Source organism: Choloepus didactylus, chromosome 2, assembly GCF_015220235.1.
Source record: "Choloepus didactylus isolate mChoDid1 chromosome 2, mChoDid1.pri, whole genome shotgun sequence".
Taxonomy (NCBI): Eukaryota; Metazoa; Chordata; class Mammalia; order Pilosa; family Megalonychidae; genus Choloepus; species Choloepus didactylus.
Window position 1 is genome coordinate 27,491,853 of NC_051308.1, and position 288,358 is coordinate 27,780,210.

Consider the following 288,358-nt stretch of genomic DNA (forward strand, 5'->3'; position numbering starts at 1 on the left):
CGTAAGGAGTGAAAGACAAAGAAACCAAGCAGGAAATGGCTGCTAAACAACAACAAGAAGTACATTTGAGTTTTCAGCAGTCTCATAGTGCTGAGGAGACAAAAATTCCAGTTAAAAGTGGAGGGGCTCTATGAGGGGTGACAGTGGGATTGGGAATGCCATAAGGACCAAACTCCACTTTGTCTAGTTTATGGATGGATGTGTAGAAAAGTAGGGGAAGCAAACAAACAGACAAAGGTACCTAGTGTTCTTTTTTACTTCAATTGCTCTTTTTCACTCTAATTATTATTCTTGTTATTTTTGTGTGTGTGCTAATGAAGGTGTCAGGGATTGATTTAGGTGATGAATGTACAACTATGTAATGGTACTGTAAACAATCGAAAGTACGATTTGTTTTGTATGACTGCGTGGTATATGAATATATCTCAATAAAATGATGATTAAAAAAAAAAAAAAAAAAAAAAAAAGTGGAGGGGCTCTTGCAAACAAGACCCAGAAATAGCTTCACCGCAGGAATAAAAGCAAGCCAGTGACAGAGCAGCCATCACAAAGACTGAAAGCCAGTCTCAAATCATCTGAATGTCTGATTATAGGAAGGCTAGCTGGCCTCACTCTGTCTGTCAGAAGCAAATGAATTCCTATTGCAAGACAAAAATAGCAGCTAGAATCTCTATAATTGTTCATATGCAGTGCCTGTTACACATTCAAAAATTACCAGATATACCAGGAGATTGGACCAAATAAATTAAAACTAAGAAAGAAAGCAGATGTTGGGGCTGTTAGACACAGACCTTAAAATAATTTAAATTGAATATTTTAAAGTTATAAATTTTAATTAAATATTTTTAAATTAAATGATAAATAGTTTTAGCAGATAATTGGAAACTATAAAAAACAAGTCCAGTGGAAAATCTATAACAGAAAAACATAACAATTGAAATTAAGTACATAGTAAATGGCTTTAACAGTGCTTTAACATGGTGGGAGAGAAGATTAGGGACTGAGAATTAGGACAAGAGAAAATTATGAAACCTGCAGCACACAGAGCAGATAAAGATGGAAAATACAGAGTATAAGGGAAATATGAAACAATGTGAAAAACCCTAATATACATATAAGTGGGGTTCCAGAATAAGAGCAGAAGTAGAATGGGTAAAGTAATATTCCAAGAGATAGAGGACAAGAATTTTCAAAATTTATGAACAATATCAAACACACATTTAGAAGAAGCATTACAAACCCCAAGCAGTATAAATACAAAGGAATCCAGATGAAAGCACTTTATAGCTATACTGCTAAAACTAAAAACAAAAACAAACAAAAAAACCTTAAATTTGGCAAGGAAAAAAAAGACACATTTTTGCAAAGAGTAATGACAATATTGAGGCTAAATTCTCAGCAATAAATAAATAAACAAAAATATGGAAGCCAGAAGAAAATTGGGCAATATCTTTAAAGTATTAAATGAAAGACACTGCCTTCCTAAAATTTAATATCCAGAGAAAATATCCTGCACAAGTCAAAGTGAAATAAAATCAGTTCAGACAAAAACTAAGAAAATGTGTTGTCAGTAAACTTGTTTTTTTTTTAAAAAAAAACACTACAGGGAGTTCTTCAGGCAGATGGAAAAATCCTACATTGAAACAGAAAATTCAGGAAAGAATGAACATTGTCTAGGAAATGGTAAAAGTGCTAATTTATGGAGATTAAACTAAAACAAGAATGCATGTTTTAATCTTAAGGGTAACCACTTGAAGAAAATGGAATGATAAAAATATTATTAATCCAATAGAAAGCAAAAAAAAGGAGGAAAAGAAAAATAAAACAGATTAGCCAAATAGAAAACAAATAGTAAGATGGTAGGGCAAGAAGACAATTAACTATATCATAATTGCAAAATGTAAATGGACTACCTATAATAAGTAAAAGACTTAGAGTACCTGACTAGGTTTTAAAAACAAAACAAAACAAAACAAAACACTTTATACTGCTTACAAGAAACCCGTCTTTGTATAAGGACACAGAGAAGTTGAAAGTAAAAGGGTGAAGAAAATATATCATGCAAACACTGACCAAAAGGAAACTGGGGTAGCTATATTAAAATCAAACAAAGAAGATTTTAAGACAAGAAGCATTACAAGAGATAACACTACATTTCATAGTGATAAAAAGTTCACATCAGTAGGAAGATATAACAGTCTTATGTTTTAATGCCCCCAATAAAATAACATTGTCTGAAAATACATAAGTGAAACCCTACACAGCTAAAAGGAGAAATAAATAATTCACAATCATAGTGAGAAGTTTTAAAGCACCACTCAATAACTGACAGAGCAAGCAGCCAAAAAAAACCAGTAGGAATATATAAGATTTGAACACATAATTTTAAATTGGCGTAATTCACACACACACACACACATACACACAAAACACTGCATAAAAGAAGCTTCTGGGTGCTGGTGACATTCTTTGTTTTTAATCTGGGTGGTAGTCACAAGGGTATTCTCACAGCGTAAAAATTCATAGAACTGAACAATTTTGATTTGTTCTATTTTATGTTTTCTATTTTTAAAAGTTCTCCTAAAAACACATTTTTTAGGACTATATATTTTATCATATGGATAATCATTCTTTATTTTATCTACCCCATGTTTCTGCTCACATAAGATGTTTGCTATATTTTGCTTTTATGAACAATGCTTAATTTTGTTTACAAATAATATATTTTACTTTTGTAATCCAAATCTTTGACAATTTTCTAAAGGTAAATTCCTAAAACTAGAATCCTCGGTCAAAGGGTATACACATTTTAAAGACATTGATAAATTAACCTATTGACAAATTTCCTTCAAGAAAGATTATCTCACTATTCAAGACAGATTTAAATGTCTTTCCTGCTTGATCTTTATTATATTTGACACTGTGAACCACCTCTTCTTTTGTAAAATTCTATTTTACACTGGCTTTCTGGCCCTATCTACACCATTCTTCCCTTTCTCTTCCTTATTCCCAAACACACCCAAATCTGAGCCATAGCCCTTTTTTTCTCTCTCTCTTTTAAAGGACTTAGTCTCTTGTGTTTTCACTTGCACCTCTGTTTATGATTTCTATTCTCCCTTTCTAGTTTCAACCTCATATTTTGTTCTGCATTTCCAACAGCTGACCCTTGTCTATTTTGATGTCTATCATCATCTCAAATGTAATTAAGTGTTGTGAACGACAGTCAATGAACTAATTAAATATTTGAAAAAGTAGAAAGAATGAGTGATAATATTCTGACTCTCAAAGATCACATGAATTGTTGGACATGTTCTCCAGCTAAAGTTCCAATCAACACCTGACATGTCTCTCTTCCTCTTTTCTCCTTCTCCTCCTTTCTACCTTTTCACTGCTTTCCTAAAATCTCTTCCCCTTCTTTGCTCATGCCATCACCATTTTTCTTTTTTGTGCATTTCATCATCTCTCCACATTGAATTGTACAAAATATGACTGATTTTTATGCTTTAATTTCCTTTGGAATGAATTTTTTTTAATTCAATTTTATTGAGATATATTCACATACCATGCAGTCATACAAAGTGTACAGTCAATTGTTCACAGTACCACCATATAGTTATGCATCCATCACCAAAATTAATTTTTGAACATTTTCATCACCACACACACACAAATAATAAGGATAAAAATTAAAGTGAAAAAGAACAATTAAAGTAAAAAAGAACACTGGGTGCTTTTTTTTTTTTGCCCCCGTTTTTCTACTCATCCATCCATACACTGGACAAAGGGGAGTGCAATCCACATGGCTTCCCCAATCACACTGTCACTCCTTATAAGCTACATTGTTATACAATTGTCTTCAAGATTCAAGGGTTCTGGGTTGTAATTTGATAAATACAAACTACAGGTATTTACTGCTAGCTATTCCAAGTCATTAGAACCTAAAAATGGTTATCTATATTGTGCGTAAGAGTGCCCACCAGAGTGATCTTTCGGCTCCTTTTGGAATCTCTCAGCCACTGAAACTTATTTCATTTCATTTCACTTCACATCCCCGTTTTGGTCAAGATGATGTTCTCCATCCCACAATGCCAGCTCTAGATTCCTCCCCAGGAGTCATATTCCATGTTGCTGGGGGATTTACACCCCGGGGTGTCAGATCCCACATAGGGAGGAGGGCAGTGATTTCATCTGCCAAGTTGGCTTAGCTAGAGAGAGAGGGCCACATCTGAGCAACAAAGAGGTATTCAGGAGGAGACTCTTAGGCACAATGATAAGCAGGCCTAGCCTCTGCTTTGCAGTAACAGTCTTACCAAGGGCAAGTCCTATGACTGAGGGCTCAGCCCATCAAACCACCAGTCCCCTATGTCTGTGAGCACATCAGCAACCATCAAGGTGGGGAAGCCCAACACACCTGCATTCTCCCCCAGCAATGTTCACATTAGTGGTAACATATATTTCTCTTTTTGTGCCTGGCTTATTTTGCTCGGCATTATGTCTTCAAGGTTCATCCAAGTTGTCGTATGTTTCACGACATTGTTCCTTCTTACTGCTGCATAGTATTCCATCGTGTGTATATACCACATTTTATTTATCCACTCATCTTTTGAAGGACATTTGGGTTGTTTCCATCTCTTGGCAATTGTGAACAATGCTGCTGTGAACATTGGCCTGCAGATATCTGTTTGTGTCACTGCTTTCAGATCTTCCAGGTATATACCAAGAAGTGTAATTGCTGGATCGAAGGGTAACTCTATATCTAGTTTTCTAAGGAACTGCCAGACTGTCTTCCAGAGTGGCTGAACCATTATACAGTCCTACCAACAATGAATAAGAGTTCCAATTTCTCCACATCTTCTCCAGCATTTGTAGTTTCCTGTTTGTTTAATGGCAGCCATTCTAATGGGTGTGACATGGTATCTCCTTGTAGTCTTAATTTGCAGCTCTCTAATAGCTAGTGAAGCTGAACATTTTCTCATGTGTTTCTTGGCCATTTGTATTTCCCCTTCAGAGAACTGTTTCTTCATATCTTTTGCTCATTTTGTAATTGGGCTGTCTGTACTACTGTCATTGAGTTGTAGTATTTCTTTATATATGCAAGATATCAGTCTTTTGTCAAATACCTGGTTTCCAAAAATTTTTTCCCATTGAGTTGGCTGCCTCTTCACCTTTTTGACAAATTCCTTTGAGGTACAGAAACTTTTAAGCTTGAGGAGTTCCCATTTATCTATTTTTTCCTTTGTTGCTTGTGCTTTGTATATAAGGTCTAGAAAGTGACCTCCTAATACAAGGTCTTGAAGATGTCTGCCTACATCATCTTCTAGGAGTTTTATGGTGCTGGCTTTTATATTGAGGTCTTTGATCCACTTTGAGTTAATTTTTGTGTAGGGTATGAGGTAGGGGTCCTCTTTCATTCTTTTGGATATGGATATCTGACTCTCCCAGTCCCATTTGTTGAAAAGACTGTTATGTCCCAGTTTGGTGGCTTTGGCTTTGGGGGCCTTATCAAAGATCAGTCGGCCGTAGATCTGGGAGTCTAACTCTAAATTCTCAATTTGATTCTGTTGATCATTGTATCTGTCTTTGTGCCAGTACCATGCTGTTTTGGCAACCGTGGCTATATAATAAGCTTCAAAGTCAGGCAGTGTAAGTTCTCCCACTTCGTTTTTCTTTTTTAGAGTGTTTTTAGCAACCTTTAGAATGAAGTTTTATGATCCTATTTTCCAATTAAGAATCACTAAAATTAAGGAGGCAACTGTCTTGTTTTCTAAGAGTAAAAGATTAATTTTCTGTTTTGAATGTGGACTCCTTAATAAGAAAAATCATTGATTAATTTATATTCCTTGGAAGCACACTAATATTATTGGCCTGTTTACTATGCTATGTGCTCACCTTATCTTGATTTTATTATTCTTTACAGTGTTCCTTTGTAGGTAGGTTTACATGATATCAGTCGAAAAACTGAGGCACAGTCAGGGCATCTTGGCCAGGCTGCATATCTGGTAAGCGGCAGAGCTGGGATTCAAACCCAGGTCTCTCTGACCCCTGACTCCATGCTCTTAATCACTGTTGGGAGCTTGGCAAATGCTTGCTAACTTGAAAAGCAATCATCTCACTGACTGTTACTCTCTGAGGGAAAGGAACAGACCGTTTACCACACGGAAACAGTAAGACCTTGAGTATGTCTCCTCAGGCCTTCCTCTGCTATAATCAATCTCCTTTCATTATCAAGAGATAGATTCATAACGTTAATAAGCCTATTGGACAATTGGAAAACGGTGGAGGTCATCAAAATAGAGGCCCTGCTGCCTGCCCCCAAGGGATCTGCTAAGAAGAGAATATTGAGTATAGGTTATGGGTTAGAAAACCTTGAAACAGACAAACATCAAATACAGTATGACATATAGGAATATGATCCATTTCAGTTCTCATTATCTACCCCTAAAACCACTGGGGAAAGAAAAGGAAAAAAACAAGAAACATGGCCAAATCTTTCTTCTTTATGAATTGAATGAATAAAAGTACTTACGAGGAAGGGAATGACTGAAATCATCTCTGGAACATGTAAGCCAGGGCTATGTGATTCATTATTTGTGCTTCGACTTCCCTGGGTTCCAAATTTTTGTGTGGCTGAAATTTTAAGACTCTGGTAGCCTAGTGTTTGGGACTACTACAAAACTCTCCTAGGAATCCTTTATCTCCTTTATATGTTTGTTTTGTTCTAAAGTCAGATCATAAATTTTGTTTGCCTACATTCTACACTGGATAGAAAACTCACATTAATTTACTTACACTTGTTCCTATGTAATATAGAATTCTGTACCTTTTCTTTAACACACACACACACACACACACACACTTCACATCACATCTCCATTTATACGGTAGTACTCAAGAAATGTTTGTTGTCAAATCAAAGAGTAATGGGGTGGTCTGTTTAATTTGTGGCTGGGAAACCAAAGAATATCAAGTACTGTTGGTATTGGTGATCAGGTCAGAAGAAAGGGTGGCAATGTGTCAGTGCTTTTGTGGAGAATGGGATCTGGACTTCTCCAGCACAGCATTTGACATTTGCAAAGCTCTTATGAATTCTTCAAAACCTGGTTCAGTCATTATTCTGTGTGAAGCTTTTCATGATCTGCAAGAGGAGTGAATCCTACTCTTTCCTTACGGTATATACTTTTAATATCCAGATGAAAACTTAAACAACAGGCCCAGAATTCCTGAAAGCCTGGGTGTCAGCTGATGCCAAAATCACAGAGAATGTAGTAGAACAATGTGGTGGCTTTGAGCTATGTACCCCAGAAGGACATGTTCTCAAATTTAATCCACTACTATGGGTGTGAGCCCTTGTAAATAAGATCTTTTGATGAGATTACTTCAGTTAGGTTGTGGTCTAGCTAAATCAAGATGGGTCTTAATCCTATTACAGAAGGCCTTATAGGGAAGGTCACACAGAGAGAGAAAAGCCACAGGGAGCAACCAGAAGCTGGAAGTCAACAGATCAGAGAAGCCAGGAGAGGCTGCCATGTGCATTTCCATGTGACAGAAAAGCCAAGGACCCAGGATCGCTGGCAGCCAGCACTAGAATGCTACAGTCTTCTGGAAGAAAGCATTGCCTTGATGATATCTTGATTTTGGACTTCTCTTAAGCCTCAAAACCATGAGTCAATAAATTCCCATTGTTTAAGCCAACCCATTGCATGGTATTTGCTTTGGCAACTAGGAAATTAAAACAGACTCCTTGTTGTTTAACTGAGAGGATAATTTGTTTGAGGCTTTGTAAAGGGAGGACTTTAGGAGTTGTTAAGGTTAATTTCATGTGTTAACTTGGCTAGGTTATGGTGTCCAGTTGTTTGCTCAAGCAAGCACTGGCCCAATTATTACAGTGAAGGTATTTCTTAGATAGATCTGCATCTATAGTCAGTTGATTGCATCTACAACTGGTTGTATCTACAATCAACAGAGGAGACTGCCCTCAGCAATGAGGGAAGTCTCCTCATCCAAACAGCTGGAGAACTTAAAAGCCAGAGATAAAGATTTTAGAAGTCAGAAAGAAGAATTCATGTCTCTACTTCAGCCAGCCATCTTCCCCTGGGGAGTTCAACTCTATTTCTTCAGAGTTTCCAACTTGTTGCCTGCTCTATGGAATTAGGACTTGCCAATCCTCTCTGTCATATGAGCCAATTCTATAATAAATCTCATAATATTTACATATATATGCACATATATATATGTATGTGTGTGCGTATACATATGTATATCCTATTGGTTCTTTTTCTCTGGAGAACTGTGACCAACAAAGGGGTCTACAGTCTGAAAGTGGAGAAGGAAGAGTGGTTAAGCTAATATTCCCCAGATCTACAATGACTGGAAAGCACAGCTACCACACAGACTCATAAACTAGATTATTGCAGGATTGTAATTATTTGTTTATATTTCCTACTAACATGTAACAGCTCTATAGGCAGAGACTTTGCCTTGTTCACACTTTTACCTTGTCACCTAATAGAAAGCTGGAGCAGAGAAGATGCATAGTGAATTCAATACTTCTGCTGTTGATCAAAACACTTTCTCGTAGAAAAGGCAAAAGGAGACAGGGCTGAAATATTTAAACCTAATTCTCTTAAGAGTGCTTCTGCATAATCAAAGGCTGTAATTGTTTTCCTCTGAGGCCCCAGCTCCTGCAGGGAAGCTTTCTTTCATGCTTGCTTTTTAAATTTCAAGCTAAAATGAACAGTTTCCAGATTCAAGGGTATGTTATGAAGAAGCAAGTAGGGAAAGCTGAGGATGTGTAAGTCTTAATACACACTAGGAGGGCGTGCATTTGCGTGCGTCACTCAGCAGGAGTAGAAGACCTCACAGCCTGGGCATTCATCTTGGCATTCAGCAGGGGAACCAGTACTGGTCCCTGCCTCCCAACAGACAAGGCAAAAAGCTGTTTATTCCCTAAGCAGATTTATGGAGCAAAAATGGAGCCTAGTAGGGGAGTGGAAGTGGGGTGGCCCAAAATGTGAGGGGGGAAGGTTGTTGGCACCCAGGGGAGAACTTAGGTAAATATTTAAAGTTGGTGAAACCATAAGCATCGCTTTGTGCCCACTGTGTTCCTTTCTCCACACACTCCCCCACCTCACACCACCAAAATCCATCCTGTTGTCAGTCACTTTCCTCTCAGAACTTAAGCTTAAGCCTTTCCTCTCTAGGGGTCACTTGCATTTGAAATCTTCTAGTTGTGAATTACAACTTTGACTTCTTCATAAAGAGATTTACGGTATCAGGGAGAAGTTAAGAGAGATACTTATGATGCTACCTTCCCCCAGCCAGGGTAGGCAATGGTTCATTCTACTATCTCTGATACAAGATGGTCTTCACATGGAAACGTCATCCTTTCTCATTTCTATTCCAATATGCCCTTCAAGGCATATAAAAATGCTTTCTCAGATTACAGTTAATTAAAACAATACATGCAAAGTCAAATATTCTTTGAACGATCTGTTTACACTTCAGTTATGAGTTACTTGCCAAATTCTGTAAGGAAAATGTTTCGTTCATTCACTGATTCAGTAAATGTTTACTGAGGACATTAACTACATGCCAGGTACTGACTAGATACTGACTACAAACTAATACTTTACTTACCATCACTCAGAGATGTTAGCAGTACGTTACTTTTGAGCAGACTAAAAGTTTAATGAGGATCAACTACTCAAGTGTGATCTGGTTCAATCTTAAACTGTTATGTTTCCTTATTCAGTCATTTGAACATTTAATAAGTTCCCACCATGTGCCAGACACACAAAAATTGGTTAATAGCCCAGACTATCTTACTTTAGAATCCACTATAGGATCTCTAGGTTTAAGTCTGACTTCACAACTTACTAGCTGTTATTTAAACATTCTATTTCCTCACCTTTCAATCAGGCATAATAATAGTATTTATTTCACAAGGCTGTGTTACGTATTTAATGCGATAATCCAAGTAGAATGCTTAGCACATGATAAATTCTCAATAAACATTAGCTATTTAGCTGAATATAGTGACTGATGTCTGTAGTTATTTGGCAAAACAATCTGGGAGTTTAATTTATATATCAGGTCTAGAGAGATATTTCAAGAAGAACAATTTGCCAGTCGAAGCCCATGTACCTAGAGAAACAGAAGGTGCACTCCAGAAGATGTGGTGAACTTCACTCCACCAGGTGTAATTAATCCTCAGGAAAACTAAGCAAGCAGTAGCAGTAGCATTGCACCCAGGAGAATGATCATCACCTCCTCCACCACCGCTATCACCATCACCTCCATCACCACCATCACCTCCATCACCACCACTTCTACTATCACCAATCAACACCTTCACCACCATCACCACCACTTTCACTATCACTACCGCTATCATCAGCATCACCGCTACTATTACCACTTTGAATTCCACTGTCACCAACTTCCACCATCAGCACCACCACCACCAGCAGCACCAATTTCACTTCCACTGTCTCCAACTAATATGCTCACCACCTCTACCACCACCGCCTGCACCATCCCTAGCATTGCAATTATCGCAACGAAGCATCCCAATGTTTCTCAAAGAATGACCCATCACCACCTGATTCAGAATCCTCTGGGCCTCTTATTAAAATCATGGCCTATTGTGTCTTACCACAGACTTACTGAAACAGAATCCATGGGCATGCTTTAGAAATTTGCATTTTAAACAAACTCCCAGGTCATTTGCAGGGAGTTAATACAGGAGAATCACTGTATTTGAGGATGACTCCATTGATCCCAGGTACCTCATCCATAAACTGAGATTCCATAAATTTCTACTGAAGCCTCTACTTGACTAGGGCCTGTGGTGTGTTAAAAATTAGGGCAAAATTAAATGTCTGAATAAAAGCTAAATTGTGTCCAGATCAAGGGTTCAGGCAGTCCAGGAAGCTGTAGCTGGACTCTAGCCCTCAGATCCCTTACTTGTGTAAGGAAATGTCTAAGTCACATGGTTGCTCATGGCAGAACCATGACTAGAAGCCACATCTTACGACTTGGTCTGGTATGGTTGGTTTTCCATGAAGCAGGTCAAGGGAAAGGGGAGGCAGAAGAAAACAGCAGCAAAAGCAAATGGATTTGAGGCCAACTGTGACTCAGCCCATGGACAAGATTGAGAGGGTAACACTATGGAGGTAATGATGTGTAACCAGGCACCAGCCCTGGGTGGGAAAATATGAGAGAGGAGAAATTTGTCTTTGGACACTTTGATTTCCTTCTCCATTTTCTGCTTTCCCTTTTACCCTTCTCCCCAGTCTCTCATCCTGTCTTAGTTTGCCTGAGCTGCCAACACAAATACCACACAACAGAAATTTATTGGCTCATGGTTTTGAAGGCTAGAAGGCTTGCTCCCTCTCGGGTCAGTAGCATTCTGGGGCTGGCTTGCCACAGTCCTCAAGGTTCCTTGGCTTTAATCTCTTTCCTCCTTGAAACAGCAATGTCCTCTCCTTTCTCCTTCTGTGACTTCCAGTAATCCAGTAATCCAGACTAAGACCCACTCTCATTCATTGGGCCACACCTTAACTAAAAATAACATCAAGAGGTCCTGTGTACAAGGGGTTCACACCCACAGGGACACAGATAAAGATTAAGGTGTCTTTTCTCTGCCACCTCTCAAACCTCGTATGCACCACTCTTCCCTGGGCTCTGCACTGCAGCCACACTGGACTCCTTCTCGTATTCCTGGAACTCATCAGGAACACCTCCCCTCTCAGGGCCTTTCCACTACAGCTGCCTGTCTCTCATTTCCTTTCACTTTTTGTTCAAATGCCACCTTATTAAAGAGCTCTTCCCGAATAGCTCTGTGTAAAAATAGTAATGCCCCATCCGCATTACATATGCATATAAATATGTTAATCTGTTCCTCTCTCCTCATTTCAGCAGAATGTAAATTTTTGAGAGCAGGGAGTTAATGTTTGTTTTACTCAAACAGTGCCTGATATATACCTAGTAGGCACTCAATAGATAATATTTAAATAAATGAATCTCCCAAGAATAAACTAATGAATTTCCATTCTGTTGGAATGCTAAGTTCTATCAACATAGGAAATGGTTAATACCTTACCCCTTTCAAGGTAATAAATTTGCATTTGACAAGGACTTTCAGGAGAAAATGCTTTGGTCCAAAGAAATTATTCTAATGGTAGATATTGCAATATTCGTATCAGCCATGTGAAGTTGATATTTTGAAGCATACTCTCAGCCACCTTAAAATTACCCAACAATCACTATTCATCACTGTAAACCCAGCACCTTGCCCAGGGTCTGGCACACGGTAGTTGTTGAGTAAAGTGCATGTTTTGCCTACACAGAAGGCCTACCTTATGAGTAATAATCCAATCATCATTTCCATGAGCCTTTCTAATTGATTACTGCTACCCATTTTGCTTATAAAACTGTAATCTCCCAGTTGGCCTGAGAGCTGAGCACAAATTCAGGTATTTCTTTTATTTTTGCTGAGGACTTGGTGATCTGTTATTGTGGTTTCTCTCTGTGTAACTTGCAGACAACAAAAAGATAGTCTCACAAAGAACAGAGACTTTCTTTAGAGAGCAAACAATTGCCTAAGTTCACAGGCAATTAAGACGTTTGGGATCAAATTGTATGCTTTGTACCAGGCTTACATAGTAAACCATCTTTCCCTAGGGGGAAAGAAAACAGTTGTGCCAAGCAATTGTACCGTAACTCATCTTGCAGCTCAAGGATTCCGTTTTTAATCAGTGCTAAATTTATCAGATCTTGCCTGAATGTGCAATAGAACAGCTGCCAAGCAAACTGTGAAGGAACAGAATGTGTCAACGTTCAGCTGAAACCAGCGAGGAAATCCTTCCTAATCAAAACCAGCCGTCACCGACTGTCAAAACTAGCACACCCTGAGCGACTGCCTTTGACAAATGCAGTACCCTGCACCCAAAGCTTCTGCAAAACACCCCGAACACATGTCCATGCAATTTTTCACTTACAGCAAAGAATTTCCTTTCTCTGGATGAAAATATCAACATGGAGACTCCATTTTGTGTATGCATCTAAAGTCATTTCAATAGTTAACTGATTATTGCCTATAAGTTTTAGCCATTAGAAAGTCTTGTTTTCAAGCTCTTGTTCATTTTATCACTTACTTCATTTAATTAATATAACAACTTTTGATTTAACAGTATTTTTATTCTACCCAAGACTGGCTTTTTTTCCCCCAGATTTAGCTAAAATGCCTTTGTACTTAACTTCTCAGTGAGGACTTCTCTGGTGATCTTATTTAAAATTTTCAGCTCCTTAATATTCCCTATTCTCCTTTCCCATTTATTGTCCTTCAAGTGCACTTATTACAATCTAATACACTATTTTTACCTACTTATTTTATTTAGTATCTATATCCTACCCATCCTCTCTCCCCCAACTAAAGTGTGAATTTCACAAGGGCAGGGATAATTTGTTTTGTTTACTCAGAGCATGCCTGTCTGTGCTGGTTTGACTCTATTATGTCCCCACAAAAGTCATGTTCTTTAATGTGATCTTGTGGGGTCAGACTTACTAGTCTTTTGTTTAAGGTGGAACCTTTGATTGAATATTTCCATGGAGATGTGACTCACCCAACTGTAGGTAAGACCTTTGATTGGGTTGTTTCTATGAAGGTGTGGACTCTGCCCATTCAGGGTGGGTCTTGATTTGTTCACTGGAGTACTTAAGAGAGCTGAAGAGCTCACACAGATGCTGATGCTTCGAGACGCCTGGAGATGCAGACACAAAGACGTTTGGAGATGCTAAGCTAAGAGATGAAGCCTAGAGTTTTCCCAGGAAAAGCTGAGAGGACCCCCAGATGCTTAGAAAGAAATACCCTGGGAGAACAAGCAAAGATGCACAGGAACTGACAGAGAGAAGCCAGATGAGATGGAAGCCCAAGCAAGGATGCACAGAGGCTGAGAGAGAGAAGCTGAGAGACACATTTTGGAGAAAACCATTTTGAAACACAACCCAGGAGGAAAGGACCAGCAGATGCCAGCCACGTGCTTTCCCAGCAAAACATCCCAGAGATGTTCCAGACGTCATCTGCCTTCCTTCAGCAAAGGTATACTCTTGTTGATGTCTTAGTTTTGGACACTTTATGGCCTTGGAACTTCAAATTTGTACCCAAATAAATCCCCTTCATAAAAGCCAATTCATTTCTGGTATTTTGCATTAACAGCAGCTTCAGCAAACTTATAGACAATACTCAATAAATATTGTGAAATGAATGAATGAATAAATGAACAGTGGTTAAGAATGTTGGCTCCAGAACCAGATCATTTAAATCCAAGTTCTTCCACTTGAGGAGGAGGTTTAAACTTTTTAACTCTCAGTTTTCTCCTCTGCAGAATGGGAATGATGTTGACAATGATGGTTATGATGGTGATGATGGTGATGATGATGATGATGATGATGACGTTGATGATGAATCTCATAGTATTATGAGTAGCAAAGATTTGCATTCCAAAAGTTAGCAATGTTCTCTACACAGAGAATGCCCCTAGTAGGGGTTGTTGCTATTCATTATTTTTGTGCTCTACTGTCCCAAAGGGAATTTGCCTGAAAGCCCTGGAAGCTCCCAAGCCCTACTCACAAACTCCTTTAACCAAAGAAGAAACTCTGATTTCTAAATTTTTTATTTAGTTTTAATTTGTTTACAATTCCAGGTAAGATTCCATTTGGAAAAAAAAAAAATGTGTTCTCTGCTTTGAAAAAGTTTATGGTCTCTTGTCATCAATAATTAGAAGAGAAAGAGTCCTTTCAGTAAACATTCCACTTCCACTCTTCTAGGATTGGAAGAGTATGGCTTTGCATCTGTCTAATGCGTGCTGTTGTCCATTTCAGTCTTGGGAACAGACAGGCATTTGAAAAGTAGACTATATAGAAAAGGAAGGAGTGAGAAAGGAGTCAGGTGATGTTTACTGCCAAGTAAAATTCTGAGAATTTAACAGGTACTCACTCAGGGAACAGTAGTTCTCATCTCTTTTCTTGTGGCTGCATAGTGAGCTGGCAAATCCACATCCCAGTTTCATTGTGAGGATTACCTGTCATTTTGGATCATTCATAGCATAGCTCTCATGCATAGTACAACCTAAAACAGCTTTGTGATTTCTTGAAAAGATGTCAGGAACTTAAGCCTGATCCTCAATTTTTCACTTCCTTTTTCTGTATTAACTGCCCAAACCAACAGGGTTCCCACAGAAGCTGGTGCTCATCTGCCATCCCCATAGCCAAAGGCAGATCAGGCATCATCCCTGGAACACTGCACACCTGCTAGCATCCTAAATAAGTGCTTCACCAAGAAGACAAAGTTATGAGTGTAAATATGTTTGCTGTAAAAATCCCTTTCTTAGCCATGCTCCCATGTTGAACTCTCTTCCTGCTTTGCTTCCTCACTGCCATATTTTGAGGTTCCAGTGAAAAACCTCTCTTGGCAAACAGAGAGAACAAGGAGGGAGGAATCAGCATGGGGCCAGAACACTGAGCCTGGAAGCAGGATGTAGAGAGACTGACCCGAGAATAAAGCAACACTCAGTTTTGGGAAACAAGTTATGTAGCTGATTGACAAACAATGTGACTTGTCAAGTAATTAAGGACCCCTTCCCATCACTGGGCCTAACAGGATTGACTCAGCCAAAGGGGGGCACTGAGAGAGTCTGCAAATGAGAGTAATGAGGAAAAGAACGGGGGAAGAAGGGAGGAAGGAGGGCCATGAGATTTCCTGCACAAAGTACAATCAGAAGCAACACCGCAGAATGTGAATCCCGAAACTTGAATCATGGACTTTACCTTTACTAGACTTGAATGTCGGAGCCCCAAACCTGGCCTAACTCTAAGGTTGACTTCATCGCCAGAGCTCTCTTTGAACACCGCTCGGCCCATCCATACCCACTGATCCCTATCATGAGTGCCACCAATAAGATCTCCACACTAGGTCTTATAATAGTGCTTCCTTGAGCTGAGCTCCTGGTAAAGCTCCTGGTTGGGACCCCTGATGCCAGCTTTCCTGCCTTCCTCTAGCCTCATCCTGCCTTTTTCCCTTCCTCCCTGCCTCCCTCCTGTCCTTCAACATGCATTTATTGAGACCAGGAGACCAGAATCTGTGCTAGGCACTAGAGATACAACCATGAATAAGGTTCCATCCACATGTTCCAGAAATTTTTGTCTAGTGCAATGTTTTTAAAAACCTTTTATAGCTCAAGTCACAGTAAGAAACATATTTTACATTATGAATCAATGCCACACACATGCAAATATACTGACATGTATTTATGTATGTGTAAAAGCAAAATGATTACAATTTCACGAAACAGTATTTATAAAAGAGCCATAAAATGAATTCTAATATTTGCTATTCTATTCTGTTCATTTTTAATGCCTGTGACAATCCACTTGATTTTATGACCTGCAGCCTGTAAAACCCTGGATAAGTGGAAGAAGCAGACAATAAAATGGACAACTGTAATGCAATTTGGGTGGTGTCACTATAAGGTCATATCAAGGGAACAACTGGAGCATAAAGAAGAAGCACCTGGCCCTGCCTGAGGGTGGATGACAGTAATATGCTTACAGCATCTAACTATGGGGGTTGTGCTTTGAACCATATGCTTACTGCCTCTCAAAGGCTCCAGAAAGGTGACAGCAGGTGTGACTTCTGCATTGTGGGATGACAACAGTTGGACCTTCAAAGAGGAGAGGGGTGGGGAGGATCAAGGAGAAGAGCTCCAGGCTGAAGTGGCAACATGTGGAATGCTAAGAAACCAGAAAGCTGGTCATGTTTGAGAATGCAGACAGTTGGATAGAAGTAGGACACAGAGTGCAGGGGAGGGATACTTCGATTTCTTCCTTTTCAATTTGGATGCCTATTTCTTTCTCTTGCTCAAATGCTCTGGCTAGAACATTCAGTGCAATGTTGAACAATAGTGGTTACAGTGGGAATCCTTGTTTTGTTTCTGATGTTAAGAGGAAAGCTTTGTCTTTCACCTTTAAGTATATTTTTGTGGGTTTTTCATAAGTGCCCTTTATCATGTTGATAAAGTTCCTTTCTATTCCTAGTTGTCTGAGTGTTTTTATCATGAAAGAGGTTGTTTTATCAAATGTCTTTTGTGCATCATTGAGATGACCATGTGTGTTTTTTTCCTTTCATTCTCTTAATGTGGAATATTATACTGGTTGATTTTCTTAGGCTGAACCATCCTGCATTCCTGGATTCTACTTGGTCACTGTTTTAGTTTTCTAGCTGTTGAAAGCAATATCATGAAATGGTTTGGCTTAAGCAAAGGGAATCTACTGCCTTACAGTTAGAGTACAGGAAAGTATCCAAATCAAGGCATTATCAAGGCAGTGCTTTCTTCCTGGAGACTGGCTGCCTGCAATCGTTGGCTCCTCTGCCACATGGCAAGGCACATATTGGCATCTGCTGGTCTCTGCCATCTCTTCTAAGTTTCACTGATTTTACCTTCTTGCTTCCATGGCTTTTTCTCTTTCTCCTTCTCTCCCTCTCTCCCTCTCTTCCACTCCCCTTCTCTCCCTCTCCCTCTCATTCTGACTATAAATGACTCCAGTAATAAGATTAAGACCCATCCTGAATGAGTTGGGCCACACCTTAACTGAAGTAGTCTCATCAATAGGTTCTACTTACAATAGGTTTACATCCACAGGAATGGATTAGATTTAAGAACATGTTTTTGTGTGGTACATATAGCTTCAAACAACCACAGTCATGGAGTATAATTCTTTTAATAAACTGTTGGATCTGGTTTGGCAATAAAGGATATTGGTCTGTAATTCTCTTTTCTTTTGCTATTTTTATCTGGTTTTGATATCAAGGTAATGCTGGCTTCATAGAATTAGGTAGGAAGTAGTCCCTCTTCTACTTTTGGGAAGACTTTTTCTTTGTTGGGAGGTTTTTGATTACTGATTCAATCTCTTGTTATAGGTCTGTTGAAATTTTCTATTTCTTCTTGCATCTGATTAGATAATTTTTATGTTTCTAGGAATTTGTTCATTTAGTGTAGGTTATCTAATTTGCTGACATATAATCATTCATAGTACCCTCTTATAATCCTTTTTATTTCTTTAAGGTAGTAGTAATGTCCCCACTTTCAATTCTGATTTTAGTTATTTATGTCCTTTCTTTTTCTCTGTCAGTCTGGTTAAAGTTTATATTTTATTTTATTGTCTTTTCAAAAAACCAACTTTTGGTTTCTTTCATTCTACTGTTTTTCTTTTCTCTATTTCATTTATCTGCTCTAACCTTTACTATGTTCTTTCTTCTAATAACTTTAGGTTTAGTTTGCTCTTCTTGTTCTAGTTTCTTTAGGTATAAAGTTAGGTTATTGATTTGTGATCTTTCTTCTTTTTTAATTTAGGCATATAGAATTACAAATTTCCCTCTGAATACTGCCTTCAATGCATCCCATAATTTTCAATATGCTGTGTTTTTCTTTCATTCATTTCAAGACATTTCTTAATTTCCCTTGTGATTTTGTTGCTGACTAACTGGTTGTTTAATAGTGTGTTGTTTGATTTCTACATCTTTGTAAATTTTCCAGTTTTCCTTCTATAATTGATTTCTAGCTTTATTCTATTGCAGTCCAGTAAGATACTCTTCATGATTTCAATATTTTTTTTAACCTATTGAGATTTGATTTGTGGCCTAACATTTCTAACATTTTCTATCCTGGAAAATGTGGCATATGTACTTGAGAAGTATATGTATTCTGCTTTTGTTGGGTAGAGTGTTCTACATAGAATCATTAGGCCTAATTGGTTAATAGTATTGTTCAAGTCCTCTATTTCCTTATTTATCTTCTGCTTAGATGTTCTATCAATTATTGAAAATGGTATATTGAAGTCTCCAACCATTACTGTAGAACTATCTATTTCTCCCTTCAGATCTGTCAATTTGTGTTTCATATATTTTGGGGGCTTGTTGTGAGGTTCATGTATGTTTATAAACAGCATGTTTCTTCCTAGATTGAACTCTTGGTAAATATATAATATCCTTCTTTGTCTCTTGTAATCTTTTTTGACTTGCAGTCTATTTTTTGTCTGACAAGTAGGATTGACTCTAAGAAATCTACAGTAAGACACATTAAAGCAAAATTGTCAAAATCTAAAGACAGGACTTTTGAAAGCTGCAAGAGAGAAGCAACTTGTCACATACAAGGGACCCCCAGTAAGATTAACAGTGGATTTCTCAGCAGAAACCATGGAGGCCAGAAGACAGTGGGGTAGCATATTTAAAGTCCTTAAATATAAAAGCTGTCAATCAAGAATTCTATATCTGTCAAAATTATCTTTCAAAATGAAGGAGAAATAAAAACATTTAAGTTAAAACAGACAAAATTTGAAAGAGTTCATTACCTAAAGACCTTCCCTACAAGAAATGCTAAAGAGAGTCCTTCAGGCTGAAAATAAAAGAACATTAGACAGTAACTGGAAGTCATAAAAAGAAATAAAGAACATTAGGAAAGGTAACTAAATTGATAAACATAAAATCCTATATTGTTGTACTTTTGTATTGTAATTGCTTTCACCCCATATGACTTATAGACAATGTGTAAAGCAACATTACAAGTCTATAGTAACATCGTGCTATGTATAAAGATGTACTCTGAGACAGTAATAATAAAAGGGAATCTGTGGAGATACATGGGAGCAGAGAGTTTGTTTTCTACTGAAACTAGGTGGGTACTTGTCAAGCCAGGTTATTATTAGTTTAAGATAGTCATTGTAACAACAAAGGTAAACACTAAAAAAAAAAAAATTGTAATAGAGAAAAGGAAAGAAAAATGCAGTCAAAATGGTCGACTACAAAAAAACAAATAACTACCAAAAAAAAAAAAAAAAAAGGCCATAGTGGAATAATTGAGGAACAAAAACATACAGAAAACAAATAATTAAATGACAGAAGTAAATTCTTTTTTCTCAGTTATTACCTTAAATTTCAATGGATCAAACTCCTCTATTAAAAGGCAGAGATCAGTGAATTGGATGAAAAAGCAGGATCCATCTATATGCTGTCTATAAGAGACTCATTTTAGGTAGAAAGACATAAAGAAGTTGAAAGTAAAAGGGTGGCACAAGATATTCCATGCAAACATTAATCAAAAGAGAGCTGGAGGGGCTATATTATTTCAATAGAGTGTTATTACTAGGGGGTAGAAAACAGAATCAAAAGACTTAGTTGGAACAATGATTTGGCAAGTTTCTGTTTCCTATTCTCCAATATTCTATTCTAACTTTTAGGATCCTGGAATAGAATGAGTTTCAGACTAGACACCCTCTTGAAGTCCACTTGAGAAACGTGAGGGCAGAGGGAAAGTGACTGTGCCAAGGTCACCCAGCTAAGTAATGGTAAGGAGAGAATTACATAGCAGGACATTTTTGTATTTAAATGTACTTTATAAAATTTGTGATATTCAACATGGTAGTCACTAAGCCTTGTGACAATTTTGATTTAAATTTAAAGTTAGTAAATTAAATTTAAAGTTAGAAAGTTTTAGTAATTCAGTTCTTCAGCTATATTGGCCATATTTCAAGAGTTCGATTTTCACGTGTATCAGGTGGTTATTGTAGTAGACATTTCCATCATCATAGAAAGTTCTATTGGACATTGCTTCCTTGGACAGTCTCTTTCAATCATCCATCAATAAATCCTTTATCATATTTCACTACTTATATATTCTGAGACAAATCTATAAGTAGAGATCCATCTTGGAGAACAGCCTGGCCTCTGCTTCACTCCAGATTGTTACCAGTGATTTCTGGCAATCTTATGTTTGAACCCGGGAGTGGGCTCTCCCAAGTCTCATTCACTCTCTCTCATTCTCTCATCCTCTATTGTTTCCTCTCTCTATCTTTCTCCCTGTCTCTGTCTCTCTGTCTCTGTCTATCTCTCCCACACACACACACACACACACACACACACACACACACACACACACACACAAATTAACAAATAACATACACATGCAGAATCTTTTCTTTTAGATTGAAAGCTGTTTTCTTAAAAAAAAAGTTACAACCCAGGCCATAATTAGTGTGAGTAGGATTTGGGCTGCTCTTCCCTTTACCAACAATTTGTAAAGATAAAATCAGGTTAAAGTGAAAATTCAAGGCCGCCTCAATCAACTGAAACTTCAGAGAATCAGTATTAAGAACAATACTCATTAGAAAGACATGTTATGGGGGTGGGGGGCGGAATATCATCAGAGAGTAGCAAGAAGCCAAAGTGAGCAGAATGCTGTTTCCAATTACACTTTACATGACTGTATTTGCCAGCGTTTCCCTAATGCTTACTCAATGACTGCTTCACTTAGGTGAGCAGGGAAGGCTCGTGAGCTTTTAAAGGGCCTCTTCAAAACAGACTTCACCCTTCAAACTCATGGGACCCTACACGTGCAGGTCCCTCACTTTGCATCCTCATCCACACCTGGAGATACTTAAAGTTTGTTATTGGATTCCAGCTATCGTCCACATTTTATAGATGAGGAAATTATGGAAAAGAAATGATTTGTTAAAAATTGCATGTTAGTTCCAGAGTAATCTGGGCAGAGAATAAAAAGGTATTTACAAAGCCCCCTTTAGGGACTTGGAAAAATTGTGGAAATATTAAACTTCCCCACCTGGGAAATTCCTAATATTCTTGCAAGCATTGAGGACTACCAATTTAGAAGGCCAAGCCCTCAGTCTTGGGGCTTGCACTTAATAAGCTTATTACTGCAAAGGAGAGGCTAAACCTACTTATAATTGTGCCTAAGAGTCATCTCCAGAGAACCTCTTTCATTGTTCAGATGTGTCTCTCTCTCTCTCTAAGTCAACACTGCAGGTAAATTCGCTGCTGCCCTCCCCACTGCATGGAACATGACTCCCAGGGGTGTAAATCTCCCTGGTAACGTGGGATATGACTCCCGGGGATGAGCCTGCACCCGGCATCATGGGATTGAGAAAGCCTTCCTGGACAAAAAGGGGGAAGAGAAATGAAACAAAGTTTCAGTGGCTGAGAGATTTCAAATGGAGTAGAGCAATCATTCTGGAGGTTATTCTTATGCATTATATAGATATCTCTTTTTAGTTTTTAGTGTATTAGAATAGCTAGAAGGAAATACTTGAAACTGTTGAACTGCAACCCAGTATCCTTGATTCTTGAAGATGACTGTACAACTACATAGCTTATACAGTGTGACTGTGTGATTGTGAAAACCTTGTGGCTCACACTCCCTTTATCCAATGCATGGACAGATGAGTAGAAAAATGGGGGACAAATTGTAAATGAATAATGGCGGGTGAGAGGAGTATGAGATGTTTAGGGTGTTCTTTCATACTTTTATTTTTATTTTTATTCATATTTTCATTTTTATTTCTTGGAGTAATGAAAATGTTCAAAAAATTAATTGTGGTAATGAATGCACAACTATATGATGATACTGTGAACAACTGATTGTACACTTCGGATTATTGTATGGTATGTGACTATAACTCAATAAAATTGCATTAAAAATTACAATGAGTCAAGTGCCACTTGAAAAATACACATGTAATCAAAATTAACACATATTTCTGCCATGCAATGAAAAAAATTGTACCTATGAAAGGCCTCTTAACCATGTTTTAGAGAAGCATTGGTTAATTTACCATGTAAATGGGGATTAAGGTCATTCCTACCTTGGTAACCATGTAGCAGAATTGAGAGAAAGAATTTCATATTCAGACAGATCTGGTACAAATCCAAGCTTGTCCATTTCTAAGCTGGGGAATCTTGGGCAAAATAAATTTTAGTAAAATGTGCACATGTGTATGTGTGTGTGTATAAAATAACCTATGGGGCAAATTTATAATAAAGCATGTCCAGAAAGTAAGTAATATAGTTTAGTTGTTTTCCCCACTTTCCAAAACCTTCATCCATCCATTAGCATCTCCAATGAGTGATCAAATATGAAAACATGTCTATTCTGTATTAAAAGCTACACAAGTTGGCGACCATCTTCTCTGCCTACAGAGATGGCACTTATCCTGCAGAATAGCTTCTTAGACACATTGAAAAAGATGTTTTGACCCCTAAAATAATGAGTAAAGGCCACAGAGAGATGTTCGGAACAAGTTCAAAATTTTGCCAAATGTTGCAAGGACTTTGGAATTCATATAGTGGCAAAATGGAGGAAAGAAAATTCTGCACTGAAAGAATGTCTGTTTGCTATAATGATCTAGCCTTTTACAAAGGGGGCAAAATGGAATACCTGAAGGAAACAGAAGAAATCAGAAAAAAAAAACAAAAACCCAGAACTGCAACCAAGAAAAGTCTACAGAAGCTTCCCACAAATATGTACACAAATATATCAACGACACTCAGGAACGCCAATATTATTCACAGAAACCACGATCTCCTGAAATAATGGAATCAAGATAAGGAAGTATCTTTGCTTTTTCTTAAATTATGGAAATGTCAATTTTATCTGAAATAAAGAACTTTAAAAAAAAAAAAAAAGCTACACAAATGCATTCCTAATATACCAGGAGCAGTGCTACTCCAAGTGATAAATTAAAAAGTCCACTGATCTTTATATTGTTCCTTCTACATGAATATTACATGCATTCATCAGATTTATGTTGCAGATATCACTGATTTATTCCACAGCCCTGCTCTTATTTTAATAATTAGAAGCATCAGTGGTGTTAGGCTGAAAGAGAATGAAATGTTTACAATCTTAAAGTAGTAACTACAGTTTAAACTACATATGCAAGAGGATCTTCTGTGTATCTTTCAAGTAAGTAACGAGATGAAATTGAATTCTGCTTCTGGACATTTTATGGCCTCCAGCTGCAGAACTTTGATTATGCTCTTGTGTTCCTCCAGAGAGAGAGGAGAGAGAGATGCTGGTGAAAATGCAATGGTAAGGGGACTTTGCCTCCATAGAGAATTTGATGTGCATGAAATCCTTTAGAGGCATACTCATAACTTCTTTTCTCCTGGAAAACGGTATCTTGGCAATGTAACAAGGTTACATAAATTGCAAGCCCATGGGTCTGGGTACTTTATGATCCTCTGCAGAAGAGGAGAACCCATCTTTGCCAGCCTTAATAGTCAGGCCAGTTTGCTGCTGCTCCTAAAATAAAAAGTAAAATAAAATGAAATCTTCCAGTTCTAAGGGGCAAGATGGGGGAACAAACATCTTGGTTTTTTTTTTCCCAATATTTAAAGTGACAGTCACCACATCACCCATTATCACTGTGGCTTGCATTATTTTCCAGTTTCTTATTAAGATCTCCTTATTCTGCTCATGTTTCTATTTATTGTGTGGGCTTTGATTTCCAAAGCATATAGGGTTTTCTTTCATTTCTGAGATACGATAATGGTTTTAGCTTTTTTCCTTTGCAGTTACTGTTTGAAGTAAATGAATAAAATCTATGCATTATTTATTTTGGAGTAGGATAGCAAGCCAAAGAACACGCTGATGCCTGTGGCTTCAGTCTTCTCCTGTCAAGGGATGGAAATGAGGGAGGGAACCAAAAGCTCCCTCCAGTCCTCTCTGCCCCTAGCATCAGTAGTAACCTCAGCAAGGCTTTCATCCAAGTTTTCCAGGGACTACAACTTTCTGGACTTTCTATGAATATGGAAAATTAAAGCAACAAAAGGAAAAAGCATTTAGTTACTTCTAGGTAGTTTTTTTTTTTTCTTTTTTTTCTTTTTCAGAATTTTGAGCTCACTGCTAACATCTGCATGAAAATAGATTAAATATTTCCCAGTCATTAAAATATTCAGGAAGACTAGCATGCTGTAAAGGAACAGCATTGTAATTCAACAATCCCTAGGCTCTTATCTGCCCACTTGTTTATAAGCACTGCAGAGACACAAATATAAAGCAACTTCCATTTTACTATGGCCTGAGGTTTCCCTTGATTCCCCACAAGTTGAGTCCCCGCACTGAAGGTAGAAAATCAATCACTTCGGTTTTGGTGGTGTTGACTTTCCGTGTCTAAAGATAAAGTGCACATCACGCTGCAGAAATAATGCAGACAGAGGGTCAGAGAAGAGACAGGGCTTCTGATGGCAGTAAGAGCCACACCAAGTGGATGGATGCCTTGTTCACCAAGGACCTTGTGATCCGCTCAAACAAGTTTCTTTGGAACTTCAACATATGAAAATGGATGATGGTGGAGCTGCTCCAGTGGAGAGGGTGGTGGAGGAGCTGGGAAGCAAGCAGACCCCTGCTGGTTCTACCTGCAACTTGGGCAAAAATGCATCTTTCAGGTGCTCCATGAGCCATCAGTCAACGCAGTAATCAGTAACTTTAGTGGCTGAGATTTTCAACCATTCTTTCTTTTAATTTTTCTTTTAAGCATCAGAACTCTCTTTCTAATCAATTATATGTAGCTTAATTTGCAGAGCTTGCTGACACTGCTGGGGTAGTTCATCCTATCTCTGGTTTGCTTTTCTAGACCCAGTCTTCTACCCGGTGTTCAGTTTTCTTCCCCAACTACTTTTCCCTGAAGAATCCCAGGATGAGTAAGAGGCATCATGGCGTATGAGTTAACCGACATAATGAGGACATTTCTGAACTGTATTTCCCATTGACAACACCGAGGAAGACATGGTAGGTCTAGAAACCTGCTGCTCCCACAGCCCAAAGGAGAAAAGCATGGCCTATTCCAAGCAGGCCATGGGCACTGGAAAGCATTTTGTGATAGCAGTGTAGTAGTAAAAGAGGAGTTGGAATTCATACAGTTATGTTGCTCCTTGACTGGAGTTGCCAGTTTTAGCATTTAAAAAAAAGACATGTATGGGGACACATTTACACTAAAAAATAATTTTTTGTTTATCTGAAATTCAAATTTAACTGGGAATCCTATAGTTTATCTGGCAACCCTATCCCAACTCCTCCTTTTCTCTGCTACACTATTATCTAATTCATAAATGGAGGTTCTACAAAATATCATTTTGACAAGAGTTTTGATGCTTTAAAAAAACAAGAAGGAAATAGTTGAAAATCACCACTACATTGTAGCAAATAAATTTTGTCTCTGTACATAAAGGATGAGAACAGGGTGTTAACATGTAGTAACTTCATGGTGAGAAATTGTTTAGTTTATTTTTATATCATTTGACATACTCCACAGAAGCTACATGTAGCAGATTGAATTACTGGCTCCAATTCTTCACCCTTTCCTGTAGCCACAACTTTTGCTTGTGATTTTGCAGTTCCTCCCACTAGAGGCAGAACATATTTCCCTGCTCCTTGACTGGGCTCTGCCATATGTCTGCTTTGGCCAACGGGATTTTAGCAGCTAATCTTGCATGATATGCTTGCCCTTTTGTAGTCTGCAGTTATCATGAGAACAGCATACCTTGGGGGTTTGCCCACTTGTCCCAGAAAAATGAGATACTTGGAGCAGATCTAAACTGAACCCATGTCCTAGAGCCAAGCTCAAGTTGAACCCAACCAAGATGAATCACATATTCATGAGCTATAAATAACTGGTTTTTGTTGTATGCCCTGAATATTTGGGGGTGGTTTGTTATGCAGAATTACTGTGGCAAAAACTGACTGATACACTCCACTGCAGTACTCTCAGGGTATTTCTCAGGGTATTATCAAGGACAGTTCCTTCAAGAGCTCCAATTCACACTACTATACATGACACAGACTTTTCCATTTAGGTAATCAATTTTTGAGCAAAAAGTTTAAAGGCAATGAATTCCCAGAATTTCCCAAGATTTACAGAGAAGCCACTCACTAAATGAAAATTATATCCAAATTGCCAATATCATAATCTGCTCAATTTAAAAACCAAATGTTCCTTCCAAGATTTTTAAAAAAACATTTCAAAGATGGGAATGAAGACCAGTCACAATGAAGAAATTATAAAACTAAACAGCTGTGTGGACATCTAATTTATTAGAGTAAATATCTAGCTGGGCAGAAGTTGGTGATTATTATTCCTCCTTCAATGTATTTTACATTCTAGATGCATGTTTTATTATACTTGGTATATGTAGGATAAATGCAGTATGTAGGGAAATTTAAAGAATGATTTTTTATTTTAGTCAGCAGTTTTTTCTAGAAATGCTTGCCACCCAATCTTCTCCATCTGTCCCCCTCCTGGAAAAATATATCAAAACTCCACTTCAATCTCTATGCTGTTTGCCTCCTACCACAAAACCTTTCAATGTGATAAAGCCAAATAATTGTACTAATATTCCTAAACACTATTAGGAGGATTGGAAATCTTTAAAAATCACACCATAAACTGCTTTATGCAATTTGCCTACATTCTGAAATCAAAATGAATTCTTAAATGAAGCCCTTGTACTAGAGATTGAGTAAGGAATTACAATCAAGTAGCCACTGTAACAAGGCAACTCAATTTTTTAAACATGAACTGTAAAAATTACTCACTGAGAGAGAACATCAAGTTTCATTAACCAAATACACAATGTGGTTCCAAAAATACAATGTGGTTTTCAAGAGCTATTGCACAGGAGCTAAAAATCTTGCTTAAACATGATAACACTCAGTCTTAGTACAGTGTCAAGTAAGGGATGGCAGATTATTGAATAAAAATCAAAAATATTCTCTCAGGCACAAGGCAGAGAGCCTTAAATGGATCTGATATCAGCTTAGCCTAAAATGACTTATTGCAAGTTAGATGTTTATCTTCATAATTCATATGAATTTTGCATTCTATCTCATAATATATACATGTTGTGTAACATAAAAATAATTTACCAATTGCCATCAGGTAAAACAAATAAGTTTTTTCAAGGTTCATTGGTTAATAAAGAAAGATACTGTTCCTGGGAGAAGACCCCTTTCCGAGAAGGGTCTTTCCAAAAGAAAACACAACTGACCCATAAGAGTTTTTTCGAGAAAATGGAATACACTCTACAGGGTTGCTGATAAGCAACACCTGGTGATAAAACTAGTTTGGGTCCAGTAGAGATGGCTTATCAGAATTGTAAAGCATACTATACTAATTAATGCATATCTTCTCCCTACTTTGTGAGACCCCCCCACCAAGTAAAATGGAAACTTAATGTGAGCCAATCAGAACATTTGCTCACTTACTTCTGTGTTCACTCCATATAAGCTTCCTCTTTTCATTCCCTTGGTGGACCTGCCTTCTACTTTCTGAATGAGATGCTGCCCAGCTCATGAGTTGCCCGATAAAGCTGTGAGAATCTAAATTGCATAACGTTTTTCTTTTATCATTAGTGTATTCATAAAGTTGAACTACCATCACCACTATTGAATTCCAGAATATTTTCATCACCCCTAAAAGAAATAAGCAGTCACTCACCATCCCCTTCTCCCAGCCCTTGGCAATCACTAATCTACTTTCTGTTTCTATGGATTTGCCTATTCTTACCATTTCATATAAATGCAGTTATGTAATACACGCCCTTTTGTGTCTGGCTTCTTTCACTCAGAATAATGTTTTCAAGAGTCATCCATGTCATAGCATTATCAACACTTCATTCATTTTTATGGCTGAATAATATTCCATTTTATGGTTATACTCTACCCGGTTTATCAATTCACCAATTCATGGACATTTGGGTCATTTCTTTTTGGGGCTCTTATGAATAATGCTACTATAAACATTTGTGTATAAGTTTTTGTGTGTTCATATGTTTTCAGTTCTCTATGGCATATACTTAGGAGTAGAAATACTGTAACACATGGAATTAAGGAATTGCCAAACTGTTTCCCACCGTGTATGCACCATTTTAAATTCCCACCAGCAATGCCTGAGGTTACAATTTATCCACATCCTTGCAAAAACTTGTTTTTGTCTGTCTTTTTTATTATAGCCATTCTAATGGATGTGGTTTTGACTTGAATTTCCATAATGACTAATGTTGTCAAGCATCTTTTTATGTGCTAACTGGACATCTGTATATCTTCTATGAAGAAATGTCTATTCAAATCCATTGCCCATTTTAAAAACTGGATTATCTTGTCTTTTTGTTGTTGAGTTCTTTATATATTCTATATACTAGATCCTTATCAGATACATGATTTGCAGATATTTTTCTTATTCTGTGAGCTATTTTTTCACTTTCTTGAAGGTGTCCTTTGAAGCATAAAAGTTTTTAAATTTGATGAAGTCCAATTTATCTGTTTTTTGTTGTTGTTTGTGCTTTTAGCCTCATATCTAGGAAACCACTGCCACACATTTTCTTCTAAGAGTTATGTAGCTTTAGCACTTAAATTTAGATATTTGATCCCTTTTGAATTAATTTTTATATATGGTATAAGGTAGAGGTCCAACTTACATATGGAGATCCAGTTGTCCCAGCACCATTTCTTAAAAATACTATCCTTTCCCCATTTAATTTGCTTGGTAGCCTTGATGAAACCTAATTCACCATAAATATTTGGATTTATATCTGGACTCAATTATATTCTATTGATGTGCATGTCAATCTTACACCAGTACCACACAATCTACATTACTATAGCTTTGTAAGAAGTTTTGAAATAATGAAGTCTGAATCTTCCAATGTTGCTCTTTTTCAAAATTGTTTGGCTTTTCTGGGCACTTTGCATTTCTGCATGACTTTTAGGATAAGCTTGACAAGTTCTGCAAAAACAAATAAAAGGCAGCTGGGATTTTGATACAGATTGTGTTGAATCTGCATAACAGTTTGGGGACTATCACCATCTTAACAATATTAAGTCTTCCAGTCCTTTAACATGGGATGTCTTACCATTTGTTTAAATCTTCTTTAATTTCTTTCAGTGATGTTTTGTAGTTTTCCATGTACAAATTTTTCACTTGTTTTGTTAAGCTTAATCCTAAATTTAAAACTTTTTGATGTGATTTCACATGGAATTATTTTTTAAATTTCATATTCAGAGTGTTCATTTCTAAAACATAGAAATATAGTTGATTTTTGTATATTGATCCTGAAACCTTGCTGAACATGTTTATTAGCTCTAGTAGTTTTTTCTTATAGATTCCTTAGTATTTTCTATATGCAAAATCATGTTAACTGCAAAAAGACTTTTTGTGATGGATTGAATTATGTACCATCATTTAAACATATTCTTGGTCACAGTCCTGTGAGTGTGAATCCATTGTGAATAGGATCTCTTGAAGATGTTATTTTAGTTAAGGTGTTTCCCGAATGAATGAGGTTGGGCCTTAATCTGGACTACTGGAGTCCTTTAAAAGCAGAAGAAATCCAGACAAAGAAAGAGAAAGCCACAGGGAGGAGCTGGAAGCTGGAAGTAAATGGAACCCGGAAGAAGAGGACATGGTCATTGTGATGATTTGAAGCTGTTATGCACCCTGGAAAAGTTCATGTTCTTTTAATCTATTTCTGTGGGTGTAGACTTGTTGTGGGTGGAACCTTTTGATTAGGTTATTTCATTTGAGGAGTGCCCGAAGGAAGGGTCTTAATACTCTTAGTGGAGTCCTTTATAAGAGGATGAAGGACACAGAGAAAAGAGAGAGAAAAAGACACAAAAGTTGAGAAAGGAAGCCACAGACAAGAAGGCAGAAGCTGAAAGCAAAGAAACCCAGGAGAGAAGGACCAGCAGACCTCACCACATGCTTAACCATGTGACAGAGAAGTCTGGATTGCCATCAGCCTTTCTTCAGGAAGAAGGAACCATCCCGTTGATGCCATAATTTGGACATTTTTCACAGCCTAAGAACTGTATGCTTGCAAGTTAATAAACCCCCACTGTAAAAGGTAACCAATTTGTGGTATATTGCATCTGTCAGCTTTACCAAACCAAAGCAGTCATGGGAGGGGAAACCAAGGAACCCGAGGACTGATGGCCAGCCAGAATGCTACCAACCATGGGAGGAAGCAGGCCTTCTGGCTTCTGAAACTGTGAGCTGAAAAATTCCTATTGTTTAAGCCAACCAATTGTGTAGTATTTGTCACAGCAGCCTGGAAAATTACGCCAGTATTACTTCTTCCTTTCCAATCTGGAGGCCTTTTCTTTCATTTTCTTAGCAAATTGTGCTGGTTAGGACATCAAATACAATGTTCAGAAGTGGTAATAATAAACATCCTTGTCTAGTTTCTGGTCTTAAGGAAGAAAAAGCTTTCAGTTTTTCACCATTAAGAATGATGTTAGCTTTGGGTTTTTCAAATGCTCTTTATTGGGTTGAGAAAGTTCCATTCTATTCCTAGTTTGAGTGTTTTTACCCTGAAAAGGTTTGAACTTTGTCAGATGTTTTTTCTTTGTCTATGGAGATGATCATGTGGTCTTTGTCCTTTTTCCTAGTAATACAGTATATTACTTTTCCAGTTTGCTAAATGCTGCCATTATGCAAAATACCAGAAATGGATCAGCTTTTATAAAGTGGGTTCATTTGGTTACAAATTTACAGCCCTAAGGCCATAAAAGTGTCCAAACTAAGGCATCAACAAGCGGATACCTTCACTGAAGAATAGCCAATGGCGCTCAGAGCACCCCTGTCAGCTGGGAAGGCACATGGCTGGCATCTGCTGGTCCTTTGCTCCTGTGATGTGTTGCAAAATGACTTTCTCCAAAATGTCTCTGGGCTTTTGTCTTGGCTCCTCTCTCTCAGCTCCTATGCATCCTTGCTTCTTTTTCCCAGGGCATTTCTCTCTAAGCATCTGGGGGGTCCTTTCTTAGCTTCTCGAGGGCAAACTCTGGGCTTCATCTCTTAGCTTAGCCATCTTCAAACGTCCTTCTGTCTGCATTTCCAAGCATCTCCAAGCATCAGCATCTGTGTCAGCTCATAGCTTCTCTTGGGGCATTTTGTCCTCCCTGCTTTCTGTGTGAGCTCTCTTTAAAGGATTCTAGTGATCTAATTAACACACACCCTGAATGGGCAGGGCCACACCTCCATGGAAATAATATAATCAGAGTTGTCACCCAGAGTTGGGTGAGTCACATCTCCATGGAAACAGTCAATTAAAATGTTCCACCCAACAAGATTGGGTTAAAAGATCATGGCTCTTCTAGGGTCCATAACAGTTTCAAACCAGCACAATTACACTGATTGATTTTCAAATGTTGAAACAACTTTGGGTCGCTGGGATAAATTCCACTTAGACTTACTGTATAATCCTTTTTATGTTTTGTTGGATTCAGTTTGCTAATATTTTGCTTAGGATTTTTGCATCTATATTCTTAAGACATATTAGTGTTTAGTTTTCTTTTCTTGTGATGTCTTTGTGTGATTTTGGTTTTGGTATTAGAGTAATATTGATCTTTTTGAATGAGTTGGGTGTGTTCCATCCTCTTCTATTTTTTTTTTTTTTTTGGAAGAATAGGATCAATTTTTAAAAGGAAAGAAAATAATAAAAAGACATAGAAAAGTTAGACCATCTTGAAATGAAAAGTAAGACTGCAGCAAAAAGTCCAAGTATATCAATAATCAAGATAAATTTAAATTGACTAAACTCTCTTGTCAAAAGACATAGCTTTAGAGCTATTAAAAAAATTCACATTCAGTCTGTTTGCAACAGATCAACCAAAACATAAGACAGAGAAGGGTTGAAAGAAAAAGGACATAAAGGATATAGAAGGGAAATACATCCTCAATGAAAATTGGTGTTGCAATATTAATATTAGAAATACAGACTTTCAGAAAAAAGCACTTTTTGAGATAGAGTCATGAAATAGTGAAAAAAGATTTAATTCATTTTTTAAAATAGCAATTCCAAGCATGTAAAAAAAAATACAAAATAGCAAATACAATAGCCATAGGGAAAAAATGGCAAGTCCAAAAGCAGGAATACTGAACTTGTGCTTCTCCAGGAAATTGGAGTAGATGTACTATTTCCTATTCCTTCCACTATGTACAGTTAAAAGTCCTGGACATTATATATATATATATATCTATATAAAACAAGGTTCTGAGACAGACTGGCTAGGAATCTCAGGATCCAAGGAATGATAAGACGGTGAGTTCCCTGGACTTTCCTTTAGTCTCAAATAGCCAAAGATTTGAAGTTTAAAAAGGTGAAAACCTGGAAATGCCAATAGAAATAGACAAAAATAGTCCCAACAAAAGCCTACTCTCTCTAGCTGAAGAACCAGAAAAAGCAACATATAAAGACAGAAATATTTTAGATAATAACTGCTCTCTTCTAGCTAAAACCACAGAAAAATCTGTGGTCCCATTCCCACCCATAGCAGCAAAGACCTCATAAGGGTGCAACTATACTTTCAATCCCCCTGTTAGAGACGAACAAATGTGAAGCTCGGCCTTTCAGTCTCACCAGATGCAAGACCTACCATCTCATCCTTGGTGTCAGTAGAGACCATGTAGGGATCCTGGACTCCCACATCCACCTGTGTCAGACAAGGCCTAGTGGGGAGACGGAAGTCCCACCCGCACCCAGTAGTAACAAGGAGCACCCTCCCTCAGGTGTCGATGAAGACTGAAAGGGAAATTCAAACTTTTACCCTCATCTGCAGTCACAAGGTGGTGCTTCTCCTTTCCCTGCCAGAGCAATGTTAGAGGAAGCCTGCTAAAATAGATGCTTAAATAATATCCAGAGACTCATAATACCCAAAATTTCCAGGTTTCAACTGAAAATTGTTTGGCTAGAAACAAATGAAAAATAGAAAGTCTCAGAAAAGAAATTTGGGTGTAAAGAAAAACCAAGTGGAAATTTTAGAAGTGAAAAAAAAAAAAAACGAAAAAAAAACCTCATTGGATGAGCTCAGCAGCAGAATGGAGGAGGCAGAAAAAACAATCAGTGAATCTGAAGATAGAACAACAGAAATAAATTACCCAATCTGAACAAAAGATTGAAAATTGACTGAAAAAAAATGAGCAGAACCTCAGAAACCTGTGGATCTATAACTGAAGACCTAACATTTGTCTCAGCAATGTCCAGGAAAGGGAACAGAGCTGAAAAAAAATACTCAGAGAAATAATAATTGAATACTTCCAGATTTGGGAAAAGACATAAACCTATCTAAATTCAAGTAAGATTTTTTACTGATATAGAAGAGATTATTCTAAAATTTATATAATAGGATGGAAAAGGAACTAGAATAGCTAAAAATTTTTGAAAAAGAAGTATGATGGTTTGAAGCTGTATGTATCCCAGAAAAACATGTTCTTAAATTCAATCTGTTCCTACGGATGTGAACCCATTATAAGTAAGACCTTTTGATGAGGCTACTTCAGTTAACCTGTGGCCCACCTCAATCAGGATGGGTCTTAATCCTACTACTGGAGTCCTTTATAAGAGAATGAAGTACAGACAGAGAGAGTAAGCCACAGGAAGCAAGAAGCTGAAGTGGAACCTAGAGAAGGCAGAGACCAGGAGATGCTACGATGTGCCTTACCATGTGAAAGAGGAAGCAAGGATCACCAAGAGCCAGCCGCAGAGTGCCACAGCCTTTGGGGAGAAAGTAATCACCTTGATGACGCCTTGATTTGGACATTTTCCAGGCCCCAACCTGGAGTAAACAAATCCCCATTGTTTAAGCAGAACCATTTTGTGTATTTGATTAAGCTGCCTAGGAAACTAAAAGAAGAGAAGAGGAAGAATTTCAAGACTTCTTATATAGTTCCATTAATTAAGACAGTGGTGTTGGTACAGGAATAGACATATATATCAATGAAACTGAATACAGAATCCCAAAATAGACCCACACAAATATATGTTACTAATCTTTGACAAAGATGCAAAAACAATTCAGTAGAGGAAAGACAGCCTTTTCAACAAACTACTGGAGCAATTGGACACTCATAGGCAAAAAAACCCAAATTTACTGAGCCTTGACCCAAGTCTCATACTTTTACGAAAAGTAACTCAAAATGGATCATGGACTTAAATTTAAAATGCACAGCTATAAAATTTCTAGAAAAACACACAGGAGAAATTCTTCAGGATCTGGGGCTGGGCAAAAGGTTCTTAGACTTAACACCAAAATCATGATCCATAAAAGCAACTGATAAACTGGTCTTTGTCAAAACTGAAAATTTTGACTCAGTTTTTGAATTTTGGGCTCTGGAAAACATCCTATTAAGATGATGGAAAGACAAGCTGCAGACTGGGAGAAAATATTAGGAAACCACATGCCCAAAAAAGGAAGAGTATTTAGATTACAAAAAACTCTCAAAACTCAACAGTAAAAACAAAAACAATCCAGTCAGAAAATGGGTAAAAGTCACTGAAGAGAACAACAGATGACAAATAAGTACATAAAAATATATTCAACATTAAGAACCATCAGCCCATTAGCAAAATGTATATTTAAACCACCATGAGATACCGCTACATACATTTGAGAATGGATAAAATAAAAAATAATGACAACACAAAATGGCATCAAGGATGTGAAGAAATTGGATCACTCATTCATTGCTGATAGGAATGTAAAATGTTACAGCCACTCTGGAAGACAAATGGGCAGTTTCTTAAAACACAAAATGTGCAACATTTTGATCCAGCAATTGCATTTCTGGACATGTACCCTGAAGAAATGAAAGCAGGTTTTTGCAAAAACCTGTACACAAATGTTCATAGTAGATTTACATATAATAGTCAAAAAACTGGAAACAACCCAGATGTCCTTCAGTGGGTGTTGGTTAAACAAAATGTGGTACATCCACACTGGGGAATACTACTCAGCAAAGAAAAGGAAGGAACTGCTGATATATGCAACAACTTGGATGAACCTCCAGGGAATTAGGGTAAGAGAAAAATCCAATTTCAAAAGGTTCCATAATGTATGATTCTATTTATATAACACTCTTGAAGTGGCAAAATCATAGAACTAGAGAACAGATGAGTGACTACCAGGTGGGAGGGAAATAAGAGAAAGGGAAGTAGGGGTGGCTATAAAAGGGCAGCAAGAAGAATCCCTTTGGTGATGGAAATTTCTATAGTTTGACCATATCAATTTCAGTATCCTGGTTGTGATATTGTGCTATAGTTTTTCAAGATGTTACCATTGGGGAAAATTGGTAAAAAGATACACCAGATCTCTCTGTATTATTTCTTATAATTGCATGTGAGTCTATAATTATCTTTAAAAAAAGTTTATTTTTTTTCAAAAAAGAGGGAATACTTCCCAACTCATTTCCTGAGGCCAATATAACTTTGACACCAAAACCAGACATGGACAGCCCCAAAACAGAAAATCACAGGAGTATTTAACACATGAGTATGCATTAACAATCTAAATCCATCCAGTAGTGTATAAAAATATACTGCATGATGAATAAAGTGGATTTATCCATTTAATGTGAGGATTATTATGTTATAGAAAATCTATAAATGTTATCTGCCATATGTCTTAGTTTGCCAGAGCTGCTACCGCAAATATCACAAACTGGTTTTGCCTTAAACAATGGGAATTCATGGGTTCATGGTTTTGAGCCTAGAAGAAGTCCAAAATGAAGATAGCAGCAAGACTTGCTTTCTCCCTAAAGACTGTAGCATTCTGGTGTGGGCAGCTCACAATCCTTGGGGTTCCTTGGCTTGTATTTCTGCCTCCCATCACATGGAGATATCTTTTCCTTTTCTCGCTTTTGTGACTTGCAGGTTCTCTTTATAAACCCTCCAATAATCAAGAGTAAGGACCACCCTCCTTCAGTTGGCCACACCTTAACAATAATATCTTCAAAGTTCCTATTTACAATGAGTTCACACCCACAGGGACACAGATTAATGTTAAGAACATGGGTTTGTTGCGGTACTTACATGATTCAACCTACTACATCATCTTAACTGTTAAAGTTAAAAAAAAAAAACCCTAACAGATTAACAGATGCTGGAAACATATATGATAAAGTTCATCACCAATTAAAGTTTCAAGAATCTTAGTAGGATAGAAATAAAAGGAAAATTATTTAACCCAAGCATTCTCAGTGGAGGCAATATTGCCTCCACAGGGGTAAAAATTAGTTCTTGGAGGTGACAATAATCTTACTTTTTTATGTATGGAACAAAGATGCATATATACATATATATATGTGTGTATATGTATATATATTTATTTATATATATATATTAAGTGTATATATATATTACATGAAGAGACATACAGTATATTGGGAGTATTAAAATTTTATTGGGGACAGTTAGAAAAAAAAAATGTCTACAAACTCTCCTAAGTGGGGCAATAATGGAAAAAAGGTTGACATTTACTGCTTTAAACTGATAAAGTATACCCATAAAAACATATGATAGGCATCTTACTCAACTGGGGAACTTCAGAAATCTTCCTTTTAAAATTAGAAACAAATCAGGCCCAAGGGTAAATGATGATACTGACTGAGTTTTAAAACTACAACTTATGTGTGAGACCAAGGGAGGAGACATTTATCTGTTGCAGGATCTATATTTTCTGTAGCACACTAGATAATTTAACTTGTGCTATCAGTTTGTTTTAATACCATAGGTGCAGGGAGCAGTGAATGGGAAGAGGGATTTGGTGAGTTTGTACAGGCTGGGGTGAAATCCCGACAAATCCCAGACTGATATGGGCAGAGAATATAAGTGTATTTGCGCCCCGCCCCCCTTCAAGGAGCTGGGGAGAAATGCAGAAGTGTTAAGACTTCCTCACCTGGGCTATTGCTGATTTTCCCGCAAACATTGAGGAATGCCAATTTGGTGGGCCGAGCCTTTGATCTGGGGGCTTTCCCTTGTGAGGCTAGTTGCTGCAAGGGAGAGGCTAAGCCCACTTTTAATTGTGCCTAGGAGTCCCCCCCAGAGAGCCTCTTTGTTGCTTAGATGTGGCCTCATCTCTCACTAAGGCCACTTGGCAGGTGAACTCACTACCGTCCCCCCTACATGGGACTTAATGCCCAGCAGTGTGAATCTCCCTGGCAATGTAGGAAATGACTCCTGGAGATGAGCCTAGACCCAGCACTGTGGGATTGAGAGGATCTTCTTGGCCGAAAGGGAGAAGAGAGATGAAGCAAAGTAGGGTTCCAGTGGCTGAGAGATTACAAATGGAGTCGAGAGGTCACTGTGGAGGGTATTCCTATGTGCTATGTGGATAGAGAGAAATACTTGAAGCTGTCAAACTGCAACCCAGTGACCTTGATTCTTGAAGACGACTGTATAACAATGTAGACTGCATAGTGTGACTGTGTGACTGTGAAAACCTTGTGGCTCACACTCCCTTTATCCAGTATATGGGCAAATGAGTGGAAAAATGGGGACAAAAATTAGATGAAGAATAGGGTGGAGTGGAGGGGATGGAAAGATTAAGGTGTTCTTTTTTGCTTTTATTTTTATTTTTGAGTAAGGAAAGGGTTCAAAAATCAATTCTAATGATGAACATACAACTGTATGATGGTGCTGTGAATAATTGATTGCACACTGTTGTGCTGGTTTGAATGTATTATGGCTCCCAAAATGCCATTATCTTTGATGCAATCTTGTGGAGGCAGACATATTAGTGTGGACTAGGTTGGTACCTATTGTTTCAGTGTTTTCAAGGAGATGTGACTCAATCAACTGTGGGCAAGACCTTTCATTGAATTATTTCTGTGGAGGAGTTGTCCCACCCATTTAGGGTGGGTCTTTATTGGATCACTGGAGTACTTTTAAAAGAGCCACACAGGCCCAGACACAGAGCAGCTGCAGTTAAGAGAGGACAAAATGCCCCAAGAGCAACACTGTGGAGAAAGCCATCTTGAAATGCAACCTGGGAGCAAGTAGACACCAGCCACGTGCCTTCCAAACTAACAGAGGTTTTCCAGACACCAATGGCCATCCTTCAGTAAAGGCACCTGGTTGTTGGGCACTTTATGGCCTTAAGACTGTAACTCTGTAACCAAATAAACCCTCTTTATAAAAGCTAATCCATTTTTGGTATTTTGCATAATGGCAGCATTAGCAAACGACAACAACTGTGGAAGACTGTAGGCGGTGTGAAGATATCTCAATTAAACTAGTAAAAAAATAAATGAACAATGGGGGGAGGAGGGGAATGGGATGTTTTGGATATTCTTTTTTATTTTAATTTTCATTTTATTTTTTGGAGTAATGAAAAGTTTCCAAGTTTGATTGTGTGATGAAAGCACAATTATATGACGATACTGTGAACAACTGATTGTACACTTTGAATGATTGTATGTTATGTGATTATATCTCAATAAAATTGCATAAAAAGAATAGGAACAAGAACAAGATACCCACTTTCACACAGCACTGTTGAACTGGAAGTCTTAACTAGCAAAATAAGACCAAAAATTTAAAATCAAAAGCACGAGGATTGGAAGGGAGTTAATAAAGCTTTAATATTTGCAAACATTGTTTGTCTACACAGAAAACCAAAAAGAATCTACAGGCATGTTAGCAGAAATAATAGGATGCTTTAGCAAGGTGACTGGACATATAATGTATGTATGTAGAATCAATGTAAAAATGCGAAGTTCAGCTTCATTTTCATGAACTAGCAACAATCAACAAGGAAAATATGTTTTAAAAGAATATAATTCACAATAGCAACAAATTACAAAGTACCTAAAATAAAATAATATGTGCAAAATCTATATACCTAAAATTATAAAACTTTGATGAAGGCAAAATATTATATAGATATCTTTTATCCTTAAATTAATCTATAGATTCAATGTAACCACAATAAAAATTCTACAATATGAAATCCCAAATGCATATGGATGAACAAAGGCCTAAAATAACCAAGATTCTTTTGCAGAGAGTAAAGAAGGCTAGATATGGACTTGTCCTTTCAGGTGTCAGAACTTCTGGGGTAATAAGAATGTTCTATAATTTTAAATGGGCTCTGGTTACATGAGTGAAGATGTATGTTAAAAATCATAGCACTGTACACTTAAGATTACTGCATCTTATGCACTGTATGAACACTACCCTTCAATTAAGATTATTTTTTAAAAATCCGTGGTAATTAAGATATTCTGTTATTGCTACAGAGACAGTCAAATTGAACGAGACAGATTAAAGAGCCCAGAAACAGCCCATGAATATATAATGAAAACACACACACACACACACACACGTGTATATATGAAACAAAGTTGACATGGAAGACATTTCAATAAATGAAGCTGAAAAGAATGGTTATCCATATAGCAGGATAAAGAGAAAATGGATTCCTATTTTATACCAATCACAAAATCAGCTTTTGCACACAAATACCAGGTGACTTATTTAACAATGTTTATAGCATTCTTGCAACTCCAAGATGCACATCAGGAGGCCAATAGGTAAATAAATTGAGGTATATTCATGCAACCAAACACTATATTGTAATGAAATTACAGTCTAGCTACCTGAAAGAAAATAGAAGATTCTTAGTAATATTTTGAGTGTAAAAAAGCAAGCACCCAGATGCCTACTACATTTAGCCTAAAGGCCTTTTCATAAATTTTACAAATAATTAAAACCAAACAATACAAACATTATGTTTCAGGTATGCATATATATGTTTTCACTTTTTTGAAAGCAGGTAAGTGATAAGCACAAAATTCATCATGTTGAGGAGCCTGAGTTACGGGATAGAGAAAAGCCCATTGGAAGATGTAGGTTATTACTGGTGTTCTAGTTCTTGGATTGGGTAGTAAATTCATGGCTATACATTATCACATTATTTAAAATATTTTAAATAAACAATAGAAAAGATTTATGAGATTAAAGAAGACAGTATAACATGAAGCAGGCTGATGATTCACTAGTATTGTGTTCCTGATTTCCATTTAAGAAAAAAAGGAACATTATGCCAAACACTTTCCCATAGTTAAGCTGCTTACATCTGTTCAGTACATTCAGCTTTCAAAGAGATTTCTGGTTTTCTGATTAATTTGTTTTTAAAAGATGAGAATTTTAAGCGACTGATTTTTAGAAAAGTAATTTATTTTATGCTTCTCCATCCCCACTGAACATACTGAAAAAGTGGCAAACTTTCTGAGGTGAGGTGTAAAAGATACAATGGCTGCTGGCTGTGTTAGCAGTTGTGGTATGAGCTACCTGTCTCCTCAGCTTTGCCTTTCACAGATTCAGCTCCATCTGTGCACATGGCCATGCATTTTTGTAATTGATACAGTGCCTACTAAATACCTCACACATCTTGTTGAAAATGTCTTCACCAGTTATTTTGCCAAAAGTCCTTTTTAAGCCAACATCTTCACTGACAACATCATTATAAATATGATAACCCAAGACCAATAAAACAAGCATATTATTCATACCCATGCCTTCAGCCATCTGTAATGGAAAAAACCAGGTCAGCCCCAGTCTCTCAGCCAGATGTTTAAATATGTCTTCTGAGCACATTAAAATGCATCATTTATAAATGTCATTTAATAATTGCCTCCTTCTGTTTATCAGCTATTTTAGATCCGAAACAGATTCAAGGTTTCACCAAAAGATCTCCTTTTGGGTAAGTGGAAACTAGAGAAAAATCCTGCAACTGAACGTAGAGGAGCCTTTGGAACACTTCCTTTTTAAAATCATTTGCTTCCTAATGGTACTTTTCATTGTGTGGTTTCAACCAATACTATTCTCTTTTCAACTGCAAGTGTTTTATTTAAAATAATATTACTAATTTTTTAATCATGGATTTTATGCAGCTAGTATTATAGGCTTTCTTCCACAGCTTGGTCTTCTTTGGAACTCCACAAAAATGGGGAAAATCCCCCACATTTAAAGTAAGTATCTGAGTACATACTCTGCTTTTGGGTTGACTGCCTTCATGCCTACTGATTCTCCAGAAGTATTGGAGGGGGTGATTTCACCTGCACTGTCAGGCTAACCACGGGGGCACCTCTGGTGACTGCCAGGAGCTCTGACTATCTGTCACCATCTTGAGCATTTCCTCTGGGTTCAAGCTAAGGCTCAAGCTTCCTGGTTTGGGTCACAATTTTGTGTCCCCATCTGAAAATATACTTTTGAAAGTTATTTCCCTTTTAAAAGACAAAGAGTGACACAAATTTATGAAAAAAGCAAAATTTGGAGTTGGTAAAATCAGTATGTTAGGAATTGGACTAACATACAGTTGCAAGCTTGTCAACCAAACAAACAGTTTATTGTAATCAAGGAAGGAAAGTTTGACTGACTTATGGTAGCCAGTGGCTTTTGGTGTAAATACGTTTAAAAGCATCACTTATTTGTTTAGTAAAAACACTTATTAAAACAAACGAACAAGCAAAAGTCAAAGCCTACTGTTCTAGTCTCCAGTATCTCTGGGAATGCTGATATTGCAGCCCCTCCCCTGTGAAAGCACAGCAGCCTGAACTACCAAAGATCGTCTCCATGGTTCCAGCAGGGTTTTGTTACCAGCAGGGTTTAGAGCACCAGATGACCTGAGAATTCACAACAACCAAATTTCCCACTCACTTGCTCTTTATGATTGTTCAACATATATTCAGCAATTTGTTGAATTTCCTTCCATATGCATGTTTTAAAATATTTTAAGGTCATAAGAATTCAAATCTTCATTTCTCCAAATCTTCAGGTAAAATAATTCTCCAAGAATATGTATCATGTCCATTTGGTGCTTCTATTTACCCTTGGCTTAACCACTATGAGATGTGCAAGATTAAAGAATCAGGTGTATAGAATGTCACAATTCTTTCTAAAAATAATTTTGAAAAAATGAATAAAATTGAAATTTCCAAAGAAGCAATATTTTCAAAAGCTCATAAATCCTAGTTTAGATCTTAAGATAACTCTACCTCATCTTATACCATACATGCTATTCTGATAAATTTCAAATTTAATTTTGATAAATAAGATCATTTTTTAAATGTCCTGGAGAGGTAGCTATTTAAAACAATGAAATTCTCTGGCAAATACAACTGATCCCATCACATGCTCACCATACTAGTTATCTCTAACAAAATTACTACAAATTTAGCAGCTTAACCCCACAGTCATTTATTATCACAATTTTTGTGGATCAGGAGTCTGGACATAGTTTAGCTGGTGTTTTAGTTTCCTAGGCTGCTCAAAGCAGATACTATGAAATGGGTTGGCTTAAACAATGGAAACTTATTAGCTTACAGTTTGAGACCATGAAAATGTCCAAAGCAAGGCATTATCAAGGTGATGCTTTCTCCCTGAAGACCAATTGCTGGCAATCCTCGGCTACTCTGCCACATGGCAAGGCACATGGCGGCGTCTGCTGGTCTCTCCCTTCCCTTCTGGGTTTTGTTGCTTTCAGCTTTTTGCTTCCTTGGCTTTTTTTCTCTCTGTGTGTATTCATTCAGTTTATAAAGGACTCCAGTAATAGGATTAAGACCCATCCTGAATCAGGTGGGGCACCCCTTAACTGAAGTAGTCTCATCAAAAGATCCTACTTACAATGTATTTATACCCACAAGGATGGATTAGATTTAAGAACATGTTTTTCTGGGCTACAAACATATCAATATCACCATATCTGGGTCTCCTGCTTCAGGGTCCCACGAAGCTGCAGTCAAGGTGTCATCAGGGCTGTGGTTTCATCAGAGAGTTGGACAGTGATCAGATCATCTAATTCTGTATTCCCAAAATAATAGGTCTGAAACTAAACTTCGGCTCTCCCCCAATAAACTGCTCTTCCTGTATCTTCGCCATCACAGTTAATGGCAATTCTATTCAATAAATTATTTAGACCAAAAATGTTGGAGTCATTCTTAACTCCTCCATTTGTGTTACACATCATATCCATATGACTCTACCTTCAAAATTTACCTAGCATCTGACCACTTCTCACAGACTCCACTGCCACTACCTGGTCCAAGCCACCATCATCTCCCATGAGAATTGTGCCAGTTGGGATATAGTATGTCTGCCAGAGAAAGCCATGTTCTTTAATGTAATCTTGTAGGGGCAGATGTATTAGTCTTGATTAGGTTGGAACCTTTTGACTGAGTGTTTCCATGGAGATGTGACTCACCCAACTGTAGGTGATAACTGTGATTGAATTATTTCCATGGAGGTGTGGCCCTGTCCATTAAGTGTGGGTCTTGATTAGTTTACTGGAGTCCTTTAAAAGGCGCCACACAGGCCCAGATGCTTGCTGATGCTGAGACTTTGAGATGCTAGCCCAGAGTTTGTTCCAGAGAAACTACAACAAAAACGCCCCAAGAGCAGCTGAGAGAGACTTTTGGGAGACACGTTTTGGGAGCTGACAGAGATGCTCAGAGACACTTGGAGTTGCAGACAGAAGGACATTTGGAGGTACTAAGTTAAGGATGCACAGATAAGCTGAGAGAGTAGCTGAAGCAACCCAGGAACAGCAGACACCAGCCATGTGCCTTCCCAGCTGACAGAGGAGTTCTGGACGCCATTGGCCTTTCTTCAGTGAAAGTATCCTCTTGTTGATGCCTTAGTTTGGACACTTTTATGGCCATAGAACTATAAATTTGTGGCCAAATAAACCCTCTTTATAAAAGCCAATCCATTTCTGGTGTTTGCATAATGGCAGCATTAGCAAACTGGAACAAGAATTATCACAACAGTCTTCTAAATATCTCCCTGCATCTGAACATGTCCCCTTCATTCTATTTTGAATATAAAGACCTCAAAGGGATCCTGTTAAAATGTTGGTCATTTCTGCTCAAAACCTTCCAATATCTTTCCATCTCACTCAGATTAAATGCCAAAGCTCTCAAATGGCCTACTATGCCCCGCATTTTCCATCTCTCATTCCTCCTCTGCCCTACTACCACTCTGACTTTATCTCCCAAAACTCTGCCTGTTGCTCACGCCAATGGAGCATGCCAACCTCCCTGCTATTTCTTGACATCCCCACATCAGGACCCTTTCATTGGACAATCCTATGCCTGGAGCATTTTCCCCCTCAGCTAGCCTCACAGTTGGTCTCTCTATTCTTTTGGGTCCTTCTCAGATGCTACCTTCCACCACCTTCTCAGGCAGGTCTTTCTCCATTACCTTATTTAAAATTTCACAGTGACTACTCCTGGAAAAACCTTCCCTCTTGTGTTTTTTATTTCCCTACTGTGTTGGTTAGGTTCATGAGTCAACTTGGCCAGGTGATGGTGCCCACGTGTCTGGTCAAGCAAGGACATTTGTGACTGGTTAATAAACCAGGAGCCTGGTTTATTAAGTCATCAGTCAACTGATTGCATCTGTGGCTGATTACATCAATGAAGGGTGTGCCTTCCACAATGAGAGAATTCAATCAGCTGGATTTAATCCAATCAGTTGAAGACTTTTAAGGGAGAAGAGACAGAACTTTCACTTCTACAGTCAGCCAGCCTCTCCTGGGGAGTTCATCGAAGACCTTCATTGGAGTTGCCAGCTCGCTGCCTGCCCTATTGAGCTTGGACTCAGGCATCCTGCCCTACGGAATTTGGACATGTGCATCCCCACAGCTGTGTGAGACACTTTTACAAAATCTCATATTTACAGATATCTCCTGTTGGTTCTATTTCCCTAGAGAACCCTAACTAATACACCTCCAGAGCACTTTTCATGTCCAGCATCCCATGTATTTTACTTACCTATTTTTTTATTATCTGCCTTATCCACTGGAATGTAAGCCTCATAAAGGAAGGATTATAATTGTATTCAATAATCTTCCCCCAATGACAAAAACAGTACCTGGCTCTTATTATATACTCAGTGCATTTTGTTGAATGGTGAATAAATGTAAAAGCCCCACAGAACATGGTAAAGTGGTTGAACTGTTAACTAGTTAAAATAAGAAGTCAACAAAGGGTCTTAACTAAGTAAGGAAATGATAGTATTAAATTTATGCTTTATCAAGATTACTGTGAAGAATTGTTCAAAGGAATCAAGACTAGAAGTAAGTAGAGGAAACAAGCATTTATTTCAGTGGTCCAGGTGAGAGACAATGGTGGCCTGATCTATGATTTTAGCAATATGGATGTTGAGAAGCTGGATTCAGAATGTATGTTGAGGTAATGCTGAACAAACTTGCTGATAGGTAATACATGGGGTATGAAAGAAAAGTGGATTAAGGATGATTCTTAGGTTTTTGACCAACAAAGGAGACTGAAGAAGAGAAATCTGTGAGATAAAAGGAAAATCAGAAACATATAGAGCCTTAAGAAAAAAGTATTTAAAGAAGATGGGGATGATCAACTCTATCAGCCATGTCAATGAGAGACTGAATAAGGAAAGGGCAGAGAATTGACATTGGGGTCTGTTAAGATGGAATTTACTTGGGATTTTGATAAATAATATTTCAATGGCATGGTGGTTGTGGTTGACAGCTCTATCTGAATAGAATCAAACACGAATATGACAAAGGTAAGATAACAGTTTGATCACCTCCACAAAAAGTTTTGCCATAAGATGAGCAGAAAAATGTGAAAACAAATGAGTTCAAAGAAGCTTTTTGTTTTTTTTTTTCAAATGGGATATATGGAGACATGTTATATGCTGATAGAAATTATCAAGACGAGAGAAAAATCTGACAGTGAAGTAGGGAGATTGTGGGGGAAATGCAAAAATAACATTCTTGAGAATGGAATGATAAATGGAATCCGAACTACAAGTGGAGGAGTTGGCTTTAGATAGAAGCAGGATTCATTTTCCAATGTAGCAAAGGTGAAAGTAAAACATAAGGATACAGATACAGGTGAGTCACTAAAATATTTGGTGGCAAGATAAGGGATTTCTCATATGAACCCTTCTATTTTGAGAATTACAGGACAGGCTTAGATATTTAAGGAGAAAAGAAAAGTGAGAAAAAAAGTAGGAAGAGGGAAGGGATAGAAGTTTTTCAGGCAACACTGACTACCTATATGAGATTCATGATCATAAATTAGAATTTGACCAGTCAGTCTGGTTTTATGATTTTCTTCAGAAATATCCAGCTGCTCAGATGCAGGCACAGGGTAGGGAGATGGTTAGACAAAATCAGAATTAGAATTTTCCCAAGAAAGTGAGACGGAAGGAGAAAGAAACAAGGAAATGGAGAAGGGATGTCAGGAATTGATATTGCTGAGTCTTGGTATCTTGTAAGAAGTGAAGGAAGGACAGGAGGAGAGAGAAGAATCAGGAAAAAAAACAGTGGGATCAATGGACTGAAGGTTTCTGCAGCTTGAGAAATATCTGTGGAAGGGATTCTAGATGATGAGAGCAGAGTGGTTAAGTAATGGCAACCAGGAGGATGCTTGATATTATGACATCTCACCTGAAGAGTCTCTTTAAAATATAGATTCTTTGACTAAACCTTGGAGACTCTTATCTTGTAGACCTGAGATATGGCCTGATGATCTGTATTGTCATAACTGACTGTGGTGATTGTGACACAGTGTGTCCAAAGAAAGACATCTGGGAACCGCTGAAAGGTAATAAATATGCAAGTGCCCATAAAAATGTAATATCACTAAGGGCTCAGGGGTGAAAAAAACATTCACAGAAGACGTGGGACTTCAGATGGTGACTGACATACTTGCCAACTGACTCATGTATGCTGCGGTAAACCCAAGTTGGCAATTTCTCTGGAAATAAGTTCTTGGCTATTGGATTACACAAATTTCTTCGGGGTTGAAGAGTGAGAACATTTAGAACAATACATAGGAGGCTAAGAAAATTGGTCAAATTTCCATGGATGACAGAAAATCTTAAATAATTCATCCAGACACCAAGACAGAGAGGACAATGACCACTGTAAACACCACTTAAAGGGTATTGCACAGGGGTCAAAATATCTCAGGTGGGCCCTGGAATTTCTTCCAGCCTGAGATTCTGTTGAAAGGTAAGGACAAATGCTTCTCTCTATGAAGCAATTTCCTCCCTTTGTGTTCAGGTGTCACGAAACTTTTACCAGGCCTGTGGTTGTTCTACCTTACATGGAGCTTATTGTGGTAGGCGAGTGCTGATACAGGACACTGAGAGAAGAGAAGACAAGCAGCTTTTCACTCTCTGCCAGTTGAAGCTGGGAAATATCTTTTTCTGACTGTAAGTATACACTTAAAAAGAACTGCCAAGTTTATCAGAAGGGCCAGGCCAATTGAGAAAATTGTTTGGTGCAGAGTGTTGAATTAATAGTGTCTAAAAGAAGAAAGCAGCATGCCAGCAGAGTTTGAAAGAAATAAACAGGTGTTTTCACTACAGGAACACATTAATCCTGGAGTTATCAATATTGGCCATTTCCAGGTATTTTAAGTGGATGCACAAAATTCTAGAGGGATAGAAGATATAAGAGGCACAAAAGAAAATGAACATAATTATAAATAGGTCTACTCCAAAATTTCTGTAATTGTGGCTAGTGCACAAATTTTTCCAGTGATAATAAGGGCATCTCGTTATGAGGGACGGCAGTAGAAACATAGTAAAAATGCAAATTTTATGAGTTTGGTTCAGACTCTGTCACTAACTAGCTTATAACCTTGGGCAAATTATCTAACCACTGTATGTCTCAATTTTCTCATCTAAAAATAAGTTGATATAATAATATTTAGCCCATAGGATTCTTTTGAGAATTAAATGAGCTAATCCATGACACGCTCTCAGCACAGGGCCTGGCTGTGCCAGTTTGGATGTATTATGTTCCCCAAAACACCATGCTCTTTAATGCAGTCTTATGGGTGCAGACATATTAGTGTTGATTAGACTGGAATTCTTTGATTGAATGTTTCCATGGAGATGTGACTCAATCGACTGTGAGTGAAACATTTGATTGTATAAATTCCATGTAGGAGTTGCCCAGCCCATTCAGGGTGGGTCTTAACTGGATCACTGGAGTACTTTAAAAAGAGGAACACAGCCCAGGTGTCAGAGCAACTGAGAGACACATTTTGAAGACGGCTGCTGGAAGCTGACACTGACATTTTGAAGAGGAGCTGCAGCTAAGGGAGGACAAAACATCCCAAGAGTAACACTTTGGAAAACGCCATTTTGAAATACAACCTGGGAGCAAGCAGACACCAGCCATGTGCCTTCCCAGCTAACAGAGGTTTTCCAGATGCCAATGGCCTTTCTCCAGTGAAGGTACCCTTTGTTGATGCCTTACCTTGAACATTTTATGGCTTTAAGACTATAACTTTGTAACCAAATAACCCCCCTTTATAAAAGCCAATCCATGTCTGGTATTTTGCATAACGGCAGCATTAGCAAACCGGAACACTGGCTTATAGCAAAGGCTCGATAAATGTTAAGTATTATGAGATTATTTTTCAATTTAATAACAATCTCAGAAATTCATCCCAAGCATGTCATAGCAAATTTTAACATCAACATGGCACATTAAAATGAGAAGGCAAGGAAGTGTACACATATGGTTTATTCAACTCTTTAAGAGAAATTTTGTTTTACCTGGAAGTCAGCAAGACTAAGACAAGGAGTTTAAATAGCATGCAATACAACAAAGAGAAAGATTTTTAAAATGATGAAATGAGAACAAAATATACTCCAGACTTTTTGACTCATCAAGTGTTTAGATCATTAACTATAGTTCAACACTTAAAATTCCCACAAAACAGATGCCCATCTTACAGTCTAATTCAATTTAGCAAGCATTTTCTCATTCTGCCTAAGTTATTCTCTTGAAAATTGCAGAGAGCATTACAATAATGAGGGAGAATATGGGTATGAATAAAAGAATATAACAGAATATAGTGCTCAAGAGCATATATAGTGGGTTCTGAGGTCATATTTAAATTGGGCAACTTGACCTAAGTTTCCATTTTCCCATTTACAAAATGGCAATAATAATAGTACTTATCTCCATACAATGGATGTTATGACTAAATAAGATGATAAATATAATGCATTTGCTACATTGGTGGTTAATATTATAAATAATGATAAATGAACATTACCCACCCAGAAGTTGGCGCTAGTATAATTGGAGGACTGAGGATAAAGAGAACCAGCACACAAACGGCTAGAACAATAATTCATTCAATAAGCATTAATTTGCCGGAAGCTGTTGATATCATGGTAACTAAAACAAGCTCTACAGTAGCTTAAAGTCTAGTGAAAAGTATGGTGTGCTGATTTGAATGTATTATGTCTCCCAGAAAAAGCCATATTCTTCAATGCAATCTTGTGGGGCAGACATATTAGTCGGGATTAAGTTGGAACGCTTGCATTAGGTTGTTTGCATGGAAATGTGCCCCATCCAACTGTAGGTGATAACTCTGATGAAATATTTCCATGGAGACGTGGCCCCACCCATTCAGGGTGGGCCTTGATCAGTGGAGCCATATAAATGAGCTGACAAACAGAAGGAACTCACTGCAGCTGGGACTGACATTTTGAAGAGGAGCTACAGCCAAGAGGGACACTTTGAAGAAAGCACAGGAGCTGCAGACGAGAGACAGTTTGAAAACAGCCGTTGAAAGCAGACTCTTGCTCCAGAGAAGCTGAGAGAGGACAAATATCCCAAGTGCAACTAAGAGTGACATTTTTGAGGAACTGCAGCCTAGACAGGAACGTCCTGGGAGAAAGCCATTTTGAAACCAGAACTTTGGAGCAGATGCCAGCCACGTGCCTTCCCAGCTAAGAGGTTTACCGGACACCACTGGCCATCCTCCAGTGAAGGTACTCAACTGCTGATGTGTTACCTTGGACACTTTATGGCCTTAAGACTGTAACTGTGTAACCAAATAAACCCCCTTTTATAAAAGCCAATCCATCTCTGGTGTTTTGCATTCCAGCAGCATTAGCAACCTAGAACATATGGATAAGTAAACAGGACAATATTGATACCGATCAAAGAGACACTGGGGTAAGAAAGACAGAAAGAGTTTATTGCTAGGTGTGAAGCAGATCAGATGGTTTATCAGCCTAAAAATCTATCTCCCCAAACTGCAGTGATTCTGATAGTTTTATAGTATGAAAAGATGGGCAGGTTTTAGAATAATTCTAGGCATGATGAAAGGGACATAGTATATAACCTTCCAAGATTAAAAAGATAACGTAAGAATATTATGAACAACCAGATGAAACCTAATGAAATAGACAAATTTCAAGAAAAATATAACTCATCAATCCCTTTACCCTAGTGTGATATAAAACCATTCCATTTTCTCTGTGTTGTGGGATAACAGCTCCACAACACAAACATAGATGAATTTCACAAACATAATGTTGAGGGAAAAAAGTAAGTTGCTGAAGAGGACAAGCAGTGTGATGTCATCCATAAAAAGTTCAAAATAGGCAAAAGTAAACAATGCTGTTTGGTATAATATAGATGTAAAACATATAAAGAAATGAAAGAGAAGAATAAACATAAAATGCAGGAGAAAGATGACAAGAGACAGAGAAAGAGATAATGTTTTGGCAGAAGAAGGAAGGAGCCCTCCATGGTGCTGATAACATTCTATTTCTCAAGTTGGATTATGGGGATAGAATGGTTTATTTAATTATCATCCTTTATAACTGGAATATTTACCATATTCCATGTTGTTTAGTTTTTAGGAGTAACAAACAGAGTAAAGTGTACAAGTTTTAATTACACAGCTTGGTGAATTTTTATATATGTATGTGTACATGTCATACTCTTTTTAATAAAATATTTCATATTACAAATTTTTAAAAAAGGTGCTTCTGAAGCACACCTGGACTTTGGATATTTTTTTACTAAGTTCTCTAGTAGTAAATCCATTGCCATTTTATTCTTGTTCTAGGGAAATTACTGGCCTAACAAGAGCTCCAAACTTTCCTATTAAAATTCCAGTGTCACTAAGGGTTCGGAGCTCAAAAGTGACTTCCTCACAAACAGGAACCCCTTTTAATCCTAAAATAAAAGTTGTCTAAAAAGTATGTCTTTTTGTAAATGCTCTTTCTCCAAGATTGATGTGGAATGTGTTGTAGGAAGGCTACACAGTCCACGTAAGGCAGAGCACTCAAGCAGCAGAACTCTATGGTTTTTGCAAGGTCTGTGGAATTTCAATTTCCTCCTACATGATTCACACACCTGCTGTGTATGGGCAGGCAGGCTTTCTAAATCTCATGCTCATTCTTAGTCAAACACATAACCATTTTTAAAAATGTTAGCCTTTCAAAGTATACTGGATGTAGCATAAACTTAATTTTTTAGCATAATGTTCTGTGTGTTTCCTGAGAAAACTAAACTTTACCCCCATCTTCCATCCATATTAAACTTGGATTGCATAGTTGCCACAATTGTGCAAAGTTGGCCAGAAAAATAGGCCATAATTCAGGCTATTGACAGCCAAAAAGGCTTGAGGGAAAAAGAGGGATAACCAGTGAAGAGGTCTTTGGCTGCTACTGGAGGCCATCACATTTAGAGAATAAGTAGAAAGAGGGAATGAGTTATTTATATTTACAGTGAAATTGTTGTCCTCATATGTCAATTGCTTCTGATATACATAAGCCAATCCAATCTTGGAAATTTCTATAATGGAGAAAAAGACATTTTTGTTCAAATGCAGAAGAATGAAACATGTCTATATCTTGCTACACTTGGAATGAAGTTAGACATCCTGGGAGCTCTTCATTCATTTAATTTGGAAAATTTTTCTACATAGTCTTGTCCTATGAAATTAACCAGTTTCATATGTTTAAGTTGTAACTTGTAAATACCTTGAGTTAAAGATCATATTTCTTTTTATCCTCCACAACATGTAGAAAAATATTTTACATAATGTGAGTTTAATACATGTATTATTGAGCCATTTGAAGATAGCACTGGCAAAAGATGTCTGCTGAGGGCAAAGAGCGTTAAGTGTTAGGTGGAAGGAAAAGAAGTTGACTCAGACAATGTACCAGGCAATTTTATATTCCCTACAATTAATTCACACAAACACCATATGAGATGGATATTATCCCATTTGCTATCAGTTGTTATGGCTGTTGTTTTTGTTTTAACTGATGAGTGAACAAAAATTCAAGAAGGTTAACTTAATTGTTTGAAATCACATAGCCACTCAGCAGAATTCAAACCATGAATTTCTGTCTCCAAATCTCATGACTTTGCTATAAAAATCTTTAAAATACTCTCTATTTGTTGTCTGTTTATATCAGAGTCTGCATCAGACACAATCAAATTCCAATCTTTTCTGGTTTCATCCAGATAGGTTAAGAGTAGGAAATGGTGCATTTATTGCTGGGTTATGGTATCTCTATATGACAACGTCTTCCATATTCAACTGTGAATAAGGACTTCATACAACTCCAACCAGCCAGGGCTTAGAGACTCAATTAAGAGATCTACTGTCTTTGAGGGATATCCAAGGAGGAGACTGCCAAGGTTTCAGAGGGGTTTCAGTTCCAGGATGAAGGATTTTACCAAGATAATGAGAATAGCTAGTAAGACAGAAGTCTCATTTTATCTATCTTTTTACCAGGGTTGAAAATGATTGTTGATCATTAAAACATGATCAAAGCATGGAAAAGACATTAGCCCAGGATCACAAAATCTTGTTCATGAGAGTTGAACTGCTTAATAATGCATCTGGCTTATATGAAGTCTTTAAAGATGTCAGAAAGTGCTTGGAAGTAGTGAGTGGTCTAAAGAATTTACTAAAAAATTAAGCTACATATGATTAGGTTCAAAGTGCAACAAAGCCTCAGGAAGATCAAACAGGGTCTGCTTACTTCAAATGATGAGATTTCCTTGAAAGACCTACCACTCTTTTTCTATACTGATGTAGAAAAATCATAGCATTAGAGGCTCATCTGTTTGAAAAAGGTTCTATCTTTTCCCATTAGGTCTGTATTAAAATATAATTATCTTATGAGAGATCATATACTAAGTTCCTTATACTGAGGATGTGTTTGTCAGGCCTTTACTCTGATTGGAGGGATGTTCCTCAGTTCTAAATTGTTAAAGTGGGAAATATGATGGGGAGGGTCGTACCTTTAGGTTGAACAGGTGATTTCCCATTGCTTTCCAATTATATTTAGGGCAGAACCATGTAACAGGTCTTTGATTGTTGTTTTTTTGTTGTTGTTGCCAATGAAGCTAATGGCTTATAGAGCACTCCCCAGTGAAATGTAGGATAGCCATGGAGTATTTAAGGAGGACCAGGCCCTGGGGTAGGGCTGGGGAGAAATGTTTCTGGTCAAGTAGACCTTTCTGCAGCCTCCGTATCATCCTGGGCAGCCAGCTCTGGTGGACTTCAGAGATATCCCTGCTGCCAAGCGGTAGGCTTGCATCCAGGTATGGTTACTAGGGGTAAGTGATGGTTACAGCAGACACTCAGGCTCCCACCTCCGGTACCCTCGTGGCTGTCTTCCTTCTATTGCATCGCTTGGAAAATCTAAAAATCACAAAGTTCACCACAAATTAAGTTAACCTTGAACACACTTTCTGAAAATCACATTTCTTCAATCACAAAATCAAATAATTTTAGAGTGGAAAAGGACCTCTGAGATTACCTGGTCCAACTTTCTCATTTCACAAATAAGATAACCAGTAAAGTATTTTAGACCTGTACCCATTTTGTGACCTTTCAATAGAGACTAAAAAAAACATTTTTTGTCCTTTTGTCCTGTTTTACATCTCTTACAGAAAAAAAAAAAAAAAAACAGACAAAAGTAAAAGTGCTGCTTATTCTTACAAAAAAAGCTTTTAGAAAAGTTATTGGGCCTCTAACATTTTATTTTGTATAGGGAAAAATCTTAACAAAAAGCACTATTGATGCTAAGTGCTTGTTACTCTCAGGCATTTTACAGCATAGTCACATGTAGACCAAATGCATCTCAATGTTTTTGTGGGTCATATGATTTGGTCTCTTGAATCAAGCTGATTCAAGGTAGGGGAAGCATGACTTGCATTTTGTTTCAGAAACCATGGCCTTAATTGACAGTGAAAGGATCTAATATATTACCTTGTTCTGATTTTCTAATCGTTGCTCCCAGTAAAGAAAGCACTTCTGGGTGTGTGTGTTTGTGTGTTTGTGTATGTCCGTGTGTGTAGATAGTTAATCCATAGCACAGACATGGAGATTTCTGGGTTAACATGATAGTAAACAAGCAATGCACAATAGGTTTGCTCTCAACCTCTTATTTAAATATAGAAAAAGAAAAAGTTAAGAGGAGAAAGTGGATATGAAACTGTATGCTGAGTGTGATTCCAATTATAATCATAAAACAACTTCATACATACATGAAAGACCATCAGCACTGCAGTCTCATAATAGTCATGATACGACAGTGGTTAAGATTTGTTTCTTATGTACAAAAGTCACATCTGGATTTCAATTCATTTCCAAATTCATTTCTTCCATTTGTGGCTATACCATTATGGCCTCCATAATTTCAGAGGCAGAGGAAGAAAGCATTGTGAAGAACACAATTCACTCAACTGCCTTGGCCGAAAAGTGACCCATGTTACTTCCAAGCATTGCTCATTAGCCATAACTAGTCACACAGGAGAGACTTAATTGCAAAGAAGACCAAGAAATGAAGGGGAGATCATGGCTATATGAGGCCTTACTATCTCTTCCACTAACCTTTTAACCACAAAGCTTGGAGCACCAGAGACTGTGACTTGCCACCACTGACTATCCATGTGTCTCCATTCATGAGCCCCACTAACCAATAAAACAAGTAGTTATCCTGTGAATTATCTTAATATTGTGTAACCTATGAAATAAATTATAAAGTAAATCATTATGAAATGCCTATTTTTTTAAAATGTGGGATAAAGGGATAGGAAAGAATAATAAAATTAGTTTAAAATCTAGAATTATATGTGGCACAGCACAGGATAAAACATGGGTAAATGTTATATCCCTATTTCTGCAGCTGTTCACAAGGTTGTAGTTGGTTTATATTATTTTCTTTCTTCACTCCTATTCCAAGTTCCCATTGTCCTCAGCCAGCACCGAAGTTGCCCAGGGTCTCTATACCTGGTAGGGAAACCCAACACTTCATTCACAGAATGCGTGGGCCCTTTAATGGCCTTGCTTGAATTGGAGACTTCAATTAACTTTTCCATAGGACCTTGAAATCCCAAGAATTGCCCCAGAGAATCATCTTTTCTCCTGACATTTTCCTCCTTGCTGCCACTGTATAGTGGCAACCCTATTTTCTCATGATAATCAGGATGAATCAGTGCAACTAATATGGTAACCCCATTTGTTCCATATTAATGGTGTGATATAAGGAGCCCTAAATGGCTAGACAGCAGACTTCAACATTAAACTGAATGGAATAATTGTGACAACCGATAGTGACAGTATTTATCCCTTAAAACAAAGATTTCTAAACCAGTGGAATTCTGAGCCATTCTAATAATTCTCTAAGGCCGGTTGCTTATTGGAGACAGGGATACATGGTAAGATTCGTGAAACCTGTGTGCATCACCCAAGGCCTTAACGTTTTCTCCATAAAATTAATTCCATGGAACAGGGACTTCTGAATTCAGCCTGGGATGTAGAAAACTAGAGACAATATCTCTCCCATCTTTACAACAGAAACAAAGCAAAAGGCCTGGCAAAATGCATGTTTATGTCTTTTCTTAAATCCATCAAGAAGCTGAGGTAGCAAGGCAACAACTAGCTTGAAATATAAAAAGATACAGGCACCTCCAGAAAGAGATGAGCATCTCTTGCTTCTTGGAGTAGACACATCTGGACACTGGTAAGACAAATGCAGCAGTAATTGTTAACAAAACCAAAAGTAACAACAAAAACCACACCACAGATCCAAGAAGCTCAGAGAATACAAAGAAGATAAAACAACCTACAGACATCATACTCAAAGTGCTATAAAATCAAAGAGAAAGAGAAAATCTTAAAGGAAACCAGAGAAAAAAGACACGATAGAGAGAAACAACGATAAGAATTACAAAAGACTTCATCTGAAACCATGAAAACCACAAAAAAAAATGGTTTTAAAATGGCGTGACATCTTTAAAATGTTAAAAGGAAGAAACCTGCCAACTCATAATTCTACATGCAGGGAAGTATCTTACAAAACTGAAGGAGAGACCTCCACCTGGGGGGGTCTGTCTTCTCTAGGAGGAAAGGGGTGGGGCCCTTTCCATTCAGAACCAGACCCCAGAGCCTGGGGGAACACGGCCATACCTCCTCACACCAGTCAAGAATTATAGGCTAACAGGCATCACCTGCTGGGCAGAAAAGCACAGTGACCTGAGGCATCAAAGGGTGGAGCAATTTTCTAAGACACACCTGCAGGGAAACCAGATACTGAATATTTCTTCCCTCTGGGACCTGAGCCTGTTCTGGTCTGGGAAAACCTGATTGGGATAACCAAGGAAACCATGCCTAGACAACAGAAAATTGCAACCTACACTAAGAAAAACAAAGTTATGGCCCAGTCAAAGGAACAAATGTACACTTCAACTGAGATACAGGAATTCAAACAACTAATGTTAAATCAAATCAAAAAGTTTAGAGAAGATATTGCAAAAGAGATAGAGGCTGTAAAGGAAGCACTGGACATGTATACGGCAGAAATCAAAAGTTCAAAAAAACAACTAGTAGATTCTATGGAAATGAAAGGCACAACACAAGAGATGAAAGACACAATGGAAACATACAACAGCAGATCTCAAGAGGCAGAAGAAAACACTCAGGAACTGGAGAACAAAACACCTGAAAGCCTACACGCAAAGGAGCAGATGGAGAAAAGAATGAAAAAATATGAGCAATGTCTCCGGGAACTCAAGGATGAAACAAAGTACAATAATGTATGTATCACTGGTGTCCCAGAAGGAGAAGACAAGGGAAAGGGGGCAGAAGCAATAATAGAGGAAATAATTAATGAAAATTTCCCATCTCTTATGAAAGACATAAAATTACAGATCCAAGAAGGGCAGCGTACTCCAAACAGAAGAGATATGAATAGGCCTACGCCAAGACACTTAATAATCAGATTATCAAATGTCAAAGACAAAGAGAGAATCCTGAAAGCAGCGAGAGAAAAGTGATCCATTACATACAAAGGAAGCTTAATAAGACTATGTGCGGATCTCTCAGCAGAAACCATGGAGGCAAGAAGGAAGTGGTGTGATATATTTAAGATACTGAAAGAGAAAAACCGCCAACCAAGAATCCTATATCCAGCAAAGCTGTCCTTCAAATATGAGGGAGAGCTCAAAATATTTTCTGACAAACAGACAATGAGAGACTTTGTGAACAAGACACCTGTCCTACAGGAAATACTAAAGGGAACACTACAGGGTGATAGAAGACAGGAGTGCATGGTTTGGAACACAATTTTGGGAGATGGTAGCATAACAATGTAAGTACACTGAACAAAGGTAACTATGAATATGGTTGAGAGAGGAAGGTGGGGAGCATGTGAGACACCACAAGAAAGGAGGAAAGATAAAGACTGGGACTGTGTAACTTGGTGAAATCTAGAGTATTCAACAATTGTGATAAAATGTACAAATATGTTCTTTTACGAGGGAGAACAAGCAAATGACAACCTTGCAAGGTGTTAAAAATGGGGAGGCATTGGGGGAGGGATGCAATCAGCATAAACTAGAGACTATAACTAATAGAATCATTGTATTATGCTTCCTTTAATGTAACAAAGGTGATATACCAAGGTAAATGAAGATAAGAGTGGGGGATAGGGGAGGCATATTAGACACTTGACATTGGTGGTATTGTCTGATTCTTTATTCTACTTTGATTTAAGGTTATTTTTCCGTTTGCTGCTTCCTAGCTGTCATTTTTTTTTTCCTCTTTCTTTTCCCTCTCTACCTTCTTTGACTCTCCCTCCTGCCTTGTGGAAGAAATGTAGATGCCCTTATATAGATAGTGGTGAAGGTGGTGAACACATAAATGTATGACCATGCAGAGAACCATCGATTATTTACCTGGGATGGAATGTATGGTGAGTGAACAAAACCATATTAAAAAAAAAAAATGGGTTGATGACAAAACCTCGAGGGCAATATACTGAGTGAAATAAGCCAGACACATAAGGACAATTATTGCAGGGTCTCCCTGATAGGAACTAATTATAATATGTAAACTCACAGGCATGAAATATAAGGTACCAAGATATAGGACGAGGCTTAAGAATGGGGAGTGGTTGCTTAGTATGAGCAGAATGTTCAATTAGGATGAACTTAAATGTTTGGAAATGAACAGGGGTGTTGGTAGCAAGATGTGAGAATAACTAACAGCGCCGAATGGTGTGTGAATGAGGTGGAAAGGGGAAGCTCAGAGTCATATATGTCACCAGAAGGAAAGTTGGAAGTCAAAAGATGGGAATGTGTAAAACTGAATCCTATGGTGGGCAATGTCCATGATCAACTGTACAAATACTAGAAATCACTTCCATGAACCAGAACAAATGTATGACAATACAATTAGAAGTTAATAATAGAGGGGCATATAGGGAAGAACTATACACCTATTACAAACTATATACTACAGTTAGTAGTATTTCAACATTTTTTCATAAACAGTAACAAATGTACTATATCATACTACGAGTCAACAATTGAGGGGGGTTGATTAGGGATAGGGGAGGATTAGAGCTTCCTTTTCTTTTTTTTTCTTTTTTCATCTTTCACTTTATTTCTTGTCTGGAGTAATGAAAAGTTTCTAAAAATTGAATAAAAATTAAGTGTGATGGATGCACAGCTGTATGAGGGTACCTAGGGGCAAGTGATTGTACACTTTGGATCTTTGGATAATTGTATGGTATCTGAACAATCTCAATAAAAATGAAATAAAAAAACTGAAGGAGAAATGAAGATTTTCTCAGATGAATAAAAGCTGAGAGAATTCATCACCCTCAGAACTGCACTACATAAAAAGTCAAAAAAAAAAAAGTTCTTAAGGCTGAAGGAATATGATTCCCGGCAGAAGTTTGGATCAACATAAAGAAACAAAGAGTATCAGAAATATAATAAATTAAGGGAAAAATAAAATTCATTTTCCTGTTTTAATTACAGTAAAAGATAACTGATTAGACTAAAGCAAAACTACTAGCAATTGTACTTTTATACCACATTTAAAAGCAAAATGCATGACAACAATAACACAAAGGATTGGAAAGCAAAACTGGGCATATGCTGTTGTAAGACCTTAAACTACACATGAAGCAAGACAACACTTTTGAAAGTAAATTTTGATTAATTAAAGGTGTAGACTGCAAACACAGAAAAAAATTTTAAGTAAATAAATAATACTTGCTCTTATTTTAAATGTAATCATCATGTAATCATAATAAATGCTCAATTAACCCCAAGAAAAGGCAGACAAATAGGAAAAATAAAAAGAACAGAAGGGACAAATATAAAAAAATCTAGTAAGACAGCAAATTTTAATCCAATCATATAATAATCACATTGAATGTAAATAGTCTGAACATACCAATTAAAAGACTGAGATTGCTATATTGGATCAAAGAAAAGCATGACTCAACTCTACAATGTCCACAAAAAGTTCACTTTAAATATACAGACAGAGATAGGTTAAAAGCAAAATTATGGAGAAATATAAACCATGTAAGTGCTAATCAAATAAAGTTGAAGTAGCTATATTAATATTAGAGAAAACAGACTTCAGAAAAAGGGATGCTACCACGGATAAAGAGGGGCATTACATAATAATAAAGGGTCAATTCTCTAGGAAAATGTATCAATCGCAAATGTATATACACCTCTACAGAGCATCAAAATACATAAAGCAAAAACTGATAGGACTAAAAGTAGGGATAGACAAATCCACAATTATAGTTAGAGACTTTACACACCTATCTCAGTAGCTGACAGAACAAGTTGATACAAAATCAGTAAAGACAGAGATGAACAGCATTATCAACCAGCTTGGCCTAATTTACATTTATAGAATAAACCATCCAACAACAGCAGAATATAATTTCTTTTCAAGTGTTCATGGAACGTTCACTGAGACAGGCCATAATGGGGCCATAAACTTTAACAAAATTAAAAGAATAAAATCATACAAAATATGGTCTCAGACCAAAACAAATTAAACTAGAAATTAATGGCAGAAAGATATCTGTAAAATCCCCAAATATTTGGAGTGAAAGGATCTGCTACAGACCCCACAGACTTTAAAGGAAAATAAAGGAATACTACAAACAAATCTATGTCCATAAACTCAATAACATAGATGAAATGGACCAATCCTGTAACAGAAAAAACCATCAAAACTCACTCAAAGATAAATAACCTGAAGAGTCCTATATCTATTTTTTTTAAGATAAATTTGTGGTATAAACTCTACCTACAAGAAATTCCAGGCCAAGCTAGTTTCACTGGTGAATTTTCCCAGAACTTAAAGAGAAATTATGCCAATTCTATGTCATTTCTTCCAACCATAAGAAAAAGGAAAACTTTCCAACTCATTTTATGAGGTCAGCATTACCATGAAACCAAAACTAGACAAAGATATTTTGTCTTTGAAAACTACAGAGCAATATCCCTAATAAACATAGATGTAAAAATGCTAAACAAAATTTGAAGAAACTGAATTCAACACATATAAAAAGACAATACATCGTGACCAAGTAGTGTTTACCTCAGAATATAGGGTTGACTTTACATTTAAAAATCAACCACTACAATTCACTATATTAACAAATTAAAAAGGAAAAACCATATAACCATTTAAAAATTAACAAACATTTGACAAAATTCAACATCTACTCATGATGATTAAAAAAAAAAAAAAAACTCTCAGCAATCCAGGTATAGAAGGGATTTTTTTAACTTGACAAAAGGCATCTACATAAAACTATAGCCAATAACTTACTAGTGAAAGACTGAATGCTCCCCACCCCCAATATCAGGAACAAGTCAAAAATATCCTTTCTTACCATTTCTATTCAACATCATAGTGGAAGTATAATAACACAAGAAAAAGAAATAAAAGGCATACAAATGGAAAGGAAGAAACAAAAGCATCTTTTGTCTATGTGGAAAATCTCAAAGAATCTACCAAATGGTCCTAGAATACATGCTAAACTAAACAAGCAGGTTTAGCGATGTCACAGGATACAAGGTCAATGTACAAAGGTTGATCGCATTCCTGTGTAACAGCAATGAACAAAAGGAATTTAAAATTTTAAAAAGTACCATTTTCAATAGTGCACACAGAAAAAAAGTACTTATAGATCTAACAAAATGTGGAGAGGATCTCTATGCCGAATACTACAAAACAATGTTGAAAGAAAACAATGAAGAACTAAATAAATGTTGAGATATACCATGTAAACAGACTGGAAGGTTCACATTCTCTCCACATTGGTCTACAGATATAATACAATTCCAGTCAAAATCCCAGAGGGATTTATTGTAGATATCAACAAGCTGTTTCTAAAATATATATGGAAAAGCAAAGGGTAGAATAGCCAAAATAAGTTTGTAATAGAAGAACAAAGTTAGAGGACTCATACTATCTGATACTGATTCTTACTAAAAGCTATAATAATCAAGACAGTGTGGTTTCTGCTAAGTATAAACACAAAAATCAATGGAATAAAATTGTAAGAGGACTTAGAAATTATCACACTCTTCCAGAATTGACAATTGTTTTATTTTCATCTTTTAATTAGAGAATATTAAGAGTTGGCTATACATGGAAACAATTGAGGCTAAGGGTATCTATTTTCCTTGGGTGGCTGGGGACAGAGGCAGCTTCACAATTTCAGCATAAGCAGCATTATCCCGGATGGAGGGCTGGAGTTACATTACAAAACCAATATTCAAAATTATTCTTGTACATTCAGCATAGAGCCCATGGCCCCAATCCTTCAGTGATTTTATGAGCTATACAGACCTTATTATGTAAAAGAAGGGATCCACACTTAGTGCAGTAAGAGTGTTGAAGTGGGTTTATGGTATTTGAATGTCTTATCTATCCTTTGATTATGTTCCTCAAAAGGAATCAGAAGATATTACATTCTCCACGGTCTGGAAGGGCAGAGGTGTAGAAAAAGGCAAATTCCATGAAAAGCATTTTTGTGACTATTCTCTGGAGGTTGAATGTGAAGGCTGGAGATATTGCCTTTGAAATGGGCTCCCTGATTTTAATGGAGAAGATGGAATACTGAGGTGGCCAAAATCACATAGCAGCCCTTAATTCCAGTAGCAAGAAGGTCATGGTCTCCGAAACAGGCAATAGGGCCAGAGTGATAATCAGAATGTTTTAATTTTTTATGATCTTGGTAATAAATAAATGATCATGGGATTACTGAGACCAAAATAGATGAGAATTCCACTTGTACCTAACTTCAGGGGTTGGCAAATTTATGGCCACTGCTACTAGCTGGGCATCCTTCAGCAAGGTTCTTACTCTGTGTCTTGGTTTCCTCATCTGTAAAATGATACTTTTACTGACAACTAACTCAAAATGTTGCGTTCTCTTTAAATGCATTTTATAAATCAAACTCTAATATAGCCTGACATATTACTTCCTTGAAGAAAGAGAGGGGCATCTTAAGTGTTTTATGAAATCAAATTATAAAAAGTAGGAATTTCTATTTGGTAAAGATAAAAGCATCTCACTGTTCCAAAAGAATAGAAATGAAATGGAGCTTCTAAAAAAGACTGAAATAATTTACATCTTAGGACAGCAGTTCTCCAAGTGTGGTCCATGGAAAACTGACAATCCCAAAACCCTTCCAAAGGTCCATGAGGTCAAAACTATTTTCAAATTAATACTAAAACATTATTTTCCTTTTTCACTGGTTGACATTTGCACTGGTGATACAAAATCAGACCTGGATAAAACTGCTGGCATCTTAGCAGTAATCAAACAGTGGCACTAGTGGTTGCCATGTTCTTCATTCTGAAGGACACTAACTGAAAAGAAAAGTCAGTTTCACATAATAATATACATGAAGCAGCAGTAAAAATGGTTAGTTTTATAAATTGATAAGTACATCGTTTTTAATATTCTGTGTGATGAAATGAGAAGTACAAATAAAGGGCTTCTTTTGCATACTGAAATTTAATACTTGTCTTAATAAAAAGCACTAGTGTGATTACTCAAGTTGTGAGCTGATCTGGACACTTTTCTCCTTGAAACCACATATCTGAAAGACTGACAGATAAACTGCAGTTACTCAGACTTGGATATTTGGCAGACATTTTCTTGAAAACAAACAAAGTGAGCCAGTGACTTCAAGGAAGGCAACTGACAGTATTGACATACATCAATGATAAAATTCAAATTCTAAAGTGAAAAATGAATTTTGGAAAACTTGTCCTCCACTATAAGCTTGTCAACTTCCAAATAACTAAAGACTTTTCTGATGATATTGGTGGTAATATTTTAAAAATGAGATTTTGAAAAATATTGTATACAATATGTTACCTATACTTAGAAGATCTGCATAACTCAGTGAACTAATATTTTTCCAAATGATCTAACACATGATGTTACAAGACAATGCACGCATAAAAGATCCATCCAAATTGCAAAATAGAACAATGGATTTTTATTGATATGGTTTCAGATTCCACATTGTAACTAATCTTTAAGAAACTGCCACTTATGGAGTTTTAGTTTAGTATCAAAGAAGAATATCCACAATTATCTAGGTTATTTTTTATTAAAAGGTTATTTTTTATTAAAATGGTTATTTTTTATTAAAATACTTCTCCCTCTTCCTACTACATACCTTCATATACTTCAACCAAAACAACAGGTCACAGCAGATTAAATCCAGAGGCAGACATGAGAATTCCACTGTCTTACATTAAGCCAGACATTAAGAAAGTTTGCAAAATGTAAAACACCACTGTTTTCACTGATTTTTTTTTGGCAAATATAGTTATTTCTCATCAAGATTTTATTTTTGTTGACATGGAATGGGTTTATTGTTGCTATCTTAAAATTAACAAATATTTTGAAATTTTTTGGTTTTAATTTCAAATATGGCAAATATCTAATGAGACAATAAACAAAAGCTCTTTGGGTCTTCATTCAATTTTAAGAGGGTAAAGGAGTTCTGAGACCAAAATGTTTATGAATCACTGTCTTACAAGTTTGAGATATAGAAGGAAAATTTATTAAAAATAGACAATCAGGGACACTTTTTGGAGATCAGTATCCAAGTATGGGATTTTCTTCTCTCTTTTTATTTTGTTACCAAAGAAATCAGGCAGAAAAACAGAGATTTGAGACAGATGTTGCTAGCTGGCTGTGCATCATAAATCCTGCTTTTATCCTGGTGAAAATGTGCCTAGCACCAGGGACTAAATCATATTGATCTGAACCATTCACGGTGATCCCATTGTCCTTTGACAGAAGCTTGCTTCCCCGGCTTCCACTATAGCCAAGAGAGGTCATGAAACACAAGCCTTGTCAAAGAGACATTACTGGAAGTCTGCTGGGGAGCTTCTGAGAAATATTGTGTTTCTTGATAAGAAAGACAGCCAGCAAGGATAATTTGCTATTCTAAGCAATCCCCTGCTTCCTGCTTTCAATGCGGTGTGAGGATCTGATGCCTGAGGCTATGTTCACAATCTTGCAACCATCAGGGGACAAGTATGAGGCATAAGACCCAGCCTGCTGAGGATGGCAGAGTAGAAAGTTTGAAAGAGCGTCAGTCCTTGAGGATCACTGAGCTGCTGACCCAAACCTGAAACCACCGACTTCTTGCCTTCTTGTTATGTTATTGAATGAAATATTTTTATTAGTTAAAACACTATTATTCTCCAACTTTGTCAATGATAATGGCCCTCTATATGAAAGAGCTAAGAGTAAGTACTAAGAAGGTAATACCCTCATCTCTGAAAAGTCAACATCAGATACATAAATATTTTTTTGTTAGGAATCAAAAACTAGCAAAGAGGCACTTGGAAGTACGATACCAAGTGTCTTAAAAAGCTTGAAGAGTCACTTCCAGGGTCTGTACTTTAGGCTTTTACTATTCAACAAAGTTCAAGGTAAGTTATTTTCTCACAAGTCTGGCAATAAAACCATCAGCAAATGAAGAACATTAGTATTTTGGTAGGCCTCCCACTTAGCTTCAATTCTTTTTTCCTCATCTTCTCTTGTTCAAGACAATAATTTTGTGCAAGTAGACCATGGAGACATGCTGATAATGCAAATTACCAACTGGTACCTTTATTGTATTTCCTGACAAAAGCTTTTCCTGGGCCTTGGCCTCTTCAGTAAGAGAGAATTGAGGGGAACCCTGGCCCTGAGAATCATTCAAATTTAAAAACTGACACCAAGCATCACAGCTTCACCTGGGAAGAGTGCCCTTTTGTTCCAAAATGCCTGCATATATGACAGGCGCCCCAGCAGCTGCACTGGACAATGAGGTACCTTTGAGATTGAAAATGATACACTGAGGATGATGAAAAAGAACTCTATGCACCTGGATCTCTGATGACTGCGGAGCCTCCATACCAGCATGAACTGCCTGCCTCAGGATTTCTTTTGTGTGCGAGAGAAATGCATTTTGAGCTTATCTAAGCTTCTGTTATTATTTTTTACGCAGTCAAATATAATCCTAACTATGAGAAAAAGTGGTGGTTGGGACCATTGTTATATTTTGATTCTCCCAAGTGAGAGAAAATGTATGTTTTATGAGGTGTATTTTAAAGCAATAATTTGAGATTTTAAGTTGCAAATATTTCAACATGTCAGATCACTAAGTCTGTGTGAAGTATGCCATTTTGGAACTCATTGGAGTAAGATTTATGAGATAATTTGGGGTCATATTTGTCTGTTTCAAGCTTTTAATTAGCTGCATTTTTGGAAAAGATTCTTTAGAACAGTAAGAGAATTTCAAAGCAGTTACTTCATTTATAAAAGCTATGAATAGAGAATCTTAAAGCAAGAAAGTCCCTTAGAAATAACCTACTCTATGTTTATTTTATAGTCAAGTAAACTGAGGAATAGTTATTATAAGGAGACTTCCACAACTTTCTTTCTGCTTTGCTTTACCTGCCTTTCACCTGACATATATATATATAGATACAAGGAAAACCCACTAATTTAATTTTCCAGAGCCCAAATCATTGATGCGTCTCCTTAACTAGTGGATGGTATCATGAGATGTTAAATGTCACTGAAAACTCTTCTGGTATCTGTGAATTCTCCTATGTATCTCAGGGTGCAGATTACACCCAGCCTGGCCTGGTGGGGTGGCATATGGGCCACCTATTCCTGTCTGTTCTTTAAACTCTCCTTTCTGATGAGGTTGTGTATTAATGAACTAAAACAAGTAGAACATGTAGTCAGGGGATCAATAAAGAAATATAAGACATAGTTGATACTCTAAACAACTAGACCTAAAAGACATATACAACACTTCACACACACACACACACACACACACACACACACACACAATAACAGAATACACATTCTTCTCAAGTGCACATGCATAATTCCCCAGGATAGGCTGTATGTTGAGTCACACAGCAAGTCTCAGTAAATTTAAACATTGAAGCCATACAATATATATTTTCCAACTTCAATAGTTAGAGCTAGAAATTAAAATCAGAGGGACAGATGAAAATTATACAAATAAGTGGAAATTTAACTATATATTCTTAAACAACCAATGGATTAAAGAGGAAATCAGAAGAAAATTAGGATATACCTTGAGGTGAATGAAACTGAAAATACAACATTCCAAAATTTACGGGATGCAGTGAAGGCAATGCTGAGAGGGAAATTTATAGCCCAAAATGCTAACATTAAAAAAAGAAGAAAGATTTCAAATAAGAGATCTAGCATCAAAACTAGAAGAACTAGAAAAAGAAGGGCAAGCTAAACACAAATTGAATAGAGGGAAGGAAATAACAAAGACTAGAATGGAGATAAATGAAATAGAAAAAAAAAATAGAATCAACAAACCAAAAGTTGTTTCTTTGAAAAAATCAATAAAATTGTCAACCTTTAGCTAGACCAACAAGGAAAAAAAGAGAGGATACAAATAATGAAAATCAGAAACAAAAAGAGAGGCATTACCACTGACTCCACTGAAATAATAAGGACTATAAGAGAATATTGTGAACAACTGTATGCCAATAAATTAGATAACCTAGATGAAATGGACAAATTCTTAGAAACAAAAAAAAGCTACCCACATTGACTCAAAAAGAAATAGAAGATCCCAACAAACCAATTACTAGTAAAGAGATTGAATCAGTCAGGCACCAGCATTCCTGTTTGAGGCTGGCCTTGCTGAGGGGCCTGCTCGAGGCCAGTCGTAGGAGCTCCAGGCCCTAGGAGGCTCCCCTCAGGGAAGCGAGGTGCCACCCCACACCAGACGCGGAGCGCACGACCCAGCCACGGGCCACAGCTTCCACAAGCACACTCATCGGCATTTGAGAACTTGGCAGCAGTCTTGAAGACAGCACCCACGTTCTCAGTGTGGATTTCTGGTGCCAGATGGAGCAGAACAGACTTCCCAAAGAAACGTGGTTCGTTGTTTTGACCTGCATTGTGGCATTTTGAAGGAGGCGTGTAAAGAGGTCGCCTTTATTTCACCTGATGCGAACTCTCCCAAAAAAGAGATGACTGGCTGAGAGGCATTTTTCAAAAATATTTAAAAGCAAATGTATTAGCCCCTGCCACCTGGGGCAAGGAATAACAGTTGAGGCAAACAGTAGGCACCAAAAAGTCTGGGAAGAAAGGTTAGGGACTTAAAAGCTTTGAAGAATAAGGGCTTTTAAAAGCTCCCGACTTAACTACTGTGAATCTAAAAGGCTGTATGCATGCCCAGAGTGGAGCACATGCTTAGAAAAGACCTGAGAAGGCCCTAAGTTCTCACCCTTGACTGACCTTCAGCTCTGTGCAAACAGCAAGTGAAGGCTAAGACAGGATTGTGAACTGCCCAGCTAAGTCCTGAAGGAGTGCCCAAATACACACAGAGCTCACTGGCAAAGACTGGTAGATTTTTATTGTTGTGTGTTGCTGTTTTTTATTTCCAGGTGTTGTAAGGAAATTGTCAAATCACTAGCTGACCATTAAGCTAACCAAACAGAGACTTTAGTGGCCACACAAAACAAAGAATACAGACTTTACGATATTAGTCCAGAAAAGTCACTAAACAAATAGTAGCCATCACAATAGACAGCAACACCAAACTGAATAGTGGGAAGACTCTGATTCCAGAGATTATACATTTGTAATATTCAGAAGGTCCAATTTTCAATGAAGAATTATACAAGTCAGGCAGACGGTCAAGTATGGGCTATACACTGGGAAAAAAGAAAACAGAAATTCTCCCTGTAAAGCCTGAGGCATCAGAGCATGGTATCCATAGTAGTGAGTACTCTGTTATTGTAAATATGTTCAAAGAGCTACGGGAAACATTGAAAAATGGGATGGAGGAAATCAGAGAAATGCTAAGAGAGTGCTCCAAAAAGTTGAAGTCACAAACAGTAGAACTGGGGAACATAAACAAAAAACTAACAGAAATCATTAATTCACCAAAGGAGAGAAACAACCTTGAACCAACAAAAAAACAAATGAACAAACCTGAATTTAGATCCAGTGAGAATACCCAATCTGAGAATGAAAAAAGAATGCAGAAAAATGAACAGAGCCTAAGAACCTTGTGGGATACCATCAAGCATACCAACATACATATAATAGGAGTCCCAGAAGGAGAAGAGAGTGGGAAAGGGCCTGAAAGAATATCTGAAGAAATAGTGGTTGAAGATTTCCCAACTTTGGTGAAAGACATGAATCTACACATCCAAGAAGCTCGAAGAACCCCAAATAAGATAAACTCAAAGAGATCCACTCTGAGACACATTATAATCAAACTGTTGAAAGTTGAAGATAAAGAGAGAATTCTGAAAGCAGCAAGAGAGAAGCATCTTGTTATGTACAAGGGATACTTCATAAGATTAACCTCTGATTTCTCACCAGAAACTATAAAGGCCAGAAGGCAGTGGGGTGGTGTATTCAAAATTTTGAAAGAAAACAATTGTCAACCAAGGATACTATATCTGCCAAGACTGTCATTCAAAAAGGAAGGAGAATTTAGCATATTCCCAGAGCAACAAAAATTGAGAGAGTTTGTTGCTGGTAAACCTGCCCTCCAAAAAATGCTAAAAGGAGTCCTTCAGCCTGAAGTGAAAGGACACTAGAGAGTAACTTGAGTCCTAAGAAATAAAATACACTGGTAAAGTTAGCTACATACGTAAATATAAAAGTATATTTCTGGTCAGTACTTTTTTCCTGTATTATTTAAATGATAGCTACATAAAATAATAAAACAATGGCAGCAGACATACAACATATAAAGATGTAATTTGTAACAATAACGGGGTAGGGAATGGATCTGTATAGGAGCAGTTTTTTTATAAGCTGGAAAGGCAGCAGTGGAGGAACTGAGCAACAAATTTATGACCTAGGAAACACATAGCAAATGGCAACCTAACTCCTTCCTGTTTAGTAATTACATCAGATATAGATCAGTTAAAAGGCTGAGATTGGCAGAACAGAGTAAGGAAACCATGAGTCAACTACTGCTGTGTATAAGGGACTCACTTTAGAACCAAAAGACACAAATGTGATCAAAGTGAAAGAATGACAAAAGATATTCCATACGAACACTCACTGAAAGAGAACTGGAGTGGCCATACGAATACCACACATGGTAGACCTTAAGATAAAAATAGCTCTTAGAGATAAAGAAGGACATTATGTATTGATAAAGGGTCAGTCATCAAGAAGATACAACAATTTTAAATATACCTATCAGCAGACTTTCAATATATATGAAGCAAAAATGATAGGTGAAGGGGAAAATAACAGTTGTATTTGGAGACTTCAATTCCCCAACTTTCTGTTGGATAGAGCTGGACAAAAGATAAACCAAGAATTAGAAGATTTGAATAACATATAAAGCAGCTAGATCTAACAGAATACTCCATCCAACCACAGCAGTATACACATTCTTCTCAAGTGGACATGGGGCATTCTATTTAGACCATGTTAGGCCACAAAATGCATCAATAAGTTTTAAAAGATTGAAATCGAACAAAGTATTGTCCATGACCACAGTGAAATGAAATGAGAAATTAATAGCAGGAAAATTGACAAATACGTGGAAGTTAAAAAAAAATGTGCTCTTAAGCAGTGCATCAAAGAAGTTAGTAAATGCTTGCAGGTTAATGGAAGTGAAAACAAAACATACCAAAACTAATGGAATGAATGAAGCAAAGGCCATTAATGATCAGGGAAATTTGTAGCTATGTCTGCATTAAAGAATGATCTCAAATCAATAACCTGACTTTCCACTTTGATGAACCAGAAAAAGAAGAGCAAACCCAAAGCCAGCAGAAGGGAGGAAATAAAGTTTAGAATGGAGATAAGTAAAATACAAAAAGCAGAATCATTGAAACCAAAAATTGGTTCTTTGAAAAGATCAACAAAATTGGCAAACTTTTGGCTAGACTGACCAAGAACAAAAGAACACCCAAATTTCTAAAATCAGCAATAAAGTAGGAACATTACTACTGACATTGACAGGAAAAAAAGAGATATAAGAAAATACTGTGAACAATTGTATGCCAGCACATTAGATAACTTAGATGAAATGGATAAAATTCTGGAAACAAAGTGCTAACACTGACTCAAGAAGAATTAGAAAATTTGAATAGGTCTATAACAGATAATCAAATCCTTCTAACAACAAAAATATCCAGAACCAGATGGCTTTGCTGGTCAATCTATCATTAAAAAAACATCAGTCTTCCTCAAACTGCTAAAAACTAAAGGGTATGCTTCCTAACTTGTTCTGTAAGGCCCATATTACCCTAATACCAACAATAGCACCAAAAAGGACAATACGGACCAGTGTACCTAATAAGCATACATTCAAAAATCCTTAACAAATTGCCAGGAAATGCAATCCAACAGCATATTAAATGATTATTATATACCATGACTAAATAAGTCCAATCTGAAATACATGCCCAGGAGAATTGAAAATGAAGTTGTACATATTTATAGTAGCAGCTATCACAGTAGCCAGAAAGTGCAAACAACCAGGATATCCATTATCTAATGAATGGATAAACAAGATATGGCATGTTCTTACTAAAGGGATATTATTCTGCCATAAATAGGAATGATTTACTAATGCATGCTGCCATGTGGTATCTTGGAAACTCATGTTATGTGAAAGGAACTAGCTACAGAAGTCCACACATTGTTGGATTCATTTATGTGACCTGTCCAGAACAGGCAAATCCATATCACTTAAAGCAGATTAGTAGCTGTCGGGCTGGGGAAAGGGGTAAGCGGCCTGACTGCTTGATGGGTAAGGGGTTCCTTTTGGGGGTTATGAAAATGTTCTGTAATTAGATAGCGATGGATGTACAACGTTGAGAATATGCTGGAAGTCACTGAATTATACACTTTAAAATAGTTAAAAGGGTGAATTTTGCCTCAATAAAAAGAAATTATTCTCAAAAAAAAAAAAAAAAAGAAATCAAAGAAAACTAAATAAATGGAAGGACATTCCCTGTTCAAGGATTGGAAAACTAAATTTTGTTAAGATGTCAAACCTACTCAAAACAATTTATAGATTCAATGCAATCCCAATCAAACCTTCCAACAAACTTTCCTTTGCAGAAATGGAAAAGTCAGTCACCAAATCTATATGGAAGGTTGATGTCATCAACATGATGACATAAACAGCTGCTGAAAACTTCTCTACAGATATTCAGCAGAAAAGAGGAATAACCCTGACTTGTTCAGAACCGTAGAGGAGGGTATGGACAAGAGAAGGACCCTACAGATGCCAAATTGAAGAAGAAGAGAGACATAAGATCTGTTTTCTCCTCTTCCTCTTTTTTTTGCAGAAGAAATAGAAATGTCCACATACAGTATGTGGTGGTGAATGCGCAATTATGTGATTATACTGGGAAAACCACTGGACTGTTTGCTTAGGATTGAATGTTTAAAAGATAAACAGAGGGGAGGGATACAACTGCTGAAGGAAATGTGGAGAGGGGGATGTACCTAATCACTGCTGATGGGGAAGTAAAGAATGGTGCAGCCTATCTGGAGGGCAATGTGTTGGTCCCACAAGAAGCTAAGTATGGGGTTGCCATATGGTCCTGCAACCCTGTTTTGGGGTATATACTTGGAAGAACCGAGAATGAATGGATATTTGTTAACCGGTGTTTACAGCAGCAGTATTCACAATTCGCAATGGATGGAGGTGGCCTAAAGGTACATTGTCTGATGAACAGAATGGTGAACTGTGGTGTATGCATACAATGGAATACTGAGCAGCTGCGAGAAGAAATGAAGTTGTGAGGTATGCAACTAAGTAAATGGGCCTTGAGGAAGTATGTTGCATGAAATAAGCCAGAAATGAAAAGACAAGACATTATAACACCTCACTAATACGGACTAACTATAACATGCAAACTCTGAGAATTGAATCTGAGAGAGTAGGTTACCAGGGGAAGGCTTACGGTAAAGGTTCTCAAATTGTAAGCTCTTATAGCAGTTACCTCTATTACTCAGTTGTAATGATTATTTCTAGATTCTGAAATGCTGAGCTCCTGTGTATAACCTGGCCAGTCCCTGGAACTTCAGTATCTGTGTGACATCTGAGACTCAGAGGTAGAGTTTGGTAGCTATGAATGTCAACATTATCCCATACAGCAAATGTTAAAGAAGCTGAAAAAGAGACCAGACTTCAATTAGAGATATGAACAAAATGGACTTGATTAGGACTAAGTCAGACTAAAGGGTAGTGGATTTGTTTTAAAACTTCAACTTCTATGTGAGACCAAAGGTAGAGATGTTTATTTGGTGGAAAACCTACATTTTCTGTAGCATGCTATATAATTTAACTTGTATGGTCAGTTATCCAAACATCATAATTACATGGAACCTTGAATATGGATGAGATCTGGTTTGTTTGTATTGGTTAGTGTGAAGTCCAAAACATCCCAGAGTAATTTGGGCAAAGGACAAAAAAAAATTTGAAAAGCTCCTCTGAGGGAATGGGGGAAAATGTGGAAATATTAAATTTACCTACCTGGGGAATTTCTTATATTCTCAAAAATATGAAGGACTACCAGTTTAGTAGGCCGAGCCCTCAATCTTAGGGTTTGCCTTTATAAAGTCTGTTACTGCAAAGGAGAGGCTAAGCCCATTTATAATTGTGCCTAAGAGTCACCCACAAAGAACCTCTTCTGTTGCTCAGATGTAGCCTCTCTTTCCAAGCAACTTGGCAGCCACCTCCCCCACTATGTGGGACATAACTCCCAGGGGTGCAAAGTGGGACATGACTCCCAGGGATGAGTCTGGACCCAGCATCATGGAATTAAGAAAGCCTTCTGGACCAAAAGAGGGAAGAGAAATGAAACAAAGTAAAGTTTCAGGGGCTGAGAGATTTCAAATGAAGTCAAGAGGTCATTCTGGATTTAATTTTTATGGTTTATATAGATATTCCTTTTTAGTTTTTAGTGTATTAGAATAGCTAGAAGGAAATACCTGAAACTGTTAACTGCAACCCAGTTGCCTTGTTTCTTGAAGATGAGTGTTTATATAGCTTATACGGTGTGACTGCCTGATTGCAGAAAACCTTGTGGCTCACACTCCCATTATCCAGTGTATGAACAGATGAGTAGAAAAATGGGGACAAAAAAAATGAATAATAGGCGGTGATGGGGATATGGGCTGTTTGGGGTGTTCTTTTTTGGGAGGGTGTTCTTATTTCTACTGTTATTTTCATTATTGTTTTGGAGTAATGAAAATGTTCAAAGATTGACTATGGTGATGAATGTACAACTATATGATGATACTGTGAACAACTGATTGTACACTTTGGATGACTTTGTGTGGTACTTGACTATATCTCAATAAAATTGCAAGGAAAAAAACATATGGAAGAGTAAGGAGCCCTGAATAGCTAAAGCCATGCTGAAAAGGAAGAATGAAGTTGGAGGACGCACATTTCCCAATCTGAAAACTTACTTCAAAGCCACAGTAATCTAAGCAGCATGGTGCTGGGCACAAGAAACAACACACAGACAAATGGAATTGTATTGAGAGCTCAGAACTCAACCCTCACATTTATAGCCAACTGATTTTTGTCAAGAAGTGATGACCCCTCAATTGGCAAAGAATAGTCTCCTCAACAAATGGTGCTGAGCAAACTCAATCTCCATGTGTAAAAAAAAGAAGTAGGATCCCTACCTCACATCTGATACAAAAATCAACTCAGAATGGATCAAGGAGCTAAATACAAGAGCCAGAACTATAAAGCTTCTAGAAGAAAACATAGGGAAGCATCTTCAAGACCTTGTGTTAGGCAACGGTTTCTTAGACTTTACACCCAGGGCAGGAGGAACAAAAAAAAAAAAAAAAAAAGGTAAATGGGACATTATCAAAATTAAAATCTTTTGCACCTCAAAGGACTTTATCATGAAAACAAAACAACAACTTACACAGTGGGAGAAAATATTTAGAAACCATATATTCAATAAAGCTTTACATCCAGAATATTTAAATAAATCCTTCAACTTAACAATAAAAAGACAAATTACCCTACTTTTAAATGGGAAAAAGACTTGAACAGACATCTCTCTAAAGAATATATACAAATGGCCAGAAAGTACATCATTAGCCATCAGGGAAATGCAAATCAAGACCACAATGAGATAACATTGCACACCCAATATAATGGCTGCTATTTAAAAAAAAAGAAAAGTAACAAGTGTTGGAGAGGATGTGGAGAAACAGGAACACTCATTTATTGCTGGTGGCAATGTAAAATGGTGGAGCCACTGTAAAAGACAGTTTGGTGGTTCTTTAGAAAGCTAAGAACTACCATATCACCTGGCAATCCCATACTAGGTATATACCCAAAAGAATTGAAAGCAGGGACTCAAACAGATATTTTCACACCGATGTTCATAGTAACATTATTCACAATTGCCAAATGATGGAAGCAACCCAAGTATTCACCAACCAATTAATGGATAAAGAAAATGTTATATGCATACAATGGAATATTATTCATCTATAAAAAAGAATGAATCCTAACACATGCAACAACATGGATGAACCCTGAAGACATCATGGTGAGTGAAATAAATCAGAAATGAAAGGATAAATATTGTATGATCTCACTGATTTGAAACAATTAGAATATGCAAACTCATAGAGTCAGTATCTAGAATATAGGTTATAGGGGACAGGGTAGGGATAGGAAATGGGAAGTTAAGGCTTAAAATATACACAATTCCTATCTGGAATGATGAAATGTTTTGGCAATGGATGGTGGTGATGGTAGCACAATGTTGTGAACACAATTAATAGCACTGAAATATATATCTGAATATGATTAATATGGGAAATGTTAGATTGTATATACAGTAACAGAATAATTTTCTTTAATCCATGCTACTAAACTATACAAACAGTGAACCCTAGGTTAAGCTATAGATTTTAATTAATAGTATTAATAATATTAATAGTATAATTAATAAAAATGTGCTATCATTAATTATAACCAATGTCCCACACCAATGCAAGGTTTCGTTGGTGGGTCAGTGTATGGGAATCCTGTATTTTACGTATGATTGTTCTGTAAACCCACAACTTCTCTAACAAGAAAAAAAAAGTTGCATATTTCCTTCTCCCTTATTCTATCTCTTCCCCCAAATAATGCAGAGATGAATGAGAAAAATCAACCAGTCTCAATGACTCCCATCAATATTCACCTCTTCTTCCTTATCCCACAATCCCTCTTTTCATTCACATTATTTTCCTCCAGCATTGCTCTCCCCAGTTCATGCTCTGGGCCTACCATTAGCATTTCCGCTAAAGTCCTCTAAGCTAACAACATTGCAGGCCCTGATAGATGGTCACGAAGCTTCAAAACCAACTACCCTTGGTCCTCTATCCACCACCTTCCTCAAACCTCCTTTTGAATCAAGAGGCTAAGTCCTGACTGCCATGTGCCACCACGTATCACAGTCACTGAGAGCACTGAGTTAAGCAGTTACAGGGTGGGCAGGGAACAGATGGTCACCCAGGCCCTCCTTGCCCTCATCCTTCCTCAACAGGAGATACTTCACAACAATCTATTTCAGAGGTCAGCAAACTTTTATGTTTAACGGGCCAGACGGTAAATATTTTAGGCTTTGCATGCCATCCAGTCTCTGTCTTAACTAACCAACTCTAGCACTGTAGCATGAAAGCAGTAGCAGAGAATATGTAAACGAAGGAGCATAGCTGTGTGCCAATAAAATTTTATTTATGGACACTGACATTGGAATTTCATATAATTTACATGTGTAACAAAATACTATTTTTTCCCCTTTAAAACCCTTTTAAAATATAAAATCATTTTTAGCTTAGAAGCTGTGCACAGGCAGTGAACTGGATTTGGTCCACAGGCCATGATTTGTTGACCCCTGATACACATCATATTCATTCACAGTCCCTTTGAATGCATTTTTTCTTTCTGCTTATAAAATATACCTTCAGAAAGTCACCCTTATTATTGCTGCCTTTTTACTCACGCTATATTAACAAATAATTTAAGAGCCTTATAAACCAGCTTAAATCAGCCCTGGAACAAAAGGGAGTATAAATAAAATAATATGAATAGATTTATTTTTGTGTAAAAGAATTACTAAATTCCAAATTCCAAGGTGTAAATTTTGTGCACAAATATTATTCTTGGGATTTCAATCAACAGAATTGAGGTACATGCCGGTCATAAGCACAGCACTGGCTTGCTCCCCACACATGCTACTCCATATGGTGACTCTTTAAGCCCCTTTAAAACCTTTTAAAGGGACTTAAAATCTTTATGAGCCCCAATATTTCCCTTCCCACCTTTTTCCCAGTAATAAAGCAATTCTAAAACAATGCTCAGAGCTCTTATGGGAAATGTCCTGAGGAAACATATGATAGGTCACTGGAATTCATTAGGAATACTTCCCAGCCCAACTATCCTAAATACATACATACCACTAGAGTATGTATTTTACCATAAACTGTAATAAAGTGGGGCCGAAAAATCTAATTAGTTCCATTCAGAGCCTTTATACACAATAAATAAATGGGACGAAGTTATTTAGAGGCCTATTTACTCCTTTCATGAGAGTTACTGTGAACATTAAAAAATGGAGAAAAAAATCAAAGTGAATGCTGGTTTTCTGAATAGGTCCACTTATCAGCTAAGTGACTCAATTCTACACACCATTTAGTGGAAGACATTGTAAGTTAATGTCCGAGCAATATTATGAGTCAGGTCATTTCATGAACCTTTGGGGACCATGGTGAAATTGCCAATGTTAAATAATGACTGTAAGGTTCTTCTTTGAGTTACCAGGAAAGAAAGATTGCCTGTAATAGGTTGTGTTATAGAGTGGTTGGTTTCAGATCAATATAAAGAAGTGATAGCAAGAGCTGGAATGGGCTGAGTAGGAGGGATGTGAACTCATTCCCAAAGCACTGACCAATTGAGCAAATGATTGAGAGGCTCCAGGAGCCAGAGGGGTTGGATTAGACCAAGAGTTTCTCAAATAATCTTCAAACAACAAAACTTCTTCTTACAAAACTTTCTCAATGAAATCCTAGAGATGACTGATATCATCTGGCTATAAATCAGAAGAATTAAGGCAAAAGAAAGCAACTGCCCCCAGAGAGGCTTGAGATGCTCCTAGTTTCCCCACTCATTTCCCAACCTTAAGTAGGACGCAGACAATAAGCCATGGCTGGTCCTCAGCAAACTGTGAGATAGGTAAACTCTGCAACTCAGAAGTCAGCCCCTGGGGACTTTGTCCTTTATTTCTAAGGAAAATGTGACCTAAAGCCAGCATCTCTTCTGATGTCTGCAAGATTTTGGAAAGGTGAAACACTGCACAGAGGATGTTGCTTCCAATTACCTCTAACCACACATTCCCACTCTCTCAAATGCTTGAACTCTGCCCAGTTGTGGGCTGTGTGTGTACAGTTTCTCTTCTTACCTCACTGGCATCCAGACACCACCACAAGACATCACCCCTGTTATGGGCTGCATTGGGCCCCCCAATAATATGTCGAGTCATAACCCCCAGAACCTCTGACTGTGATCCTGTTTGGAAATGGGGTCTTTGCAGAGGCATGGAAGTTAAGATGAGGTCAGACAAAATGCTGGGGGCCCTGATCCAATATGATCCATGTCCTCTTAAGAACAGCTTTCACAAGGAGAGTAGCCCTGCCGACTGCTTGATTTTGGATTTCTGATCTCCAGAACTGTGGAAGAATAATTTGTTACCAAAATTGTGGTAATTTTTTGTGGCAGTCCTATGAAACTAGCAAAGTCCCCAATCACTTCATGACCCAAAGTAGCTTCTACTCAATCCCTTACATATAGCATACTTTTCAGAAGGCCTTTGGTAAAGGGCTGGGTTGGGGGTAAAGCAAAATGGCCAGCCCAGAAAAAAAAGTTAATATTTAATATTAGCCACTTTCTTTAAAGTCCCTCAGCCATAATCCTAATGAGGGGATTACTTCCTGGTTGCCCCTGCATCCTGCTGTGTTGTCTGGCTACCCTTTTACCCCAATGAACACACCACAATAAATTTTGAAAAGTAGAAAGCACATTGGCCAGGTTCTCAGATTCCTGTGCAAATGAAATTAAAATCAATAATAGAAAAGCTTAAGGCAAAAAGCTATTCACTAGGAAATTTAAAAACCCCCTGAAATAAAAGAAAAATATAAGAACTTATGTACTATTTAGAAACCCTATGAAAAACAGACAAAGAAGCAGCCACAGAAATAATTATGACCATAAAATGAATTTTTTAGAAACTGTAATAAATATGAATAAATTGAGGTAGGGCAAGATGGTGGCATAGAGAAGTCTGGAATTTAGTTAGTCCTCTAGAGCAACTAGTAAATAGCCAGAAACAACTAGTAAATAGTCTATAACAACCGTTTGGGGACATCTGTGTCTGGTCACACATCGTACACAGGTCTGGAACAAGTGGAACGGCTGAGATCACAGCATAGAACTGTAAGCAAAGCTCCCCAAACTGTGAAGCTGGTGCCCTTCCCCTAGGGGCATGGGACTCTGAGTTGGAAAACTTCTCTGTGGAAAAAAGAAACAGGCTACTAGGAGAAAGGGAAAGTAAATCAATCAAGCTCCAATTGTGGTTTCAATTAACAAATCTGGACAACTGAATATAAGCTACAAGCTCAGACAAACCTGGAGCAAGCAGGAAAGGAACCCTGAGGTCTTGCCCAGCAGAAAGGATGCAGGGCTGATGGAAAAATACATAAATAAATAAAAACAGAGGCTTCTGGAGATGGTTGAGCTCAGAATACTGGAAAGTGGTTGGGTCCCAAGAAAAGGGGCACAGAGAACTGGGTACCTACTCCAGTCAACTGGTGAAACTGGGGAGCTGGGGACAGGCTCTGAAAATGGGATTTCTTTCTTTTTTCCTTTTTTTTCTCCCATTCTAAGTAGCTCATTAGAGAAAGCCTCAGGCATTTGCAATTGCTGGCCCTGACCCAGGCAAGGGTGGAGTTAAGAGAGTTAGAGAGACAAAGGAGGAATTCAAGTGTAAGAGATAATTCCCTAAAGGGTATATATCTTCCATAAGAAAAGGGGGGCAGGGCCAGTGCAAGTGGCTGCCCTCCCTCAGAGAATTCAGACCCCAGGGCCTGGGGGGAAAAGAAACCAGAAACAACTTAAGAATGGCCGGGACAGGGGCTCTTTACCAGCAGGGAGTTATTAGCTGACAAATGCCACCTGCTGGGCAGGATAAGGAAAAGCATAGACTCTAGAGGCCTCACAGGAAAGTCTGACAACCTGCTGGGTCTCATCCTCAGGAAACATGATGCTGATTACACTTTCCTCCTGAGACCTGGGCCCATTTGATCTGGGAAAATCTGATTGGGGTAATCAGGAAAATCAGATGCTTAGACAACAAAAATTTTGAGTCACATTAGGAAAAACAAAGATATGGCCCAGTCAAAGGAACAAACTTACACTTCAAATGAGGTACAGGAGCTGAAATGACTAATTAAAGATGTTCAAGCAAATTTTCTAAATCAAATCAATGAGGTGAAGGAAAATGTGGCAAAAGAGATGCAGAATAGAAAGAAGACACTGGGTTACCATAAAGAAGAATTCATAAGCTTGAAAAAACAAATGGCAGAACTTATGGGAATGAAAGGCACAAAAGAAGAGATGAAAAACACAATGGAGACATACAACAGAGGACAGGCATCTGAAATACTAAACACAAAAGAACAGATAAGGAGAAGAATGGAAAAATATAAGCAGCATCTCAGGGAACAGAATGACAACGTGAAGTGCATGAATATACGTGTCATGAGTGTTCCAGAAAGAGAAGAGAAAGGAAAGGGGGCAGAAATAATAATGGAGGAAATAATCACTGAAAATTCCCATCTCTTATGAAAGACAGAAAATTACAGATCCAAAAAGTACAGCATACCCCAAACAGGATAGATCCAAATAGACTTACTCCAAGACACTTACTAATCAGATTATCAAATGTCAAAGACAAAGAGAATTCTGAAAGCAGCAAGCAAAAAGCAATCCATCACATACAAGGGAAGCTCAGTAAGACTACAAGTGGATTCCTCAGCAGAAACCATTTCTCAGCGAGAAGACAGTGGTGTGATATATTTAAGATATTGAAATAGAAAAACTGCCAACCAAGAATTCTATATCTGGCAAAACTCTCCTTCAAAAATGAGGGATAGTTTTAAATATTCACAGACAAACAAACACTGAGAGAGTCTGTGAAAAAGAGAACTGCTGTACAAGAAATACTAAAGGGAACACTGCAGGCAGATAGGAAACGGCAGGAGAGCGAAGTTTGGAGAAGAGTATAGAAATGAAGACTATCAGTAAGGGTAAAAAAAAGAGAGAAAAAATAAAAATAAAATATGACATAAAAAATCCAAAAGGGAAAATGATAGTTGACATTACATTGAGTGAAAATAGCCAGAAACAAAAGGACAAATACTGTATGGTCTCACCAATATGAACTAACATTAATGAGTGAACTTTGAAAGTTTAAGTTGAGAACACAGGTTATCAGGAGATAGAAAGAGGGTAGAGATCAGACATCTGATATTGAAGGAGTATAGAATGTTCAACAGGAATGATTGTATAGATCCGGAAATAGATGGCACAATGCAGTGTGATGGTAGCACAATATTTTAAGTACTCTGAACAAAGATGAGTGTGAGTATGGGTGACAGAGGAAGGCTAAAAGCATGTATGTTACTAGAAAGAAAGACAGAAGTCAAAGACCAGGATTGTACAATTTAGTGAAATCTAGAGTGGTAAATAATGGTGACATACAAATGTTTTAACATGAGGGAGAACAAATACATGTCAACATTGCAAGTTGTTGAAAAGTGGATGGTATAGGGGAAAAAATAAAATCAGTGTAAACTATAGTCTATAGTTAACAGTAACATTGTAGGATGCTTCCATTAACTGTCAAAAGGCAATACGCCAAAGCTAAAGCTCTGTAAGAGGGGAGTAGTATAAGGGAGTGGTATGGGATTCTTGGTGATGGTGTTGTTGTATGGCCTTTTCATTGTATTTTATTTTATTTCTCTCTTCTATCTTTTTTTATTCTTCATTTTTTTCTCCTCTTCCTCTTCCAATGCAGAAGAAACGGAAATGTCCTCATATAGATTGTGGTGGTAAATGCACAACTATGTGATTATACTGGGAATCATTGATTGTTTACTTAAGATGGATTGTATGGGGTGTGAATAAAACTGTTTAAAAAATAAACAGAGGCATACAACTGCTGGAAAAAAATGAATAAATTGTCATTGAATTCATGAAGTTAAAAGTGAACAAGATAACTTAAAAGAAAGTTGAATAAATGAATCAGTAAAAATAAAATTAGAGATTAATGAACTCACTTTCTTAAAAAATCCATGATAAATAAAAGGAAAGTCATTTTTCTGAGAAGTTAAAAAAAATTAGAAAAGCTTCTGACATATCTCTTTAAGAAAAAGAGAGAAAACAGAAATAAGCAGGATTGAAAATGAGAAAAAAAAAAGCCTAAACTGCAAATAGGAAGAAATTTTGTAAGTGTAGAGAATACTGGATACAAATTTATAACAGCATATTTGACAATATGCATGAAACAGAAAATTTTCTATGAAAGCATAAATAGCCAAAGCTTATTCAAGAGGCAAGAAAACTTGAAAACACAAATATTTATGGTAAAAAAAAAAATCATTAAATTCTACAAAAAGCTCCCCTTAAAACAAACAGCAACAAATAATACCAATAAAGCAGCAAACCCAGGCAAGTTCTATCAGTTTATCTGTAAAAAAAAAATATCTTCTATGTAATGTATATTTTTGCAAAATAGCCAACAAAAAAGGATAGAAAACTTCAAACAGCACAAAAATATGGATGAAAAATTATTTTTTAAATTGGCAATTCAATCCAGCAGTATATAGTGTGTTCATCTCAGGGATTCAAGAATAGCTCATTATTTTGGTAGCTATGGTTTTTTTCCTGCCTAGAATGTTTGTTTTTCACCTCCAACTTGCCACCTTCTTTTGGTAGCAGCTCCACATTCCTTTAAGGAATTTTCCTTCCCCCATTCCACAATAGCCCACATCACCCCTGCTCTACAAGGGAGTGGACACGTGACCTAAGTAGACCAACCAGATTCTCTCTCTCCTTGAAAGTCGCCTCTTGAAAAAAGACGTAAGATGCAAAAGTAGCTGGGGTTAAATTACTTGACGGTGGTGTAGTGGGAAATCAGTCCACCAGTTTCTGTTGCTCCTGGGATCATCCCTGGTTCCTATGCTTCTTGAGCTCTAACCATTCAGCTCTTTCTTTGCTTCTGTGAAATACCCCCACTATATTTCCAGCACACTCTTTTTTTATTGCTATTGAATGACTATTTTTCATTGCTAGCCACCAGAGAAATTTAAGTAGAACAATTAAAGTATCTATAAATATAATTTACTATGTTAATAAATACACCAAAAAAATGCTTATTCCTAATTTTTTTAAAAAAACTTAATAAACTAAAAAATAGGAAATGATTGTTTTCAACTTAATAAATACATCAGACGGAAAATGACAAAAGACATAATGTTATGTTCAAACAATAAAAGCAACATCATGAAAGTCGAGAGAAGACAATGTGCCACCTATCAGTATTATTTTTAACACTGTCTTAGAGGTCTTAGTCAGTACATTAAGATAAGAAAATTAAAGACAGAGACAAAATTATTTGAAATTATTATAATAACTTGTAACTAGAGTAACGCTTGGAAAATCATTTAGTACGTCATTTTACCCTAATTTTTGAGGGGTAGATAGGATGGAAGATTTTGATTTGATATTGCCAAAAGAAAGACTAGTCATATAAGGCTTCTGACATACAATAGGATCTGAGTTCCAGAAAAGACAGGTTGGTCCCATACCAAAACAGTTTTCAAACACACCCAAGCAAATGGGAGATACAGCGGGCTCAGGCAGTTTGCAGGACTGGCGTTGAGCTTTCCCCGGCCACAGTGAGCACCTATAATGAACGATTTTACGTTGAGCCTGGGGGTTTGTGACCTGAGAGCAGAGGCTAGGAGACACCAGCAAGGCACAGGGCCAGAGAGAGGTTGACAGAGAGACTTAAGGGTGCAGCCATCAAGAACTGAGGGAAAAGGAAGAAGGGCAAGATGGCGGAATACAGAGGAGTGGAAGCTAAGTAGTCCCCCTGGAACAACTACAAAAAACCAGAAACAACTAGTAAATAATCCAGAATAACTGCGGGGGGACAAACGAGACCATCCACTCATCATACACCAACCTGAATTGGGAGGAATGCCTGAGAACACAGCATAAAATCTGTAAGTAAAACCTGCGGATCCAAGTCGGGAGACCCCCTCCCCCATAGCCCGAGCTGCAAAGCCTCATGGTGCCAGAGAGAAGCTCTCTCCCAGCAAGCGAACAGAGCTCAGCTGAGCTCCAACTGGGGTTTTAATTAGCGAGTGTGAACTGCTCACTACAGGTACGCATCCCCAAAAACAGACAGAGGCTTTGGGTGATGACTGACCTGGGAGAGCCGGAGGGTCACCTTGGACTGGGTCTGAAAGGGACTATCTGTTTCTTTTTCAGCTCAGTGGAGAAAGCCCCAGTCATTTTCAGTTTCCAGGGCTGTGACTCGGGGAAGGGTGGAGACAGCACAAGCAGAGAGAGAGACCATTGAAATGCTAATGACCTCCACCTGGGGGCTCTGTCTTCTCTAGGAGGAAAGGGGTGGGGCCCTTTCCATTCAGAACCAGACCCCAGAGCCTGGGGGAACACGGCCATACCTCCTCACACCAGTCAAGAATTATAGACTAACAGGCATCACCTGCTGGGCAGAAAAGCACAGTGACCTGAGGCATCAAAGGGTGGAGCAATTTTCTAAGACACACCTGCAGGGAAACCAGATACTGAATATTTCTTCCCTCTGGGACCTGAGCCTGTTCTGGTCTGGGAAAACCTGATTTGGATAAACAAGGAAACCATGCCTAGACAACAGAGAATTACAACCTACACTAAGAAAAACAAAGTGATGGCCCAGTCAAAGGAACAAACGTACACTTCAACTGAGATACAGGAATTTAAACAACTAATGCTAAATCAATTCAAAAAGTTTAGAGAAGATATTGCAAAAGAGATAGAGGCTGTAAAGAAGCACTGTGCATGTATATGGCAGAAATCAAAAGTTCAAAAAAACAACTAGTAGAATCTATGGAAATGAAAGGCACAACACAGGAGATGAAAGACACAATGGAAACATACAACAGCAGATCTCAAGAGGCAGAAGAAAACACTCAGGAACTGGAGAACAAAACACCTGAAAGCCTACACTCAAAGGAGCAGATGGAGAAAAGAATGAAAAAATATGAGCAACGTCTCCGGGAACTCAAGGATGAAACAAAGTACAATAATGTATGTATCATTGGTGTCCCAGAAGGAGAAGAGAAGGGAAAGGGGGCAGAAGCAATAATAGAGGAAATAATTAATGAAAATTTCCCATCCCTTATGAAAGACATAAAATTACAGATCCAAGAAGCGCAGCATACTCCAAAAAGAAGAGATATGAATAGGCCTACGCCAAGACACTTAATAATCAGATTATCAAATGTCAAAGACAAAGAGAGAATCCTGAAAGCAGCAAGAGAAAAGCGATCCATTACATACAAAGGAAGCTTAATAAGACTATGTGTGGATCTCTCAGCAGAAACCATGGAGGCAAGAAGGAAGTGGTGTGATATATTTAAGATACTGAAAGAGAAAAACCGCCAACCAAGAATCCTGTATCCAGCAAAGCTGTCCTTCAAATATGAGGGAGATCTCAAAATATTTTCTGACAAACAGTCAATGAGAGACTTTGTGAACAAGACACCTGCCCTACAGGAAATACTAAAGGGAGCACTACAGGGTGATAGAAGACAGGAGTGCGTGGTTTGGAACACAATTTGGGGAGACGGTAGCACAACAATGTAAGTACACTGAGCAAAGGTAACTATGAATATGGTTGAGACAGGAAGGTGGGGAGCATGTGAGACACCACAAGAAAGGAGGAAAGATAAAGACTGGGACTGTGTAACTTGGTGAAATCTAGAGTATTCAACAATTGTGATAAAATGTACAAATATGTTCTTTTACGAGGGAGAACAAGCAAATGTCAACCTTGCAAGGTGTTAAAAATGGGGAGGCATTGGGGGAGGGATGCAATCAGCATAAACTAGAGACTATAACTAATAGAATCATTGTATTATGCTTCCTTTAATGTAACAAAGGTGATATACCAAGGTGAATGCAGATAAGAGGAGGGGATAGGGGAGGCATTTAGACACTTGACATTGGTGGTATTGTCTGATTCTTTATTCTACTTTGATTTAAGGTTATTTTTCCGTTTGCTGCTTCCTAGCTGTCTTTTTTTTTTCCTCTTTCTTTTTCCTCTCTACCTTCTTTGACTCTCCCTCCTGCCTTGTGGAAGAAATGTAGATGCTCTTATATAGATAATGGTGAAGGTGGTGAACACATAAATGTATGACCATGCAGAAAACCAACAATTATTTACTTGGGATGGAATGTATGGTGAGTAAACAAAACCATATTAAAAAAAAATAGGTTGATGACAAAACCTCGAGGGCAATATACTGAGTGAAATAAGCCAGACACATTAGGACAATTACTGCAGGGTCTCACTGATAGGAACTAATTATAATATGTAAACTCATAGACATGAAATATAAGGTACCAAGATATAGGACGAGGCTTAAGAATGGGGAGTGGTTGCTTAGTATGAGCAGAATGTTCAATTAGGATGAACTTAAATGTTTGGAAATGAACAGGGGTGTTGGTAGCAAGATGTGAGAATAACTAACAGCGCCGAATGGTGTGTGAATGAGGTGGAAAGGGGAAGCTCAGAGTCATATATGTCACCAGAAGGAAAGTTGGAAGTCAAAAGATGGGAATGTATAAAACTGAATCCTATGGTGGGCAATGTCCATGATCAACTGTACAAATACTAGAAATCGCTTCCATGAACCAGAACAAATGTATGACAATACAATTAGAAGTTAATAATAGAGGGGCATATAGGGAAGAACTATATACCTATTACAAACTATATACTACAGTTAGTAGTATTTCAACATTTTTTCATAAACAGTAACAAATGTACTATATCAATACTACGAGTCAACAATTGAGGGGGGTTGGTTAGGTATAGGGGAGGATTAGAGTTTCCTGTTTTTTTTTTTTTTTTCATCTTTCACTTTATTTCTTGTCTGGAGTAATGAAAAGTTTCTAAAAATTGAACAAAAATTAAGTGTGATGGATGCACAGCTGTATGAGGGTACCCAGGGGCAAGTGATTGTACACTTTGGATCTTTGGATAATTGTATGGTATCTGAACAATCTCAATTAAAAAAAAAAAAAAAAAAAAAAAAAAAGGAACTGAGGGAAAGGCTTGTTGACGGGATGGGAGCCAGGAATAGAGACCCGGGGTGGGGGGTGGGAGGTGTAGTGACCACTGCATCAAGGAGCATTAATAAAGTGGAAAAGAATGATCCACAAGCTCACCAGCCACAAGCTACAGTACTGGATGCCAGGGCACCACAGGGAGAAACAGAATAAGGGTATTATACACACATCTGAATCCCCCTCCCATCACCACCACGAAGGCAGAGTAAGTTTCCTCATATCCCCAGACCCGATCTGGGGCATAATCAAGAGGAAGTAGGCAGATCTTTAAAATATTGTGCTTTTCTTTTTTTTTTTCCTAGACAGATTGAGAATACTATAAAGAGACTATTTAAATTGTTACAAGGCACAAAATGAGACTTAACATTTGGTTAAATGTATCTGCTGCTAAGTAGCCAATAGGAAACCTGATCAATTATGGGTAAAATAAAGAAATTAGCTTTCCTCTCACATGTAAGTCACAGGGTGATATAAATTTTATGATCTCATATCAGAACACTGAGAAACTCTAAGATAAAATAATCAACTGTAAAATTATTAGAACAGAGAGTCCAATCATGTGACCAAATATAAGAGCAATATGTAAAATTAACACTTTTATTATCTAGTAATAACCAATTAGAAATGTAATAAAAATATTATCCATAATACAATAGAAATACAACCTAGCACAGGTTGTATAAAGAAAACTATAAAATTTTACTTTAGATCATGAAAGATTACCTAAATAATTGAAGAGACATATCATGATCTTGGATGGAAAGATTTGATTTTGTAATCTCAACCAAATTTCCATTGGGATTTTTTGTTGAAATTGATAGAACGATCCTAAAGTTTAGCTGAAAGATTGGGCAATAAAACTTGGGGGTGGGGAGGGCAACAAGGTGGAGCAGGGGTGCATTATAAAAATATCATAAGTAAAACAGCTTTGATATATGTATTAGATTAGAAATAAATCATAAAATAGAAAGGAAAAAAAAAGAGAATCCTGAGAAGGCCAGGCCAAAGTTTATTTTAAAGCTTGACTCCAGGAACTAGGCTTTTAGCTACAGTACTAAACTGCACAAGCTGGGCATACCACCAGTGACTTTATGACAAAGGGGCTTTATTTATGATGAATGGCATTAAATTAGAGGGCCAGTAAGAAACCTTGTACTTCATCAGCCTAGGAGGTCACCAAGGCCTCAGGGACAAAAACCTACCAGATGAAGGGTGTACGTTTCCTCAGCATTGGACCTTGTGGTGAGACTGATGCTCCGTACATGCTAATATATATGACAGATCTTAAGGCAATTTCCCTAAGATAAGAAATAAAGAGTCAGTTTCAGTTTAGCCTAACTTTTGGCCTGCAGTTCAGCCAAATCACTTCAGCAGCCATGAGACTTATCGCTGGGGTGCAAGATCTCAGAGAGAGTTCACTTGCAAACACATCAGAGTGAAAATGCTATTTGCTGCCCAGCAGACAACAAATGAGGTGGGTTCAAGACTTTTAACAGAATCAGAAGAGAAGCTTGCCACACACAATTTATCTTTGCCAATTGTCTTACCTGTTTTGTTTTGTTTTTTTTTCCCCACAGCTGAGAGGAAAGTATCCAGCTTCTTCAAACCCACTGTAGCTCAATGAACAGTATATAAACCACCAAGGCAGGAAGTCCATGCCTTTCCCAGGTTACCTGAGGATACATAAAGTCTTATATTTTCATATGTGTGGTGTCTGGAGAAATACATGATTTTCCTCTAAACCTTTTATTTTTAAATAATTATAGATTCAGGAAGTTACAAAAATAATAGATGGAGTCCCATGTGTTCTTTACCCGGCTTCCCCTGATAGTGGCATTGTAGTACAATTAGGGCTGTCAGACAAAATACAGGATGTGCAAATTTGAATTTCAGCTAAACAGCAAATAATTATTAACTATAAGTATGTCCCCAAATTATTTGTCATTTAGGCGTCCTGTATGTTTATTTGCTACATATGGCAACCCTAAGTACTATATCAAAACCAGGAAATTGAAATTGGTCCAAAACTCCTCACTAGACTACAGACAAAATTCAGTTCTCACCATTCTTACAGGCATTCATTTGTATATGGGTATATAGTTGATAATGCTTTTTAAAAATATTAAAAACAACAACTAAAGAATCTGAGGACCTTGCAACGCAGAACCCCCACAGCATCCCTAATCACTGCCTGATTTGTCGCAGGAATTGGTGGGCCCTCCCAAGAAGAGCCTGGCCAAAATGAACCGCTGTCAGCAGCAGGATTTATGGAAACCAAGAGGTTTGGGTTCTGCCCCCTTCTAACTCAATTAGCTTTCCACCTGCCTGCGGAAGGTCTTCCACTAGAATGTCCTTTGTTTTTATTGCCCAAGACCATGATTTCCTGTGTGAATAGCCACTTTCATGCGCTATAACGAAAGGAAAAGCCAAATCTCTCCTCCTGGGTTATAACTTATATTCTGCTCCCAGTGATTTGACATTCAATCTCTTGGATGATTATCTTTATTTTCCTTGTGAACAGTGGCGCTAAAAATAAGAAAGGAAATTGAAGCGGGGAAAACAAATCAAACCTCACATGCCTCGGCCATGCCAATCAGGCAGCTTTCATTAAGGGCTGCTGGTCAGCGCTGGCAGCCAGAATCATCAGCAGAAGCAAGAAAACAACTTGCTCCGTTTAGAGTCACCCCCCACTGACCTTGAAGAACCTACCCCAGGCTTTCAGTCCCCCTTGGCCTCTCAGAAACAGGCATACTTTAAATACATGGGGTGTTGCTTGCCTTTTGAAGAGTTAAAGAAAGGAGATTTTTATGAAAAATACATTACACTAAAATGGTGCCCCAAGACAGGAAAAGAAATATGTAGGAACTTTGACTCATAGAGAGAGCAGGGAAATCTCCTGCAGGACCCTCCTAGATGCTTCTCCTGTATGGAAAAGACTCCTTCTGGCTCTCAAAAGCTTTTCCTTGGACTTGGACAAGCTAATGATAAAATTGTCACAGGCTCCCATAAAAAAAACAAAAACAAAAACAAAAAAAAACAGGAAAAATAGAATTCTGTAATGTGACTCCCATAGTTCAATGTTTCAACTTACTCTAAATTATGTTCTTCCTGTTTTTCAGTAATAAGATGTTCTGTCTCTTATGAACTGATGGTAATAATAAGGCTAGAGTTTTTGTCCCTTGCTGTTGTTGCTTGGCAAATAAAAAAAAGGCTGTGTATCTATCAGTTATGGCCAAAATAATTCTACATGACACACTACACCCAAACTCAGAGGCATACAACAGTAAGCATTTATTTCTTGCTCACATGCCTATGGGTTGGCTGGGACAGCTCCATTCCATGTGCCTTTCATTCTCCTAGGACCGATGGGCTCTCCAGGGCATGTACTTCTCATGACAATGGCAGAGGAGCAAGAGGGCAAGCCCAAGGAATGCTTCTTTGGCCAAACCAAGTCACACAGTTGAGCCCAAAATCAGAGGGGAGAGACGTACACTCCACCCTCCATGAGGTCAAGGTTCTGAGTGTGTAACAACACTGCAAGGGAGTGGAAAACTGTGATCAGTAGTTCAGTCTACCACCTGTTGGCAATAATATCAGCCCCCATCTTTTCCCCTGATATATGCTGAGATGAGAAATTTAACAGTATGAGAACCACAGCTTTGAAGGACATTTGCCAGGATAAAAATAACCAAAACCTAACAATAAACAGTAATTTTAAAAGATCAGATGGCAGAGGTATGAGATTGGAACTTGATATCGTCACCTCCATTATGGTTCCTCATTATGACCTGATTGTCCCAGCAGTGAATGGTGTGTTCATTCCGTAAAATATGATACTAATCTGGGGCAATTAACGATGATTGTCCTGTGCCAGCCACATTTTTAAGGTAGCTTTGAAACAGCATTTAGGTGTTTTGTTTCCTTTTGTTATGGCCATTGAAAGTGATCTATAAGAATGCCGAGACCATAAACAGTCGATTAATTCACCTTGCCAAGCCCTCCCTGTGCACATACAATGGACCCAACTTCCAATCTACGAACTTATTATCCTCAGTTCATTACCCAAATTGCCCCTTTATGAAGGATTGTACTCTAATTTTCAAGCCTATTCAGGTTCAATTTTGCTAATGAGATACACAGTGTATTTTTTTTTAATTTTTATTTTATAATTTAAAAAATGCTCTGGAAATCCATAACCATGGCCTCAAGTCAGAAAGTTTAATAAAAAAAAAAAAAAATCAGAAATTCTAAGAAATTGTAAGAGCATTTTCAAAAATCATTTGCTCAATAATATTATCTTCCTTCCAGAACTAGGGTCTCTGGGTGAGTCAACAAAGACAAATGGCTCAAACTTTTTTCATACCTTTCTTTGAGTTGCTGAGTTATAGTAGGCATATTAATTATTTAGTGTTTTATTTCTCTATTCTTTTGGTTCTCCACTTACAAAGATAAGGTTGGGATTTAAGATGTGTTTCAAAAGTTCTTTGGGGAAAAAAGTGACACAATGTCTGGATATCACCTTATAGTTCTGGAATAATTGTTACTAAGGCCTTAGCATAAAGTCAGTGGAAAACAACTGCCCCCTTAGCAGGGACATAAATACTACACTTCTTTCTCAAAAGAAAGCACTGCACAGCCACCTGTTTCCCAGCTTGAATGCTGGGTGCAATCACACAAGGAGACAAAGGCCTTTTGTTTTCCAACCAGCTGCATTTGTCCACAGGTCTGTCAGGGAGTTCTGCAAAACAGCATGTACTATACAGTTTTATGGTGCTCAGCTGGGCTCCATAGTTCTCTATTTTAGAATGTCTAGAAGTTTGTGTCTCCTTTAAGTAAAGGTCGTTTGGACACAATATTCTCAACCTTGACCCAGGATCAGTCCAAAGAGGACTTTGGTCAGTTTGCAGCAGACAAAGTACTTTTGTAGGGCTGGGAAGGAGACTGAGAGAAGAGTAAGCAGTGTGGAAGAGAGAGGGGACCCTCAAAGCCTGTTAAGTCTCTGGAGCACTAGGTGTTTTATTGTGTTTTTCATCATAAACATGGGAGCTGAGTTCTTCCCATTGGGTGAAGGTGATATTTCACATAGCATCAGGTAGCACAGGTGCTCAGCTGAGAAGTACAAGCTCCCTGTTGGGTGAAACCAAGAAACTACAGATTTACAACCACGGAGCTGTCCAGGGTCCCCCAAATCGGCACCTCTCATCTAGAAATATGGTGATGGTGGAGCAGAAACGAGAGGACTGGACAAAGGTCTCTGCAAAAAGTCAGAAACACAGAAATCCTCTCATCTCTGGTTAACCAAGCAATGGCCCTACCTGAACCCAGGAGGAAGACTTTGTTCTCTTATAGTGCAAAGCAGAGAGACATGGGCTGAGGGTACCCAGGTACAGTGTAGGTCACGGGTACCCCAATGAAAACAGGGGTCTTAGGTAACTTGCATATTCTAATTTGAAAACCTCCTCCAACAGCATCCTTTACCCCAAGTTTTTCCTCATCTTCTTTTAAAAGGCCTGTGATTGGATTGATAACCTCCAGGCAGAATATGAGAAGAGGCGTCTAAGAAGAATCTGATCCCTTAAGAGAGAAGACTTTAAGATACTGACATTGAGGATTCTCCAATTAAACAGACTGCCCAGATTATCCTACAACGTGCCTATAAGTAGGTAAACTTTATCCATATGCACAGAGCTTCCAATCAGCTTTCTAGTGTGACAAGCTTAAAAAATATGAGCTCACAGTAAAGAGTCATCAGACATCTGAGTAATGCTTTTAATAAAAAAGGCAAAAGGCAAAAGATACTAAAAGAAAAAAGGCAATTTGGGGAAAACAATAATTATGCTGGGGAAAAATCCTTGCACACTATCATTTTTTCACAATCAATGGGGAAAGGCTGGATTGTTTAGTTGATTGTGAGGGGGAAAACTATTTTACAATTTTGAGAATTTGAAGTTGGATCACTACCCAATGCCGCAAACAAGGAAGGATTCTAGAAGGATTAAAGGGCTAAAATTTGAAAAGTGAAGCTGCAAAGTTAAGACAGCAGGAGGACAGCAACTCCAAAAGAAAACATGGACAAGGAATATGAATAAATAACTTACAGGATAAGAGACACAAAAATGTTTACAAGCATATGAAAAAAATGCTCAAAATCATTAGTAATCAGAAAACTTCAGATTAAAACAATATACCACCCTGAACCTATTAGACAAGCAAAAATTAGAAAGCTATATAAGATCAAGTATTGCAAGGAGCTGAGAATGCTGAAATGTTCATGAATGCTAGTGAATATGAGGGCTAGTACAATATTCTTTTTAACAATGTCACGACTTAGACAAGTTAAATATATGCACTCTCCCTCAGCAGTAGTAATTCCACTCTTGGGTACATGATCTAGGGAAATTTTCCCACAGTTGCACGGGGCAGCATGTATGAGGATGCTCCTCACAGTGTTGATTCTGGGAAGATACAGAGCCAAGGTGCCCATCACTGGGAAGTGGAAAGGTAAAACAGGGTGGATGCACACTGTGAACAGTTACACAAAAATCTTTAGTCTGATTTAATTAATTCATATCAACTTGGATGAATATTAAAAATCTGCTGAATTTTTGAAAAGTAAGAAACAGAATGTGATATGTGACATGATACCATTTTCATAAATTTTAAATATGTTCATCCAAAACTGCAATGCTCATTGTGTAAGAAACAACCACAAGAAAAAAAAAATACACATTAAGCTTAATAAAATGGTTGCTTATGGGTGTAGGAGGAGAACTGCGGTGGGTTTGAGGATAAAAGAAATAAACATTTTAAAACTATCATTTAATATGTTCAAAGAGAAAAGAAAATTACATCCATAAAATAAGAACATATTTCTTTAATTCAGAAAGAGAAAGAAGAGTTTTTGGACATTAAAAATATGACAGTGGAAATGAAAATCTCAATAGAAAGGTTAGAAAATAAAGTTGATGAAATTGTCCAGAAAGAAGAGAAAAGACAGAGGGAAGGTGAACAGGAGGAAAGGATTAAATGTTAACTACAGGGTCATTCCAGGAAGTCCAATCTCCAAATAACAGGAATACTAGAGGAAGGAAATCACCATAGGAAGAAAAAATAAGTCAAGAAAATTTCACAGGACTAAACATGCAAATTGCTGTATTGAAAGGAGCCATTATCTTCCCAACACAGGGATGGAAATAGAACCACACTAAGTCCCAACACCAAGAAATTTCAGAAAATTAGGAAGAAAGAGAAGATACTAAAAGTTTCCAGAGAGAGAGAGAACAAAAAAAGGGGAGGAGGGGGATCCATACACAGAATCAAGAATCAGAATGGCATTTAACTTCTCCACAGCAATGTTGGAATCTAAAAAATAGGGGCAGTAATGGCTTCAGAATAGTGAGGAAAGTGGTTTCCCACATGGAATTCTATATTCAGTGGATCTGTCAATCAAGTGTGAGAGTAGATGTGGAAGTTCTCAAAGCATTTACTTCTTTCTCAGGAAGTTACTGGAATTTGTTCCTTACATAAACAAGAGGTGAAATTAAAAATGAGATGGAATCCAGGGAACAGGGGACCCAACACAAGGGAGGCCAAAGGAAACCCCAGAATGACAGTGAAGGGAAATTTACAGCAAGCTCAGAAATCAAACAATCCAGATTAGAGAAGGCCAGAAAGCTTTATCAAGAAGACAAGAGACGTAAGAATATTTGTGTATTTGGACTTATGGAAAGTTTATATAATTGGGAAAGAATTGAAGATAAATTAATGAAAAGCACCCAGAAAGCTAAGCAAATGCATAGACAAAGGACTAATGTTAAATTTAGGGAAGATAAGTTGTCAAGAAAGGAAAATAACCCCCATGTACTGTACATCTCCATACTAGAAGGACACAAGGGACCAAAATGTGTGTGTGGTGCAAGCAGAGGACCTTGTGTGTGAGACAACACTAAACTCTCATCCTCCACAGATGCAAGAGAGAATTAAGGAAGGCCTAAAATTCAAACATCAAGAAAATAGATGTAGAAATATATTATTTAAAGATAAATATCAAAATAATTAGTTAAGAGTTGAAAACTCTCTTAGCTCCTGTCATAAATCTATGTGATTTCAGCATCCACACAGATGATCCTTCCTGAATTCTTTGACCTTCTCACCCTTTCTGATCTATAAAACCACCCAGGAATTGCATTATCATTAAGTGGAATGCCTCCACATTGTCAATTTCAAGCCTCCTGTTCTCTGATGACCTCCTGCTGTTTTTTTTTCAGCTTACTCCCCTTAATACTGAGATCCAACAATTGTTTAATAGCCCTAGAATCAACTGATTCTACCACCTTTTATTGTTCATCTCTCTACTCTCATCATTTCCCTTCTTACCCAGCTTAGATAACTACTTCATTCAAAATACTTCAAATATTTTATCCCCTTCCTATTTGTCATTCTGTCCTCTTGACAGAGCCCCAATATTGGTTAAACCCAACTTCCTTCTTACTAGATACCCACCCCATGACAAGCTGAATGCCACTACAGAAAAGCACATGACTTCATGAGCTAGTCTCACTTTTCACTAATGAACAGGAATCTCAAGTGTGCTCTTACTGCAGTCTGGCAATCATAAGGTACCTCTTTTTCTATTCACACTCACACTTTCTTCAAACCTCAAACAACTGTCTCCACATCCACATCCTCAGCTGATGATCATACTTCTTATTCCACTAAGAAAATTGAAGGAATCAGAAAAGAACTTGCAGACTCCCACCACTTTCCCCTAGCTGTGTCAGTGCCCATATTCTCCATGTTCTTCTCCATCCTTTGGACGAACTGCCAGTGCTCCTTTCTAAGGCCATCCCCTTCACTTGTGAAGTAGACCCTACAACCTCTTGCTTGTTCCAGGGCATCTCTGCAATGAGTATACACTTTCCCTCCCGTGCCCTCACTGTTTCCCTCCCTACTGTATCATTCCCATCTGTAAATGCCCTCAAAAAGTTTACCCCATTTTAAAAACATCCTCTCTTGACCCCACTTCAACCCAATTTTTCTGCTTGCCTTCACAGAATCAACCTTCAAAACAGTTGTCTAGACTCCCTGTTTCCAATTCCTCTCATTCTCTTTCTAAATATCTATCATGTAACATCTGATTAATACAACTGAATATATATAAATTATGAAACCTAATAATAAAATGAACACCAATAAACTTTCTAACCCACTTAAAAACTAGAAAATCACCAATTTCATTGCATCAACCTACACATTCCTTCCTTAGTCCATCACTCTGCCCTTTCCCCCAAATGGAGAAGCTGCTACCTTAAATTTTGTGTTTATAATTCCCTTCCATTTTATGTTTTGTCACACATTTCTGTATTCCTAAACAATACATATTAAAATACAAGGAGTGCAGATCTGTTCCCTCCACACTTGGAAGACATTTCAAATTTAGCATGTCCAGAAAGAAAAACCCAACTTTTCCCCTCATGCCTTCCATGGTCTTCACAGTCTTGCAATGCCATCCTTCTAGTTGCTCAGACAAAAATATTACCCTTTCAACTCCTCTCTTTCTTTTATAAGCATATACAAACTATCAGTAAATCCTGTTGGCCCCATTTTCAAAATATACTCAGAATCCAACCACTTCTTACATCTGTGCTTTCATCCTGATCCAAGCTAACATCAGTTCTCAACATAATTACTGAAAGACACAAGTAATTGTATCCCTGTTTTTGCTGTTACACACCCTACCTCCACAATCCATCCTTAATACAGCAACCACAGTGATCTTTGAAAATCTAAGTCAGATTGCATTACTCTTCAACATATCACTCTGCAGTGGTTTCCATCTCAGGACAAGGAACAATTTCCAGGCTCCTCCATGCGCAGGAACAGCACCTCCTCCAAAACTTTGCAGCATTCCTTTCCTACAGTCTCCCCTAGGTTCATGCCTCTCCCACAATATGGATTCCTTGAACAAGCTACCGTCCTCCTGTCTCAGGGCTATTGCCCCACACCTGGGGATAGCTCTTTACCGTGGATATCCCCCTGCCTGGATAGCTCAGTCTCCCTCATCTCCTTCACTTCTTAAATGACACCATATCAATGAGACCTTCCCCCAACTACTCTGTTTTAAATAGTATGCTTATCTCCACCACCACACCATCTCCCCTTGCCTGCCTTTATTTTTCTCCATAAAACTTACCATATTCTGACAGACTCACTTGTTTGCTTGCTTCTTTTTGTCTAATTTTCCGCTCCTTGAAGGCAAGGGGTTTTGTCTGTTTGTTCACTGCTGTATCCCAGCAATAATCAGTACATGTTAGGTCTCAATAAATACTTTTGAATGAATGAATGACTATAAACAATCTTCTCACTTCCTTCTTATCTTTCACCAGTTACAAATATCCCATCCCAACTCTATATCTCTTGCCCTTTACCTATCCATAATCCAACTCAAGTCTAAATAAAAATGGTGGTAATCAACAGTCCCTAGTGATTTTCTAGATGGTAATTACAGATTTTTTTCTCTCCCTCTTCTTGGAGCCTTGGGAGATATGCCCCATAATTTGTGCATCTTTCTCCTTCAGCATCCTGAAGACTATTCAATAGAATTGGAAACTATTTAAATGTGTTCTTCCACAGCTAAGGGTAAAATGCTGTTTCTCCACAGGTCATAACCTATTTGTCTTCCAGCACTGACATAAGTCCATTGTTTATTCTAAGGATAGTAAAGCCTGAAGCCTAAAGGCCTATGGGTGAAACATCCAATATTTCAATTTGATTTTGCTATTAAGAAGCAGCATGGCATATTTGGATTTAATATTACACTTAGAAGAATGAAAAGGGAAACACCAGATTGCACTTACCCTACATCCTTCCCCATTCTCAAAAACTCTTGCATCAGAAGAAACTACATTACAAGAAGTTTACAAAATTAACTGCCTTGTGAATAAAGGGATTTATTATACAACATGCTGAGAAGCACATTTTATTATTCAGTACCCCCAGAATAAAATATTTGAAATGTGGGATGAAATATTTTCAAGCTGTCTCACTAAAATCAGGTGTACTAAAAAGAACACTTACACATTAACATAAAACATTCATCAGGAGGTCTGCCAGCAAATTGGAAGGGAAATGGCTGCATTTTTTATTGCTAATAACTACCACTAAATGTGTGGTTTATAGCCATTTTTACTGTACAATGCTCTGGAACTTATCTTAGATGGTGGGGGCTATATCTAGAAATCTTATAAGCTATCCACTAAAGAATTAAAACCTTAAGAAATGCTCTTAATGATTAGGAAGATCTGAATGGTCAAACAGCTTAAAACATCAATAGGTTCTATTATGTGTTTTGTTCAAGAATTGAAGTTCAACATTTCTGTAATCCATGGGCTTTGGACAAATATAGCAAGCTAGAAAACCTGTTTTCAATTTTTAATTATCTTGCTTAATTCACATTTCCTGAATTCTCTCTCTGTTCCCCTCATCTCCTCCCTCGGAGTCTAGCTTTTTATGATGCACTGTTTTATCAAGGTCAAATTCCAAAGGCAAATCAGCCGCCTTAGCATTCGTCTCATAACATTTTCAATAAATGTTGGGCCCTTAGGGTCTTAAAGGCAAAGCAAGATATACATATTTTTTAAGTTTTCTTTGGAGGAAAATAACAGGAGATTGAGGTAGCAATGAATTTAGAACAAAATATTATGAAGGGGAAAAGAAGCTTAGAAAAAGAGAATTTTCAAACTGGAAGAAACTTCAGAGTTTCCAGTTAACCCCTTCCTTCTATAAATAGATGCAGAGAGGTGAAATAATTTTCCTAGTGTCAAACAGCCAGTTTGTTGTAACCTTGGAATTGGAACCAAATTTCCTGACTTAGAGCCCTGGATTTTTATCATCATCTTTTGAAGTTATGGTCTGAATAATTCACCTATGTCTTCCTTATCTCTGCATCTGGTCAGACATAAAATCCCACCCTTCAACCTTAGAAATGTCATTATTTTCTGGAGAGTATTGTGGGAAGACAGCAGGGTAGGAAGCTCTCAAATTCAGTCCTTCCACCAGAACAACCATTAAACCATCAAGAAATGCCTGAAACAACTATTCTGAAACTCTAGAGGCCAGTAGAACACTGTATAGCCTCAAGTGAAGAGCAGGAGCAAGAGGCTGGTAAATTACAGTAAAGACCAGTAAATTGCTCTCTCCACATGGCAAATACTAAGGCCTATCCCCCACTCTTATGGCAGGCTGCTGTGGGGTCCAGCCCTGGAAGATTGCAGCTGACAGAGAGGGACATAAAAATCCTCTTCCCCACGATCAGGGGCAGGCACAGCCAATGGCTATCACAGCTTTTGGTTAGTGACTTTGGATTGCTGCAGATCCAGCTGAGGGCAACCATTGTTCCAGCCCACCCTGGACAAAGATGACAGAGGAGACTTAGAGACAGCATGCTTCCTGAGGTCTGCAGGGGACAGTTAGTTGCAGGTCTGCATTTGCTGGACAGGTCAAGAAAGCTTGTCTTTGGGGAACCATGGAAAAAGTGCCTGGCACCCTTCCTAATCCTCTCTCAAGTCACTATGAAGATGGTCTGTGCCCCATTTGTGGGTCCGTGGCTGTCTTTGGGCTGGGAAAGACTGACTTGGGAAACTCCACTATGGCATGCTCTGCCCTCCCAGAATTTGCCCTCCAGGCAAAAGCAGCTTGAGACAATGAAAGGAATGTAAGAAACTATGGAGGCTGACAGTCTGGGACAAAGGTTTGCCTGCTTTAAACACTCAGGGGAGGGGGATCTGTCTCCTGCGAAATAGAGGAGGCACTGAAAACTCCAGTAAATAGGGGAACTCTGAAACAACTTGCAAGCAAAACACAGGACAAGACACAGGTCCAGAAAAGACTTGGAAAACCCTGAATACTGCATTCACCTTGGGCAGACCTCCCTGATAGGAGGGCTAGAGGTCAAGAAAATCCCTTCTTAGACCACCTGGTTACAAAATCAAGAAACAGATGTCTCAGAGAATAAATCTCTGAGATGACATTTTAAAATATTAAATTAATATTTAGAGTCTGCAACAAAAGCATACAAGACAAACAAAAAGAACAGGAGATGACAGCCCATCCAGAGGAAGATAATAAAAATTGAGAAAAAAAACAATGAGGAAGATGAGAATGTGGACATACCAAACAAAGACTTTTTAAAAATGATTATAAAAATGCTCAAGGAGATGAAGGAAAATACAGAGAAAGAACTAAAGGATATCAGGAAAACAATGAATGAGCAATATGAGACTCTTAGTAAAGAGATAGAAATTTTAAAAACAGAACCACTGGAGTTGAAGACCACAATAACTGAAATCAAAAATGCCCAGGATTGCTCCAAAAGCAGATTAGAGCTGGCAGAAGAAAGAATCAGCAAACTCAAAGACAAGACAACTGAAATGAGTCAAGGTGAGAAGGAGAAAGAAAAAGGAATTATAAAAAGCAAAAATAGCTTGAGACACCTCCGGGACACCATCAAGCATACCAATGTATGCATTATGGGAGTCCCAGAAGGAGAAGAAAGAGAAAGAGGCAGAAGGAATATTCAAAGAATTAATGTCAGAGAACTTCCCAAACTTAGTAAAAGACTTGAATATGCACATCCAAGAAGCTCAGAGAACACTAAACAGGATAAACATGAAGAAAGATATATCCAATAATATTCTGATCAGACTACTGAATGCAAAGGAAAAGGAGAGAGTTCTGAAAGCTGTAAAAGAAAAGCAATGTGTTACCTATAAGGGAGTCCCAATTAGGTTAAGTGTTGATTTCTTATCTGAAACCATGGAGGTAAGATGGCAGTGGGTTGAAATACTTAAAGTGTTGAAAAAAAGCAACTGCCAAACAAGAATTTTATATCTGGCTAGACTGTCTTTTAAAAATGAGGGACAGATTAAGACATTCTAAGATAAATAGAAGCTGAGGGAGTTCATCACCATTAGACCTATCCTACAAGTAATGCCAAAGGGAGTTCTTCAGACTGAAAGGAAAGGACACTAGACAGTGGTTCAAAGCAGCATAAAGAAACATAGACCTCCCGTAAAGGTAACCATTGAGTAATTATAAATGCCAATATTGTATTTTATTGTTTGGGGTGTAACTCCACTTCTTACTTCTTGCGGGTGCTAAAATGCAAATGCATAAAAAATAATGATATATCTATGGCTTTGGACATAAATATAAAGGAGGCATTACTAGTGACCCTGTCAAAATTGAAAGGACTATAAGAAGACAGTATAAACAACTGTACATCAATGAATTACATAGCCTAGATGAAATGGACAAATTCTTAGAAACAAACAAACTACCTACACTGACTCGAGAAGAAATAAAATATCTCAACAGATCAAATACTAGTAAAGAGATTGAATCAGTAATCAAGAACCTCCCAGCAGAAGAGATGTCTATTTGGTACAGGATCTATATTTTCCAAACAGTATAACTCTACAGTCGCTTTGTTCAAACACCACAGTTGCATGGAGCTTTGAATAGGAAGTGAGATACGGTGGATTGGTATAGGTTGGAGTGAAATAGTTACACATCCCAAAGTAATTTGGGCAGAAAATAAAAAATATATTTACAGTTCCACCCCCCCACCCCCCTCCCCAAGGAGCTGGGGGAAGGTGCAAAAGTGTTGGACTTCCTCACCTGGACTGGTGTTGATGTTGTCACAAACATTGGGACTGGCAGTTTGATGTGCCGAGCCCTCGATCGTGGAACTTGTCCTTGTGGGGCTTGTTACTGCAAAGGAGAAGCTAAACTTGCATAATATAATTGTGCCTAAGAGTCTCCCCCTGAGTGCCTCTTTATTGCTCAGATGTGGCCCACTATCTCTCTAACTGAGCCACCTCAGCAGGTCAACTCACTGCCCTCTCCTCTACGTGGGACCCAACTCCCAAGGGTATAAATCTCCTTGGCAATGCAGGATATGACTCCCTGGGATGAATCTGGACCCGGCACTGTGGGATTGAGATTATCTTCTTGACCAAAAGGGGGATGCAAAATGAGACAAAATACTTTCAGTGGCTGAGAGATTTCAAATGGAGTCGAGAGGTCACTCTGGTGAACAATCTTATGCACTATATAGATAACACCTCTTAAGTTTTAATGTATTGGAATAGCTAGAAGTAAATACCTGAAACTACCAAACTCCAACCCAGTAGTCTGGACTCCTGAAGACAACTGTATAATAATGTAGATTACAAGGGGTGACAGTGTGATTGTGAAGGCTTGTGGATCACACTCCCTTTTTCTAGTGTGTGGATGGATGGGTAGAAAAGTGGGGACAAAAACTAAATGACAAATAGTGTGGGATAGGGAAGATGGCTTGGGTGTTCCTTTTTTACTTTTATTTTTTATTCTTATTCTGATTCTTTCTGATGTAAGGAAAATGTTCAGAAATAGACTGTGGTGATGAATGCATAACTATATGATCGTACTGTGAACAGTTGATTGTTTACCATGGATGATTGTATGGTATGTGAATATATTTCAATAAAACTGAATTTTTTTTTAAAAAAGAACCTCCCAGCAAAGAAAAACCCAGAAGCAGATGACTTCACAAGAAATTTTAGCAAACATTCCAAGAAGACTTAACTCCAATTGTGCACAAAGTCTTCCGGAAAATTGAAGAGGAGGGAAAACTTCCTCATTCCTTCTAAGAGGCCAGCAACACTGTCATACAAAGCCAGAAAAAAGATACAACAATAGAAAAGTATAGAGCAATATTTCTTATGAATACAGATACAAAAATCTGTACTCTATACTAGAGAACTGAATCCAAAAGCACGTTTAAAGAATTATACACCATGATCAAGTGGGATTTATCACTGGCATATAAAGTGGTTCAACATAAGAAAATCAATTAATGTAAAACACCACATTAACAGAATGAAGGCAAAAGCCACACGATAATCTCAATTGATGCAGAAAAGGCACTTGACAAAATCCAACATTCTTTTTGATAAAAGCACTCAGAAAACTAAAAATATAAAGAAATTTCCTCAACATGACAAAGGGCGTATTTTTAAAACCAACAGCTAACATCCTACTTTAATAGTGAAAGACTGAAAGCTTTCCCTCTGAGATCAGGAACAAGACAAGGATACTCACTGTCACCACTGTTATTCAACATTTTACTGTAAGTTCTAGCCAGAGCAATTAGGTGAAAAAAAAGAAATTAAAAGCAACCAAATTTGAATGAAAGAAGTAAAACATTCCCTATTTGCATGTGACATGATCCTAAATACAGAAAATCCTGAAAAATCCACAACAAAGCCCTTAGAGCTAATAAATGAATTCAGCAAAGTGAAGGGATAAATTATCAACACCCAAAAATCAGTAGTGTTTCTATACACAAGAAATAAACAATCAGAAGAAGACATCAAGAAAAAAATCCATTTGCAATACCAATTAAAAGAATGAAATACCTAGAAATATAAAGGGCCTATACAGAGAAAAATACAAAACATAGCTAAAAGAAATCATGGAAAAGCCAACCATTAAATTTCTATGGAAGGGTAAGGGGCTCCATATAGCCAAAGCCATCTTGAAAAAGAATAAAGCTGGAAGACTTATACTTCCCTGTCTTAAAACTTATTGCAAAGCCATGTAATCTAAATAGCAAGGTACTGGCAAAAGGACAGACATACAGACCAATGTAATCAAATTGAGAGCTTCAAAATCAACCCCCAAATTTATGGCCAACTAATTTTTGATAAGGGGGCAAAGACCACTCAATTTGGAAAGAATAGTCTCTTCAACAAATTGCACTGGAAAAACTGGACCTGAATTGCAAAAATAATAATAATGATAATAATAATAATAATAATAATAATAATGACCCCTGCCACACACTATATACCAAAATCAACTCAAAATGGATCATAGACCTAAATATAAGAGCCAGAACTATCAAAACATAGGGAAGAATCTTCAGGTCCTGAATTAGGCAATGGTTTCATAGATTTTACATCCAAAGCACAAGCAACATAATAAAAAATAAATGGGACCTCATCAAAATTAAAAACTTTTGAGCCTCAAAGGACTTTATCATGAAGGTAAAATGACAACCTACTCAATGGAAGAAAATATTTGGAAACCATATATTCTATAAAGGCTAAATATTCAGAATATTTAAAGAAATCCTTCAATTTAACAACAAAAAAGACAAACAACCCAGTTAAAAATCAGCAAAAGACTTAAATAGACATCTCTCCACAAAGATACACAAATGGACAAAAAGCACATGGAAAGATGCTCAACATCATTACCTATCAGGGAACTACAAATCAAATTCACAATGAGATACCGTTTCACACCCATTAGAATGGCTGCTATTAAAAAAAAAAAAAAAAACGGAAAATTACAAGTGTTGGAGAGGATGTAGAGAAATAGGAACACTCATACATTGCTGGTGGCAATGTAAAATCATGCAGCTACTGCTGAAGACAGTTTGGTGATTCAGAGAGTAAACTATGGAATTACTATACGACTTGGCAATCCCACTGCTAGGTATATATCCAAAACAACTGAAAGCAGGGATTTGAAGAGATATTATTTCACCAATGTTCATGAATCTTTATTAATTAAGCCACTGACTTGAACTTTGAACATGTGCATACCCTATGACCCTGCAATTTGACCATAAATATATATACCAGAAAAAGTCTGGAATATGTTCTCCATGGAAATATATATGTGTTTTTATTAGTATTGTTTGCAGCAAAAACTGGAAATTAATCCAAATGTTCATCAATCATAGACTGAAATAAAAAGTTGTATTACACCCTTAAACAAAATACTATGTAGCAATGAAAATAAATGTTATATAGTAATGAAAATGAATGAATTACAGGTATAAAAATCAATATGGATAAATTTTAAGAACATTAATGCAATCATGGAAGAATGATAGGATTAATTCCAATTATACAAGGCAGTCAAAATTAGTCAATATATGTTTTAGAGCTACAAAAATACGTAGTAACAATGATGAAAAGCCAGGGAACAATAATCATAAAATTCAGGTAAGAGACTATCTCTAGTGTATAAGAATTTAATGCAATTGGAGAAAGCACACAGAGTTCTATTGAGATATATTCACACACCATACAGTCCATCCAAAGTATACAATCAGTGGCTCACAGTATCATCACATAATTAGGCATTCATCACCACAATCGATTTTAGAACATTTTCATTGATCCCCCCCCCAAAAAAAGAAAGAAAAGACAGAAAATCCAAAACATCCCAAACTCCCAAACTCCTTATCCTCCCCCCCCATTACTGACCTTTAGTATTGGTATGGTACATTTGTTACTGTTGATGAAAGAATATTAAGATATTACTGTTAAATATTGTCCATAGTTCGCAATAGGTGCATTTGTTCCTATATACGACTCTATTATTAACTCCTTATAATAGTGTTGTACATTGGTTCTAGTTCATGAAAGAACCTTTTTATATTTGTACTGTTAATCATAGTCATTGTCCACCACAAGATTCACTGTGTTATACATTCCCATGTTTTAACCGCTAGCTTTCTTTCTAGTGACATACATGACTCTAAACTTCCCTCATTCAACCACATATGTATATATTTTAATGACTCTTTTTCCTATTCCATATTTCACAACTAAAAAAAAGAAACTAGATCTTAAGTAACAACATATGAAGGGCATCAGTTACAGAAGTATTTCCATGGTTATTTTTTCTGTAAAATGAAGAATAATTTTCTTGCATATATAATGGTTCTCTAACTCATTTGTAACTCTCTGTATCTCTTGGCTTTATTTAAGCAGAACTGGCCATTAATTTTTAGAATTTCTGTCCCTTTCTCTTCATGGGGTTGAAGATAAAAAAAACAGGAAACCACAAATTCATGAAGATGTCTTTTGAGGAAGAATTTTCTTCCCATGCTAGTGAAACATCTGTTCCCTCAGCATATTTCCATTTTCCCTTTTTTTGGTGATTTTCCTACAAATTTTTACCAAAAATATTTACTTTATGAAGTAAAAATTAATATCTAACTGCTTTCTGGAATAGTGACTACACAACATATTAATTCTCATATGTTCCTTGCTTAATTACCTGCTCTTCTAAATAAATATTTGGTTCACTCCATTTTAAAACACTAAATACTATATTTTTAAATTTATTTTATAAAAACAATATTTGTTTATATTTACTTATTGGCTTAACAATTTCTTTGTGCACATACTTACATTCAGAAAAATCTCCCTAGGATCCTCTGACTTTTTCCTAAAGCATTCTTTACAAGTTCTTTTAGTGAGAGTCTGCTGGTGGTAAACTCAACACATTTTTCATTTAAAAATGTCTTTATTTTGCACTACTTCCTAAAAGAGAACTTTCTGAACACACAATTCCTGACTAATAGTTATTTTCTCTAAGCCTGTTAAAGATATTAGCCACTCTTTTCAAGATTCCATTGTTGCTATGTAGAACTCTTCTGTCAATCTACTTGCAGTTTATATTTATTTAGATCATCTGTCTTTCTCCTTGTCTGTTTTTATGCTCTTTGTGTGTGTGTGTGTGTGTGTGTGTGTGTGTGTGTGTGTGTGTTTCATAACAATGTATGGATTTCTCTTCCTTATTCTGTTGTATATACATTGTTCTAGAAAATTTTCAGCCATTATCTTTTCAAATATTGTCCCCACATGTTTCTCACTATTTTCTCTTTTGGAACCCCAATTAGATGTTTGTTAGATCTTCCCACTTTGTCCTCCTATAGCTTTCAACCTCTCTTTCAAGAAATTTTCACTTATATTTCTCTCTCTGCTGCACTCTGGTTAAGTTCCTCGGTACTGTCTTCTGTTTCACTGATTTTTTTTTCAGTTGCATCTAATGTGCTATTTAATTGATTTGATGTTTTTTTTTTTTACTTCAACAGTTACATTTTTCATTTCTAAAATTCTGTTGGCTGTTTTTCCAGTCTGCCTAGTCATTTTGTAAAGCTTCTTGTTTCTTACCTGTTTTTACATACCCATTTTTTAATTTCTTTAAACATCTTATACATAAATATTTTACGTTTCTGTATTTGGTAATTCCAATATCCAAAATCATTGGAATCTAAATGGTTTGTATTATGCTTACTCTGTTTCCCTGTGTATTTACTGATAACTAATTGCAAGCTAATATTTGGTTGATCTCCACCTGTGGGAATCCTGTGTTATAATTCCCACGTTTTAACCTCTAGCTTTCCTTCTAGTAACATACATGACTCTAAACTTCCCCCATTAAACCACATGTGTATATGTGAAGAATTCATGTTTTCCTCTCTCCAGATTCCAGGGGACACTGCTGACATGTGACCACTTTATCCCCCGTACAGGGGCCTAAGATTAACAGAGGATTCTCTAGCCCACCTCTTCTACGCTGCTGGTGGCCCAAAGATTAGTCCCCAAATCACAACGCTGATGTTGAAACTTGCCCTCAAAAAATTCACCTTTCATGTTTGCTGCATACCCTTCCTTTCTCTGGTTAATTCATGTTTTGTTTGGGAAAACTGGAACTTTAGAGTTTTTTAATTTCTTGTAAGTCCAGCAATGCATTAAAAATTATGATGTTATTTTGAGTGCAATAGCTCTCCACAGCATAGTTTATTCCACTATACTGCCCTCTAACTGTGTTCAGTTTGGCTTACCTCTCATCTACTTCATTTTGCTTTATTTGAAAGTATGAGAAGAGCTCATAAATTTCTCAGGGTTTTTATATCCATGTGGGCTTAGTCCAGCAGAGTTGGATTCTTCAGGGGCTATTTAGCACCTGATCTTTGACCCCTAGGACAATTTGTTTGTTGTACAATTTTCCTAGGGGCTCAGAAATAGTAGGAACCTGAAGTCCATTAATGTTGATTAAATATAACATATTGATGTAGTTTAAAATTGCTGCTATTCTTAATATTATGATTACCTACTTTTCTGTCACAACCCACAGACATTCAGCCCTTAAACAATAAAATGTTTAAAGCCTCTTTTACTGGACCTCTCTGCTATAATTTCTCTCTGCCCAATATTAAGTCATAACTTAATTGCAAAATCACAGACTTCAAACACCACTTCTAAGTTAGGGCTCATGTGTTTTCCTAACTAAGAAAAATATCTAGGTTTCTATGATTAGTTGTGTACGTATTTATTTAACCTATAATAAGTCATCCAGCTCTTTCCCCAATACTCAGTCTTGAAGAGTATGAAAACTGGGGTCTGTTCCTTCTCTGAGTCATTTGGGTAAATTCCCCGGAATGCTTTGGTTCTACCAAATGAACCCACCATCTTCACCCTGCATTTTTTGAGTCATTCTCTTTCCCTCTTTCCTAAATTGAAATCCTTCTCGTTTTTCATGTCTTCTTAGAAATACACTAGATTCACCACCTTACTTGGTGGCTTTAGTTGTTATTACCCCATGGGCAGAACAAGATTTCAGGGAATCAATGGCATGTTCAAGGCTGACTCCAGGCAAGTTTTTGTTGTAGTTCAAGATTTTCATTCAGATTTCCTTTTTCTCTGTGGTATTCTTTCCTCCTTCTTCCTCCTATTCCCAGCAATGTAGGAACACAGGTCCATAAATGGGCTCAAAGGCTCTCCCCAAGTAGTACTACACATGCTCCAAAAATCTTTCTTATTCCACTCAACCAAGTTCTCATTTCTTCAATGATGCTAAACATGAAGAAGATGGAAAAGAAATTTACTTAGCAATTAAGTCACACTAATGTGGAATTAATTAATAACTTTTAATGTCCCAGGAGTTTTTGCATTTTAAAACTGGGTGCTCCCCCAGAGAACCTCTTTTGTTGTTCAAACGTGACCTGTCTCTCTCTAAGCCCACTCGGCAGGTGAGCTCACTGTCCTCCCCTCTACGTGGGACATGACTTCCAGGGGTGTAAATATCCCTGACAATGTGGGACATAACTCCCAGGATGAGCCTGGACTGGGCATCGCAGCATCGTGGGATTGAGAGAGACTTCTGGGCTAAAAGGGGGAAAAGAAATTAAACAAAATAAAGTTTCAGGGGCTGATAAATCTCAAATGGAGACAAGAGGTCATTCTGGAGGTTATTCTTATCTATTATATAGATATCCCTTTTTAGTTTTTAGTGTATTAGAATCACTAGGGGAGGCGGGGCAAGATGGCAGACTGGTGAGCTGTATGTTTTAGTTACTCCTACAGGAAAGTAGGTAAAAAGCCAGGAACTGCGTGGACTGGACACCACAGAGCAATCTGTCTTTGGGCATACTTCATACAACACTCATGAAAACGTGGAACTGCTGAGATCAGCGAAATCTGTAAGTTTTTGCGGCCAGGGGACCCGCGCCCCTCCCTGCCAGGCTCAGTCCCGGGGGAGGAGGGGCTGTCAGCTCCGGGAAGGAGAAGGGAGAATTGCAGTGGCTGCTCTTATCGGAAACTCATTCTAGTGATTCAAACTCCAACCATAGATAGACTGAGACCAGACACCAGAGACTCTGAGAGCAGCCAGCCCAGCAGAGAGGAGACAGGCGTAGAAAAAAAACAACACGAAAAACTCCAAAATAAAAGCAGAGGATTTTTGGAGTTCTGGTGAACACAGAAAGGGGAAGGGCGGAGATCAGGCCCTGAGGCGCATATGCAAATCCCGAAGCAAAGCTGATCTCTCTGCCCTGGGCACCTTTCCTTAATGGCCCTGGTTGCTTTGTCTATTAGCATTTCAATAACCCATTAGATCTCTGAGGAGGGCCGTTTTTTTTGTTTTTGTTTTTGTTTTTTTTTTTTTTAAATCCTTTTTGCTTTTTCTAAAACAATTACTCTAAGAAGCTCAATACAGAAAGCTTCAAAGAACTGAAATTTGGGCAGGTCAAGTCAAGAGCAGAACTAAGAGAGCTCTGAGACAAAAGGCAATAATCCAGTGGCTGAGAAAATTCACTAAACAACACAACTTCCCAAGAAAAGGGGGGTGTCCGCTCACAGCCACCATCCTGGTGGACAGGAAACACTCCTGCCCATCGCCAGCCCCATAGCCCAGAGCTGCCCCAGACAACCCAGTGTGACGGAAGTGCTTCAAATAACAGGCACACACCACAAAACTGGGCGTGGACATTAGCCTTCCCTGCAACCTCAGCTGAATGTCCCAGAGCTGGGAAGGGGGAGCAGTGTGAATTAACAGAGCCCCATTCAGCCATCATTTGAGCAGACTGGGAGCCTCCCAACACAGCCCAGCAGCCCAGAACTGCCCTGGGGGGACGGCACTCACCTGTGACATAGCACAGTCATCCCTCAACAGAGGACCCGGGGTGCACAGCCTGGAAGAGGGGCCCACTTGCAAGTCTCAGGAGCCATACGCCAATACCAAAGACTTGTGGGTCAGTGGCAGAGACAAACTGTGGCAGGACTGAACTGAAGGATTAGACTATTGCAGTAGCTTTAAAACTCTAGGATCATCAGGGAGATTTGACTGTTAGGGCCACCCCCCCTCCCCGACTGCCCAGAAACACGCCCCACATACAGGGCAGGCAACACCAACTACACACGCAAGCTTGGTACACCAATTGGGCCCCACAAGACTCACTCCCCCACTCACCAAAAAGGCTAAGCAGGGGAGATCTGGCTTGTGGAGAACAGGTGGCTCGTGGACGCCACCTGCTGGTTAGTTAGAGAAAGTGTACTCCACGAAGCTGTAGATCTGATAAATTAGAGATAAGGACTTCAACTGGTCTACAAACCCTAAAAGAACACTATCAAGTTCAGCAAATGCCACGAGGCCAAAAACAACAGAAAATTATAAAGCATATGAAAAAACCAGATGATATGGATAACCCAAGCCCAAGCACCCAAATCAAAAGACCAGAAGAGACACAGCACCTAGAGCAGCTACTCAAAGAACTAAAGATGAACAATGAGACCATAGTACGGGATATGAAGGAAATCAAGAAGACCCTAGAAGAGCATAAAGAAGACATTGCAAGACTAAATAAAAAAATGGATGATCTTATGGAAATTAAAGAAACTGTTGACCAAATTAAAAAGATTCTGGACACTCATAGTACAAGACTAGAGGAAGTTGAACAACGAATCAGTGACCTGGAAGATGACAGAATGGAAAATGAAAGCATAAAAGAAAGAATGGGGAAAAAAATTGAAAAACTCGAAATGGACCTCAGGGATATGATAGATAATATGAAACGTCCGAATATAAGACTCATTGGTGTCCCAGAAGGGGAAGAAAAGGGTAAAGGTCTAGGAAGAGTATTCAAAGAAATTGTTGGGGAAAACTTCCCAAATCTTCTAAACAACATAAATACACAAATCATAAATGCTCAGCGAACTCCAAATAGAATAAATCCAAAAAAACCCACTCCGAGACATATACTGATCACACTGTCAAACATAGAAGAGAAGGAGCAAGTTCTGAAAGCAGCAAGAGAAAAGCAATTCACCACATACAAAGGAAACAGCATAAGACTAAGTAGTGACTACTCAGCAGCCACCATGGAGGCGAGAAGGCAGTGGCACGATATATTTAAAATTCTGAGTGAGAGGAATTTCCAGCCAAGAATACTTTATCCAGCAAAGCTCTCCTTCAAATTTGAGGGAGAGCTTAAATTTTTCACAGACAAAGAAATGCTGAGAGAATTTGCTAACAAGAGACCTGCCCTACTGGAGATACTAAAGGGAGCCCTACAGACAGAGAAACAAAGACAGGACAGAGAGACTTGGAGAAAGGTTCAGTACTAAAGAGATTCGGTATGGGTACAATAAAGGATATTAATAGAGAGAGGGAAAAATATGGCAAACATAATCCAAAGGATAAGATGGCCGATTCAAGAAATGCCTTCACGGTTTTAACGTTGAATGTAAATGGATTAAACTCCCCAATTAAAAGATATAGATTCGCAGAATGGATCAAAAAAAATGAACCATCAATATGTTGCATACAAGAGACTCATCTTAGACACAGGGACACAAAGAAACTGAAAGTGAAAGGATGGAAAAAAATATTTCATGCAAGCTACAGCCAAAAGAAAGCAGGTGTAGCAATATTAATCTCAGATAAAATAGACTTCAAATGCAGGGATGTTTTGAGAGACAAAGAAGGCCACTACATACTAATAAAAGGGGCAATTCAGCAAGAAGAAATAACAATCGTAAATGTCTATGCACCCAATCAAGGTGCCACAAAATACATGAGAGAAATACTGGCAAAACTAAAGGAGGCAATTGATGTTTCCACAATAATTGTGGGAGACTTCAACACATCACTCTCTCCTACAGATAGATCAACCAGACAGAAGACCAATAAGGAAATTGAAAACCTAAACAATCTGATAAATGAATTAGATTTAACAGACATCTACAGGACATTACATCCCAAATCACCAGGATACACATACTTTTCTAGTGCTCACGGAACTTTCTCCAGAATAGATCATATGCTGGGACATAAAACAAGCCTCAATAAATTTAAAAAGATTGAAATTATTCAAAGCACATTCTCTGACCACAATGGAATACAATTAGAAGTCAATAACCATCAGAGACTTAGAAAATTCACAAATACCTGGAGGTTAAACAACACACTCCTAAACAATCAGTGGGTTAAAGAAGAAATAGCAAGAGAAATTGCTAAATATATAGAGACGAATGAAAATGAGAACACAACATACCAAAACCTATGGGATGCAGCAAAAGCAGTGCTAAGGGGGAAATTTATAGCACTAAACGCATATATTAAAAAGGAAGAAAGAGCCAAAATCAAAGAACTAATGGATCAACTGAAGAAGCTAGAAAATGAACAGCAAACCAATCCTAAACCAAGTACAAGAAAAGAAATAACAAGGATTAAAGCAGAAATAAATGACATAGAGAACAAAAAAACAATAGAAAGGATAAATATCACCAAAAGTTGGTTCTTTGAGAAGATCAACAAGATTGACAAGCCCCTAGCTAGACTGACAAAATCAAAAAGAGAGAAGACCCATATAAACAAAATAATGAATGAAAAAGGTGACATAACTGCAGATCCTGAAGAAATTAAAAAAATTATAAGAGGATATTATGAACAACTGTATGGCAACAAACTGGATAATGTAGAAGAAATGGACAATTTCCTGGAAACATATGAACAACCTAGAATGACCAGAGAAGAAATAGAAGACCTCAACCAACCCATCACAAGCAAAGAGATCCAATCAGTCATCAAAAATCTTCCCACAAATAAATGCCCAGGGCCAGATGGCTTCACAGGGGAATTCTACCAAACTTTCCAGAAAGAACTGACACCAATCTTACTCAAACTCTTTCAAAACATTGAAAAAAATGGAACACTACCTAACTCATTTTATGAAGCTAACATCAATCTAATACCAAAACCAGGCAAAGATGCTACAAAAAAGGAAAACTACCGGCCAATCTCCCTAATGAATATAGATGCAAAAATCCTCAACAAAATACTTGCAAATCGAATCCAAAGACACATTAAAAAAATCATACACCATGACCAAGTGGGGTTCATTCCAGGCATGCAAGGATGGTTCAACATAAGAAAAACAATCAATGTATTACAACACATTAAAAACTCGAAAGGGAAAAAATCAATTGATCATCTCAATAGATGCTGAAAAAGCATTTGACAAAATCCAACATCCCTTTTTGATAAAAACACTTCAAAAGGTAGGAATTGAAGGAAACTTCCTCAACATGATAAAGAGCATATATAAAAAACCCACAGCCAGCATAGTACTCAATGGTGAGAGACTGAAAGCCTTCCCTCTAAGATCAGGAACAAGACAAGGATGCCCGCTGTCACCACTGTTATTCAACATTGTGCTGGAAGTGCTAGCCAGGGCAATCCGGCAAGACAAAGAAATAAAAGGCATCCAAATGGGAAAAGAAGAAGTAAAACTGTCATTGTTTGCAGATGATATGATCTTATATCTAGAAAACCCTGAGAAATCAACGATACACCTACTAGAGCTAATAAACAAATTTAGCAAAGTAGCGGGATACAAGATTAATGCACATAAGTCAGTAATGTTTCTATATGCTAGAAATGAACAAACTGAAGAGACACTCAAGAAAAAGATACCATTTTCAATAGCAACTAAAAAAATCAAGTACCTAGGAATAAACTTAACCAAAGATGTAAAAGACCTATACAAAGAAAACTACATAATTCTACTAAAAGAAATAGAAGGGGACCTTAAAAGATGGAAAAATATTCCATGTTCATGGATAGGAAGGCTAAATGTCATTAAGATGTCAATTCTACCCAAACTCATCTACAGATTCAATGCAATCCCAATCAAAATTCCAACAACCTACTTTGCAGACTTGGAAAAGCTAGTTATCAAATTTATTTGGAAAGGGAAGATGCCTCGAATTGCTAAAGACACTCTAAAAAAGAAAAACGAAGTGGGAGGACTTACACTCCCTGACTTTGAAGCTTATTATAAAGCCACAGTTGCCAAAACAGCATGGTACTGGCACAAAGATAGACATACAGATCAATGGAATCGAATTGAGAATTCAGAGATAGACCCTCAGATCTATGGCCGACTGATCTTTGATAAGGCCCCCAAAGTCACCGAACTGAGCCATAATGGTCTTTTCAACAAATGGGGCTGGGAGAGTTGGATATCCATATCCAAAAGAATGAAAGAGGACCCCTACCTCACCCCCTACACAAAAATTAACTCAAAATGGACCAAAGATCTCAATATAAAAGAAAGTACCATAAAACTCCTAGAAGATAATGTAGGAAAACATCTTCAAGACCTTGTATTAGGAGGCCACTTCCTAGACTTTACACCCAAAGCACAAGCAACAAAAGAGAAAATAGATAAATGGGAACTCCTCAAGCTTAGAAGTTTCTGCACCTCAAAGGAATTTCTCAAAAAGTTAAAGAGGCAGCCAACTCAATGGGAAAAAATTTTGGAAACCATGTATCTGACAAAAGACTGATATCTTGCATATACAAAGAAATCCTACAACTCAATGACAATAGTACAGACAGCCCAATTATAAAATGGGCAAAAGTTATGAAAAGACAGTTCTCTGAAGAGGAAATACAAATGGCCAAGAAACACATGAAAAAATGTTCAGCTTCACTAGCTATTAGAGAGATGCAAATTAAGACCACAATGAGATACCATCTAACACCGGTTAGAATGGCTGCCATTAAACAAACAGGAAACTACAAATGCTGGAGGGGATGTGGAGAAATTGGAACTCTTATTCATTGTTGGTGGGACTGTATAATGGTTCAGCCACTCTGGAAGTCAGTCTGGCAGTTCCTTAGAAAACTAGATATAGAGCTACCATTCGATCCAGCGATTGCACTTCTCGGTATATACCCGGAAGATCGGAAAGCAGTGACACGAACAGATATCTGCACGCCAATGTTCATAGCAGCATTATTCACAATTGCCAAGAGATGGAAACAACCCAAATGTCCTTCAACAGATGAGTGGATAAATAAAATGTGGTATATACACACGATGGAATACTACGCGGCAGTAAGAAGGAACGATCTGGTGAAACATATGACAACATGGATGAACCTTGAAGACATAATGCTGAGCGAAATAAGCCAGGCACAAAAAGAGAAATATTATATGCTACCACTAATGTGAACTTTGAAAAATGTAAAACAAATGGTTTATAATGTAGAATGTAGGGGAACTAGCAGTAGAGAGCAATTAAGGAAGGGGGAACAATAATCCAAGAAGAACAGATAAGCTATTTAACGTTCTGGGGATGCCCAGAAATGACTATGGTCTGTTAATTTCTGATGGATGTAGTAGGAACAAGTTCACTGAAATGTTGCTATATTATGTAACTTTCTTGGGGTAAAGTAGGAACATGTTGGAAGTTAAGCAGTTATCTTAGGTTAGTTGTCTTTTTCTTACTCCCTTGTTATGGTCTCTTTGAAATGTTCTTTTATTGTATGTTTGTTTTCTTTTTAACTTTTTTTTTCATACAGTTGATTTAAAAAAGAAGGGAAAGTTAAAAAAAAAAAAAAAAGAAAAAAGACAAACAAGGAAAAAAAAAAAAAAAGATGTAGTGCCCCCTTGAGGAGCCTGTGGAGAATGCAGGGGTATTCGCCTACCCCACCTCCATGGTTGCTAACATGACCACAGACATAGGGGACTGGTGGTTTGATGGGTTGAGCCCTCTACCATAAGTTTTACCCTTGGGAAGACGATTGCTGCAAAGGAGAGGCTAGGCCTCCCTGTATTTGTGCCTAAGAGTCTCCTCCTGAATGCCTCTTTGTTGCTCAGATGTGGCCCTCTCTCTCTGGCTAAGCCAACTTGAAAGGTGAAATCACTGCCCTCCCCCCTACGTGGGATCAGACACCCAGGGAAGTGAATCTCCCTGGCAACGTGGAATATGACTCCCGGGGAGGAATGTAGACCCGGCATCGTGGGATGGAGAACATCTTCTTGACCAAAAGGGGGATGTGAAAGGAAATGAAATAAGCTTCAGTGGCAGAGAGATTCCAAAACGAGCCGAGAGATCACTCTGGTGGGCACTCTTACGCACACTTTAGACAACCTTTTTTAGGTTCTAAAGAATTGGGGTAGCTGGTGGTGGATACCTGAAACTATTAAACTACAACCCAGAACCCATGAATCTCGAAGACAGTTGTATAAAAATGTAGCTTATGAGGGGTGACAGTGGGATTGGGAATGCCATAAGGACCAAACTCCACTTTGTCTAGTTTATGGATGGATGTGTAGAAAAGTAGGGGAAGGAAACAAACAGACAAAGGTACCCAGTGTTCTTTTTTACTTCAATTGCTCTTTTTCACTCTAATTATTATTCTTGTTATTTTTGTGTGTGTGCTAATGAAGGTGTCAGGGACTGATTTAGGTGATGAATGTACAACTATGTAATGGTACTGTAAACAATCGAAAGTACAATTTGTTTTGTATGACTGCGTGGTATGTGAATATATCTCAATAAAATGATGATAAAAAAAAAAAAAAAAAAAAAAAAAGAATCACTAGAAGGAAATACCTGAAACTGTTGAACTGCAATCCAGTATCCCTGATTCTTGAAGATGACTGTATAACTATATAGCTTACACAATGTGCCTGTGTGACTGAAAACCTGGTGGCTCACACTCGCTTTATCCAGTGTATGGACAGTTGAGTAGGAAAAAGGGGGACAAAAAGTAAATGAATAATGGGGGTGAGGGGGCAGAGTTCGGGTGTTCTTTTTTACTTTTATTTTTGTTCTTATTTTTATTGTTATTTTTTGGAGTAATGAAAATGTTCAAAAAATTGCGGTGATCAATGCACAACTATATGACGATACTGTGAGCAACTGATTGTACACTTTGGATGACTGTATGGTATGTGAATATATCTCAATTAAATTGCATTTAAAAAAACTGGGTGCTTTTTAGCTTAAAGTATTCTCTCATTGGTAGGAGTTCAGGAATTATAGATGAAATATTTTGCTTTTCCCACTCTTTTATCTCCTTTCCCATTACCCCATTATTCAAGATGATTGATATAGATAGAAAAAGAGAAAAGAAAAGGAATAGTGAAAATTAGATAATTAGACCAATGACATTATAATTTAGAACAGAGCTAAAAAAAATAAGAGGTAATCAGTAGCCGCCCGATGATAATAAGAATTACATTGGAGGGGAAATGTGGAAATTTACTAAGGCAGTAAGCTAGGCTAGAACTTGAATACTACCTTATAAATGACTTTTGGTCCACTCTCTTTCCCTTCATTTGGAGGCTCTTCGTGTGGTCAAAAATTCAAAAATTGTATTTCTGTACTCATTCTGCCTCTATGACTGTTAGGATCAGAATGATCTATCAGAAGTCTCTGATGGGAAGGTGCTGGGATAAAAGAACATTATTTACTAAGTGGAGAGAGGTGAAAGTGAAATAAACTCATCATTGTTTAGCAACTGCCATCTAAAATAGAGGAGCAAGTGCAAGTTCAAATTGGAATCATGTACTGTTTATAATAGAAAAAAAAATTGAAGTCAACTGAAATGCTTCTCAGTGGGGATTGATTAAATAAATTATAGTGTATCCCAACGATAAATCATTAAAGCTCTGCTATAAAGAAAGTTAGAGCTATATGCATTAATAGGAGAGTGATCCACTATAGTAAGGTAAAAGAATAGGTTATAGAAACATGTAATTCCAAACATAAGAAAAAAATTCCAAAAACAGCAAAAAAAAAAAGGGAATGCTCACCAACTCATTTATGGTGCTGGTATATATCCTTGATACCTAATCCAGACAAGATTTGAACATAAAGGAAAAAAACTGTAGGCCAATGACATTCATGAAAAGACATGCAAAAGTTCAATACAAAATAAAAGATAATGCATGGGGAACAACTTTAAGAGATTAAGAGAGGAAAATGGCATGATTATCTCAATAGATCCAGAGAGGCAGGCATATAATAAAATTCCACATCCATTCATTATGGGAATAAAAGAAAATAAAACTCTTATTAAATTATGAATTTATGGGAATATGTTTTGTCTAATGTAATTATAGCCCAACCTCCATCCTTATTTTGATTAGTGTTTGTGTGGTATATTATTTTATGTCCTTTTAACAGTTAAGCTATTTGTGCCTTCATTTAAAAAAAAAAATTCGGTTTTATTAAGATACATTCAAATACCATGCAATCATCCATGGTGTACAGCTAACTGTTCACAGTACCACCATATAGTTGTGCATTCATCACCCCAATCTATTTTTGAACATTTTCCTTTCACCAGAAAGAATAAAAATAGGAATAAAACTAAAAGTAAAAAAGAACACCCAAGTCATCCCCTCCATCCCACCCTATTTTTCATTTGGTTTTTGTCCCCATATTTCTACTCATCCACCCACACACTGGATAAAGAGAGTGCAATCCACAAGGCTTTCACAATCACACTGTCACCTCTTGTAAGCTACATTGTTATACAATCATCTTCAAGAGTCAAGGCTACTGGATTGGAGTTTGGTAGTTTCAGGTATTTACTTCTAGCTATTCCAGTATGTTAAAACCTAATATATAGTGTGTAAGAATGTCCACCAGAGTGACCTCTCAACTCCATTTGAAATCTCTCAGCCACTGAAGCTTTATTTCATTTCATTTTGCAGCCCCCTTTTGGTCAAGAAGATGTTTTCAATCCCATGATGCCGGATCCACCTTCAATCCCCAGGAGTCATATCCTGCGTTGCCAGGGAGCTTTACACCCCTTAGCCTTGACTTTCAACACTTTCTCTATTCACTCTTTGCCTTTCAGCCAAAGAAACCATGCTCCTTGTTGGCTCGTAGCCTTTTCATAAAATATTCTTCTGCCTGGAACACTTCTTCTCTTCTGCACCTGGTTAATTCCCACCCTTCCTTCAGATCTCAGCTCAAATGTCTGTTCTTTAAAAACCTTTCCCAGCTCCCAGGCTAGGTCATTGTATTAGTTATCTGTGGCTGCTATAATAAATTACCACAAACTTGGTAAATTTAAATAACAGAAATTTATTATTTCACAGTTCTGAAGGCTCTAGGAGGGGTATCTTTCATGACTCTTCTGGCTGCTGGTGGCTCCAGGCATTCCTTGGCTTGTGGCTGCATCACTCTATTCTCCACCTCCATCTTCACATGGCCTCCCTGTGTCTGTGTCTTATCTCTTCTGTCTTTTATAAAGATATTTCTCACATTCACAATTCTGGGAGTCAAAACATTATCATTTGATCAGAGATATCATTTTGGGGGCCACAGTTCAATCCATTACAGCCATGTTGATATATTATTACACAACTTATGGCAGCTGGGCAAGGGTCTCCCTCCACTGATGAGTCCGGAAATCCCTGTTTTGGCTGAAGAGGTCAAACATATTTCTTTGTAAATGATATGGAAAGAGTTCAGATTTCTGAAAATCTCTATTTTGAGTCACTCAGTGACAACCTAAGGCAGTCAAATATATGTTCACAGAAACACACGAGACTCCAAAGCCAAAGGCCTTTCTGAAGTTCAGTCAAGGTGATCACTTCACAGAATAGTTACTTCATCGAATCCAAACCCTTCCTTTCATAAAGGAGGCAACTAAAGCTTATTCCAGACAGATAACTAGAGTAGAGAGGATTCTACCAAAAGCAGAAAGTTACTTCAAAGAGAAAGGGCGTACTTCTCTGTTTTCTAGAGTGTTGTTTCAAATAGATTAGAAAGGAGACTGGCTACTCTCCTTAGAACCTAAAATGAAGCAAACCAGATAAATTCTAGCTCCAAGACTAGAGAGAAAAAGAGAGCCTTAGGCTAACTCAAAAAAAACCCAAGACTAACCTGAACAGTTTGATTTTTTGCAGTTATAAGGGAAAACACACACACGTACCCTGTATTGGTTTCCCAGGGCTGCCATAGCAAATTACCAAAAACTTGGTGGCTTAAAACCACAGAACTTTATTTTTTCACAGTTCTGGAGGCCAGAAGTCAGAAATCAAGTTGTCAGCAGGGCCATACCCCCTCCAGAGCTCTAAGGGAGAATCTCTACATCCATCTTAAAATGCTCTTCTCTCCTCTATGTCTTAGCCTCAAAACTCCTTCTGCCTCTCTTATAAAGATCTGCATCACTGTATTTAGGACCCACCAAATCTCATCTCAAAGTACTTAACTTAATTACATCTGCAAAGATGTCACATTTGCAGGCTCCTGGGTTAGGCCATGAGCCTATCTTTTGAGGGCCACCATTCAACCCAATACACACATCAAGGGCTATTGTTTTCCTTTTGTATTGCTTCCCAGTTTTGTAGTGTTTACTTACCAAACATCTAAGCCTCAAACATCGTACCTCCTACAATCCCCAAAAGAGCAACACCAAATCACCAGAAGGCAGTGACTAGAATTCAGGGCCCATCCAGAGGAGCAGCTAACACCCACAAGTTTCCAAATTCTCCATGGGGAGTGGGGTGGGGTGACCATCTCTCTTGGACCATTGGTGGTCTCTGACTATTCTCTTTATTTCCTGAAGTAGTGGTTGTGAGAATTTACTGTGTACCAGAATCACATAGGGAGTTTGTTAAGCTTGCCATTCCCAAGGCCCATGGACTCTGATGCAGGAGGTTTGAGAACCTTATCTTGAGAAATACTGACCTAAAGTATGACTTGAGTCAACGATTTCCCCTCATCATCACATGGTCAGACTCAGGAGCCTGTGCTGGGTTCATCTCTAAGCAGAAGAGCCTCTAGGAAGAGCAACTAAGGTTGGGATCTCAAGTGTAGCAAGAGAGAAGCCTGTTCTACCAAACTCAAAAGGTGTGGCAGCTGGTACAAATACCTGGTATGGTTTATTTATGTCTCCGGAGTGCCACTGGATGGACTTTTCACTTATAATATGACTGTAGATCATGCAAGCTGGAGGCTAACCTTCTACTCAGGAATAATAGGTAATAATCTTTCTTGCCCCGGGATACTTATGAATTGTTGCTAATCTAGAGGAGTATAAAATATCTCTTCCATAATGAGATAATAATGGTTTGGGGGTCATTTTACTTTTTACTTTATAAACCTTCTTTTCAAACTCTTTAAAATGAAGAGTGAGGAATAATCCAGTAAAAGATAAGTCAGAAGTCCTTGGCCAATATTTCCTTCCCAGGATAGTCTCCATAACACATAAGTCCTATCCTATTACACTTTCTGTGAGGTGATAATTTTAAGATGAAAATTTTAAGAAGCATTATGATAAATTTGAAAATTATAATAATAAGAAGCATTCTTTTTTGCCAAATCAAACTAGTCATGCATTTACTTACTCGATGTCCTACAGACGTCTTCATAGTGAGAAGGAAGGTCTTTTTTTTGCAGTTAAGGCATGACTCGGTTCATAATTTATTGAACTCCTCTTGTATTCTCCTGCCCTGAGCTAGCTCTGTGGGCTCCTGTCCTCAAAACTAGTCTTCATTTAAAAATTATAAATCTAGCATTCCTTTTCCTCCATTAAAAAGAAAAAAAAAAAATGAGAATGCATACTTTTGTTCCTTCCTTACCTAATTGATTACAACTTTTTCTTTGATTTGGGAGAAAAAAAATAGTCCTATGGTGGAAATAAGAGAAAGTAGGCGGAAATAAACTGAATATGCTAAAGAACACTTCAGGTGCAGGAAAACCAGACCTTTTTTTGGAGTTAGCCAAATCATAAAAGGAAAAATAAGAATAAAGTGTTTTTTAATCACCTAATGTGATTTTTGCATTTCACTACAAGTTTTCTTTCAGCATCTCTTTTCTAAATAACTACTAAATAATGTGATATTAATTAGATGCAATGATAGCCCACAGAGTGGTTTTCCATTTCCTCATTATCAAGCAAGCATTATCTCCTGTGGGCAGGAAGTCATTAACTCCAACATATCATTAACTTCATCATTTTAGTGAATCAGCTCTGGCTAATAGCTAAAAATCGGTTAAATGTGATGATCTCTGATATGCAGCCCTGGGAGTGATGAGAAAATAATGAGTCTCTTCTTTAGGTGAAAGAATAATTAGCAATAGGGAGTTGCCCAAGTTCAATTAATTAATGATTTGCCAACACAATGAGTGACACATTAGAATATAGAGTCTAGTTCAGTCTAGATGTGAAGCAAAATTAATAAGCAAAATCAAACACAAGGATATTCATTAGTGTTTCTTCTTTCTGTCTTTAGTCCAACCTCAAGACATTTGTCAACCAAATATTTTACCTACCTGAGAGAGCAATAATGAAAAATTTCTACTGTAAAAAGAGGTGGGTCTTCAGACAACAGCTCAGGCCTTTATAGAGTTTGCAAATTTCATAGATTTTTATTAAGTTCCAAAAGATTTTATCAATAAAGCTCACCCTATAAATACTGACTCAAGAGACATCCTTACCAATCTGAAACAGTAGGAAAAATTTTAGGTGTAGAATAAGATATCAAGTTAACTGGCAAAACTATGTCCCCAGTTGGAGGATTTCCTCTGCCAAGACCAAGAGAACTGACTTACTGGAACTCAAACAGTTGATCACAAACACCAGAACACACTCCATCTGAACATCTCAACTTTTCCATTTCCTTTGTGTGTATGGAAATATGGCCTCCTTATTTTCTACAGGAGGGAGAAATAGGTGAAAGATTAATCATCGTACATATGCCAAATATGTCCAAACTTCTTGGAAGAAAGATGCTCCAGGCCAATTGACCCTAAATCTGACTCATCATTAGGAACACGTGGGAAGCTTCTTAATAAGTTCCCCAGACCAGACTTAACAAGCTTTAATGAATGTGCATAGTAATCCCCCAAGGATTTGTATTAAACTGCAGATTCTGGTTCTATGGGTCTGGTTGGAGTCTCAGATTCTTCATTTCTGACAAGCTCCCCAATGATGCTGATGCTGCTGGTCCAAAGCTCTGGAATCACTACTGTAAGCATTGTTTTTAAATGAAATAATTCTTGTGAACGTGCTATGTAAATGATAAAGCATTACACAAAGTTAATTACATCAATTTACATAAGTTAAAATAATAAGAAGGGATTATATTATTAAAATAACCATGTTACAGCCCATTTTAGATGTGCTGTAATGTGGGCTTCAAAACATTTCCTTTTATCTATTAATTGCTTAGTGCTTTTACATTCATCCTATTAGCAAATTCTTTCAGCGCTACTTTCTGTAACCTGCTCCTTTCACTCAACATTAACTTTGTAATACTCATTCAGGTTGTGCACAAGTGCATGTTGTGCATACGAAAATTGTATTTTGTTATTAAAAATACATAAATTTAGATGCCAATCTCAGACCCTACTCAACAACAATCTCTAGACTGATTTTAAAAATCAAATGTAGGGGAGAACTATTAGCAGAAAATACAGCAGAATGTATTTCTAACTTCAAAATAGGGAAGGATTTCTTAAACAAGACCAAAAAGCACAGACAAAAACACTGATAGAATTGATGACATAAATATTTAACTTGTCAACAATGAGTTTAAAAAGTTGACACAGGTGACAATAGTTAAGGCACATATAGCAAAAGATTAATATCCAGAATTCATAAAGAACTCATAAATTCATAAAGAAATGATAAATTATACAATAGAAAAAAATGGGTTAAGAATATTAACAGGCAAGTCACCAAGGAAGAGAACTGAATAGTTGATAAATAGCCAAAGGTGATTGACCACCCCTGAGTAATCAGATAACATCAGTTAAAACATTAAGATTTCATTTCCTACTCATCAGATTGGCAAAAATTAAAAGTCTGACAATAAAGTGTTAGAACAACACTAGCAATGAATGGTATGGCTGCAAATTGGCAATACCTTTTCGAAGAGTAATCTTGAAATTTTTAGCAAGGCTGCATTTCCTTTGGCCCTGCAGTGCTACTTCTAGGTAAGAAGACATGCAAATGAGTATTCATTGCAACACTGTTTGTATCAAAGGAAAGACAATTACCACTACAATGACCAATGGAGAGCTTAGTTATGTGCCAGGTAAGAGAAGACACATGAGTCAAGAAATTCACTGAGAGGGTCTCTAAGGAGACAAAGAGAGAGGTTTCATGGAGGCTGTGCTAATTACAGATTGAAGCTTGTGCTCTAGATAAAGTAAAATGACTCTATATTTCCACCCACCTGATGAAAACCAGACAGTAGTAAATGTTGAAGGAGGAAAGCATCACTCAATATCTGAAACCAAGGGACAATTAGTGCTGGTCAGACAGTCTCATTAAGCAAAGAAAACTGCTCGTCTCATACATAGGTTCTTTGGGAAGAGTTCACATTGGGTCGCGTTGGTCAGGAGTAGGCTGCTATTACCCTTAGAAGCATGGATTGCGTTGGCTACAGAAGCCTGTTTAGTGTTAACTATAAAGGTCGGGAAGGGAGACATCAGCCTCAGAAGCGTCAGTGAGCCTGATGCCGACTGGCTGACTTCCAAGGCCAGAGGCCGTCACCGATTGGTTGCTTTCAGAGGTGCGTTCGCAGCAGTGAGTTGCCAGACTGGTAAAACGGTTTTAAAAGTAATCCTGTTATTGACCTGTTACTGAAACTACAGACCTAAGACTGATTGAATAAATAGGTTTAAAACCAGTTTTCCTGTTTACTTATTGCCTTTAAGAATGTGAAGACTTGTTTTTTGGGATTATCAGGAAGGAGTCACTCTTCAATTACATCACTGAGATCTGATGAGACTAAATCACTTCAAGTTCACAGTCCCTGATCAGCTTTACATAGTGAGAACCAGTTGTAGTGAAACACACCATTTAGTCTGATATCTCCTAAGCAAGGGTTGCCACAAGTGTAAAATTCTTCTTTTACATTTTTAATATGGCAAAAATTGGAGATCAAATATGTGTCCATCAATAAATAAAAGAATGAATAAATAAATTGTAGCATATTCATGTTATGAAATACTCTACAGTTGTTAAAATGAATGAAATAGATCCTCATATATCAACCTGAATCAATATCTAAAACAGAATGTTTGGGGAAAAAGAAAATTGCCAAATGTCATATGCCATTTAGTAGTTATGTGATTTTCCAACAAACAGTAATGGGGACAGAAACTCAAAGAACTGTGAAGCAAATATTAACACTTGTTTATTTGGAGTGATTTATTTTGTGTGTTTCTATATATCCCACAAGTTCTTAAAATAAAATAAAAATAAAGAAAACATGAGATTAGAGCAATCGTTTTTCTTTTCTTCAGCCACAGCACAGACAACAATCAAAATTTGCTAGAACTACAACATGTTCTGCTTGTAATATAAACATGAAGCTGGGATTGCATCTGTACCACTGATAAAGGAGGTTTTAAGCAGGATAACCTCTTTTCCCTTGTACTATACTTTAGCTTAATCAAATTCTATCATTCTGGTATCATTCTCCTCAGTTTTTATGATCTCCAATTTAATAGATATAAATTCAGCCATCTCTGAAAGTTTCCCTGCTGGGTTTTCTCTAGGAAAAAACAGAAGATACTAAAAGAAGAGTAGAATATAAACTCCCCCCGAGCGGTTGCTTAGTGTGAGCAGAACGTTCAACTAGGATGAACTTAAATATTTGGAAATGAATAGAGGTGATGGTAGCACGTTGTGAGAATAACTAAAAGAAAGAAAGTTGGAGGCTGAAAGATAGGAACGTATAAAACAGTAAACCTTGTGGTGGGCAATATTCAAGATTAACTGTACAAATATTAGAAATCTCCTTCATGAACCAGAACAAATGTATGACACTGCAACTAGAAGTTATTAATAGAGGGGTATATAGAAAAAAATACATACCTATTGCAAACTATATACTACAGTTAGTAGTATTTCAACGTTCTTTCATAAACAGTAACAAATGTACTACACCAATACTACGAGTCAACAATGGAAGGGTTTGATTAGGGATGTGGAAGGATGTGAGTTTCCTTTTCTTTCATTTTTTTTTTTTTTCTTCTTTATTTCTTTTCTGGAGTAATGAAAATGTTCTAAAAATTGAACAAAAATTAATCGTGGTGATGGATGCACAGCTGTATGATGGTACTGGGGGCAACTGATTGTACACTTTGGATCTTTGGATAATTGTACAGTATGTGACCAATCACAATTAAAAAAATAAAAAATAAAATAAACTACCCTCACTTTTTATTGGAATTTTTATTGAGATAATTGTACATTCACATACAGTTGTAAGAAATAATACATGGAGAACCTGTGTCCACTTGACCCAGTTTCCCCAATGGTAACACAATATTGACAGTAATGCAATCAGCTGATCTTATTCAGATTTCCTATTTTACTTGCATTAGACAATTATATCACATGTGTATGTTTGTTCATATTTTTACCACCACTGTAAAGATGCTGAACAGTCCCAACATCACAAGGACACCTCGTGTTGCCACTTTCTAACTATACCCAACTCCCTCCTGATGAGCCTCCCTGTCCGTAACCCGAGGCAACCACTAATCTGTTCTCGATTTCTAAAATTTTGTCACTACAAGAATGTTATAAGAATTGAATTATACAGTATGTTACATTTGGGGATTGGCATTTTTTCGCTCAGGATAATTCCCTGGCGGTTCATCCAACTTTATAGTCAGTTTCTTTTTATTGATTAGTATGACATGGTGTGGATGTACCACAGTTTGTTTAATTGTTCATCCATTCAAGGACATCCAGGCTATTTCTAGTTTTCGGCTATTGTGAATAAAGCGGCCATTTGTTTACAGGTTTTTGTGTGAACATAAATTGTCATTTCTCCGAGATTAATGCCCAGGAGTACAGTTGCTGGGTCCTATAGTAATTGTCTCTTTAGTTGTTGGGGAAACTGGCAAATTTTCCAGAGTAGCTGAACCATTTTACATTTCCACCAATGTAAGGGTTCCAGTTTCTTTGTATCCTTGCCAGATTTGGAGTTGTCACTATTGTTTATTTTAGCCATTTGGATGAGTGTGTAATGATACCTCATTGTGGTTTTAATTTGCATTTCCCAAATGGCTATTGATGTTAGATATGTTTTCATGTGCTTAATTGCCATCTATTTGTCCTCTGTAGTGAAATGGCTATTCAAGTCTTTTGCCTATTCTCTAATTGGATTGTTTGTTTAATTAATGTTGGATTTTGAGAGTTCTTTATATATCCTAGATACTATTCCTTTGATGGATATGTGGTTTACAAATATTTTCTCTTTGTTTGTAGTTTGTCTCTTCATCTTCATATGGACTTTCAAGGAGAAAAAAAATTTTAATTTTAATGAGGTCTAATTTATCAATTTTTCATTTTATAGAACATGATGTTGTGTCAATGCAAAGAACTCTTTGCCTAGCCCTAGATATTAAAGATTTTCTCCCATTTTTTTCTAAAAGATTTACAGTTGTACACTTTCCATTTGTCTGTGATCCATTTTGAGTTACTTTTTGTATAAGGTGTGATATTTAGGTCAAGTTTCCCTTAAAAAAATAAAAAAGAACATTTGCTTTACACACACACACCACAAAACCTTAAACTTAGAGGATTTAACTCAATCAAAGGATCAAATAGTCAAACAGTTGTTTTTCATTGTACAGATAAAATTACTAGAATGAATGACATTGTTCACTTCTCTAGTTTTGACATCTTATAACACTCCAAAGGAGGAAACTGGATATATAACAGCAGCACCCTTGCATTCCATTTTTCCATTTCATACTAAATTAGGACCTTCTTTGTATTAGGCATAATACACCTACACTCTAGAAAAAACCCAGTCATCATTTATTCCTTCCACAAGCACATACTGGATAGTTCGTCTGCAGGGCACTGGGCCGGCTGTTGGGAATATGAAGACAGAAATTCAGCTTCTGGTTTCAAGTCCCTCACATGACTGGAGTACAGTGAGTTCTCTGACAGAAGGAAGTATTGGATAGTGAGAAATATCTAGGAAGAGAGCACCCAGCTCTTTTGGATGGAGTAGGAAAAGTTTCCCCAGGAAGTGACCTTTCAGCTGAGAGTTGAAAGATAAGCATAAATTCAGAGCATGAGGCAGAGGGGTAAAAACAGACAAACATTCAAAAAGTTTTGGAAGAGGGTGTCATAGCTAGGAGAATGGTGGTGAAATAGTGAGAAAATACCATTGTAAAGGATGTGGGTGGGAAGTGATAAAAACTGAGGTACTCTGGGGCAGGTGTTTCCTTCTCTCTCTCTCTCCCTCTCCCCCGCCCCATTAAATAAAAGCTCAAGTCCCATTTTTGTTGTTGTTGTTGTTACCTTATTCATTCTAATTATAGTAAAAAAAAAAAAAGTTTGTATTTAAAAAAAGAGCTAAACTAGACTACAATTGTATTCACAGTATACTAGAAGCATCCCTTGGTGAGTCAGGAAACCAAGGCCATACTCCCAGTTTGGCCACTAACCTGAGGAAACTTCCATTAGGTCACAGTTTCAGAATTTAACTATTTGTGCTCTTTACAGATGGGATTAAAATGCCTCTAAGGGATGAGTCTTCATTCATAGTTAAATAGGGGTTGAAGGAATGGAACTCTTCTAGACTCCCAGTTACCAAAAATAAATGCAAAGTAAATATCAACAACATGATAATTAAACAGATATGGGTTTTTACCCTAAAATGGTTATATTGAATATTTCAAAATATTCTTTCACTTATTTTTTTAATCCAATAAACAAATATGATTTGGGTATATAGCTCAGCCCATGCAACAGTGGAGCTCAAACTTTTACTAATGGTCAGCCACTCCTTTCACTGCTTCACTAAAGCATTTTTTTGTTTCCTCTGAAAATTTTTTTTAAATTCTGATTATGTATTATGGAAGTTTGAGAACTTTGAGCTCCTATTGGTACCTTTTTAGGTTGATTAGTTGATTCTTCATGAAACACAGCTGCCTCCAGCTGTAAAGAAGTCATCTATAAAGTGTGATTTGAGTCATTCTGGAAGGTTTCACCACTCCCAAATCTGTCCAAAAACTTTTCCTATAACCCAATCCCAACCTCTCTCTTCAACATGAGGGTACTTGATCCCAGGGCAATGTGTTTCCAGAGATCCTAAGTCAAACTACACCTGATTTAAGCCAGATAGTGTGAGCATATTCAAATCCATTAGTGTCCATTTAATCCATGGAGATTTGCCTCATATGTATTAAGAAAGGATTGTGACATTTAGGGAAAACTGGAGTCCTAAAAAGAGGGCTAAACATAATATACTTATGAAGTATGACTCTGGTACAAAGAGTTAACAACAGAGTGTATATGGAAAAAGCTACCTATTACAGATTATAGACTATATTTAAAAGGAATATCTTACCAGCACTACACTAATATTAGGGATGAATAATTAGCAGCTGATAAGAGCTCTGGGATGTTTTACGTTATGATAATTGTTTAAAATTAAGAGTGATGATGACTGTTCAACTAAGTGAAGATAATGTGAGAAACTGTTTATCTTGGGACAGAATATATGTTATGTGAAATTAGGAACCCACTACTTAATAAATCAGGCTCTCAATCTTGAGGCTTGCTTTTTTGAAACTTAGGGCTATAAATGGGAGGCTAAGCCTTCCTAGCTAAGGGACATGTCCAGAGAACCTCTTTTGTTGCTCAAATGTGGCCTTTCTCTCTCTAAACACAATACGCCAAATAAATTCATTAACACCCTCCACCCCTCTCATGTGGGACATGAGTCCCAGGGGAGTGAATCTCCCTGGCAACGTGGGACATGACTCCCAGGAATGAGCCTGGCCCTGGCATCAAGGGATTGAAAATGCCTTCTTGACCAAAAGGGGGAAAAGAAAGGTAACAAAATAAGGTTATAGTGGCTAAGAGATTTCAAATAGAGGTGAGTGGCTATCCTGGAGGTTTCTCTTATACAAGCTCCAGCTAGATATCCCAAATGGCCACAGTATGCCATGCCCCAACCAACAGTAGTCCCAAAATACCTAGGTCCCTACCTGAAATTCTGTAACAGTTTTACTCACTATAATTATCTTTCAGAAACTTAAATTCACCAGAGTGTTCCTTTGCCAGACAAGTCCTAAAATCCAGAGGCAACAGCCTCTTTAGGGACAACAATCAGATGCAGTCCCCTTCCCCATAGTGTCAACACCTCCTTTCAATATGAACAAGTTATGGTGGTTCTGCCTAGGTACCCTGAAGATTGAGAAAATGATTAGATGAGAGGAAGGGGTAGCAACAGACAAGATAGGGTTTAACAAAGGATACTGAATACTGAAACTTTATATATATATATATATATATATATATATATATATATATAATGCTTGGGTATTAGAATAGCTAGAAGGAAATAACTGAAATGGTGGGACTGTAAACTATAACATTCTTTGAAATTTGCTCTATGAATTTGCTCATTGAATTGTGCTTTGAAAGTTATCACCTTTCAGTATATACCCTATTGTTCTAGTTTGCTAATGCTGCAGAATGCAAAACACCAGGGATGGATTGGCTTTTATAAAAAGGGGGTTTATTTGGCTACAGTTACAGTCTTAAGGCCATAAAGTGTCCAAGGTAACACATCAGTAATCGGGTACCTTCACTGGAGGATGGCCAATGGTGTCCGGAAAACCTCTGTTAGCTGGGAAGGCATGTGGCTGGCATCTGCTCCACAGCTCCGGTTTCAAAATGGCTTTCTCCCAGGACGTTCCTCTCTAGCAAGCCTGCTCCTCTTCAAAACATCACCCACAGCTGCACTGAGTTCCATCTCCCTGAGTTAGCACATTTATATGGCTCCACTGATCAAGGCCCACCTTGAATGGGTGGGGCCACGCCTCCATGGAAATATCCCATCAGTTATCATCTACAGTTGGGTGGGGCGCATCTCCATGCAAACAACCTAATCCAAACATTCCAACTTAATCCCCACTATTATGTCTGCCCCACAAGATTGCATCAAAGAATATGGCTTTTTCTGGGAGACATAATACATTCAAACCGGCACACCTATATTTCACAATAAGGAAAGAACTGGAACTGTGGAAACTGTAACCCATAACATTTTTTTAAATTACCTATATGACTGCTTGTTGAGCTGTACTTTGAAGGTTAACAATTTTCTGTATATATGTTATATTTTACAATAATGGAAATAACTGAAATTGTGGAACTGCAACCCAAAATATCCTTTGAAATTTGTTAACTACTTGTTAAATCACACTTTGAAAGTTTTGACTGTTCGGTATATATGTTAAAGTTCACAATAAAAAAATGCAATCAGAAAAAGAAGGCTAAAGTACACCTAAACAAATTTTCTTACTTCAGATTGGGCCTAGGCTCCACCCTGAGGATCAATTCAATTCACAAATATTTATTAAGCAATAAATCTTCCAGATTTATCTAAATGCTGATTGTAAAGGTGGATTAGACACAGGCCCTGCCCTCCACAGAGATCTTGATTCATAGCTATATGCAAATAACTTTATCTTTTTGGTACTCTTGCCTCATCAGCATAATAAGGGCAGTGGAGGACACTTTCTCATAGGGATGATGATGATTAAAGATAATGTTTTAAAAAAAGTTTCTGATACACAACAGGGGATCAATATATGGTCTGCCCCAGATTAGAACAATCAGAGAAGACTCCCCAGAGGAGATGATGCCTGAATTGAGCCTTGAACTCTAAAGCAGGGTTATGCACATGAATGGGGGCAGGAGGAGGGATGTCAAAGGAATAGCACATACTAAGCCTCAACAGGGAAAGATGAAAAATGTGAATGTGAGAAAGGAAGAGGGAGACTAAGAAAAGGAAAGGAGAAACTGAAGTTATGAATGTTCAACACGTTTGGAGCAGAGAGCATGAGGGGAAAATGACCAGATATGATGAAACACTGGTGGCTGAGCTCATCTCAGGTAGGACTAAGAAGTTTGAACTGTCTCTAAGGCCACATGGGAGTCACTAAAGGATTTTAAAGTAAGGGAACAAAATAAATTTGCTTTTAGAATTATTACTCAGGCAGCAAAGTAGAGAATAAATGGGACAGGCAAGTTGAGTCAGAGGTATTCGTTGGAGTGATGAAGTACTCTAGGTAAGGGATCATGTCCCCAGCTAAGGCACTGAATCGATAAGATTTGGTGACTGATTAAAGGTGGAGAGTTAGGCAGAAGAGGCCATTTAAAAACACACACTCCCAGACTGATGGTTTATATGACTGAGTAGATGATAGTGTGATCAACTGAAACTGAAAACACAAGAGGATGATAGGTTTGGGGTAAGGGAAGAAAGAGGCAATAAATTTAAATTTGGTACTTGGTTTGTTTGCAGAACCTGGGAAACATACAAGTGAAGCTGTCCAGCAGAAAGTCAAACAGAATAGTCTGAGCTTAAGACCACAATTTAGGAATGTAGAATTTTGACACCATGAAAGGTCACTCACAGAGAGTGCATAAAATGAGATGGCCACATGGGAATACCAACATAAAAAAAGACAATCAGGAAAACTGGAGTGCAAGGAGCATGAGAATGTATCCATTGAGCTGGGGATGTTGAATTATTTTAGATGTTTGTAATCACAAATAAAAGCACTAGATATTGATATAGATTTATAGATATATAGATATCTCCACACATACTGGCAGAAAATTTTAACATCATCCTAGGTTAATGATGAAAGAGGAAGAAACCAAGAGCTGGCAAACTCAGAAAACTGTATCCCTAAATGTGACAGAAATATGGTAAGAATCACCAATGTGCCTGTTTTATGGGATTTGTAAGACATTCTGGTCAATGGATTTGCAAATTTAAGGGATTAATCTATTTAAGGTTTTAGATGAGTAATCCTAGAATATAAGCACTGCATCCGGTTTACACTGCCTACACATGCCAGCGCTAATAAATTTTGGAGGTCAAGTGTACTTTAAATTCTACTCCATTTCCTAAGAGAAGACACTGCCTCCAAATGCAATGGATGCTTTTACAATGATGAGCCTCAGAATGGAAGAACACACCACGGAGCTACAAGTGGGAGGAATGCACTGCTCTTTACCATGTAAGGGGGTGGCAGGCTGAGAGACTGTGGGATAAGCAAATGCTAACTGCACAGTGAACGATGGCATTGTAAACTTCTATCATTCTTAGGGAAAATATCCCCAAGTGTTTAAATTTTCTGAAAATCATTTAGAGGGGAGGCCACATAGAATGATTAAGAACATAAGTTTTAAAATCAAACAGACTTGGGTTTGAAATCCTGGCTCTACCTCTTAATATTTACTAATGTTACTGAGTACTTTCTAGGGGGCAGGTACTAGTCAGAATGCTTTGTATTAACTCATTAAATCCTTACAGAAAACTATGAGGGAAAGACTGAGACAGAAAATGACTAAGTAAATTGCCCATGGTTACACACTTAGTAAGTAGCCAAGCAGGGATTTGAATTCAGAGAGTCTACTTCCGGAGCTAGCACTCATTAACCACTACATTTTTCTGCCATGTTATCTGTGGGACTGGGGAAATCACAAACTCTCCAAGAGTCCATTTCTTCATTTCTAAAGTGAACACACTAGGACGTACCTTGTACAGTTATACATAACAGAAATGAAATCCTGTATGTAAAACAATTAGCACAGTGCCTAGAATATGGTAGGTACTCAACAGATTGCAGCTATACGTCAGTTTATTATTATTTCCTAAAGAAAACAGTGCATTCGGTATTCAGAGGGGAAAGCTAAGGCAAGTGATAATAAGTCAAGTCAAATTCAACCCTCTGCCATAAGCCTTGTCAGGACAATCATGCCGGGATCTCAATACCTCAGGGTTTTAGATTTATAGATGTTCGTGTTCCTGTCCCAAGAACACCTTGCGTTATCCATCAAAATCTGGTGGCAGATTAACTGAGTGTGAATGATCTATAACGAGCAGAATCTGAGCTATGAACTAGAAGCCAAAGAGGGGAATAAATCGCTGAATTGTGAAAAGCACTCAGGTAATCTAATCTGCTATTCAGTGCAGCACTTCATTGTTGGGTAATCTCCACCCGTATCTGAGACCGTATACCTTGCCCACAGCATTTATATATACCCATCACAGGTCAATATATTCAAGGAGAAATTTTAGATAAAGCAAATAATTTAGATCTAGACCCAAATCCATGTTTCCTCCTGACTTCTAAAGTTTTCTGATGTCTTTTTCCCACAGAACATATCAGAGCCAATCCTGTCTCACCATGACAGCTGCAATTTTTTTTTACCCTATTTCACATTACTTTTCCCAAGTGGCAGTGAGAATTAGTATTCAATCAATTTAACTCAGCAAGTAAATAAAAGTGAACTCCATGCCATCAATGTGCTAGATGTTCCTCAGGCAGAGAAAAAGAAAAATACAGCAGCTCACCAGTGCTCCCATTTCTCAGCAATGGATGTGAGTGTGGAGAGCCCCCTTACAATGGTCAAATTGGGAAGGAGGTTGCAATTGTGTGGGAATCAGGGCAATGCTGAGGAAGAGAGTTCCACCAGTGTGCACTGGCCTTAGTCAGTTGTGGTATCAGACTCTGAAAGCTCAATCTCCCCAGGTAAAGGGAAGTAGCTCTGCGCCTGGAAGCCCTAGATTCTGGAACTAAACTCTGACTCCTGTACAGCACTATTGTAAACCTTGTCCATGGCCTAGTACAGTGCTGAGCACAGAACAGGCAGCCAGACACTATGAATCTTTGATTCATTTGTCAATCTATAAAGTTTAGTGGGTCATCATATTTGTTCCATAAGTTGTGATCTGAGATCTTCACTCTATAAGACAATAACTCCAGAGAGTCAATAGGAAAATAAAAAATCAGTTTTGAACTTGACATACATGATTAAGTAGCCATGGGCCATCCAGGTACAGATGAGCAGTAAGCGGTAGGATAACTGAATCTGGAGGTCAGGAGCAAGGTTTTGACTACAAGTACAAATTTGAGAATCACCAGCTTATTTGAAAACTTGGACATGGATAAGAAGAGAAGAGAGCTGAGGTGGAATCCTGGGAACCACCCACATTTAGGGGACAGAAAGAGTCAGAGGAGCCTGTGAAAGTATCTAGGACTAGGAAGTAGCAGTTTAAAAACTTGTGGGAAAACTATGATTGACTTCTGTTCCAAAAATATGGTAGAGAGTAGATCACCTGAAGAGTTTTCTGTTACAAACACCTGAAGATAATACTACTAAATGCATAGCTGTGCTTATAATAAGTTAAGGAAAATCCCAGATATAAAAATGGAGAGGAAGATGAAAACCACCAGAGAAGTATGCAAGCAACAATGTTTCTCTAATGTAAAGATTACTTTGTTGATCTCAGGAGCCAAGCAACTTGGACAACAACTGCTCTACTGAAAGAGAGAAGGCTTTGGGCCTCTGCAAGGCACAGAGGTGAAACTGAGATGCTTCTTTATGAAGCTATAATATTTTCCTTTTACCTCTATGTGTTTGAAATTTTCCACAATAAAAATATTTTTTAAAAAAGAAATGGGGTTCTGAGGTTCCAAGCAGAAGCAAATACCAAACCTCTCTGGAGGATGGATACAGGCATACAAGTGTCCCACAAATACATGTGCTTCCAATCATAAAATTACAAACACAAAGAAACAAGACTTCATGAGAATCAATAGATATAGCAATCAGTGAAACTAGAGCCTTAGACTTTTAAAAATATATATAACTATTCACTTTAGTATAGGAAATAAATATATTATTAAATAAATCAAAACTGTAAGACTGGAAATATTTGGTTGTTTTGTTTTGTTTTGTTTTTTAGGGAAAAAAAAGCAAACATATTTTAAAAGAAACAACTGGAACTTCCAGGAATATAAACTCAATGAATTTAAAAGCAGATTAGAGGGGCGGGGCAAGATGGCGGAGTGGTGAGGAGCAGAATTTCGTCTCTCCCCTAGAGCAGCTGGCAATTACCCAAGAACTATGTGAAACAGTGTTTTCGGGGTCTCCAGTAACCAGTCACACATTGGACACAAGTTTGGAATTGGAGGAAAAGCTGAGATCACAGCGAACATTGTAAGTTCCCCAGACCAGGGGTCTGGCGCCCCTCCCCACCCAGACCTCACAGACTGTCTTGCTGCTGGCTCCCTGAAAGGGGGGAAAAAAAAACACAACAAAAAACAGCCATCCACTGAGGGCAAGAAGGGAGGCTCAACCCAGCCGCAACTGCAGAATTAATTAACAAATTAATTAACTAATTTTGGGAGCTGGGGTGCTAAAGAAGTTCTGGGCTCCGAGAAGTGGGGGCACGTAAAAGAGGGCACCCATTCCCAGACTCCAAAAAAGCCATTTTTTTTCCCCCTACATTTTGTCCCTTCTGGCTTCTCACTGATTCCTTATCTTTTTGCATTTCAATAGCCCCCAGCAGGGGTGGAACTGAAGCTGTTGGACAGTAATTATCAGACAATAGCCCAAAGTATATCTTTAAATGCTCTATTCTGACACTGACAAAACTTCCAGGCTGGGGAAAGACTTTTAAAAGAGAATCTTTTTATTTTTTATTTTTTATTTTTCTTGTTTCTCTTTTCTATTTTTTTTTTTTTTTTTAAACTAAAAGTAATATATCTGGTTATTTTCTATAGGAAAGCCCAGGTTGAGGGACTAGGCTGGGCTTGGGGGGAGACAGAGTACCCACAGTGTGTTTGAATTCCGTATTCACTACTGAAGGCCTCCACCCCCGTCTTTAATTGGCAACTCAGGCTGACCAAGGAATCTACCTGGAGAGGCCCCAAAGAGGAGAGGGGAGAAGGGAATAGTGCCCCTGAGAGACAACTGGATTTCTGAGGATTGGGAGAGTGGAGGGAGGTCCACATCAACTGGTAGTCCTCCTTCTGGGAATTCAGACCCCAGGGGCTGGAATTCAGATTCCTGCTTCAGTCAGCCACGCCCCCGACCGGATCAGACTCACCAGGAGAACTAAAGACTACATACCTCCTTACACTGGTGAGGGAGCTGCGAGCTGGCAAGTGCCACCTGCTGGACAGGAGAGGAAAAGAACCAATTCTAAAGGCCTCATAGGAGGGTCTCATTCTCAGGAAAACTCCATAAACTCCCAGTGAGACCTGGGCCTCACTAGACTGGGAAAATCTGACTAGGGTCGACCATATCTGAGGAGACCCACTCACAAAAAGGTTACATAGAGGCAGAACAAGAAACAGAAAAAACAAGAGGGGAAAAAATCTGATCAACTAAATAGAACCTAAGTTAGAGGTCTAGAATAAGTTGAACTGAATAACAGAGGCCAGAGAACAAAGCCAACCAACAAGAAAACCACTAGGTAAAAGATAGAAAACAAGCTCCAAAATAAACTAATCAAGAAAATCAGATGCCTAGACAACTTAAGATAACAAGTCATACCAGGAAACATGAAAACATGGACCAGCCAAAGGAACAAACTAATAGCTCAGCTGAGACACAGGAGTGGAGGCAACTAATGCTAAATAAATTCGATGAAATTAAGGAAGATAAAGCAAAAGAGCAGAAGGATATAAAGAAGACACTGGCTGACCATAAAGAAGAATTCATAAACTTAAAAAAACAAATGGCAGAACTCATGGAAATGAAGGCCACAATGGAGGAGATGAAAAACACAATGGAGGGACACAACAGTAGATTTGAACAGGCAGAAGAAACGATCAGTGAACTGGAAGACAAGTCACTCGAATTCATACACACAAAAGAACAGATGGTGAAAAAAATGGAAAAATATGAGCAGGGTCTTAGGGAGCTGAGTGACAACATGAAACACACAAATATACGTGTTATGGGTATCCCAGAAGGAGAAGAGAGGGGAAAAGGGGCAGAAAGAGTAATAGAAGACATATTCACTGAAAATTTCCCAACTCTTATAAAAGACAGAAAATTAGAGATTCAAGAAGTACAATGTACCCCAAATAGAATAGATCCCAATAGACCTACTCCAAGACACTTACTGGTCAGATTGTCCAATGTCAAAGAGAAAGAGAGGATTCTGAAAGCAGCAAGAGAAAAGCGATCCATCGCATACAAGAGAAGGTCGATAAGACTATATACAGACTTCCCTGCAGAAACCATGGAGGCAAGAAGACAGTGGCATGATACATTTAAGATACTGAAAGAGAAAAACTGCCAACCAAGAATTCTATATCCAGCAAAACTTTCCTTCAAAAATGAGGGACAGATTAAAACATTTTCAGACAAACAGACACTGAGAGAGTTTGTGAATAAGAGACCAGCACTACAAGAAGTACTAAAGGGAGTGCTACAGGCTGACAGGAAAAGACAGGAGAGAGAGAGTTGGAGAAGAGTGCAGAAATGAAGATTATCAGGAAAGGTAAAAGGAGAGGAAAAAATAAGATATGACATATAAATTCCAAAAAACAAAATGGTAGTAGAAACTACAGCCCTTACAGTAATAACACTAAACGTAAGTGGATTAAACTCCCCAATAAAAAGATACAGACTGGCAGAATGGATTAAAAAACAGGACCCATCTATATGCTGTCTACAAGAAACTCACTTTAGTCACAAGGACAAACATAGACTGAAAGTGAAAGGTTGGAAAAAGATATTTCATGCAAACAACAACCAGAAAAAAGCGCGAGTAGCTATATTAATATCAGACAAGTTAGACTTCAAAAGTGAAACAATTCAAAGAGATAAAGAAGGACACTATATATTAATAAAAGGGTCAATTCATCAAGAAAACATAACAGTCATAAATATTTATGCACCAAGCCAGAATGCCCCAAAATTCATGAGGCAAACACTGTGATCACTGAAAGGAGAAATAGATACCTCTACAATAATAGTTGGAGACTTCAATACACCACTCTCATCAATGGATAGAACATCTAGACAGAGGATCACTAAAGAAACAGAGATGTTGAATTGCATGATAAATGAACTAGACTTGAGAGACATTTATAGAACACTACATCCAACAACAGCAGGATACACTTTTTTCTCAAGTGCTCATGGAACATTCTCTAGGATAGACCACATGTTGGCTCACAAAGCAAGTCTCAACAAATTTAAAAATATTGATATTATACAAAACACTTTCTCAGACCCAATGGAATCAAGTTGGAAATAAATAAAAGGCAGAAGGTCATAAAATTCACAAACATATGGAAGCTAAACAACACCCTCTTAGAAAACCAGTGGGTAAAGGAAGAAATTACAAGAGAAATTAGTAAATACCTTGAGGCAAATGACAATGAAAACACAACTTATCAAAACTTATGGGATGCAGCAAAGGCGGTGCTGAGAGGGAAATTTATTGCCCTAAATGCCTATATTAAAAGAGAAGACAGAGCAAAAATTGAAGAGTTAACAGCTCACCTGGAGGAATTAGAGAAAGAACAGCAAGCTAACCCCAAAGCAAGCAGAAGGGAAGAAATAACAAAGATTAGAGCAGAAGTAAATGCAATTGAGAACAGGAAAACAATAGAGAGAATCAACAAAACCAGAAGTTGGTTCTTTGAGAAAATCAATAAAATCAATGGACCACTGGCTAGGTTAACAAAAAAAAAAGAGAGAGCAGATGCAAATGAATACAATCAGAAATGGGAAAGGAAATATAACTACCGACCCTGCAGAAATTAAGGAGAAAATGAGAAGATACTATGAGCAACTTTATGCTAATAAACTAGACAACTTAGATGAAATGGACAACTTCCTAGAAAAGCATAAACAACCAACATTAACTCAAGAAGAAATAGATGACCTCAACAAACCAATCACAAGTAAAGAGATTGAGTCAGTCATCAAAAAGCTCCCAAAAAGGAAAAGCCCAGGACCAGATGGTTTCACATGTGAATTCTACCAAGCATTCAAGAACAAATTAGTACCAATCCTCCTCAAACTCTTCAAAAAAATTGAAGAGGGAAAGCTACCTAACTCTTTCTATGAAGCCAACATCACCCTAATACCAAAACCAGACAAAGATACTACAAAAAAAGAAAATTACAGACCAATTTCTTTAATGAATATAGACGCAAAAATCCTCAACAAAATACTCGCAAATCGAATCCAGCAGCACATTAAAAGAATTATACACCACGACCAGGTGGGATTTATTCCAGGTATGCAAGGCTGGTTCAACACAAGAAAATCAATTAATGTAATACACCACATCAATAAATCAAAGCAGAAGAACCACATGATCATCTCAATTGATGCAGAAAAGGCACATGACAAAATTCAACATCCTTTCCTTATGAAAACACTTCAAAGGATAGGAATAGAGGGAACTTTTTCAATATGATAAAGGCAAAATATGAAAAACCCACAGCTAACATCACACTCAATAGGGAGAGACTGAAAGCTTTTCCTCTAAGATCAGGAACAAGACAGGGATGCTCACTATCACCATTGTTATTCAACATTGTGCTGGAAGTTCTAGCTAGAGCAATTAGGCAAGAAAAAGAAATAAAAGGCATCCAGATTGGAGAGGAAGAAGTAAAACTTTCACTATTTGCAGATGACATGATTCTATATGTAGGAAATCCAGAAGAATCTACAGCAAAGCTACTAGAACTAGTCAATGAATACAGCAAAGTAGCAGGCTACAAGATCAACACGCAAAAATCTGTAGTGTTCCTAGACACAAGTAATGTGCAACAAGAGGAGGAAATCAAGAAAAAAATCCCATTTACAATAGCAACCAAAAGAATCAAGTATTTAGGAATAAACTTAACCAAGGACACAAAAGACGTTTACACAGAAAACTATAAGAAACTGCTTAAAGAAATTGCACAAGACCTGAAAAAATGGAAGAACATACCATGTTCATGGATTGGAAGACTAAATATAGTTAAGATGGCAATTTTACCTAAACTGATTTACATATTCAATGCAATACCAATTCAAATCCCAACAACTTACTTTACAGAAATAGAAAAACCAATAACTAAATTTATTTGGAAGGGTAAGGTGCCCCGAATAGCCAAAAATATCTTGAGAAAGAGGAATGAAGTGGGAGGTCTCACACTACCTGACTTTGAAGCATATTACAAAGCTACAGTGCTCAAAACAGCATGGTACTGGCATAAGGACAGATATACTGATCAATGGAATCGAATTGAGTGTTCAGAAGTAGACCCTCGCATCTACGGACAACTGATCTTTGATAAGGCAGTGAAGCCGAAGCAACTGGGAAAGAGCAGTCTCTTCAATAAATGGTGTTTGGAGAACTGGATATCCATTTCCAAAAGAATGAAAGAGCATGTTCCTCTCACACCTTATACCAAAATTAACTCAAAGCGGATCAAAGACCTAAACATTAGCACCAAGACCATAAAACTCTTAGAAGAAAATGTAGGGCAATATCTTAAAGATCTTGTGATAGCAGGTGGTTTCTTAGACCTCACACCCAAGGCACGAGCAACCAAAGAACAAATAGACAAATGGGATCTCCTCAAAATTAAACACTTTGTACATCAAAGGACTTTGTCAGAAAAGTCAAAAGACAACCTACACAATGGGAGATGATATTTGGAAACCACATATCAGATAAGGGTTTAATATCCCGAATATATAAAGGAATCCTGCATCTCAATAACAGAAAGACAAACAATCCAATTAAAAAATGGGCAAAAGACATGAACAGACATTTTTCTGAAGAGGAAATACAAATGGCTCAAAAGCATATGAAAAAATGCTCAACTTCACTGGCTATTAAGGAAATGCAAATCAAAACCACAATGAGATATCGTCTCACACCTACCAGAATGGCCATTATCCAAAAAACAAAAAATGACAAGTGCTGGAGAGGATGTGGAGAAAGAGGCACACTTATTCATTGTTGGTGGGAATGTAGAATGGTGCAACCACTCTGGAAGACAGTATGGAGGTTCCTCAGGAAGCTAAATATAGATTTCCCATATGACCCAGCTATTCCATTGCTAGGTATATACTCAGAGGAACTGAAACTTAAGACACAAACAGACATTTGTAAACCGATGTTTATTGCAGCATTATTCACAATTGCCAAGAGATGGAAACAGCCCAAATGTCCATCAAAGGACGAGTGGATAAACAAACTGTGGTATACACACATGATGGAATATTATGCAGCTGTAAGACAGAAAAAAGACATGGATCATGTAATAATGTGGATGAACCTTGAGGACATTATGTTGAGTGAAGTTAGCCAGAAACAAAAGGACAGATTCTGTATGGTCTCACTAATATGAACAGACATTAATGAACAAACTTTGGGAGTTAAAAGCTGACAACACAGGCGACCAGGAGATAGAAAGAGGGCAGAGATCAGCCATTTGATGCTGAAGGACTACAGAATGTTTAGGATTGACTGCATAGATCCAGAAATAGATAGCATAATACTGTGTGATGGTAGCACGGTATTGTAAGTACACTGAACAAAGATGTCTGTGAGTAAAGCTGAAAGAGGTGGGATAGGAGAATGTATGACACCAGAGGTAAAGATAGATGATAAAGACTGGGACTGTATAACGTGGCAAAAACTGGAGTGGCCAATGACTGTTACTAAATATACAAATATAAAAATGTTTTTGCAGGTGGGAAAGCAAATGAATGTCAAGCCTGTAGAAATTTGAAAAGGGGATGGTATTCATGAAAAAACATAATCAAAGCAAACTGGAGTCTATGGTCAACAGTAACATTGTAATATACCTCCATTAAATGTAACAAAGGCAATATGCCAATGCTAAATGTATATGAGAGGGGGATATAGGGGAGGAATATGGGATTCTTGGTAGTGGTGTTATTTGCTGTCCTTATTAGTATATTGTATTGTATGACATGTTATTTTTCTTTTTATCATTCTTTTCTTTTTGCTAAAAAAAACAATTTTTCTTGTAGTAATCAATATGTTCAAGTGCTGATTGTGCTGATAAATGTACAACTTTATGATGATACCATGAACAACTGATTGTACACTGTGGATAAATGTATGGTATGTGAATATAACTCTATAAAATTGTAGGAAAAAATATATATAGGAGTAAAAGTGTTGGAGAAAACATGGTGAGAAGGATGATGCCTCACCAATATGGACCAACTACAATGTGTAAACTCGGAATTGAATCTTAGAACATAGCCTAACGTGGACATAATAATTGTAATAGTCCCTAGATTGTAAGCTTTTACAGCAGTTAACTCTATCCCTGAATTGTAACGCCTATCTCTAAACTTTGAGATGCTGATCCCCTAGCATATAACCTGATTGGTCTCTGGAACAATGCATTTCTCTGAGACACCTGAAACTCAGAGCTAGAGCTCGGCAGATATGAATGTCAGTATTAGTGCATACAGCCCCTGTCAAAAAAAAAAAAAAAAAAAAGCTGAAAAAGAGCCTAGACTTCAATTAGATATGAATGAAGCAGGTCTGGTTAAGACCAGGGCAAGCCAGGCCAAAGGGTAAAGGTTGAAACTGATTGTGTTTTAAAACTTCAACTTCCATAAGAGACCAAGGGAATAGATATCTATTTGGCACAGGATCTAAATTTTCTAAAGGGTACAACTCTACAGTCGATTTGTTCAAACACCACAATTGCATGGAACTTTGAATAGGAAGTGAGATACGGTAGGTTAGTATAGGCTGGAGTGAAATAGTGACACATCCCAGAGTAATCTGGGCAGATAATAAAAAATATATTTACAGCCTCCCCCTCCCCAGCCCCGAGGATCTGGGGGAAGGTGCGGATGTGTTGGACATCCTCACCTGGACTGTGCTGATGTTGTCACAAACATTGGGACTGGTGGTTTGATGTGCTGAGCCCTCGAGCATGGGACTTCCCTTATGAAGCTCATTACCACAAAGGAGAGTCTAAAGTTGTATGTAATGGCGCCTAAGAGTCTCCCCCTGAGTACCTCTCTGTTGCTCAGATGTGGCCCTCTCTCTCTCTAACTGAGCCATCTCGACAGGTGAACTCGCTGCCCTCCCCCCTACGTGGGACCCGACTCCCAGGGGTGTAAATCTCCCTGGCAATGCAGAATATGACTCCCGGGGATGAATGTGGACCCGGCATCGTGGGACTGAGAGTATCTTCTTGACCAAAAGGGGGATGCAAAATGAGACGAAATAGTTTCAGTGGCTGAGAGATTTCAAATGGAGTCGAGAGGTCACTCTGGTGGACATTCTTATGCACTATATAGATAACACATCTTAGGTTTTAATGTATTGGAATAGCTAGAAGTAAATACCTGAAACTACCAAACTCCAACCCAGCAGTCTGGACTCCTGAAGACAATTATATAATAATGTAGATTACAAGGGGTGACAGTGTGATTGTGAAGACCTTGTGGATCACACCCCCTTTATCTAGTGTATGGATGAGTAGAAAAAAGGGGATAAAAACTAAAGGACAAATGGGGTGGGATGGGGGGATGATTTGGGTGTTCTTTTTTCACTTTTATTTTTTATTCTTGTTCTGGTTCTTTCCGATGTAAGGAAAATGTTCAGAGATAGGTGGTGGTGATGAACATATAACTATGTTATCATACTGTGGACAGTGGATTGTATACCATGGATGATTGTATGGTGTGTGAATATATTTCAATAAAACTGAATTTAATAAAAATAAAAAAGCAGATTAGATACATGCAAAGAGAAAATGTTTGCCCCTCAATAAAGATCTGTAGAAATTATCCAGAAAATAGCACAAGAGAACAAATATATAGAGAATGTGGAAAGGAAAAATAGCAATAAAAATCCTTATATACTACAGAAGGGAGCAGAATTTGGTACAAATTTGAAAAACAATTTGTCAAAATCTAGTAAAGTTGAAGATGCACACACCTTACTACCCTGCATTTTCCTCTTACAATATGCCTGTGGATGTGGGGTGCATCACCCAGATCCTGCCCCTCAGTTCCCAGACACTAATTTCCTCTCAGAAAATTTCTGTTATTCAAGGAAGCTGCTCAACTCAATGATATACACATCCTCTTCTTGGCAGTCTATATCCAACACAGGGTATGAAGGCCAAGCCTCTTTGCCCCACTTGGGAACAACTTGAGGGACCACCACAGGTCCAGAGCTGAGGCTTCTGTTGCAACCACATTGCAGTTTAATTCCTGCCTCCTTAATCCCTTACAGATGTTGTTCCAAAGAGCACTGCCTAGTAAGTATCCTGCATGTAAACCCCAGAATCTTCTTCCCAGAGAAACCAATTTGAGACAAGACCCTCAAGTGAAGCCCATCTGAATTGCACCAAGACTCATAGACATGTTAATTGCAGCACTAATAAAACCTGGAAACAACAAAAATGCTCATCAACATGAAAATGGATAAATAAACTTGATATATTTATAAATGTAATCATGTAAATATTGAACACCTACTAGGTGCTATAGGAATGTATCAATGAACAAAACAAATAAAGATCCTTGCCCTAATAGAACTTAATTCTACTTGGGGAGAGAAAAAAAATTATAACTTTGTGGATTTGTATGTGTATGTGTGCATTACAGGTTCCATGTGTTTTGGAAAAAAACAACAATAGGTGAGGAGGATTGGGAGTGGGGTGAGGGTTATAATTTTAATCAGTGTGGTCAGGATAGGCATCACCAAGAAGGCAGCATTTTAGAAAAAACTTGAAGAAAGTAAGAGATTGGTAAAAGGCTACTGAGGGAAAGAGCATTCCAGGCAGAGGGAATATCAAGTGCAAAGGTTTCAGGAAGGATCCTACCCAGTATGTTTGAGGAACAGTAAGGAGATCAGAGTAGCTAAAGTAGAGTAAATGAGGGAACGAGGAATAGAAGATGAAGGAGGTCTAGATCATGTAAGGGGTTTGATTCTTACTCTGATTGAGACAGAAAGTAGTGACCGAGTTTTGAGGAGGTGAGTGGCATGTTGCAACTTAGGTTTTGAAAATGATCATTCTGGTTGCTGTGCTGAAAATAGACTGTAGAGTTCAATGTTGAAACTGAGGATAGTTAGGAGGCTATTGCAATAATCTAGGCAAGAGATCATGGTGGCTTCCATCAAGTTGGTAACAGTGGAAATGGCGAGAAGTGGTTGAATTCTATACATACATTGAAAGCACTTTCTGATTAGTTGGTGTAGGAGGTGAGTAAAGAGTTCAAGAGTGACACCAAGGTTGTCAGTTCATCAACCAGAAGTCTGGGGTTGCCATTAACTGAAATGCCAAAGACGTTGTAGGCACAGGCATATAAGAAAAAAAAATCAGAAGTTGGATTTTGAATATGATAAATCTGAGATACCTACTAGACATCCAAGGACACATGTCTAATAGGCAGTTGGATATGTAAGTCTGAAATTCTAAGAGAATTCTAAGCTACAGATATAAATCAAGGCTTTATCATTATGTAGAAGGTCTTTAAAGTCATGAGCCTGGATGTGCTTGTCAAGGTAGGTAGTTTAAATACCGAAGAGACAAGAAGTATCAGACCTGAGCCCTAGACACTGTTTTTTCACAATTGTACTCTCACTGCCTAGAATATTGAGTGCCTATTGAATACATACTCAATAAATATTCATTGAATGAATGAGTGAATGAAAAAATGTTGGGCTTCTGCATAAATTTTCATTTAAAGAAAACGGCTTAATAATTTTTTTTTAATTTGAAAGCCACTGTACTTAGGGAATATATGTCATGTTTTAGTTGCCTAATTAGAACTAAAAATATGTCAGGAAAAAAATACCATAGAACAGAGCACCAGACCAAAATAATGGTTAACATTCCAAATGTCACAAAGAGTGAAAATTTCCCCTTGAATTAGATAACTAGAAGGTCACTGATCATCTCAGAATGAACTATTTCCAATTAAATACATGAGTAAATAAAAATTGGGAGAATCTTGGCTGGAATAGAAAGAGAAATACTGGTTGACAGCTAAATACGGGAAGATAAGGATTATGTCTACATACTGATGGGAACGAACTAGAAGAGAGGAATAAGCCAAAGCTACAGGAAAGGGAATAATTGATGCAATTATAGGTTGTTGTTATGAGGATAGATCCATAGTCTAACTAGCATAGTTTACCTTAGATCAGAGAAGAAAAGACTAAATCATTAATGCAGGTTCAAGTACATTTGTTAGGGGGATGGTCAAGAATTTACGTTATATTTTCTGTACAAAGTAGGAGGTGTCTGATGAAAGTCAGAAGAAGGGAGTAGGAGAGGGAATTTGAAAAGAATGGGTATTTAAACAAGTAGTATAAGGAATTATCTGGGAACTCCCCTGAGGGTTGTAAGGTGTTGCTGAAAGTTCACGGTGTGATCAGAGACAATGACATCATAATGGCACAAATTCACATAATCGTGTGAGTTTCCTCAGAAATTCTCAGCAGCGTGCTCCTCAGGAGAGATGGTTGGATTGACCCTCAAGATTGGGGGTTAGGCCAAGAAGGATCATAAAGATAAGAGAGTGGTTGAACCAATAATCCCCTGGATCTAGAAAAACGTGAAGATTTAATGTGTTTACTAACTGGAAGAAAAATAAAGGATTAAGTAATTAAAATTGGCATGAGATTAAAGAGCAGATATAATGGGAAATGCGAATGGGAGAGCTGGAAGTTTGTGACATTGTCATCAGAAAATATGATATTGCAGCTCAAATTTTAAGTGATGGAAAAGTTCTAGGCAATGACAGAATCCATAGAGGGCCCAAGTGGGCTCATGTGGATTAGAGATGGAGGATATCTACGTTGAAGAAGTCAAGTATCTGCAAGGACGTTTGATGAGTCATTTAGTTCCAACACCCATAGCTACATGGATAATAGCAGGGTTAGAGGGATGGAGGAAATTGTTGTTAGGCAGGACAATAGTGGAAGAGTAAGTTAGGGATCAAGAATTTTGATGCTATCTGGGAATACATATACAGAAAGAAGTTTGCAATGTCTAAAGGAATCAGGAATGCAAGGAATATTGGGTTACCTGGCCTTAAAGATCAGAATTGAATCTGATGTAAAGTTGTTCATTACTCATATATCCTGAGGTCCAGGTGTCTGTCAGTGCCTAATAATATTGGCCAGAGCTGTAAATGGAATATGTACCAAAAGATGTCTTGGGGGCCTCTGCAAAAGTCCAGTGACTGGCAGAGATATATCAAAGAAAGGAAGCTAGAGCACCAGACACTGTGCTAAGCATTTTACATAAGTTAGGTAATTTAACCCTCACAACAATTCTTCTATAAAATAACTGTTAGTATTACTATCATTATTATTATTATTATTTTATTCAGAAGTTGGTAGCCTTCTGGTGCTGTGCTAAGCATTTTACATAAGTTAGCTAATTTAACCCTCACAACAATTCTTCTATAAAATAACTGTTAGTATTACTATCATTATTATTATTATTATTTTATTCAGAAGTTGGTAGCCTTCTGGTGCTGGCTTGCCATTATCCTTGGGGCTCCTTGGCTTGCATCCTGCCTCGTGTCGCATGGAGACGTTGTCTCCTTTCTCTTCTTGTTCATTGACTTCCGGCTTCTGGCTCCTCCCTGTGGCTTGCTCTCTCTCTGGCTTCCAGAGTCTTCTCTCTATAAGGCCTCCAGTAATAGGAATGAGACCCATCCTGATTTAATTGGCCACATCTCAATTAAAAATAACATCTTGAAAAAGTCCTATTTACTATGGGCTCACACTAACAGGAATGGAATTGAGATTGAGAAAATGCTTTTACTGGGGTATGTAACTCGATGTGCCACAGGAAGCGAAAGCTAGTAGCATTTGCGTGATTCACAAAGGTCATACAGCTATTAAGTGTTCAGGATGAGGGTTGGACCAAGGTCTTTTTATTCCAAAGGCTAATGCTTTTTCCACTGTACAATTTAAGACTTATGCATTAGGAGGAACTGACCCCTCCCCTACACTCATGAATGGGCCCTGACTGGCTTACGGCCAATCTCATATTCCATTCCCCTCAACTAAAGTGACTGGCTCAGGAATTGGGGTATGATCCAAGGGAGGCCAGTAAAGGCTACTTAGATTCAGTTCCAGGATTAAGCTTCCAGGTTTATGTATCCTGCTGGAAGACTGTGGCTCCAAAAACTGCTGGCAGGAGTCTTAGGACCCACAAAGGAGGAAATGACCTGAGCCTAGAGATGGCACCAAGAAGTGGGACTGAGAAATGAAGGCAGGAAAAGGAGATGTTGGCCTATATTCTTTGAGCTGTGGATCTTGAAGTCAACATCTACTCTGCTATGCAAGCCAATGATTTCCTCTTTTGTTTAAGCCCGTTTTGATCAGGGTTCCTAACTGATTCAAAGCCATTTGCAAGCCAACTAAAACCTTAAAGAAATAGGTAAAGAGCAAAATTTGCTTTGAATATAGATCTACCTCCCTTTCAGCATCTCTTTCTTGATTTCTACCCACTTACTCCAATAATATTTAAAGAGTTTATAGATAGTCTTACTCTTTTTTCAGGAACAGAGATATTACATCCAAAACCTAACAGTCTTCCCTTTTTCCGCTTTCTCCAGGTCTTCCTCCCTAAACAATCTTGAAGATTTCAGAGTCAAAGCCGAAGTGAATTCAGAAGTAATTTCTTCTTGGTACTGAGTTGGATTCCTGATAACAGATTCATATCTCTGTGAAACTTGAGTTTATCACACATATATAGAGGTGACTTATTTAGAATAAGGTGAGATAATCATAAAGTTAACACATGAGCTGGTTTTGGGTGCTAAGATTTCGCTTCATTTGATGCTAATGAGTGTTTAAATGCCCTTTATAAGTATTAAATTTAAAAGGAGGGGAGCAAGAAAAAGAAATGGGCATTTCTCCAGAAAAAGAATGCTTTTGATCTAGGGAGATATTTCTAAAGCTATAAGCTAAAGGAAATTTTTAGAAATTATAAATATTTGACCACTTTCAAAAATACATATAAATATAGAAATATACCTATCAGAAATTTGGATTTTGGGGAAAACAATCACAAAGCTGGTTCAGTATTTGTTACTTTTTCTTATATTACCTGTCAGGAAATCAGAATGTGTTAGCTGTTTCTGGCTGTGTAGTGTATAGGTCAAGAGATATAATCCTTCTAAACTTCCTTATAGCATAATAGTGTAATTGGGCCTAAACTACCTATAACCTTGAGGAACACAAGAATTATGAAAACAAAGAGAGAATTACATAGATGGGTCAGGAATGCTTGACAGATGGAGAGATAGATCATTTAATTTTCAGAAGGTTAAACTTGAGCTAATACTTGAAGGAGAGCAGTGCAGTATGACAAACAGAAAGAGACTTTTGAGGAATTGGTGAATTTAAGAGGTACAGCAAGTTCTGGAGCCAGAGGCACAAATAGGGCTTGTTACCCAGTCTTTGCAATACCTCTCATACTTAGTGCTCATTTGGCCTTTCTCCTTCCACCAAGGTGCATCTTGTTTAAATTCCCAGATGACCATCATGAACTCCAAACTGGCTCCTGGCCAGTCTGTGATATAATTCACTTAAGCATCCTCACTGAGAGCCTGGAGAAAGCACCATAAAGGACACAAACTACCCCCAATGCCAAGAGCCCTGAGGCTCTGATGCTTAGTAACATAAATATTTATGTAGCTAATAAGGACAGAGATGTTCTCATCTGGATAACGAGGTGCCTGGAGGGAATGACGACACCAGCGTACAGAAAGGGGGTCCCAAGAGCCTCCCAGAGCCACAGAGACGCATTCAGGCAGCAGACACTGCTGACGATGGCTGCATGAAGTGGGCCGTGCCTGGTCCAGGAAGCTGGCTATTTTTATCATCCACTAGCATCAGTAGTTAGAAATTGCTTAATATTGTGTGGGAGTTTCCTCACAGAGTTCAGATGAATCATTTTCCCCAGTCAAAATTCCGGAACAAACATTCTCCTACATATTTGTGCTGGACAGAAATTTTATTAAAAGTTTATCCTCTGGGTGTATACTCTGGACTGACATTCCTTACAGGATCCAATCTGGAGTCGGAACCTTGGAGCTCTGGCTCCCGCCTCATCCTGTACTAGCTCATCAAAACAGCGGCATCACATTCCCTCTCTCCCCGGCCAGCAAGAGCATCAACAAAATCTAGAAAAGGGTAACTACATTTCTCTCTAATTACATTTCTCTCTCTATTTACATAAATAATTTTTGTACAAGTTTAGATCTTTATAAACATGCACACACACAAATCAACAGAAACAAAAAGCAAAACATATCTAAGTACAGTAAAACATTATTTAAACTCTGGCTATGCACTTCCATTTCCTTGCCTGGAAGGCAGATTATGTGTTTCGAACCACTAATGGAAATTTGGTCAAATTCATAATTAAGGTATTTTTAAAACTTCCTGATGATTGTTCTTGCTTTAAGGCTTAGTATATGCTTATTAAGATGCCTACTACCCCAGAAGGCCAGAGAAAAAATATATTAAATCATCTCTTAATTTAAATATTTATTAACACTTAACCGTCTGCTTAAAATGCCTTCCAAGCATTTTATGAGCATTCCAAATATAAGGAATTTTATCTTCTTTTTTACAGATGGAATGCCTCTTCAAAGAGTAGTCAAGATAAAGCTGCCTCAGTTTCTATGCCAATTCCTCAACCAAAATCCTCGATAAAACCCAGATGGAGTTGCAGACTTTGTCTATAGAAAACAGCCCTGATTTTCACAGATAAAGCCTCAGCATAAAAAAAATCAAGATAGTTTGTTCTCTAAAGTCCATACCACTATTGTTTTCTGGGTTTAGATATGACTAACATGCCAATATTAAAAAAGATACAAGGTGGCTATAGACAGGAATATAGATGAGTTTTAGATATAGATATACATGCAGAGGAAAAAAGAAAGAAAATAGAGCAAAATAATAATCACTAGATTATCACTGGGGTATCTCCGGATGTTGTGGTCAAAATTTCCTTCCTTTTATTTTTTCTATTTTTACATATTTTCAATAAATACATTTATGATAAAAAATATTTAAAGTGCTTCTCTTCCTTTCCGTTTCCTTCCCTTCCCTCCCTGAATAACTCAATCTGTAAGCTATTAGTTAGGACACAGTAAGGTAGGCTGGTAGGCATGGGATAAGCCACAGAGGCTCAAAGTAGGGCGAGCACGGCCTTGTCTGGTGCAGTGTGTACGGGCCCATGAGACGGCTGGCAGCATGTGGGGAGTCAGAGTCCCATCAGGGTAAGATGGGAATCTGTGGTGAGGCAACCCAGCATTCAGAGTCAGAGCTCAAATGGAGTGAGGAGGGCATCCCTACAAAGAGAGACAGGCTTGTGTGGGTAAGACGATGGGCAGGGTAAGGAGGGCATCTGCACAAAGGGGCAGCCTGGCTGGAGTGTCAGATCCAGGCAAAGTGAGAAGGACATTCATGCATGGGTGCAGCCTGATGGAAGGTATAAAAGCCAGAGCGAGTGAGGAGGATGTCCAGGTGAGGGATGGTGGGGTTGGGTAGTGGGTGATGTCAACAAGGTGTCAGAAATCCTTAAGTGGAGTGAGGAGAGCTCAGTGCAGGTTCTCAGAGCCTGAGCAGGTTGGGGAGGGTATCCATGTAGACAGACAGTTCAGCATGGGGAATTAGAGCATGCATAGAATGCAGAGGGTGTCCAGGTTGGGAGGGGGTGCAATTGGCACTGGGTGTCAGAGTCCCAGCAGTGTCCCAGCATGGGACTGAAAGCCTAAGTGGGGTGGGGAGGGCATCCGAAGTAAAGGAATGGTGGTTGAGATGGCATATTGGTTATATACAGATGGATTAATCGAAGAAGGAAAGGCATTAAAGAAAATGGGAGTTATGTTTCTTGCCATTGGAGGGATTTCAAATATTGAAAGAGAAAGAGTGTGAATGATATTGGATTGGAATTGGAGATTATTGGTGAGAACATATGGTCTGAACATAAACATATAAACATACAAAGAAATGAATATAAGTATAAATGTTTTTGTGTTATGTCTGTGTGTGTGTATTCTTTAGCTCTGTCCATTGCGAGAGACTGGAAGGAGAGACACTCCAATAACAATGAGCACACTTAGTGGCCAAATAGCGACTTTTGATTACTATTCTCCATTAAAAAATGAATCAAGGTTTCTTGCAGAAATGACTGATTTCAGGACTGGGGTGTGGAAAATACAAAACAAGCCTGGAATATGTTGCTATGCAAGAAAGCAAGGAAATGCTCAAAGAATGATGCGGAAATGTCAAAAGGACACGGGAACCAGCTCCCACTGGCCAAACCAAACCCAATTGAGCATCAAAATTAGTAACAGATTGAATAAAATAAGAAATCATGAGTCTATACAGATAAATAAATGAATAAATGGAAAGTTTGATAAACAATGGATTATTACATAGTTTCAAAGTACCTTCTGACAAAATATTTATTAATTAAAAAGAGGAGAAGGTTAACTTTGCAGAGGAGAAGCCTGACAGACACCACCTTAGTCAAGTGATCAAAGTGAATGTCAACAGTAATGGGGATTAATCAAAATGACAAGCCCCCGAATTGGATGCAATAAGAATTCAGCTTTAGTTCTGAAATATCCCTGCCCAACATTCATAACCCTAATCTAATCATAAGGATATATTACGCAGACCCAAATTGAAGGACAGTAAAAAAAAAAAAAACTGATCTGTAAACTCCAAAAGTGTCAAGGTAATGAAAGTCCAGAAAATAATCAGGAACAATTCCAGCCTGAAAGAGACTATAGACATAGCAATTACATGCAATTTGTGATTCTGAACTGAATCCTTTTGCTATTAAGAACAGCAGGCAAAACTACAATGAAGTCTGAAAATTAAATGATGGTAACATATCAGTGGTTATTTCCTGATTTTGGTATTTGTTTTGCAGCTATGCAGAGAACATCCTCATTTGTAGGAAATAGAGACTGAAGTATTAGTGGACAATGAGGTATCAGGTTGGCAACTAACAATCAAACGGTTCAGAAACAAACATTTCTTTGTACTTCACTTACAACTTTTCTTAGAAGTCTGTGATTGTTTCAAAATAAAAAATGACAGTGAAATTAAAAACTATGCTACAACAATGCTTAAAGGAAAATTTATAGCTTTAAATACTTATACCAGAAAGGAAGAAATACCTAAACTCAATAATCTAAGTTTTCACTTCAAAAAGCTAGAGAAAGGAAAGCAAAGAAGCTCAAAGCAAAAGAAAGAAAATAATAAAATCAAAACAGAAACCAATGAAACAGAAAACAGAAAAACAACAGAGAAATCAAAAAAATCAAAAGTTGGTTCTTTGAAAAGAAAATGCTTAAGAAATCCACAGGAAAAATTACTTGAAACAATAAGCAGGCTTATCAAGGTCTTAGGGATATAAAACTGATATTCAAAAATTAATTATATTTGTATATACTATCAGCAATGAATCAAAAAATGAGGTGAAGAATAAAATTCCATTCAAATAGCAATCAAAAAGAATAAAATACTTAAGAATAAATATAACAAAAAGAGTACAAGACCCATGCATTGAACACCCTTGTGTTTTTACATACTTTCTGATTATTCCCAGGGAAGTGGTATTGCTTTTGATTTACTATTTTAATAGAGGTGATTGTTCCAGGGATTTCCATTCAATCCTTCTCACCACGGCAGTCCTCACACCACCAGCAGGCATCCTCTGTAGGGATTCTACCACGCGCTCATTACACATATTCAAACTATGCACCAAGGGACTGGGGACAGAACCACAGGGCCCCATGTTCACGTAAGCCTTAAATCTCAACAGCAGCCTTGTGACCAGCTCCAGAAAGAATATAGCATCTACTCAGATTTTCCTCTTCAATATGGCATGCAAATATTTTAACTCTTTTTTTCTTTCCTCTCTTTAATCTTTATTTTTAGTTAAGGCATGTTTCTGGTGATGTATCTTCAGTTTAGTCCATAAAGCTTACATAATATTGAAGCAGATTCATCATAGCAAAGTCTTTCTCCCAGTGATCTTGGGCTTGTTGTTTGAGGCAGAAATTGATTAAATTTCAAGTGGTCAATTTCTGGTTTTATGGATATTTACATTGAAAGAATATTAACATTTTATTGGGGGTATGGCATGTTTTAAATTGGAAGTACAAATTTTGAAAGACTGTGTACTGATACTGAGTAGCCAAAATGGTAAAGTGTGGTAAGCATTAGTCTTTTTTCCTTTCTCCTTCCTTCCTTTCTACCTTTCTTTTTTCTCCATTCTTCCCTTCCTTCCTCTGCCCACTCTCCCTCCCTTTCTTCCTTCCTTTCTATCTTTTCTTTATTTCTTCCTTTTTCATTGTTGACCGTCATCTTCTAAACTCATATCCTGTTTGTAAAATCATTCTTGTTGTGGAGCAGAGTTTGCCTCCCATTAGAGAAATTAAAAACAGCAGATAGTTCCTTCTGGGCTCCTTTACAAAAAGGGCACAGTAAATGACCTAGACTATGCCAATTAGACAGGCTTTGAATCATCATCATCATCATCATCATCATCATCATCATCATCATCACCATCACCATCACAGTTAACATTTATGGAGTGTCTGTTTGTGCCTGGCACACTTCTAAGTATTCTATATGTATTAACATGTAATTCTCACAACTCTATGTAATAAATATTAATATTATTGCCATTTTACTAATGAGGAAAATGAGACACAGAAAGATTAAATAACTTGTCCAAGATTACACAGCTAGAAAATTGAATCAGAACCCTGTATTACCTCTCCATGAAGGAGGGAGAAAAGAGAATTGATTCTGGTGTCAGAAGTTCACACAGTGGCAACCAAGGCAGCACCGTCATTTCTGGGGGCAGCAGTGGCAGCTGAATAGGGCAACATTCTGTGTCTAGTGCAGAAGTCCTGACAGTACCCGCGGTGGATTCTAAGAGCTCAGTGAGCATGGCAGTCGTGCCCTCACTGGACCAGGTCTGAGCTGTAATTTTGGCTGCAACTATCACTACACAATTTCCAAATCTAGTTCTCTTGCCCTCTTTGTAATTCTGTCATCTTCACATTCTTTCAATTAATTCCTTTTCTCTTTATATTAGTCAGAGTCAGACTGTTTGCTTGCAACTAAGAAAGCTGACTGGTATCACATCCAGATTCTGTCTTCCCAAATATACCTGGGTGCCCAGAATCCACACAAAGAATCATCTAACAGACCACTCAGTTTAGTTCAATTCAGTTCAATAAAACAAGTACTCATTGAGACCCTCTGTATTAGGCACTGATGGTTACAATGAAGAAGAAGCAAAGCTGATCCCTGCCCTCAACAAGCCTATTCTAGTAAGGGAAACAAACATCTAAGCACACAGGTGAGTACAGGTCATAAAGCACTCAAGTGGGGACAGTACGAGAATTTGGGAGAACATTGTAGAGCATATCATCCTGCTTTAGGTGTCAGAGAAGGGTTTCCAGAGGAACAGATGTCTGATTTAGATGATAATAAGTAGGATCTAGCCAAGCAAAAGTGTATGGGTGGGGGAGTGTGGCTCAAGGCAGCAAATGGATGAGTGTTCTGAACGGTGGGTTCAGTTGTACATAATGATCTAGAGGCAAATGAACATGGCAAACTCAAGGAACTGAAAATAATTCAGTAAAGCAAGGATGTGGTGTACGATGTGCAACTGCAGGAGATGAGGTTGGAGATGGGGACAGGGCCAGGTCATAAAAAGTTTTAAGAGCAGGTTGAAGAGTTAGAATTTTAAGAACAATGGGAGGCCATTAAAGAGTCTTAAGCATGGGATTGATGTGATCAAATTTTGATTTGGGGAAGATGACTCTGCTGGGGGTGTGCAGAACAAGTTACAGTATAGTAGTTCTGGAGGCAAAGACAAAAACTGGGTAGGGCTGTTAGGAGAAGTGTAATAACAGAGGAGAGAGATGCTGGTGGCCTTGGGCTGTGGAGATGGAGAGAAGGTGAGGTTTCAGGGACTGTCTCTTCTCTGTCCACATTGTAGAATCAGCAGGATGTGGCAATGGAATCCTGTTTTTGATTTGGAAATAAGATTATTATAGTCATTGTTCTGACAATTTACTAACACACACCAAAAATGAGGGCAATGGGGATACTGAGAGAGAGAGAAAGAGAGAGAGAGTCAGTCAGCATGGGTCACTAACCAATGTTCTACATCTTTGGACTTTAGGCAGTGTGCCAAATTGAAACTGTTACGTACCCCAGGAAAGACCATGGTCTTTTAATCCAAACTTGTGGATGCAGACATATTGTGGGTGGGACCTTTGATCAGATTCTTTCCATGGAGATGTGACCTCGCCTATTCAGAGTGGGTCTTAATTAGATCACTGGAGTTCTTAGGGGAGCTAAGAGCCCACAGAGACCCAGATGCTTGGAGATGCTGGGAGACACTTGGAGATGTAGACAGGCAGACATTTGGAGATGCTAAGCTAAGAGATGAAGCCCAGGGTTTGCCCCAGAGAAGCTAAGAGAGGACCCCCAGCTGCTTAGAGAGAAACGTCCTAGAAGAACAAGCAAGGATGCACAAGAGCTGAGAGAGAGAAGCTAAGAGAGACAGAAGCCCAGAGACATTTTGGAGAAAGCCATTTTGAAACCAGAACCTAGGAGCAAAGGACCAGCAGATACCAGCCATGTGCCGTTCCAGCTGACAGGGGTATTCTGGACACCATCGGCCATTCTTCAGTGAAGACATCCTCTTGTTGATGCCTTAGTTTGGACACTTTTAGGCCTTAGAACTGTAAATTTGTGAACTAATAAACCCCTATTGTAAAAGCTGATCCATTTCTGGTATTTTGCATAATGGCAACTTTAGCAAGCCGGAACAGGTTGTTTTGTAGATGTAAGTTCCATAAGGCAGGGACTTTTGACTTATTCACCACTGTATCTTTAGTTACAATAGGAATACTTCCCATAAACTAGGCACTCCCTAAATAGTTTGAATGAATATGAAAAATTATATCAATAAGTACGTGCCTACATTGCAAAATCATATGATGTTTATCCCCATATGCAAGAAGTCCCTCTTACAAACACATATACATGTGCCATTTGTGTGAATGCTGTTTATTTTAGCTATGTCCTCAATACCTGCAAGTGCCGAGATTCAGCATTCTCAAAACAGTCAGGGTTTGGTCCAATATTCAATGATTTGATGGTTGGGGTCCAATCATTGTTAGGTACCCTGAGAGAGTGATTTGCTGTGATCTCCCAGTGCTGTGACCTCTCAGGTTGGAATCCCTGGGGCTATGATAATTTTAATTATCTGTCCCATTTGTCCCTAGAAATCATAAACATCTTGAAAATGCTAATATTTCAGCATCAAAATTTTATCTCCAAAAAAAGAGAAGAATGAGGTAGATCTGGGTTAATGTCAAAATGACATTGAAGACATTGAAAACAAGCAAATCTGCAACAAATGTCATTTTGTGTCATAAAAAATTTTCAAGTTGTTTGAAAAAAAAAAAGTCTCACTATTCATCTGATTTTGTTGGTCACAGTCAGTCCCTTCTTTTCCTGGACTTGAAGCAAAGACCCCTCAGCTGTGTCTATGTGATGAGGTTTGTGAGCTCATGTGTGTCACTCTTTGCATTCACACTCAGGCAGAACAAAGGTGATTTTGATGCCTGATACACCCCACAGGGCTCTGATAAAGGAATCAGGCCTTGGAAAATGGTAAAAATTTGGCAAATACAAAACAAGCATGCTATTCCACCCTAATTCCCATGCCCACAACAAACATCAGTAATTGGACAAATACTCTTTCCCACCAGGAACAAATGCCCCAAAACCTTTTTCAACACAGGACTCCAATTTGCCATTAACAATCAAGAGAAGTCGGTAGAGATAAAATGTTCTAGCCAAACTTGATATAAAAATAATTGAAGTTCTTGCTTTAGGAAAAGAAAGTATACCAAGATATCAAAGTTTACTCAGGACTTGTGCAGAAGAAGGAGATGGGGACTAACAACAACTATGAAAAATTTTAAAATCACAGCATTTGGAGGGTGCAATTTCTGCCAAAATAAATATTAACCCTACCCAACCCCAAGAAATGCTTTAAGTGCCTATTTAGCTAACAATGGAGGAATATAATAATGAAAGGAATTGGAATCATCTGAAAGTTTCCCATCATGTCAAAAGCAAAGTCCACACAATTTCCCCAGAGACATATTTGCCTTTTCTAAAACCAATGATTTTATAGCCATGCAAAATTCAAGTAGTAAGCTCCTCTGAGCACAACCATTTGTTTCAAAGCCCTAAGAGCAGAGGAATGCAGGAGGTTGGGAGGGAGGAAAATCAGAACACTACATGATGGTCCTCTTTGTGAAATGCAGAAGAATATATGTCAATAATATTGAGGCTTTTAGTAATAATAGTAATAGCTAACATTTATGGAGAAGGTATTATGGTTTGGGCACTATGATAAGTACTTTATGGGCATTATCTCATTAAATACACAAACAGTCCTTTGAGGTACGTACTATTTTTATCTCTATTTTACAAATAAACCACTATGGCTTAAAGGGGTAAGTAATTTGCTCAAGGTCATGCGGCACTAGGATTCAAACTATCTGCCTTGTCAGCAGGGGTCCTTAACACTATGAAAAATTGCCCCTTGTGCTGTTTTGAATCTATTATGTCCCCCACAAAAGCCGTGTTCTTTAATGCAATCTTGCGGGGGAAGACTTATTAGTCTTTAGATTAGGGTGAGACCTTTTGATTAGATCATTTCCATGGAGATGTCACACACACACAGAGACACACACACACACACACACACACCCATTTCGTAGAGGTCTTAACTAGATCACTGGAGTTCTTTAAGAGAGCTCCTGGAGAGAAGGAGCTCAGAGAAGCTGAGTGAGACATTTTGGGGAGAAGCTAAGGTATATAATCCAGAGTTTGTCCCCGGGAGAAGCTAGAACTGACACAGACCCAGATGCTTGCAGACATTGGGAGATGCAGACAGAAGGACATTTGGAGATGCCAAGCTAAGAGATGAAGCCTAGAGTTTGTCCCAGAGAAGCTAAGAGAGGATTCCCAGATACATAGAGAGAAACATCCCAGGAGAACCAAGCAGAGAGCTGAAAGATGCAAAGAGAGACAGAAGCCCAGAGACATTTGGGAGAAAGCCATTTTGAAATGTAACCTGGGAGTAAAGGACCAGCAGACACCAGCCACATGCCTTCCCAGCTGACAGAGGTGTTCCAGACGCCATCGGCTATTCTTCAGTGAAGGTATCCTCTTGTTGAAGCCTTGTTTGTACACTATTATGGTCTTAGTATTGTAAATCTGTAACCTAATAAATACCCTTTATAAAAGCCAGTCCATTTCTGATATTTTGCATAATGGCAGCATTAGGAAACTGGAACACTCCTCCACCCCAGACAAAAATTTCAGTCAAGAGAAGGGATGTTTCATAGAAGGTAAACGTAGTTTACATCTGGGATAGTAAAGCTCCACTGCTCACAAAATTGGATATTTCCTTGGCATGTTTTTTTTTCCCAATGGAAATTAAATATTAATTTATGTGAGCCTGTTGGGCAAAATAGAATTATAAACACTGTCTTCAAAAAGGTAAATGTCCTCATCGATGGAATGGGAAGGGTTAAGCTAACTATCTCCTCGGAAAGGTAGGGGAAATAAGCAAGCTTCATAATCCATTGCAAATCTCTGTTGACTTTTGGCAAGCAGAACTGTTAACAGAGCACCCTAGAGCTATGAGAGAAGTAGCCAGCACTGGCTTTTCAACTAGCCCATAACTAGTCAGAGGAATCATACAAAGGGAGTGATAAAACTGCATGTTTAGGAGAACATAGGAATAAATATCACTAGAAGCCTAATGTAAGTACTGAAGGATGCAGACCAAAGGCATGGTCAGTTATGCTGTGCTACCCAGTGATTCCCAAGAAGGAGGATTTGAGTTGAATGATGTTATAGAACAGACTTAAATAAGGATTGAGGAGGAACAGTCAACTGTGTGGGAGAGGAACAAACTAGCAAGACCGTGAAGAAGGAAATGGCACATTAGGGCAAAGATGGCCCGCAATCCAAAAACGGGTTGTGGAGGGGGGACCAGAAGAGGTATCACTGGAGAATAATGAGGAGGAAAGTGGTGGGTTCGAAAATGAAGATGAGAATGGATAAAGCTACTATAGCTTTAACGCAACCACAGAGTACAGGGGGACAGGGATAGGACAAAGGTTGCAGAGGCCCTTTGTGGCAGTAGGACTTTATTTTAAGTAGTTCAAGATTTCATAAATTCCTCACTTCTTTGAAGAAGTGTTCAAAGTGCTTTAAAGATATTAGCTCATTTAATCCTTATAATAATTTTAATGTCATAAGATAGGAAGTATTTTTAACCCCATTTTACAGATGCAGACATTGAAACACGGAGAGTTTAACTTTCCAAAGCTGCACAGCTGGGAAGTGGAGGTTGGAGTCTAACACTGGCTATAAGGAGCCAGAATACATATTCTTAACTATTACCCTTTGCTGCCTCCCTTTGTTTATTACATATCAAAAACAGACAGGAAACTATTATTTAATCCCAAGGCGTTATTTAAAGCTATCCATCAAAAGTAGAGCGTACCAAGCCATCTAACCTACGAATTGCTCTGATTTGAGTTGATCACAAGACGGTCTCTGAAAAAGGTAAACACACTGGTCTACAATACAGATTCAGAGGTATTCAGATTAATAGTTAGAAATAAAGAATGATTTCCCCTCCTTTATTTATGTGAACTAGGACAACAATAGCACAGGGACAGAGAGAAGATAAAAGGAATTTAACTGTTGTAAAAATGTTGTATTGCTTAGAAAGTAGCAAAAGTATTAACTGAAAGTTTATAGAATTAAGTAAAAGATGCAGGTTGGAATCTATAGTAGCCATTAAAAGAATATTACAAAAAGGTGCAATTTTGAAGCTTATAAATGAGACAAAAATAAATAATTTTTTTAAAATTGTTTATTCCAAACAAAGGTGGAAAGGGAGAAACAAAGGAACAAAGAACAGATGAGACAAATGAAAAACAAATACAAATGTAGTAGACCTAAATACAACTATATCAGTAATTTACTGATGTAATTTAAATTACTCAGAACACCAGTTAAAAACCAAAAATTTTCACATTGGATAGGAAACAAAACCCAATTACATTTTGTTTACAAGATACTCTTTAATTATAAGGATGCATAGGTTGAAAATGAAAGAATGGAAACATATATACCATGAAAACATTAGCCAAAAGATAGCTGCTGTGACTATACTTATGACAAAGTATTCTTTAAGCCAAGAAGTACTACAGAAGATAAAGAGGGATATGTCATAGTGACAGAAGGATCATGACAGGAAAGTATTGTCCTAAAACGGTATGCACCTAATAAAATAGCTTCAAAATATATAAAGCAAAAATTGAAAAATAGAGAGACAAATTCAAAAGGATACTTGGAAATATTAATGCACCTCTCTCAGAAACTCATAGAAACACAAAGTGACAGTAAGGATGTAAAAGAATTTAACAACACAAAAATTCAAATTGACCTAAGTGAATTTTATAAAACACTATATCCAATAGTAGCAGAATACATATACTTTCAAGTACATAAGGAACACATACAATCATATGTATATATATGTATATGTTCCTTATGTACATATGTATATATACATGCATATGCATGTACATACAGAACTCCTATAAGTTAACAAAGGAAAGGCCCTTCACAAAAGAGGAAATCCAAATGGCTAATATGCATATGAAAAGCATCAGCCCTTATTAGGGATTTGCAAATCAAAACCACAATGATACACTACTGTCTCCTCACAAGAATGTCTACAATGAAAAAGAAAGAAAATTTCAAATTTGAAGAAAAATGTCAAACAACAGTCTCTCCCAACATTGTCAATGAAAATTGGTTCAACCAGGTTGGAAAATTATTTGTATTATCTACTAAAGTTAAACATATGCCTATTCAACAATTACACTTCTAGATACATACCTGAGAAAAGAGTGCATATGTTCATCAAAAGAATGTTCATAGAGGCTATGTTCATATAAGAGCCAAAAACTTTAAACAACCCAAATGCCCATCAACAGGAGATAATAATTGGTGGTACATTCATTCCAAAGAATGCCATATGGCAATAAAAATATAAATAAAAAGATGACCTACTGATATATATACAACATGGATATACATCTCATGGACATCATGATGAGTGAAAAAAGTCAGCTACATAAGAGTACATAATGTGTGATTCCATTTACATGAAGGTCAAAAATAGTGACAACTAATAGATAGCTATAGAAATCAGAAGTGTTTACCTCTGGGTGTGTGATACAGGCTGGGAAGGGCCACAAGTTCTGAAAATGCCCTATGTCTTCATCTAGGTAGTGATTACATGGAGGTGTGTGTGTGTGTGTGTGTGTGTGTGTGTTTAAAACTTCACCAAATTGTACATTTAAATGTACTTTTCAAACTTTACTGTAAATATTTAATGCCTCAGTTAAAAAGGTGAGAAAAAATAGTCAATTGAGTGTCTTCAGGGTACTGAACTTATTTATCTCCCTTTACCCCTTCTTCAAATTTCCCTTAACCACATCCCTTTGGGTGCTTATTATCCTAAAGATGTATCTTTTATTTATGAAAAGTCATAGTGAAAGAAGTTCTGTTAGCGGTCACTGGTGGGTATGGGGGGCATGTTTCCTTCCATGTGGAGGGACTTTGATGATACTTCTACCTCTCACCACTCCTCATTTACCCGATTAGTGGGTTTGGGAAGAGGTATTGGGAATGCTTGGGCCAGCTCCTTCCCCTTTCCACCTCTTTGGAGCTGCTCCCACAGGAAACATAGGTTCTCTTGCTCCTCCAGGAGCAGGTTGTGCCCCTGACAGGGAGTTCTGCCTGTTACTGAGTGGGAAAGTCTGTTAGGTCTTGCATTCAGTATTAGGAAGCTATATTCCCCAATGTTGTCTTTATCAGTAAAAATGATATTTTGGTTCCCCATTTTCCTTACTCTTTTATTTTTTAATTTCTCCATCAAAAGAGAAATCCATAAAGGATGAGAGATGCTCTTTATTGGGCTACTTTGAAACCCAAAGCCTTTAAACCCTTATGATACTCTCATTGTCCTATCTGAATTTTAATTCTTACTTCCAACTGTGGAATAAAGGCTTAGCCTCCTGTCTCAATTTGCCAGGATGAATACCACAAACAGGTTGGCTTAAGTACAATAGGAATTTATTGTCTCACAGTTTTGGGAGTCTAGAATTCCAAAATCAAGGTATTGGCAGGCCATGCTTTCTCCAAAGTCTATAGCATTCTGGAGGTGGCTTGCTGACAATCCTCAGTCATGTGGCAGTCTGTCTCCTGCCTCCTCCTCTCTCCACCTGCTCCTAATACTGTGTCCAAATTCCATTTGCTCATAAGGACTCCAGTCACATTGGACTAGTTTTGTCTCATCTTAATAGGATCTTCAAAGATCCCAATTACAAATGAGGACATACCCACAGGACTGGGTATTAGGACTTGAACATATCTTTGAGGGGTACCTGATTCAACCTGCCACATCTCCACTGAGGTCATCTTATGAGTTTTCCAGAGATAGTGGAGTCTTTAAGGGCTTTTTAAATCCCTATGACATGGGGCAGATTCCCCTGGAAAGAGACTCTGAGATGAAGATTTGCATGTAAGTTTATCGGGCATGCACTCAGAATCAACACTTAGTTGGCAGGATGGGGGAAGGGGATGAGGGAAGGGAGGGGCAGTGAAGGAATCAGGAATCAGAATTGGTCAGAGGATGATGCTGAACTGTGATACTGTTGCAACAAAGACCTCAGTCTACCCCACAAGGAACTCTAGAGCTGAGGAGAACCTTAAAAATTATTCCAATATTGAGATAAGGGGATCGGATATGTATCCTCCAACATCAACTGCTCATTAGATGTGGGCTGGCCTTGGAAGGATTGGGATCTTGGGCAAAGTGGCTTTGTTCAGCCAAAGACGATTCCCTGAAAGGGACTCAGCTAAGAGCTTTCAGCTGCCAATTATCCTAGCAGTTGGGGAATAAGACCTTCAGTCCTGAAGGGAAGATCTGGGCAGTGGACCACAGCCTTCACTATTCTCTGTCAAATCAGAATAACAATGTGTGGTCCTCAGACAACAGGCTGTCCCCAAAATTCCTGAAAGTCTATCAAGTTGTTCATAAGTGGTTCAGCAGTTTTACAGTCAAGAAATTATGAACTAAGTTTATTGCATATATATTTTGTTAGAAATGTAAAACTTAATTATGATTTTCACAAAAATCTTTTGCTTTATATTCTTAAATTATATGTCTATGTTAAAAGAGCTGAGTGAATCAGATACTTTTAATTAACGTCTGAGTAATAGGTCCTGAGTCTCTTGGCTCATGCATGCTTATGTTACTAACATGTAATGTTTTATTTTGTTCAATTTATATTTTTTCTCATTATTATTTGATGCATTATATCCCCAAATGACAAAAAGGAGATTACTGGCTCAAAAAAGGTGCATTAATGCATAAATGTAGTAGTGAAACTAGAATCTAAATACAACATCTCAAAATAAAGCAGTAAACATTAAGAAGGAAAGGATTCCAGTGCATTCTGAGACAAATGAGGATTCTGCAGCAGCTAATAAAGAAAAACATAAGGAGGAAGTACAATAATGGATGTATGAAGACGATTTTATTGCATATCTGTTCATAGTGCTTCTGATATGTTGTCTATAATGGTGTTTCATCAAATATTGGTAGAAAGCCACTGAAAAATTTTGCATCATTTACAAAGACAATGCCCTAGTTAGTAAACCAATGGCTTTCTTCTGGAACAACTGCAAAATAATGGTTTTGAGTACAAAATCAATGAGTTTAGTCATGAAAATTGAAGAAGACACCAAAACCATGAACTCATCATTCAAAGTTGCATTCCTTATAGCAAAAATATGGTAAGCTACATGATTGCCAAAAGTCTCATAAAGTAGGAGCAAAGTTAATGAAATGATGCTCAAAGAGAATGCAGAATATGCTATTGGCACAAATCCTTATTTTGAGCAAAGTAATGGCCATCAATGTGGAAGAATAGTTACTGTGATGTTTATGTGCCAGAAAATAATTTGCTTTGGGGATGAATGGTGCTGCTAATGTACAAAGCATGAATCAACTCTTCGAAAATGTACAGTCAAGAGAGACTTCTATCAGCGAGAAAAAGGAGTGATCTAGATAACATTACATTCCTCTCTAAGAAGATACTTTGCCTGGAGCCAGTAGTAGCATAAATCTATATCAGGAAGAAAGCACATCACCTCAATAAGGGGATTACAAACTCTGTGATTGGTAAAATATCAGTTTTTCTTTCTTTCATGGCCATACTACCAGCCCCTGTAAAGTTAGATAGGGCTGGACAAAGAGAGGTGAGCAAAAGTGTTGTGTATCACTTTGGGGCCAAGGCAATGCAAAGCCCATGCATCAATCTAGATTTTTTTGTTTTGTTTTGTGCTTTCATGGTTATCAAGAAGGCCATCTGTTGACATTTCAGTGTATCCATCAGCCTGGGTCCCTGAGGTGCACTGGACATGCAGTATGAACAAGAAATTACTTATTACTATGTTAAGAAAATGAGATTCAAGATTTATTTTGTTACTACAGTATAACCTAGGTTATCCCGAGTAATATACATCTAGTTGTCATCATTTAGGGAGAAGATTTACAAGCATACTGCTCAAAACACACTAGTAATAACACTCATCATCTTCTTGATCCAAAAATTAAAAATCAATCTCTAAAATATAAATCAAGACCCAAAATTTTGTTTCTTCTGGAATGAAATGTTGCTTTATTCTAACTTACTCCTTCTTTAAAAAATCTACAGGTATGATGAAGACCTACCTTTCCCAAAAGACCATCTGCCAAGAGGTCACTGTTGCTTGGTTTGAAATTCACTGAATTTGACTTTCCTCATCTATAATATGGAGATAGAAATATGTAAATATACCTAAGGCAGCATGGCATAGGCCTTGAGTCTTGGCATCAGATAGAATCACTTCAAATATAAGTTCATAAGTTTATTAGTGGTTATTCAAACACAATTTATTATTTAGAAGTACCATCCACTATGCTAGACAATGGCTAGGAGCAAACAGATATGGTCCTTGCAGCTCTCTAGAAGCTCATAGCTAGGTATCTGAGCCACTTTAAACTCCCTCTTCTTACCCTACTACTGCTTCCTTTGAAAGGTCAATCCCTACTTATCTGTCAGGTAGTGGCATAAATTCACTTGCAAAAGGAAACTTTACAGGATCTCATAAGGCTGAACGTATGTCCATCCTATGTATTCTCTCATAAAAGCAATGGGAAGTACTATTAATTTCACCCACTAAATCTGTCCACTTCTCTCCATCTCCAGCCACAACACACTAGTCCACATGACCATCACGTCTTCCCTCGCCTTCTTCAACAGCCTATTTTCTTCTCATTTTTGTCTCCTCAAATCCAGTGTGTACACTGAAGCCAGAGGGATCATTTCAAAAATCAAATCAAAGGTTATTCAATATGCTATGACACACACTAACCCATAAAATCTTTCAGTGTCTTCCCATCGCTTTTAGGATGGAGATCAAAAGCCTTAACATGACCAGATGCCTGACTTTTAAATGTCCTTTCCCTCTGTGCTCCAGCCACACTAGCTTTAGTTTTTTTCCTCCAACAAGCCTCATGCAAGGTGCCTTTTTATGCAGTGTTGAGTCTGCCTGGAAGGTTTTTGCATACTCTCCCTTCACCTGGGTTAATCCCTATCTTTCAACCATCATTTCCTGGAGGAAGCCTTCCCTAATTGTATCAGTTCTCCCAGTATCACTTCTCACAGCACCATGCATCCCTGCTTAGCATTTATCACTGTTGTAATTTTACCTTTTATAAAAAATTGTTTGATTCTCTGATTAAAGGCTTTCCTCTCCACTTCTATTCCCCTTCCAGGCTAAGCTCTGAGGGCAAAGCCTGTGCCTTTGTTTACTCCTGCTCTGGAAAGAGCAGGGCTCAATAAATACTTGTTGACCAAATCAATAGAAGGAATTGAAGCATTTTAAGTGGAGTTGGGTGGGGAGTCAGGTAGGATACAATCAGATTTATTCAGGCTGTAGTGTATTAGAAGATGTCCAGGATGGAGATATTTATTCAGGAAGGGGGCCTTGAGTAAGCTGCTTGGGTTTGTATGTAGACATATTGAGGGCTTCAAGAGTCAGGTTTAATGCTATAGAAGAGAAAATGTTTGAGTCCTAGCATGAGGAGACTAAAAATTCCTTGTGAGGTAACTATCTGTTGTTTTTAAACTGGTGATTTGCAAGACTGCCAAAATGCTTATAACACAATGAAAATGGGCCTCTAGCACAGAGTGCCAGCATTTATTGCCTTAACTACCTTTGCATGGAAATTGGAAATTGAAACATATTAATCTCACACCAACTTATTTGAACTGTCTGCTGTCAAGAGCTGTTTTCCCAACTCATTCCTCAATTTAAGAACAGGAATATTGGATAATTAAGAAGTTTTTGATCCTCCTGTTCCCTTGTTGTCTTGGCAATAATAACAGTAATCATAAAATCTGCTTCTGGAAAGACTAAGCTAAGGTGACCTTACTTATAGTATTAGCCCACTGTGATCCAACTAGTTTTTTTTGTTGTTTTTTTTTTACTAATAATCCTTGAGAGGTTCTCACTTGGTTTTCTCACTGGTTCTCCCAGCTCTGCATTTTAGAGACAAAAAGTACCCCTAGTATTTGATGTTTTATTGCTGTAAGAAATATATCACATGCTCCCACAAATATTTGGAAATAAGTCTCCAACGTAGCATGAAGCTAATAAAAACTACCCCTGATGAATGAGGTTATTTGCTGATGAGAATAATCCCAATCCCAGAGATGAACTGTCAGTGTGCAACTGACAAAGTCTGGAAACACTGAAAGTTCCATCTCAGTGACCAGGGACTAATCTCAGAGCCAAATTGTGGGAGTAAAGTTTGGTAAGCCAAAAGTAATTGACTACATCCTCATGCCCTGTCTGCAGAAAGCCTCAGTGAACACAGCAGAACTCAGCCTAGATCATTGACGAAAGGCCAGCCAGAGAGGAAACATTTGTTACTGGGTCAGGGAGGGGGCCAACGTCAGTGGACAACAAGGATGGTTTTCTGATGCTGTAAATAGAAGAACCGCTATTTTTCCAAATGCAATCTTAAAAAGAACCCCAGAGAAGAAAACAAACATAAGCGGTGGTCTAGTAGTGGATGTACCTGATTACCATCCACTGAGTCTTCACCCATCATCTCCCAACTCTTTGGTAGGTATATTCATTTAATGGTGGAATCAGAAACAAAAGCTCTCATAGAATATGACACTAACCATTGCATTCATCCAGCTAACTCCTCTTTCTCTGAATCACCAAGAAATCTTCTGATTATGTTATGTATTTCCCTGTAAAATTCCCTGCAGAGAGAGATCATCCTGATAAGAGGATTCAAGTAGCTAGTCTACTCAACAACCATATTTCTAGTTACAATGTAGTATGTTTGATGTTCTATTTTGTACTTTTATTTTTTATGAGTTTATCTATCTGAAAGTCAGTGCCCCGGAGCCCTTTCAACTCTTCATGCCTTGGCTGCATAGAGACTCAGGACCAACACAGCTGAGAAACATACCCTAAGGACTTCAGGAGGTGATGGCAGCCCAGGAGGCCTGGCTTCAGTTGCCATCAGATTCTTAACATGACCTCTTTCTCACTGTTCCCCACCGACTGCCCAATTATTAGAATTTATATGATGGAGGCCTCCCATTATCTGCTCCAGAGCACTTGCATTTTTTCATTTCAAACTCTTATTGTTCTAAATCAGTGTTTCCCAACTTTTGCACAATTGATATTTTAGCCAGATAATTTGGTGGGAGGGGGAACTTTCTGTGCATTATAGGGTATTTAGTGGCATTCTTAGCCTCTACTTACTAGATGCCAGTAGCACCCCTCCAAGTTGTAACAACAAAAATATGTCCAGACATTGGCAAACGTTCCTGGAGGGGGACTTCCCTCAAAACCACTGTTCTAAAAGAAGATACTGGAACCAGAGAACTTCTTACTTACACTATGTCTAAGGAAGTGGTAGGTCCAAAGGAGAACTCACAGATTCCTAACCACAGATTACTGCTTAGCTGGACATTTTACCCAGTACCTTTAATCTTGTGAAGTGTTTCACCTCACCAAAGGTAAATACCTCCTGAGAAGTGTTGCGACATTTATGAGAGCAAATCTTTGCCAAAATAAAACACATTATTGTCCCTGGTAAGTACCCTTCTACCTATGATGCTCACGGTAGGCTTCCCAGAGGAAGTTACATCTGAACTGGATTTTGAAGTATGAAGCAGAGTTTGCTGGGGAGACCAGATAGAAAAGGAGATTCTAATCAGAAGGCAGAGCTGACGTAAAATATGGGGGCCTGAATTTTAGCCATGTACAGAGACGGTTTGATTACTTCTGCTGATTTCAAACAATTCATACCACTGATTTTTTAAAACAATTAACAAATTAATTCGGTTGAAACTGCTTGACCCATGTAAGCCCAGGTCCTTTCTATGCAAAATGGGAGAGAGAGAAGACATTACCAATAAGGCATTAGTAAGACAGTGACTGTAAACACTGGCTCATCTGCACAAATTAGAGTGTCCCACTATTGCAACTGGTGCTGTTTCTTGGGCCTCAGAAGGTTATATTTTCGGTAGCTTTATTAATGCTGACTATTTTCTTCCCTAATCTAACTAGCCTTGCTGCTTATTAAAAGCATTAGAAGGTATTTATTGTGATCCTGGTATGGTGTAAGGAAATCTCATTACCTTTCTGCAATAAAAATCTTAAGTCAGGAACAAATGAGTTTTCCCCTGCAGTTTTACTAAAATAGAAAAAAGTGGTTGGTTTCTGTACTAATGTATGCTTGAGGAGCTGGCAATCAAATTGGGACTTCAGCAACCAACTATAATAAGGATTGTGAGCCAGTAAAACTTCTTATGAGTTTACTTGTCACAAATTCCATATTCAGAGCCGCAATAACTGATGCTCTTTTGCCATACTTTAGCTCCTCCAGAGCACACATCAGAAACACAGCCTGGTATGGCTGCTCAGTGCTTACCTATCCCTCATGTCAGTGGCCCTCTGTTGCCAGGTGTCCAGAAAGCAGGACCTGACTCTAGACTCAGTAGCAGGTTCAGAGAGCTGGGTTTAAATACCATCTTTGAGCTAATCTATTGTGAGAGGCTACACGGCAGGGCCCCTTTTTAATCCCCAGATTGGAGAAGGCACAGGCAAGGAGGATGTCTGGACAAAAAACAGTTAATGAAATTTACCTTTTATGCCCATCTTCCTATTACATACCAGTTAAAAGGGGGCAGTTGAAGGAAAAATGTTAATTAGGCAACTAGGGCTTTTCACACATCATGGTTTGTGGACTTTGTACATGTACTCCTGATCTTTTTGGTGCGGCACATTTTCTAGGAGCAGAATGAGCCAAACACCATAGCGCTATGCCCAAAAGGGGTTGGGTTCTTTAACTCAATGCCCAAGCTTAGATAGGAATTTTATAGTCCCCAAATATTTCATAAAATAAATATTTAATTTAATTGAAATTAAAGAAAAACCATAGAACTCAAGTTTCATTAGTATTAACACAAAGACTTTTGAGAATGCAGCAATAAGGCAGTATAACTTTTTCTTATAACAGGTAGGGTTGGATAGAGTTCTTCCCGGAGTGAACTTGGTGGGAAAACGCTCAGCATCAACCTGGGAGAGAAGTATGACTCCAGTCACAACTCTGAAGGATGAAGCTTGGTACATGTTAAGGTATAAAGCTATATTATGTCTACCCAGCACCAATACACCAATTAATTCAGAAAGAACATTGAAAACTTTGTATTTTCTTCATGATTTCTGTAAATCTTCAATTTCTCTAATGAAAAATTATATTAATAAAAAACCAAAGATTGTTTCATTACTGTCAGATAAAATAAATAGCTCACTGCATTTTTCCTATTAGCTAGTGGTAGGTACAGTGTTCTATGCTTGGATCCTCAATAGATTTTCTGATGATCAAGTCACCTAGTGTACCTTGTTTTATCCCCCTTTAAACCTTCCTCAATGATAAAGACTTTTCTGACATTCAGCACCAGACAGATTGTTTTCCAGTTCCAAATTCATGACGTACCACATCCTGCTTTGAATCCCACTGTGCATTCAAATGGCCCATTCAGTGTATGTTCCTCTCTCTTCTACTAAGAATTTAATTGCTCCAGATGCACAGGGTATTTTGGCTAATTTAATGTTCTGATTAACTCTTGATTAGCCAGAGAATTCTTTTTGTTTCAACCTGTGTGGTTTAAAACATTACTAAAATTTGTTAGTTCACATTTTTGCTTAAGTATCAAGAAATATTAAAGCTCTGTACAGTAAATAATCTCTTTCTGGGAGCTGTCCAGTACTGAAATTTTGCAAGTAGCCAACCAAGGCTTTATTGAGTTTTAAACATAGGTCTAAAGTTTATCAATTCAATGTCCCCACCCCCATCCTATTATTTCATACTCCGACCACCTTTAAATTATTGTCTCTTCTGGTCTAAAATAATGTCTGTATGGAAAATTTAATGAGAACAATTTAACTTTTGAGGGCTTTTTTTGTTTTGGGTTTGCTTGTGTATACTGTTCATAAACCTAAGCTTAGGTTTATCAAACTATGTATAAGCGAAAGAGTGGAGTTTACTTAAGTTCAGATGGAAACATATTCTTCTAATTATGTGAAATGTAAAATAAAGAATTGGGGAAGATAATTAGTCTGGAAAGTTAGAGACACAGTTTCTTGTCCCAGCTATTTATTAGGTTGGGACTATGGAGACGTTATTACTCTATCTCTAAGTTTCCTGATTTATAGAAAGTAAGGGGTTTTATGATTATATTGAAGGTCTTTTCTTGCTCTACCTTTTTATGAACCCATGAAGTTTAGTAACAGTCAATACAATTGGAAAATACTGATTGCTGAATTAGACACATTTCCAGGAAGGATTTCAATCTTTGTAAAACCAATGTCTATTCTGACACACAGAACACATTATGACTTTTATTCCTCTCTTATAACAGTGGCATCTTGATAAATAACCTCTATTACTCTTTTTTTTTTTTTTTTAGCAGCAGTCCTTCATTAGCGGGAGAAATTCCAGAAATCCTAGTCATGAGAGAGATAATTATTTTATAAAGTAAAATTTGGATCATTTCATTCTCATGTATTAAATATCCCATAAATTTGACAAAAGCATAATTGCATTTAAAAGTAGCCTATCTGGCAGATTCCACTGAGCGCTGAACTGAGAATTTAGAATCCTTTATACCCCTATCTGCTGTCAGAATTTGGAAGAATCAGTAGACAAATGGGAGTTCCATTTTTAAGATAACAATGAGCCAAGATCATTGGAAATTATTCTGGAGCAAAGATATGGAGTTACTATTTTCAATCCAATCCACCAGTTTATAAAAATTATAAGTTCATCAAAAAATATACGTGGTCAGTATTCAGTGCTATAACCATTACACTCCTTGGGGAAAATATTTTTTACAATTATTTTCATCTTCTATATTCTTGGAGTTGAATATAAGCTGGTGATTTGTTATTAGTCAACTACAACTATAAAGACACCAACTGAATATCTCTTCAAACATCATGATTTTTCTCGTTAGTTTCTTGGAGTTTCTTTGGTTTTGATCCCCACATTTGATAGGGTTTGGGGAGTGTTATACTCACAGTGTCACACAATGGTTTGTTGACTAGAATTCAGCATCATACTCTTACTAAGGTCATTAGTTATTTTTTTTCAAAAATAACTCCTGAAAATAAAACCTCACTCTAATCCTTAATCTCTATCACACACACATATGCACACATGCATGCAGGCAATTAATAACTGCTGTACCTACGCTTCCATTTCTGAGTTTATAACTAACTAAAGATGAGGTTTGCCACTACAAACGTATTACTGGACTATTATTTCAAGTTACTCCACCAAGCAGGAGCAAGGACAGAAAAATCATGAAATGCCTTTCAGGTGACCTTAATTTATATCCAGTCTTCTTGTTCAGAATACTACACACCTTCTCATTTTGTTTTGCAATTCCCTTAATATCTTTTCAAATGAAGAAGCTCAAATCTCATTTTTCCATTAATAGGTATTTCTTCATTTAGATATCTGCCAGTTTCTTTCTTCACCCTCAAACATGATCTTTTATATAAAAATGGGTCACAGAAAACTATTAATGTCAAGCCATTGAAGATCTGTGAATCTACCTTCTAGGGCTTAAGAAGCAATATCTGCCATCACCAGGAAGCAATTTCAGGTATTTTAGAATACTTCCCTAAGGAAATATCTTCGTTAGAAGAAAACAGGTAATTTTAAATATTGTGCTTGTTCCCAATGGCTTAAAAATCCTGAAATTTTAGGCTCAAAAGATTTTAAAAAATTAAACTTAATTATTTTGTATGTTATCTGATTAATAATTTTGCAAATGAGTTTTAAAAAAACTCTTCGGACTCTGAGCAGTGTGAGGAAATATAATGAGCACTGAGTTTATGGTCAGAAAATCTAGATTCAATCACTGATCTGCCACCAACAAGCTATGCCAGATACACAAACTCTATTCATTGCATTTTCTTCTCTGCACTTTCCTCTCATCTACTTGTTACACATATACACACACAGATACATGCTCACACAGTCTCCTCACCATAAAATGATAGCTATTAATCCAATTCAGTGAATCAACACCCATTGTACTCTAACTCCACATGGCTAAAACGTATCTGTTTGAATGGCCAAATTCTTTAGTATGACCTGGTTGTTAGAAACATAAATAGATGGTTGCAAACCCTCCATCATGACTATAGAGAAGAAAGCAATTTAAAAATTACTTCCAGCTGTATGTGAAAAAGGAGAGATATTTCAATTGTGGCCGAGTCTAGAAGAACATGACCATCTCGCATTACAATGTCCCTACTGTTAATTTCTCGTATTTTCTGAAATTTAAGTAACAAATATTTATTGTTTCAGTTTAAAGTACTATCCTGTTAAAAGGTAAACCTTAACAGTATAGGTTATATGCTGTGCCTTTTCCAATCATTAGCTGCTTGATGTGAATTAACTTATCCGAATATATTTTACAGCTAATTGAGAGCAACGTGCAGGAGAAATTGTCCAAAATTCCTCTGGTATAAGTGGGGCCTCTGGGTGCTGTGGGAGTTTGAAGCTGTACATACCCCAGAAAAGCATGTTCTTAAATTTAATCCAGTCCTGTGGTTATAAATCCACTGTGAATATTTTGATGAGGCCACTTCAGTTAAGATGTGAACCACCCCATTCAGAATGGGATTTAATCCCTTTATGGAGTCCTTTATAAATGGAATAAATACAGAGAAAAGAAAGAGAAAGCAACGCAAGCAAGAAGCTGAAATCAACAAAACCTGGAAGGAAAAGGAGAGACCAGTATATGCACACACCAACATGTGCCTTGCCATGTGACAGAAGAATAAAGACTGGCACTGGTCTTTGGGAAAAAAGCATCACCTTGATGATGCCTTGATTTGTACATTTTCATGGCCTCAAAACTGTAAGCTTGTAAGTTAATAAATCCCCATTGTTTGAGCCAAACCATTTCATGGTATCTGCTTTAAGCAGCCTAGAAAGCTAAAACAGTTGTGAACTCTGGCAGAGGTTCTGGGAGGGGGCTGGGCTTAGGACTGGACTAGGCTGAGGGCTATGGAGGGAGGTGGCCAACAGAGAACCAAGAGATGATATCTAGAAGCAAGGGTCAGTTCACTGTGTTGGTGTGAGTCTTAAACTGACTGCTACTGCACTACAATTCCATTCAAGGGTGACTCAGTAAAATAACGATAGGCAGAGTTTCAGAAGATGCACCTGGCGATCATTTCTGCTGAAAGAAAGAAAGGACTGATTCAGATTACTGCCACTGGTGAAATGCTTAACTGATTTGTCAGAGGTCTGTAAGGAGCAAGATTTCAAGATCAGATGCAAGGAGGTCTGGGAAAGAAACCTGTGAACGGAAGTCAGCACAAAGTTTGAAGCTCTTTTACTGCACATAAATGCCTACCAGAGATACCCACTGCAGAAGAAACACTAAATAACCAGGTGGACAGGTTGACTCATCCTGTAAATGTCAGTCAGTCTCAGTCTTTGGCTACTCCAGGACTTGCAAAATCGGACAATGAATAGAGTAGTCAGTGTTACAGATGGATGTTATGCACTGGCCCAACACCAAAGGTTCCCTCCCAACAAAGCTGAGATAGCTATTGCCAATATTGCATATCCAACCTGTAGCCACACCAATCAACACTAACATGGTACAATCACTTGAGAAGACCAACCAGTCACTTGGTAGCAAGTTGACTTCATGGGACCCCTTAAACCCTAGAAAAGACAACAATTTGTCCACACTGGAATTGAGACATATTCCAGATACAGGTTTGCCATTCCTGCTCTTACTGCCTTGGAACTTACTTTGTGTAGTACCATACAGAGGCTCACAATGTCTGATTACCAGAATGTCATTACCCAAACAGCATCACATCAAACCAAGGGACCCATTTTTCAGCAAAGGGCATGCAGCAATAGGCACTTGTCACGTATACAATGGTCCTAAAACATTTTGGACACAACAATTTACTGCACTGCACAGAAGGTGCCAGTCTGATAGAGTGATGGAACAGTCTCTTGAAAGTACAGCTGAGGCACTAGTCTGGAGATAATATACTGCAACACTGAGGCACTGCCCTTCAGGATGCAAGCATGCCTTGAACCAAGTGGTCCTCATATATCACTATGTAGAATACATGGGTCTGGCAAACAAGGGATGAAGTAGAAATGGCCCTACTCATCATCATTCCAGTAACTCACTGAAGGAATATGTGCTTCCTGTCCCCAAAACTTCGGGTTCTGAAGGTCTAGAATACTTGTTCCCAGAAGAGAAACACCCACATGTGTCACAAGAGTCCCTCTACACTTAAATCTTTGGCCGCAGTCTGGTCATTTTATGTTTTTAGACCTGCAGGCAAAGAAGTTATGATATTGGCAGGGGTAAAAGACCATGATGATCTTGTGGATTTAGGGTTGCTGCTACATAATGGAGCAGAGAGGAATATTTTTGGAACTCAGGGTATGCAATAGAACGTATTTTCATATTCTCATGCCCAATTTTAACTGTTTTAACAAGCAATTAAAGCAACCATGGCCTGACTAGGCTATGGTAACAAGGGGCTCAGATCCATCAGGGACAAGGGTGTGTATCACCTCATGAGACAAGCTACCTAGACCAGTTCCAGTTGCTAGCCCTGGTGGGGAGAATCTGGAACAGGTGGTAGACAAGGGAAATTCTAACTATCAGTTACAACACTGGGAAAAACTGTAGCAGTAAGATAAATTGCAGCAGCTTGTCCCACTAACCCCTCACTTACAAAATTTTCTCCAAAAATTAGGTCCAAATGCCTTCTTAAAGAATCTATGACAAGATGGAATGAATTCCTATTGACAAGTAACTGTATCTGACAGTACAAGAGGTGAGCAGTGATAGACTGTGATGGTTAGGTTCATGTGTCAATTTGGCCAGGTGATGGTACCCAGCTGTCTATTCAAGCAAGCACTGGCTGAGCTGTTGCTGCGAGGATGTTTGTGGCTGGTTAATAAACCAACAGGCTGGTTTATTAAATCATCTGTCAATTGGCTGCAGCTGTGACTGATGATGTCAATGAAAGGCATGTCTTCCACAATCAGAGAATGCAGTTGCTGGATTTAATCCAATCAATCAGTTGAAGACTTTTAAGAGCGATAGATAGAGGACTTTCACTTCTTCTTCAGCTGACCAGCAAAGCGTTTCCTGAGGAGTTTGTCGAAGTTGCCAGTTCGTTTCCTGAGGAGTTCATCGAATATCTTCATTGGAGTTGCCAGTTTGCTGCCTGCCCTACAGAATTTGGACTCGTGCATACCCACAGTTGCATGAAACACTTTTATAAATCTTATATTCATAGATATCTCTCATTGATTCTGTTTCCCTAGAGAACCATAACTAATACATGGAGGATGTCAGTGCTCCACTCAGATCCCCCTTGCTCCCCTTTTTACTGTTTTCGTGCACCCTTCCTCCTCCAGCTTCAATGTGCTTTTGCTTCCAGCAATTAACACCTTCAGTCTTTGAAAGACCATTCTCATGCTCTGTTCACATATGCAGAAAACTGGAAATTTCTTCCCCCTACTCCACACCTTGTCATTTATAAGGTGGTCACTTAGGACTATAAGTGAACTCTATGACCATGGAACAGAACAGGGAAACCCTGGAACATATGCTCCCGACCCAAACAGGGAACCCTGAAATGATGGCCCCTTAACACTGGTTATCCATCTAAACATATTAACAGTCCAAGGAAGCAAAATGCAAGTTACCATTTCCTTTGAAAATTATATGCCTAAAAAAGAAAATCTTTCACCAAAGAAAACGGATGTATCAATATAATTCCTATTTGTGCCAAAGAGGATAATTAGCCAAAAAATATCCCTTTTTCAAAGATTTAGATGTCAAAGACCCTGAGGTAACTGCAAAGTACATGCATTGATAGGTCTTTTGCTTCACCAAGCTAAAAAAACAGAGGGGGAGACATGATGATCCTTTTATGTCAGATGGAAATAGCAGATCCTCTTTTTCCCAGAGGCAAAACTGGCAAAAGACCCTATGTTTGAATCTCTCGCTTTCAGTGCCAAGAGTCTGTGTATACTCTATAATCAGTGCTCTAGTTCTGTGGAAGGCCTAGCGTTTATCTTCAATTTGGTCACTTTCTTTCCTCAAAACATTTCAGTTTTCTTATCTCTAAAATAACCCATTGTATTTTCTATTTTGGAGGTAGGAAGAGGGAAGATGGAAGATGGCTTACCTTTATTTATTTAAAGATTTATATACTATGTGCTTCCAGAAGGACCTAAGGCCAGCTCAGAGTTTTAGCACATAGCACAAAGGCACAATAGGACACTTAAACCCAGAGCAAATAAAGAATCCACAGGAAAGGAAAGGAAAGGAAAGTGTTAGTGCTACTTGAGGCTACGGCTGAACAAATTATTTTTCTAGGCACTACAGCAAAAAGAGAACCATGTTTTGGTTCCTCATCTTTGGTTTCATCACACCATTAAGCTCATAAATTTCTCTTCAGAAAAGCAATTATCCTTGAAATAAAAGCAGTCCCTCTGGAAACAACATCTGCTTCACAAGAATGTGGAAGACCCTCGGAATCATTTCTACAGCGAGGACAAGGAGGGCATGATGGTAGCTGCAGCCATCCTTCCTTACTGGCTGACCACAGCCTGGTCAGCCCAGGGCAGGAGAAGAGAAACCTATTCCCCACAGTGCATGGCCACCAGTCACTGGGGAAGAGGACTATCTCTAGACATCAAAAGAGCCAACTCACCAAAATCAAAAAAGAAGTGTCTGGAAGAGCTATGTTAGAGTAGAAACACTGAAGTACAAGCATTGGCTTCCTATATATATCCTAACTTTGAGCTACTTTCCTTCTCACATAAAGGTTCACTATTTGAAACTCTGCCCTTTAGAATTTTCTCTCACCACTGTCTTTCAAGCTCACCTTTGAGGGATACTGTAAGACCACTGCTGGTTATTTTGGCATGTGCCTAAGTACTAGGCCTTTCCCTCTTCTTGCAGCTGGTCATAAGAGATTCCCCAACCATTCATAGATACTAGTCAAGGGAGAGGAGCTGGTACAACAGTGGTGGATGCATGGGGTCTGGGTTACTGTTCATGCAGCTTGTTTGTGCCCTCTGGTCCTGCTTATGGTTGATTCCAGATGTACCACCTTTATCTTAGAAGAGACTGTTGCTATGCCCACATGACCTTATGACTTGATGGGTCTGGGAGGATCCAGATCATTATGATCATTTGGTGTCCATGGTCAGGGTCTTTACTGGTCTGTCTGTCTCTCCCAGGGCCCAGCAGCATACCAGGAATTGTTTTCCAAAGGTATATAATTCTCTGCTTCAGATGGCACAGTCTTGCTCCAGAACTCAAAGGGCCTACATTGCTTTTCTGCTGTTGACACTTGCCACAAATTCCAAGCAGCATCTTTTTCCACTCCTTGCACTTCTATGGCCCCACTGTCAGGACTGCTTGCATTATAGCCTGGACCTGCTGAGAGGTCTTTTCTCCTGAAGGCTGTCAGCTTTAGTATCACCCAGAGCAGTATGGAGAATGCTGTCTTCAGAGCACAAAAAGGTCCACGTGGCATAGTGCTCACTTCTTGATAGCAAATGCAATATTCAATTATTTGCCTTTTAGTTTGGAGGGGATTTCTCAGCATACCTGTGTCGCCTGAATGCCTAAAAATTTAACAAATGTGACCATCCTCTGAATCTTCAGAAGATATCTTTCCATCCTGTAGAGTATATGTATGTTCCCATAGTTTCCAGTTACTAACCACCTCTTGCTCATTCAGATTGATCAATATAATTTTTTTTATTGATGTAATGGATGTCCAGATAATCAAGATCTCTTTGGACTATACTGACATAGGGCAGGAGAGTTAACGTAGCCCTGGTACAAATTGCAAATATATATATTGTTCATTCTATTTGATTTGAAATGGTTTCTGATCCTCTTTTCCAACTGGGATAAAAAGGAATGCACTAGCCATATCAATAGCCATGGATGATGTTCTGGGGCTGTATTTGTAGCAAAGATATCACAGGTAGAATGGCAGCAGGAATTGAGGCTATGATATGGTTGAGCTTGCAGGATCCATTCAGTTTCTACAGGGGCCAGACTGATGAATTAAACAAAGATACATAGGACCACCACCCATGCCTCCTTTGCATCCTTAAGGTCAGTACTAATCTCTGCCATTCCCTGCAGAATGTGATATAATTTTCTATTTACCATCTTAGTCAGGGACAGTAGTTTCAAAGGCCTCCATTTGGCCTTCTTCCCTAAGACAGCACTTACCTCCAGGACCAACAATGCAATGTGGAGGACATGCCAGGTGCCAAGTATACCAATTTCACTTAGACATTTAGGGACTGGCACAATAATCACCAAATGAATCTGTGGAGTCTGTGGACACACTGTAAGCTGGGCCTTGGCCAGGACTCCATCTATTCAAACTGATCCAATATACGCTCACTCTATTGGGATGGGTGGGTATGATGACACTTCAAGTCTCTTGGTATCGATGTCAAATTAAACATTGTGTCTAACAGCCCTCAAAATATCTGGGTATTCCCTTTCCCCCAGTGTACAGTTACTCAAGCAAATGATCATAGGTCCCTTTGGAAAGGAAGGAAGAATCAGTATGTATAATATCCATGGTAGTGCAGGGTACTTCCTCCTGGGGACCTGGCTACCTCATCAGTCAATGAGCTCTCAGAACAAAAGCCAACTCGGTTCCAGAAACAGGGCAAAAGACCATGACACTTTATTGGGGTGAAAACACACAGTCTTACGGTTATCTATCCTTGGTGAAAGCTGAGTACTATCTTGTTCATCTATTTTGCCCCTAGGGACACCATGTTTTATCACCCAGGACCCTGTCCTAGACATACCAGACCTACCTAGGTTAGGTATTTAATAACCTTTGAAGTTCAGCTACTCTGACTATTTAGCCCTGGACTTGGTCTTCTATATTCTTATACCCCACTGCAGCAGGAAAGAAAGTCTTCTTTACATGCAACCAAAAAGTCTCTGGATGTCATATCTAGATTTGAAGTTCCCGTTACCCTCCCTCAGCTGTTCATAATCCTTCTGGAGCACATCAGTAATCAGCAATGGTCATCTCATAATATTATCCTTTTAACTAATATTTCCTCCATATACCTCAAATGCCTGATATACATCGTGCCCACCACAGCATTATCTTTCCCTGGTACACCCTCTCAGTTTATCAGCAGTGCAAGTTTCAGCAATTGTATCAGCATTGCATCCTGGAGACTCTCTGTGCTTTACCTGCCATCCAAGATGGGGACCTCATTACCAGTATGGTGGTAAGCTATCTGGTTCAAAATCCCATCTTATTGCTTGCTAAAGGACTACATTTCATACCAAATGTTGCAGAATGGTAACTCCAGAATAAGATGCTTTGGTGGCGTTTGGGGTACAAAATGTGTATTAAGGATCAATACACGTGGAAGGAAGGGGAAGAAAGCAGAAATGGGCAAAATGAGAAGTTGAACTCCAATGAAGGTCCAGTGGGGCCTCAGCCAACCCAAAGGGATCTCTGGAGCCAGTGATGCCCACCAGAATAGTCCCATGTTGGGTCACAATGACTAGATCTTTATATTGCCAGGACTGAATAGTCATCAAATGCTGGCTGCCCAGGGAAGGGAGTAATCTCAGGCAAGGCAGGTCTCTGCAGCAGAGGCTGACCCAGAAGGAGCTAATAGCAGGAGGCTGTTTGCTAACCACACTCTTCACAGCTGGGACAAATCCTTGCTTGGATGGGTACCTGGACAGAGCAGTTTCCTGTCTCCAACCAGTACTATGAGCCAAGCTGCTTTGAACTGCAGTGCTGCTGTGTGATCTGTGGTGACAGACCTTCCAGGCAGGATGGTGGAAGGGCCACTGTTAAACCTCATTCTAACAATTGCTAAAATCATCATAATCAGTAACAGAAGCAGTAGCATTTATTTATGGAGCACCTATTATGAACCAGGCACTGTTCTAAGCCTTGTGCATGAGTCATTTCATGGGGAGTAAATGAGGAATGTAAGGCTTTCTGTGGTGAAATAAGTTGGCCACAGTTGCATGGCTAATGAATGGTAGAGTTAGGACATATTTATTCTTACTATTCTTTAACATCATATAAAATAATAAAAATTTAGCCATGATGACAAAAATAAGTAAATAAACGTATGGTGATGTAGGGAATAACTATATTCTTTGCATTTGCTCACTGATTGATAATGCGAAGACCTAGTTCTGCTTTAACATTTCATAATCAGTTAATTATTCTTCACACTTTAATTATAATGTTTAAGAATGGCACTGAATCTTTTTTTATTATCATTATTAAATTAGAAAATATGCCCCAGTTTCTATCCTTCAGTGAATCCTGGAGTGGTATTTGTGAGTCCTGTGTATGTACGAAAAGAGTAAGACAGTCTCTTATTCTAAAAATACATAGAAGCTCAAAATGACATCTCTTCTAGCTCATTAACAACCCTATGAAGATGGCTACCAAAGGGTTTTCCTATGTTTCAGAATGAAAGGAAAGTAAGCGGATGGAAAGAGGGGAAATTGAAAATGCAAGAAGAGCTTTTATTAGAAACAAAGAATCTGCCAGAGAAGGAGCTAAAATGAGGTCTTAATCACAGCTGTTGTAAGGAATGATTTATCTTTTGGATGACAATTGGGAGATGGCATGTGAAAAATGCCTTTAGGGATAACTTTTTTTAATATACAGAGGAGAATTTGTGGATACCTGGGTATTCATTATATTATTATCTGTACTTTCCTGTATTTTTTTTTCCAACTTTTCAATATAAATAAAACATTTTAGAGAAATCAAAAGAAAGAAAGAAAATGAAAAGGAACTGAATGGGAAGGGAAGAAAAGGAAGAAAGAAGAAAAGATGTTTCTACATCTAGACACAAATATCTCTTCTTGAAAGAAAAAAAAAAACCTTTCAGATGAATTTACAAAAATATCCCCCAGCTTTTCATCCTCTACTACCTTCCAAATTTAAAACAAACATAAAAAGCAGCATCCGCAACAGCATAGTAATAAACTTTAAGAAAAACTTTGAGAGAGAAGCTGACAAGCTGAACATTTTGGAGAGAAGCTAAGATATATAATCCAGAGTTTGGTCACAAGAGAAGCTAAGAGCCAACACAGACCCAGATGCTTGGAGATGCTGGGAGATGCAGAAAGACGGATGTTTGGAAATGCTAAGCTAAGAGATGAAGACCAGAGTTTGCCCCAGAGAAGCTAAGAGAGGACTCCCAGATGCTTAGAGAGAAATGCCCTGGGAGAACAAGCAAGGATGCAGAGGAGCTGAGAGAGAGACATTTTGGAGAAAACCATTTTGAAACACAACCCAGGAGCAAAGGCCCAATAGACGCAACACACATGCCTTCCCAGCTGACAGAGGTATTCCAGATGCTACCGGCCTTTTTTTCAGTGAAGGTGCGCTCATTGTCATTCTACTGGGTTGATTTTGGACAGTGGAGTCACTCATACCACTGCAATTCCAGTCCATGATGGCTATGTCCTTCAACAAGGCATTGTGAAATACCCTCTTACTGGAGACTTTATTATGAAGTGTGGAGAACTCTTCCAAGAAATGAATATAGAATTGATCCCTCCATATATGACTGCATCAAAAGAAGCTGTTCATGAAGGAACTCCAGTAAACTGGAAAAGAAAAGAGAAGTTGCCACAGGTTACAAGGTCATGGCACAATTATATGTGTAATTGTGTTATCCAGGATTTTCAAGCTTTAGAACTGCAAGTATCAGATTTCAACTTATGATGAACTAGTAGCTGCACAGATGCTAACTGTTCACTATGAATTTTCCAGTAGCTATAACTGTGATTTTGGTGCAGAACAGCTAAGGATTCCTGAAGGATTATTTGACCCTTCCAATATAAAAGGGTTTATCAGGAAATACAATGCTAGGAGTCAGTCACGTTGTCACCACAAGTGTTGGTTTTGTGATATTGGTATCAGACCAGGTCTCTATGGCAGTGTGATAGTGGCAGGAGGAAACGCGCTAATAGAGCTTTACTGACAGGTTGAACAGAGAGCTCTCTTAAAAAACTACCTCCCCCACCCCGTATGCGGTTGAAACATACAAGTAATACAACAGTTGAACGAAGGTTTAGTTCATGGATTGGTGGCTCCATTTTAGCTTCTTTGGGTACATTTCAATAGATGTGGATTTCTACTCAAGAATATGAAGAAGGAGGGAAGCAGTGTGTAGAAAGGAAATGCCTTTGAAAAGAATTCCCAAACCTCTACCTTCCTGGGTCACCTTACATTTCATAGCTTTATTACACTCAGGAAAAGAATGGCCATCTTTTGTAGAATGTTTATACATTTTTGCATATTTCAATTTCCCCTTAAAATTTTTTAAGTCTTTAACTGGCTGTGTAAGTTAAAATGAGTTTGTGCTTTAAGTGCACTGGAAGCACTTTATAAGCATTTTATAATTTTGTATAAATATCTATTTTCTCTAAATATTTTGCTTTCAGTAAAATGCTTTCCAACTCTGTTTAGTATATTGATTACCAGTGAATTGGTAGAAATGTTTTTTAAGGACTAGTAAAAGTTACTGCCTATGCTTTTTACTTCAGGTTTGTAAAATTAAATAAAAATTGCCATTCCAGAAATATTAAGGAAAAAAAAAAAAAAACCTTTGAATAGATTCTCTTGTTCGTGCTTTGAGTAGTTCTTTCTTACGGGAACTAAAATGACTGACAAAAAAAGCACTGGAAAATATTGTGCATTTGGGCCATATGTTAGCAAGTTGCAAAGTAAAGGAAGTGTTACATGATGCAAAGAACAGCCTTTGGCACAAAGTGACTGTCTTTGAATCTAGCTGTCTCATAAATGGCTGGGGCAAGTGCTTTACTTTCTGCATCACAGTTACAAAAGCTTAGCTTCCAGTGTTTTCTGAGGATTAAATAAAAAGATTTACATAAAGCACCTGGTATAGAAAGTAATAGACATTAGCAAACCCTTCTGCCCCTGTTCTGTACAAATAAGCTGGCTCAAAAAGGAAGTTTTCTCTTTGTGAGAAGCTGAGCTCTTCAGGTGATTTTCAGATGCAGCACTTTGCATATGAGCTTGTCCCTGCGTGTGAGGCAGGACTGATTTCCTCACATAAGCCTTGTTTACCGTGGATGGCTTTAACCAGGGCTTCTTTCCTCAAGTGTGGTGCTGGGAGAAGCACGATGCACTCCAGGGCCTGCTTCCCTAACAAGCCTCTAATTTTCTAGGCTCTGTGTAGTCAATGCTACTGGACCTGTTTTGTTTTTTTGTTTTCTCCTCTGATCTGTTAGTCCCTAAAGCAGCTCTATTGAGGCTTCAAAGCCCTCCAGACTCCTGGGATTTGGGAGGCTACTGCAGGTGGAGGAAAAAAAAAAAAGGTAGGTAGAGAGGGGCAAAACAGACATGGAGAGGGTGTTTTCACAGATGTGAAATGAAAAGAAAAAAGCAAAAATCTGCCAGTGTGGTTACAAGCTGCCTCTCCCAGGTTTTAGGGCAGCAGAAGAAGGATTTTCCTTCATTTTTTATATCCTTCTGGTGGAAGGTTTGCCTGGACAGAGTTGGAAAGAGTGAGCCCCAATATCTCAAGGGAGGGTAGAGAGACGAATTTTATATATGGTAAATGGAAGAAATACCCCTGGAGAAAAAGATAAAAGCTTTGTTAATATGCTGCCTTGATAGACCCCTTTGGTTATCAATGGCCGCTACTATTCATGCAAAGAAAAGAAACTCTATCTAAAGCAGATTGCCACTCAAATAGCTTTAGTCATTCCTCACCACCTAATAAGTTGAGTGCAAGCATCTCAAATTGGCAGCCAAACCCTTCTCCAATATGACCCCAATTCTCTTTTCAGCCCTGTCTCCAACCAAGATCCTCTTCCCAAGACTGAATTAAGTACCATAATTATTTATCTCTAAAGCTCCTCATCATTTTCCATCAAAGAAATCATACAATTTCTTGTGCATTTATTTGTTTGATGTGTGTTTAACCAATGTGCTGATTTTTATTTATTTATTTTATATAAATAAGTTTATTTTTATTTTCCACTCACCATGCCTTTAAATTTATTCTGTGCGTGTCTTTTTCTTCTCCCACCTCTGAATGAAAATTTCGGCAGGCTCCACGCTTCATCTGATCATTTTCAGTAGCAAAAGATCCTCTGGAGATAAACTAAAATGTTATATTGAAAATGTCAGTCTTAAAGTTCCTACCTTCCCCTCCCCCAGCTGCTGCTGTCTGCAGGAAGGGAGCCCTTGAGGAGGAGTGTGGGATTGGATGCTTCACTGCCCTTCTCCTATCCCTCCTCCCTCATCCTGATAACCCCCGTTTTCAACCCCACCAAGGTTGTAGCTCGAGGAGAGAGAAGAGGTAAGGGGAATAGGAAATTTCCTAGTTGGATGGCCCATTGTGGACTTGGTGGATGTGTCTTCAGAGCCTCCATCATTACTGACAGACTCTCAAGGGAGAACAAATTCGTATGTCTTCTGGCTGGTGGGTTACCACTTCCTCTAGCCCAACTCTTCTGAAAGCATGGTCCAGGGAGCCTGCAAGGTCAAAATTATTTTAATAATAACACTATGATGTGCTTTTGTTTACTTTCTTTCTCTCACAAGTGTACAGTGTTTTCCAGAGGCTGCCTGCCATATTCCACAATTATCTGAAAAGTCTATTAAAATACTCTTCCCTTTTCAAACTATATACCTGTGTGAGGCCAGATTTACTTCCTATACAATGTATCGCAAGAGTTTGAATGCAGGAGCAGATATGAGAATCCAGCTATCATCTATTAAGCCAGGCATTAAAGAGATTTGCAAAAATATAAAACTATGTCACTTTTTTCACTGAACTACTTTTTGGTTTTGGAAAATTTGTTATTTTTTCTTTTAAAAGTGTTATTTATGTTAAATTCAAGTTTATTACTATTTTTAATGAATAAATTAACATTTTTATTTTTTTCAAATTTAATTTATAGTACTGTAAATATTGATAGCTATAACCCATATTTTAAAAAGCTCTTTGAGGTCCTCAACTGTTTTTAAAGGTTTAAAGGGGTCTGTTCTGACACCAAAAAATTTAGGAACTACTACTTCTCTACCCCTAAACATCCAGCACATCCAAATTTTTCTTCAATAGGGTATCTTTAACAAGATATAAGAAAACCTCATGCTGAATCTCCCTTGCATGACCCACACCTGGCCCATGGAAAACTCTGCCCCAAAAAATCAGTAATTCAAGTTGTAGTCACACAATTTCTTTTTCTCTGCAGCTGCAGAGAAGCCAGCTTGCCTCAGTTTTTGCCCCTCTGGACTTCTCAGGCACTATTCACTGGTCCTTCATACTACTGGGGCACGGATAAAGCTCACAGCTTGGAGGAGAAAGCACCATCTCAACCTTCTTTGAAGATGGGAGTGGTGACACGGTCCAATAGCTCGCTCCCAAAATTCTCTCCCCTCCTCCAACAGTTCTCAATGCTTTTATAGCCACAAAGTAGGTGAGTGGTTTAAGAATACTGTGAATTCTCAACCCTAAAATCTCCCTCTTCTTAATCCATATAGTACATTCCTTATATTCCAATTAAGGTTTAATTCTGATTTCCTTCTAGTTATTCAGTTATATGCAAATGTTGACCAACTAGAATGTAAGCTACTTGAGGGTGTGAATTACTCATCTTTTAGTCCCTAGTACTTAAGAGTAGTGTTCATTACATATTGATGGAATTTATAGAGGCTAACTAATCTCCAGAGAGGAGATGTTCAGAAGGGGAGGGTCATTCTCAGACTGAGCTCTTCTTCATTTATCGAGCATCTGTCCCTTTAGACTTCTATATTAAAGGTAAAGGAAAGTAAAGCAATGCCAGAGGAAAGATAAATCAGAGACTGCAGGGGTAAGAGCCCAACCCTCATAAGCTAAACGTGGCTCTCGAATGAGGCTGTGGTGATTTAGGAACATCATTACCCTGTTCCAGGGGAGGCAACTCCAAGTCCAAGACAGATTATTGACTGAAGGCATTTATGTCATCCTTCAAAGCACCCTAGAACAGGGACACCCATTATCTCCCATTATGCATAGAGGTATGTGCAGCAGCACTGAACTATGTGTGTGAATGCAGAATAAAGGGGTAGTTTTAGATCGTGTATGTTACTAGAAGGAAAACCAGAGGATAAAACATGGGATTATATAACACAGTGAACCCTGTGGTGGGCTATGTCTGTGGTGAGCAGTATAAATAGAAGAATGCTCTTTCATGAACTAGAACAAATATATGTCACTATTACAAGGTGTTCATAACAGGGTGGTATATGGGAAAAATATACCTAATGCAAATTATGGACTATAGTTTATAGTAGTATTTTAGTATTCCTCAAATATACATAAATATCTAAAGACAGAATTAGATTAGTGTTTTGTAGGGCTGGGGAAGGATAAAGGGATTGAGAGGTAACTGCTAAGAGGTATAGGGTTTTCCTTTTTGGAGTAATGAAAATGTTCTAAAATTGATTCTGGTGATGAATGCACAACTCTGTGATTATACTAAAAGACACCGATTTTACACTTTGGATGGATTGTATGGTATGTGACTACATCTCAGTAAAATTGCCTTGAAACAAAAAATGTGTGCAGTTCATAGACGCATTGAACATTTGTGCAAAAAAGGAACTTCGGACACCTTCTGTTCCAACCACTCATTTGCAAATGAGTTATTTATGTTGCTTCAGTCCACTGAGTCAATTAACGGTGGAGCTCTCTCTGACCTTTTTGTGACTCCTCTGTGACTCCCTTTGAACTCCACTGATTATAAATGTATAGGACCGGGGAGGCGGGGCAAGATGGCAGACTGGTGAGCTGTAAGTTTTAGTTACTCCTCCAGGAAAGTAGGTAAAAAGCCAGGAACTGCGTGGACTGGACACCACAGAGCAATCTGTCTTTGGGCATACTTCATACAACACTCATGAAAACGTGGAACTGCTGAGATCAGCGAAATCTGTAAGTTTTTGTGGCCAGGGGACCCGCGCCCCTCCCTGCCAGGCTCAGTCCCGGGGGAGGAGGGGCTGTCAGCTCCGGGAAGGAGAAGGGAGAACTGCAGTGCCTGCTCTTATCGGAAACTCATTCTACTGATTCAAACTCCAACCATAGATAGACTGAGACCAGACACCAGAGACTCTGAGAGCAGCCAGCCCAGCAGAGAGGAGACAGGCATAGAAAAAAAAACAACACGAAAAACTCCAAAATAAAAGCAGAGGATTTTTGGAGTTCTGGTGAACACAGAAAGGGGAAGGGCGGAGCTCAGGCCTTGAGGCGCATATGCAAATCCCGAAGCAAAGCTGATCTCTCTGCCCTGTGGACCTTTCCTTAATGGCCCTGGTTGCTTTGTCTATTAGCATTTCAATAACCCATTAGATCTCTGAGGAGGGCCGTTTTTTTTTTTTGTTTTTTTTTTTTAAATCCTTTTTTCTTTTTCTAAAACAATTACTCTAAGAAGCCCAATACAGAAAGCTTCAAAGAATTGCAATTTGGGCACGTCAAGTCAAGAGCAGAACTAAGAGAGCTCTGAGACAAAAGGCAATAATCCAGTGGCTGAGAAAATTCACTAAACAACACAACTTCCCAAGAAAAGGGGGGTGTCCGCTCACAGCCACCATCCTGGTGGACAGGAAACACTCCTGCCCATCGCCAGCCCCATAGCCCAGAGCTGCCCCAGACAACCCAGTGTGACGGAAGTGCTTCAAATAACAGGCACACACCACAAAACTGGGCGTGGACATTAGCCTTCCCTGCAACCTCAGCTGAATGTCCCAGAGCTGGGAAGGTGGAGCAGTGTGAATTAACAAAGCCCCATTCAGCCATCATTTGAGCAGACTGGGAGCCTCCCTACACAGCCCAGCAGCCCAGAACTGCCCTGGGGGGACGGCACTCACCTGTGACATAGCACAGTCATCCCTCAACAGAGGACCCGGGGTGCACAGCCTGGAAGAGGGGCCCACTTGCAAGTCTCAGGAGCCATACGCCAATACCAAAGACTTGTGGGTCAGTGGCAGAGACAAACTGTGGCACGACTGAACTGAAGGATTAGACTATTGCAGCAGCTTTAAAACTCTAGGATCATCAGGGAGATTTGATTGTTAGGGCCACCCCCCCTCCCCGACTGCCCAGAAACACGCCCCACATACAGGGCAGGCAACATCAACTACACATGCAAGCTTGGTACACCAATTGGGCCCCACAAGACTCACTCCCCCACTCACCAAAAAGGCTAAGCAGGGGAGAACTGGCTTGTGGAGAACAGGTGGCTCGTGGACGCCACCTGCTGGTTAGTTAGAGAAAGTGTACTCCACGAAGCTGTGGATCTGATAAATTAGAGATAAGGACTTCAATAGGTCTACAAACCCTAAAAGAACCCTATCAAGTTCAGCAAATGCCACGAGGCCAAAAACAACAGAAAATTATAAAGCATATGAAAAAACCAGACGATATGGATAACCCAAGCCCAAGCACCCAAATCAAAATACCAGAAGAGACACACCACCTAGAGCAGCTACTCAAAGAACTAAAGATGAACAATGAGACCATAGTACGGGATATGAAGGAAATCAAGAAGACCCTAGAAGAGCATAAAGAAGACATTGCAAGACTAAATAAAAAAATGGATGATCTTATGGAAATTAAAGAAACTGTTGACCAAATTAAAAAGATTCTGGACACTCATAGTACAAGACTAGAGGAAGTTGAACAACGAATCAGTGACCTGGAAGATGACAGAATGGAAAATGAAAGCATAAAAGAAAGAATGGGGAAAAAAATTGAAAAACTCGAAATGGACCTCAGGGATATGATAGATAATATGAAACGTCCGAATATAAGACTCATTGGTGTCCCAGAAGGGGAAGAAAAGGGTAAAGGTCTAGGAAGAGTATTCAAAGAAATTGTTGGGGAAAACTTCCCAAATCTTCTAAACAACATAAATACACAAATCATAAATGCTCAGCGAACTCCAAATAGAATAAATCCAAAAAAACCCACTCCGAGACATATACTGATCACACTGTCAAACATAGAAGAGAAGGAGCAAGTTCTGAAAGCAGCAAGAGAAAAGCAATTCACCACATACAAAGGAAACAGCATAAGACTAAGTAGTGACTACTCAGTAGCCACCATGGAGGCAAGAAGGCAGTGGCACGATATATTTAAAATTCTGAGTGAGAGGAATTTCCAGCCAAGAATAACTTATCCAGCAAAGCTCTCCTTCAAATTTGAGGGAGAGCTTAAATTTTTCACAGACAAAGAAATGCTGAGAGAATTTGCTAACAAGAGACCTGCCCTACTGGAGATACTAAAGGGAGCCCTACAGACAGAGAAACAAAGACAGGACAGAGAGACTTGGAGAAAGGTTCAGTACTAAAGAGATTCGGTATGGGTACAATAAAGGATATTAATAGAGAGAGGGAAAAATATGGCAAACATAATCCAAAGGATAAGATGGCCGACTCAAGAAATGTCTTCACGGTTTTAACGTTGAATGTAAATGGATTAAACTCCCCAATTAAAAGATATAAATTCGCAGAATGGATCAAAAAAAATGAACCATCAATATGTTGCATACAAGAGACTCATCTTAGACACAGGGACACAAAGAAACTGAAAGTGAAAGGATGGAAAAAAATATTTCATGCAAGCTACAGCCAAAAGAAAGCAGGTGTAGTAATATTAATCTCAGATAAAATAGACTTCAAATGCAGGGATGTTTTGAGAGACAAAGAAGGCCACTACATACTAATAAAAGGGGCAATTCAGCAAGAAGAAATAACAATCGTAAATGTCTATGCACCCAATCAAGGTGCCACAAAATACATGAGAGAAACACTGGCAAAACTAAAGGAAGCAATTGATGTTTCCACAATAATTGTGGGAGACTTCAACACATCACTCTCTCCTATAGATAGATCAACCAGACAGAAGACCAATAAGGAAATTGAAAACCTAAACAATCTGATAAATGAATTAGATTTAACAGACATCTACAGGACATTACATCCCAAATCACCAGGATACACATACTTTTCTAGTGCTCACGGAACTTTCTCCAGAATAGATCATATGCTGGGACATAAAACAAGCCTCAATAAATTTAAAAAGATTGAAATTATTCAAAGCACATTCTCTGACCACAATGGAATACAATTAGAAGTCAATAACCATCAGAGACTTAGAAAATTCACAAATCCCTGGAGGTTAAACAACACACTCCTAAACAATCAGTGGGTTAAAGAAGAAATAGGAAGAGAAATTGCTAAATATATAGAGACGAATGAAAATGAGAACACAACATACCAAAATCTATGGGATGCAGCAAAAGCAGTGCTAAGGGGGAAATTTATAGCACTAAACGCATATATTAAAAAGGAAGAAAGAGCCAAAATCAAAGAACTAATGGATCAACTGAAGAAGCTAGAAAATGAACAGCAAACCAATCCTAAACCAAGTAGAAGAAAAGAAATAACAAGGATTAAAGCAGAAATAAATGACATAGAGACCAAAAAGCAATAGAGAGGATAAATATCACCAAAACTTGGTTCTTTGAGAAGATCAACAAGATTGACAAGCCCCTAGCTAGACTGACAAAATCAAAAAGAGAGAAGACCCATATAAACAAAATAATGAATGAAAAAGGTGACATAACTGCAGATCCTGAAGAAATTAAAAAAATTATAAGAGGATATTATGAACAACTGTATGGCAACAAGCTGGATAATGTAGAAGAAATGGACAATTTCCTGGAAATACATGAACAACCTAGACTGACCAGAGAAGAAATAGAAGACCTCAACCAACCCATCACAAGCAAAGAGATCCAATCAGTCATCAAAAATCTTCCCACAAGTAAATGCCCAGGGCCAGATGGCTTCACAGGGGAATTCTACCAAACTTTCCAGAAAGAACTGACACCAATCTTACTCAAACTCTTTCAAAACATTGAAAAAAATGGAACTCTACCTAACTCATTTTATGAAGCTAACATCAATCTAATACCAAAACCAGGCAAAGATGCTACAAAAAAGGAAAACTACCGGCCAATCTCCCTAATGAATATAGATGCAAAAATCCTCAACAAAATACTTACAAATCGAATCCAAAGACACATTAAAAAAATCATACACCATGACCAAGTGGGGTTCATTCCAGGCATGCAAGGATGGTTCAACATAAGAAAAACAATCAATGTATTACAACACATTAAAAACTCGAAAGGGAAAAATCAATTGATCATCTCAATAGATGCTGAAAAGCATTTGACAAAATCCAACATCCCTTTTTGATAAAAACACTTCAAAAGGTAGGAATTGAAGGAAACTTCCTCAACATGATAAAGAGCATATATGAAAAACCCACAGCCAGCATAGTACTCAATGGTGAGAGACTGAAAGCCTTCCCTCTAAGATCAGGAACAAGACAAGGATGCCCGCTGTCACCACTGTTATTCAACATTGTGCTGGAAGTGCTAGCCAGGGCAATCCGGCAAGACAAAGAAATAAAAGGCATCCAAATTGGAAAAGAAGAAGTAAAACTGTCATTGTTTGCAGATGATATGATCTTATATCTAGAAAACCCTGAGAAATCAACGATACACCTACTAGAGCTAATAAACAAATTTAGCAAAGTAGCGGGATACAAGATTAATGCACATAAGTCAGTAATGTTTCTATATGCTAGAAATGAACAAACTGAAGAGACACTCAAGAAAAAGATACCATTTTCAATAGCAACTAAAAAAATCAAGTACCTAGGAATAAACTTAACCAAAGATGTAAAAGACCTATACAAAGAAAACTACATAACTCTACTAAAAGAAATAGAAGGGGACCTTAAAAGATGGAAAAATATTCCATGTTCATGGATAGGAAGGCTAAATGTCATTAAGATGTCAATTCTACCCAAACTCATCTACAGATTCAATGCAATCCCAATCAAAATTCCAACAACCTACTTTGCAGACTTGGAAAAGCTAGTTATCAAATCTATTTGGAAAGGGAAGATGCCTCGAATTGCTAAAGACACTCTAAAAAAGAAAAACGAAGTGGGAGGACTTACACTCCCTGACTTTGAAGCTTATTATAAAGCCACAGTTGCCAAAACAGCATGGTACTGGCACAAAGATAGACATACAGATCAATGGAATCGAATTGAGAATTCAGAGATAGACCCTCAGATCTATGGCCGACTGATCTTTGATAAGGCCCCCAAAGTCACCGAACTGAGCCATAATGGTCTTTTCAACAAATGGGGCTGGGAGAGTTGGATATCCATATCCAAAAGAATGAAAGAGGACCCCTACCTCACCCCCTACACAAAAATTAACTCAAAATGGACCAAAGATCTCAATATAAAAGAAAGTACCATAAAACTCCTAGAAGATAATGTAGGAAAACATCTTCAAGACCTTGTATTAGGAGGCCACTTCCTAGACTTTACACCCAAAGCACAAGCAACAAAAGAGAAAATAGATAAATGGGAACTCCTCAAGCTTAGAAGTTTCTGCACCTCAAAGGAATTTCTCAAAAAGGTAAAGAGGCAGCCAACTCAATGGGAAAAAATTTTTGGAAACCATGTATCTGACAAAAGACTGATATCTTGCATATACAAAGAAATCCTACAACTCAATGACAATAGTACAGACAGCCCAATTATAAAATGGGCAAAAGATATGAAAAGACAGTTCTCTGAAGAGGAAATACAAATGGCCAAGAAACACATGAAAAAATGTTCAGCTTCACTAGCTATTAGAGAGATGCAAATTAAGACCACAATGAGATACCATCTAACACCGGTTAGAATGGCTGCCATTAAACAAACAGAAAACTACAAATGCTGGAGGGGATGTGGAGAAATTGGAACTCTTATTCATTGTTGGTGGGACTGTATAATGGTTCAGCCACTCTGGAAGTCAGTCTGGCGGTTTCTTAGAAAACTAGATATAGAGCTACCATTCGATCCAGCGATTGCACTTCTCGGTATATACCCGGAAGATCGGAAGGCAGTGACACGAACAGATATCTGCACACCAATGTTCATAGCAGCATTATTCACAATTGCCAAGAGATGGAAACAACCCAAATGTCCTTCAACAGATGAGTGGATAAATAAAATGTGGTATATACACACGATGGAATACTACGCGGCAGTAAGAAGGAACGATCTCGTGAAACATATGACAACATGGATGAACCTTGAAGACATAATGCTGAGCGAAATAAGCCAGGCACAAAAAGAGAAATATTATATGCTACCACTAATGTGAACTTTGAAAAATGTAAAACAAATGGTTTATAATGTAGAATGTAGGGGAACTAGCAGTAGAGAGCAATTAAGGAAGGGGGAACAATAATCCAAGAAGAACAGATAAGCTATTTAACGTTCTGGGGATGTCCAGAAATGACTATGGTCTGTTAATTTCTGATGGATGTAGTAGGAACAAGTTCACTGAAATGTTGCTATATTATGTAACTTTCTTGGGGTAAAGTAGGAACATGTTGGAAGTTAAGCAGTTATCTTAGGTTAGTTGTCTTTTTCTTACTCCCTTGTTATGGTCTCTTTGAAATGTTCTTTTACTGTATGTTTGTTTTCTTTTTAACTTTTTTTTCATACAGTTGATTTAAAAAAGAAGGGAAAGTTAAAAAAAAAAAAAAAAAGAAAAAAGACAAACAAGGAAAAAAAAAAAAAGATGTAGTGCCCACTTGAGGAGCCTGTGGAGAATGCAGGGGTATTCGCCTACCCCACCTCCATGGTTGCTAACATGACCACAGACATAGGGGACTGGTGGTTTGATGGGTTGAGCCCTCTACCATAAGTTTTACCCTTGGGAAGACGATTGCTGCAAAGGAGAGGCTAGGCCTCCCTGTATTTGTGCCTAAGAGTCTCCTCCTGAATGCCTCTTTGTTGCTCAGATGTGGCCCTCTCTCTCTGGCTAAGCCAACTTGAAAGGTGAAATCACTGCCCTCCCCCCTACGTGGGATCAGACACCCAGGGAAGTGAATCTCCCTGGCAACGTGGAATATGACTCCCGGGGAGGAATGTAGACCCGGCATCGTGGGATGGAGAACATCTTCTTGACCAAAAGGGGGATGTGAAAGGAAATGAAATAAGCTTCAGTGGCAGAGAGATTCCAAAACGAGCCGAGAGATCACTCTGGTGGGCACTCTTACGCACACTTTAGACAACCTTTTTTAGGTTCTAAAGAAGTGGGGTAGCTGGTGGTGGATACCTGAAACTATTAAACTACAACCCAGAACCCATGAATCTCGAAGACAGTTGTATAAAAATGTAGCTTATGAGGGGTGACAGTGGGATTGGGAATGCCATAAGGACCAAACTCCACTTTGTCTAGTTTATGGATGGATGTGTAGAAAAGTAGGGGAAGCAAACAAACAGACAAATGTACCTAGTGTTCTTTTTTACTTCAATTGCTCTTTTTCACTCTAATTATTATTCTTGTTATTTTTGTGTGTGTGCTAATGAAGGTGTCAGGGATTGATTTGGGTGATGAATGTACAACTATGTAATGGTACTGTAAACAATCGAAAGTACAATTTGTTTTGTATGACTGCGTGGTATGTGAATATATCTCAATAAAATGATGATTAAAAAAAAAAAAAAAAAAAAAAAGAAGGGAAAGTTAAAAAAAAAAAAAGAAAAAGAAAAAAGACAAACAAGGAAAAAAAAAAAAAAAAAGATGTAGTGCCCCCTTGAGGAGCCTGTGGAGAATGCAGGGGTATTCGCCTACCCCACCTCCATGGTTGCTAACATGACCACAGACATAGGGGACTGGTGGTTTGATGGGTTGAGCCCTCTACCATAAGTTTTACCCTTGGGAAGACGGTTGCTGCAAAGGAGAGGCTAGGCCTCCCTGTATTTGTGCCTAAGAGTCTCCTCCTGAATGCCTCTTTGTTGCTCAGATGTGGCCCTCTCTCTCTGGCTAAGCCAACTTGAAAGGTGAAATCACTGCCCTCCCCCTATGTGGGATCAGACACCCAGGGAAGTGAATCTCCCTGGCAACGTGGAATATGACTCCCGGGGAGGAATGTAGACCCGGCATCGTGGGATGGAGAACATCTTCTTGACCAAAAGGGGGATGTGAAAGGAAATGAAATAAGCTTCAGTGGCAGAGAGATTCCAAAACGAGCCGAGAGATCACTCTGGTAGGCACTCTTACGCACACTTTAGACAACCTTTTTTAGGTTCTAAAGAATTGGGGTAGCTGGTGGTGGATACCTGAAACTATTAAACTACAACCCAGAACCCATGAATCTCGAAGACAGTTGTATAAAAATGTAGCTTATGAGGGGTGACAATGGGATTGGGAAAGCCATAAGGACCACACTCCCCTTTGTCTAGTTTATGGATGGATGTGTAGAAAAGTAGGGGAAGGAAACAAACAGACAAAGGTACCCAGTGTTCTTTTTTACTTCAATTGCTCTTTTTCACTCTAATTATTATTCTTGTTATTTTTGTGTGTGTGCTAATGAAGGTGTCAGGGATTGATTTAGGTGATGAATGTACAACTGTGTAATGGTACTGTAAACAATCGAAAGTACAATTTGTTTTGTATGACTGCGTGGTATGTGAATATATCTCAATAAAATGATGATTAAAAAAAAAATAAATGTATAGGACAATAATACAGTAATGTATCATGACAGAAACTCAGGGTTAAAGTCTGACTAGGAAGAAAACCTCAAGGGAAAATTTGTAGAGGGAGAGAGAGAAAAATAAAGGCAAGGAGAAAAAGGAAGGGGTGAAGAAAGAAATAGCCTATAGAGCTATGGACACAAAATAACTAAAAATAGGTTTAGTTTTTAAAAGAAACAACAAATCAAAAACCCTGCCATTTCCCATTTTCTTCCAAGAGAAAACTGAATTGAGACAATACCTTCTTATTTTACTTTTTCAGTCAGAAATCGATGATGAAATTTATCAAATATTGCTTTCTATCAACTGAGATTATAGTATAGTTCTTCTTCTTTTAACGGTTAATATGGTGTAGTATATTGAGTTATTTCTTAATATTGCATATTCTTAGTATTGCATTCCTGGAATGAATTCCATGTGGCCACAGTGTATTATTCTTTTAATGTACTGCTAGATTCTACTGTTGACATTTTATTTAGGGTTTTTGCATCAATACGCAAAAGTGCCATTTATCTATAATTTTCTTTTCTACATATCATTGTTTATTATGTCTTTGTGCTGAAATTATGCAAATAATGGAGAATATGTCCTTCCTGTAGACAAGTTTAAATCACACTACAATTATCTATTCTTCTAAACTTGGGTGGAATTTAATTATGAAATTATATAAGTCTTGTGCTTTGGGGAATGGTAGATCTTGAAAACTTTTAAGATCTCTTTGTGATAATTGGCATATTTGGGTTCTGAATTTCTTCTTGAGCTAATTATGCTTGTTTCTAATTTTCTCAAAAAATCTTTCTTCTCATTCAGTTACAACCTTAATAGAATGTTTTTATAATTACTTTATAAATAATTTATTTCTTCTGTGATAGTATTCTTCTGCAGTATTTCTTCTCTCATTCCCATTTTTGTTTATTTGGGTTTTATCTCTTTTTTTAAAAGATTAAGCTAAGTAGTGTTTTAACTACTTTTATGGTTGCTCTATTCTTCCTTTGGAATCATTTCTCAAATCTGTGGATTTTTTGTTATTTGCTTTATAATTCATTGAATTCTGCATCTAGATTATTTCTTTCCTTCTACTTTCCTTATGTTTGTCGTATTCTAACTTTGTGAATTGGGTACTTACTTAAGTAATTTCAACTCTTTTTTTTTTTTTTTTTAAAGATGTTCAGGGCTGTGAATTTTCTTCTGATTATACCTTATGTAACAGTATAGCCTTTTAACATATGCAATGATGAAAATATACCACATTTTAAAAAATTTTCTGTATAGTGTTATTCAAAAGTGTTTTAAATTTTCAGAAGAAAGGATAAAACAGTCTCTTTAGTGGAGGTTTTAGTAGATTATCAAAGCCTGAAATTGTTGCCAAACTTGCACCTAAAAAAGTAATTTGATGCTAATTAGCTATTTAAACATGCAGAAGATAGGTGTAGTGAGAGAAAGAGGTAGAAGAGAAAGTCAAATCTGTCTAAATAGTAACAACACATAGGAATAAGAGAATATTTCAGAGCAGTGGAATTAAAATATTTCTGTCTCATCATGGAACAAAAGGGAGAAAATACTCTGGAGTCTTTGTTACAATAGTGTGAAAAACCTTATTTGTAAAAGCTTATCTATTAAATTGCACTTTAAAAATTCTTTCACATACTACCCATCAACTCCAAATTAGCATAAGAGTATTCCTACATGGAATGGATCCAATTCCAGTCTAAAGTAAAAATACCTGACATTTTAGTTGGCCTGAGCAATCCTGTCGTGGGTAAATGTATAATTTTCTTTGGGATTTTTTAGTTGTGTAAAACAGCCCTGGTCCTGAGTCCAAGGTTAGAATGAGAGCTGATGGAGGACTCTGCAAATCAAACTTCCTTCAGCTACAGTAAATATCACACAGATCTTGAGACCCTCGGGAAAGCCAGGTGCATATAACTGGCAAAAACTGTACTGATTCTCCTCTCCAAATACCAGTGGCTCCCTTGGAGTTGCCAAAATAATGTAAATGCTCTTTATAGAAAAATAGAAAAACTTGGGGTAGCTCTTGTCAATGTGTTCAATGTAAGAAATGTAAAACCCTCCATCCTGGAAGGTTTCTTGGGGTTACATTCTTTTACTTCCCAAAATAACTCCGTTCCATAACAAGGCAGAATAGAAGAAGCCCTAATGTTTCTGAGGCAGCCTCTTGTTTTGACACCTTGGCAGCAGAAACACTAATTGGCTTCTGATGTCCCTCGTGCCCCCATGCTCCTCTTAGCCCCAGCTCTCCGTCTCTGCCACTTAAGTGTCTGTCTTGATATCCTCCATGGCTGCTAGAACCATGTGCATTTGTGCCATTCATTCCACATGCCTTCCTGAGCACTGATTAGATACAAGGCAAGTGTTGGGCCTGGACAGGGGATTTTATGGTGAATAATAATTATTGTAACTATCAGAATTTTTTGCGGTCTGCTTCGCATCCATCTTACTTTAACTAAGCCATTGCCTCAGTGATGACTTTTGGTCTAGTTAATATGCAGCTTTCCCACCCTGGAGCATAAACTCCCCCAGAGCCTACACCCACATCTGCAGCACCACCCACATCATCCACACATATCATCCAAAACCCGCACCCAAATGATAAGCAACCATTCCCATCACCGTTGGACACCCAGTCCCTTTCCCTTATCGCAAACATTTGTTTTAAACTAATCAATCCTTGATTCCTGCAGGAAATCTATTAACCTCCACTGCAGGACTACAATAAAGGTAAAGGCTCATGGGTCCCTTTTGCTCTGCTTGTGTGCACCCCACCCCCTAGTTGAGCCACCCAAGCTAGTCTGCACTTCCCAACGATGCCTCTTGACATCCCTCTCTCTGTGGGACCTGTGAGTAACAAGCTCTCTTTTCTCGTGCATTATAACCTGGGTTTCCCATTACGTAGCACCTGACCTCCACCCCAACCCAAATTAAAAATCCACCTTAACGATCACAAAGGCAGCAACAGCCTGGAGCGCGCCATGCGGCAGTGATGCAAGTAAGATGGCGGCGGCGACTTATGTGAGTCCGTTGCTCAGGCTCTCGTAATTGAGCTCTCGAGAGTCCGTCGTTCCCGCAGGCTGCCTCTTGGCTGGCGGGAGCTGGTCGCTGGCCCGGCTGCGGGTGGAGGGCTTCCCAGAGGTGCAGTGGCTGCCACCTGGGCCGTGTGAACCCTGGCCGCCGTTCGTCTTGGGTGGGACGGGGAGAGTGCGCTGGTAGCAACCGCCCGAGGATACCAGCTTTGCTCACCTACTGCCTGTCTGGTTGTGAGTGAAAATCCAAAGGAAGACAGTTGTCAGCTGAGCCGTTAACAATGCAAGCACAGATGTAGCTGTAGACTTCACCCAGGAAGAGTGGGCATTGCTAGACACATCTCAGAGACAACTGTTCAGAGAAGTGATGCTGGAGAATATCAATCATCAGACCTCAGTGAGGTCTGCAAATCAAATGTGTTTTCCCAGTTGGCCCAGGGAGAGGTAGTGTGGAGAGAAGGAATAGAATGTCTCCAAAACTAGAAGCCAGGCATGAAAATTGCCTGTGCAGAGCAAGAGATGGTAATGCAACTTATCTACAGGAACTACAATTCTGAGGACACAACATTGGTAAGCTTCATTAGTGTGAACACTAATTTTCCAAATAAATCCCTGAAGATTGAATAAATGAGGAATTCAATACAAACACCTAGGTGTAGTTAATATTGGAGACAAGAGCTAATCCAGAAGTCCAGTGGGGAGGGGCAAGATGGTGGTATAGAGAAGAGCAGAATCTAGTTAGTCACCTGGAACAACTAATAAGTAACCAGGAACAACCAGTAAATAATCTGGAGCAACTACTGGGGGGACTACGACTGTCCACACTTTGTAAAACAACCTGGATTAGGTGGAATGGCTGAAATTGCAGCATAAAATTGTTAAGTAAAAACTGTGGAACTGGGCCAGGAGCCCCTCCTCCCATGGCAAGCTGAGCTGTAAGACCTCACTGTAGAAGAAAGCAGGAGTCCCAGAGCAAGTGAACAAAGCTTAGCCCAGCTCCAACTTCGGTTTTTTTTTTTTTTTTTAAACGTTGACTGCTGAATGCAAGCCACAAAGATAGACAAACTCCTAACAAGCAAGAGGCTTTTAGAGGTGACTGAACTTAAAGTCCCTGGAAAGACAGACCAGGTGCTGTCTTTGAGCAACAGGCAAAATTGGGGGGCCATGGACTGGCTATGAAAGGTGGCTTTCTTTGCCTTACTTTTACTCTCAACCTGAGTGGCTCAGTGGAGAAAGCCTCAGCCATTTTCACTTCCCAATGCTCTGACCCAGACTGCAGTGGAGGTAACAGATTCAGAGAGACAAAGGAGCAATTCAAGTGTACAATATACCTCCCTAGGGGGCATATCTTCCCTATGAGGAAGGAGGTGGGACCCTCCTGTAGTTCCAGCCTTCTTCTCAGAACTCAGACCCCAGAACCTGGGGGAAAATAGCCAAAACAGAAACTAAACGGGCCACACCTCCTTACACCAGTCGGAGCGACAGGCTGTCAGGTGCCACCTGCTGGGCTGGCTAGAAAAAGCACAGTGGCTAGAGGCCTCACAGGAAAGTCTGTCATCCTTCTAAGATACACCCTCAGGGAAACTTGAAACTGAATATAACCCCATTCTGAGACAAACATATGACCCATACAAAGGAGGAAACTTGCACCTCAATTAAGATACAGTGAGATATTGTTTTACTTGAATGAAACAAAGATTTTCAAAGAAATATGCCAAATCAATTCAAAAACCAAATCAATGAGTTCAGGGAAGATATGGGAAAAGAGATGAAAGGTACAAAGAAAACACCGGGTGAACATAAGATAGAAATCAAAAGTTTATAAAAACAACTGGCAGAATCTATGTAAATGAAAGGCACAACACAAGAGATGAAAAACAGAATGGAGACATACAACAGCAGATCTCAAGCAGCAGAAAACACTCATGAAATCAAGAGCAAGACATCTGAAATCTTACACACAAAAGAACAGGGAAAGGAATGGAAAATATAGGCACCATCTCAGGGAATTGAATGATGACATGAAAACACATAAAATTACAGATCCAAGAAGCACAGTGTACCCCAAACAGATCTGAATAGACCTACGCCAAGATACTTAATCAGATTATCAAACATTAAAGAGAATCCTGAAAGCAGCAAGAGAAAAGCGATCCATCACATGGAAAGGAAGGTTTATAGGACCAACTGTAGATTTCTCAGTAGAAACCATGGAGGCCAGAAGGAAGTTGTGTGATATATTTAAGATACTAAAAGAGAAAAACTGCCGAACAAGAATACTATATCTGGGAAAACCATTCTTCCAATATGAGGGAGAGTTTAAAATAATTTCTGAGAAACAGAAAATGAGAGTTTGTGAACAAGATACCTGCTTTACATGAAGTACTAAATGGAGCACTACAGAGAAATAGGAAAAGACAGGAGTAAGAGGTTTGGAACACAGTTTTGGGTCATGAGAGCACAGAAGTGTAACTACACTGTACGAAAATGACTATAAGTATGGTTGAAAAATCATGGTTAAACATAATTATGGTTAAGATCATGTGGGACACCAGAAGGAAAGAAGAAAGATAAAGACTGGGACTGTTTAACTCAGTGAACCTAGAGTGCTCAACAATTGTGGTAAAATTTACCAATATGTTTTTTGTTTTTGTTTTTTTTAAATCTTCATTTTATTGAGATATATTCACATACCATGCAGTCATACAAAACAAATCGTACATTCGATTGTTCACAGTACCATTACATAGCTATACATTCATCACCTAAATCAATCCCTGACACCTTCATTAGCACACACACAAAAATAACAACAATAATAATTAAAGTGAAAAAGAGCAATTAAAGTGAAAAAGAACACTGGGTATCTTTGTTTCCTTCCCCTATTTTTCTACTCATCCATCCATAAACTAGACAAAGGGGAGTGTGGTCCTTATGGCTTTCCCAATCCCATTGTCACCCCTCATAAGCTACATTTTTATACAATTGTCTTCGAGATTCACGGGTTCTGGGTTGTAGTTTGATAGTTTCAGGTATCTACCACCAGCTACCCCTGTTCTTTAGAACCTAAAAAGGGTTGTCTAAATTGTGCATAAGACTGCCCACCAGAGTGACCTCTCGGCTCCTTTTGGAATCTCTCTGCCACTGAAGCTTATTTCATTTCCTTTCACATCCCCCTTTTGGTCAAGAAGATGTTCTCCGTCCCATGATGCCATGTCTACATTCCTCCCCGGGAGTCATATTCCACGTTCCAAGGGAGATTCACTCCCTTGGGTGTCTGATCCCCATAGGGGGAGGGCAGTGATTTCACCTTTCAAGTTGGCTTAGGTAGAGAGAGAGGGCCACATCTGAGCAACAAAGAGGCAAATAGGAAAAGAGGAGTAAGAGGTTTGGAACACAGTTTTGGGTCATGAGAGCACAGAAGTGTAACTACACTGTACAAAAATGACTAAGTATGGTTGAAAGATCATGGTTAAACATAAATATGGTTAAGATCATGTGGGACACCAGAAGGAAAGAGGAAAGATAAAGACTGGGACTGTTCAGTGAACCTAGAGTGCTCAACAATTGTAAAATTTACCAATATATTTTTATGTGAGGGACAACAAATAAATGTCAATGTTGTAAGGTGTTAAAAATGGGGTGGTTTTGGGGGAAAAGTACAGTCCATGCAAACTGGAAACTATGGTTAACAGAACTATTGTATTATGCTTCCCTTAATGTAACAAAGGCAATATACCAAAGCTAAATGCATGTAAGAGAGGGACTTAAGGGAAGGTTATGGACTGTTGGTATTGTTGATGTCTGACTTTTACTGCACTTTAGCTTAATTCTTTTGTTGTTTACCTCATTTTCTCTTTTTTCTTTTTTTTTTGTCTGTATACTTTGACTCTTCCTCCTTGTTTGTGGGAGAAATGGAGATACCCTTATATGGATAGTGGTGATGGTGGTGAATGCATAAATACCTGATTATACAGGGAACCAATTGTTTACTTAGCACAGAATATATGGTTAGTGAACAAAACCGCCTTAAAATGGGTTGATGAAGAAACTGTCAGGGCACTGTATTCAGTGGTATAAATCAGACCCATAAGAACAAATATTGCATGGTCTCACTGATATGAACTAATTATTCTATGCAAACTCATAGACATGAAATGTAAGTTACCAAGATGTAGAATGAGACTAAAGAATGGAGAGAGTTGCTTATGAACAAAATATTTAATTTGGTTGAACTTAAGTGTTTGGAACTGGAAGAGGTGATGGTAGCATGTTATTCTGAGAATAAATGTGCTGAATGGTGTGTGAATGTGGTGGAAAGGGCAAGCTGAGAGTCACATATGTCACCACATGGAAAGTTGGAGGTTAAAATATAGGAATGAATAAAACTGAATTTTGTTGTGGAATATGACCATGATTAATTGTACAAATATTAGAAATATCTTCCATGAAAGATTACAGATTCTTAGAGTACATCTAGAAGTCAACAATAGAGGCGTGTAATGGGGAAAATATACCTATTGCAAACTGTGTACTACAGTTAGTAGCATTTTAACATTCTTTCATCAACAGTGACAAATGTACTGTACCAATACTATGAGTCGGTAATGAAGGGTGGGTGGTTACAGGTATGGGAGGATTTTAGTTTTCTTTTTTGCCTTTATTTCTTTTCTGTGGTAATGAAAATGTTCTAAAAATTGAAAAAAAAATCATTTTGATGTTGAAAGAACAGCTGTATGATGGTACCATGGGCAACTGATTGTGCAGTTTGGATCTTTGGAGGATTGTATGCTGTTGAACAATCTGAATAAAATTTAAAAATAGGCTATCCATATCACTGTTTATTAAACTAATATAGCAAAAATCTGTGATAGTTTGAATTTAGGGAAATATTAAATGCAAAATTGAGTTATAAAAGATTCTGTAAACATGGTTGACATATTTAAACTTTAAAACATCATGATCAAAATTTGATAGCTCTGCAATTGGGATGGTATATTAGAGAAAATATCCATGTAGGTGAGTAATGTGTATATGAAATTAAAATGGAAATGATTTTAATTGGAGATTTTTGCTGAAGGATTAGCCAATTTATATGTAGGGAAATGAACTAATGCATGTATATGGACAATGCTTGAAAAAAAAAAAATCCACCTTAACTAATTCGGGACAAGATAAAATAAATAAATAAGCCCGGCATAAACTACACAGTGAAAAGGAAGATTAAAGAAAGGGCTTTGGGTGTATAGAAGCAGAAAGAAATGGCTCCAAGGGAAAACAGGGCATGTTCCTTGTAGGAGGCTGTATTTTAGAATGGGCAGAACTCAGAGAAACAAAATCTTGGTGCATGTTGCCCAAGAAGAAGGAACAGTAAAGGATAAAAAGGCATAGAAATGAGGATGCTCAGGTTGTGGTTGAGAAAGAATGAGTACCTGAGTACCCCAACTTGGCTAAATTGTAATGGCTCAATGGGGGAGAACAGAGAAGGTATAGCATAAATTTTGCAGTGGTAAATGTTTTGGGCATCTCCCAAGGTATAATTTAGGTAGTTGATCCCACAAAAGTTCAAAGCTACCTCCACCCTTTATTTGAACAGTGCCACTTTCCTAGGGTCTAATTTTGATTGTTCTCTCCAAAAGAAATGACAACTGTGGAAATGACTGGTCGGTTTGTATGGGCCCTGCATGGCTTTCTCAATGGACTCAGCCTAATTTGATTTAGAACACTTTTATGTAGTCATTCTCCAGCTTTGATGGATTAAATTGACCTTTATCAGGAAATAATGCATCTGACAGGGCTATACGCCAGAATGATTATATTATTAACTGCAGTTGTAATCAAAATCAAAAAACAACTCAGTCATAGGGGGGACTATGGTGCAAGTTGACCTGTGGAAACATTCAACAAACACAAAGATAGAATGTGATTTAATGTGATGGCAAATTATGTGCTAAAGAAATATTGGTCTCCCAACAACAATGAAGCTAGTGAAAGCAGCTAGGTAAAGGGAAAGTAACTGTGGCTTTGGGATTGGCACTCAGAAATGGGGACTGGAAGGTGATATGAAAAAAAACAGCAATTAAAGCAGTTGTTTCATGAACAAACAGAATTAAGAGGATAGTTTAACACTGGACATGTGAATGTGCAGCAAAACTACAAGCATCTAATTGGGAGAAAAATGTGATTTGTGGTTATTGTCCTATAGAAATGGAAGTATGGGATTTTTTACATCATCAAAACATGTTTATGAAGAAACTACATGTGTTACCTTAATTCCATTTCTTTCTCTTAAAAGATATTACAGAAACTGACCAAACTCTTTCCATGTATTCATCTAATCAGTATTTATAAAGTATTAATAATAGGATAACTTATTTTTTTATTTCCTCTTAAGAAAGATCAGAGGAATGATGACAGCTTTTTAAAAATTTTTTCCTATAATAAGGATGATAGTGATTCATGCATTCATTTATTCATTCCATGGGGATTTATTAACACCACATTTTGCTAGGTATTAAAAACATAAAACTAAGTTTAAAATGTTCCTTCCTTACAGCATAGTGAGAAACACTCACTTAAACAAAAGATTACAATACAGGGTCCTAGGTGGCATGAGATAAAACTGTGTACAATCAGCTCTGAGAGCAAAACAAATATTCAGTCTGGGGCGGAGAAAAAATGGGGTGATGAGGCATCCTGATAAGGTGTGCCCTAGGCCAAGTCTTTAAATGGTACATAACTAAGAAAAACTTTTCCTGAGATACCAAGTAAATAACCAGGATTCAAATTCTGGTTCTACCACTTATTGGCTGTGTGAACTCAAGTATGATAGACTGAATTATGAATCCCAACAAAGACATGTTTTTATCTTAATCCACATTTCTGTGCGTGTGGACTCATTTGTGCAAAGGACCTTCTAAAATACTATTTAGATGTGGCCCAAATGAATCAAGGTGGATCTTAATCCATATTTCTAGAGGAATTTAAAGAGATGTCAGGGAAAGCCACAGAGAGGAGGCAGAAACCAGAAGTCAGCGGAAACTGGAAAAACAGATGTGAAAGAGAGAGGGAAAAGGAGAGGAGGAGGGAGAGGGAAAGGGGGAAAGAGAGAGGAAGGGAGGGAGGGAGTGAGAGACAGAGAGAGAGACGGCCATGGCCATGTCACAGGAGACACATCTGCAAGCCAAGGAACCCCAAGGACTGAGACATGCTGGCTCCAGAACACAACAGATTCCTGGGAGAAGGCATAGTCACACTGATGCCTTGGCTTTGGACTTCTAGCCTCCGAAACCATGAGACAACAAATGCTTGTTTAAGCCAACCCATTGTATAGTATGCGTCATAGCAGCTGAGTAAACCAAGACATTTAATTTTGGGGGTGAGAATAACCTTAGAGGTCTCATTTCAAACTCAGATTTACAACAGGCTTCTCCTCTTCAGCATCCCCCTGACAGGAAAGAATCCATTCCTTCAACAAATTCTGAAAGCCCACCAGCACCAGGCACTGATCCAAGGGCTGAGGATTCTAGAGTGAACAAAAGAAAGTCCATGTCCTCACAGAGCTTACAGTCAGGTAGGCGAGATAATGAGAACAACAGCAGATGAACACAGACACGCCAGGTGGTGATAAGTCCTATGAGGAAAAAGTGATAAAGCGTTAGAAAATGCCAGGGAGTGCTAAGCTAAGCAGACACATAGAAGAAAGAGGGAGAGAGCCACACAGATGTCTTAGCTTCCTAGGACTTCCTTAAAAAAGAACCACACACTGGTGGCTTAAAATGACAGAAATCTATTATCTCAAAGTTCTGGAGACTAAAAGTCTAAAATCAAAATGCTGACACGGCCATGCTCCCTCTGAAACTTGTGGGGGAGAGTCCTTCCTTACCTCTTTCTAGCTTCTGGTCTTTGCTTGTTCTGTCTTAGCTTGTGACTGTAGTACTTCAATCTCTGCCTCTGTCACCACCTGGCCTTCTGCCCTTCTGTGTCTGTTGGTGTCTCTTCTCCCCATCTTATAAGGACACCAGGCATCTTGGATTAAGGGGCCAACATAGTCCAGTATCATCTCATTTTAACTTGACTAATTCCAGCTGCAAGGACCTATTTTCAAATAAGGTCACGTTCACTGGACCAAGGGTTAGGACCTGAACTTATCTTTTTGGGGTTCATTGTCCTAAATTCTTTACATGGAATAAATCTTCTAATCCTCATAAAAATCATCTGATATAGGTACTGCGATTATCCTCACTTCACAGATAGGGAAACTGAGGAACAGAAGAGCTAAATAATATGCCAAAGTAACCTATCTAGTAAGTGGCAAAGGTCAAGTTTTAACCCAGGCAAGCTGGCCCAAGTCCATGCACCTAAATGTCATACCACACAGAATCTCTGAGGGTGGGGCATTTCAGGCAGAGATAACCTGATTTAAGGCAAAGGCCCTACAGGGCAGAGAGGTCTGAGGAAATGTCAAGGAGCGGGGCAGGGGAGATATACAGAGCTGAGGTTGGAAAGGTAACAGGGCCAGATACTGTAGGGTCCTGATGGCCATCATTGGACTCTGAATTATTCTGAGTGAGAGCACCACTAGTGGAGGGTTTTGAACAGAAAAGAAAACATGATCTGTCCAAGGCTTTCAAAAGTTCCCTCTGGATGTTAGGTGGAGAATGATAACAAATTATCACAAACTTAGTGACTGTAAATATTATGTTACTGTTCTGTAGGTTAAAAGTCCAATACCATCTCATTGGGCTAAAATCAGAGTGTTGGCAGGGCTGCATCCTTTCCTGAAGTCTCTTTCAAAGAAGAATCTGTTTTCTTGCGTTTTTTAATTGCTAGAGACTGCCCACATACCTTGGCTTGTAGCCAACATCCACCATCTACAAAGCCAGCAATGATAGGTCTAGTTCTCACATTTCAAAACTCTGACCTCCTCTCTTCTGCCTCCCCTTACATTTTTAAGGGCCCATATAATTACAATGCACCCTCTTAAATAATCCAGGATAATCTCCCCATCTCAAGGTCCTTAACTTAATCACATCTACAAAGTCCCTTTTGTCATGCAAGATAACATATTCACTGGTTCCAGGGATTACAGTGTGGACACTCTTGGGAGTCATTACTCTGCCTTCTACTGTGGGCAAGAGTAGAAGCTGAGAGACCAGTTAGGAAGCTACTGCAATAGTGCAGGTGACAATTTTTGATTGAATGAATGCTATGCATTTACATGTATTATTTCATTTACATCTTGTAACAGCAGTGCCATGTAGTGATTAACTTCATCCCTGCTATATTACAGATGAAAAAATGACAATAACAGCTTGCCCCAAATCACATAGCTTGTATGCAACAGAGCTGGACAAGTATACGGACCTGCTTGACTCCTTATCCCCATGCCTTTTCTACTGCTGCACCATACTAATGCAATCATAGATGTGAGGACAAAAGGTAGTAATAAAATCTTTGTTAACTTCTTAGGGTATGGGAAGTATGCATGGTAGGAGATGGCAGAGAGGTCTTCACAGATGAGTTAATTTTTTAAGCAGGGATTTGAAGGAAAATGTAAGGAGCTCTGCAAAGAAATCAGCCTGACTTCCTAGCACACTACACTTCCAGACAATTCTGTCAGGTTGAAAGCCATTATCTGTGAAAGTCATTGTTATTTGTGTTAATGCTCTAATGCTAAGAGACCACAGAATTAAAGCTTTCTGGACTGCAAGTCAGATGCAATGGATGGATGGAGAGTGAATATATATAGATTTTCCCTTGACCTAATTCTAACAAGGCATCTATTGGATATTTCAATAGAAAATTCATTAAGGATTTTCTTCCCCAAAAGACATTTTCCATTTCTTTCTGCCTAACCCACCCTATTGCTCTAATTCATTGTTGTTAAATGTGTTCAGGCTTTAGACTGTAGTGCTACCCAAATCAGATCAAATAATGCCTCAATCACTCATTTTTGGAGCCATCCTAATTAGGACACTTATCTCCTTTCCACAGAAATACACCATTAGTGTGCTTGTTTCTTTTCCCATCAAGGAAGCAATGCAGGTGATTTTGTAGGCAATCTGGCCAGAACTCCTGTTGTGACAGCTTCCCACGTGTATGGAAAAGCAGTGCTGTTGTGGAGGACTAGGAGGGGACAGTATTTTGTTTTGCTGCATGATATTGCTTGTGCTGTGGGCACAGATAAAGCAAAGTTTATAAGCCCCACCCGATGCTGCTCTTTATTTACGTATTTCTACCCCAAAGGGGTCTTGGAGTGGAGGGTTGAATGCATGTGGCTCTCTGAATCTCAGGGACAAGGATTCTGTGGTTTAAAAAATCACCAGTTGCTTTCTAACTGCTTGTTGAGTCGTGCTTTGGGGGTTGCCGTTGTTCAGTGTGTGTGTGTGTTAGATTTCACAATGGAAAATGCATTTTTAAAAAAAAGATAATATAGAAGCAGTACCAACAATTTTAATTCAATAAATCTGTCCACTGAAAAAAAAAATTCAATTCCTTAGTTTGAATTGACCATTGTGGACATGCTCCTTGAGTCAAAGGCAGATAAATAAATGCTATCTTAAATTAAAAAAAAAAAAAAAAAATCACCACAGATGACTTTAAAAGCCCTCAACTCCTCCTATAGAGTAATTATCAACTTGACTAAATTCATGGGGAGGGGCTCTTTGAGGATTTCTTTAGAGCATCTTAATTCAGCATCCCCTCTGACTCTCGTGCTCTCATGGAAGGACTGAATGGTGGGGTTTCCTGATCACAGGCAGAGAGCTAGACTTTGTGGTTCCCAGAACTAGCATGGAATGCCCAGGCTGAAGCCTACTGCTCTGTCACTCTGGGCTGCCCCCTTCCCTGCTCTCACAGAAGACACCTCTAGAGCCCAAGGTGGACGGGAACCTTCAAGTTCACTATCTTCCCACAGTAGACTGAGTTCAGTCTTCCAAGTTTGGCTCAGACCAAACTACAAACAATCCCTTCTGAAAGGCCTCTGCTCTCAGTTCTGAAAGAATGGAGAAATCTAGGAGACAGAGAAGCTCAATTTTATGTCTTAAGAGAAGCCATACACTCACACACATTGAACTACAATGGGTAGATTCTTGTGATCTCACATCCTGTTTGCCAGACAGAAAGAGTGAAAGGAAACAGTTATTGCTTATTGAAGTCTGTGCTTTAAAGGGCGTAACTATGTCTGTTTAGGTCTGGCAGGCTGAATCTATTAACATGTTTTAGCTAAAGGAGATTCCTTTCCAGAGGAAGAACCAGTGGAAAGGTGCTTTAATTTTTCATTTTAATACGTTACCAGTTTCCATGGAGACCAAGGTAAAGCTGCACAGATTTTTCTCGTTGAAGCCAGAGCGACATCATTATGCTTGAGGAGGCACTTGTGCCTTTTGCATCCTGCCTCCATTTCAATATACTGCCCTTCATCTTGCCCCTCCCAGGGAAGAGATGCTGTGTTGGAAGCTTGCAAATGCAGATGCCACAGGAGTGACATTTGGGTCCAGGCCAACTTGGTAATTTTCAGGACCTAGTGCAAAATGAAAATGCAGGGCCCCTTTTTCAAAAAACAGGAAAAGAGTGTTATTAAAGGTGCTAAAATATAGAGCTTTTCTCTCTGCTCCACAGGCTCCAAAATCACCATGGTGCTTTTTATTTGCTTTTTAATGTTCTAAGCAAAGAAAAATTGAAATTTTAGATTATTAGCATGAATTTTACTATTCATTTTTATTTTGTTCATTGTTATAATGCTTGTATTAAATGTAAATAATGCAGAATCATCAGAATTACACAATTCATGTTTTATAGCTTGTGCCTGCATACATATTTTGTTCTTACCAGAACAGTGGAAATGCTGCATAAAAGTAACTCAACTGTCTTTTTTTCACTTCTTCATATGTGTACATTCTACCAGCACTCTCTACTTTTGGCTTACTGATGAGTAAGGAAGGAGTGAAGGAAAAGGAATTATGGATTCCCCATCTTTACCTTTCTTTTATGTCACCATTTTGAGCCTAAGTGGGTGGCTAATAACAGGGAAATAACACCAGTAGAAAGGGAATGATAGGATTCCTTGGTCATGTGGTCATTTCCTTCTTTCTGTGTTCAAAGCCAAGTTCTGATTCTAACGAGAAGCATGGCATCTCAGGGTTCTTATCACCCTCACTTACTCAGTCATGGATATACCATACTTAGCTCGTATTCACTTTGAGTCTCTTGAACTCCCATGCATCATAGGTCCACCAGGATTTACGTACTCATGGACATGAGAAATATAATGTGTGAATGAGATGGCAAAGAACAGTGGACAAGCATATTGTGCATTTCTCCTCTGCTCACATACATGCTCCGTTATCCCATCAGGCTTCACTTACAAAGCAGTTCAGAGATAAAAGTATTCAGGATTTCAGAACAACAGCAGAGCATTAAAGAAAGCACAGGGCCCATTAAGCTAGCCCAAGTCAGGTGAGCTGGGGTATAATTTTATTCTGCTTCTGATACTTCATATGGGCAAGCTAAGTACCAACTGAAGCTTCAGTTGTTTTCCTATGTCATTTGAGGGCATAACATTGGTTATTATCTAACATAAAATCTTTATGCTTCTGGAATGGTGTTTAACCCAAGCACTGGGAACTGGTTTGGGTTGCCAAGAGCAAAGGATTTGAGGGAGCCACTGCCTAGGAATGGCTTTGAGCAGTTAACCAGCTACACAGTGAAGCACTTGATTCCCCTCTCCACAATCCAACTCCCATTGCAGTTCTGTGTACCTAACTTGCCTGACATAAGACCCCCTGGAATATTTATTTAAAATAGGATTCTGAGGCCCCTCCCCTAGAAGGTCACATTCAATAGGTATAGGGTGGTTCTTATCATTAGGCAAGTTTGAGAAACCTGTCTTCCAGTTAAAAGACTTAAGCAGTAAACAGTAGAAAATCCTTTAAAAGATGCTCATTTTAGCCAAAATCTGACATACCATTTAATAAAAAGACTGATACTTCAGCTTAACATTCACAAGGCTCCCATGATCTGTGTGATACAAAGTACAAATAGGAGAGGGGCGCAGGATAGGCAAAGGCACTGTGGCAGAAATGAGCACAACTTATTAGCTGGACAGGAAGAGAAGTTCAAGGGCGGCAAGGTGAGTGCTGGCCTCAAACCAGGTCACAAAGAAAATATAAAATGATACTGTCAAATGCTTCAGATTGACCAATATGGTGGCTTAATATGACTCAAGGTGCTGTTCCCCTCCAGAGTCTTTGAACAACTAGCAAAAACTGGCAAAGCCATCTTCCCTAGCGTGGTGTTGAGCCAGCCTGCACTCCCATGGTGGGTCACTGACCCTGTTCTAGACAGAGTAGAAGAATGCTTAAGTGCATACTGGGATGTCTGTATGTTGGTGCTAATCTATCCGGTGGCAGCCTGGGAGACTGAACCAGGAAATTCGTCTCTGGATCACTCTCCCAGAACTTGCCCTGCAAGAAGGAGAAGTTTTCAGGCAGCTAAAGCAGTATAAGAAACAATTAAGTCCAAGTGGCCTGGGACGAAGGATTAACCAACTTTAAGTCATACAACAGAGCACCTAGGAGGGGTAGAAAGTCTATTTTATAGCAAATCAAGGGCCATTTGAATTCCTGTAAATAGGGGAATTTCTAAAGCCACGAGCAAACCCAAACCCAGGACAAGACACAGGCTCAGAAAAGACAGAGAGGAACCTACACTTCACATTCACATTCAGATGATCTTCTTGGTAGTAGGGTTAAACTCTGAAAGAGTGCACCAGCCAATGCAGAACAAATTGCAAAGACTGTGAAAGGTATGTATCATTCACATTAGTTTGTTTGTTTTTGTCAGCACCTAGCACTCAAGGAAATCTCTGACATGTGGCTATCTGGATGCAAAATTAGGAACAGACAGCTCAGGGACTAATCTCAGAGTTAACACTTCAAAATATTAAAATGTACAGTGTGAAATAAAAGATTACAACACACACAAAGAAACAGGGAAGGATAGCAACTCCAAAGGAAAAAAGTAAAAATCCAAGAACCATCAACAAACAGGACCAGATTTTGGACATACAGGACCAAGACTTAAAAAAAAAAAGATTCTCAATATGTTCAAGGAGTTCAAGGAAAACACAGAAAAAGAACTAAGAGATATCAGGCAAACAATGAAAGAACAATATGAGGATCTCAATAAAGAGATAAAAAATTTTTAAAGGAATCAAGCATAATTACTGATATTGAAGACTACAATAATTGAAATGAAAAGTTTCAACAGCAGATTGGGGCTGATGAAAGATAGAATCAGTTAAATTGACCCAAGACAATTAAAATGATTCAGGCTGAGAAGCAGAAAGAAAAATGAATTTTTAAAAAAATGGAGCCTAAGAGACCTGTAGGACACCATTAAGCATGCAAATATACACACTATGGGAATCCCAGAAGGAGAAGAAAGAGAGAAATGGGCAAATGGACTATTCAAAGAAATGACGGCAGAAAGTTCCCAAATTCAATGAAATATAAACACACACACACACACACACACACACACACACACACACACACACACACTCAACAATCCCAATGAACCCCAAACAGAATAAATTCAGAGGAACTATGCCCAGATATATAGCAGTCAAATTATCAAATGACAAGGACAAGGAGAAAATTCTGAAAGCTGCAAGAGAAAAGCAATGTGTTATGCACAAGGGAGCCCCAATAAGATTAAGTTCCAATTTCTCAAAAGAAACCATGGCAGCAAGAAGGCAGTGGGATGAAATATTTAAAGTACTGAAAATAAACAATTGCCAACTAAGAATTTTATATCCAGTGAGACTGTATTTCAAAAATAAGGGAAAGATTAAGACATTCCAGACAAACAAAAACTGAGGGATTTCATCACCACTGGACATGCCCTATAAGCAATGCTAAAGGGAGTACTTCTGAATGAAATGAAAGGACACTAGACAGTGGATCAAAAAGCACCATAAAGAAATAACCTCTGGTAAAGGAAACAATATGGCTAATTATAAATGTCAGTACATTGTACTGTATATGTTGGTATGTAACTACCCTTTTTATTTCTTATAGGTTCTAAAATGCAAATGCTATAAAAAGTAATAGCAAATCTATGGTTTTGGACATACAATGAATAAAAATGTAATTTGTAAAAAAATACAACAAAAAGGAGGGGGGAAAGAGGAGTATAGGAACAGTGTATGAATATCCTATTGAAGTTAAGTTGGTATCAAATCAAACTTGATTGTTATAGATTTAGGATGTTGAAATTCAAGGCACATGGTCACCAAAAAGAATATATATGAAAAATATATACAGAAATAAGTGAGAAGAGACTCAAAATGATACAATACAAAAAAACATGAAAGCAGGCATTAATGAAAGAATTGAGGGACAAAAATGATATAAGAATTGCAAAGATCAAACAGCCAAATAGCAGTAGAAAGTCCTGCATTATCAGTAGTTACTTTAAATGTAAATTGATTAAACTCTCAAATCAAAAGGCAGAAGTTGGCAGAATAGATAAAACCATGTCCCAACTATATGCTATTTATAAGAGATGAACCTTAAATTCAAAGACACAAGTAGGTTGAAAGTGATAGGGTGGAAAAATATACCATGCAAATGGTACACAAAAGAGAGCTGGATTAGCTATAATAATATTAGCTAAAGTAGACTGTAATGAAAAACTATTGTGAGGGACAAAGAATGTCATTATATACTGATAAAGGGGTCAATTAAACAAGAAGACATAGCAATTATAAATGTATATGCACAAAATGGCAGAGCCCCCAAATATTTGAAGCAAATATTCACAGATTTGAAGGCAGAAATAAGACAGTTCTACATTAATAGTAGGAGATTTCAATACACCACTTTCAAAAATGGATAGAACATCCAGAAAGAAAATCAATAAGGAAATATAAAACTTGAGTGATGGTCTAAACAAAAGAGACGTAACACATATAGCACATATCAGTCAACAGCAGCAGAATACACATTCTTTAGTGCATATAGATCATTCTCCATAAAGTCCATAGGTTAGGTCACAAAAAATATATCAATACAAAATATATTGGAATCATAAATTATCTTCTCCAACCATAATAGAATGATGCTAGAAAGCAACAACAAAGGGAGAAATGGAAAATTCACAAATATGTGGAAATTATACAATGCACCCCTACACAATCAATGAGCCAGAGAAGAAATCATGAAGGCAATCAGGAAATATCTGAAGTCAAACTAAAATGGAAATACCACATACAAACACTTACGGGACACAGCAAAGGCAGTGTAGAGAGAGAAATTTGTAGCTCTAAAGGCTTACATTTAAAAAGAAGAAGTATCTTAAATCAGAACATGGCAACAAGAGGATCTGAAAAAGGTAGTGCAAAATAAACTCAAAGTGAGCAGAGGAAAGGGAATAACAAAGGTTAGAGGAGAGATAAACGAAGCAGAGAAGAATAATAAAAAATGACAGAATCAACAAAAAAGCAGTCTTTTAAAAATACAATAAAATAGATAAAACTTTAGCTAACTGAAAAAGAAAAAGGAGGAAGCAAATAACTAAAATCAGAAATGAAAGGGGGATATTACAGAAATAAAAAGCATTATAAGGGTATATTGTGACCAACTATACACCAACAAATTAAATAAGCTAGATGACATGGTTATCTTTCCATTTAACCCCAAAGTACCCACACTGACTCAAGAAGAAACAGATCAAATAGATCTCAACAAACCAATTACTAGTAAAGACATTGAATCGAGTAATCAACACCACCCAACAAAGAAAAGCCCAGGACCAAGATGGCTTCACAGGGGAATTTTAGCAAACATTCCAACAAGACTTAACACCTATCCTGCTCAAACTCTTCCAAAAAGTTGAAGAGGAGGGAACACTCCTTAACTGATTCTGTGGCCAATGTTTCCCTAATAACAAAGCTAGGTAAAGATATCACAAGAAAAGAAAATACAGACCAATATCCCTTATGAATATAGATGTAAAAAAAGCCAACAAAATACTAGCAAATGGAAACCAACAGCATATCAAAAGAATTATACCCCAGAATCAAGTGGGATGTATCCCAGTTATGAAAATCTGTTAATGTAATACACCACATTAACAGAATGTAGGAACATCAAAAACAATATGATCATCTCAAGTGATGCAGAAAAGGCACTGAACAATATCCAGCACCACATCTTGATAAAACCACTTAGAAAAATAGGAATATAAGGAGGAAACTTCCTCAACATGATAAAGGGCATATATGAAAAACACACAGCTAACATCATACTCAATGGCAAAAGACTGAAAGCTTTGCTTCTAATATCTGGAACAAGATCAGGCAAGAAAAAGAAATTCAAAACATCCAAATTGGAAAGGAGGCTATAGTTTTCCCTATTTTCAGATAGCATGCTCCTATATACATAAGATCCTAAAAACCCACAACAAAGCTCCTAGAGCTAATAACTAAATTCAGCAATGTAGTGAGATATACAAACTACATGCAAAAAATCACCAGTGTTTCTATAAATCAGTAATGAACAATCTGAAGAAGAACTCAAGGAAAAAATTCCATTTGCAATAACAACTAGCATAATCAGATATCTAGGAGGATTTTAACAAAGGATATAAGACTTATATATGGTAACATACAAAACACTGCTAAAAGAAATCAAAGAAGACCTAAATAAATGAAAGGACATACCAAGTTCGTGGACTGGAAGATGAACTGTTGTTATGATGTCAATTCTTCTCAAAGAAATTTACAGGTTCAACACAACTCTAATCAAAATTACAGAATATTTCTTTGAAGAATGGAGCAGCCAATTATCAAATTTATATGGAAGGTTAAGGGGTCTCAAATAGCCAAAACATCTTGAAAAAGAAGAATGTGGTTGGAAGACTCACACTTTCTGGTCTTAAACTTATTGCAAAGAAACAGTAATCAAAACAGTATACTACTGGCACAGGGACAGACATATGGATCAATGGAATTAAATTGACAGCTCAAAAATAAACCGTCATATGTATGACAAAATGATTTTTGATAAGGCTGCCAAGTCCACTCACTGGGAAAGAATAGGCTCTTCAACAAATGGTGTTGGAAAAACTGGATAACCATATGCAAAATAATGAAGGGGATCCCTCATACCTTATACAAAAATCAACTTAAAATGGATCAAACTTAAAATGGATCAAAAACCTAAATATAAGAATCCAAACTATGAAACTCCCAGAAGAAAACATAAGGAAGCATCTTCAAAACCTGGTGTTAGGCAATGGCTTCTTGGACTTTACACCAAAAGCCTGAGCAGCAAAGGAAAAAATAGATGAGTGGAATTTCATAAAAATTAAAAACTTTTGTGCATCAAAGGACTTCATTATGAAAGTAAAAAGACAACCTACAAAAAGGGAGTAATATTTGGAAACCACATATCTGATAAGGGTGTAAACCCAGAATATATAAATAACTCCTACAACTCAAAACAAAAAGACAAACAATTCAATTTAAAAATGCACAAAATTAATAGACATTTCTCCAAGGAAGATACACAAATGGCAATAAGCACAATTAAGGATGCTCAACATTACTGACCACTAGGGAAATGCAAATCAAAGCCACATGAGATACCTTTTCATACCCACTAGAATGCCTACTATGAGAAAGTAACAAGAGTTGCAGAGGATGCAGAGAAATAGAAATGCTCATTCATTGTTGGTGAGAATGTAAAATGGTGCAGCCACTGTGGAAAACAGTTTGGCAGTTCCTCAAAAAGTTAATCATAGAATTACTACATGTCCCACCAATCCTACTTCTAGATACAATCCAAAAGAAATGAAAGCAGGGATTCAAACAAATACTTGCACACCAATGTTCACAGCAGCATTATTCATAACAGCCAAGAGGTGAAAGAAGTCATATGTCTCTCAATGGATAAATAAACAAAATGAGGTATATACATACAATGGAATATTATTTAGCTATATAAAAGAATGAAGCCCTGATGCATGTGATAGCATGGATGAACCTTGAAAACATCATGCTGAATGATCTCACTGAAATGAAATGATTAGAATAAGCAAATTCATAGACTCATAAACTATAATTCAGTTTGCCGTGGGCTGGGATGTGAGTAGGGAATGGGGAGTTAATGCTTAATTAGTACAAGAATTTTTGTTTGGGTTGATGGAAAAGCTTGGTAATGGATGGTGGTGATTGTAGTGCAACATTGCGAATTATGTATTTGAATGTGATTTTAAAGGGGGGAATTTTAGGTGGTTTATATCTTACTAGAATAAAAATTTTAAAAACAAAACAACATAAGTCTGTTTATTACAGTTAACCCTTATGTAAACCATGGACTATAGTTCATAGCATAATTATAAAAAATAATCCTTTCATCTATTTTAACAAAGGTACCACACTAATGTAAAGTGTTAATAATAGGGAAAACTGTGTGTGAGAGGGGAATATATGGGAGTTATGTGTTTTCTGCATGATTTTTCTGTAATCCTATAACTTCTATAATACAAAATAAATTTAAATTAAAAAAATGATATCCCCAAAATGGCATTTTACCCAAAACCCATATGCTTAGTCTACTCATGAGAAAAGCATCAGAAAAATCCCAGTCAAGGGACATTCTACAAAATTCCTGCCTAGTAATCCTCAAAGCTGTCAAGTTCACCAAAAGCAATGAAAGTTGAAAAAATTCCATAGCCAAAAGGAGCCTAAGACGACATGACAACTAAATGTAATGTTAATCCCAGATAACTGGAATCCTGCAACAGGAAAAGACACTAAGTAAAACTAAAGAAGACTTCAGTTAACAATAAGGTATCAATATTGTTTTATTAGTTGTAATAAATGCACCATACTAATATAAGATATTAATAATATGGAAAACTGGATGTGGGGAATATAGGAACTCTCTGTAATAGCTTTGAGATTTTTCTGTAAATTTACAAATGCTCTAGAAAATAGTCCCTTTAATAAAAAAAAAAAAAGTCATGAGGAGGCCAATTAAGAATTTCCAAATGAAAGAGATCCAAATCATTCACGAAGCCATTCCAAGCAAGTTTATGGAGTATCTCTGTGGAGGATGACTCAAGGGCCCCCAAGAGTTCACTTGAAGAACAATGGGTAATAGGGGATTGGGCTTTAGAATTGGTGAGTGGGGTTTGCAAGCTGAGGGGACTGGAGAGATGTGGGAGAGCAAAGTCTGCAGCCAGATGGTTTCAGAATCTGAACAGAACCTTGAGGGGTAGGTAAGATGCAGTGGGGAAAGGCAGAGGTATTTAAAGTAGATCTGGAGGAAGTTTTGCAAAATTAGTTAAGATGTTAGCAACCCTATTATCTCTTTTCCATCTGACCACAAAACCTGCAATAAAAGTCTTTATTATTGGTGAAAAAAAAAACATGCTGTCCCCAAACTGGCCTCTGGCATTAGCAGCAAGAGTGCCTTGAAGCTTTATTATTTTCAATCAAAACAAAACTCAAGTGATGTTTCTTACAGGTAAATCTATTTACACAATCTGATTACCCAATGTCTTTTCTTCTCTCCTTGATTTGTCTTTATAGGTAGACTACTCTGTCTTCATGCTAGTAGTCAATTTATGAAAAATTAAATTCTTTAGTGGAGAAAGTCAGTAAAGTGTATTATTTCTTCCCTTTTCTAAAGATGGAAGCCGACTGACTGAACATTTCACTTAACACCAACTGTAGAGACTTCATGTAGACACAACTTAAGATTGTTCTTTGCTAATGTCCCTTCTCAACTGGTAATGCCACCAGAATACTGAAACTTAATTCCAGGAAATCAATATTGAAAAATGAAAAGAACAGTGATAGAGTAGAATGTATTAGAGTAGAATTATTCCACTTGCACAGTTCCTGATCAAAGGACAGATAGACTTGAAATTTAATCAGCACTTTAAACAGGATCTTTGGCCACTCAGCTTCCCCAGATAATGATTCTTTCTGATGTCATGTCAGAGAAACTGCTGTAGGAATACTTCTTACCAATTTGGCAATACTGATCATGTTTGTTTCTTAAATGAAAAACAGCTATGCTGCCTGTGCATGTGTGTGCTATATAGTTAAGGAAGAAATGAGTGTGTCATTTTTAAAATGTCTGCAGATGGGAGGGAAGAAAACTGAACCCCTAGGCAAACTTCTTTTGTGCTTTGTGATGACAAAACTCATGAGGTAGACTGAAGATAAAATTCACCAATGAGAGAGATGCCATCAACATGGCCATGTAAGACATCACCTGGGAAAATCTCCCCTCAGAATCAACTAATAAAAGGACAAATCCCACTTGCCTCTGGAGAATGATAGACATAGGGAAAGGAATCCACAAATGCTGAATCAAAGAAAAATAAAAACAATCTCCAAGAACAGGTAAGAGATTTCCCTCCCAGACCCACCATTCTGGACACTTCCCCTTCATTCAGTCCCACATGGCTTGGGAGTCACTCAGAGGCAGGACAGCCCAGGGATCTCCTGCCATGGAGGAGACTATAGAGCCTCTCACAGCAGCGAATCCCATGTATATCCAGGCACAGGGACCTAAGACTGAAGATACCCACAGTGGAACATAAGCCACTAAGGAGCACCACATCAAAAGGGTCCTGGGGGAAGGGAGGGGGGTACTGTAGCAGAAAAGTTGATAAGAGGTGCACATACACAATCCAGAATCTATTCACTGGGCCAGTTAAAGGTAAAATAGACCTTTTTTGATTGACCCCATCTGGATACCAGGGATGTGATACCTTAACAGGGAAGAAATGGAGGCAGAAAAGCCTCACAGAAAAAAAAGGGAGGAGATGAGCTTCTGTAAGAGAGAATTTAAATAAATCACAGGAGCTGGGGAGAAAAGCCCACACAAAAACAAATGACAGATCAAGATTTCTGAAGAAGGAATAAAGAAAAGGAAGCCTTCTCCTGAAGGTAAACAACTGCACAAAAAGTGCAATCTTAAAAACTGTAACTCACATTCAGGGCAAGAAACAGATGAAGAAGAACTGAGAAAATATGAACAGTTAAACATGGGCTAGTCTAAAGGTCTAGAATGAACTGAACAAAGCCCCAAAGAAGAGCCTTAACACAAAGCTAGTCAACAACAAAATCCTGGACAAGACGAAGATACTAAACTTCAGAGTTAACACATCAACATAATCAGATGCCCAGGCATTGGCAAAAACTTACAAGCCATACTAAGGAACAGGAATATACGGCTCAGTTAAGGGAACAAATTAAGACTTCATAGGGGACACAGACTTTGGAATAAGTAATCAAAGAAGTTCAAACGAATTTCCTAAATCAATTAAAGAAGATGAACGAAAATATGGATAAAGACCTGAAGGATATTAAAAAAGACAATTTGTGAGCATAAAAAAGAATCTGAAAGTTTAAAAAGAAACATAAGAGAAATCACGAGGATGAAAGTCACAATAATGTAGGTTAAAAATACACTAGAGAAATACAACAGCAGATTTGAACAAGCAGAACAAACCAGTGAACTAGAAGACAGGACCATCAAAACCATACATTCAAAAGAACAGATAGAGAAAAGAATAGGAAAAAATCGAGCAGTGTCGCAGGGACTTGAGTGACAGCAGGAAACACACAAACATACACATTATGGGTGTCCCGGACGGAGAAGAGAGGGAGAAAGAAGAAAAAAGAATATTTGAGAAAATAATGGCTAAAATTTCCCCAACTCTTATGAAAGACATAAATATACAAAATATTCCAAACAGAATAAAACCTAATAGACCTACTCTGAGACACATACTAATCAGAATGTCAAATGCTAAAGTGGAAGAGAGAATTCTGAAAGCAGGAAGAGAAACTCCCCAATCAAAAGACACAGATTGGCAGAATGGATATAAAAGCACGATACATCTATATGTTGTTTACAAGAGACTCACCTTAAACTCAAAGATACAAAAGTCTGAAAGTGAAAAGATGGAAAAAGATATTCCTTGCAAACAGTTATGAAAAAAGAGCTTAGGTAGTTATACTAATATCAGATAAAATAGATTCTAAGTCAAAAGCTGATACAAGAGACAAAGAAGGACACTATATATTAACAAAAGGTTCAATCCAACAAGAAGAAACAACAATCATAAATATTTATGTACCCAACCACAGTGCCCCAAAATACATGAGGCAAACATGGCAATGCTGAAGGAAGAAATATACACCCCTACAAAATTGTTGTAGACAATGAGAGTGTAAAGAGTGCTGACTTCACTACAGCACTCTCATCAATAGAACATCTAGAAAGAAGATCAATAAGGAAAGAGAGAACTTTAATAATATGATAAATGATCTAGACCTAATAGACATATACAGAATGTTGCATCCCAATACAATAGGATATATATTGTTCTCAAGTACACATGGATCATTCTCCAGGATAGACCACATATTGGGTCATAAAACAAGTCTCAGTATAATCATAAGCATTGAAATTACACAAAGCATCTTCTCTGATCATAATGGAATGATGCTGGAAATAAACAACAGGAAGAAAACTGGAAAATTCACAAGTATATGGAAGTTAAATTACATACTCTTAAACAATCAGTGGATCAAAGAAGAAATTACAAGGGAAATCAGTAAGTATCTTGAGATGAATGAAAACAAAGAACACAACATATCAAAACTTTGGATGCAGCAAAAGCAGTGATGGGAGGGAAACTTATAGCCTTAAATTCTTGCATTAAAAAAGAAGAGTAATATCAAAGACCTAACTGCACACTTGGAGGAACTAGAAAATGAACAGCAAACTAAATCCAAAGCAAGCAGAAGGAAAGAAATAACAAAGATTAGAGCCAATATAAATGAAACAGAAAATAAAAACACAATAGACAGTATTAACAAAACAGAAAGTTGATTCCATGAAATGAGCAATAAAATTGACAAACCTTTAGCCAGACTGACAAAGAAAAAAAGGGAGAAGATGAAAATAAATAAATAAAATCAGAAATGAGAAAGTAATATTACTGGTGACCCCACAGAAAAAAAAGGATCATAAGATGATACAATACACAACTGTATGGCAACAAATTAGAAACACACCAACCACCTACCTTAACTCTAGAAGAAATAAAGGATTGAATCAGTCATCAAAAATCTCCCCAAAAAGAAAAAAGCCAAGGTGGCTTCACAGGATAATTCTACCAAATACTCCGAGAAGAATTAATTAATTAATATCATTCCTGCTCAAACTCTTCCAAAAAAAAATTGAAGTGGTGGGAATACTCTCTAGCTCATTCTTGAGGCCAACATCATCCTCATACCAAAGCCAGATAAAGACAGTACAAGAAGAGAAAATTACAGACCAATTTATGGTATGAATATAGATGCAAAAATCCTCAAAAAAATACTTGCAAACCAAATCCAACAGCACTTTAAAAAAATTAATCACCATTATCGAAAGGTTTTATCTAAGTTATGCAAGGGTGGTTCAACATAAGAAATTCAATTAATGTAATACACCGCATTAACAAAACAAAGGGAAAAACACAGGATCATCTCAATTGATGCAGAAAAGGCATTTGACAAAATCCAGCAAACTTTCTTGATAAAAACACATAGGAAAACAGGGATAGAAGGAAACTTCCTTAACATGATAATGGGCATATATGAAAAACCCACAGCTAACATCAAACTCAATGGTGAAAGACTGAAAGCTTTCCCTCTGAGATCAGGAACAAGACAGGGATGCCTACTATCACCACTGTTATTTGGCATTGTACTGTAAATTCTAGCCAGAGCAATTAGGCAAGAAAAAGAAAAAAAAAGGCTTCCATATTGGAAAGAAAGAAGCAAAACTTTCCCTATTTGCACATGACATGATTATATATATAGAAAGTCCTTAAAAATCTACCACAAAGCTACCAGAGCTAATAAATGAATACAGTAAAGTTGCGGGATACAAGATCAACATGAAAAAATCAGTAGGGTTTCTATACACTGGTAACGAGTAAGCTGAGAAGGCGATCAAGAAAAAAATTCCATTTACAATAGCAACTAAAAGAATAAAATATCTGGGAATAAATTTAACCAAGTATGTAAAGGACTTATACAAAGGAAATACAAAACCTTGCCGAAAGAAATCAAAGAAGATCTAAATAAATGGAAGGACATTCCATGCCCATTGATTGGAAGACTAAATATTTTTAAGATGTGAATTCCACCCAAAATGATTTACAGAGTCAATGCAATCTTAATCAAAATTTTGCAGAAATTGAAAATTCCTTACGTTGCAGAAATGGAAGGGACAATTATCAAATTTTTTGGAAGGGTAAGGGGACCCAAATAGTCAAACCCATCTTGAAAAAGAAGAATAAAGTAGGAGGACTCACACTTCCTGATTTTAAAATGTATTACAAATCTACAGTGGTCAAAACAATATGGTACTGGCACAAGAAGAGACATATAGACTAAAGGAACTGAACTGAGGTCTCAGAAATAAACCCTCACCTCTATGGCCAATTAATTTTTAATGCAATTTTATTGAAACATATTCACACAGAACCATATGGCAACCCCACAGTTAGCTTTATGTGGAACCACTACACTGCCCTCTCTCCACATTTTCTCCAGAACTTGTATTCCTTTTTATTTTTTAAAACAGCTTTATTCACACACCACACAATCCATTCTAAGTAAACAATCAATGATTGCCATTATGAGTCATGTAGTTATGCACTCACCTCCACAACCTATATGAGGGCATCTCCATTTCTTCTGCAAAGAGGAAAAGGAGAAAAAAATGAAGAACAAAATATAAAAAAAGATGAAAAATTAAAATAAAGTAAAATGCAATGAAAAGGTCAGACAGCACCACTAAGAATCCCATATCACTCCGTTATAATCCCCTCTTATAGACATTTAGCTTTGGTTTATTGCCTTTATTACAATTAATGGAAGCATCTTACAATGTTACCATTAACGATAGGCTCTAGTTTGCATTGATTGTACTTTTTCCCTTGTACCATCCAATTTTCAACACCTTGCAATGTTGATATTCATTTGTTCTCCCTCTTTTAAAAGCATTCTTTTATTTGTACGTTTACTCACCATCACTGACCACTCTAGGTTTCACTAAGTTATAGAGTTCCAGTCTTTATCTTCTATCTTTCCTTCTGGTGTCCTACATGCCCCTAGCCTTCCACTTTCAACTGTACTCACATTCATCTTTGTTCACAGTACTTACAGTATTGTGCTACCGTCACACAGTATTATGCTATCCATTTCTGGATCTATACAATCAATCAATCTTGTTTACCCTTACGTACTCCTTCAGCATCAAATGCCCAATTTCTAATCTCTTTCTATCTCCTGATAACCTGTGTTCTCAACTTTAACTCTCAAATTTCACTCATCAATGTTAGTTCATATTAGTGAGTCCACAGAGTACATGTCCTTTAGTTTCTGGCTAATTTCAATCAACATGTCTACTGTCTACCATTTTGTCTTTGGATTTTATATGTCATATCTTATTTTATTTTCCCTCTCTCTGTTTTTACTCTCACTGATAGTTTTCATTTCTATGCTCTTCTCCAAACCTCTCTCTCCTGTCTTTTCCTATCTGCCTGTAGTAATCCCTTTACTATTTTCTTGTAGAGCAGTTCTCTTGCTCACAAACTCTCTCAGTGTCTGTCTAAAAATATTTTAAACTCTCCCTCATTTTTGAAAGACAGTTTTGCTGGAGATACAATCCTTTGTTGGCAGTTTGTCTCTTTCAGTATCTTAAATATATCACGCCACTGCCTTCTCACCTCTGTGGTTTCTACTGAGAAATCTGCAGTCTTATCGCACTTCCTTTGTATGTGATGGACTGCTTTTCTCTTGCTGCTTTCAGAATTCTCTTTGCTTTTGGGACATTTGATAACCTGATTATTATGTGTCTTGAAGTAGGTCTATTCTGATCTATTCTGTTTGGGGTATGCTGCACTTCTTGAATCTGCAATTTTGTCTTTCATGAGAGAGAGTAAATTTTCAGTGATTATTTATTCCATGATCATTTCTGCCCCTTTTCCCTTCTCTTCTCCTTCTGGGACACCCATGACACATGTGCTTCATGTTGTCATTCAACTCCCTGAGACCATGCTCATATTTTTCCATTCATTTCCCTATCTGTTCTTTTTTGTGTAGGATTTCAGATGTGCTGCCCTCTAGTTTCTGAATCCTTTCTTCTGCCTCTTCAAATCTGCTGTTGTATGTCTCCATTGTGTTTTTCATCTCTTCTATTGTGCCTTTCATTCCCTTAAGTTCTGCCAATTGTTTTTTCAAACTTCCAAGTTCTTCCTTGTGTTTGCCCAATGTCTTATGTCCTCCATCTCTTTTGACATATCTTCCCTCAACTCATTGATTTGATTTTTGAATTGATTAAGCATATTTGTTTGAACATCTTTAATCAGTTGTGTCAACTCCTGTATCTCACTTGAAGTGAAGTTTATTCCTTTGACTGGGCCAAATCTTCATTTTTTCTAGTGTGACTCATAAGTTTTTGTTGTCTAGGCATCTGGCTTCCTTGATTACCCCAATCAGATTTTCCCAGACCAAGGCCCACATCTTAGGAAGTGTGTAATCAGTATCACGTTTCCTGAGGATGAGACCCATAAAGTTGTCAGACACTGTGCTTTTCCCATCCTGCCCAGCAGGTGGCATTTGTCAGCCCACAGCTCCCCACTGGCATAAAGAGGTGCACTACCATTAATTCTCAGTAGACCCTGTCCCTGCCGGGGGTTGAGAATTTCAGAAGCCAAGCTTAAGCTATTTCTGTTTTTTTTTTTTTTTTTAACTCCAAGCCCTCGGGTCTGAGTTCTTTGAGGAAGGGCAGCCACTTGAGCTGGGCCCTGCCTCCCCCTTTTCTTAGGGAAGATAAGCCCTTTAGGAAGTTATCTCCTACATCTGACTTCTTCCTTTGTCTCTCTAAACCATCTTAACTCCACCTTTGCCTGGGTCAGTGCTGACAACTGAAAATGCCTGAGGCTTTCTCTAATGAGCTACTTAGAATGAGAGGGAAAAAAAAGGAAAAAGGAAAGAAATCCCCTTTTCAGAGCCAGTCCCCAGACCCCCAGTTACCAGTCAAGAACCAGAGTTGGTGCCCAGTTCTGTGTGCCCCTTTTCTTGGCACTTTTTCAGTATTCCAAAATATTTCATCCAACTCCAAAAGCCTCTGTTTTTATTTATTTTTGAATTTTTTCCCCATCAGCCCTGCCTCCTCACTGCCAGTTGAAACCTCCAGGTTCCTTTCCTGCTTGCTCTGGGTTTATCTGTACTCATAGCTTGTATTCAGCAGTCCAAATTTGTTAACTAAAATTGCAGTTGGAGCTTGGTTGAGCTACCTTCCCTTCCTCCTAGTAGACTGCTTCTTTTTCCCACAAGGAAGTGTTTCAGCTGAGCCTGCCGTGCTGGTGGGGAAGGGGCGCCAGCTCTGCAATTTTGGGAGTTCTACTTACAGTTCTTATATGGCAATCTCAGCCATTCCACCCATTACAGACCGGTGTACGATGTGTGTCCAGTCACAGATGTCCCCCAACCGTTGTTACAGACTACTTACTAGTTGTTCCTGGCTTCATGCTAGTTATTCCAGGAGACTAACTAAATTCCATACCTCCCTATGCTGCCATCTTGCCCTGCCCTCCCAATTAATTTTTGACAAGGCTGCCTAGGACACTCTGTTGGGAAAGAATAGGCTCTTCAACAAATGGTGCTGAAATATCTGGATATCCACATGCAAAAGAATGAAGGAGGAACCCTGTCTTATACCATATACAAAAATTAACTCAAATGAATCAAAGACCTAAATATAAGAACCAGGACTATTAAACACCTAGAAGACAACGTAGAGATGTATCTTCAGGATCTTGTAGCAGGCAATGGTTTCTTAGGCTTGACACCTAGAGTACAAGCAACATAAAAAAAAATAGATAAATGAGACCTCCTCAAAATTAAAAACTTTAGTACATCAAAGGACTTTTGTCACAAAAGTGAAAAGAAAACCTACTCAGTGGGAAAAAATATTTGGAAACCACATATCTGATCAGGAATTATTAATATCCAGAATATATAAAGAAATCCTACAATTCAACAATAAAAAGACAAACAACCCAATTTAAAAATGGGCAAATGACTTGTTTTGGCTTGCTAAAGCTCCTAAAATGCAAAATACCAGAAATGGGTTGGCTTTTAAAATGGGGATTTATCAGCTTACAAATCTACAGTTCTAAGGTCATGAAAGTGCCCAAATTAAGGCATCAACAGGAAGACACCTACTCTGAAGAAAGGTTGTCAACATTGTGGAGCCCTCTCTCATATGGGAAGGCATATGGCCAGCATCTGCTGGGTCCTTTTCTCCCAAGTTTCATTGCTTCCAGCTTCTGGTTCCAGTGACTTCCTCTATGAGATTCTGTGGGTCCTCTCAGCTTCTCTGGGGCTTTTCTCTATGAGCATCTCTTAAATTAATCTCTCTGCTTCTCTCGGGCTTCTCTGAGTTCTTATCCTATCATGAAAGTATTAAAACCCATTTTGAATGGGCTGGGTCACATCTCAATTGAAATAACCTAATCAAAAGGTCCCACCCATTATAGGTCTGCACCCACAGGAACAGATTAAAAGAATATGGACTTTTCTGGGGTACATAAGAGCTTCATACTAACACAAGATTTGAATAGGCATTTCTCCAAAGAGGATACACAAATGGCTAAAAATCACATGAATAAATGCCCAACATCATTAGCTATTAGAGAAATACAAATCAAAACCATAATGAGAAACTATTTCACACCCTCTAGAATGGCTACTATTAAATATAAGAAAAGAAAATTACAAGTGTTGGAGAGCATATGGAGAAATAAGAACACTTATTCACTGCTGGTGGGAATGTAAAATGGTGCAGCCACTGTGGAGGACAGTTTGGCAGTTCCTCAGAAGGCTAAGTATAGAATTGTCATAAGACCCAGCAATCCCACTACTAGACATATACACAAAAATATTGAAAGCAGGAACTCAAACACATATTTGCACACTGATGTTCATAACGCCATTATTCACAATAGCCAAAAGATGGAAGTAACCCAAGTGTCCATCAACCAATGAATAGATAAACAAAATGTGGTTTCTACATATAATGGAATATTATTCAGCATTAAAAAGGACTGAAGTTCTGGTTCATGCAACAACATGGATGAACCTTAATGTTGAGTGAAATAAGACAGACACAAATGGACAAAATTGTAGGATCTCACTGATATGAAATAAATAGAATAAGCAAACTCATAGAGATAGAATCTAGAATATAAGTTACCAGGGGCTGGGCTGGGGTTAGGGAATAGGGAGTCAATGTTTAATTTGAACATAATTTCTACTTGGGTTGATTGCAAAGTTTTGGAAATGGGTGGCAGTAATAGTAGCACACATTGTGAGTGTAACTAACAGTACCAAATTATATATATGAATGTGGTTAAAAGGGAAAATTTATATCATATATATGTTCCTAGCATAAAAACTAGAATATAAAACATAGGTCTGTACAACACAGTGATGCTATTGTAAACGATGGACTATAGTTAATAGTGTAATTATAAAAATGCTCTTTCATAAATTAAAACAAACACACCACAATAATGCAAGGTATTAATAATAGGTGGTATATTGGAAAGATACGCCATAATATAAACTATGGGGTATAGTTAATATTACCATTATAATATTCTTTCATCAATTGCAACAAAGGTACCACACTAATACAGTGTTACTAACGGGAGAGGGGCAGTATATGTATATGGGAATGCTATCTTATTTACATGATTTTTCTGTAAACCTACAGCTTCTCCAACTAAAAACAAAAACAAACAAAAAAAAAAATTCACTCATGAAATCCTAAGCACAGCTTTATGTTTGTCTGTCAGCAGGAGAGACACTCAAAGAGGTATCTACCCACTCTAATACAGGTGTCAGGGTCGCCAATAGAAGCACAACTCACACAGCACTAGATAGAACAACGTTTTTCTCACAGAGAAAAGAAACAGAGCAAAGCCAGCTTCACGAGTGGGTGTCGGTTCCCCATAGCCATTGGGTCTGCATCCATGGCCCAGGCAAGGTGACATTCTATGTGCAGCACCCCTCTCTTGTGTTCGTGTGCTGCCGCAGTGGATGAACTTGCTCCTTCACCACCAGGAACAGATAAACTTCCGAGGTGTGCACTGGATGCGGCAAAACATGCCCACCAGAAACAGACTGTCTCCAGTGAATGTTGACATATGCTCGGGACTATAGGGGAAGGAACGTACCCGCAGTCCCCTCATCTACTTGGGGACTGTGTTGTATCTTGCCAGGCTGACACATCTGGTCCTGAGCAGGGGATGTATTTGGGGGTCCCAGGGAAAGGCATAACCTTTTGCATAAAATCCTAACTCCTTTTGCACATCTCTGTTTTTTCTTGGAGAAAAGAAAAATCAATATTCATAGCTGTCAAATGATAGCAATAACTCTGCTCATTTATGTTCTCAGATTTGACCTTTTTCACCTATCTACAAACTTTTAGCTGTAATTTATGGGAACAGAAATTCATAGTAAAAGAGAAACTTATTTTTATAGTTTGGTTTTACAATGCTACCCAAAGAATGAAAGTTATCTAAATAAATTCCTACAGTTTGACTTTAGTATTAAATATTAAATAAATATTAGGAATTTTAAAATACTGATTTTGGCAAAAACTTCACAGTCTGGTACTTGGTTTATATTCAAATCAGCTGATTTTGCTAGGATTTTGTGCTTTTGCAGAATAATGTTACATTACTGCATTTACTCTATTTTTGGGCTTGTCATAGCAGCTTAAGTCCTTAAAATAATTAAATTTCAAAGTACTCTTCCAAACAGCTTTAGAATTATTTCACCCATTCAATACTTGAATTTCACTACAAATCCTAACCCAATTGCCTAACCTTGCTACTGCTTTCTTGACAATCAGAGATAGCTCATCTTTTAAGAAATAAATACTGAGTACCTACTAGATTGCAGGTGCTATTTTAAATGCTGCAGTCTAATCAAAGATGAACAAAACAGATAAAGGCCATTACATTCTAGCAATGGGAGATAAAATTAACAAGTAAACACATTTGTTAATTTCAGGTAGTCATAAATTCTAGGTAAAATAAGATAAGGTGATGCCGGCAGTGATTCTTAAACACGTTCACAGAATTTGCATAAAAATTAATGATATCCTCAGCCACTGGAGTAAACAGACAAGACTGTGCACAGCTGAAGGCAATCGGCGGACTCTGCACCCCCCGGCCTTCCCTAGATGGAGGGGTCACTCTCACAGCACCCTTTACATCCATTAGCAATACCCAAATGTACCCAGGCAGACTGGGTGGGAAGCTGTTCTCCAGGGAGTATCTAAGTGGAGAGGGGTGCTCAGGTAGAGAGGGTCACGGAGAAAGCGACATTTGAGCTGAGACCTAAATGATGACACGGAGCCCACTGAGTGTGGAACAGGAGGAACGGCAGGCCAGGCAAAGGAAATAGCACGTGCAAAACCCTGAGGCAGTAAAGAGCTTGTGGGCATGTTTAGGAGACAGAGACCAATCATGCTGGTGGGTAGTGGTCAAAAGAGAGAATGGAAGGTGAGGAGAGGGAGTGGTAGGCAGAGGCCAGCTCACTCAGGGACCTGTAAGCCATTACAAGGACCTGGGATTTATAGGAATTGCAGTGGGGAGCCATGGAGGGTTCTAAGCAGGAGAGTGACATGATCTGATTTACATTTTTGAAAGGTCACTCTTCCTACTGTGTAGAGACTAGATTGTAGAAGGGCAAGGGGGGAGACTGGGAGACCAGATAGGGAAAAGATTACCTAGTTTATAATCCTCCCTCCTCTACTAAACTTCCCAAGTTATTTAATGACTATGTGTATGTTTTACAAACTACAAAATGGGGATAACATCAATTAACTTACCTATATGCAAGAAGTATTAGAATCAAATGAAATTGTGAGAGGAATTTGAAAAATAACAAAGCACTTCATGCATCCAAGGATTAGTAAATCTTCCATTTCTAATCTCCCACCAGCTGTCCTGCAACACCGCATCTGATACCACTTTTTATCCTTTTATCCCCCAATCCATTAAGGTTTATTCCTTTGGGACAGCATGTAAATAGAAAACATAGTTTACATTATAAAATATCATGCTGGAAATACATACTCATGAAACATAGTCCCAATTTACATTGCTTGAATTATATGACTCTTATCAAGAACATTTTCAGCAAGGTTAGCATTTGATGACCTCTTCACACAGAAACTGTCTGGATGACACCCAAACACCATTCTTAGCCATGAAATCTGGGAAACACAATCACATGGACCATACATACAAACACTCTCTATATAGAAATTTCTTAGCAATCCAGAAAAGTAAATATTTCAATTAATAATTCAGTTGATTGTTCTCTTAACAACCAAAACACAACTGTGTAAAGAAACAATCTGACAATCAGAAATAAGTTTCTAACAATTTGTTCAAGGTTCTGTCACTCAACCAAGGCTCACTCATCTTCAAATTCATTCATTCAATCAACATTTAATTTAGTGCCCATACCGTTCCCAGTGTTTTCTCATTTAACTTTCACATAACCTCGCACTTTACTTGTCATTTTCCCCTTTTTACAGATGTGAAAACAAAGGCTTAGAGCAGCCAGATGACTTGTGAAAAGTATAGTACTAGTTAGTGAGATTCAACCTCAGGTCCCCAAAGTCCAAATCCAACTAGTAATCGTCTCTATGGTCTATATCATACCTCAGCTGCTTCTCACTGTTGGTGGGAGGAAAAAGGCAGCAGGAAGGAAATGAAAACTGAATTTCAAAGCAAAGGAAAAATCCAGGCCAGAGGAAAACTAAGATAAAAGAATTAGTCTTTGAAAAACATTGTTGTACATTTCTCCTCCAATGGGCAGAGGTAACAGAATCTGAAAATGAATCAAACACACTTATTCAGCTATAAAGAAAATGTAATTTACTTCCTATTTACTGCAGTCTCATTTTAAAGTGAGTGGGCACTGAGAGTAGCTTAATAAAACAACACAGTACAAATGAGATTGAAATCCTGGGTGGATATTAACATAAACCTCTCAGGATGGAGGAGACTTGGCCAGCATAACCTGGCACCTCTTACCTGGCGAACCTCACTGCTTCACCTCCTTCAAACATCCAGAGTGAAAAGCTCACAGGCACAGAACCAAATCGAGAAGTCAAGTTTAACTTCCCCAACCCTACCTCCCCTCCCCAGTTACATCCTCCTCCCTCTCCTGGGGACCCAGGGCCCTCGGTATTAAACTTGATCCCAGGAAATGAGCACTGAGTGACTTACTTCAGCTTAAAACATAAGACCTCAACAAACCTCTTTTCCCAAAGGCTTTTGCTCTCTTAGGAATCAGAACCTTAAGGGAAATGTCCTTCTTGACCAAAGAAAGGAAGAGGGATTGCTCAGCGTGGCCAAACCATGAGAAAAACACAGAACATTTCACGTTAAGCAGCTGCCCTTGCAGGTAACCAGCAAGCCATCCTACTCTAGAGGCCCCCTCTAGGAAACAATTCTGTGATTATACAACCCTCACACAGGACAGCAATTCCCTTTCTTTCTCAATCTCTCTCTCTCTCTCTCTCTCTCTCTCATATACTCACACACACACACACTCACACTCATACACACAAAACCATAAATACCAAAGTGGTTTCAAGACCCTCAATCTGTTTTTCCTACAAGCTCAAAACACCTAATTAAATTTCTCCAAAGAAGAGGAGAAAAACAAACAAACAAAAAAACCCGTTTCCATTTACTTTCACCACTCCTAGACTACAGAAGCAGATGTTCATGAAACACACATGCCCTCTTGGACAGCATTCTCCACTCCAGACCTGCCAGGAGAATTATTTCAGCCAAAGGCTAGGTCAAAGCTGCCTTCTAAAATTTGCCACCCTCAGTTCTTATGTCCAACCCACCTTTTGTCACTAATAAAGAGGCAAAGAAAAATAGTAAAAGTAACTCCAAAGACCTCAGAGATTTGATAATTTGGCTATTCTGCAGCCATGTATTGGCCTCAAACTAAATTTCTCTATTTCTTGCCCAGATTTTTTTCCCCATTGCAATTTTATGGATACATTCACATACCATTCAATTATCCAAAGTGTACAATCAGTTGTTCACAGTATCATCATATAGTTCTGCATTCATCACCACAAACAACTTTTGAACACTTTCATTACTCCAAAAATGAAAGCAAAAAAGAACACCCAAAACAACCCATTCCCTCCCTATTATTCATTTCCTTTTGTGACCAAATTTTTCTACTCATCTGTCCATAGACTGGATAAAGGGAGTGTGAGCCACAAAGTTTTCACAATTACATGGTTACACTGTATAAACTATATAGCTATACACTCGTCTTCAAAAATCAAGGGTACTTGGTTACAGTTCACCAGTTTCAGGTATTTCCTTCTAACTACTCCAATACACTAAAAACTAAAAATGGATATCTATATAATGCATAAGAATAACCTCCAGAATGACCTCTTGACTGTATTTGAAATCTCTCAGTCCCTGAAACATTACTTTGTTTCACTTCTATTCCCCTTTATGGTCAAGAAGGATTTCTCAAGTCCACGATGCTGGGTCCAGACTCATCTCTGTTGCCCAAGTCTTTTTAAAAGCCAGAGTATGCATCTCTAAATGAGAAAACTCGCCATCAGTTATGCCACCTGAGAAAATTATGCAAGGCCATAATTCCTGACTGTCCTAGTTTGCTAATGCTGCAGAATGCAAAACACCAGAGATGGATAGGCTTTTATAAAACGGGGGTTTATTTCACTACACAATTACAGTCTTAAGGCCACAAAACGTCCAAGGTAACACCTCAGCAATCGGGTACCCTCACCGGAGGATGGCCAATGGCCTCCGGAAAACCTCTGTTAGCTAGGAAGGCAGCTGGCATCTGCTCCAAAGCTCCGGCCTCAAAACGTCTTTCTCCCAGGACGTTCCTCTCCAGCAAGCTTGCTTCTCTTCAAAACATCACTCCCAGCTGCACTCTCTTTTCTCTCTGAGTCAGCTCATTTATATAGCTCCACCAATCAAGGCCCACCCCAAATGGGCGGGGCCACGCCTCCATGGGAACATCTCATCAGAATCATCTCCCACAGCTGGGTGGGGCACATTCCAAGCAAATCCAACCAGCACCAAAACTTCTGCCCCACACAAGACCACAAAGATAATGGCATTTGGGGGACACAATACATTCAAACTGGCACACTGACTATTTGTTTCACTTGTGTAGTAAGTATTTCTGGATAGTGGACATGATGCCCAATATTCCCACTTCACCTCCTCTCATTCCATTCCAGCACACAATACAGTCACATCCAACATCCACAGTAAAACTTTTATGTTGAATATATTTTCAGGTTGCTTTCAGTCACTTTCATTGGCACATAAGAGCCCAAATGAGCTGTACATGCTTTCTCTCTCCTCTCAATTCAAAGAATTTCTTTTCAAGATAAAGTTTTATGCAGAACAATATACCCATTGCCACTTGGGTAATGTTCTTGAGCCCATCTACTCACCAACCCTTCCCACCTGCTAGGCTGGCCTTTTCACTCACTTATTCAGTCATTCCAAGAAGCATTTAATGGGTCCATCCCCTATGGCAGACACAGGCCATTCCTGGGTCATGAAGATGGATCATCTCTGCCCACCAGATGCCCACAGCCTCATTGGGGAGACAGATATGAAGCTGCTGCAATAACACAACACGATGTGAAAGAAAGAGATATCAAGGGATACTATGGGAACACAGATGAAAGAGAAATTAAAGCCTTCTGGGTGAGTCATGAAAGGTCTCACGGAGAAGGTGGTAAGAGAGGATGGTATTTATCTGGGACTGAAGAAAGCATAGACATGTACCAGGTAGAAACACAGAGAGGGGAAAGGGAACCAACATTTATTGATAACTACTAGATGTCAAGCACTGTTCATTCTCACACACTGGTTTCAGTATTAGACTGAACACCAGCTCATCCACTCCAAGTTTTTACACTTGGAGTACTCACTGTACGCTGAGAATAGTTTTTATCTGTTCTTTCAAGAAATCCCTCATTTAAGCAAGAAAGGACTGCTTCACTTGCAAATCCACTAGAGTGTTTATTTTTTGTTCTCCCCTACTCCTCTCTAAAATAAAACAAATTTGTTCTGAGAGCACCCTTATTGTGATGGTTTGAAGCTGTATGTACCCCAGAAAAACATGTTCTTAAAATTAATCCATTCCTGTGGGTATGAGTCCATTGTAAGTAGGACCTTTTGATGAGACTACTTCAGTTAAGGTGTGACCTACGTCATTCAGGATGGGTCTTAATCCTCTTACTGGAGTCCAGTATAAAGGGAATGAATACAGGGAGAAGAAAGCCACAGGAAGCAAGAAGTTGAAATGAAACCCAGAACAAAAGGAAGAGACAAGGAGATGCAGCCATGTGCTTTGCCATGTTGCAGAGGAGCCAAGGATTGCTGACAGTCAGTCTTCAGGGAGAGCACATCAACTTGATGATGCCTTGATTTGGACATTTTCCTGGCCTCAAACTGTAAGCTACAAAATTCCCATTGTTTAAGCCAACCCATTTCATGGTAGCTGCTTTAAGTGGCCTAGGAAACTAAAACACTTAATCTTTAAAGTAAGTTCTACGGAAAGAAAAGCACCCAAACATCAAAAATTTGTGAAAAACAAGAGAAACACCATCTCAGCAATTTGTGTATGAGGTGGTTTAGAACTATGTACCCCAGAAAAACAAAGTCTTAAACTTAATCCATTTCTGTGAGTTTGAACCCTTGTAAATAGGACCTTTTGATGAGGTTACTTCAGTCAAGGTGTGGCCCAGCTGAATCCGGATGGATTTTACTCCTGTCACTGGAGTCTTTTATAAGCAGAATGAAATTCAGACACACAAAGAGAAAGCTGCAGAAAGCAGCAAGAAGCTGGGCATCAACAGAGCCTGTAAAAGAAAGGAGAAGCCAAGAGAGGCTGCCAAGTGCATTTCCATGTGACAGAAGAGCCAAGGACCAAGGATTGCTGGCAGCCAGCCTCAGAATACCAGTCTTCTGGGAGAAAGCATCGCCTTGATGATGCCTTGATTTTGGACTTTTAGTCTCAAAACCATGAGCCAAAAAATTCCCATCGTTTAAGCCAATCCTTTGAATGGTATTTGCTTGAGCAGCCAGGAAACTAAAAGTGTGTAAGGCATTACTCCTATATCATCAATAACACCACTACAGGCAGAAATAAGCAAAACTTAAATATGATAAATATGGTACTTTTTTTTCAGAATCACTAGTTCATATTCAGCGAACAAATAGGAGCTTATAGCATAGAATACTCTACCCATGGCCAGAGAGACGAGGTCTAGGACAGAATATCTCAACAAAAACTCCACAATAGAACCACTGGGGAACTCTTTATAAAAGAACAATGCCCCACAGCAATGGAAACCAGTGTATGGAGGTGGGCTCTGTGATTCTCCCCAGGGGGTGCTGGCCCTCAGCAGGTGGAGAACCACTGACCTTCGAGAACACTGGCCCAGGAGTGAGAAGACCAGAAATGCACTTCCGATGTCTGGACAGGGAGTAAATCACTCCCTACTGAGCCCTGGTTTCCTGATCTGCGAAATGGGAAGAATAACTGATTGCCTTGCAAGATTATTGTCTGAATGACATGACATAGCTTAGGCAGAAATTGTGGTAGGAGAGTCCTAGAATGGCCTGCTGCCTTTCCCTGGGACCCACAAAGGCACCATGTGCTCAGGATCAGATATGTCAGCCTGGTAAGACAAAACACAAACTTTAGTAGATAAGGGGACTGCTGGTACATTCCTCCCTTATTATCCCGAGCATATGTCAACATTCACTAGAGAGAGTCTGACCCTGGTGGACACATTTTATGACATCCAGCTCACACCCAGTAGTATATCTGTCCCTGACAGGGAGGGAGCAGGGTTCCTCCACTATGGCATGCACACACACACACACACACACACACACAAGAGAAGGGTGCTGCATGTAGAACATCTCCCTGCATCTGCCATGGATGAAGACCCACTGTTATGGGGCAACTGACACCCACTAGTGAAGCTAACCTTGCTCTGACTCTTCTCTACATGAGTAAAACGTTGTTCTGTCCAGGGTTCTGTGAGTCTTGCTTCTGTTGGTGACCCCAATGCCTGCAAACCATGGAGTGGATTGGTTTCCTAAGGAACTCAGGCATTGTTCTGTTCCTGCCACCCTCCACGTGGTGAGACCCCACCCCTGGAGGTGATAATAAGTGTCTCTCTTTTTGACCAATAGAAGTGCTTTATAAATCTCTTTTATATATATATATAAAAGATAGCACTGATAATTGGTAGCAACTATTTAATTTATGTATTGGGTTATGGAGACATAAATTTTCATATTTTTCTCTGTAGTGATAGTTTATCTCAAACATCTTGGAAGGAAATTCTGCATTAATAAAAGTAACCAACAGAGAGGAGCATGTTTGTGTGGAGAAGTTATTGTGGTGGACTGAATTACAGACTCCAGAAAAAAAGCACGTTCTTAATCTTAATCCCATTCCTTTTAATCTTAATCCCATCTTTTGAAGAGTATATTTTTAGCTAAGGTGTGGCCATCTGAATCAGGATGGGTCTTAATCTTATTACAGAAGGTATTACGGAAGAAAGCCAGGGAGAGGAACTGGAAGCAGGAAGTCAGAGAGAACTGGAAGAGAAAGGACAGGACATGGCCAAGGAACCCAAGGATTGCCAGCCTGCCAGAATGCTACTGACCCCAGGAGGAAGCAAGCCTTCTTGACTCTGAAACCATGAACCAATAAATTCCTGTTGTTAAGCCAACCAATTATGCAGTATTTCTTTAGCAGCCTGGAAACTACGACAGTTACCAACTCTAATTCTCATCTGTTAATTTTGAAATGCAGATAGTCCAACCAGGCAGCTGGAAAAGAGGACTGGAGATTGAGAGAGACTAGGGCTAAACATATAGATTGGGTAGTAATCTGTGTGGAATTTAAATGAGACTGCTACCTATAACCCACATGTCTGCTACCTAAATGTCTTCTAAGTCTTCTAGCCTTTCCTTTAATATTTAAATTAAATGAGTCAAGTTTCCAACTAATACACTAAGGGAAACACACTGCCCTCACCAAGATTTCTCTAGATTCCCAAAGAATGAGGGAGTGGGAGGGGAGTGCACAGTTTATGTCCTTATTGCACCTTTTCCTTCATTTGAATTTTCTATGGTCCTTGTAAACTTCTTCATTTTGACTTCCCAAAGCACCACTAACACAAGACTGTTGTATATCTCACAATTTACTAAGCATGGTGGCAATGGAGGAAAACAAAGCCAAGGCCAGTAAAAATTTAACCTCATATTGGACATCCCCACCCCACCGCAGAGAATTGCTTCCCTCAGCCCCTGTCTGGTTCAGTGTGCTTGCTTCTTCCTCATCCCCACTTCCACACTGCTTATGATTTCCAATTCTCTGAACTTTCTGCTTTTTTTCTTCACTCCTTCTTCCTGGATTGTCCACTGAAACTCAACCTTTTCCTGCCTTTGCTATGCAGATAAATTCAGTTCTATCTTGTACTTAACCTCATCCAGGCAGGCTGTGTCAAGAGGGCTTCACTTTTCTGCCCATAGAAGGTCCCTGAAGTGCCTTCAAGGCAGATACTTACAGATATCTACCTGTAAGATAAATTATGCTACTTCAATATATGGCAAAATCAGCTGCAGTTAACTTTTAAAAGGCATTTTTTCCTCAAACTCCACATTTTTAAAGTACATTCCATCTGCTGAGCCAGGTACCATGATAAGTGTCTTACACACATCTCATTGTTTGATCCTCAAAACAAACCCATTTTACAGAAGAGGAAACTAAAGGACAGAAGGACTAGGTATTCTGCCCAAGATGGCACAGTGGTGAACAGAGACACAATCCTGCTATGTTGTTCTCCCATGCCTATGTCTTTACCACTGCCACAGGAGGGAAATCCCTGGTTTGTAGAATTTTCTAACTTCCATGATGAAAACAGACCCACCAAGGCTGATTTCAAGCTACCAATATGACATCACTGAATGGAGAATTGGGAGGAAATGCACAGTAACACACCATTATGTAGTATTTCCACCAGACAAATACAACAGACGTATAAATTCACAAGCAGATAGATAATAGTAAGATGTAGTAAACTAATTAGGACGTGATGAGTTTTACATAAGTTTTATCTCAGTTTTTATATAATTTATTTAATTGTAAGTTTACAGACTTTTAATTTTTAATAATGGCTGAATAATTCCTGACAATTTAGCAATTGGTTCTAGAAAGCCAGAATAAGCTAACTCTAGAACATCATAGACCACACTTGACAGCTTCTTGAGGGAACCTTAGATATAACCCAGACTGAGAGGAAACGGAAGGAAATAACATCAAGCTAGAAATAATCTGAAATATCTTCTGTCTGGAAAGCAAAATAAATTCAAGAAACTGAGGCTGGAGATTGGGAGAGAATACATTTGCTGTTAAACAATATGACACTTGGACACATTTGTCATGAGTTTTAGAATTTGGTTCAATAGGCAAAATGATTAGGAGGGGACCATGGGGTTGCTTGTTTATTGATAATTGTAAAGCAGAAAACAAAATATGAGCCTAATGAAATCTTACAAAGTAAAAACAAAAACAAAACCATGAAATAATAGTCAATGTCAATGCTCTGGGTTTAAGAAAGGTAAGGCTTGGTTTGGGCAAATAGAAAGATATCAGATTAACTCTGTCTTTTAATTCACCATCCATTTTTAAATATTTTTGTATTATAACATTCATACAAAGATTTGACAGTTTCTGAAGACAGAAATTCTCCAAAACTTTTCATATCAGTTCCTTCCTAGTGTGGGAACTCAGAGAAAAGGACCTCGGATGAGATTCGGCTGTGAAATCTAGGAAATTTAGACCAAGAGAAGCTAGTGCTGTCTTGTAGAATCAGGGCAGGCTCAGACACATGACCTCTGGTTCCAGCGTCTGTTTCTTCCTTTTTTTTTTTTTGGATTTTTAACTTTGGAACAATTAAATTGATTTTTTTCCTGCCTCAGTATGCATGCCCCCAAAATACTGAAAATCACACCTATCTGGTTACCTATCAATATGAAGAGGATTACAATAACAATTAAGGAATTCAATCCACCCTGACAACTACTGATTGAGCACATAACTTTTATTGTGGTAGTGGGACCACAATTGTGAGCAAGACAGACAGGGTCCCTGCCTGCAAGGATCTTTCAGTCTACTGGTCAAGAGAAGGATGTTTATAGAGGTGAAAATCTATATACAATGTATGTAATTCTGTTAGTATTTCCTGTTCAAAAACGTTCATTGGCAAAGTTGAGAAAAGAAAAAGAATCTTTGAACATTCCAGAACTTGCAGGATTTTCTACACAGCCTCCTGAAATCCATTCAGCATTACACCTTCAGGCTGGAGGAGCTGTGTTTATGTAATTAAAAGAAAAGGACAGTTACACTGAGATAATGATTTTCTTAATAAAATAGACCTATCATTAGCACCAGATCCAAAGCCAAGATAACTTCAAATTCTTGAAAGGTTTTTTTAAATTTTTATTTTTATTTTAAGGCACTAAGTAGATGGTTTCATTTCATTACAAGTAGCATATAGAAGATAATTATATGCTAAAAAAAGCCAAGATAAATGCCCCAAAGTCTTTTCCACACTGTCTTACATGACTAATATTGGCGGCAAAGTTAGTTTTAAGTTGAACTCAGAATATTTAACCTTGAAGGTCTGGGTTTCATTAGCATAACAATAAGTTCTGGCTACTGTACACTCTGTCCAAAAATCTAAAAATCTATTATTACTTGGCTTAATGGCCTGTGTAACCTAATTTAAAATGGGAAAGTGAACTTCAGGATTTTTCTCTTCAGTTTACTGTGAAGTCGGTATTAGCATACCATTGTCTTCTTGGCTATCAGTTAGCTTTTATGGTTTCTCAAAGGGAGAAGAACCTGCCACATCATTGTGTTTGGTTCAAAGGTAGCTGGTTAGACCTGCCAGGGGGGAGACAGGAGCATGGTACACTACAGATTCAGAGGTTCTGGGTTTTAGAAAGCACAGAAAATTAAGTTTTAATCTAGGTTCTACATCTTGCTGATGATTCAATGTGACCTCGAGCATATATCCTAATATATCTGACTTTTATTTGCCTTATCTATAAAATGGGAATAGTAATTGCGGTAGACAGCTCCTGCTGGGACTGCCTTCTCTGTAAACACAGTGATGTGGGTCCTCATGGACCCCAGGGACTACCCCCCCCCCAATGTCTGTATGCTATGTCTGTATCAAGTAATCCTCCCACCCTTGCCATAACCAATTAATCCAAAAGTTGCAGCTGGCTCAGTATTAGGCAACTCCATTATCTTTTCTGGAAATGATGCATGAACAGAGACATACAAATCTGAGAGTCTCCGGAGCTAAAAGTAATAATAAAGTAAACACAGATAGAGTTACTGTGTGCCAGACACTGTTCTAAGCTCTCTATATAAATTAACTTATTCCCATCCTCAGAGTCAATCTACATACCATGTACATGGTATTATTATCACCTCCATTTAACAGATGAGGAAACTGAGACACAAATGTTGAGATGAAGTCCCATTAGTGGTACCGCTCTGAGGAGAAGATGCAGAGTCTTAATGCTGAGGCCCCTGGTGCTGCCCAGGTTCCAACCCTTTCTGAATCTCTGTGGTCCAAATCTTTGGATTCCACATCTTCTCTAGCTATAAAGAACTACCAGCAGTGCTGGGTTGTATACCTGCAGCTCTTCTTGACTTGGGTTAGCTCACAGCAATTCCCAAAATCTCTTCTACATCTGGCCCAGTCTTCAAGGCCAGGTTTTCTGTGCTAAGCCTCTTCAGCGACTCCAGCCTCAGCAACCCTCTCTCTTTCTGACCCCAAAGCACTCTGCCTTCTCTAATGGTACAAAATGGATTCTGCCAGGCATTAGAGCTGGGTGGTCCTCAAGGGCAAAGGTATTTCATACACGTTTACTGCTTTCCCCCCACCCCACCCAAAACACACACACACACACACACACACACACACACACACACACAACCACCACCAGGACAATCACTGCCTTACAGTTAGCACTCAAGAAGAACTAATTGAAGGAGGCAGACATTCAAAGGCTTCAAATAACCATGAACACACCACAGCCTCAGAGAAAATTTCTGAGATGAGGCTCTTCTTCAGCTCCATCACTCAGGCTAGAGGGTCAGTTATAATTCTTTAAGTCAACTGGTTTCAGGAAGCTTCTTCCAAACATAAGATATGGCAGCTTATGAATGCCATCAGGTGACATTAATTAATTTATCTAATTTAAAGGCACATACAAATACACACACACAAACCAGAAGGAAGAAAGGACCTGTGTTCCCCTGGTGGAATCAACAGAATTTACCACGTTTACTCTGGTAATTTCCCCTGGTGCCAATTTGGAACAAGAAATGGTTTCTTAACCTCGCATGGATCCCAGCAGCCTGCACTGGCTTCAGCAGCGCCCAGCACCCCCTTGTGGCGACTCGGCCCGCGGTGTCCCTGAGGAGCCGCCTCTCGCTGTTGCAGAACGCCACTGCAGCTTCTCAAATTGCAGTGCTAGGTGAGCATCAGGGCCCGCGGGAAAAACCTACCTTGTCTGGAAGGTAAAATATCTTACAAAGGGAGCGTCGAGGAAAGAAGACGTTATAAGGAAAAACCACATTAAAACCCGTTAACTCAAGCCAACATACATTAGTGTCAATAGGCTGTGATTATGGTGCCTCTGAGAGAAATCGCTCCTCGAAGCCTGATTAAAAACAAGCTGACAACCAACTTCAGCTTCAGTTTGCACCTTTAGTTGCGTGGCTGTTAAATTTACATACCCATTTGTGGAGGTAAATGCAAAATAAGAGAGAAACCAAGACGAGGTGTGAACTTTCTCCCTGTGGGCCCTTATGGTCAAGTCTGGGCTTTCGCAAGAACAAAAATATTCAGCAGAATGTCAGGACTGGTCTGATATCATGGTAGATTCCTCCTTCTGGCTCCACAAACCTCCACAAACTACCCTCTGAACATGAAATATCTGCTGTTGTCGATGTTGTTTTCTAAAAGCTTATTTTTATGTGCTCAAAGTTCTTGAACTGGACTAAATTATTTCATTTTTGTCCCCCTTATTTTACATCTGGTTTATGCAGACTTCTGCAGAGATGAACCTGTTTCATCTTTTCAGGTACTTGGAGATTTCAGGAAACAAGCCACCCTCTTCAAATCACATGTTTTTAGTCTGTGGCTAACATACAGGTTCCAAATTTACCAGCTCTGTAATTCATATTTCTTTTGAGCTTTAACCAAAACAAACAAACATCCTGTGCCAGTTTGTATACATTATGTCCCCCAAGAAAAAGCCATGATCTTTTAATCTAGTCTCGTGAGATATTGGGATTAGGTTGTTTCCATGGAGATGTGAGTCACCCAATTGTGAGTGATACCAGCACACATCCCAAAGTCCAATAGCTGGGATTCCACTTCCTTGAAAGAAGGAAATCATCCAGAAACCATCATCCAGAAATCACCCATCCAAATCCAGGATTATCTATTTGCCAACATTTCCAAGAAAATGTTCAAAAATATAAATATATCTTTATTGCATATCTACTTTTTGTGTGAGCCCTCTGCTTGGGGAGAAGGAAGGCAAACCCAGGTGCAATTATGGTGAATTGTACAAGTCAACTGCAGGAAACAGACTAAAGGGGCTGCAGAATTTAGAGGAGAAAGGAAAATAAATGAAATTGACTAGTCAAGAGCACCTGGATGGAAGGTTGGACTTGAAATGGGATTAGAAGGGTGCATAGGCTGTAGATCAGTAAAATAGCCTGGGGGAAGAACATTCTAGAGGAGAAAGTGACTTGAAGATGGGAAGGAGTGCAGTGAGCTCCTGGGGTTATGAGAATGGCTCCATGAGAGCTGAAGGAAAATGTTGCCCCATCCTGGGAAACAAGGTTTGGGAAAAAAGCAAGATTGTGGACCATCATAAGAGGACCTTGAAACTGCACTTTGTGATTTAAAGTTGATATACAGACTTTTTAAAAGATTCCTCAACTCTCTACCCAAGCAGACTAGTTGCTTTTTACACTTTAAAATACATTTTTATTTAAATCTGGACATCTAACTGAAACTTTAGCAAATATTTATTGAGTGTTGGCACATGCCAGGTGCTGTACCTGGGGCTGGGGATTCACAGATGAAAGACTTGGTGACACCCTCAGCCAGCTGAGAAGCAGCGACTTAGTCCTAATTCCTTTCCTTCTCCTAGTAGCTCTGAGTGCCTGTCAAGAGTGATCTGAACCCTGGCTCCCTCCACTGATCTGCATTCCTGCAGCAGTTTGTGAGGAGAGCTCTTTAAATCACATCTACCACAATGTGACGCGGGCAAAACCTGGAGTCTCCAGGATAGAAGCAGCCTTCAAAGAACAGGCTAATCAATTCCCTCATGTCTGAGTGGCCCACTCCCTTCACCCCTTTCTCTAACTTGGTCTTCTAGAGACAGGAGAAGGGAGTGATCAGGAGCTGGAACTTAAGTGCTGGTCTGCTTTGGCTTGCTTTGTATCTCCTCCATCTGCTGCCTCTATGATCTTGGGCTACATATAAACCTCTCTAAGTTCCAAAGCCTCATTTTCCTCTTCTGTATATTCTTCCTAAGCCTCTGCACTTCCACTGCTACCCTCAATCTCATTTTAAGTTTAATCAAAATTATATTTAATATGCCAAGAAATTTTACAAGTCATCTTACGAAAACAGAATTCCCCAACACTCCCTTTATCATTCCACTTCCTCCTCCCCAGATATAGCCAACTTCAATGTCATTGTATTTACCTCCATATCTCTAAATAAAGTTGCTTATAGTGCTAGGTCATGATTAGTCAGTTTTAGGCATTATCTATTGACTTCCTGCTTTGAAGAATGAGGATGTGGCTCTTTCACTACCTCACTTCCTCCACCTGTGCACATTCCTTGTCCCCTCCCCCACCATCCTAACAATCCGCTTATTTTTTTACTGATCATCAGTGTTTATATCATTATGACTCTGTAAACCTGTGATTTTTCAACCTGGCTCAGTAACATCCCTCAAGAGGGAATCTGAAATGTACAGCAGCATTTGGTTTGTCATGGTGGATGAGGGTATGGTGTGCTGGGGTAAGAGGCATTTAGTGGGTGAAGGTCAGGGATGCTAAAAGTCCTGCCATGTGCAGGACATTGTTGCTCAACAAAGAATTATCACACCAGAAATGCCAATTATCTCCACTGAGAAGCAATTAACACTATTTTCTGTGAGCCATGCAATATACTATAGTGTCCTTAAAATTAATAATTGCCTTGATGTTTTCAATTTAATCCTCTGGGGGCTTTTATAACTGTTTCTTTGTTCTTCACAGTCATCTGTCTTGGTTTGTTTTCATCCATTTGGGGGGGGCATCTAGGGAACTCTTTCAATCTGCAGATTCCTGTACTTTAGTTCCAGGAAATTTTCTGAAATTATTTCCTGGATGATTTCCTTCCTTCTATTTTATTTGATTTCTTCCAGGAATCCATGTTATTTACGTATTGGAATCTCTAGTTCTCTGATTTTCTTTTTTCCCCTGCTTTTTATCTTTTCTTTTACTCTATTTCCAAGGAGATTTCAACATTTTTTTCTAACCCTCCTAGTGAGTTGATAACTATTTTGTTTTTTGTTTGTTTCATCACAGCTATCAGTTCTTTCATGTCCCAAGATCTTTTGGTTTTCCAAATGTTTCTTTTTGATAGAATTGTATCCTTGGTTCAGGGGTGCAATATCTTCTTTTATCTTTCTAGGGAAATCAATAACAGAATTTGTTTGTTTGTTTTCACATTATATTCCCCTTGTTAAAAATCTCTTTCCTCCATTCTGCTTCCTTCTATTCATGACGTTTTATTGGGGCGGGGGGGGATAATTGGAATCTGTCCTTCATATTTTATATTATAATATAAAATATTTAGCCCAAGTATCTGACAGCCTTGGCTGTCTGTGAATATTTTAGTGGGCACTAAAAAGCTGGTTAGAAAGTCTTTATACATTCACAGGGCTTCCTGATTATGGGCTTTCCCGCAATGTAATAAATCTGGACCTTTTCCTTAGAAACCCCATTTCAGTATCTTACATCTTTTCTCAAACCAGTGAAATTTCTCAAGAAAGCATTTTTCCAATATCCTGCCTGAAGTGTATAAGTTTGGCTGTCAAATTTTGGAGTCCCAACTTACCGAATGTGAACTTTCACTTAATCCCCATTTTCATTCCGATATCCCTTCTCTCATATATGCCTGTTGTTCCCAGTCCAGAGACCTTAGTTTTTGCTCTCCCCAGAGAATGAATCTCTAGTCTTCTGCAGAGGTCAGGAAGGTGCAATCACCAGCTACATGGAATGGGGGGGAGTTAGTTTGAAGGTTTATTTACTACTTAAATAGATCTTCAACCAATGTTTCTGTTTTTACCTCCACCTTGACCCCACTTCCAGATGTACCTGATTCTGGTGACTCCTGAGCCTTTCTGCCAGGGCAGGGATGATGGCGGAAGGCTTGTCTGCAGCATAAATCAGATGCTTCTCTGCTTCCCCCATTACCAGCTTAGAAGTCAACTTTTTCTCATGTCTGGCAAGTCAATATCACTCATCCATCTGTGTTTGAAGCTTCCAAATTTGTGCTATTGTCATCTTTTCTTCTATTTTCATTGTACTAATGGGTTTGTCTTTTTATTTAAAATTGTTAGAGTCATTTTAGTGGGTTGCTTGGAAGGAAACAGAAATTAATGGATAAATTCAATCCACCATTATTTTAGAAACCCTATAATCAATTCTTTACACACCAGCTAAAGTGATCTTTTAAAAATGCACATTGGATCATATTACTACTTTGAATCCAGTCTTTCTATGGTTTTTCAGCACCATTACAATAAAATCCAACCTCCTTTCTTGGACTTATATATTACCTGGACCCTGCCAAATCTTTGACCCCATCTTCTACCCCCTTTCCCTTAATTACAAAGTTCTAGTTATGTTGGCCTTTTTGTTACTTATACCACACTATTCCCACCTCAAGGCTTTTTCACTTGCTGTTCATCCTGTAGGGACAACTTTCTCCCAGCTCTTATAGTAGGCTCCCTTTTGTCATTCAGATCTCAACTGAAATGTCACTTCTTTAGAAAGACCTTCCTTGACCACCCAATATACAGTCACTTACTATCATATCAGCTTGTTTTAATTCTCTGCCCAGTATTTATCACTATTTGGTATCTTTCTTGTTCATTTGTTTGTTTGCTTGCTTTGTTTATTATCTGTCTCACTCAACAAGAATATAAGGTCAGTGAGAACAGGAGCTTTGTTTTCTTATTCACCCTTTCATCTTGGTATCTAGAGCAAAAATGCCTGGTATATAATAGGAGTTTGATAATATTTGCTGAAAGAACAAATGAATAAATTCTTTCATTTACAGACCAGCCAAGATAGACCCTATTCAGAGATTCAAAAATTGAAAGTGCCAAAGACTGTCTTCTTAGGCTCCCTCACTTTACCAACTGACATGATGCTTCTACCAAGTATCCCCAACTGCTTGCAAACTTTGCTCTGAGCCTCTGCTTGGCATCATGCCTAAGGCCATTCTTCTCCCAGGTTCACAGCCCCTGCTTTGGCACCACCTGCATCATAAACTCTTGAGAACCTTCCCCAGAGCCTGGCTTAGTTAGAGGCTTCCAGTTTCAGCTCAGTAATCTGCTTGAGCTAGGCATGGCCCATGGAGATGGAGAACAGCTTATGGAGGGAAGATTTGGTTCTTCTGACTTTCAGAAGCAGCCCTGTTTTGTCTTCTTCAGGTATGGAAGGAAAACTTTTGGGCATGGGAAATTTAGAATGATTGGAAATGATGCCTCCATGCTATTGCAGATCACAGTGTGACCTGGAAAAGCCTACCCTCCTCAAAACTACTACTGGAATCATCTATCCTCCATGATGAATGGTAAGGGTACTTCCAGAAAAGCTTCTGATTGTCAGGGCAACTCTCTCCCATGATGCATTCCAATGTATGTATCACATATCAGTTCCTTTTTTTCAGGCTCTATTTATGGTATTCCAACTTCTAAGGCTGTGTGTGCACTGATCAAAGCAGTATCATCTGGTTATAGTGATATTGTAGAAGAAATAAAATATCATCTCCACTGTCAGATAATAACTTGTGTTTGGTGGGATGCAATCAATCACTAATGCAGAGGTAGATTATATACCTACTATTTAATTTGTTAACCCACAGTAGCCAGGTGTAGAGAGGACAAAAGGTTCTTGAGTAGGAAAAGAATTTCATGCATGTGATTAGTGTGTCTAAGAGACATGTATCTAAATAAATTGTAACTTCAATAATTCTTCCAAGTCTCATGTCAAGTCGTCAAGGTAGCCTTTTATGAGGAAGACAGGATTCTAGCAATGTGTTCCCTGACATGGATATATTCTTTCCTGATACCCAGGTATTCCCAACCTGGCAATTATCTATGAAGGACACTGATCCTTTAAGCCTTTTCTGTGTCTTGTGCCTTTAATTGTACTTTATTCACACCCTCAGCACAGCATGTACTGCAGTACTTACAATTAGTTGTCTATTTCTTTGCTTCCCCTACTAGACTGTGAGTTCCTTGGGGTCTTACTCATCTTTAATAACAATAAAAACACTTAATATCCCCAATAAATGTTTAGGAATTCATTAATAATCAACTGCTACAATGAATCCAGGCAATAACCATAACAAAACTATGAAAACTTTTTGACAATCTAAAAATAAAGTAGTAAATACAGCCAACAGTTTTACTCATCCTAAGTAACAAGTAGCTATGTACACATTTTCAAGAAAGTGGGGAAAAACAGCCTACAGAATGGGAGAAAATATTTGGAAACAATATATCTGATAAGGGTTTAATATCCATAATATATAAAGAATTCTTACAACTCAACAACAAAAAGACAAATAACCCAGTGAAAAAATGGGCCAAGGACTTGAATAGACATTTCTCCAAAAAAGATATACAATTGGCCATAAATACATAAAAAGATGCTCATCAGCCCTAGGGAATTGTAAATCAAAACCACAAGGAGATATCACCCCACCTTTTAATAATGGCTGTTATTTAAAAACAGAAAATAACAAGTACTGGTGAAGATACACAGAAATAGGAACCCTCATATATTGTTGGTGGGAATGTAAAATTATACAGCCGCTATGGAAAACACTTTGGCAGTTCCTCAAAAAGCTAAACATAGAATTACTATATGCCCCAGCAATCCCACTTCAAGGTATCTACCCAAAAGATTTGAAAACTGGCACTTGAACAGATATCTGAACCACCAATGTTCATAGCAGTATATTATTCACAGTAGACAAAGGTAGAAACAACTCAAGTGTCCCTCAACAAATGAATTAAAAAAAAGTGTATATACCCCCAATGGAATATTATTCAGCCATAAAAAGGAATGAAGCTCTGATACATCCATACAGCATGGATATACCTTGGAGACATGTTGAGTGATATAAGGAAAACACAAGAATATGGATATTGTATGATCTCATTTATATGAAATACCTAGAAAATTTATCAAAAATTCATCAAGACAAAAAATAGAGTACAGGTTACAAGAGGTGGAAGAGAGGAGGATGGGAAGTTAATGCTTAATGGGTACAGAGTTTCTGTTTGGGCTGATGGAAAAGTTTTGGTAATGGATGGTGGTAATGGTAGAACAACATTGGGAATGTAATTAATATTACCAAATTGTATATATGAAAGTGGTTAAAATTGGAAATCTGATGTTGTATATATGTTACCACAATAAAAATTTAAAAGGTAATTATAATAATAAGTAGCTATTAAACAACCTTAGCAGTCATGTGCTAGACACAGAATGGAAAACTGAAATAGCATTTGGCAGAAATGGTACATTTTATTTGAAAATTGCTTTAGAACATTCAAGATCTACTGGTGACCATGACAATGGGAAATACACTGGGAAGTCATAATTACAGTGAGGTTTTGCTACACTCTACCAGCCTTCCCAAAGGCAATCCCAAACACATTGGAACCATAGTAAACAACCACACATTTTAAAGGTCTACCATCATTTCATTATCTACAATCATTTCCCCTTTTCTCCTCCCACACACAAAGCAATCAGAAGAGATAATCCTCACCTTGGCAACCATCAGATATTGTACAATGATTGCACTGTAGCTCATATTTACCGTGTTGCTCAATCCCACTAGAGACAGAATGAATTAGTGTGCAACTTCTCCCATATAACTCAAAATTCGAACACACTTTGTTCAGCTGCCAGAAATAAGTGTTTTTATATTATAAAATTTTAAGAAGTATCTTCTTTCAGAATCTTCACATTTCACAAGGATACTGCTGATAGCTATTCAAAAAGAATACCCTATTTCCCAACTACTTATTTCCTACAACACCTACTTTTTCAGGCTTGAAGATTCAATAAGACTCATTTATAAGATGCACATCCAATCAAGCTCCAAATTTATGAGCACGTTAGAAAAGAACAATTAGGGGCATAAGTCAGCCCCTCTCTTGAGCTTGAAGTTTACAAATACATAGAATTTTATTTTATCTTGTTAAGACAGCTAAGGAGTTTCAAAGGAATTATTTATCTAAATATCCAGCGTGCAGTTGTGAATCTTGTCTATAAAGGCAGTCTCTTTTCAGCTGGAGATAAGATCTTGCCTTCTACTTCGACAAGAAAACAAGACCACTGGACTTCAACATAAGTGATGGCGTAGACTTGCTACTCAGAAAGTCATCTTCAGTCATGCGTGCCTTCCTAAAGTCAGCTAAGGCCAAGCAAGGTACATTTCAACTTACAAAGAAAAGAAGTAGAACCTTTCAGTGTGTAGTTTCCCTGGGAGAAATCAGTGGGCATTGTGCCCCTGGCAGCCCACACCAACATGGGAAATCAGATTTCTCAGTCTTGCTGCCTGTTTTTCTTTTGATTATCTATACATGTAAAGCATGTAGGAAAGTCACAAATACTTTTTTTTTTTTAAATCTGCCATTTTTTTCATATCATACTCTTCAGAAAATTTCACCTGAGCTATGACTAAGCAAGATGTGCTGCTCTTTTCCTCTCCTTAACCTTTATTCACTCTCTGGTGCTAACAAATTCAACAATAGCCAGAGTTGGGCTGGGAGAAAAGAAATGGAAGGTTCAAATGAGAATAGCTGGTTACTTGCCCCTCTTAAAAGTTATTCTCCCAGTGAGTATAAATGCTAAATGACTTTGAACTCATTAACTATTTGCACCTTACCTGGCATCTTCCCTCAGATAACTCAGCTGACATTTCAAGCAGTGATATCCACAAAATACATACAGTTAATTCAAGGATTCCTACTCCTGCCCTTCCTCAAAGAAAGACACCAAAATGGGAAGATTTAGAGAGAGACAGAAGATCAGAAAATCATCTTCAATCAAGCCAATCTTCTAAAGTCAGCCTTGGTTGTCCCAGCGTAGATTTCAACTTTGATTGAAATTTGCTTACTGAGTTAGAGTGGAGGAAAGGGAATAAGCAGGGGAACCAGAGAAAACAGTCTGCCTCCTCTATTCATGTGAAATTAGAGCACCAACCTCTTGCACTCTTGTGCTGAGGCGTCCAAAATGTCAGGAAGCTCCCAGGAGGAGCTGGTCTGCAGAAAAATAAACTAACCTTGGGCAAAAGCGAGGGATAGTTCTCTCTCCAGAACTTGCAATTTAAAAGCTAATTCGGTGCTTAATACACAGAGGACAATCACTCAATAAATGCTATTGACTAGCAAATAACTTGAAATGCAGTGTGAATACTCCTGGAATTGATGGTTTCTTAACTCCTTTCAGACTGTCCTCAGATTGGCATTTGAAACAGCAACCCTGCTTCTCAGGATTTCTCTTTTAAAGACCTTAGTAAGACTTTTATGGATTCTTTTAGACCTTTGAGTCTTGGGGTCAACCCACCTAAGATCACTAATGTGAATATAGGAGTTGTGTCTTCTAAGATTTAACACAATCCTTCTTCAAATTGAGTTGACAGTCACTGAGTACACGGAGAACTACTCTCCTTCCTCTACTTCCAACTGATGTCCTAGCTGCCCTGGTTAAGTAGCAGTTTCCAAAACTTACCAACTGCTGCCCACCTTCTCTTCCCCCAAGTGCTGCTATCTCCAGTCTTATCCTCTCACCTGTAATTTTTAGATATGTTAAGCAGTGTGACCAGAAAAATAACGTTACAGCCTTTCCCCTCTTCTTCCTGTTAAAGTTAATTCTGTCTTTGTGAGCTTTTTTGGTTTTATAGAAATAGGGCAATAAGTGAGAGGGAGAGTTAAAAGAATTCAAAGTGGGGTGAACCAATGTACACTGGAACTGGCAGAGAATTATTGGACAAAGAATACAGACTCGATACAGAAGATGAGATGGGAGAGGCAGAACAACAGGAGCCACTGGAAAGAGGTGGTTTTTTTGTTCTGTTTTGTTTTTTGGCAGCTGGGGGTAATGATGGAGAGAGTGAGATAAGGGAAGAGAGAGGTTTTTTTTTTTTTTTTGGCAGAATGGATAAAAATATATGATCCATTGTTCTAGTTTGCTAATGCTGCCAGATTGCAAAACACTAGAAATGGATCAGCTTTTATAAAGGGGGTTTATCTGGTTACACAGTTACAGTCTTAAGGCCATAAAAGTCCAAGGTAATGTATCAGCAATCAGGTACCTTCACTGCAGGATGGCCAATGGCATTTAGAAAACCTCTGTTAGCTGTGAAGGCACGTGGCTGGCATCTGCTCCAGAGTTCTGGTTTCAGAATGGCTTTCTCCCAGGACATTCCTCTCTAGGCTGCAGTTCCTCAAAAATGCCACTCTTAGTTCCTCTTGGGGCAGTTTTTTGTCTCTTAGCTTCTCTGGAGCAAGAGTCTGCTTTCAAAAGCCGTCTTCCAACTGTCTCTGTAAGCTGCAGCTTCTCTCTCAGCTCCTGTGTGTTCTTCAAAGTGTCCCTCTCAGCCGTAGCAAGTTTGCTCCTTCTGTCTTAGCTTATATAGTGCTCCAGTAATCAAGGCCAATGCTGAATGGGTGGGGCCACACCTCCATGGAAACTATTCAATCAGAGTCATCATTCACAGTTGAGTGGGGCACATCTCCATGGAAACACTCAAAGACTTTCAATCTAATCAACACTGATAGATCTGCCCACACAAAATTACATCAAAGATAATGGCATTTTGGGGGACACAATACATTCAAACTGGCACATCCATCTATAACCTGTCCACAAGAGACTCATTCCAGACCCAAAGACACAAACAGGCCAAAAGTGAAAGGATGGCAAAAGACACTCCATGCACACATACACAAAAAAAAGCTGGGGTAGCAATACTAACATTAGACAAGACAAATAGACTCCAAATGTAAAAACGGTATGAGACAATAAAGGGCACTATATATCAACAAAAGGGGCAATTCACCAAGAAGAAACAACCACCACAAATATTCATGCACCTAATCAAGGCACTCCAAAGTATACAAGGCAAACACTGGCAAAACTGAAGAGAGTAACAGACCACCCCACCACAACAATGGGAGACTTCAAAACACCAATCTTCTCAATAGACAAGAAAATCCAAACGAAAGGGTCAACAAGGAAACAGAGAACCCAAATAGTACCATAAATGAACCAGACCCAACAGACATATGTAGATTTTTGCACCCCAAACAGCAAGATATACATTCCTCCCAAGCACTCATGTAACACTCTCCAGGATAGACCACATGCCCGGGCACAAAACCCACTGGTGGTAAAGGTGGCCATGTTCTCTGAGTTGGTGCCGTTTAATTGGTCAGGGATCCCTGAGGGCCAGATGGCATCGCTGCAGATGAGCAGCACAGGAGCCTGGACTGGATTCTGCTGGAACCACTGAACATTTTTTACTTCCAATACTGTTTCCACCACAGGTCTGGCTGACCACCTGTCCCAGGGCCACCGACCCGAGCGTGGCTGGGTCAGCTCATAAGCGACCCAGTTGAAAGTCAAAGTGTGCAACAACGAACTTTACAAATCAAGCATTCTTCCCTTTTACCTTTTCCCAAGCAGTCGTCGCCGTACACGTGCCCACCGTTGTTCAGCATAAAGTGTGAAGTACCTCACGGAGGCTGAAAACAATGACTACAGAACCCCGGGCCACATGACTGAGTTCAGGAGGCCGGAAACAGGATGTTGAGGCGGCAAACCCGCGCCTGCGCACACGGTGTTGAGAGGACCCGCGGCCCGCGCCCTAGGTGATGAGGTGAGCTATTATTAGGCCGTGAGTTGCTGAGACAGGAGCAAGTGGGAAAAAGATTTTAATAAGGTTTGCTCTGTCTTAAGAATGTTTGGGGGAATCATTCACAATACTGAAATTGATTTTCAAATATTTTTGTGGGATGTCAGGTTGCTGTTCTTTGAATGCCAAGTGTGCCAACCCTGGGCCAACAGGGAGCTCAGCTTTACGCGCCATCAGAGGTATTGCAGTCTTCCCCACACTAATCCACCAGTTGGGAATGTATTTAAATAAATCATGTCTTTTTATTTGTCCCAACACTGGTTAGTAAGAAACTCCTCCTTAAAATGTAGTTCCATAGAATCTGAGTGTTTGGGTAGGGCTTTAGATAAACCTAATCCAATCCTGATAAACTTCATATTTTAAAAATGAATGTGAGACCTTCTGTGATTTCTGAAGGTTTTATTGATTGAGTTTAGAATTTGGAGATATATTTTACATGTCTGTTTCCTATATAATAGACTCTATTCAAATCCCAAAACCCTCAAATTATCCATTCATTCTTTTTTTTTCATAGCAGCTTTATTGACATATAATTCACATTCCATACAATTTACCCATTTAAACTGCACAGTTCAATGGCTTTTAGTATATTCACAGAGTTGTGCAATCATCACCACAATCAATATTAAACATTTTCATCACTCCAAAAAGAAACCACATACATTTTAGCTATCATCCCCCATTCCCTCCTTCTCCCTACCTCTAGGCAACTACGAATCTACTTTTTTTACTATAGATTTGCCTGTTTGGGACATTTCATATGAACAGAATCATATAGTATGTGGTTGTTTGTGCCTGACTTCTTTCACTTAGTTTAATGTTTTCAAGGTTAATCCCATGTTGTGGCATGTATTAGTACTTTATTCCTTTTTATGGCCAAATAATATTCTATTGTATGAATATAATGCATTTTGTTAATACATTCATCAATTGATATACATCTCGGTTCTGATGGTTACTTTTATGCATCAGCTTGTCAACATTATGGTATCCAGTTGTTTGGTTAAACACTGGCCTAGAAGTTGCTGTGGAGGTATTTTGTAAACGTGATTAGCATCTACTCCACTGATTTCAAGTAAAGGACATTATCCTCAATAATGTGGGTGAGTACCATCCAATCCACTGGAAGCCATTGGAGCAAAGAATTGAGAATTCTAGGGAAAAGAAGAAATTCTACTCTGCCTCAAGACTATACCATTGACTCTTGTCTGAGTTTCCAGCCTGCTGATTTCCCCTGTGGATTTCGGTTCAAGAATTCAATCTCACTCTTACCAAAATTTGCAACCTGCCAGCCTTACCCTATGGTTCTCAGACTTGCTAACCCCTACAACTGAGTGAACCAATTCCTTAAAATATATCCTTTAATATATACCTGATATTATGTATATATGTCTGTGTGTGTGTATAGATATAGATTTAGATGTAGATGTAGATATAGATGTAGATATAGATACATACATTTATCTCCTGTGGGTTCTGTTTTTCTGAAGAACCCTGACTAATCTATTAGAATAGTTCTGCTATGAACATTCATATAACTTTTTTAAGTAGACATATGTTTCCATTACTTTTAGGTATATACTTAAGACTGGAATTGCCAGGTCGCATGATAACTGTTTAACATTTTAAGGAACTGCCAGAATGTTTCCCAAAGTGGCTGCACCATTTTACATTCCCACCAACAGTAGGAATAAGGGTACATAAGGATTACAATTTCTCTACATCCCCCAACACATTTGACATTATCTGACTTTTGCAATATAGCCATCCTAGTAGGTGTGAAGTGGTTGGTATCTTGTGGTTTTGTTTTGCATTTCTTTGATGACTAATGACGTTAAACAACTTTTCATGTGCTTATTGACCACTTGTATATTTTTTCTGGAGAAATGTCTTTTCAAATTCTTTGCCCGTTTTTTTAACTGGATTATTTGTCATTTTAATATTGAGTGGTAAGCATTCTTTATATATTCTGGATATTAGATGCTTATCAGAAACATGGTTTGAAATATTTTCTCCCATATTGTGATTGTCTTCACTTTCTTGATAATGTCCTTGGAAGCACACCAATTTTTGATTTTGATAAAGTCTGACTTATTTTTTTGTGGATTGTGATTTTTGTATCATATCTAAGAATCCACTGTCCATAAGGTTTCTCTTATCTAAGAGTTTTATAGTTTAGAGTTTTAGCTCTTTGATCCATTTCAAATTCACTGTTGTGTATGGCATGAAGTAGGTAAAGCTCCAAATTCATTCTTTTTCACAAGGCTAGCCAGTTGTCCAAGCATCATTTATCAAAAATACTTTTCTTTTCCCCAATGACTTTTCTTGGCACTCTTGTAAAAAATCAATTGACTATAAATTTGAGGGTTTATTTCTGTACTCTCTATTCTATTTCTTGGACCTATGTGTCTGCTTTTATGATTTTCTACATACAAGATCATGTCATCTGCAAATAGAGAGTTTTATTTCTTCCTTTCCAGTCTGGATGCTTTTTATTTCCTTTTCTTGTATGACTGCCCTGACTATATCCTCCAGTACAATGCTGGAAAGACATGGCAAAAGCAGACATCCTTGTCTTGTCCCTGATATTAAGGGAAATACATCCAGACTTTCATCATTAAGTATGATGTTAGCTATGATTTTTTTCATGGACTCCCTTTATCAGGATGAGGAAATTCTCTTCTTCTGCTAGTTTGTTGAGTTTTTTTTTATTATGAAAGGCTGTTGGATTTTGTCAGATGCTTTTTCTGTGTCTATTGAGATGACTGTGTTTTTTGGTTTTCATTCTATTGATGTGGTATAGCGTGCTAATTGATTTTCAGATATTAAACTGACCCTGCATTCCTGGGATAAATCCCACTTGGTCATGGTCTGTAATCCTTCTCATAAGTTGCTGGGTTCTGCTTGCTAGTATTTCTTAATGATTTTTGTGACCATATTCATAAGAGAGATTGGTGTGTAGTTTTCTTTCCTTGTGATGTCTTTGTATGATTTTGGTATCAGGGTAACACTGGCCTCATGGAATGAGTCAGAAAATGTCCCCTCACCTTCTACATTTTTGGAAGAGTTTGTAAAGAATTAGTATCAATTTATTTTTTAAAAATCTGGTAATGATTCATTAATTTGTTAATTTTTATTCATAAATATTTATACAGGTGCAAGGCACTGTCCTAAGCACTGGCATACAGTGGTAAATGAGTTCTGGCTCTCAAGAGACTAATGTTTCTGCCAATTTTGAAAGACTATATTGTTTAGCTAAATGAAACTTGAATATTCAGCTTACTTGGGACATTCCTCACATTAATTTAAGGTTCAACAAGCAACGACAAACGACAAACGGCATGAGGTAAGTACTGTGATTTCCATGGCTCCATTTAACATAAAATGATCTTTCTTGGGCTCTCTCTCAGTATTTCTCTCAATCTTTCTCCTGCTCCTTTCCTCTCTCCTGTTCTCACATTCGCCCTCTCATTTTTTTTCCTCTTCTCTCACCTCTCTCCCTCTCCTTTCCCTCCCTAATTCTAAACTCTGCCCCCTGATCCCCACTCTGCTTTCCTATTGAAACCCACTCTCTCAATCTAATACAGAAAAGTTTTAGAATATGGTTACATTACCTAAAATAATCCCTACTGTTTGTTAATTAGCAAAGTGTCATCTTCCTTAGATAGCAATGCCTCGGTCTTAGAAGTGATGAGAATTGCAGGCCCTGTGGCTTAAGGGAGGTATGAGGAGGGGTGGGGAGATGGGGGAGTTGTCAAGGGTTTTCTTTATCACTCTAGTTACAACATCTTGACAGCTCCTAGTATGGTATGACTTGTTCTGGCCTTGCTTCTGAAGTTTTCCCTCAGGGTTTATAGGAACTTGTTTGTATTCAAAGCGAAACAGCTGGATCTCCGCCACAGATTCTGGGCTGGGCCAAGGTTACCTGAAATCACTGAGGCAGTGAGGAACCTTTCAAATTGCATCCCCCTAGAAGCAGACATGATTTGTCCCACTTCCAAGATAGAGAAGCTTAATTCAACCCGAGGCAACCACATGATCCCCTTTGACAGGTTGATTTAATGCTCTAAGTCAAGACTCTTCATTGTCAGTGTCTAACAACAGTACTGGTAACTGAATCTTTAGAAACTGACTCTGGAGAAGCAAATCTCTATAGAGTTAACCACTCACAGCTCTCGTGATCACAGTCATGGAATTGGTATGATTCTGTCTCTGCCAATGCACTCATTCACTGTCTGCTACAAACATTTGTTAATAAATTATTCTGTGCCGAATAACTGTGAGGATAAGAGACTCTGTTCCCCAAGAGTGCAGACTTAGAGGGGAACTCCCAATGCAGTGGAAAGTGTAGGATGGCATACTTGCTACCAGATTACACTCCTCATGCCACCAGAAGACCTAGTAAGAAGACCCTATGATGCTCTGAAGGTATGAGATGGATATTTCAATAAAATGTAACCAAAATAACATAAACAGGAATGTTTCCAGGAAACAGCTACATACCCCAGAATTCCACAAGTTATATAAATATCTACAATCACCTCTATGTAGCAAGCATTGTGCCAACTGTTAGAATACAGTGTTGAATAAGACATACTCCCTGTTCTTTGAACAGCCTAAATGCAGTACAATAACTCAAATAAAATATAGCAACTCTGCCAAAAGTGATGGATTTCTAAAAACCCAAAGAAAAACTATAAAACAAAGAAATTACTCTTACAAATTCCATGTAAGGCCAATTTACAAATTGACAATGTTCCATGGAGACTCAAGCTCTCTGGCAATCTCCAAACCAAGGTTCAAATTACCCTCTGATTGATCTGTTTCTTTTTTTAACCAAAGCATAACTAGAAAGTCACCTTCCCCAGATTCCCATAGCACAGCCGTTCAATTCTTCTAGTAATAACAAAGAAAACAATGTAAAAGGAAACCCCCTGTAGGCCAAAACACATACTTATATTAGTCCATAGATTTGTTTCTAACTTAGACCATTAGTCCTAACATTTGCCTTGTGCCCAAACATTGTACAGCAATGCTAAATGCTGGGCAAGAGCAAAGGAAACAGCTAAGTGATGAAGTTTCAGCTGTGGTGGGTGTCTGTGCTGGATCCTGCCCCAAGAATCTCATGGTCTAGAAAGGAGTGAAGACATAGCCATAAATAAAATTTTAGATAGAAAGTAAGTCTAGATTAACCTCTGTTAGAACATGGAACTCACAAAGGAAGGTATAAGATGTGATGAAAATCGTTAAGATTGATTTTTATATGGTCGTAAATGTATTCTTATTAGTTAAGAATCCAATCTCATATGTGAGAAAGCTACAAGAAAAAAAATTGGACAAAGTCAAATATTCAAGGAAACGTGCAAGTTTTTAGGAGTGCTAGAAGGATTGCCTCACCTGAGCTTGAGCCAAGTGCAAGCTTGGCAAGAGAGGAACTCAGAAATGAAAGAAACCGCATCCTCTAAGAAGGAGTGGGTGAAACTAGAGTTGGGGGGTTGGTTTACAGTGAAGAAAGCCTCATTGCTCACCACTGCTCTTTAAGCAACCACACACACACTCCCACCTCCCTTCCCCAGCCACGCTGGCTTTCTTCCATTTCCTGGAATGAGGCAAGCTCCTACTTCAGGATCTCCACACATGCTGCTCCATTTAATGCAGTATTCTTTCCATTTCTCTCCCCTGGCTAATAGCTACTCATCCATCAGTTTAAATGTCACCCTTTCAGAACTCCCTTCTCTGAATCTTTATTCTGAAGAGAATGCATTTGTTGGTCCCTCTCATAGTATTTTATACATTCCCTTCACAGCATTTATCACTGTGGTTAGATATTGCAATGATATATATTTATTCATCTGTCCCCCATACTAGACTACCTAAATGAGGGCAGGAACCACATCTGTTTACCTCTATATATACCCAGTCCCTAACACATAGTAGGGCGCCATGAGATAGGTGGTAACTAAATAATAAAGTATAAGAGAAATCAGATGATTTTCATTGATCAGAAATAAAACCAGTGAAAAGAAGATAGTGCCAAGGCTATAGATAAGAAATTTCTATTTCCTTTTTATAATTTTAATTTATACCATATTAATCAACCATATAAATGAATTATAACATATTTCCTAAACTTTGTGTCCTAATCATTGTGCTATCTAAATAAGGAACTTCCCATGTCAATAAGTAATGAGTCTTGGCTCAGAAATGTTTGAGAGAAAGCAAGCTGACTACTTTGATTCTGAAAACAAGATTTGTTGAGCATCTCCTGTATACCAGGTACTTTGCAAGATGTTTAGGATTCAGAAATAAATAAGGCTTCAGATCTCAAGGAGCTCATAGTTAAGGAGCATTCTTAGAAAAAGCATTTAAACTAGGAGATCTATAATAATACAGATAAGAATGTGTTTATCAGGTTACCTTAATCACCTAATGAACCCCAGTGGGACTGACCTCCAAGAAACATCCATTGTGATGATTTCTGGGAGTCCTTGAAAACAGCATCTTCTTTACTTCTCCAGAGCCTGTAACAGCAGCTGTGACATGGTCATGTGTCAAATAGATGATATCTAAATTGAATTAAAGACATGCAGCTAGAACTTGGATTCCTGCCTAATAGAGACAGCCTCAGATGGGGCAGTGCTGTGGGGGAGACCTGGGAGGTCAGAGAGAGTAGGACCTGGTCCCTCATCAGGGAGAGTGAGACTGAAGAGAGAAGGCAGAATAATGAAGACAAATCTCACTTTTTTCCACAATTTCGCTTTAGAGCCAACTTTTTCCCTTCCCCTTTGTCCTATCCATATGAAAACAGTGCCACTGTCCAGAAAAGCAAAGAAACCCGGAGCAGCCCTGAGTCCATACTCACATTCATCAGGAAAGTGGAACACCTGGGCCAGTAGTTTCCAACGCCTGGCTATATCTTAGTGTACAGAATATCTCAGTGTAGATTTAAGATACGTATATATATATATATATATATATATATATATATACTACTAAAGCCCACCCCAAACTTAATGAATTAGGAATATCAAGGAGTTAAAAGGGATCTGTATTTTTGTGACTCTCTTCAGACATGTCTGATAATTAGTTTGGTTTGAGAACCACTACTTTTGATCTTCTGGCAAAACTAAAGACTATTTTCACAGAAAAGGGATGTCACATCTTTTCCATTTAACTCATTTTTTTTTCTTTTCCCTCAAATAAATTCTGCAGACAAATATAAATAAAATGATCAATTGGATTGAATTATACCAGTAAGCTTGCAAATAAGCTGGAAGCAAAAGAATTTACATTCATTTATCCAATCTCTTATTATGGTCATCTACTTATCAATTGTTACTGAGTACTAACTACATGCCAGGCTTGGTGCTAGATGCTGGGGATGGAGTGGTGCACAGGATGTGGTCTCTATCCTCAGTCCTGCCGCTGTATGTTTTTGTGCATAAAGCCTAACAGCTGAGAGGATGCACTGGGATTCCTTAGCTTCTAGATGCTATCTTAAGTTGTAATTGGTTTTAAGATCCTCAGCGGGAGGAATTTACTCATTGTCTGAGTGGGGTGAAGAGCTTCTCCTGGAGATTGTGGCCCAGTGGGAAAGTCAGCCACAAATCATGCTCAGGGTGAAGGTGCTCTTAAGGAATATATAATATATTATATCCTGGTCTTATGAGGCTGGGTGGTGGTGTCAAGAAAGGACATTAATCCTATCCTGCCTTTAATCACTTGTCAGGGCTGCATACAAGCCTACCGGGACAATAAAAGTACCTAAGCAAGCTGAATATACTAAACTGTCTAAATGTCAGACCTGGCTCAAAACAGCTTTTGCAGGAGTTTTTTTTTTAAAGCTCACTGGCACCTGTGGATCCATTTCCAATTCAGGTCTAAGGGTAGCTGACAGCCTGACTTATTTGCCTGAGAGTAATGACTGTGAAGCAGCATTAACCTGAGCTCCACTTTCCTGTTTGGTTTCTGCAGCTCTCCTTGCTGCTTTCCCAGCGATTGGCAGGTTAAGTGTAATTGTGCCAACAGCAAAAGATATTAAGATACTCTTGATCCTTAAAAACTTCAAACAGGTATGAAGAGAATGAAACACAAAATTTCCTTATCTGAGATATTGCTCCTTAGATGATCCACCTTATTAATGAGTTGAGTGAATACAGATTGCCTCACAATTTGAGACTTTTTCATTCCAATCCAGTTGATGCAAATGATGAGGAGACTCTGTGGGATTAAGCAAACTTGACTTTCTCATTGTTATCTTGGCTTCGTGTTTATTCCTCAGCTCTTCCCTTGTCTTATGAAACAGATCTGATTTTCCTAGGACTGTATCCCAACGTGCCTCTGCTTTGGGACTTGCTAAGCCTTCTTTCTCTCCTTTCTTCACTACTCCTTGCAACATTATTTTTCCTGCTTCTCTAATGTGTCTATTCCTTCAGTTATATTACCAGTCTTAAAAAAAATCTATTTAGCCTTTGGTCATTGACTCTAGATGATCTGAAATAAACAACAGAAATGCTAATGTCTGTCCTTGCCTTTGCTTAGAGCTCTTTATTTTGTGACTCTCGTTGGACCAGAGGAAAATGTATTGCCAGTAGACCCTGGGAGAATGTGAGCAAGACTGTATGTAGTTCATTGATGATCAGATCCCACTGTGTTCTCAATGAGAGCTATGGTCTCCTCTCCCTGATCCCAATTTGATTCAAATACTTTCATGCTCTATTTCATATGGTTGAATAAATATCAGTTCCCTACATCTAGGGAGAGAATTGAGTCCTTGAGATAGGCTGAAATACTCAGTCCTTAACTTATCCCACCTAACTCTAACAATAATGCACCATCACACATAAATCACTTTAAACTCCCATACACATTATTTGCAGATCTCTAATCTTAATATGAAATTACAGGAATAAAGAGTTGTCCTCTTAACATATGAAATGAGAGATTATTAGCAAGTGGAGAGCATAATTACTAGTTAAATTTATATATTTTTAATCTAAGTGCTCCTTTCATAATAAGAGTTTGGGCTCAGGAGAATAAGAAGGTCAAAGAGGTAAAGAAAAGGAAGATGATAGAGACTGAAGAAGGACTCCACAAACACTGAGTCAAAGAAAAAGAAAAAAATTCCAAAAAAAAAAAAAAGAAGATCTATTACTGGGACCTGCCAGTCTGACCCCTACCCATCATTTGGACCCACAGAGCTGCCTGACACATATGCAAAATATAGAGCCATTCACAACAGTAAGTTAGAACCCCATGCGCATCCAAGCACAGGGACTCCAGGTCCACAGAGACCCAGGGCAGAACACAAGTGGCTGAAAAGTGAGTACATACAAAAGAGCCCCCAGGAAAGAAAAGAGACAATGGCAGAGCTGTTGGCAAGAGGTATACATACTCAATCAGCAGTCTTTGATTGCTGAATGACCTAAATGAAATAACAGACCCTTTAAACATCAGGATATCCTATCAGGGAAGTAACCAGAGGCAGAAAAGCCTCATAGAAAAAAATTAAATAAATAAATAAGGCATGGGGGGGCTGAATTTCTGTAAGGCACCAAGTGAGGGAGAAGAGTTAAACAAATCATAGGAGCTGGGAGAAAATTCTGCACAAAAACAAACAGAAGAGATCAGGATTCCCAGAGAAGGAGCAGAGGAAAGGAAGCTTTCTTTTTCCTGGAGGTGAAACAATTGCACATGAAAGAGCAATCTTAAAAGTTCTATCTCATGTCCAGGATAAGAATCAGATTCAGAAGACCTAAGAAAATCTGACAGATTAACACAGGCTACTCTAAAGTCCAGTATAAGTTGGACTAAATGTCAGAGAAGAGCCTTAACACAAAGTCAATCTAAAATAAAACCCTAGGCAAGAGGGAGAAACTGACCTTCAGAGTTAGGACATCAAACTAATCAGATGTCCAGACATCAGCAAAAAATTACAAGCCATACTAAGAAATGGGAAGATATGGCTTACTCAAGGGAACAAATTAAAATTTCAGAGGAGACACAGACCTTGGAACAACTAATCAAACAAGGTCAAGCAAATCTCCTAAATCAGTTCAAGGAGATGAAGGATAATGTGAATAGGAATAAAGTAATGGTAGATACAGAGTTAAAGGATATTAAGAAGACAGTATGTGAGCAAAAAGAAGAATCAGAAAGTTTAAAGAGTCATAACAAATTACAAGTGTGAAAGGCATAACAATGGAGATTAAAAATATACTAGAGGCGTACAACAGCAGACTTGAACAAGTAGAAGAAAGAATCAGCAAACTAGAAGAAAGAACAAACAAAGTCATACAGTCAGGAGAAAAGACAGAGAAAATAGAAAAAACTGAGCAGTGCTAAGGGATTTGAGTAACAGCATGAAGCATACTAACAAACATGTCATGGGAATCTCAGAAGGAGAAGAGAAGGAAAAGGGAGCAGAAAGAATTTATTGAGGAAATAAAAGCTGAAAATTTCCCAACTGTTATGAAAAACATAAATATATGTGTCCAAGAAGTGCAACATATTCTGAACAGAATAAATCCTAATAGACCTGCTCCAAGACACATACTAATCAGAATGTCAAATGCCAAAGAGAAAGAGATTTCTGAAAGCAGCAAGATAAAAGCGATTCATCACATACAAGGGATCCTCGATAAGACTAAGTGCTGATTTTTCATCAGAAAGCATGGAGGTGAGAAGGCAGAGGTATGACATATGTAAGTTAACGAAAGAGAAAAACTGCCATTAAAAAATTCTTTTTCTGGTGAAACTGTCCTTCAAAAATGAGGGAGAATTTAGAACATTCACAGATAAACAGAAGCTGAGAGAGTTTGTAACCAGAATTGCTAAAGGAAATTCTTCAGATTTAAAGGAAAAGACAGGAGAGAGTAGCTTGACACATGGTGAAGAAGTTAAGATCTTTGATAAAAGTAATTAAAAAGGTAAATGCAAAACCCAATAGTACTGTATCCTCAATCTGTAGCTCTACTCTTTAATTCCTGTAAGACATAGAATACAGTTGAATAGGAAATAGTCGTATTTCCTGATAATAATGGATGTACAAAATGTAAAAAGGCAATGTGGAACAAAAACAACATTAAGAGGAGAAATGGAGGCAAATGAAAGCAGAGAACACGCATGCTACTGGAGGTAAATTGATATCTTTTCAAATTGGTAGGCTATAGACTTAGGTTGTGTAATACAAACCTCAGGGTAAACACAAAGAAAAGTATGTTAGAAATATACAGAAAGAGAACAGAGAAAGAGGTCAGTTAGATACATCACAAAAGGTCGACTATACAGAAAACGAAGTTGCAATAAATGAAAAGAAAGGAAAAAAAGATGTAACATATAAAAACCAAAGGACAAAATGGCTGAAGTAAGTAATGCCTTTATAGTAACAACACTAAATGTTAATGGATTAAACACCACAATCAGATTGGCAGAATGGATTAAAAGGCACATCCACCTATATAATGTTTACAAGAGACTCACCTTAAACCCAAAGACACAAATAGGTTGAAAGTGAAAGGATGGGACAACATAATCCACTCAAATAGTAACCAAAAGAAAACTGGGGTACAGTTGATTTAAAAAAGAAGGGAAAGTTAAAAAAAAAAAGAAAAAGAAAAAGAAAAACAAGGAAAAAAAAAAAGATGTAGTGCCCCCTTGAGGAGCCTGTGGAGAATGCAGGGGTATTCGCCTACCCCACCTCCATGGTTGCTAACATGACCACAGACATAGGGGACTGGTGGTTTGATGGGTTGAGCCCTCTACCACAGGTTTTACCCTTGGGAAGACAGTTGCTGCAAAGGAGAGGCTAGGCCTCCCTATGGTTGTGCCTAAGAGCCTCCTCCCGAATGCCTCTTTGTTGCTCAGATGTGGCCCTGTATCTCTAGCTAAGCCAACTTGAAAGGTGAAATCACTACCCTCCCCCCTACGTGGGATCAGACACCCAGGGGAGTGAATCTCCCTGGCAACGTGGAATATGACTCCCGGGGAGGAATGTAGACCTGGCATCGTGGGACGGAGAACATCTTCTTGACCAAAAGGGGGATGTGAAAGGAAATGAAATAAGCTTCAGTGGCAGAGAGATTCCAAAAGGAGCCGAGAGGTCACTCTGGTGGGCACTCTTATGCACACTTTAGACAACCCTTTTTAGGTTCTAAAGAATTGGGGTAGCTGGTGGTGGATACCTGAAACTATCAAACTACAACCCAGAACCCATGAATCTCGAAGACAGTTGTATAAAAATGTAGCTTATGAGGGGTGACAATGGGATTGGGAAAGCCATAAGGACCACACTCCACTTTGTCTAGTTTATGGATGGATGAGTAGAAAAATAGGGGAAGGAAACAAACAGACAAAGGTACCCAGTGTTCTTTTTTACTTCAATTGCTCTTTTTCACTCTAATTATTATTCTTGTTATTTTTGTGTGTGTGCTAATGAAGGTGTCAGGGATTGATTTGGGTGATGAATGTACCACTATGTAATGGTACTGTGAACAATCGAAAGTATGATTTGTTTTGTATGACTGCGTGGTATGTGAATATATCTCAATAAAATGAAGATTAAAAAAAAAAAAAAGTAAATGAACAGTGGAGAGAGGAGAGGAATGAGATGTTTTGGATGTTCTTTTTTATTTTAATTTTAATTTTATTTTTTGGAGTAATGAATGTGTTCACTTTGATTGTGGTGATGAAAGCACAACTATATGACAGTACTGTGAGCAACTGATTGTACACTTTGAATGATTGTATGTTATGTGATTATATCTCAATAAAATTACATTTAAAAAAAAAAAGAAAACTGGGGTAGCTACACTAATATTGGACAAATTAGACTTTAATTCAAAACCTGTTATAAGAGACATAGAAGGACATTGTATATTAATAAAAGGGTTACTCCACCAAGAACAAATAATTTTAAATATTTATGCACCTAACCACAGTGCCCCAAAATATGTGAGAAAAACATTGGCAAACCTGAAGGGAGAAATAAACACCACTAATATAATTGTTGGAGACTTCAATGCACCTCTTTCATTAATAGATAGAACATCTAGATAGAAGATAAATAAGGAAACAGAGAATTTGAATAATAAATGAACTAGACCTAACAGACATATACAGAACATTGCACCCCAAAACAGGAGGATACACATTCTTCTCAAGTACACGTGGATCATCCTCCAGAATAGGCCACATATTGGGTTGCAACAAGTCTCAATAAATTTTAAAAGATGAAATTATACAAAGCACTTGCTCTGACCATAAAGAATGAGGCTGAATATCAACAACAAGCAAAGAACTGGAAAATTCACAAACATATGGAGGCAAAACAACACACTCTTAAATATTCAGTGGGTCAAAGGAAAAATCAACAGGTAAATCAGCAAATATCTGTAGATGAATGAAAATGAGAGCACAACATATAAAAACTTAGGGAATGCAGCAAAGGGAGTGCTGAGAGGGAAATTTGCAGCCTTAAATGCCTATCTTAAAAGAAAGAGCTAAAATCAAGGACCTAACTGCACACTTGGAGGAGCTAGAAATAGAACAGCACACTAAACCCAAACCAAGAATATAACAAAGATTAGAGCAGAAGTAAATGAAAAAGAGAATTAAAAAAAGCAATAGAGAGCATTAACAAACCAAAAGTGGGTTCTCTGAAAGTGTTGATCTTTGAAAAGATGAACAAGATTTGCAAACTTTTATCTAGACTGGCAAGAGAGAGGACATAAATAAAATCAGAAATGAGAAAGGAGACATTACTATTGACTTCACAGAAATAAAAAGGATCAGAATAAGATATTATGAATAACTGTATGCCAATATATTAGGTAATCTAGGTAAAGTGGACAAATTCTTAGAAACACACAACCTACACTGACTCTAGAAGAAATAGCAGATCTCAACAGTCCAATTACAAGCAACGAGATTGAATCAGTCATCAAAAATCTCCCACCAATGAAAAGCCCAGGACAAACTGACTTCACCAGTGAATTCTACCAAGCATTCCGGGAAGAATTAATATCAATCCTGTTCAAACTCTTCCAAAAAATTGAAGAGAGAACATTCCCTAACTCATCTATAAGGTTAACATCATCCTAACACCGAAACCAAATAAAGATACTACAAGAAAATAAAATTGCAGGTCAATTTCTCTTATGAGTATAGATGTGAAAATCCCCAACAAAATACTTGCAAATCATATCCAAAAGCGCATTAAAAATTATACACCAAGATCAACTGGGTTTTATCCCAGGTATGCAAAAGTGGTTCATCATAAGAAAATCAATTAATATAATATACTACATTAGCAAAATGAAGGGAAAAAAACACATGGTCATCTCAATTGATGCAGAAAAGGCATTTGACAATATCCAGCATCATTTCTTGATAAAAGCACTTAGAAAACTAGGGATAGGAGAAAACTTCCTCAACAACATGATAAAGAGCATATATGAAAAACCCACAGCTAACATCATACTCTCTGGTGAAAGACTGAAAGTTTTCCCTCTAGTATCTGGAACAAGACTAGGTTGCTCATTGTTACCACTGTTAGTGAACATTGTGTTGCAAGTTCTAGCCAGAGCAATTAGGCAAGAAAAACAAAAATCATCCAAATTGGAAAAGAAGAAGTAAAACTTTCACTGTTTGCAGATGACATGATCTTATATGTGCAACGATCAACACACAAAAATCAGTAGTACAAGATCAATACACAAAAATCAATAGTGTTTCTATACATTTGCAATGAGCAATTTGAAGAGATGCTCTGTCTGCATCTCCAAGTGTTTCCAAGAGTCAGAGTCTGTGTTGGCTCTTGAGCTCTATTAAGTACTCCAGTGAACTAATCAAGACCCAACCTGAATGGGCAGGGTCCACACCTCCAGGAAAATAATATAATCAAAAGGTCTCGCCCACAGTTGGGTGAGTCACATCTCCATGGAAACATTCAATCAAAAGTTTCCACTCTAATCAAAAGACTAATAAGTCTGCCCCCACAAGATTGCATTAAAGAACATGGCTTTTCTGGGGGTCATAATATATCTAAACAGCTAGCAATCTCAAGGACTAAACAGCTTAAGAAATTTCCTCTGAAGAGGATGAGCATACCCTCAATCAAGGACTGTGGGCTTGGACACTCACTCACATTTTATTATGACATGGGACGGTGTTGCTTATAAACTGAGAAAATAAACCATACCCATATGCACCAGCTGCAGAGTAAAACTAGGAAAACAAACCAATCTTTATTTGCCATTGTGAATGAAATGAAAGCTTCCAGTAGTGTAGCTGGTTAGTTTTTTTTGTTGTTTTTGGTTAATTTTTTAACCACAGGGAAAAGAGAATGGGAGAGAAAGAAAGAAAAAGGAAAGACCATTACCCTTTAATGGACAGATCACAAGATCCTCAGGACCTTCTTTTTTCTTGAGTATGTCCATTTTTACATAACTAAACACTCCTGGATTTGCACTCTGCTAGGAAATGTATCCAACAACTTGGTCACTGACCAGAAAGCATAGAGTGAATGGTTAAGAACTTGGCCCACATATTCTCAAGATACCTTTAAAGGAAATCTCTTTAAAGGTATTCATTTCTTGTGGTGATTTACCTAGCTGGGCAGTGATGCCAAGAGGCTGTTGAACATCTTTTTCCATACACCATCTGTTTCAGTGTGCTAATGCTGCCAAAATGCAGTGTCCCAGAAATGGATTAACTTTTCCAATTTACAGTTCTTAGGCTGTGAAAATGTCCAACTCAAGGCTTCAACCAGACAATACCTGGGCTCTGAAGACAGGCTGCCAGCATCTGGGGTTCCTCTGTCACATGGCAAGGCACATGATGATGTCTGCTGGTCCTTCTCTCCTGGGTTTCGTTGCTTCCAGCTGCTGGCTCCAGTGGCTTCCTCTCAGCTTCTGTAAGTGTGTCCTTGTCTTTCAGCTTCTCTATGGTTTCTCTGAGCTCTCAGGACTTTTCTGTGAGCTGCTCTTAATTTTACCTCTTTCTTCTGAATGTCCTCTATCCTCTTTTAAAGAACTCCAGTAAAAGGATTATTACCCACCTTGAATGAGGCGGGTCACTTCTCAATTGAAATACCCTAATCAAAAGGTCCCACTTACAGCAGGTCTGCACCCGCAGGAATGGATTACAAGAACCTTGCCTTCTCTGTAGTACATAACACATTCAAACCACCACAGTATCTCTCAGCAATGTTAGGAGAAGTAGTGACTTTAACAGGGATGTTAAAAATAGTCCTACAGGGACTTCCACTTTCACTTGGGATGCAAAACGTCACAAAAGAATGCCACTCCCACTCTCACAACCAGGAGAAGCCCTAGAGTCTATAAAACCACAAGTATTTTTCAGCTTCTCAGAGAACTAAAGTTGCAAAGTAATCTAAGAATTAAAATCAATGCCCCTCCAAGGAGAGAGGGGATATGCATCTATTTCACTTCAGACTGGCAAGCAGAGGGAAGGGATAACTGCCCTATACTAGTGGAAGAAGAGAATTCTGAAAGTTTAGTCAACATTTCAAAACTTCCCATCAAAATAAACCATTTTTTAAAACATTCTATTTGTCATTTGACAGTTGTTCATTGATAATTAATAATAATGGCTGATGTTTAGTATGATATGTTCATACTTTACATACTTTATACATTTCATTTCTTGAATCAACAACTGTAGTTGATACTGATAAAACTTTTTTATAGATGAGGAAACTGAAGCTTACCAAAGTAAAACGATTTGCCCAGTGGAATACAAGTCTACTATTCTACAAACCCTTTAGTCAGGACCATGCCACTTTTCCATTCCTGTTTATAATCAATGAAAGTCAGAAGGTGCTTATAAATTGTCTGAGTATCTAGGATATATTTTTTTTTAGTCCTAAGAAATCATTACGACAATCCCAAGAAAGTGGAAAAATGTGGAGTCTTTTAATATATGTGTATTTCCAATTTAACTGAGCTAATTATTTGAATTCTTAAAGGAATGGCACAGAAAAATGAAAAATACATGAAGACTACATTTTCCTTGAAAAGAATATTCAGATACCTAAGCTCATCATTCCATAATTACTCTGAACATTTTTTCTGAGGTGGTGTGTTTCTGAATTTATTATGAAAGTTAATGAGAATGTAGAATTCAAAATGTAAATATTCAGTTCACACAATTTTTCAGGAATATAACAAACATTTAAAACAAGAATAATCTATATAAGCAGTGGTATTTAACACACCACTGATGCAGTGTTAATATTTAGGATTTAACCCAACTTTGTTTTCAGTAAACTAGATCAGGGTATGGTTGCCTGCCCTTTTCACTTACACAGAACTTTAATAAAGACTGTTCAAAAAGGGGGGAAACATATTTCCTAATGAAAGACTCAAAGTTAAATATTTTATGCCTCTTTTACACAGTTGCAATTGCTTAGCAGCTACATATTTCCATTGGATTCCTAACTGCTTCCCAATCTTTGTTAGGAAACAAGGGCTTCACTGGGAGTTACTCAGAATGTGAGCTAGCCCTACCACTAACCAGTTAGGAAGATGCAATGTTGATGGTGCAGATGATAATGGCAGATAGCTATTAAATATTCATTAAGTACTTTACATTAGATTATTTCATTTATTTCACAACAGATTTATAAGGAAAATTTTTTCCCCAACTTTACAGGTGAGGAAACAGAGCAAAGAGTATTTCGGTGGCTTGCCCAAGTCACACAGCTGGAGAGTGTGAGAGATGAGTGATATGCAGACACAAACTCCAACAGCCTGACTTACAGCCTTTTCTATTCTGCTATTCTGCCTCTGAGCCACTAGAACTCACCATACTATATAAAATCTCTGAAACTCACTTTTGGAATCTGTTAAACACGATCTTCAGACTACTGGCTTAAAATTCAAGGATCCTATCAAGTCCCATTCATGGACATAAAGTGTGTGGGTAAGTAAAAATGCATTTTATCACCCCTCTTTCCTCCACCGTGTAAATCTACTGAGCACACATTCATTGTACGATGGCAACCTTGAGCGGGAGCTGGGAGAAATGCTCCTAGTTCAAATCTTTAGCGCCGGCTTAGAAATAATCATCGTCTTACCACTATTTTGTACATGGAGATACTTTCTGAAACAAATCTGTATTGTTACCGGACCAAGGCGGTGGATTCTTTGCCCAATGCGCTCAAATGACCAATTCCTGAGACACCCGGGTTTCAAAGAGAGAAAGAGTTTTATTGCTAGATGCGAAGCAGGAAATCAGATGGCCTAGAGGCTCAAAATCTGTCTCCTTGAACTGCAGTAACTTTGATAGTTTTATAGCATCAAAAGATGGGCAAGTTTTAGGATAATGGCAATAATGGCCCCAGATGATGTAAGTAGAGGTGATTTAATTATTGATCACATGCAGATTGATCACACACTTACTCACAGAACATATGTAAGAAAATGGTGGCCTTAATATGATCATGGGCATGATTTTTAGTATTATAATGAGGTATAGGTGACTTGTAGGTTAAAGTCTAAGCTACTGCACAAGTCAGGCAGGCCCATTTTGGTTAGATCCAGCTTCGGTTATCAAGATAACTTTGGACTTGGGGTGGGTTAGTTGTGGGCTGACCCAAGACCCTTCATTAATAAACATTAGGGGCTGTCTTTAGTGATCACAAGACTTTAAAGTCAAAAAACTGGATAAATGGGTAAAAGTGAAAGTCACAAGGTTTTTACAATCACAAGGGCACAAGATAAAGACTATACAATCATCAGAGATCAAGGCAGCTGGATTACAGTTCAGTTTTCAGGTATTTCCCTCTGTCTACTCTAATATGCCAGAAAATAAAAAGAATTATATATATAATGGTTCTGTAATCATAATCAGTCCTTAAATCCTAACTTCTCGGTTACAGTATCATCAAAACCATACTAATACACTTATAGCCCCAATGTTAGAACAGATTTTTTAAAAACATAACTCTATTCTTTAAATTGTAAAAAAAAAGTTTAAACAGTCTGATCTCGATTCACACAGTTCCCTACTCCACGCTACCCCATCCTGGATCATTTTCAAGCAAATCCCAGATACTAAACAATTTCATTTATAAATGTTCCAATATGTGATAAGAAGAAAAAAAAAACTCATTATTACACTTAAAAAGTTAATAACTCAGTATCATCAGATAGTCAGCATTCAAATTTCTGATTGCCTCCTAATTTTTTATAGTTTGTCTGAATACCATGTTCTTCTTTATGGTAATTATAGGTCATCATCTTCCAAAGTGTCTTTCCTGAGCTCCTAATTGATGCTATGAAATTTTTAAAAAATATTTTGTGGGCCAATAAATTTGAAAAACACTGAATTCAAGTTAGACAGATTTCTTTACTACAGGACCTTCCTGAGCATGCACTATGTTATGGTGGGATCTGATATACAGTTTTTTGTATGTATTTGAATATGTTTTTTGGGTTTTTTTTCCTGAAACATACTTTAGGAAATCCTGCCATGAACAAGTCACTTAATTTTTGTCTCAGCTTTCTTTCCTTTGTGTGAAATATACAGGGTTAGTTTTTACCTCCTAGAAATCTGTTTGGGATAAGTATCATTTCTAAAAAGTCTGAATTCTGTTAACTAACTGGCAATTTCAGAACAATGGTTCCAAAAAGAGTCAGCATGTGAGTAGAGCAATGAGCACCATATTTTTGGAAACAAAAGTTCATCTGTGTTGAGCTGATTCATGGTCTGAATACTTGGGCTGGCAACGGTGCAGAATATTTAAACCAGCACTCTTCTGGAACTGAGCATATAGTCAGACGTTCAGATCAAACAAAGCTGTTCTTTACCAGGAAACAGCCCATACATGCTATGCAACAACTTCCATGGTGATTATGTTTTCTGAAAGTTAGTAGAACCCATGTTTGAAAAAGAGTTTTGTATTGCAGGACTTGGAGATAAGCAATCTACACAATGTAGACTCAATTTTGAAATAAAGGAATATCTGGGATATTTTGTCACTTTACGGGAATAACAAGGCATAACATCTGAAATCAGGAGCCTCCAAGAGATGTGCTTTCTCTAAACCAGAATGGCCTCATAAATTTATCTACTTTAAATACTTAATTTCCAATCTCTCCTAAGATACATGTTACATGTCCAGCACTTACCCCATAATCTTAAAACCAATACTTTCGAGAAAAAGTGACTCACCTTATATTTCAAAATAAAGAAACCTGTACTGGCAGAAGACAGTTCTTTTCCATTTCCTGCTAATGAGAACAGGGAGAGAATGGAAGGCTGAGAATAATATAATATTAGGATTGCTCTTAGTTGCCCTGGTTACCCTAATGTTTCTGTAAAATAACCAAGAACTCAATCTCCACAGGGCCACTCTTTGAAATGCCCCCTTTGTAATGGGATGCTGCATATCTACTCTTTGAAATGCCCTCTTTGTAATGGGGTGCTGCATACCTGCCAAGAACTTTTCCAAAAGGCTGTATCTTTCAGGACAATAAAAAAGACTTCAGTACCCCAGGGGTTATGTTTTGTTTCAAGATCTTACATCAGCTGAGTTGCTTCAGCTTGGGCAGAGGCAGCCATCCACATGAGTGATGCTAATTAGGAATCTGGTTGGTGTTGATTTCTATTTTCTTTTGCACTGACTGCGCTGGGAGGAAAGTTTGAAAAGTTTGTTCTTCTGGCAGGTATCAGGAACATGACTGCAATAACCACCCACTCATTTCCAAGCTGGGGTTATAAAGAGAGAAGGTTATTTCTCCTTCCACACCAGTGACATTTTTGGAATTGCTAGTCTGTGATTTCTCTATAGCCTTGTTGTTAATGACTATGCACCTGTTTTGAGGCATCATCACCAAAATCCTGTGAGGTTCTGGGTACTGTATTGGATACAGCAGCCATAAAGCTACAAAGTGGGGCCCTAGACCTTAAGGGGTTTGCAGTCTTATTAGAGAGACAAAGTTAAAAGTATAAATCATGGACCTTATAATCAAATTTTCTTTCCAAATTTTGATTATGAAAAATGTCAACAGTCAGAAAGCCTGAAAGAATAGTATACTGAGCACCCATTTTGCTTTATCACCATATGTACGTGTGGGTGTGCACTTGTGTATGTCATATATATTGCTGCACAACTTGACAGTTGAAGATACCATGACACTTAAAAGTTCTAAATAATTCAGCCACAGCTCTTAAAAAATAAGAATATTCTCCTATTTAACCACAATACCAATGTCATATCTAAGAAACATGATTTCCTAATACTATCTAATATCCAATGTTTGTTCAAGTATCTCAACTCATCCCAAAAATGTCTCTTAGAACTGTTTTGACTGACAAGAATCAAATCAAGGTTTACGCATTAGATTTGGTTTTATGTTTCTTTAATGTCTTTTAATCTAAAACAGTCACCTTCATTCTTTTTTTTTTTTTATTTTCAGGACATTCACTGACTTTTTGAAGAGACAGGCAGGTTATAGAATGTTCCACTTTCTGGATTCACCTGATTGCTTCCTCATGATATCTTTTAACTTTTCCTCTGGCAGAGTTTCTTATAAACTGAGAGTTAGGTCTAAAGTCTTGCTTGAAATGATTAAACATGTTTGACAAGAAAACTTCATATATCACTGGTGGGAATGTAAAAGTGGTACAGCTGCTTTGGAAAACTGTTTGGCAATTCCTCAAAAAGTTAAACATAGAGAAATGAAAACATACTTCCACACAGAAACCTGGACCTGAATTTCATAGCAGCATTGCTCATAATAACCAAAATGTAGAAACAACCCAAATGTCCATCAATAGATGGGTAAACAAATGTGGTATATCCCTACAATGGAATATTATTTGACAAAAAAAAAGAGAATGCAGTACTATACAAGGGTAAAGATCCTGATTGACATTTTCATTATTAAATCCCTATCACCTAGAGCGTCACTATTATATAATGCTTACTCAGTAAAACTGGATTGAATTAAATTGATAGATATGTATTTGGAAAATATGTCAGTTAGAAGATCTGCTTGCAAGTAAGAAAAATACCCAGCTCAATCTATTTTAAACAGTAAATAGCTTTTATTAACTCATGTAATTGAATACCACATAATTGATGGGAGTAGCTCAGGTTGACAGATTATCCCAATTCCAGGCAATTAGTGAGAAATTCAGGGAGATTTAGAAATGTAGGCAGGTAATATTATCAGTTAGTCAATCAGTAGAAAACAGTGCCCTAACTTTAGTACAAAATTTAGTTACAAGATGCCTGGAGGAGATGGTCTGAAAAGAAGGTATAAAATAAAGAGTCCTGGTCCTAGGAGAGGCCTAAGGAGGAAACCAGAAGAGGGATTAACGTACATGAAGAAATGCTTATGGATGGAGTTGGGTCTCAGGCAAAATACAGAAGCACAGTTAGCAAATTATCAGACAACCAGGGGCAGGCTAGCCACAGGCATACCCTGACATCAAGCTCCAGAAGATTTGCTCAGGTTAGGCCTGGTACTAGGGCCCCAGCCAAACTGTGTGGGATAAAGCAGCCACAGGTACAAGGTGTGGAGGCTAAGGCTGATGATAGCAGAGGTCACAAAAAAGTCACAGAACGTCTGGAAACCAAAATGCTTTGTGTGTAAGAGGAATTGCAAACTGCATGCACATAAAGACTGTTCTCTGGTTAATCGGTGAAGCTTCCTTGTTGCCAAAACAAACACCGTGAAATGGACTGGCTTACACAGTGAGAATGTATTCGTTCATGGTTTTGAGGCTATGAAAAGTCCAAATCAAGCGATCATCAAGGCAATGCTTTTTTCCTGAAGACTGGCGTTACAGGGCTGGCTTGATCCTTGGCTTTTCTATCACATGGCAATGCACGTGGTGGCATCTTCTGGCCTCTCCATTCTCTTCCGGGTTCCATTGACTTTCAGCTTCTGGCTGCTCCCTCTGTGGCTTTTTTCTCTCTCTATGTCCTTCCCTGTAAGGACTTCAATAATAGGATTAAAACCCATCCTGGTATGACTCCCGGGGATGAATCTGGACCCAGGATCTTCGGATTGAGAGCATCTTCTTGACCAAAAGGGGGATGCAAAATGAAATGAAATAAAGTTTCAGTGGCTGAGAGATTCCTAATGGAGTCAAGAGGTCACTCTGGTGGACATTCTTATGCACTGTATAGATAACACTTCTTAGGTTTTAATGTATTGGAATAGCTAGAAGTAAATACCTGAAACCATCAAACTCCAACCTAGGAGTCTGGACTCTTGAAGATGACTGTATAACAATGTAGCTAATAAGAGGTAACAGTGTGATTGTGAAAACCTTGTGAATCACACTCCCTTTATCTATTGTATGGATGGATGAGTAGAAAAATGGGGACAAAAACTGAATGAAAAATAGGGTGGGATGGGGGTATGATTTGGGTGTTCTTTTTTACTTGTATTTTTATTCTGATTCTGATTCTTTCTAATGTAAGGAAAATGTTCAAAAATAGATTGGGGTGATGAATGCACAACTATAAGATGGTACTGTGAACAGTTGATTGTACACCATGGATGATTGTGTGGTATGTGAATATATTTCAATAAAACGGAAGTTAATTTAAAAAAACAAACCCATCCTGGGCCATACCTTATCTGAAGTGACCTTATCAAAAGGTTCTATTTACAAGGGTTCATTCACACCTACAGCAATGGATTAAGTTTAAGAACATGTTTTCTTGGGGTACATAGCTCCAAACCACCACACTACCCTTGCCTGCAGCAATCCCCCTTGCTTTCTAGGATCCTGCCAGCATGGACTGAAGGGCTGCCCTCCTGTCTGAGCTTTGAGTCATGCTGTACTTCTTGGAACCCTTCTGACTACTCTTCCTGTTATCTCCATGGCTCAATGCAACCTGGAGCATCAGCTGGGGTGGCCTGCTGTCACTCACAATGCACACATGAAGGAAACTTAACACAGGTGTTAAAAGCATGGCATTGACTTTGAGTCATCAGATTTGGCTCTGAAACCAAGCTACCCAAACTGTTAGTTCTATGATTTTGAACAAGTTATCTAAATTTTCTCATCTGTAAATTGAAGATTGTTGTGAAGGGTATGAGATAAAGCATGTAAAGTACTTACCAAAGTGAGTACATACTTCTTTTAAAATAGTATTGCAAGTCAAGTGTAGCTTACTATTCTCATGAAGTTATACTAGCTTTCTTTAGTTTGTTTTCTACTTCTGAGTCTCTCTGCAACTTATAAGCATATTGCACAGAAAAGAGAATTTTTAGGGAAAAACTTTTAATATTTGATTGCAAGAAGGTCTCTTTGGTACTTATAATGATATAATATCAAATATATATAAATGTGTATGTTATATTTATGATTGAGAAGTTTCAGATGGAAAATTTGGCATGTTCTCTAGTAGACATTTTCCTTCTTCACAGTGTCCAGGACATAGTTGACACTAAATCAGCAAAGAAATTGGTTGACTGACTGATATTACAACCTATAGTGGGAAAAGGAGGTTGAGAAAATGTCTCCAAGCTGACCCTTTAACATCAATCACTAAAGTCCATGACAGCTACTTTGGAGAAGTATATGTTGTTTCATTCATTGCTGGATCTCCAGTGCCTAGAATAGGACTTGATACAAAGAAGATTCTTGATAAATACTGGATGCTATGGTGGTTTTAAAATATGTCCACACATTCCTTGATAATCTCACCTTCAAGAGATGGAGTGTAATTCCATCTCTCCCCTGGAGTGTGCTGAATTTAGTCGTGACTCACTTTTTTTTTTTTTTTTCTTTTCTGTTCTTTTCTTCTTTTTTTTTTTTTGGTTGAGGGAAGAAAAGAAGGAGAGGAGTACAGATAAATTTATTAACTAAATACTAATTTTATAGCCATTTTACCTTAAGATAATGTCCACAAGTTTGTGGGTTAGGGGAGCTATGTGAGGGTGGCCTTCATGGAGGAAAACAATGTAAATGATGATTAAAACAGAATCTCTGCTACAGCCAGTAAGATTTTTAGGTAGAGGGAGGTGGGTATATTGGGGTAGGAAGTACAAATGCCACAGTCAGCTACAGCTGTGTTGATAGCAATGACAAGGAAGAAGGAGTCTTCATGAGCCCCAGAATCACCAGCAGAAACTGAGCAAAATGGAGAGAAGAAGGCCAGTTCCAGAAGAGCTTGGGGCTGGAGATTCCACCAAGGCCCACCCGCAGTGTCTTCTCTTATCAGTTGTCTTCTTACTTTCCATGCATTTTGTTTGGTTTTGTTTTAATTTATGTTGCAAAATCTCTGGCTTTTTATTACTTGAACAAAAGATTTCCACTGGGGAAAAGATGCAGGTCCAAGTGCTCTGCAACCCTTAGATAGACTTGGGTCCCCTGTCTGACAAAGGGATGCGTTTCCAGAGAAAAATGGTGGCACCAGCAAGATCAGAGAGCAAGCAAGCCAGAGTCCTCTGAAAATCCCCTACCCCCAACAACAGTACTAGCCCCAGCCAGGGGACAGTGCTTATCAGATGTTCTCTCCAGAAGGATCTCAAGTCTTAGATAAGTGTTTGTCAAACTTGCTTTAGCAGCAGAACTTTTTTTGTCCTGACTCAGAACCCCTTCTGTGTGTGATGGGTGAATGAAGGATTTGAGGGTGAGGAGGGAGGATATGCCTAAGGGTGTTGCTCTTTGGCTAACTTGTCAAGTTTATGTTTTTCTGGGAGACACATGTACAAGCTGAAGGCAGAGCTGAATCACTCAGAACAGGAGAAGGTATTTTTATTCAAAGAGGCCTTGGAAGTGAAAAAGAGCAAAGGAATGAAGCTGTTAGCAGAGGAAATGAATTTGCAGGAGGAGGAGACCCTAAGTTGTGATTTTGATGGCACTATACTGTGTGGTGAATGAAGTAACTCCCCCCACCCCATCTTCCCAGGAAACATTCAGTAACATCTGTGTTACTGCTCCCAATATTTTCAGAGTTGGATTTGGTTTTGGTGGATGCAAGGACATACCAAGCCTCAAGGACAGTGTTGGGCAAGGGCAGAGGTTGTCCAATGGGGTCTTTTGCATCCAAGCAACATACAAAACAGATGCTCTAATTCAGGTGGGAGCAGGGTTCCCCAAACCCTGTCCCCTCCATCCTCCCTCAGATCCTTGGTGCTGGGAATGCAATTTAAAAACCACTCTCTTGGGCCACAGTGGTGGAAAGGTAGAGGAAAATGACATCTCATCTTTTGTAAGGAGCTGGGTGAGAAGGAAAATGAGAAAGAAGAGTCTCTAACTACATGGAAGAGACTTAGTGTGCTCCTGGTAAATGGTGTGGCTCCTCTGTATGAGTTCAGACTCTTTCCAGTTCCCCTACCTTGAAAAGTCATAAAAGGCACTGAGGTTCCTCCTTTCTCATTCTCCCTTGATTTGCTCACTCTGGGTGAAGTTAGCTACCATGTCATGGACAGACCTGTGGCAAGGCCCATGTGGTGAGGACCTGAGACCTCCAGACAACAGCCACGTGAGAGAGCCTTCTTGGAACAGATCCTCCAGCCATAGTCAAGCCTTCAGATAATGCAGCCCCCTCCGACATCTCGACTGCAGCCCAATGACAGACTGAGCCAGAACCATCCGGCTAAGCCATTCCTAGATTCCTGATCTTTAGCAACTTTGTGTGATCAGTATAAGCACCTAAGTTTTGAGGTAAATTGTTATGCAACAATAGGTAACTAATACAGATGCATAAACGAATAAATAGAAAATGTGTTGAACATCAATTATCGCCCAGTTACCACTGGTTGTGAATCTGTTCTTCTGTTACTCTGTAGCATCTGGAGAGCAAAGGTACATAATGTAGGTATATGTACCAGAGGAAAGTCAATAGCTAGACATCTTTCTTTTATCCTTTTTTAATTCTCCAAGTTGGAAATTTGGGAAGCCTAGCTGACTGGAGGAAAAGCCCTGAGAGATCACACTGACAAGAGACAAAGATACTCTTCCTTCTTTGCCTCTTTTACTCTCAGACATAAGCTGCCAGTCCTCTTTCCCTTCTCTTTTATAGGGAATAAAGTTGCTTTCCCTGCTCCTTCCTTTTTGCTTAGGAAAAAAAAAAAAAAAAAGCAGGCTGTAGATTTTTTAGCAGTAGCAACCAGCTATAGAATAAGCCATGTTATCTATGAGAAACAGAGACATTTCAATCACAGCTAAAATTATTTCTTTAAGGATAAAGAGCCAAATATATCTCAAATGGAATTTTCCAGGAGAGGAACATATAGTGAGTCAAGCTCCCAAGCTAACTCACTGACCAGTAGACAAGAAGTCAGGATTACTGGTTTTGCAGACTAGCTTGATTAGTCTGATTGGTGTATTAGTTAGGGTTCCCTAGGAAACAGAAATAAATATAAGATTTTATAAAAGTATCTCATGCAACTGTGGGAATGCACAAGTCCAAATTCTGTAGGGCAGAATGCATGAGTCCAAATTCCACAGGGCAGGCAGCAAACTGGCAACTCTGATGGTATACCATGAACTCCTCAGGAAATGCTTTGCTGGTTAGCTGAAGAAGAAGTGAAGTTCCTCTCTCTGTGTCTCCCTTAAAAGCCTTCAACTGATTAGATTAAATCCAGCTGATTGATTTCTCTCATTGCAGAAGACATACCCTTCGTTGATGTAATCAGTCACAGGTGCAGTCAATTGACTGGTGATGTAATAAACTAGCCTTCTGGTTTATTAACAAGCCACAAATGTCCTTGCAGTAATGGTTAGGTCAGTGCTTGCTTGACCAGACAACTGGACACCATCACCTGGCCAAGCTGACACATGAACCCAACCATCACAGTCGGTTTCAACATGGTGTAAATAAATCCAAAGTTTTGAATTTAGTCATTGTAGCATTCACAGTAGCACTCACTGCATTAACAACAAAAGATTAACTCCGAAAGGTAAAGTTGCTCAAATACAATAAAAGTCTATTTCTCATTTGCACAAAGACCAAATCAAGTGCTCAGCATGTGGCTCTCTTCTAAGTCAGGGTCTCAGTCCCTTGCATCTTGTGACTCTACCATCTTCAACACATGGCTTCCCCTTCACTGTCCTTGTCTGCATCAAGCCAATAGATGGGAAAAGTACATGAAGAATCACAGGTTAGGAAATTTTATAGGCCAGTCCTTGAAGAGTATGTGTGCCAGTTTGGATGTATCATCCCCCCAAACACCATGTTCTTTGTGGGGGCAGACGTATTAGTGTTGATTAGGTTGGAATCTTTGGATTAGGTTGGTTCCATGGAGATGTGACCCACCCACTGTGGGTAATACTTTTGATTAGATTATTTCCATGGAGGTATGGACCTGCCCATTTAGCATGGGTCTTGATTTAATCATTGGAGCCCTATGTAAGAGCTCAGACAGAAGGAGCTCGCTGCTGGCAGCCAAGAGAGACATTTTGAAGATGGCCATTGAAAGCAGACTTTTGCTGACACTTTGCTCCAGAGAAGCCAAGACAGCAACATTTTGAAGAAGCACAGGAGCTGAGAGAGGAGCTGAAACACAACCTGGGAACAAAGGAAGAAGATGCCAGCCATGTGCCTTCCCAGACAACAGAGGTGTTCCAGATGCCATTGGCCTTCCTTTGGTGAAGGTATGCTCTGGTTGATGCTTTAATTTGGACATTTTCGTGGCCTTCAGATTGTGAATTTGTAACCAAATAAACCCCCTTTATAAAAGCCAATCCATTTCTGGTATTTTGCATAATGGCAGCATTAGCAAACTGGAACAGAGTGCATCACTTCTGCTCACATTTTAATGGCTAAATCTCAGGCACATGGCCTCCTGACCACAAAGACTGGAATGCCCAGGATGAAGGGGAGACAGATTCTTGAACAACTAGCCAGCAAGTCTGTCACAGCAATGTACAGCCACAGATAGCCTCCTCTGCTGACTCCCTTCCTGGGCCCACCCGCACCCCTAACTGCACCCCCAACCCAAGCAAGCTTAAATCCCTTTCCTCTCACTTACAGAGAGCTTTACACTTACCTATCTCCATCACATCAGTTATCACCCAGTTACCACCATTTGTGAATCTGTTCTTCTGTAGCATCCGAAGAGCAGAGAACATATCTGTTTGTTTTCTATGCATCCAAAGTGCCCTGCA

General features: G+C 38.2%; 1 pseudogene; it reads left to right on the forward strand.

Annotated features, from left to right (window-relative positions):
• Window positions 1–25,187: 25,187 nt before the first annotated feature.
• On the forward strand, window positions 25,188–186,191 carry LOC119511211 (annotated as a pseudogene).
• The last annotated feature ends 102,167 nt before the right edge of the window (window positions 186,192–288,358 follow it).